A 262,513-nucleotide genomic window follows, 5' to 3' on the forward strand; every position below is an offset into this window, starting at 1 on the left:
CAAGTACTGGCCCCGCCCAACCCTGTTTAGCTTATGAGAGCTGAAAGGAGCAGAGCACATGGTGGTACAGCTGCAGGCCATAGTAAATGCACTTTATGAACTACAGTGCTAATTTGCCTCAGAATCAGGGCCTAATTGCAAGAATAATCTAGCTTTCTTTACTCATCCAATCATAATGAATATTGTGGCACTTTCCTTTTAATTAAATTGTCCTTTTCACAGGTTTCATTTCCCCTTTAAAAAAGTCACAGCTATAGTGAAAAGAAAAGGAGTACTTGTGGCACCTTAGAGACTAACCAATTTATTTGAGCATAAGCTTTCGTGAGCTACAGCTCACTTCATCGGATGCATGCAGCTGTAGCTCACGAAAGCTTATGCTCAAATAAATTGGTTAGTCTCTAAGGTGCCACAAGTCCTCCTTTTCTTTTTGCGAATACAGACTAACACGGCTGTTACTCTGAAACAGCTATAGTGGTAACTCATGATTCAGCCCACAGATCTGCAACCACAAACTGGCCCTCAGTTAACACAGGTAATTCATTACAAATGCCCAAAATACGAAGGGCCATCTTGATCTCTGGGGAAACCCTACTAACTTAAATGATAAATTTGGTCCATCTCGTTTTGCAAAGGCCTTTCTATATGTTTTGTGTAGTGCACAAAATTTGTTTTGAATAAAAGGTCTTAAACAGCTGGGCCATGATGCTTGGATTAAAAAAAGAGCACATGACAAATGTGATTCCCAAGTATCAGGGTCTTTTGAGGTGCAGATAGTTAATTTACACATATAAATTCCCCCACGTGGATCAACAAATAAATAACCCTAATTAGGCCAGATTCAATGAAGTCCCATTAACTTCTACTGGGTTGCACAAGAAAATAAGCAGCACAGAAATAGGTCCATAAGCATTATATTTAAAATTAACATGGGAAAGGAATAAAATAGCTTTAAAAATGTTTGTTTGGAATCCTTGTTTTACTGTAGTGTTGCACTACATTAGGCATTGGTACTGTATTTATACATAACACACACATGAACAACCCCAAAGACTGCACGAGGCTCTGGTTTTCAGCAGGGTGCACACGTAGAGATAAATGGAGCTGTACCTTCTGATCACATCTCTGAATTTGGTCCATAGAGTTTTGTTACAATTTAAATTCTTTTCTGAATTCCACTGTTCTCTTTGACCTACAGTGCTGTATATTTTATAAAAACCTATGCACATTTATGTTATTCAATGAACTATAACGATGCTACACTAGGTATATTGCTTTGTTAGGGCACACTTTTCCATGCCATCATTCAAATTAAAATGACTATGCTACTCAGCTTCCTTTTACTGTTTTTATAGTTCAGGGGTTATTTGCTGTCCTCCTGTGTATGTTTGTTTCCATATGTAATAGCAGTGTACAGTTTGTATATGAATAAGCTTAAACAGTTATAGAATACAGTAAGTGATTTTCTAGGTCCTGTTTTTCTTAACACCATTCTGCTCCAGCCAGTTCATTATACCTTCAGTATTTTTCAAGCATCTGGAGATGAATTAGGCACTCCATAAAACTAGTAAAGGCAATGTTCCCGCCCTGAAGAGCATGCAGACTAAATTCAGTATGACAAACCAAGGGGCTGATCTAAAGATCATTGAAAGACCCCATTGACTTTAATGTCTTTTGGATCAGGTCCCAAATGAGGGAGAGGAAAGAAAAATAAATGTGAATAAGCTCACACTGCTACTCGGTAAGTCATACACACCACACGTGCTGACTTTCCATTGTGCTTGGGGGGGGGGGAGTGGGGTGCTCGACCCCAGCTCTGCCCCAGGCCCTTGCCCCACTCCACCCCTTCCCTCAAGGCCACACCCCCGCCCTATCTCCACCCCTCCTCCACCCCCACCCTGCCTCTTCCCACCCTGTTCTACCCCCTTCCCTGTGCGCGCAACATCCTCACTCCTCCTCCCTCCCCACCCAGCCTCCTGCATGCCACAAAACAGCTGATTGCGGCAGGTGGGAGGTGCAGGGAGGGACGGGGAAGTGCCGATTGCTGGGGCCCGCCAGTGGGCAGGAGGCACTGGGAGGCGGGGGAGGTGCTGATAGGGGGGCTGCCGGTTGGTGCTCAGCACCCACCATTTTTTCCCCGTGGAGTTGGTGCCTATGATATACATATCTTGGTGGTTCTGCTCCTTTTTTTAAAAAATGAAACAAAGTTTTGCACTGATCTCTCCCATTTCAATTCAAAGAAATGCCTACACCCTATTGCTATGCATACTGTTGTATTCAGTGGATTTTGACCTGTGACAAAGTTCCTCCTCTGCCTTGGTGGGTCCTGCACTTATTGGCAGATTTGCTCGCCTCAGAGGTTCACGGCAGCCCTCAGTTTGGCCACTTTCGTGGTTCAGATCTGCCGTTCACTCAGCCTCATCACTGGCCAGCATGGGGAAAAGGAAGAAGAACAATCCCCGCAGTCTCTGCTGATCCACCTAGTGGATCGGGGAACAGGCCAGAGACCTTCCCCTCTAGTGGAACCCACAGTCAAATTCAACTCCTCCGGTATCAAGTAGGGAGTTGGGGGGATGGAGGGAACCTGGGCCCGCCCTCTACTCCTGGTTTCAGCCCAGGGCCCTGTGGATTGCAGCTGTCTACAGTGGCTCTTGTAACAGCTGCGTGACAACTACAACTCCCTGGGCTACTTCCCCATGGCCTCCTCCCAACACCTTCTTTATTGTCACCACAGGACCTTCCTCTTGATGTCTGATAATGCTTGTACTTCTCAGTCTTCCAATAGTACACCTTCTCACTCTCAGCTCCTCACATGCACACCACAAACTGAAGTGAGCTCCGTTTTAAAACCCAGGTGCCCTGATTAGCCTGCCTGTCTTAATTGATTCTAGGAGTTTCTTGATTGGCTGCAGGTGTTCTAATCAGCCTGTCTGCCTTAACTGTTTCCAGAAAGTTCCTGATGGTTCTGGAACCTTCCCTGTTACCTTATCCAGAGAAAAGGGACCTACTTAACCTGGGGCTAATATATCTGCCTTCTATCACTTTCCTGTACTTGGTGTTCCCGTCCTGTTCCCTTCGTTTGACCCTTTGACCACACTCCTGTCCCTGTTATTTCATTAGTTGTCCTGCGGATTTATTTAGTATCCAGGTCCTGTGGATCCCCCTCTTAGGCTGGGGGGGAATCCTTTAGCAGTGGACGGGCTTCGCCCGCCCACTTCCCGGATCCCAATAGGATTACTCTCCTATAGCCATCTGGCCCGACCCTGTCACAGTATTTTAATTTTTCTTTACTCTTCAGGATTCTTTCTCCTACTGTAGCTACCCCTTCCAACACTTCAGTTGCTCCTTCATGATGAACTGTGTCCCAGCAGTAAAATCAGTATGTGATGCACCCTAATTCTGATCAGCATCACTCATCGACTTTTTGGGCTTAAATAGGTAGACTTCTAAAAATGAATACAGGTTTCTGGTGTTCTTCCACAGTTATACTGTATCACACAGTGTTTACACTTTGCTGCCAAATGTTAGTCTCCAAACATCAAAGATGAAAGGCAAACTGAAATACTTCCCTTAAGAACTTTTATTTACTCTTCTGTTGCTAAAGTGGAATTTTGTGGTCCATGTGACAGATGTGACATATGGAATATTCCAAGACTATTATATCAACTTTATAAGTGTTTTATGGATCTTTATGGGTTGGCTAGTGATTGTATTACTGACTAAGGTCGCTAAGGGCTAATTAATGCAAATCATTAATGCAGGTAACATGTCTGTGGAAGGTTCACTCCCTGGGGGAAATAACATATATGGGTTTCACTTAGTTTAGGATGCCTGGAAAACAAAGAACAGTGAAGTGTATAAAGTGATCACCTTGATCTGAGAAAAGGGCCACACGCTTTCCAAGAAATGACAAGTATGAACTTGTGACCAAGAGTGACAGACCCTGTGGAAAGGGTCTGATGTACTTTGAAATCTGCTAGGGTCTCCATGTGGAAGTTGGTGACCCCTTGTAAGCTAGGCATGCATAGAAACATGTTTTTTTAAGATATATTTTCTCTATAATGCTTCTGTTCTGAATAAGTAATACTTTGCTTTGTGAATTCTTGTTGCTCACTGGTTGACCCTCTCATTGCCCTGAGAGCACAGGATGGAAGTTGCTGAACTAAAGTCAGACTTGTGATAGTCACAGTGAACTTCAGGAGTCTGCAGCATAAATCCACCCTCTCCCCCACAGTGTGATTCCTCCCTGAGAGAGGTCTCAGGCTTCTCACCATCACCTAAGTGGAGTACCTAAAGGAGACCACAAAGGGGTCAAAAATGCAGTTACCTGGTAACTGTGACACTCAGTAATTGTTTTATTTTCTTCACAAACATTTACAAATCAAAGCTGATTACAATATCTCTATCCTTTTGCTATGTTCTGACTGATCTTACGACTCTCCCTCTCCATATCCAAGGAAGACAGTGGGTTGAAGATGACAAGCAAAATTCCTTTCAGTGAAGAATTCTCTAGGGGCGTGTTTTTCACAAAACCAAGCCTCCTTCAGGAAAATGAAACCAGTTATGCCCCTTTCCCAACCCTGCCATGTGCTAAAGGCCTACACATCTTCATTTATAAAAACTGTATGCTTTCTTGCCCCAGCTAACCCTTCATGCCAAACACTGATGTAGCAAAAAAATCACTTTCCTGTACTTGGTGTCCCCGTCCGGTTCCCTTCATTTGACCCTTTGACCACACTCCTGTTCCTGTTATTTCATTAGTTGTCCCCCAGATTTATTTGGTGTCCAGGTCCTGCGGATCCCCTTCTTAGGCTTGGGGGGGGGAATCCTTTAGCAGTGGATCCACTTCCTAGATCCCAATAGAATCACTTTCCTGTAGCCATCTGGCCTGACCCTGTCACAGACCCTTATAAAAGACAGTCTAAATTGCCTTTGTGTGTGATGCTCCAAGCTTTTTGTCCTATTACAGCAGTTGTCTATTGGAATGAATTGTGTTTTCTAGAGATTGCATGCATCCTTATCAAATATTTCTACAGGAGCAGTGAAATAAAGAAGACTTAAAAAGCTCAAGCTATTTAGTTTATCCCAGAAAAAGTTGAGGTGACTTATTTGTGGTTTATAAGTACCTACATAGGGAAAAGATTTCTGATAACAGAGGGCTAGTTAATCTAGCAGACAAGGGCATAACAAAATCCATTGGCTGGAAACTGAAGCTAGACAAATTCAGACTAGAAATAAGTTGTTAACCATTGGAATAATTTACCTAGGGAAGTGGTAGATTCTTCATCACTTGAAATCTTGAAATTAAGATTAGATTTCTTTCTAAAAGGTATGCTCTAACTCAACTAGAAATTATGGATGTGATGCAGAAATCACTTGGTGACCTTCAATGGCTTGTATTATACAGGAGGTAAGACTAGATGATCACAATGATCTCTTCTGGCCTTAAAATCTATTGAATCAATAGCAGTTTCTGATTTGCCAATCTAAAGAATTAAAGAGACCATAAAATTGGTATAAAAACCACAAGTCCAGTCATAGTGTGAGAGCACTGCTAGATCAGGAAAGAGCAGGGAAATCACCTACTTTTCAAAGCACATCCTTTTCATTGTGCTCCCATGGACTGGGAGCAAACTGAAGGGATTCCTGGAGTTGTTAGCCATTCACAGGTATTGGCAAGGGTTCAGTATGAATTTCCTCAAATGTTCAATGCTTGTGAATTGTGTCAGTTTGACAGCACTTCAGACTGAAGTTCTTTATCCACAGAATGTGTACAATATGGGCAGCAGAAGTGCAGAATTGCCTTAGTCAAACTCTGATGAAGTGGTGAAAAATTATACTACTACTTCCACTACATTGCTTTTCTATGGTGCTTTCCTTCTGAGAACCCCTCAGAGCTTTATAGATTTTAGGCCAAATGACATCACTGTGAAAAAGGAAACTAGCTGCAGTTTACAGATGAAATTGTAGCAGAGAGGTTGTGATTTGCTTGGATCACACAACAGGTTTGTAGCAGACTTGGAAGAGAACCTATATCTTTCAACTCTGTAGGCTTTGTCTACACTACACTACACAGCTTTTAGCGACACCACCGTGTCGCTAAAAGTCGGGGGTGGAAGTATTTTGCAGACAAATACTTCCACCCCCTACAAGTGGGGTACATGTTGTCGAGAGCGCTCCTGCCGACAACAAGCCGTTTACACTACCACTTGCTGTGGCAAAACTTTTGTCTTTTGGGGGTAGCAGTGTAGACAAAGCTTCAGTCACTACTAGAAAATGGTTCCCACCCACGTTTTACTACAGCTGATCCCATTCCAGTGACCTCAGTGACAGACACAGATAAGACATGATTAAAAATTACAACAGGGCCTGCAATCGTTAGATAAGGGCAGTACACAGGTGAAACAGCCACAGAAATGTGCAGAGACAGATATGGTGATCAAAGACACTTTGTAGCATTAGATGCACCAGCACTGGGCAAATGGTGTATACATTTCTGCATAGGCTGAGGCAAACTAGGGAGGTGAAGGTATTTCAGTGCCTAAATGCATTGGCCCAGATCATCAGAGGAATTTAGGTATCTTTGAGGATTTGGTCCATTATGTCTTCTTATACAACCAGGTGATTGCTAGCAGCATCAAACAGATAATAGGCTCTCTCTTCTATAATATATGGCTTGTTGCTTCCAGCTAGGAACTTGGAAGCTAACAGCACTTGACAAAAGTATTAAGTACACTGAGGAAAGAGTAACAAAAGGTGTAACCCTTCCATACGGATGAAGAAGGTTAACACAGACAAGGCTACAAAAGGAATGTGTACAGAACCAACTAGCAAACACCAATTTTCTCAGGATTGGCAGCATTATTCTGATTAAATATGAAAATCAGCCTTGGAATATGCTGTACCTGTTTGGATTTACTGTAGTAGGAGGTGGGTGTGACATTAGTTGAAACCTACTAACTCACTTGTTGCATCTTGTCTGAAATTACAAGATCTCCAGGGAGAGAACATGCCTTCCTGTCTGTTTGTAGAAGCCTAGCACAATGTAGTCCCCAGTTCCTTCCTTGTGTCAGGATCCTGAACTCGACCATCTCATGGTCACTGCCTCCCAGATTCCCATCCACTTTTGCTTCCCCTACTAATTCTTCCCGGTTTGTGAGCAGCCGGTCAAGAAGAGCTCCGCCCCTAGTTGGTTCCTCCAGCACTTGCACCAGGAAATTGTCCCCTACAGTTTCCAAAAACTTCCTGGATTGTCTGTGCACCGCTGTACTGCTCTCCCAGCAGATATCAGGATGATTGAAGTCGCCCTTGAGAACCAGGGCGTGCGATCTATTAGCTTCTGCGAGTTGCCGGAAGAAAGCCTCGTCCACTTCATCCCCCTGGTCCGGTGGTCTATAGCAGACTCCCACCACGACATCACCCTTGTTGCTCACACTTCTAAACTTAATTCAGAGACTCTCAGGTTTTTCTGCAGTTTCATACTTGAGCTCTGAGCAGTCATACTGCTCCCTTACATACAGTGCAACTCCCCCACCTTTTCTGGCCTCCCTGTCCTTCTTGAACAGTTTATACCCATCCATGACAGTACTCCAGTCATGCTAGTTATCCCACCAAGTCTCTGTTATTCCAATCACATCATAATTCCCTGATTTTGCCAGGACCTCCAGTTCTCCCTGCTTGTTTCCCAGGCTTTGTGCATTTGTATATAGGCACTTGAGATAACCCGCTGATCGCCCCTCATTCTCAGTATGAGGCAGGAGCCCTCCCCTCTCACACACTCCTGCTCGTGCTTCCTCCCGGTATCCAGCTTCCCCACTTACCTCAGGGCTTTGGTCTTCTTCCCCCGGTGAACCTAGTTTAAAGCCCTCCTCACTAGGTTAGCCAGCCTGATCGCGAAGATGCTCTTCCCTCTCTTCGTTAGGTGGAGCCCATCTCTGCCTAGCACTCCTCCTTCTTGGAACACCATCCCATGGTCGAAGAATCCAAAGCCTTCTCTCTGACACCAAAGCCTTCTCTCTGACACCACCTGTGTAGCCATTCATTGACTTCCACGATTCGACGATCCCTACCCCGGCCTTTTCCTTCCACGGGGAGGATGGACGAGAACACCACTTGTGCCTCATACTCCTTTATCCTCCTTCCCAGAGCCACGTAATCTGCAGTGATCCGCTCAAGGTCATTCTTGGCAGTATCATTGGTGCCCACAAAAAAGAGGCTTACAAGAAGTGGAAGATTGGACAAATGACCAGGGATGAGTATATAAATATTGCTTGGACATGTAGGAATGAAATCAGGAAGGCTAAATCACACCTGGAGTTGCAGCTAGCGAGGGATGTTAAGAGTAACAAGAAGGGTTTCTTCAGGTATGTTGGCAACAAGAAGAAAGCCAAGTAAAGTGTGGGCCCCTTACTGAATGAGGGAGGCAACTTAGTGACAGAGAATGTGGAAAAAGCTAATGTACTCAATGCTTTTTTTGCCTCTGTCTTCACGAACAAGGTCAGCTCCCAGACTGCTGCACTGGGCAGCACAGCATGGGGAGGAGGTGGCCAGCCCTCTGTGAAGGAAGAAGTGGTTTGGGACTATTTAGAAAAACTGGACATGCACAAGTCCATGGGGCCGGATGCGTTGCATCTGAGAGTGCTAAAGGAATTGGCGGATGTGATTGCAGAGCCATTGGCCATTATCTTTGAAAACTCATGGCGATCGGGGGAAGTCCCGGAAGACTGGAAAAAGGCTTATGTAGTGCCCATCTTTTAAAAAGGGAAGAAGGAGGCTCCTGGGAACTACAGGCTGGTCAGCCTCACCTCAGTCCCCGGAAAAATCATGGAGCATGTCCTCAAGGAATCAATTCTGAAGCACTTAGAGGAGAGGAAAGTGATTAGGAACAGTCAGCATGGATTCACCAAGGGCAAGTCATGCCTGACTAATCTAATTGCCTTCTATGATGAGATAACTGGTTCTGTGGATGAAGGGAAAGCAGTGGACGTATTGTTTTTCGACTTTAGCAAAGCTTTTGACACGGTCTCCCACAGTATTCTTGTCAGCAAGTTAAAGTATGGGCTGGATGGATGCACTACAAGGTGGGTAGAAAGTTGGCTAGATTGTCAGGCTCAACAGGTAGTGATCAATGGCTCCATGTCTAGTTGGCAGCTGGTATCTAGCGGAGTGCCCCAAGGGTCGGTCCTGGGGCCGGTTTTGTTCAATATCTTCATTAATGATCTGGACGATGGTGTGGATTGCACCCTCAGCAGGTTCGCGGATGACACTAAACTGGGAGGAGTGGTAGATACGCTGGAGGGTAGGGATAGGATACAGAGGGACCTAGACAAATTGGAGGATTGGGCCAAAAGAAATCTGATGAGGTTCAACAAGGACAAGTGCAGAGTCCTGCACTTAGGACGGAAGAATCCAATGCACCGCTAGAGACTAGGGACCGAATGGCTAGGCAGCAATTCTGCAGAGAAGGACCTAGGGGTGACAGTGGACGAGAAGCTGGATATGAGTCAACAGTGTGCCCTTGTTGCCAAGAAGGCCAATGGCATTTTGGGGTGTATAAGGAGGGGCATTGCTAGCAGATCGAGGGACATGATCGTTCCCCTCTATTCGACATTGGTGAGGCCTCATCTGGAGTACTGTGTCCAGTTTTGGGCCCCACACTACAAGAACGATGTGGAGAAATTGTAGAGAGTCCAGCGAAGGGCAACAAAAATTATTAGGGGTCTGGAACACATGACTTATGAGGAGAGGCTGAGGGAACTGGGATTGTTTAGTCTACGGAAGAGAAGAATGAGGGGTGATTTGATAGCTGCTTTAAACTACCTGAAAGGTGGATCCAAAGAGGATGGCTCTAGACTATTCTCAGTGATAGCAGATGACAGGACAAGGAGTAATGGTCTCAAGTTGCAGTGGGGGAGATTTAGGTTGGATATTAGGAAAAACTTTTTCCCTAGGAGGGTGGTGAAACACTGGAATGCGTTACCTAGGGAGGTGGTGGAATCCCCTTCCTTAGAAGTTTTTAAGGTCAGGCTTGACAAAGCCCTGGCTGGGATGATTTAGTTGGGATTGGTCCTGCTCTGGGCAGGGGGTTGGACTAGATGACGTCCAGAGGTCCCTTCCAACTCTATGATTCTATGATCCTACTGAGGCCTTTGGGTGCTGTTGCAATACAAATCACAAATGGTAATATTGATAATAAATTACTGGAAAAACCAGAAATTTAACTGACATTGTTACACAGATCTCAGGGGTGCTGGAACATTTTTTGTAGTGAGGGTGCTGAGAGCCATTGAACCAAACTTTAAACCCGCTATATAATGGAAACCCCTTCAAGACCGGGGGTGCGGCACTGCTAGTTCCAGCACCTATGACAGATCAATGTGAAATGATTATGTACTGCCTTTTCAGCTGTGCATGCAGATCTTCTTTAGCTGATTCCACTTTTGAAACTTCAGGGAAGCAGTTGTGGTTTTTGTGGGAACTGTAGACTCAGTTATGTGTCTGTATAGGCCAAGCCACAATAGAAAAGGGAAGGAGTTGCATGGCCCAAGAGGTAGCACCTAGACACATTATGTCTTTGCAAAGTATAGTGCTGTTTGGGCTCTGGAAGGAGCGTGATGGGTGGTGGCACTTGTTACTTGTTACTGTCAACATGGGTAGACAACTTTCCTCTTGGCATAGCCATGCCTGCACACAGTGAGGACTGGGCCGTGGTCCCACCTCCTCTTTGGTCACAAGAGTCCCCTCTGGGCCACTAATACTGTTGATAAAATGGGGGCTTATACTTTTAGCATTTATAAACAGCAATTCATCTTTTCACCAACAGATAGTGATGGTTAGGTTACCAAGCTTTAGGCAAGTTATGTTGTAGACTAGAGGGTATCATTTATATAATAAATGTTTGCACAAGACAGCAGTTGCTGAATGAACCATGGACTATGAGTGTCTGTGTGGGTATGTCTCACTCTCTGTTTATTCAGTCTGTTTCCTTAGAATCACATTACAAATACATTAGCAGATTGGATACTCCTTCCCAAACCAGAGATTATAACATGGATCAGGCCACTTGAGGTCAGCAGTTTGTACATGAGCATGTGTCACCTATGTAAACGAAAGTATGTGGGCCAGTGAAATCAACAGGGTTACACTAAGAATTAATTTGGTAGCACATGATTTCATCTACTTCATTTCAGAAGATAGTGTTAAACCATATTGTTTGTATTAACATAGCAGTGATCCATCTTGCACAGGGTTGAGATTAAAATATTAAAAAAATTAAAAATCCTGTCCAAAGTAATGTTTTTGAAACTATTTAGCTGTTTGTAATGTACAACATATAACTTACACTAACTTGCAGATTTATAGAATAAGTGCATTAGCTAGATACCTAATAATACAATTTATACAGAATTTTTCATCCTGACGGGTCTCAAATCACTTTACAAATTTATCAAACCAATATACAAAGTATACACAGTAGATTATAGACTCAGCCAAAGTAAAAAGAGTTCTAAGTCATGGACAGGTTGGTTACTGGTGAGCAGATGGAGTCAAGTAATCCTCAATTAAAATAGAGTGTAGTGCTGGCTCTCTCTAAACTCAGGCTGTTTTCCTATAGGTTTGCTGCTCTTTTCAGGACATGCCTCTACTAGAAAAAATGTCATAAAACATGTGGGACAAGGTGTTTACACTGGGAAAGTGGCTAGTATGCATTTTGGACTGCAAAATGAGTCATGGAATTTTTTAAATAAAAATTAAAAATTTCTAATGAATTTGTTAGTCTCTAAGGTGCCACAAGTACTCCTTTTCTTTTTGCAGATACAGACTAACATGGCTGCTACTCTGAAACATGGAATTTTTTGTTTATGTTCCATGTTTTATTTTTAATGCTTGAATAGGATACTCTGAATCACTTATCTGTGTCCCTCACTGGCTAGTCTCTAAGTAGGCTGATTGCAGTTTTGTGATGCCCATAAATTGGCAAATTTAGACCACTTCACCGCAATGTCCTGTTTCTGCTGTCTAGCATCTGAAAAACACTTCTGTGCCCCACAAAAGGAAGAAGCAGCTTTTAAAATGCTTTAATTCATAAAAAAGATGTCCAAGCCTTAAAATGTTATGAACTAATGAATAACACCATCATGATAAACTTAGCACTTTTCTGCAGCTTCTAGAGGGCTAATGCTAGAAACACTTATACAGGTGAGCAGATCCATAAAGTCAATGAGACTACTCACATGCATAAATGTAAGCACACATATAAGCTTTTGCAGCATCAGGGCCTACCAGAACACTTTCAGGTCAGATAAAAACCGTTGTGCTGTCACAATGAAAATAACTGAGATTGCAAAAAAGAAACACAGGATCTGTTACAGCAATGCTTACATTTTTAAGGAGGGATTTAATGATAGCCTCCTACTATTCAGGGTGACAAAGTGGGTGAGGTAATCTCTTTTATTGGACCACCTTCTGTTGGTGAGTCAAGCTTTCGAGCTACACAGAGCTCTTCTTCAGGTCTAGGAGAGTACTCAGAGGGTATGTCTACACTGGGATAAAAGCTCTGTGGCATGGCTGTGGCTGGCCCAGGTCAGCTGACTCAGGCCTGCAGGGCTTGGGCTGTGGTGGTAAAAATTGCTGTGTTGAAGTTTGCTCTTGGGCTGGAGCCAGTGTTCTGGGACCCTCACCCTTGCACAGTCCCAGAGCTCACACTCCAGCCAAAGCCCAAACATCTACACAGCAAATTTTCAGTCCCAGAGCACTAGCCTCAGGAGCCTGAGTCAGCTGGCCTGGGGGCAGCTGTGAGTTTTTTCTCCCCTTGTAAACATATCCAGTGTCACAGCTAAATACAAGGAGCTGCTGCATTACTGTGGCTCTTTGGCAATATACACTGGTAAATTCTGGCTCCTTCTCAGGCTCAGGTTGGCCACCCCTGCTCTAAGCCAACGGGAGAGAGCTCTCCCACTGGATTAATAACTCTACTTCTGTAAAAAGTGGCAGCAGCTGTGTTGGCAGCAGAAGCTCTCCCGTTGACACACTGCTGTCTACACAGGAGTTAAGGTTGGTATAACCACGTCGCTCAGGAGTGTGGACTTTTCACACCCCCTGAGCGACAGTTATACCCAAGTAAGTATGTAGTGTAGACCAAGCCTACGTTTGTGCTCACAAATCAGGCAATCAGTACAAAGCAGCCCACAGTGCAAATTTTGGATCCAAACTCTGAGATTTTCAGCTAGCCAGTGCAGGGCCCAGCCGTAAGACTGGGATCTGCCTTCACCCGCATCTCAGGGGTGTTTGGGTTCGTGGTTCTGTTCCAAGCCCTCCCTTCGAAACTGCCTCATCTGCTACCGCAAAAGCTCTGCTCCTGGTGGGCCCTGTACGCAGCTGGGCTAAGGGGGCCCTTTTGAACAAGCTGCCACCAGCCGAACCCCAGGGGATGCCACTGCCAGGCCCCGCGCCGTGGCGAACGCTCCCCTCCCTCGCCCGCCAACGGCCCCCAGGCCTCTCCCTGGGGTGACTGGCAGCCCCTGGCTCGCGCGGCCCGTGACAGGCCCGTGACAGGCCCCAGGGGGGCAGATCGGCGGGCGGGCCCGGCGGTGGCGTGACAGGCTGCGGCGCCTCCCCCAGCGCAGGAAAAGGCGGGGTCGCGGCCCGGCCAGGACGGGGAGGAGGCGGAGCCGCAGCGCCAGGGCGGTTGTGGCAGAGGCGGGCAGAAGCGGAGACGTTGTCGCCTCCAGCCACTCGCAGGGAGCCCCGCGGCGTCCGGCCCCGCCCAGCACCGGGGGGAGCGGCCCGGCCCGGCCCGACTGCCGGCGCCCCGACAAGCCACGAGAGCGGCAGGCAGCAGCGGCCCCCCAGGAGAGAGACACCCCGCGGGCCCCGGCATGAGGAGCGAGCAGCGCAGCCCCAGGCGGGGCCTCTGTAGCCTGAGCCTGCTCGCCTGGCTGCTGGTGCTGCCCCCGGCGCTGGTGAGCGAGGGGCCTCCCCGGCCGGGGCGACCCCCTTGGCCAGGGGCGGAAGGGTGGCGCGGCGGAGGGCTCCGGGCTCCCCTCTGCCCTGGGTCCCGCCCTCTGCTGGAGTCTCGGGGCGCAGACTGGGGGGGGGCGCAGGAAGGGCCCCCCCGGGGTGGAAGCGGTTGGACTTGGGGCTGTTACGCTGGGAGCTGTTGGCGGTTGTGCCTCTGCTTGTGTTGGCTTCTCCTTCCCCATCCTGTGACCGGGCTGAGCCGGCGGCTGTGGCTCCGGTGGGCTCTCTGCTCCCACACGTGCGGCAGAGGCTCTCCCCTGTGGCAATCCGCGCGGCCCCGCTGGGCGGTAGAAAAGTAGCAGTAATTTCTTGTTTCTTGGAAAACGCCCGGGCTCGGCCGCGGCTTCGCGGGGTGGTGCCGGGCCACGCATGGAGGGAATGGAGGCAGGAGACACGACTTCACTGGGGAAGAGAGAGACCTGATGGCTTTCATCTGAGCTCGTGTTGGAGCAGATTATTTCTTTTCTTTTCTTTTCCGAGTCCCAGCCCCTCAAAAATCTGCCGGTCTGCAAACGCAGATCTCATGACTGAACTAGTTTTTTTGGTAAACATCATTTTTATTTAAAAGGTATTGCCAAATTAAAACGTTAAAAGTGGACACTTTTGTTCCCCTGCTAATCTTTTGTGGTTTTATAGTCATATTTTCCCTCCCTTGCTAAGAGTTTCCTTTACTTGTTACCCTGTGGAAGTCTCACAACAGGAGAGGCTGACTCTCCATACTAGAAGAACACTGAAACTGACTGTGCTCCAAGCTTGCATTGCAAACATTTATGCACTGTTAGTCCCATTGATTTAATTGGACTTGACTGCAGCTTTAATGTTTTGGGCCCTTGTTCTGCAAACACTTTACAACCATGAGTTGTCATAAAGATAATCATGTGTAAGTATTTGCAAAATCAAGGCCTGAATTTACAGTGTTCTTGGGAACCATGTAAATATCTTCTGTCACAGAAGATAGATTTAGTAACTTGCCCTCAACATCTCATCACTTCCAACCAGACATACTAGTACTTAGTATATAATAATTCAGGGGTTCTCAAACTTCATTGCACCGTGACTGTCTTCTGACAACAAAAATTACTACACGGCCCCAGGACGGGGGACGGAAGCCTGAGCCCCGCCATCCCAGGTGCAGGGTGAGGGTAAAGCCGAAGCCTGACCCCACCACTCTGGGTGGGGGGCTCAAAGCTGAAGCCCAAGGGCTTCAGCCCAAGGCAGGGGGCCTGTAACCTGAGCCACACTGCCCTGGGTTGAAGCCAACCCTGGTGACCCCCGTTAAAACAGGGTCATGACCCACTTTGGAATCAGGAACTGCTGTAATAATATATAATACCTAGCACTTTTCATAAGTAAATTTCAAAGTGCTTCACGGTTATTTATATATTTATCCTCAACATCCCTGTTAGGTAGGGAAGTACCTTAATTTTTACTGAAGAGGAACTGAGGCACAGAGAGGCTAAGCGATTTGCCTGAGGTCTCGCAAGAAATATGTGGTGGAGCAACGTATTGACCCTCTAGATCTTCTAGGTCCTAAGCTACTGCTCTAATCACTGGACCATCTTTTCTCTGTTGGTGTGTGTGTGTTTATATCTATCTCCTGATAATTCATTCTACCAAATCCTATTGTAAAATTTCTATATGGGGGTCCAATGTGAACTTCTTAAACTGAACAATCTCTTGGGGAGCCTAAGGCAAACCTTAGCAGCAGTACAACATAATTAAGTTCAGAATATCTCAGTGTAAAAGATGTATAAAAATATACTGTTTTACACTTAAGGGCTCTTTCATTTTTATAACCAAAACGGATATGATCATTCACATCTTGTAATGTGTCATGGTACAGATGTAGGTTAGAGATCGTCCATGAAACTCAGCACAAATGCTGTAAGATGAAACTTTAAACAATGTAAGACAAAATGATTTTAATGGCCTCTGTAACCTAAGATTCATTATATATTATTTCACTTCTAAACTAACTTAGGGTAGGTCTTTAAAATGCTGCAGTGGCACAACTGCACCATTGTGGCACTTAAGTGAAGATGCTTCTACACTGATGACAGGGAGAAGTTAAGCCACCTCCATGAGAGGTAGTAGCTATGTTGAGGGGAGAACCCCTCCCATTGATGCAGTGCTGGCTACACGGAGGGATAGTTCGGTATAACTGTGTCGCCCGGGGTGTGGACGTGGCTATAGTCCTTAAGCTAGGAGGCATTAGGAAGGCTTTTTTTCAAGCCTTGCCCAGCTCTAATAAAAGAGGAGATATGTTAATTGCAGGCCTTTCACTCAGTACTTGCTGCTTACAGTGAAAACTCTGCACTGCACTGTAACTGAGGTCTGGTGCAGATGATTTTAGTTTTGTTTAGCAAAGAATGAACAACCCGGATGAATAGATGTGCTCCGTAATCAAGGTTGTTTGTTAATATTGTATGCTTTCCTTTGGTTTGGTAAAAGCAAAACAGATTTTTTTCTTTTCGCAGATTGCAGCTATCTTTAGTTGCAATCCCTATATGAAGATATAAACTTAGTGCTTTTCAGGAAATGGTTTCTGAGGATGGTGACGGTCCTTTCTGTGTTAATTGTATGTGGTTTTTACTTACATGGAAGTATGAAAAGGAAGCCGTCAAAATAAACATTTAGCTCTTTGAATAGATTGCATTTCTTCCCAACACAATTGTTTAATAGACATTTCTGTAACCTTGGGATCCATTGGTTTAGTGTTTCAGAACACAAACTGAGTCAAGAGACCTGTTCTCCAGTTCCTGCTCATCCACAGACTTGCTTTGTTACCTTGGACAAATCACTTAATCACTATACCTCAATTTCTCCATCTGTAAAATGGAGACATTACATACCCCTCTTTGTAAAGTTATTTGAGATGCGTGGATGAAAAGCTCTATATAAATGTGAAAGTAATTCCTAAAGTATTTGTCAAAACATATTGTTCAAAATGGAGGTAAAAACAAAGGGAGTCACTGAAGAGACAAAAAACTTCTTCAGAACAAAACAGTAAAAACAGGTGGCTACTTCTTTATGTTAAGGTTCTGATCTGGGTTTTGCAGTGTTCTGGTGGAAGGTGGAGAGAAGAGTTTTTATAAACAAGGGGTGATGTATAAATTGTGTTTGGGAAAGTGAATGCCTAATAGATATGGTTACAGCCTGGCAAACTGCCTGCAATCTTTCCTACTTATTTCCTGAGAGTGTTCTTCATTCCTGATGTGCAACAGCCCTACTACTCAAATGCAGGATATCTAAACAGGGACTGCCACTAGTAGTGAATTGTTTGGTACTTTTGTGATTGTAGACAAATTTTAGCTAAGAGCTATGTACTGCCCTTGATATGCGTGCAGCATTCCCACAGCTAAAGTAATTTTTACTTGTGACCAAGTCAAACTGAAACCCTGGTCAAACAGTAATCAAGTGCATCTGCTAGCCTGCCTAAGTTATTTTTAAAAAAGTAGTCTTAACCTAACTTTATTTACAACTTTTGTCTGCTTTAGTATTCAACCCTGAAAGGCCATGACACTTATGCTTATCAGTTACACTTGGCAGTAATTTCCAGTCCTGTGGTCTGTGTTGGGAAACTTGACCTATTAATAATGAATGAATTCCCAATGAATAAATGTGCTGTTACCTTTGGAAAAAAAATCCCCTTTTTTGGAGCAAATATGAATATTGGGAGGATGGCTGTGTAATTAGGAAATTCCAACAGAAGTATTGATTGTGCATTACAGGAGGCTAGGTACAGTAAATATCCAGGTCTGTATGTGTGTTGGGGGAGAAAAAGGGGAGGGCAGAGCAGAAGGAGGGAAATAAAGGTGTGTCTCACTGGTGCTGCTGTAATCTTTCTCACTGAATTTCTTTCCAACGTTTTAGATTAGAAATGAAAGGTAAGGAGGATAAGGAAAGCTGAATACGATCTTTGATAACCATCCAGTGTTTGATGCAGGATGACAAATAGTTCCTCATTGTTATCCATACAGCACAATCATTGTTCTCTGTGTTTGCCTTGGAGTTCAGGGATCCATCATAGTTTTTGTTTTGTGGTGGTCAAGGCTGTCTGAGACATTAAAGATGTTGGTCTCTGAGTTTGATATATAGGACACCCGTTTAGTTCATGGGAGAAATGCTGACCTTATGCTGGAGTGGGGGCTGGTGGTTGTATGTTTTGGAATCATGGATAGTGTATATTACTACAAGTTTCCTTACATGTGGTGAATTCTTTTAGCACTCTATCATGTATTAAGAAGAAAAAATATGTTTAGGTCAACAAGAGCTAAATATTAACCTGTTTTTTTTTTTTTTGTGGTAACTATTTCTGCACTGCATATATAGTGCTGAAAGTGTAGTAAAGTCAATTGTAAGTGCGTTGTGTTGCTGATTCATGAAATGGATTTTCTTTTTGCTTGAACTATGATCCAGTCAGCGCTCTCAGCCAAAACAGCTGAAGGAAGTAGTGATTTAGTAGGTGATATGCTTCCCTCTGAGTGATATCCAACTAAGGCCCCAGCGTGGTGTAAGACTATAATCTTCTTGTGGATGTTCTATTTCAGATTAGATATAAAAGTGAAGTTCTGGCCATGTGGTAGTATCAGACGGTCCGATGGCACTATTTCTAAAAGTAATTCCTCTAGTGCTCTAGCTGAACTTGGTTAATTTCAGAGCATTCTGCTCACTTAACCCTCCCCCCACCCCTGTTAGTTAATGGGATGAGTCTGACTTTTCCAGGATTAAAGGTACACTGTCAACTTGAAATGTTTCAGAGTAACAGCCGTATTAGTCTGTATTTGCAAAAAGAAAAGGAGTACTTGTGGCACCTTAGAGACTAACCAATTTATTTGAGCATAAGCTTTCGTGAGCTACAGCTCACTTCATCGGATGCATACTGTGGAAAGTACAGAAGATCTTTTTATACACACAAACCATGAAAAAATGGATGTTTACCACTACAAAAGGTTTTCTCTCCCCCCCCCCCCCTCCTGCTCGTAATAGCTTATCTAAAGTGATCACTCTCCTTACAATGTGTATGATAATCAAGGTGGGCCATCTCCAGCACAAATCCAGGGTCTAACAAGAACGTCTTGGGGAGGGGGGGTAGGAAAAAACAAAGGGAAATAGGTTACCTTGCATAATGACTTAGCCACTCCGTCTTGATTCAAGCCCAAGTTAATAGTATCCAATTTGCAAATGAATTTCAATTCAGCAGTCTCTCGCTGGAGTGTGGTTTTGAAGTTTTTCTGTTGTAATATTGCAACTTTCATGTCTGTAGTCGCGTGACCAGAGAGATTGAAGTGTTCTCCGACTGGTTTATGAATGTTATAATTCTTGACATCTGATTTGTGTCCATTTATTCTTTTACGTAGAGACTGTCCAGTTTGACCAATGTACATGGCAGAGGGGCATTGCTGGCACATGATGGCATATATCACATTGGTGGATGTGCAGGTGAACGAGCCTCTGATAGTGTAGCTGATGTTATTAGGCCCTGTGATGGTGTCCCCTGAATAGATATGTAGGCACAGTTGGCAACGGGCTTTGTTGCAAGGATAGGTTCCTGGGTTAGTGGTTCTGTTTGGTATGTGGTTGCTGGTGAGTATTTGCTTCAGGTTGGGGGGCTGTCTGTAGGCAAGGACTGGCCTGTCGCCCAAGATTTGTGAGAGTGTTGGGTCATCCTTCAGGATAGGTTGTAGATCCTTAATAATGCGTTGGAGGGGTTTTAGTTGGGGCTGAATGTGACAGCTAGTGGCGTTCTGTTATTTTCTTAGGTCTGTCGTGTAGTAGGTGACTTCTGGGAACTCTTCTGGCTCTATCAATGTGGTCAGTTTCAAATAATTTTTAAGTAGTTTCAGGTACTACACCTGCTTTTGACAATTTGAATTTTATCATCACATTCTTATTTTTTTTAAAGCTATGTACGTCCCTTGCTATACACATACAGAAATTCTAATGTCAGAGGATTAAATAAGACCTTTAGTTTGTATACCCGTAATAGAGACCAGACTAAGGGTTTTTTTTTTTTTAATAACTTATTTCTTTTTTAAATATTTTAAGATCCAGCCTCCCTTGACATGTGGGGAACTTACTTGAGAAATTCCCTGCAACATCTTATCAATGAGAATGAAATAGTTACTTGTGTAAATCCCTTGAACATTGATTAAGAGTAGGGAGGGGATGAGCCCTCTTTACCATAATTGTAGCTACATGGAATACTCATATGATCAGTTTGCTAGTCATTTGTTAATGGTTGAACATTTTAACAGTGGCTTTAGGCTACTAACTTCAAAGAAGTTTGAGAGTTTACTCTCAAATGGTCTTGCAAATTTATTGTAAGTGATAGCAGGAATTGACAAGACTAAACAGTTTTTTCTCTCTAGTTTCATTGGTTAGGATCTCACTAATGCAGGTTGTAGTATAAATATACCCACTCTAAGGGTTGACAATTTCATTGGCATAGCTTCATCCCCAAGAGATGTAGTTAAGCCAACCTAACCGTTGGCATAGTCTGTGCTAGGTGAATGGAAGACTACTTCTGTCAATCAAGATACCACCAGTCGGGGAGGTGGATTATTACAGTGACAGAAGAACCCCTTCCACCTCTGTATTGGGTGTCTACGCTGAGGCGCTACAGCTGCGCCACTATAGTATCTTAAGGGTACACATAGGCCTGGTCTACACTAGGAAACTTTCTTCGGTATAACTATATCTCTCAAGGATGTGAAAAATCCAGTGCTGAGTTGATGGAAGAATTCTTCTGCTGACCTAGCTTCCACCTCTTGGGGAGGTGGATTACCTATACTGATGGGAGTATCCCTCCCATTGGGATATGTAGGGTCTACATAGGCGTGCTACAACTGTAGTGGTAGTGTTGCACCGCTGTAGTGTTTTAGGTGTAGACATGACCATGGCTTAGATTGTATTCCACTCAAAACATTTAACTTGCTTGGAGTGGGAGAACAGGCAGTTTACGCTAATGTCATGAAAATAGTTACTGGGTTTTTCTGGTCTTTGTGCTTGATTCTTTAGTAATGACAATCACCATTTAAGAGAGACAAGGTAGGTGAGGTAATATCTTTTATTGGACCAACTTTTGTTGGTAGAACAGACAAGCTGTTGAGCCTCACAGAGCTCTTCCTCAGGTCTGGAGAAAGTAACCAGCTAAGACACTCTGGTTACTTTCTCTAGACCTGAGAGAGCTCAGTGAAGCTGAAAAGTTTGTCCCTTTTGCCCATAGATGTAGATCCAATAAAAGATATTACCTCATCTATTTTGTCTCATGTCCTGGGATCAACATGACTCCAGCAACACAACAATCCACCACTTAAATGATAGATAAAAGTTGTTTTTATTGACTAGAAAAAATACAAGTACTAATATGTGTGTTCTTCCATTTCTGTGTTTGATTCCTAATTCTACGTATTAAGTTTTACATATATGTAATACCTGTTACTTTGTACCATTTTCTGAAAATTGAGATTCCCCCAGTCACACAATTAACTCCAAAATGAGCATAAATTAATATGATAAAAATCACATTGGTGGTATTTAAACTATCAAGCCACTCAGTTGGCTTGTTTTCTTTACTGTCTTTGTTTGCTAAACCTGTTTTGGTGCCATGGTCAGTGTGCACTTGGAAATTATCAGAAACATCATGCAAAAATATGAGTGGGTAGAATTGAACTGTAAACTCTTTGGGCCAGATCCTGGCTTCTTTGTGCACCAAAGTTCCCATTAAATTGGAGCTTTTTGGTATGCAGTGAATGGGCCTCTTATCATACATAAATCTCAACTCTTCTCTCTACTGAGCACACGTTGTGTAGTATGGCCTTGCCTTTACTTTACTATACTCAGATACTTGAATCTGGGACCTGCTGTTGCAGTCTCCATGATCTATTATGTGTTTTAAGGCTTGTGAAGTCACCAAGATAACTTTCCAGCTGAAGATGCATAATGTACATGGATGCTTGGTTCAATTAGTTGCTGCCTACATACCATATTTGTACACAATCTAACTTTTGTATTCAAGAAAAAATATCTTTTGTACTTAACTCTTTAAGTACTCTTCACTGTATACTTGTATAGAAGAAGTACAACTGATTTCCAGGTGCTCTCTACAACTAAATGATATGTTGGAATATGAAGTCAGCAAAAAAATACTTGCGACACATGGAAGGAAACTTCTTTCTTTATGTCAACAGATAAAGGATGCAAAGATTTGTAAGGATGGAAATTCTTCAGCTTGTGGGAATTTTCTCCCTTTTGGAAGGATGAAATCTGGATGGGTAGCCCAGTTCATGATCTAGCTGACCAAATTCTTCCAATAAACTCCAACCACAAATCCAGTGAGCAGGGCTTTAATTTTATTTGTACACCTTTATAGGTGTACTCTATAACGTTGTCCTCAGGAAGCCAAAAAATCTTACCGTGTTATAGGTGAAACCGTGTTATATCAAACTTGCTTTGATCCACCGGAGCGCGCCCCCCCCCCAGTTATAGTCTGGCATCAGAGTGTTTGTATAATTACCATATAATGCTATGTCTACAGTGCAGCTGGGGGGAGTAATTCCGAGGTCAGATAGACATACACACACTAGCTCTGCTTGAGCAATGCGCTAGAAATAGCGTGGCCATGGTAGTAAGGTGGTTGCTTGGCCTAGCCACCATAGTACAATCCTGTTCAAGATCCTAGGTATGTATGTACTCAAGTGGCTAGGGCTGGATTTACACCTTATATGCCTCTTGGCATCGCATCTTCAGAGCCCCTCTGCCCAGAGACCCCCTCCACAGGCCCACCGCCACAACTGCACACTGCCCCCTGCACAGCCCAATCACTACAACTGTCCAGTGCCCCACACAGACTTCCCTACTCCACACTGACAAACACTCCCAACAAACTTCCCAGTGCCCCCCGCAACCCTCCCCAGAGACCCACTCTCCCATGCCCTGCTCCCTGGCTGACTCGCTGGCCCTGCTGGGAGGTGACTGTGTCTTCCAGGCTGAGCTGGCAGTGTGGCCGGGGCTGGTCGGAGATTGCTCTGGCTCCTTGGGAGTGGTGCAGTCAGTCCCAGGCTGGACCAAGAGTGGGGCCTGCCCAGGCCGGGCTCCCTCAGGACCCACTTGCTCAGCATGGCCCCCCTGAGTTGAATTGCTGAGCTCTTTCCCCTGCCACAGGGGGCTGCTTCGCCTTCCCTGCTGGAAGGAGTGCTCCACCAGGGCTGCGTAGGGCTGTCTTCCCCCTCAGCTGGCCCTGTCCCCTGCCAGGACCTAGGAGCAGCAAACTTTGAATTTTTAGGTGCCCCTAGAATGCTGGCGCTCCTAGGCATGTGTCTACTGTGCCTAATTGGAAATCTAGCCCTGCAGGTGGCTAGCCCTAGACAAAGCCTCAGTTTGTCCATGTATATATTCCACTGTTGGTGTGCATGTCCCCAGTGTTCTCGAGTCTAGATTATTTTGATCAGTAGTGTCTGTTGGGGCTATGCCTTACCCCTTCTGTGTCCTCCTGCCTCCAATCAAGGGTGGAACAACCCCAACCACCCCTCAATTCTTTCTCACCACATATGTCTACCAGCCTCTTCGCACACTGTGTGACCTGTTTGTTTACTGTGTAAATAGGTACTTAGTGAATACCTAATTAGCGATTAGGTTTAGTGTTAGTAATTTGCTAGTGTTTCCTTTTTTGTAAGGAAACTGCTGCTCTGTTTGCCTGTGAATTACCACTAGTCCTGGGATCAATCACTTAAGACTGAACATTAATCTCCAGTCTTCAAAAAAATTGCCTTTCATGTGAAGCTGTAATGCCTCTAAATGATGGGCATACCTGATGTTTATCATGTCTGGGAGAGGAACACATTAAAGAGAGAGGTCATTTGTAATTCATTTTCTAAGGCCTTGTCTACATTACACAGTTGTCTGCCACATGGTCTGGTCTGGCCTGGCCACAAGGCCAGTTGTTGTCATTTTGAGCATAGATTCCGAACGTACTTGACTGTCTTCTGAATTTAAAGAACTTTGAACGCTCCATGAGCTTGTTGAGGGTACATCTTGCAGTTCTACACCTTCCAACACAGGTGGGCAGATATAGACAAGATCTAATAGTGCCTTCTGGCCTTAAACTCTATGAATCTACCCCTAAAGGGTTTATGACAGTTTACAGCCCTCGCCCCCAGCACACAGTTAAGAAATCTTGCTCCTTGGGATCTGAATATTGCCCTTAAGGGGTTAATGGGCCTATCTTTTGAACCTTTGGCTACATGTTCCCTGTTCCTTCTTTCCATTAAAACAGTCTTCTTGGTCAAAATAACATCAGCCAGGAGTGTAGAGGAGGTACAAACTTCGATCGTAGGGCCCCAGCATATAATTTTTTTAAGGACAGGATGTCATTAAGACCTTTCCCAAAATTTCTACCAAAAATAGTCTTTCATTTACATCAGGTTATGCACCTCTCTTTCAAAACCACATGTAGATTTCCTTAGAGTGCTTTCTTTCTGTATAAATAGAACTAAGCCGATTAGAGTATCCCCTAGATCCGTGGTGGGCAACCTGCGGCCCATCAGTGTACTCAGCTGGCGGGCCGCGAGACAGTTTTACACTGACTGTCTGCAGGCACTGCTGCCTGCAGCTCCCAGTGGCTGTGATTCGCTGTTCCCGGCTAATGGGGGCTGCAGGAAGTGGCATGGGCCCCAGGGACATATAGCCCGCCACTTCCCACAGCTCCCATTGGCCGGGAACAGTGAACTGCGGCCACTGGGAGCTGCGGGTGGCCGTGCCTGCAGGCGGTCAGCGTAAACAAACTGTCACAGCTCACAAGTGACCTCTGGTGCTTCTTTCAGAAATGTTCCCATTCTGGATGCTTGTAGAGTAGCTATGTGGTGTTAGGACATGTGTTCGTACAGTGCTACTCTCTTGTGGAAGCATCCAGATTTGACTAGTAATTGACAGAACAAGGAGTAATGGTCTCAAGTTGCAGTGGGGACGTTTAGGTTGGATATTAGGAAAAACTTTTTCACTAGCAGGGTGGTAAAGCACTGGAATGCATTACCTAGGGAGGTGGTGGAATCTCCTTCCTTTGAGGTTTTTAAGGTCAGGCTTGACAAAGCCCTGGCTGGGATGATTTAATTGGGGATTGGTCCTGCTTTGAGCAGGGGATTGGACTAGATGACCTTCTGAGGTCCCTTCCAACCCTAATATTCTATGATGACCCTAATTTTTGTAAGGCTGTCCCACAATAACTCAAAAAAGAACTTGATATTTAACCTACAGTAACTGTGGGTCTTTGAGACATCTAGATAGATTCTATGACCAACCCCCATTCCCTGCTATTATGGAGTCTGATAGCCATACAGAACCCAGATATTAAGGAACTGAGGGAAAGTTGGGGGCTGTCTCACCCTTAATGCCCTCGGCTGGAGACTTGTAGACACTTGGTGTGCAAATGCAGCCCCAACAGACACTGCTGAGCAAAATAATCTAGACTTGATTGCATGCCAACAGTGAAATATATATAGGGACAACACATCTCAAAGAACCACAGTTACTGTAATGTAAGTACAGTTTCTTCCCCCTGACAAATGTCCTATCATTTTTTTTCTTCATCTTTTGGGTGTGTTTCTGTGTCAGTCATCCAGTACAGAAATGTTTCATGTATTGGATGCTGTGGAATCATTTAATGTAATTCTGTGTAGTTCTTAGATGTTATGTTTGGAGACAGTCAGAGGTCCCTTGGATTAGTGAACAAAGTTATTCATGGTCAAGCACAAAGCATAGGAGTTTGTCCTTGCACTATAAGCATGTGATGTTTGACAAACACTAGTAAAGGTTGTTTAGAAGATAACTTCTGCCCCATCTTTATCTGTAAAACTGTCCTATGCAACTTTCAGAATGGAAAAGCTTGCAATAATATGTACTGAATGCGTGTTTGTGATGTCATTCAAGTGTTGCTTATATTATATATTTGCACAAGTACTTTTGCAAAGGGTTAGAGGCTGTTTAAAATGCTTTTTTTTGGAATAACAGGATAGTGTACAGTACTGTACATTGATACATGTGTTGAAATTGCCAGAGTAGATGAACTTTGAATTGTCTATTTAGTTTGGTGATAGAAGAGACCAGAAATTCTACAGTTTCAGTTACATATGGTAGAATCCAAAGGTCTAGTAAGAAATTTTATGTATTCATGTTTAAAAAAAAATAAAAAATAAAAAAATGAAAGGGAGGAAGAAAGGCATACAGATATGGTCTTCTGAGCATTTCAGGCTAAGCTTTCCAAAAAGAGGTCCCTTCAACTTTTCTACTCTTGATATACTACAGTGTAAATTTTGAGCTAGTACCAAGTCAACTTTCTTAAGTGCATTGCTAACAGTGATCTCAAGTTCCTTTCTATAGCTAATTAAAAGCAGTACAGAGAATAGGGGAACACTGCACCGCTCTTATGTTGGTGACAAACAATCCGCTTAAGCTAAGAGTGGCGAGGAGAGTGCTGCTGATGGAGAACAACTCCCTGAATTTTGCCATGACCAGATGACTCTCATGTGATGAATGAGACATGCTTGAGAAACTTTTGCATTACATAATCCTTGCTCTTTCTGTGATGTTTATATACTGCATCTTCTCTGAATTTGAAACTATAGCAAATTACTGATGGCAAACTTGTATTTCAGCTTTCCCGTCTTAATAAATCAACTTGTCACATTAATTTGATGCATTTCTGCAGCATACAAATACATTACTGATTCAAAATATTTTCTATAGCGTTTAGAACAGTAATGGTTACAAACTGCTCTGTCACTTGTGAGCATTTTAACTTGTGTGAGCAGGTGCTTTTCCATATTATCCAGCATTAAAATTCATTTCTGGGGGGTCTTTGATTGAAAAGTACTACCATGTGGGATAGGGAGTTCTCTAGAACCCTTGCATATTATAACACTGCCAATGTGATTTCCCACACCTGTCCTGTCACTGTCTACCAACAGGGTAGTAAATGTGCTTTCTTTGGGAATACAAATGGGCAAATGTGTGTGTTTAACTAGCCAAGCCAGGAAGATATGTATGTATTTCTGGAGGAGGAAAGTGATTTTGTGTGTGTGTGTGAAATTAAACTGATTTTATCTTGTCTGCTGGTCTTGTTTTAGCTTTTTTTTGTGTGCTATTTAAAAACTTGTACAGTCTAGTATCTACTGAACCGTTATGATTCTAGTTTGATAGTACTCTCCTTTTGGTACTATTAAAAGAAAAATGTCTAGATGGAGGCCTTTCTCATACTTATTTTATATTTTCTGCATCCATTATAAATATTTAAAAATTCTCTGAAAGTCTGTGATTTGAAACATTTGCCATTTTGATACAAAGTCTCTTGCTTTTAAATCTTTACCATGCAACTATCTAACACAACTTCCTCTATTTAGGTACTTTCACAATCATGTGTTTGGTATGGGGAGTGCGGAATAGCTTCTGAAGGTAAAAGATATAACTGCAACTATACAGGACTACCAATACCATTACCAAAGGATGGATATGACTTAATGCAGGTATGTTTCTTTTGGACTGTTCTTCTAGAAACTAGAAGATAAATAGAATATGGGCTGGGATGTGTGTAATAAGACCTAAATATAATTTTCTGCAATAATCTAAGTTCTTGGGCCTTAAAATATGAAATGGCTGCACACATTAGGGAACTGAATGCTGGTCCTAAGCAATGGCACCAGTGACTTCACATCTTTGTTTAATAGTGTTTAGGTGAGCCACCTGATACTTACCACTCTGCGTTATGCCTTAAAAAAATTGGTGCACACTTTCAAGCTTGTCACTGCCTTGTATGATTTTTAGGTCTTGCCAAATCCATGCCAGTACCGTGTATATCATTGAACTAAAACTTCTGAGTTTCTGTAACAAATCTTCAGATTAAATTTTGATCTCCAGCGGTAAATCCTCTACACAGTGTAAAAAAAACCAAAACCAAAACCAAAAACCCCCAACCCACACCCCATGGCAACGAGTCTCAGAGGCTGGTTCAGTTGACTTGGGCTCTCAGGGCTAAAAATATCCATGTAGATGCTCAGATTAGGGTTGAAGCCTAGTTTTTGAGGGGGAGGGTCTGAGTACCCAGGGCCTGAGCCCAAGTGTCTACACTGCTATTTTTAGCCCTGCAGTCTGAGCCTGAGACAGTTGACCCGGTCTCTGAGACTTGCTGCTGTGGGTTATTTTTGCTGTGTAGATGTAACCCAAGTGTTCAAGGTAGTCTGAACTAAATTGCTTTGTATGTATATTTCATGTTTAGTGGCTGATGGGGGTAGGCCCGGGACTGTTGGTTTCTAAATTTGCCTTTTGGAATCTCTTCTGAAATTTATCATCAAATTACACTATCAAACTTAAGGAGCAAATCATTCGAGTTGGGAAGTGTATACTTTATCCTGTCTGCTCCTTCAGTACCCTTATACTGTATTTACATACTGGTGAATTGGTGAGCCAGACAGTGTCCATGCAGCTCTAAAAAGACACACAGGCAAGAAGAAATCTCTTTTCCCCTCTTCCATAACAAATCCATGTTAAGTCAAGTTCAGTATCCTGACAACTTTCTAATTAAGATGATGATTTTATAAATTCTTTGTCACAGAAGCAGAATGACAAGTGTTCTCTTAAGTTACCTTCTACTGACATCTATGTATGAAGTTGTTAAATGCCTTAATCCTACTTTTTTTTTCCCCACTTGATTATAATTAATAGCTTTGTGACCTTTTTTTATTTAAGGAACTCTGCCCGGGTTTACTCTTTGATAACGTTAGCGTTTGTTGCAATGTTCAGCAGCTTCAGACTTTGAAAAATAACTTGCAGCTGCCTCTGCAGTTTCTCTCCAGGTATGCTGACAATCAGTTTGAAATGATTAGCACTTTGTAACATTTGTGAATAAAAGCACATTCTGTTAGCTGTTTTTATGAGCTGACAAAAAGAAAATAGCATTTTTGTGACTTAGTGAAGTTGGTGTTACTGGGGAAATCTTGTCAAGAAGAAAACTTCATGGGAATGATTGGGAGAAACTTGTATTCAGGCACAGTGGTTCTTTCTATTGTTCCACAGTATGGGAATGTGGGCTCCCTTTTGTTGTGTCTGGGTCCCATGCAAAGAGGAATCCAGACTTCATTCTATCCCCTATTTAATTTAAGGTCCTGTTTCTTATCCCGCCCTTAGTAAAACTCCTAACATCACAGGTATTTTTGTTCGAACAATAGACCGCATTCAAGTGACACTGAGTGAGATTAAACATCACCTTTACAGCTCCTGCCGTTTTTGGAGGTAACAGAACAACTCCCTAAGTTTGTCTCTGTGTTGGTTTTTACTCCTTTCTTCCATCCTTACAACACTGCTGAATTGTGGTTAGGAGAGACAACTCTTCTTAGGAGTGACATTTGATTAGGAAAATCTAGAATTATTATGTAATTGGTAGATGCACCACTTAAGCTTAAGTCTTGATAGAGTAGTTTACAAGACTGAATGACTCATATTTTGAGTCCTCAGTAGTTTTAATTGTAAGAAACATTTACTTTTCCTGGTAAAATGTTTCCTTCAAAGTGGATCTCTTTGTATTTCATGTGTGTGTACATGTATGAATCAAAGCCAATGTTTAACTGGCTTTTTTTCTTCTGCAGATGTCCATCTTGTTTTTATAATTTAATTAACCTGTTCTGTGAGTTGACCTGCAGTCCACATCAAGTTGACTTTTTGAATGTTACAAAAATGATACCTTATTATGATCCTGTCACAAAAGAGAGCAAAGCTAGCATCACAGAGCTACAGTATTATATTGGAGAGAGTTTTGCCAATGGTAAGCAAACCCAGTTCAGTTACTATGCTACTTGGGTATGGTATATTGTGAATTCCTCATACTCCACCCAGATTTTCAGATAAATGCCATTGTCTTTCTGAAGGAAGTCTATGGTCAGTAGAGGAACTGGGAGAGAGGGAGTGGAAATTTATCCTTTTGATCATTTGACATTTGCTTGTAACTTACCTTAGAATCTCTTTCTTGACCCATGCAAGTGCCTAAAACTATAGCAACGGACCCCTTAGAAAAGTTTTTTATAATAATAAGCTGCTTAAAATATTAATGTGAATGTAGAATTTCCATTATGAAGTGACCACCTCTGGTTTTGCTGAAGTGGTTTTGCATTATTATTATATTATGGTAGTGCCTAAAAGCCTAATCAAGATTGGGTCCCCATTATGTTAGACACTGTAAAACCTGTAATAAGAAATAGGCCCTCTTATGAAAAGCTTACAAATAATTGTCATCCAAGTCTGAGAGAAACCATGAAGTCTTGCATGAACATATAGTGGCGTCAAGGTTTGGTGTAGGACTTTCATTTTTGACAGTTGTGGTAGAAAATTATATTTTGTTTCAGTGTGACAAATGAAGTCTAGAGACTGTGCAGTACAGTTGCTCCTGTTTTCATAAAACACTGCTACTTTTTAAAAATAATTGACAAAATATTAGTCCTAGTGTTTTTCCAATATTTAGGAGTATACAAGAAATTAAGACAAATATTATTCTTACAGAAGTGTAAATTCTAAATTGTACTTGAATGCTTCATTTTGTCAAAGAAAACTGTGTGGAGTGCCCTGTCTGTTATAATTGCAACTGAGTTAATGTAATTCCAGTTTATAGTGTGAGCTGTCCAAGGCTTTAGCCCAGTTAAACACTTAAATTCAATCGACATTACAAATTTGAACCTTATTGTAACTGGGTCTCCTGAGTCAGTTGTAATTATAAGGTAGATTTGGCCTCTCAGTCAGCTTATGTTCATGCTATGTACGAGATTATTTGGAATTAAAGGTTGAATAATAAAAATGTACTTCATGTGGTAGTTAGGAGGGCCTCCTGGAACATCCTCCTCCTTTTAGGTACTCAGGGTTGAGTATCCCTAGAAGTTCCTCCATTAAGTACATTAGGTTTGATAAAATCAGTTCGTGTTCTCTCTCTCTCTTCCCCCGTCCCCAAATCTGGATGTAAATTCTGCACCTGCGGTTTAAAGTTTAAGGCATCTTCTGTAAATTTAAAGAACTAAATTTGGGCTTGTTTACTTCCAGAATTCAACATGCAAAATAAACTTTAAAAATTACATTGTTTTGTTTAATAGCATGGACTTTTTATACTTCCTAATAACGCTTTTTTTTTTTTTTTTCCTAGCCATGTATAATGCCTGCAAAGATGTGGAAGCACCATCAAGTAATGTTAAAGCATTGGGGCTGCTATGTGGGAAAGATGCTAAAGACTGCAATGCTACCAATTGGATTGAGTACATGTTTAGTAAGAATAATGGACAGACTCCTTTCAGCATCATTCCTATTTTTTCAGGTAAGAAATTGAACTTTTTTTCTTCTGTGTGTGGCCTGTGTCCTAAACATGGATGTTTACACTATGCATTGTTGTGGTAGTAAAATCCAATAATGTATTAGAATAACATGAGACAAGTATATTACAGCAGTATAAATTATATACCTTTTATAAAAATACTGAACTAGAGAGGATTTTAATTGTCTTGGCTTCTTGGTGATTGTTGCTGAATGTTAGTGTTGTTGAGAAGCACCTCATTACACTGAAACAACATAGCAAGGTAGATAATTATCTCTTTTGATAGTCAGAATTTGCTGTTCTAATCACTATCTTCTAATTGGATCCTTTCATTCAGTAGTAAGAGGTGAGCTATTTAAGAGGCAAGCAGTTTAAAAATTTCTGCAGTATTTCTTAATAGTTTAGATTTCTGAGGGCTTGGCTACACTTGCAAGTTAGAGCGCATTAAAGCAGCCCCAGGCTCCCTAACCCAACCCATCCACACTGGCAAGGCACTTAAAGCGCTCAGACTCTGCAGCTGGAGCGTTCCTGATAATCCACCTCCACGAGAAGCATAACGCTTGCTGCGCCCCAGCTGAAATGCCCGGGTGTCAGTGTGAATGAGGTGTTGCATTACTGTGCTGTGATTGGCCTCTGGAACAGTCACATAATCCCCTGAAGTAAAGAGGCCACTCTTGTTGTTTTGAACTCAGCTGTAGGAATGTAGATATTCCCTTTTAAAGCTCTGTTTCTGACAGCTGGCATGCTTATCAGCTCCCAGACAAAGCAACCATTACTGTGAAATGCTGCTTGCTCTCTGTGTGTGTGTGTGTGGGGGGGGGAGGGGGAGGGGGAGGGGGAGAGAGGTCTGCTTCTGTCTGAACTTACAAGACAGCATGCTGACATACTCAGCACCCCAAAAACCAACTCTCCCCCCATATACACACAACACACTCCCCATTTGAAAAGCATTTCGCAGCCACTTGAACGCTGGGATTGCTACCACAATGCATTGCTCTCTCTGGCATTGCAAGAGCTGCTAATGTGGTCAGACCAGTGCGCTTGAATCGGACAGTGTAAACACACGGCAGTGTTCTCCCTGCTGCGGTCTCCGAAGACTGGTTTAACTCCCAGCGCTCTACATCTGCAAGTGTAGCCATGCCGTGAGAAAAGTGGTCAAAGTTAATTAACATTTTCAGTGAAGCTGGACCTAACAGTGACCCCTTTCTCTAGTGTAGACAAGTGCTGAAAGTGTGTAGGGGGGAGGGTTTTCCCCCCAGTTCATCAGAAGCAGGTTGAGAACCAGTGGCTTATGCCAACTATTTACCATCCTGAGCTGCATATGCAGCTGTCTGTGTTATGTGGGTCGCATCTATATATATCTATCTATAATATTGGCCAGAGCTGTGTGCTGATTGGGTTGCAAGTGGTCTGCAGTCTGAGAACCACTAGTGTAGTGTAAACAGTCCTTCCCCTTTTATATCTGAGTACAAATTTTTCCAAATATGTTGAATTTGCACGCTGTAAAGTTACATGTGTTTTAAGTGTGATTTTTTTTAGTGCTAAAAGTGAAGAAAACAAAGATTTTAATTTATATATTTTTTTAAAAAACCACTTCATACTGCTTGCTTTAGAATCACCTTTATATTGCCAAAGTTCACATCTTTTATTGCTAGTTTTATGATGATAGAGGCTTTTCTTAAAGCCCCAGCTTCTTTGGTCCTGTGATTTTATGAGGATCTCAGCTTTCATATTTTTAAAAGTAAGTTTCTAGCCCTCATGGTTATGGAGAAAATTCTAAAAATGTGGTGAGTGAATCCTGAAGGCTCGAAAATCAAATGGCAAATATCCAATGATTTTGGTGGGGCCTGACTTGTGAATTTTGAACATTTGGGGATGGCAATACCACTTTTTTAAAAATAAAGAAACACAGAAATGAAATGGAAGTTTCACATTTATAATTAATTTCTCTGCTCTTAGATATTTCTGTCCGTGGAATGAGTCCTATGAACAATGCTACCAAAGGCTGTAATGAATCTATGGATGATGTTACAGGACCATGCAGCTGTCAGGACTGTTCCCTTGTTTGTGGTCCCAAGCCTCAGCCCCCTCCACCTCCTGCACCTTGGCTTTTGCTTGGTTTGGATGCTATATATGTCATCATGTGGATCTCCTACATGGGATTTTTACTTGTATTTTTTGCAGTCATTTTTGGAGTCTGGTGTTACAGGTAAACAGGCAATTCAAAATGCTCAATATTGATACAAATAAACTCATTTATTTTTTCTGTTAACATGTTCAAAAATTATTTTGCACTCTGGGAAAGTAAGCAGTTTTGTGGTAAGAACAATAGTACTGTTTTCATGTACAGTGTGTAGGAGTAGCTTATTAAATTAACATTACCAATATAGGTATGTTTAAAAAAAATCTTAAATTACATTAGAAATGGAAAAGTCAGAGTGCTCAGTAACTTAGCCATATACAGTGTATATTTATATGCAGCTGAATATTTTCAGTCACATTAATTTGTATAACCTTGATCTCTTTTCATTTCCTGACTTTGCGCATTTAAACTTACATTAGCATAGTCTATTGCATTTTGTTTTCTTCATTTGTAAGAACATTGGGGAGAGAGGACATTCCTTATATTCATTATCACTTTAAATGGTCCACCTGAATTAAGTTTGGAACCTGAAGTGAATGCAGAGAGAGGAGTTCAGAGCTTTGCTGCTGTTTTGGCTGGGGACAGCTTTCAGCAAGGGTGGGTTAACAGAGCACCAGAACACTAGATTTTGTTGGAGGCAGCTGTTCTCAATGGCATAGGTGCACACTTCTAACAGGAAAAAGTTGGGAACTAAATTATTGGGGGGTATGGTAAAATGTTCAGAAAATTGTGGAATTCTGATGCAGTTGTGGAAAAGAGCTGAAAATAGCAGGCTACACAAACTACTTCCATGTTCCTGATTTTTCACCTGTCCCTGCAAGGGAAAGATCAAAGGTAAGTGGAAGATCTTGTTGTGCATTTCATTGGGAGTCTTACAATCTAATGCAAGTAGCAGCATCTGTTGTGCCAGGTCAGGCCAGGCAGGGAGAACGTGCAGTTATCTAATCCTATATGTTTTATCCCAAAGGTCTCTGGTAGGCCTGCTGAAGTCCCATGGGACAGCTACTATGCATGCTCACTAACTTGAATTTGAAAATTATTTATACCATCAGTTTATTCTTTGCAGAGACTCTTCCTCATTGAGAACTAGCAAGATGTTAACTTTAGAGTATTTTTCTTCAGTCTTTTGTTTTTGGGGGAGCTTAAATTTTACAACTTTCAGCATAAAGTGTATATACTTTTCATTCTCCCATAATACAAAAATGGCTTAAGAAACTTAAACTCAGCCCTCTCCTACTATCTAGTGCCTATCCTCAAAAATAAATAAATCACCTGTGGGCTGAGACAAAGCTTTGGAAACTTTTCAAGCCCAAAAAAGAACTTTTCAGAAAGTTACAAGCAAGTAAAAATAAACCTGTGTCCAATAGTTTTTTTTGTTTTTTTTTTTTAAAGAAAACTCCCACTGTTGTAGCTAGACTATAGAGTAGCACTTCCACCATTGATAACTATAGTATACAAACAGTGGAAGTGAAAGTCTAGATGACATAGTGGGTACATCTACAGTGAAATAAAAAAAAATCCCTGGCCTGGTCAGCTGACTCAGGCTCACGGAGCTTAGGCTGTGGGGCTAAAAATTTGCCACGCTCCAGGTGTTTGGGATGCCAGAGAACTTTCTTTGTGTGATCCGCAAGGTGTACGAGGGATGCAGGACCACCATTTGCTCGGTCGAAGGGGAGACTGCTGAGATCCCGATCCGGAGCGGAGTTAAGCAGGGCTGTCCCCTCAGCCACATCATCTTTAACCTCGCCATGGAGCCGTTGCTGCGAGCGATCTGCAATGGCACAGATGGCTTCAACCTCCACGGTGAGAGGGTGAGCGTCCTGGCTTATGTGGATGACCTGGTCCTGACCGTGGATCACCCAGAGAGCGTCCAACATATGCTAGATGCCACCAGTCGAGCTGCCGACTGGATGGGACTCCACTTCAATGCAAAGAAGTGTGCAACTCTCCACATCGATGGCAGCAAAAGGGGCTCGGTGCAGACGACGGAGTTCCAGATCCAGGGTGAGCCCATCATCTCCCTGGCAGAGGGGCAGGCGTACCAGCACCTTGGCATGCCGACAGGTTTCCGTGTCCGGTAGACACCTGAGGACACCATCCAGGAGATCTTGCAGGATGCCGCCAAGATTGACGCCTCCCTGCTAGTACCGTGGCTGAAGATAAATGCCCTGAACACCTTCCTGATCCCCTGCATCTCATTCTTCCTAAGGGTATCCGCCGTGGCGAAGGTACCCCTCAACAAGGCAGACAAAATCGTCTGGCAGCATCGCTTCACTGTGGTCCTGTGCTCGCAATGCCACGCATCACCTGGGGAAGTGCATCGGCTGCCGCTGAGAGTGGTGCGAGGAGCGCCAGGAGCTGGGAGTCCTGGTGCCTCAGATCAGGTCCAAAGACAACACCATCGTCATCCCGAGTGCCAGGGGCATGCTGGAGAGAACCCTGAAGGCAGCCATCCACTCACTGTACATGGAAACCCTGAAGCGTAAACCGGACCAGGGTAAAGCCTTCGAACTGACCAGCAAGTGGGACACTAGCAACCACTTCCTCGCCGGGGATGGCTTTACCCATTTCGCTGACTGGCGGTTCATCCATTGTGCCTGGCTCAACTGCATCCCGCTCAGAGTCCTCCACCACGGGAACTGAGACGAGCATTGCAGGAAGTGCAGCTACTCCAGCGAGACCCTGTCCCACGTCCTGTGCAGCTGCAAGCCCCACTCCAGAGCCTGGCAGCTGCACCACAATGCCATCCAGAACCACCTGGTGAAAGCCATCGCACCGTGCCTGGGGGAGGTCACTGTGAACTGTGCCATCCCCGGTACTGACAGCCAGTTGCGACCTGACATAGTAGTCACTGACGAGGCTCAGAAAAAGATCATCCTCGTCAACGTCACGGTCTCCTTTGAGAACAGAATCCCGGCCTTCTGTGAAGCCCGAGCTCGTAAGCTGGAAAAATACACCCCCCTGGCCGACACCCTGAGAGCGAAGGGCTATGAGGTGCAAATGGATGCCCTGATCGTCTGAGCCCTGGGCGCTTGGAACCCCTGCAACGAGCGTGTGCTGCGGACCTGTGGGATTGGTCGATGCTATGCATGGCTCATGTGGTGCGTCATGGTCTCAGACACCAACCGATGGTCCAGGGACATCTACATCAAACACATCACTGTCCACCGACAGTACCAGGAGGTGTGAGCCAGAATGACATCGTGCATCAACTATGAGAAAGGGACCGAGAGACTTTTTTTCTATTGGACCACGTGAACTGGAACCATAAACTCACTGAACATTAAATGTCACCAAATGAGGGTAAATCCATCCTCCTCATCGTATCCACTCATTATACTCCACACCTGAACATAGCCATTATATGAACAACATACCCTCATATTCCAATGTCTGTACTTTTGACCTGTTAATCTTTTACCCCCCATCGGGGATATTTCAGATTATGTATTCCTTCTGCCATTCGATCCTAAACCGAATTTTGCACCGCTTGATAATCTGTACCTTATTCCCTGATAACCAGAAACTTCTATGCTTAAACTCTGTACCTTTTTTTTTTTTTTTTTTTTTAATTTTAACATCTTAATAAAATTCAGACTTCTGCTGGAGCCAGAGCTCTGGGACCCTGCAAAGGGGGAGGGTCCCAGAGCCCGGCTCCAGCCTGAGCCCAAATGTCCCCCACAGCCTGAAGCTTGCAAGCCTAAGTTAGCTGAGCCAAGCCATCTGCAGTTGTTTGCTTGCTGTGTAGGCACACTCAGTGGAGGAAAAACTTGAGAGGCCAGTCTCCACTGGTTGGTTTACACAGCGCTGTGGCAACAGCGGGAGACTTTTGTTTTCCAAAGGCTCAGTAGTGGCAATAATAGAACTCCATGTGTAAATTTTGACAAAAGCCCTTGTTGTAGCTGTGGAAGTATAAATATACAGACCCGTAACAATGTGATACAGTGGGAAGTGTAATAAACAATAACTGCCTTGTGACAAATGGTCATGAGTGTTGATTTCATCCCTATTGAATTCTAAAAAAAAATACCCCAAACAAAACTAAAAACAAAAGCTGTTGAACTGATGGTAAACATAGCCTGCTTACTAAGCATTATCTCACAAATGGCTTGTCTACCCTAGAGAACTGTAACATCTTGCAACAGTACAATCAAATCGTTGAAACTTGTAATGTGGTGTGGGCAGGCTAGGCAATCTGACAAGTGTAAACTTGTTAAGTACATTTACAGGCAGCTCTCTTTGCAAAGCTGGGGCTTGTGAGAGTAACCATCTGCAACAGAAGACCGGTCACCAAGAGGGGTGGTGATCCATTAGGTCTGCTAAAGTCTTCGCACATATCTATGGAATATGATCAGTAATCTTAAAGGAACTTTGTATTTGGACAACATGTGTGTTACAATAGAAGTAAGTGCTTGCAACACATCTAGTGTAGACAAGACCACAAAACACATTAATGCTTGGATCTACACTGGCTACCAGTTGATTTCTGGGTTATGAAGCTCTAAGTATCCTGACTGACAGCTGTGAAAGGATTAAGTGGGTTTTGCTGACTCAGTGAAGGCAATTAGAGAGTCAGCAACTCACTAATGGATTTAACTGAATGTGGATGGTAACTGTTCAGTAGTGGGTCAGTCCTTCACTGTGGAATTTATATCTGCCTGTAGTTTTCGTGAGCCTGGATTTTGTGACTTTTGGGACATGCTGCAATATTATGTTTCCCCAGTTTGTGTGTATAAGTGAAGTTCATTTTGGGGTTAGGAAGACTTTTTTCAAGGGAGAGCTTTTTAACGTTCATACTGTGCTAAGATGATTTTGATAGTCACAAGTGGAAACAAACCTAAATACATTATTTAAACTGTAGACCATGGAAGCAGATGTGGTTCCTGCCCTGCAGAGGTTATCTAACAGGATGAACAACATGAAAGGTGGATGGCTAAGGTCACAAGGAAATGTATACAGTATTTATATATTATGTACACTTGGCTATTTGTTTAGCTTCATATGTATAGACTTTTCCTGGCTGTCCCTCAGTTTAGCCATTATGGGTTGGTGGTTTTCTTGCAGGTGTCACATCAGAGTTGGCCCTTCAGAAAGGGGGTTTAAAGAAGTTGTGTGACCATATGGGTCTGTTCAGGGATGGCCTTAGTAGTAGTGTTGAAGAATAATGCAGAGACTTGGAGGGGCGGCAGGGTGAGAGGGAGCTTCTGGTCTTTCAGTCTTTACACTTGCATTTTTAAAAAAAAAAAACTGTTGGCAAACTTTTTAGCCTAAAACATTAAACCCAAAATTTCCAGAAATAGTTTCTTAATGATCTAAGTTTAAGGTGAGTTTAGATATATCCTAATTTTCCCTTCGTTTCTAAAATGTGACAAATTTAAGATGCATAAAGCTTATAGTGAAATATTGTTGTTTGTGATGATATTGGTTAGAGATGGACCTAAAGTGGAATGCTTGCCAATTCTGATCCAGACTTTGGATCTCCTGATTCACCTCTATTACGGTATTTATTGCAATAGTACAGTGCTGGAAAACAGTTGTCTTGATTTTTTTGCAAGAGAACCACATACTGAATATATGATCTGTTTTTTGTTTTTACAGAAAAAGGCATTTTGTCTCAGAGTACACTCCAATTGACAGCAATATAGCCTTCTCTGTTAATTCTCGCCATGACAACGGTATGTCTGGGATCATAATGATAGGGTTTGATTAGATATTATTTCCTTCTCTGAGATGTGGACCACAAGAGTCTGAGACCTTTTAGGAACCCCAAAAGACCACCTAGTCCAACATTCCTGCCCTAGTTGGTTCATCTTAATTCAGTTTTTCTGCACTTTCTTCATACTTTCATTGTCTTGCTGACTTTTTATATAGAATTTGGGAGTAACATTTAAATACAGTCCCACCTAAACTACTTTTGACATCACTTGGCTCATCATTGTGGATGGGGCCAAGTCGTGGGTCCATATACACTTGAAAATTTAGCCATGCCGATGTATAGTTGTTTGGCATTCTTAGGTATAATTTTTACTTTCTCCTGTGATTAGGACAGCATCATTATAGAGAATCATGTCATGACCTAACATGATTTTAATGTTCTACGAATGTCCTGTCCCATCCACACTACAAATAAGTGTTAAAGCTCCGATGCCTCTAATCCTGCCAATCATGGGTATGCTCAAGTGTAGGTGGGACTACTATTAGCATGTTTTTTATAAACATGGTTCCATCTAATTGTGCCACACTGGCTTGCAACATTGTTAGAAACTACTGTAGCTAGAAGAGTGTTTTAGCAGTTTTTCTCCTGCTTGAGCCCCTTTGTTGATAAGACCTTTATCTTTTCGTTTATGGTGGTTTTAAAAAAAAAAAAAAAATCTAGAATCAATAAATGATCTTCTCTGTAAGAATGCCTGGAAGCATCTGACTGATCCAAAGAGATTACTGGATAAGAAAATGGTTCATTTTAATAGTTTGGATCTTGTATCTCCTCTTCCTACAGGCGAGGCTTCCTGTGGTGAAAGACTTGGTGAGAGGTTTGAGAACTGTTTACGGCTCACATTCATGTCCTGGGGGGCTTTCTGTGTTCGAAATCCACGGCCTGTTGTTCTCTTCTCTCTGGTCTTCATTGCCATGTGCTGTTCAGGCCTGGTGTATATCAAAATCACTACAAACCCTGTAGACCTTTGGTCAGCCCCAAGCAGCCAAGCTCGCAAGGAGAAGCAGTACTTTGACACTCACTTTGGACCTTTCTTCCGTACTGAACAACTTATTATTCAAGCTCCCCACAGTAAGCCACACATCTACTCACCATACCCATCAGGAGCTGATGTGCCTTTTGGGCCTCCGCTTGACAAAGATATCCTATATCAGGTAACATGGGTTTTGCAGGCCTATCTATGTGGAAGAGATGTGAATGCAATGTGTTTTGCAATACTTGTAAGACCCTAAAAGGGATTAATTATCAGTATGAAGCTGGGTTTTGTTTCGCCTATGTGGTTAGCATATAATGTGAATTTCCACCAAAAACTAATCTGTTATAAATATCTAAAATATCCTCTGGAGTTAGCAAAGAGACTGCAAGAACTTCCAATCCGCCTTGCAGCAAAGGGCTAATCACCTTCCCCCACTTTGCCGCTCCTGTACCTTCATTCCCACTTGCTTTGAACCTCAAGATGTATGAAAAATACTCCTCTAGTACTTAGAATGAAAACCACATTTTGCTTCATCATTTGCTGTGTGCTTATATTAAAAGCGTGGTACCCAGCTCAGAAACCGCCAAAAATGCCCCATGACTTTTAAAAGTATTTGATCTTACACCGAGAAGAAAAATGCTCTTTCCGCTCCACCAAATGCCTTCAGACAGTGCTGTTTTGAGTTATAGTGTGTTTTGTTTCAGGTGCTAGATTTGCAGAATGCTATTGAAAACATAACTGCTGTTTATGACAATGAGACTGTAATGCTGAAGGATATCTGCCTGGCTCCTCTTACTCCCTACAATAACAACTGCACTATCCTGAGTGTGCTCAACTACTTTCAGAACAGTTACTCCATTCTAAATCATTCAGTTGGGGATGAGTTCTTTGTCTATGCTGATTACCACACTCACTTCTTGTACTGTGTCCGGTAAGCAGAGCCACTAAATACATGCTTTAAAAATATTTGTGTACAGATGGACTCTTAAAAACTGTTTTGGGGTTGGTGGGTTTTTTTTCTTCCCATTTGACGTGCTGTATCCAATGCCAGCAGCCTCTGAATTTTTTTCCTGGTTTATTTGATAGAATGCCATCTGTGTGTGTACTTTTGATTGGTAGTAGAGCATCTTTTTCCTGCATTTCCATGTCTACCAGCACTCCAATGGGGTTTTTCACAGTCATAGTGATGGATGCAGCACCAGAGACTCATACAGAGGCTTGAGCAAACCCCACCACCTGGAAAAAATGCAAGATGATATTCTGCTTCAAATCAGCAACATGAGGATTCCTGGCTTATTTCTTCAGGGCATTAAAGAGAGAAAAGTGTTTTTCTAAAGTAAAATATTTTTGTACTAGCAATTTTAAAAGGCTTCACCTGAGAAATCTAGTTGTTTTTTGAAGTTTTTTTTTCAGCTTAAAATGTTTTTAAACCACAATAAGTAATTTACAGATAAGCTTTCACCTTTGAGTTTACATCACAAAGCAAGCAAATTTTGTGTTCAGTTTACAAATGTAGTTATTGCTCTGTCACACCAATACCCAGCATAATCGCTGTAACACTGTAAACAATATGTAAGTGTACAAATTTTCAGTGCTGCTTTGCACTCCCAAATATCAGATTATTTAAAAAAAAAATCAATAAATTGTGAATATATTTTGCAGGGCCCCAGCATCTCTAAATGATACAAGTGAGCTTCATGATCCCTGTTTAGGAACATTTGGTGGACCTGTCTTTCCATGGCTTGTGTTGGGAGGATATGATGGTAGGTGTAATTGCAAATAGAGCTGGAAATATTGTTCATGTACTTAAGGTCGATTACTTCTTAAATTAGATCACTGTCTTTGTTTGTAGGTTTGTACAACTTGTACTCTGTTCCCTTTGTCTCTTCACCTTTGTGAATGCCTTCTGTTTACTTGTAAAGTTCCATGGACATCTTATGGTGCTGTATAAATGTATTCCAGAGAGTTGGGGTCTGGTGAATTGCCTGCTTGCAAGAATGATGAGATAGTCAGTCATGTGAGGATGTAATGACTTTCTCCTAGATTTCACCTGGGAGGGATGGAAACAAACTGTTTCAGAAAGACCATTAATATTGTGGCATATTACTAAAAAAAAAAATTAGTTCCTGCTAAATATTCAGAACAGAACATACTCTGTGTCCCCCAAGTTCCACCTGTCCTGTGAAAGCTCTGTGTGTGTGTGTGTGTGTGTTGGTTTATTGGAAATATTTAAAAGATTCAGAGGGAAGAAATGAAATAGACAAGAGTTTGAGGGATGGTAGGATGTGCTCTGGCTTTTTGGATCACTTAGAACAGAGCAGAGGAGATGGGGTAGCAATGATGAAAAGTAATTATTTTAGGGAAGTCTTTAGATACTCAGGACTGGGAGGAGTGGGATTATTTTTAAAATGAACACGATATGGTGCCTCCAAAATAAAATTTGACCTCGTTGACCTTGATAGTGTCCCTTTTGAATATTTAATGTGAGTGATTGGGTAGGGTCAAGGTGAATCTAATCACAGTAATTTCAATCAAAAACATATTACATGTGATCAGTGTTCACTCTGAGAAACTTCATGCTTTCTCTGATTGCCCAGTCTTGTTCCATTTAAATAAATGGTAACTCATTGGAACTTCAGTGCTAAGGGATCAGAGTTTGTGTACAAGTTAATTTCACTTGTTACTTTGATTTTTTTTTTTTTAATTGTGGCATAATTTGAGAGGGGTGTGAACAGGAATGCTCATCTCTTACACACTAGATCAGGGATGGGCAAACTTTTTGGCCTGAGGGCCACATCTGAGTATAGAAATTGTATGGAGGGCCATGAATGCTCATGAAATTGGGGGTTGGAGTGTGGGAGGGGGTGCAGGCCCTGGAGTGGGGTCAGATATGAGGAGTTAGGATATGGGAAGGGGCTTCGGCTAGGAGTGCAGGGTCTGGGATGGGGCTGGGGATGAGGGGTTGGGGGTGCAGTATGGTGCTCTAGGCTGGGATCAAGGGGTTTGGAGGATGGAAGGGGGATCAGGGCTGGGGCAGAGAGTTGGGTTACGGGCGGGAGTCACAGGTGCAGGCTCCAGACAGCGCTTACCTCAAGCAGCTCCCGGAAGAAGTGGCACGTACTCCCCTGGCTCCTAAGCGGAGGTGCGGCCAGACAGCTTTGTGCGCTGCCCTAGCCGCAGGCGCTGCTCCTGCAGTTCCCATTGGCCACGGTTCCTGACCAATGGGAGCTGCGGGGGCCACGCTTGGAGCAGGGGCAGCATGAAAAGCTCCCTGGCTGCCCCTACACATAGGAGCCAGCATGGGGTACATGCCACCACTTCCAGGAGCCATGCGGAGACACGTGGAGTGGGGCAAGCCCCTGACGCTGTTCCCTGGCTGGAGTGCCGGAGCAGGGAAAGCTCCTGGTCCTGCTCCCCGGCAGGAGTTTGAGGGCTGGATTAAAACTTCTTTTGGGCCGGATGCGGCCCCTAGACTGTAGTTTGCCCACCCCTGCGCTAGATATATAGGCACAATATCAATTGCTTTATTTAGGTTATGAATGACTTCAGGATTACCTTTCTTTATGATATCACACTTAGCCAGTCAAGAATATTTCTCCTTGGATGAACTCCAAAATTCTCATCCGCCCATGTGTCCCTGCAGACAGTTTCTCTGTAATAGTTTATGGGTGTTCCTGAAATCTGAGGAGTGGTTGCAGGTGACTAAACAGATTGGATTCAGTGGGATGCCAGAGACCGGAAATGAGTTGCTTGAAACAACATCCCATTAAAATCAAAGAGAGAACTTTACAAGAAGTCCCCCATCTTCTTCACAAAGAAAGATCTGTGTCATGTTTTCATAGTGGGTTTTAATGTTTTCTCCTTCCAACCTCTTTCTTTTTTACATATAGATGAAAACTACAATAATGCTACAGCCCTCGTTATTACCTTCCCTGTCCACAATTACTACAATGATACACACAAGCTGATGAGAGTTCTGGCCTGGGAAAAAGAGTAAGTTTCTTGTAATTAAGACTAGACTGTGACAGTTGGAGTAACCTCATTTTTTCTCTGAGCTTAGCAGACTTCACAGCAAAGACGACAATGTTCTAAACATGCACTGAGGGTACAGAATGCTTCCGTGTATAAATTTGAAGTGTGACATTGATTTAGGATTGACTGTGCCAGTGATTGTACAAAGCTGAATCAAAAATATAAACTTCCACTTCTGTATAACTTTTTGTTTCTGATGAGATCCTTGTTTGGCACATAAACCAAGAGTTGTATCTCTGTGCTCTTGTCAGCAAAGTGCTATCCGGCAACTGAGAAATCCTTGTGAAAACGTTTATGTAGGTCTCACTGAAATAACTTTCTCAGTTCAGACTCTTTCACAAGTAGATTTACTTCAGTAGTTATAGCAATCGATCTTGTGAATCTTTTTTCAATTGCCTGTATTTGAAATTAAATTAGTCTTGTTTTCAAACTCCAGAGAACATTGCTCTTCTGTTTCTTTGTAGAGACTCACTTTCTCCTTGAGTAAATAAGTCATTGTCACATCAAGGGACTGAGATTGGGTTTACAAAAACAAGTATCAGTTCTGTATTGCAACTTACTCTGAGAGAGAATAAGCTACAAGAAAAGCATTCCTATATTTGTGGAAGATGAGCTGGAGACGGTTGGGGTAGAGTGCACTTCTAATTGGTGTCTAATGGTTTAGCATCATAAACTCCACTCAGCTGCATGTTTCTGGGCTGAGAGGAGAGCAAAGGGCTTGTCTAAACACGTTGTACTCCTCTAAGTAGAAGTGAGATGTTAAACCAGTGCAACTTTGTGTAGGGGCACTCTTACATTGGCTTGCACCTGTAAGCCAGGTTTAAACCAAAGTGATATGAATGTCCACACACAAAGTTGTACCAGTTTTGATAAATTGGTTTAACATCACATGTTTTGTTTTAAATTGATGCAACTGTGTGTAGACCTGTCTGAAAGGTAGGTATTTGGTGTTAGGAAATGATCCAAAGTTTTGGGATGCAGATCTGTCATACACTTATTTAAGTCATGCCCTCCACTCATTCCACAGCACCATCAGTTACGTGGAAGTGTTTCAGATGTTCACCATGATAAAAGTGGAAGATCTAGAGAAGTGTGTTCTTAAATACCATGTGCTCTTGTGCGGAAGCGGTTATAGCCTGCTTAACATTAAAGACTTACCTTGATGTTTTTAAACCTTTTCCTACCATCTCAACTCTGTCTTTTGATGGGTAGGTGTACTGTATGTATGTTTTGAAAAAGATGTGGTTTCTTCTTTTTCTTAGCTTGGTGTTTTTAAGAAAACATTTGCTTTTCTTTTCAGGTTTATCAGCTTTGTGAAAAACTACCAGAATCCAAACGTAACCATTTCATTCTCTGCTGAACGGAGTGTTGAAGATGAGATAAACCGTGAAAGTAACAGTGATATCAAGATTGTTGTAATTAGCTATGCTGTCATGTTTCTGTACATCTCAATAGCCCTGGGACACATCAAAAGCTGCAAAAGATTTCTGGTATGTTTAGTTTATGTTGAAAATAATATCATAATCATAACTTCTTATGTGTGTTTGTGTGTATAGCACATAGCGTTTAAAATAAGTTAGAACACTAATCTTTGTAACACATTTATTTTGTTAAATAGTCTAATCTCAACTTTAACTAGTTTTCATGATCAGTATTTTAATATCAGCTAGTGGTGGTAGCATTATTATAAAGCATTCCTAGATTTTTGTTGTTTGTCTTACCAGAGTGTTCTGGGTTACAAACGGCTTCTCTTTTTCGAAGAAAGAGAAGAAACTAGGAAATCAGTGTCGCACTTGATCCCCTTTCCTTCCATCACCACATCCCCCTTTTAAAAAAACTTTTTTGTCATTAAATAAGGCATTTTAAGTCATTCCTGAACCAAGGCCTTTCAAATTAGGTGCAGTTTTGCTCTTCAGTTTCAAATAACATAATCCTGAATGTTTAAAAGGGGCCATACTGTAGGCAGCCTCAGTGTAATTAGTAAAGCTACTTATTTTATCATACAAGTCAAGAGTTTACTCCTAGATTGGGAGATATGTTCCAAAATATTCTGGTTGGAATGGCTTTGACGGATGTATTTTCATTACAGTTAATATTGTGTGTGTTTGTTTTTGTTCATTTGTCAGGTGGATTCAAAAATCTCTCTGGGCATTGCAGGCATCCTGATCGTATTGAGTTCAGTAGCATGTTCTTTGGGTATCTTCAGCTATTTTGGAATCCCATTAACATTGATTGTTATTGAAGTCATTCCATTTTTGGTGCTGGCTGTTGGGGTAGACAACATCTTCATTATAGTTCAGACATTTCAGGTATTATAATGATCTCTTTTGTGTTTTTAATGTGTACGTACTATATTAGCTCCTACTTTAGGGCCTCCATCCTGTGAGGTGCTGAATACCCTTCTACTGAATGCAGTAGAAGTTGAAGGTGCCTGGCACCTTGCAGGATGAGGTTTGTCCTGAGAGTTGATTTGTGGGAGAACAGCAAGGATGATATTTATTTAGTGACTTGCAGTTTCTCAGTGTAAAGAATGTTGCTGATGCAGCTCTTTTTTTTCTTTTGGAAGAATTAAAATGATTTTTGGCCTCTAGACTGTAAATTATAGGCAGAGATACGGTTCATGGCCTCACAGCGGTGAAAGATTTCACCATCATCTCACACTTTTTACCATCACCTTGGTAGACTGTAGGTGAGCTGGATAATTGGGCTGAAATAGTGTCTGTTTTTATGTAATATTGAGCATGAGGACCATGCTTTATAAAATGTGGTGGTTAATCCATTTTCTAGCTGACAGTTGTCTCCAAAACCCACCAGAAATAACTGGCACCCTTGTGGCATCTCAGCAAAGACCAAGCATTTGAATGGGAGACTGAATTACCCTTTCATCCCTATGGGCCTTCTAGGTTTGGGTTGAAATGCGTTGCTAGGGCAGCGTAGTGAAGCTCATGCTGTGGCTGCTCAGGCTTTGTAGCTACTCAGTGGGTAAAGACAGCTTCTGTCTCGATGACTGTCACTCTAGCACACTAGAAGCACTGACTTACTATAAATACATAACATTGACTTGACATGCCTTTTGTTCCATACTTTTGAGAAGTTTCTCTGAAAATATACTACTTTAATCCCTAATGAGTGAATTACATTTCCTTAAAACAGAGAGATGAGCGTCTTCCAGGTGAAACTTTGGATAAGCAGATCGGCAGAATCCTAGGAGATGTGGCTCCTAGTATATTGCTCTCATCTTTTTCAGAGACGGTAGCATTTTTCTTAGGTAAAAATTTAGTCTTTTTTTCTGTGCTTAGAGATTTTGTACTATACTTATTGCTGTGTATATTATTTATTCACTTTCATCACCCTCTTTGTACAATGCTTAACCAAATAAGAATGTTCACTGTATTGCCTAAAAAAGTACATCCAAGGAACTAAGAGATCTCTACTAACAGTGAAATGAATCTAACTCCACCTCTGTGAGGTAGGCATTAGCCCCAATTTCCATAAAGAGAAACTGCGGTGTGCATGATTCAAAGTGACTTGTCCATGGTTGTACTTACAAAACACGGCAGATTTAGAAATAGAAGTGACAAAATCTCCCACTGATTAGAGAAACTGGCTAGATGTACAGTTGATGGGAAAGTGGGAAGATAGGAATAAGGAGTCTAGAAATCTCAGTCTTAAAGAACTTAGATATTCCCCCTCATCACAAAACCCCCATTGAGTCTGGCACAATTTTATAGTCTTCTCCAGCACTATAACAGGAATGTCTTGGCTGGTATAATGGGATATTTCAGCTCCTATTTTAGGTGCAGCCACAAGATTGTATTGTGAAGTTTCCAGTGACTGCTAGCAATATGTCTGATTCCCACTAGTGCTTTGCTTTAATCAGCATAAATAATAGACTAGAACAGGCATTCTATAGTGTCTTGCGTTGACTGCTGAGAGGGGAGACAAGGAATATCTTAATCATGTTGATGGTATTCTGAACTAGTTTTAATCCATGGTTACTTGCTGAATAATTACATCTGCCTGTATGGTACTGGAGTGGATTTTAACAAGGTGTTTTTGAAATAACCTTTTATATGCAGACCCCAAAGTGGTGTTCTGGCATCCAGGGATCAGTTGGATTCAAAGAAGAGCTAGCTGTGCCCCACTTACCTTCCTATAGCAAATGTGGGGTGGAAAAGAGGGGGTGGCATATAGAGCTGCCTTAGCAGTTCCTATGCCACTTGATTTATCCCCCTTTTCTGGGAAAATCATCCAATGGCATTAGGTAGCCTTGCACTGGCAACTCCGCTCCAGGGCTGCTCCAACATACTGGTGGAGAAGGTCCAGTCTGTATGTTTGTACATATCATTTGGGGATTTGGCCAGGCCTAATGTCCTGACCATCCTTTCGTTCTCCCCCTCCTCCCAGGGACTTTGTCTACCATGCCAGCTGTCCGCACTTTCTCCCTTTTTGCTGGAATGGCTGTGTTCATAGACTTCCTTCTTCAAATAACCTGCTTTGTAAGTCTCTTGGGATTGGACATTAAGCGACAAGAGGTGAGTCCATTCTAATTCCAATTCAATATACTGCAACTTCTGCACACTATTGGGTGGTGATTGCATTAATTCTAATATGACTCGGTTTTATTTTCTAGAGAAATCAAATGGATATTCTGTGTTGTATCAAAGGCCAGGAAGAAGAAAGCAGAGTCCAGCATTCTGAGAGCATCTTGTTGCTGGTCTTCAAAGACTTATATTCTCCATGTCTGCTTAAGGACTGGATGCGACCAATTGTGGTGTGTACACCTTCACTTTTTGTGAGACTTGACCAAGAAAATCTTTTTGAACCAAATACAAATCATCCAAGAAAACTCAGAACTGTCTTAAAGACAGAACTAATGTTTAATTTCTACAGTATTACATACTTTTTCCAAAAATAATTGTTGCACTTAAATTACTTGACTATAAATATTTAGTAATTTATATTAGATGCATTTTTAGTAGGGCTGTCAATTAATTGCTATTAACTCAAAACATTAATTCAGAGATTAATTGCGATTAATCGCAGTTTTAATCACACTGTTAAACAATAGAATACCAATTGACATTTAAGTAGTTTGGATGTTTTTCTACATTTTCAAATATATTGAATTCAAATATAACACAAATACAATAATATAAAGTGTAGAGTGCTCACTTTATATTTTTATTACAAATATTTGCAGTGTAAAAATGATAAACAAAAGAAACAGTATTTTTCAGTTCACCTCATACGAGTACTGTAGTGCAATCTCTATCGTGAAAGCGCAACTTACAAATGTAGATTTTTTTTGTTTTTTTTGAGTGCAGTTATAGAACAATGTAAAGCCACTTGGTCCTACTTCTTGTTCAGCCAATCGCTATGAGAAACAAGTTTGTTTACATTTATGGGAGATAATGCTGCCCACTTCTTATTTACAATGTCACCTGAAAGTGAGAACAGGTATTTGCATGGCACTTTTGTAGCTGGCATTGCAAGGTATTTATCTGCCAGATATGCTAAACGTTCGTATGCTTCATGCTTTGGGCACCATTCCAGAGGATATGCTTCCATGCTGATGACGCTCGTTTAAAAAAAAATAATGTGTTAATTAAATTTGTATGTCTCCTGCCCTGTGTGTTACCTGCATTCTGTCATGTATTTCATGATATAGCAGTCTTGGATGATGACCCAGCATGTTGGTTGTTTTTAAGAACACTTTTTCACTTCAGATTTGACAAAACTCAAAGATTTGAGATTTGTAAAGATAGCTACAGCACTCGACCCAAGGTTTAAGAATCTGAAGTGCCTTACAAAATCTGAGCGGGACGGCGTGTGGAGCATGCTTTCAGAAGTCTTAAAAGAGCAACGCTCTGATGCGGAAACTACAGAACCCAAACCACCAAAAAAGAAAATCAACCTTCTGCTGGTGGCATCTGACTCAGATGATGAAAATGAATATGCGTTGGTCTGCACTGCTTTGTATTGTTATCGAGGAGAGCCCATCATCATCATAGACACATGTCCTATGGAATGGTGGTTGAAGTATGAAGGGCCATATGAATCTTCAGCATATCTGGCACGTAAATATCTTGCAACACCGGCTACAACATTGCTATGCAAATACCTGTTCTCACTTTCCGGTGACATTGTAAACAAGAAGCAGGCAGCATTATTTCCTGAAAATGTAAAGAAACTTGTTTGTCTGAGCTATTGGCTGAACAAGAAATAGGACTGAGTGGACTTGTAGGCTCTAAAGTTTTACATTGTTTTGTTTTTAATGCAGGCATTTTTTATACATAATTCTATATTTGTAAGTTCAACTTTCATAATATAGATTGCACTACAGTACTTGTATTAAGTGAATGGAAAAATAATTTATTTTTACAGTGCAAATATTTATAATAAAAAAATAAATATAAAGTGAGCACTATACACTTGTCTGTGTTGTAATTGAAACCAATATATTTGAAAATGTGTAAAACATCCAATATTTATATCAATGATATTCTATCATTGTTTAACCAAGGGATTAATCATGATTAATTTTTTTTAATCGCTTGACAGCCCTAATTTTTAGTAAGCAGAAGTAAAATAAACATTTTTCTTTTGGATTTGATACTTGAGCCAACTTCCATTTAAACACAATGGAAAGTCTCCCATTTCCCTGAATAGGAGTTGGATTAGACCCTTAGTTCCCAACTTCATTTACTACTGATTGGTTCTGTGATATGGTTAACTGTCAGTAGTTGGCATTCTTAGTCAGTAATATGGTTCTGTATTTAATTTGGGCTTCGATTGTACCTTCCCTCTGAGGTGAAAATAGCTCCTCTTTGTGCTTCTGCCATCACCATACTGCCATCACCATACCATCCAACCTGGTATACTTATTCTGGAACTTCACTACATGGTAGCAATATAATGGATGATTGATTTCCTAAATGAGGAGTATTAATGCATGGAGTCACTGTGTAGGGCTGAAGTCTTTATTTAAAACCGTTCTTGTGTGTCATAAGCTGTTCTTGTCATTTCTTACAGATATCCTTGTTTGTGGGCCTTTTGTCATTCAGTATAGCAGTTTGTCACAAAGTAGAGATTGGCTTGGATCAGTCTCTTTCCATGCCTGATGTAAGTGTTGATTTAAAAAATTTGTGTTTTTTTTTTTTTTGCAGAAGGAAATGATTTAATCAGTACCAAATAATTGAAACACATCACCTATCTCTGACTAGACAAAAGTCATGTTACAATTCCTCAGCATTAACACAGTACAGATGAGAAACATGGACAGACTGAGCTGTTTCAGAGATTTAACTCAAGTTTTCTTTTTTAAGGACTCCTATGTAATGGATTACTTCAAATATCTCAGAAAATACCTGCATGCAGGTCCTCCTGTGTATTTTGTCCTAGAAGAAGGGCACAACTACACCTCTTTGGAGGGGCAGAACATGGTGTGTGGTGGAGTTGGATGTAATAACAATTCACTTGTGCAACAAGTCTTCACTGCAGCAGAAATTGACAGCTAGTAAGTGCAGCATTTTTCTCCTACTGATCTCTAGAGCAGGTAGTATAGCTAAAGTTGCCCAGCACATGCGTGATGGGTTTGGTCACAGAGACCCCCCCTGGGGACTGTCACCTTACATGCTGAATTTACCTCTGAGCTCGTTTTCCCTGCCAGCTTGGGACTCCAGAACCCTGCCTTGTTGAGCCAGACACGCTAGCCTGCTGCAACACAGACCCAGGTCTGGTCCACGCCCCCAAAGCTGCAGACTTTAACCAAAAACTGCTCAGCAGGTCACCTATTTCCAGCACCCAGGCACCCAGCTCCCAATGGGATCCAAACCCCAAATAAATCTGTTTTACTCTGTATAAAGCTTTTACAGGGTGAACTCCTAAATTGTCCACCCTCTTTAACTCCTGATAGAGAAATGTGCGTAGTTGTTTGCTCCCCCAGGTATTAATCACTTACTCTGGGTTAATTAATAAACAAAAGTGATTTTATTAAGTATAAAAAGTAGGATTTAAGTGGTTTCAAGTAATAACAGACAGAAAAAAGTAAGTCACCAAGCAAAACATGCAAGACTAAGCCTAATACATTTAAGAAACTGTTTACAGGTAAAATCTCACCCTCAGATGTTCCAATAAGCTTCTTTCACACGCTAGACTCCTTCCTAGTCTGGGCCCAATCCTTTCCCCTGGTGCAGGCATCTCAGGTGGAAAACAGGGGTGTTCTCATGACTGGCAGCCTCCTTTGTTCTCTTCCACCCTCTTTTTATAGCTTTGGCACAAGGCGGGAATCTTTTGTGTCTCTGGGTCCCCACCCCTCCTTCTAAATGGAAAAGTACCAGATTTAAGATGGATCTCATTACCAGGTGACAGGGTCACATGTCACTGTAAGACCTCATTCTTCATTATCCAGGGGCTGGCCCACAGGCACACAGGAAGGCTTGCAGATAAATAAACCATCCACAACCAATTGTCCTAGTCAATGGGAGCCATCAAGATTCTGAATCACCATTAATGGCCCACACTTTGCCTAATTACAGTAGGACCGCAGTGTTATACTTCATATTTCTAGCTTCAGATACAAGAATGATACATTTATACAAATAGGATGATCACACTCAGTAGATTATAAGCTTTGTAATGATACTTTACAAGAGACCTTTTGCATGAAGCATATTCCAGTCACATTATAGTCACACTCATAAGCATATTTCTATTAAACATTATGGAGTGCAACATCACAATGTCTTATTACAAGGAACACTTCCTGTTTCAGTTGCTTATAAGTTTGCCAAATGCTTGGGCTGAAATTTTCCATGCTGGGATTCTGCCTTGTACTGAACTTTTTGGAAAGCTTTAGCAAAAATGGTTCAGCAGTTTTCCAGAACAAGACTGGGGGGAAAAGACTTAGTTTTACATGTGTTTTTAAAAAACACTACAATTATAGTGCTTCCGTGCTTTGGATCAAGGACCTGAAATTTTATGCGGAGTTTTCTTTGGTGTCAGGGATGTGCCCTCTTGCTGTTCCCATGAAAAACTGAATTTGAAAAATCTTAGTTAAGACATGCTCAGGTAGACTTGTTAGAGCTTGACCGCTTGAACTCATCAAAGATTCCATCTGTACTTAGCATGCTCCAGGTTGTGATTGCAGGGGCTGAGCAGGACTTTTGCTGTAATTGCTGCTGTAATTCATGTGGTGCTGGGCTCAGGAACTGAGAGAGAGGAATCTTTCTCCTGTGCTCTCGATGATTCATCCGCCGGTGCCTAGGCAGTATGGAGGAGGAAGTGGTCTGACTCAAATGCAGTGTGGACAAGAGACATCTGGGACAGTGGTTGTCAACCTTTCCAGAATACTGTACCCCTTTCAGGAATCTGAAGCCTGAGCCCTGCTGCCTGGGGCTGAAGCATGTAACTTAGCTTTGCAGGTGCCCCACCTCGCCCCAACCCAAACCTGTTCTGTGCCCCCTTGGGTTAAGAAACACTGATCTAGATGAGTTGAAGTACCCTCTGGAAGACCTCTGCATATCCCCATGGATATGTACCCCTGGTGGAGAATCACTGATTTGGGGTGTGGTGAAGGGAGTTGATTGGGCCTGGGAGCTTGCGGGCAGGGGAGAGACAGGACTGGCTGGGCAAAGAAACTAGTACTGGGGAGCAGAAGAGTGGGACTGGGATGAGGAGACTGGGGTTTGGACAGGGAGCCTTGAACCAGGGGACTGGGATGAAGAGTCTGGAGTGAGTGAGACAGGGACTGGCTATGTGAGGAGACTGGTATGAGGAGCTAGAGTTGGGGAATGAGAATAGATAGTACTGGGACAGGGACTGCTAGAGGGGACGGGGCAGAGCACACTAGGTATCCCTAGAACACATTCCCCTCCAGTGGTTGGTCTTGAAATGGAACCCAAGATTCCTGTGTCTCACCTTTCGTCTGCTGTCAGCAAAGATCTGTGAAACCCACCAGCAAAATTTCTCATTCCCCTCTAGTGCTGGTCCACATAAAAGATAACCCACTACTCCCATTGGCTTAAGTAGCAGAGGTCTGTGCTGTGGATCTAAAGTTCCAATCCTGATGTTAAACCCCGTGGGTGTCGATGTCAGAATGATGGAATTTTTTTTCAGTGTTTTTTTTTTAAAATCCTAGTTTGTATGTAATTTGCTATGTTAAAAGAACTCTAAAAGTTGTGAAGTTTGAATGCTTTTAAGTAAATGCCAGAATTAAGGTTGTGTCTCTTGAATCATCTGTCTGGTATCTATTGGTATCTATTTTTGTTATGTTTCAGCACAAGGATAGGCTTTCCCCCCTCTTCATGGATTGATGATTATTTTGATTGGGTTAAACCACAGTCATCCTGCTGCAGAGTCTACAACACTACTGGACAGTTCTGCAATGCTTCAGGTACTCTGCGTTTTTTTTCATGTTTCCAGTGTTGCTTTAATCATATTTACAAAAGCTTTTCAAATACATTTTCTTCTAAATAAGGACTTGAATCTACCCTCTTCTTTTAATATCACAGCGTTCAACCTGCTTTGTGCAACTTTTTTTTTTAATTGGCTAGATGTACTTTACTTTCCCATTCTGGAATTATTGCCATTTCTGGAAGGAGACTAAATTTAATGCAGTTTAAATGTTAAAATGCTGCGTTCTTAGAAGATACCCTTTTGGACAATAATGTTCCCAAAATAACTAATTGGCGTATGGACCACTTTGATCCTTATGAGCTCTAGATAATGCAATCAGCAGTTTATGGCCCTCGTGTCTTGAAAATTGCCTGCACTGTGCCTTGCGTGTTGGGATCTGTTGTACGGTACTGAATACAGAACATAGAGCTCAGTAACACTATTTTAGTCTTTGTATTGGACTAGCCTTATCTAATGTAACAGCAATCCCAAGCACAAAGAAATGGGTGTATTTGATGCAGAAAATATAGGACTTAGCTCTGTATTTTGGGTTTTCTCTCTGGATAGAGTAAGAAGAGTAAAATTTTTATATAACTCTTCTTACTCGTGTGTGTGTGTGTGTGTGTGTGTGTATGTATGTATGTATATATATTATATATAATATGAGCTACCTTTATCCAGCAGTGAAAGAATTAGTTCTTTTAGGGTTGGATGAGCCCTTCAGGTCACTGAAGTGAAACTGAGTATTGTACAATGTCCTATAGATGTACCCTTGCTGTCTGGCTGACATTGAGTGCTTTTTATTTCTTTCTGCTTTTGTTTTTTCCAGTTGTCGATGTATCCTGCATGCGTTGCCGTCCACTGACTCAAGAAGGCAAGCAGAGGCCTCAGGGTGGAGACTTCATGAAATTTTTGCCAATGTTCTTGTCCGATAACCCTAATCCTAAATGTGGAAAAGGGTAAGTGCCTATAGACTGAATCAGTTTAATCTCTGTTGAAAATTAGCAGGTGAAATAGGAACCAACAGTGACACTTGTTTATGAAATGTATACCCATCATCCAAGCCTCTGTGGGCACACCTGCATTTTAATTTTAAAAACATACTGAAATACAGACCACCTAAAAACAGAAAATCCTCTTGTGCTCCTATGAGGCAAAGTTGTAAGTATCAGATTTTCTTTTGTCCTAGTTATCTTGTCTGGAACATCCTACCTAAGTGATCAACATACATGATCTCTTGTGGGGGCGCTAGTTAGTACTTTAGGAATATTTTCTGATAACACTGTAGAACCCATGTCTCGTATCATAAGAATTTGCAGATAGTTGGATTTCTCTGCTATTTGAGTTACATTGAGAAATCCTGATTCTTGGCATCAAAATGAAAGTGGTTGATCTTGTTGCTTGACCATGAAGTAATACAGTTGCACTTCATGTACAGAGGACATGCTGCATATAGCTCTGCTGTCAACTTCATAAACAAGAACTCTGATGTTGGAGCTACTTACTTTATGACTTACCATACAGTGCTCAAAACTTCAGCTGACTTCATTGATGCTATGAAAAAAGCACGGATCATAGCAGATAACATTACTGAAACCATGGGCATCAAAGAAAAGAATTACCGTGTGTTCCCTTACAGGTATGTGGTGGATTTTTTTCGCTCTAGGAATGTGTGTATAGTAACTTCGGGGAAGAGGTCGTGGGTTCTGGAGAAAGTGCATGTTGGCTGGATGTATGTATTAAGGGCTGAGGAAGGATCTTAAAGTATTTTAGTTGTTTTTTTTAACTATGATTTAGCAGCTGGAAATAAGGAAAGCCAGCACCATGGGACCACCAGCATATGTCTCTAGGTCCCAGTTTGAGAACCTCTGTGTTAGGGGTTCTACCAAGACAATTAAATACATTGTTGTTCGAAGCCAGTCGCTTTCCAACCTACTCCTGCCAGCGATTCTTCCAATCTACCCCACAATAAAGACAATGTTAGTCTTCTCCAGTTTGCAGGAGTTACCTGTGTGTCCAGTTTTTGCACTATCATCTCTTCGGAGCCATATGTCCTCTGCTTTTCTTTTTCCTATCTGAATCTGTAGAAGGCTGACCAGCCATTCAGGAATTTGTGCAGGTCTTAGGGATTTTCCTTAGATGCCACTATTTCTTCATTTTACCTTCTGCTATTCCCTATCCTTTAAAACCTCTTGGTTTTTTATACTTGTTATACTGAACTTTTGAAAAGTTCAAGTGATTCAGTGCTCTAAATTCTTGCTGCTAATTGTTGCTATCCACTTTTTCCTGACCCTCTTCCTTGATGCTTTTTCTAAACTGTGAGGACTCTTCCCTCATAAACACAGGGATTTTAGAATAAACAAACAAAAAGCCAACTTTTAAATACCCAGAAGAGAAATTTCTTGCTCCTCAGACCTCTTCAAAACAGCTGATGAAATTAAATTGGAATCAATATCTTGCAGTAAAACTTATTCCTTTGACTTTCTCCACCTTAAAAAAAACTTGAAAGAATATGAATGTTCTTAACAATATTAATGTTTCATGAAATTCACTTTTTTAAGGTTTAGCCTATTACCTGTATTTGATATCATCTTTTTACTGCCCTGTTCTCAATTAAAAAAACACTTGAGGAAAATAGTTCTCTAGGATTAAAGAACTTTTTTTTTTTTTTTTTTTTTAAATCTGGTTCCTCTATGGCTATTGTGGAAGTATAACATTGTATAAGTATAAGGTTATATAAGGGGACTTGCTGGATACATTGTATATGAGAGGGCATGCCAAAACATGTTACAAAGTATCTGAGGGAGCACACATAGGGACAGTTAGCTTTTGAATGGAGAAGCAATTAAGATAGAGCCAGCATGTCTAAGAAGCAGGCATCAGAATGGAAGGTGTGAAGTGCAATTAGTTAAGTTAACTGGAAGCTGTTAAAGGAGATTGTTAAGAGTGGCAGGTAATTGAAGATACGTGACTGGTCTCGGGGATCGCGAAGGGTGGTGACTAAAATCTTTTTCTTCTTTTGTCTGTAACTTCTCTGTAACTTGTTCTCCAAAAAACTGTATAAATTAAGACACAAGCCCCACTCGGGGGGCTCACTTCTAAATGTATTAGCAGAGCAGCTTTGCTAATAAAACAGAATGGTCTGATAAATTGTGAGCCTGAGTCAAACTTTGACACTATGTATTCACTTAAAATGCTACAGTGGCACAGCTGTAGTGCTTCGGTGTAGGCACTTAGTACAGTGATGGGAGAGGTTCTTCTGTGGCTATAGCTAATCCAACTCTCTGAGAGGCGGTAGCTAGGTTGATGGAAGAATTCTTCTGTTGACCTACCGCTGTCTACACCCAGGGTTAGGTCAGATTAACTATCTCTCAGGGTGTGGATTTTCATGCACTTGAGAGATGTAGTTATGCTGATGTAACTTTTTTCAATGTAGCTCAGCCCTGAGTCAAGAAAAATAATAGATAGGTGTTTTCTACAAACCTCAATGATTCAAACGCTTATGTCACCAAGAATCATCTCCTAAATAGGTCTAACCAAATGGATGGCTAATGACTGTCTCTTCTTTCCACAGTGTGTTTTACGTCTTCTATGAACAATATCTGACAATTGTGCATGACACCATCTTTAACCTCTGCGTGTCCTTGGGATCGATACTCTTGGTGACGACTGTGCTGCTTGGTTTTGAAGTGTGGGCTGCTGTGATGGTATCCATTACTATTGCTATGATACTAGTCAACATGTTTGGAATAATGTGGCTTTGGGGCATAAGCCTGAATGCTGTTTCACTGGTTAACCTTGTTATGGTAAGGGGTATGTGTATTTGTGTGTGTGTGTTTAAAGGGGCTTTGATGTTCTCAGTGCAAAAGCAATGTACATAGCATGTCCTGAAATCTGTGACTGGCATTATGTTGTAAAACCTGACAATTGTAACTTAATATCTGTTTTGTATAGAAAACTTGCTAAGGGCATGGCTACACTAGTGTGTTTACAGTGGCGTACCACTGTAAACTCTCTAGTGTAGCTGCTTGAAGCCGACAGGAGAGCTCTCCAGGGCTGGAGCACCCACAGAAAAAAATTAGCAGGTGCTTAGCACCCACTGGCAGCCCCCTTCCCCCCAGCACCTCCTGTCTACTGATGGCCATGCTGATCAACTCCTCCCCCACCCCCTCCTAGCACCTTCTGCCCTCTGTGGATCAGCTGTTCTGCAGTGTGCAGGAGGCACTGGGAGGGAGGAGGAGCAGGGACGGGGTGCACTTGGGAGGGTTGGGGGTGGGGCCTTGGGAAAGGGGTGGAGTGCCTGGAACTGAGTGGGAGAGTTGAGCACCCCTGGGGAAAGTTGAAGCTGGTGCCTGTGGGCTTAACTACTCCAGCCCCTGTGAGTGGCAGAAGCTTCGGCGGGAGACACAGCACTGTCCACATGAGCACTTCTGTCAGTGTAACTCATGTTGCTTGGGGTGATTGATTCACACCCTTGAGCAACATAAATCATGCTGATGTAAGCTACAGTGTAGACATAACCTTAGACTTATTCTGACAGGAGTGAAGAGGTTAATCTCTTATATTGCGCTTTAGAAAATTTATACATGTGGGACTTTGCACAGATACTGTTAGAAAGGTAACTGCACAGTGTGAGATGGTGTGTAAAACCCATCTTTTACAGGCAGTGTGCATACACAGAGAAGAACAGAGCTTGGTTGTATCTTCACTAACTTTTCCAAGTAGCAGCCGTGTTAGTCTGTATTCGCAAAAAGAAAAGGAGTAATTGTGGCACCTTAGAGACTAACAAATTTATTTGAGCGTGAACTTTCGTGAGCTACAGCTCACTTCATCGGATGCATCTGTTAGTCTCTAAGGTGCCACAAGTACTCCTTTTCTATTTACTAACTTTTCCATTGTTTCACTACAACTGATGCAACTTCTATCTGTAGTAGCAGTAGTAAAAGCAGGCTGCATATCATGTCATTTAGATCTGGTCTTGTGTGTGCATGCACATGCCATACTGTCTCCACACCATTAATCCCTGCATGATTAAGGTTTTACCCGACTGATGCCTCTGCACACTGGGAACACTACAGCTGCTGATCCAAGGGTAGAAATGCCTGTGGCCAATCTAAGTTAAGGGATACAGTAACATCACTAAGAAAGGGTGTAGTGTAATGGAAGGGGAATGAGTAAAAAGCTACTGTAGGCCTTGGAGAACCATTTCAAGACTCTGGCCATATGTTTTGTTTGCCCTCTGGTGACTGTTTTAGGAGAGGTTTCAGAGTAGCAGCCCTGTTAGTCTGTATCCGTAAAAAGAAAAGGAGGACTTGTGGCACCTTAAAGACTAAAAAAATTTATTAGAGCATAAGCTTTCGGGAGCTACAGCTTGCATCCGATGAAGTGAGCTGTAGCTCACGAAAGCTTATGCTCTAATAAAATTTTTAGTCTCTAAGGTGCCACAAGTCCTCCTTTTGTTTTAGGAGATGCTTTAATGCAGGCTTGAAAAGGACAAACAGTGCCCGAGCTAGCGTCTAGCGCCAAACAGTGGCTGTTGTAAGAGAAATAAATAGCAAATGAGTGAAGGCCCAGTAAAAACTTGTTGGCTTTATTCAATGTCTTATGGGCAAGTGAGAACCAGACAGCCAAAAACTATGTAAACACAGCTCATTTTCTGATGCTTCATGTCTTGTCCATGCTACAAAATGCTGCTGATGGAGTAAATTAGGTGTACAGTTGAAGGAAGACTTTAAAAGCAAAAGATACACACTTATAATGGAACCCTGAGAAGAAAAAGTGCTAGTGAGGGAGTACAATGACTCTTTCAATGCAGACTTACCAATCTCCGTTGGACTTTTTCATAATGCAGTGTAGATACACATAAGATCTCCATGGGTGTTTATCTGCAAATATTGAACCTGTTTTTGGAGTGGTATCAAAATACAGGATCAAATGTCAAAGTTTGTTACATAAGAGAATGTTTCTACAGCAAGACCAGTTGTGTGTCTCTTTCCTCCCCCCAATACAGTCAGTGATCCAGTCACTAGCCAGTTTCCTAAGGGTCAATACACTGGTGCTTTTTACATATTAACTGCTTTAATAAATTATATTTAAACCAGTCACTGAGCTCTGTGCTCATGGTTTTGTCACCAGAACCCCCTCTCAAAATTTGCCCTACAATCTCTGATCCCAGCTTTTTTAGAAAAGTCAAATTGTATGTTTTGACTCTCTTGTATATTTAGACTGGCATCTTGGACAGTAATTTATAGCCTCTTTGGCCCTCAATACGTGGGGGCTGAAGTGATAGCTTGGCACCAAGAAATTAACTGACCTGTTCTTACTTTCAGAGCTGTGGTATCTCGGTGGAGTTCTGCAGTCATGTCACAAGAGCATTCACTGTTAGTGCCAAGGGTAGCAGAGTAGAGCGTGCAGAAGAAGCACTCTCCTGCATGGGCAGTTCTGTAAGTGTCTGTTCCTTTGTAGTAATATGTTCCTTTTGTGTGTGCAGACAAAATGACTTAAACTCAAGTTCAGTGCTTTCCCATCATCACTGCAACTTTAATCAAGTAATACCTTGTTACTTACTAAATGCTTATGTTGTAGGATCCACTTTGCCTGTCATATACTGGGTGTCATTCTGCAATGGTTAACCTTCTGTTATAATGGTGTCAGTCACAATTCCCTACATGAGTCTAGATTTCTGTTATAGGCCTGAAAATAAGGTTTATAACTTCTGATTAGTTTGATTTGATTGTAAATTGTGATGCTTAAAATTGACTAAAACTTTCTAAAATTCATTTTTAAGTGTGACTATTCAGTGTTAGGTCATAGCCTGAAATTTTAAAAATGCTTGTGTCATTTTATTGGCTCAGGTGTTCGGCAGGCATTATAGAACTCCAAACAGTTTCAGCTTTGACTTCTCTTCAATGTAGTTAACCTCTGGCGGTGCTTTCAACCAAAATTAGTTGGAGTATAGACTAAAGCCTGAGTGAAGGTTGCACAGGCTAGTTATGTTAGCTAACACATGGTATAAATATACTTTTTTGGGGTCTCTGTAGTTAGTTGGGTGATCAGCCACACTCATGTTAGTGTCCTTGCTGGTGTTGCATTCCCCCATATGTGTCACTAGGACTTCTGGGAGCATGGTTCTTAGTGCTGCGGTAAGCTGAACTGCTGTGACTTTCCCAATGGATCATGTGAGAAATCTTCTGTCCTTCTGGGAATGCAAAGGGAATTGTTTTCCAGTGCCTTCCCCCCAGCGGTAGAATGGTTTTTCCTGTGTCCTCACGACAAATGGGCAGCTTACCAGCCTGATTGCAAGCTTCACTTGGGCTTGAGTGAGACAGCTAGCCTGTGTTAGAAACTTCAATGAAGTTGGGTCAGATGTCTGTGTGTGGATGGGAGCTGGGTTGGGGACAGCATGAGAGAGAACCTGAGTTAAGAACCTGCAGTGAAGTAATCCCCCCAGAATAACACAAGCTAAAATCTCAGTGAAGGCAAGGCCATTTTCAGTTTTTCCAGCTGTTAGGATTCCCCTCTGCCTTACCTTGACTTCCTTTTTTCTAAGGAAGATGCTCCCTGAATTGGAGCAGGGGCCTGTAGAGGCTTAAATATAATTCAAGCACATGATGATGCTCAATATGAGATTAAAATCAGCTGCCTGTGTCATGATTAAATGGAACCTTCCTGTGGTGATCACACCATGTCACATTGGAAGGGGAAATGGTTGTCAGAAAACCTTTTAGCCAAGTCAAAATTCCCTCTTCTAGTTTTTTGTTTCTGTAACATCTAAATATAAAATGAAATTACTAAGGGGGTGAGAGATGTAGTAGTGTTACAGGGGGATTCTTTATCAAGTGGGACTCCCAGTAGACTAACTTTCTTGATCTCCTTTCCTTTTTTGATTACATGCTCTTTTGAATTATACTTATTTTAGCTATATTCCTATTATCCTTCCTCTATTGCAGGCGTGGGCAAACTTTTTGTCCCGAGGGCCACATCTGGGTATGGCAGGCTATCAATACTCACGAAATTGGGGGTAGGGGTGTGGGCTCTGGGGTTGGGCCAGAAATGAGTTCAGGGTGGGGGTGGGGGGCTCTGGGCTGGGACAGAGTTGTTTGGAGGGCAGGAGCGGGATCAGGGTGGGGGTTGTGGCATGTGGGGGGGCTTAAGGGTGCAGACTCCAGGCAGTGCTTACCTCGAGCAGTACCATGTCCCCACTCTTGCTCCTATGTGGAGGTGCGGCCAGGTGGTTCTGCATGCTGCCCTCGCAGCTCCCATTGGCTGCGGTTCCTGGCCAATGGGAGCTGCGGAGCTTGGGGCAGGGCACTGTGGAGCCCCCTGGCTGTCCCTATGCATAGGAGCTGGAGGAGCGGGGCAAGCTCCTGCTTCCTGATAGGAGCTTGAGAGCTGGATTAAAAGGTCACAGTCCAGATGCAGTCTGTGGGCTGTAGTTTGCCCACCACTGCTCTATGCAGTATAAGGGATGATTGTACTTTCAAGGAATATTGCAATATTTAAACTTTCAGAATGGGGTATTTCTTCATTCTCACAGTTTTGCTAGTGAATAAGCAAGTCACATGACACCATGTCATTTTGCATGAAATCACTTAATTATTTTTAACCTCTTCTATTACCAGGTTTTCAGTGGTATCACTCTGACAAAATTTGGAGGAATTGTAGTGTTGTTCTTCTCCAAATCCCAAATCTTTCAGATCTTCTACTTCAGGATGTATCTAGCTATGGTGGTGCTTGGAGCTATCCATGGATTAATATTTCTTCCTGTTATGCTTAGTTATATAGGTAAGAATACACTGGACTGCTAAAGATGGATTTTAAAATCGGTGTAGTCTTCAACTTATCCCTCTCATTCAGTAAGAAAAAGTCTACAGCTGTATGCCTAAATAAACAGCTAGGGATATAGTTGCTTCAAATACATTGGATCACCTGCTGTGACCCACTTACAGTTTAGTTTGTAGTAATTTGGTCCTGTTAAAATAGATCTGTTTACAGCAGACTTTCCATCCCTTTTCAGTAGTCTATAAATATAGTTGCACACCTTGTGGTAGCATTCCTGGAGTGCTACCAGTTCCGGTAATGTGTCTTACTGAGTCTCCTTTCTCAAGCCCTCAGTACAGTATTCTTTCCATCTTTAAGTGAGTTTCTTTCCACTATGCTGTGGGTACAGAAATGTTCACTGTGCAAGAGCTAAGAACATCTGTTAAATGAAAAATGCTTAATTCTCCTTCCCCTTTTCACCCATTTAGAAATAGAAATCTCCAGTCTATGCTTTTCTACATCACTTGTATTATGAAAGTAAATATTACCTGATAGTGAGTCATTAGCAGATGTACTGTATACAAAATAATCTAATCCTCAAAGTTGATATTTTGGCATATAGATGTTTGTGTTAAGAACCAATAACATTTTAAGTAAGGTGATCTTAACTACTTAGAGGGAATACTTTTCAGGAAAGCTGTATTTCCTTTAGAGGAAATACTTAGTCAAAGCAGAACTAATGGATTATCTACTTTCTAGCTAACAATACTGCCCATCTAGCTTATAGCTGCCTGTATTACTGAAGGAGGATTTCAGAATATAACTCTCCCTTTTCTTTTACTCAGGTCCATCAGTAAATAAAGCTAAAACGCGTGCTGCACAAGAAAGACACAAAGGTACAGAACGAGAGAGACTCCTCTACTTCTAGCCCTTTTAACAGTGTTCAGTGGACTTCATGAACTGTGGCTTAGGCCCCATTCAGCATAAGACTGAACTGCAGCAATGTTCTATGACTATCACACTGCCCCTGGGTTTAACTTGTGCACCAATCCAACTACAGGAGAACAGCAGCTTTGGATATAAAGCTTCCAAACTCCGGAAGTATTACTTGTGACTCATGGACTAGTATTACTAAAAGGAGATGTATTAACAGGATCTCTATTTTAAGAGGCTGCATCTTTTTCTTTGAGAAATATAACTGGTTAAACTTTTTCTCCAAAGCAAACTCAAGGTGATGTGTATATGAGAATGGACTGCCAAACCACTGACGCTACTTTTAAATGCAACTCAATGCAATTTTTTGGCTTTATTTTTAGGGGAAAAACAAGCCATCACTCCAGAGGTTGTGTAATATTTTTAGTAATATTTGCCACAATGGTCTGTATATACTTTATTATAAAATCTGTAGTTCAAAATCTCATTACTTAAATGCAATAAATTATACATTTTGTATGAAAACAGTACACTTTCAGAAAGTGGTAGGCTTCATGAGAGCATGTTCTCCAAAAATCTGCTTGAAGAAGGTGACGTGTTCTTCACAATGTTCTCCTATAAGACAGGACAAAAGGCTTAGTTAGCACAAAATCCTATTATATTGTCCCTATGATGGGTGCGGTGACACTAAAATTCAGAACAAAATCAACTGCACCAATACTGGTGTTTAGGTTTTTCCTCCATGGAAGCGGTTTTTGCTTTACTTGCTTATGTTTTTAGCTTTTTTCATTAGAAGCAGCTGCTATTTTTAGAGTGAACTTCCCTTTTAAGGCTTGTCAGCTGAATAGCCTTAGCTTCTTCTGTTTTTAATGGTGTGACTGCAAGATCTGGGTATAGTTCTTCTAGGCTAGAGGCATATGCAGCACAAATTTTCTAATAACTGGGAAGGGAAGTATTAAAGTAGTTAAAAGGAAACAGATAGTCCTTTGCTTTGGGTTTAGGTTGAACGTGTTACCTTGTGAGTCCAAAATTGTGGTGGTCACTAATCCATAATTCTAGCTCATCTTCAAGTGACTTCACACAAGAGGAATGAGACAGCAGGGATGGTGTAAGTCTTTTTTTATGCAGTTAAAAGTTTCAAATAGCTTTTGGTTAAGAATGTTCACGTACCTAATTATTTTGAAAGGTTCTTCTGTATGCACACTTTTGTAAACTTGATATTGGGGGAAGGGCACAACTTAAATGTTTCTAATAAACTTAAAGGCTGTTTGTTTATACCTTGATGTGTAACTTGGCTCTGTGCACTGACAAAGAAAGCAACACATGTATGGGATACAGAGAATGTTTGCTGAAGTTCTAAGTAGTAGCTGCTGTCTTAAGGGATGTCTGTACTGCAGCTTGAGCACAAATGTGCCTGAGGCCCTGGATCTGCACTTGGGTGATGTGGCCCTTGCTATTTTTTAGTTCAGTACTCTACTTGGGTTGGGAGGTGCACACTCAGCTGCAGTGTAGCCAGAGTAGGTAAAACAGCATGTTAAACACTAACTCATTTCGACACCCATTTATGATTAGACTCCTGTCACTCATTCAAGTTGCAAAATTATCTGCTAAATTACGAGTATTCAGGCCTCTTTCTTTGCCTTAAGGAAAGTGTCATGAGTTTTAAACACCTGATGAAAGGCTGGTGTGAATCAGTCTCATGGTAACCTAAATCTTGCCAGTGTTAGAAGCCAACTAGCCTACAGGAATGTGTACAGTAGGAAAGCTTCCCCCCCCATAACTTTACTGTAGCCAGGGCAAGTTGGAGTTCTAGCACCTGTTGGTGGTCAAGCTAAACAAGTCCATGTCAGTTAGGTAATGAAATCTTTTGTGTAGTAGACAAGACTGAGCCTAGTCAAGCCCAAATGCTTTATGGGAATTAACATGTGTGAGAGCTCTAGTGAACACACAGCTTTGATCCTAACCAAGACATTACTCTTCTAGCACTAGTCTTTAATTTTTAATATAAGGTAAAGTTGTTTGCCTTTGACAGTGCAGCATATTTTGAAACTAATTATATTCAGGGTTAGAGTGGTTGTTACTACAGCTTAGACATTTCATCTATAACTGGAATCATTTTATACATTGTAGGGATAAGGTTGACCACATACAGATACTACAAGTTAGAACTATGGCCCTACATCTCTCCCCCTGGAGAGCTAACAATTAACTTCCACAGCCAACGCTGACTCTGAGGGCATGCCATCTCTAGCCCTCTTCGCAATCAAACCAGGTGATGTTAGCACAGGTGTGGTAAGCCTGAGAAGGAGCCAGAATTTACTAATGTACATTGCCAAGATCCACAGTAATACATCAGCTGCCTCCCACCCACTGGCAGCTCTGCAGTTCAGCTGTTTCATGGTGCACAGGAGGTGGGGGGAGGGGCGCTAGAGGTTGAGCACCCCCCAGCACATTGGAAAGTTGGCACCTGTAACTCCAGCCCTGGAGTTGGTGCCTATACAAGGAGCTGCATGTGGCTCTAGAGCCACAGGTCGGTCACCCCCATGTTAGCACAAACATTTTAGCTGTCTTGAGTCAGTGGGGGTAATCTTTACTAACCAGGCCCCAACCTGCTGAACTGGAAGCCACTGCTAACTCAACCACACATTTATATTAAAGAAAGGCAGATACTAACTCAGTAATTCCATTTTATACCATCCTTTTACCTGGGGTGAAATTAGGGTTCCCTCGTAGCCTCTGATTTCTTTGTTCAAAGAACCTGAATATGGTATAAAAAAGCATGTTGTCATCTGCCTGCTTCGCTGCATCAAGGAACTTGCGGGCAGAAACACTGTCATGTCCTCCAACACCCCTGATGAATCGCAAGGCAGCCAGCACCTGGTGCTTGGACAGTAGAACCTCTACTATTTCATCATTTGCTGTAGAAAGTCTCTGCAAAGCCAAGTAACAAGACAAAATTAAAGCCATAAAGTGATTATATGAATACTGTAATACAGCCTTATTTACAGTCACCTCTCGTATATACTAACTGGATGATCAGGGACAATACCGTAGGGTTTTAGTTGCAGGGGAGAGATTGGCCTGCTAAACCCAGGGTTGAGAGTTCAATCCTTGAGGGGGCCATTTAGGGATGTGGGGCAAAAATTGGAGATTGGTCCTGCTTTGAGCAGGGGGCCGGACTAGCTGACCTCCTGAGGTCCCTTCCAACCCTGCTATTCTAGGACTTCTGCAATCCCCCATTCATGTGACATGTTTGAAGCAGATTTTATTTACACAGTAATTCTTACCTTTAACATGTCCAGAGACAACTGATGTGCAGGGGGATAAATGCTCTCAAGAGACAACAGCAGGCAGGCCTGAAACAGTAGCAAAGAGTACTGTTGAAGTATTACCCTTAATTAAGCCTAAAACGGGTGTCATGGAATCCGTAGTGACATACATACCAGTGGCTTTGAGTCACTTAGCACATGGTACTGCAGGAACTGATGAAGCATGTAAAACCGGTTGTGCTGAACAAGCGTTTTAATGACCAGTTCATATAGATAATGCTGAGGATGCAAGAGATAGGGAAAGAAACTCTAAAGCAGTTTGACTCAATATCAAGTCTTTAGTTGTTTGTTGGGTTTCAAGATCTTCTAGAAAGTGGAACTGAATAAGATTTTAGTTAGAACCATACATAAGACTTCCAGTTTGAGTACTAGCTTTTCCCTGTTCCCAGTTAAATGTAAGCAGTATGGCTCAAAAAATGGAAGAAACTTCATTCTCTTGCTCAAATAATTAGACTGAGGCTGCCAGCTTGGTAGCCAATAGAGATCCTTGGTCTGTGCACACTGAAACTGTACTGAAAGCAGCCTTAGAAGCACAGTGATGTATTAAGTTTCAGGTAGCCATTTAGAGACTGGACCCCTTCACCTTAAGGCCGAGCTGCTGCCAAGGCTTGCCGATTCTTCCTCTGCTGCTTTTTGAAAATCTGGACTGTATTTTGAACTGATCTCTAGAACCCAGAGACACTGCTCATCTCCCACCTCTACTACTGTAACCTCCTCCTCAAGGCCCATACCACTCTCCTCCCATTCTACAGGAAACAGGATTTAAAAGTATGAGCAGGCACTGCCCCTTATTGCTTTTTGCAGAACTTTACCTGAACTGCAATCTGGAACTGGTTAAGAGAGCGAATGTATTCCATCAAGACTGCTATAGTGAACTTGTGAGGTGCTTCCTATGCAGCAAGAGGAAAAATTATGGTAGTTAAAATTCTAAAGTGGCGACTTGCATACTAGTTAATGGCTTAGATTAGCACCAGATTCTCCTGTCAGGTACTGGCAGAAGTTACTGTTATCTAACCCAACACTCACTCCACATAATTATGATATTCAACTAGTCTGTTACCAAAGACAGCTTGTGTCCTTCAGAAGAATTGTAGTGAGTATCACCAGTCTTTCCGTAGTCCCATGTACCCAACCTTCCTCTTAGGAAAATTTTCCTGTCTAGCACTATCAGTTCTTTGCACTTGATTCATTCACATGTACAAGTTAAGTTTCTTTACTAACCTTCTTTTCAGTAAACACTGACAGAACATGTGTGTACATGTCAGACTGGTCAATAACTGCTTGAGTACGGACTGGTCGTTTCAGAAGGGGATTGCCTCGGCTCTGGCCTGTTTCTACCACCTACAACAAGGCAGAGGGAAGATGAATAGTCTTATTAACAGGAAGCTATTTTGTACTGAGTAGGCTTTATGTACACAGGGCTAAGTAATCAGTATGCGTTACCTTTAGAGCAAAATCAGTGGTCTGATCTAAGGCTAACATGCTGTTTAACTTTGACAAACATTCTTGATTCAACTCTTATTGTACTATGAAAAATCTTCAGCTTTATTCAGTAAGTCAAGTTTTCGTAGGGCTTAGTTCTGTACAAGCTAGCTCATAATATATATTAAATACAATGTAGAATGGTGCTTTATTGTGGTGTAGGTTATTCCCATTGGTATCTGGTTACTCAATAGTTCCACCAGAAATACTCAAGTTGGGTGCAACCTAAAAAACTGATATGGTTGAAATATTTAGAACATAAGTCAGAAAATTCAAATTCATGGTTCTGCAACAGTATATATAAAAGTAGAAGAGCTATTATGCTGTAAAGTTGAAGTTCTGTACACATGCAAAGGGGAAGGTGCACTTGCTATGGTTAACTGACTTCAGTTTTCATCTCTGTGATGAAAACCATAAGGGTTAGTATTTTTTGAAATGCGTTGTCTAAATAGTCACTGATGCAGATTACTTACCATTGTATAATTCTGCTCTGCTTCCAAGTACTTTTTATACTCATGATTGAGTTTATCAAAAACAGTGGCAATCACAGCCAACGTTCCCCTGTCTGGTTCACTTAACACTGAAAGACAATAGCCATAAAAAACAAGATACTGATAAAACAGTCTGTCCCTCTTGCTAGTGGAGTATATACTCCAGTAATGTTTTTACCACAGACTCTTTAAAGGTAACTGTTACAGTCAGGAAATGCTCTTAAGCACAGCAGAGTAGGTCAACTGACCCATGAACATCCTAAATTCCAATTTCCCTTTACACTAAGGGTATGTCTACACTATGGGTGGTACCGCTGCAGCAATGCTGCTGAGGCACCCGTAACATAGACACTTCCCACATCAACAAGATGTTTTTCTGTATATGTAGGTAATCCACCGCTCAGGTGTGTCAACATGGCTAGTTATAAATTTTAAGTGTAGACTATAATAAGCACTATGATTAATTGGAATGCAAATGCCTTTTGCCAGGATATGAAGATTCATTTGGTGAAATCAAGAATTGGGTTCAAAGAAGGAACCAGACTCATCTTACATTTTCAAGCATGTGCACACAATTGCCATCAGAAAATGATTTTGAGAGAGAGATTCAAAAGCAACACGGCTTAGATATTGTTGGCAGCATAGTTTCTCATCAGTGATGTTGCCTATGTTGAGAATGTGGTTCAGTCACTGGTACACAAAATGCTTCCCTAATTTAGTCCCTGGTAGTTCACAAAATAAGATACTGAGCTCAAGGCAATGGAGAACTAGCCTTGAATGAGGACAGTACAGGAAGACACCTCTGCAATGCTTCCACGAAAGAGATGGAGAGACACAACCAGTAAGAGCAAGACTTACTCTGAGAACACACAGATAGGATAACCATTTTGCATTCCTTTCTCTGGAGAAGAAAATCCATTAGCTTTCCTTTATCTGGCAAGAGGTTAACCACAGGCTCAAGTTTCACCTCGAGATTCCAGAGATAACCTAGGTTTAAGAGAGCCAACCATCAAGCCTTATTAAAAATATTAACTAAAAACTAATCACACAACTAGTGAGGACCACTTCAGTTTTGACTTAACACGTGAAAAGTCGTACATGACAGTCTTCCATAGCCATACAAGTTATTTTACACTTAAGCCTTGTCTACACTACAAAGTTTTGTCAGCAACAGTTATGCCACTTTAATTAAAGCACTTCAATTAAAATAGCTGTTGCATGTCCACACTAGTTCCTTGTGTCAACAGAGTGCGTTCACACTAGCAGCTCTTGCATTGACACAGAGAGCAGTGCACTCTGGTAGCTATCCCACTGTGCAACTGGTCACAAGGTGCTTTGGGAAGGGCTTGCAATGCTTCATGGGGCAGGTACAGCATCACATGATGTAGGTTTCTCAATCCTACCATTCCATGGGAATACTAGTAGATTGTCAGCCGCTTTTCAATTGAAAAGGGTGGGGCGGGGTGAGAAGGAGAGTGGTGTGTCTGGGGTGCTGGAGACAGCAGGCTGACTGACCTATCCTGAGGGAGGGGGACACCTCCCACCCACATCAGCCCCCAGCTCTGCTCAGCACAGCAGTCTCTCCCAAAGCAGCCCACTCTGCCTATGGTTCTGTGATTCCCTCCAAGTTCTCCCACAACATCCTCAGGAGCAGCATCCTGAGCAGCCCTGTGAGCTCTCTCTGCTGAGGTATGTCAAAGCAGCAGTCCTGTTCCCTTCCCCTCCGCCCCGCTCTCTGCAGCAGCAGTCTGCCTGCAGCTGTGTTCCTAGTGCAGGGCAGAACATTCCTCCTTAACAGTTAGTTCCCAGAGCAGCATGCTCAGCTGTTAGATACTTCCCAGAGCTTTGAAAGGGGAGGGGCGCATGCCTGTAGGGAGATCAAAACAGTGAGCAGAGCCATCACAGCAGACATTGTGGGATACTAGTGGAAGCCAGTTATGTCAACAAAACAAACAGCAGAGTCTACACTGACTGTCACTTTAACTATGCAGCAAAAAGCTCTATGCTTCTCCTTGAGGTGCTACGGTTTTGCTGCCAAAAATAGCTTTGTTGTGTGAACACCTCCTGTTTTGTCAGCAAAAAGCAGCTTTTGCCAACAAAACTATGTAGTGTAGACAAGGCCTTAGTTTCTCCCATTCTGCTTCTTTTGTTAAGACATATCCAAAATAGTTTCGTTACTTAAGTGACAAACATGTAATCACCTTCAGTTATGCTTCATTAACCCTGATGTCCATTAGTGAGATTCACATTGATGTAAATGGAAGTTAGACTATTACGCTAATGGGACTGGAATTAGAAGGATAGGATAGAGGTGCTGTACTTCAATCTAAAAATTAATGGGAAACTTATCACATCCAATTTACCTTCACTTGCGCTGATTATAATATCAGGCTGAAAGACAATCCAGGAGGAGGAATCTAAACGTTAAAGAAAATTCTTAAGAAATAAAACACCAGCCCTACTTTTGATACTAGCATATCTGTTTATAAAACCACTCATATTAGCATTGGCTTAAATAAAAAAGCCCCCAGAAGTTGCTGATTAGGACCGAATTCAAGCAGCCTCATTCAGATCTCCAACATTGTCCCCTTTGTTGTTTATCATCCCTTATGAACCAGTCACAAGATGATTTCCTCATTTCCTTATGACGTTTCAGCTGAATATATTAAAGGAATTTCATTCCTAGACCTCTTAACATTAAAGTATATTTTGATTCTGTATTGCAGCTATAGCACACTTTTGCTTTCAAAAGCTTTATACCACCATTTAATTCTCAGAGAAGCCTTATCTGAAATGAGAGACTACGAACCCCACAATGCTATCTTAGTCAAGTTATAGTGGGACTACATTCAAATATTTTGTTGTAATATTCCAGTACTCCATTCTTTCACCAAAAATCCTACTAACAGGCTTGTCTAACAGGCAAGGAAGAACAAATATTTGATTCCCCCTTTTCACTTTATTTCTAATAGCAGAAATCCTAAATTTGCAGGTGCATAGAGAAACAATTGCATCTGGACAAAGTTCCAGAATAAAATTGAACCAAAGGATACAGAGTTTACATGGAACAGGAGACTGATTAGTCACGGAGGCTGGACCTGCACATGGGGGGAAAAGTTAACATCTGAAACAAAGAAAAACAAGTCCCAGGACAGACGGATTTCTCCAGCTGCCATGAGTAGGTAAGATTTATTAGCTGATTAGCGTGCACATTCTTGTTTATGCAAGAAATTAACTATCATCTGTTTTCCTTTTCAAGATGTAGTAGCTCAGTTTTTAGTAAAATGTGTCACGAATCACACTTGGTTTTGTCACCTTGTGTTGTGTTGAAATCATAACTTGCCACTTTATGATTAAAAGACTTTTTGCAACACTAACACCTAAGCAGCTTGTTGCTTTGATGTAGCTGTATGAACAAGAAGCTACGTATCACTGTTAACTGACTGCAGAACTTGTTGCCTCTTGAGAGACTCTGTGTTCCTTCTGCCTCCTCACTTATTTCTCAAATTTAAAGCTATTCATTAGTGTGGGTGTTATGATTTCAACACAACACAACAAGTATTCCACAACTCAGTTAAAAAGAAAAAACATGCCATAACCCATCCTAATACAATAAAAATAATGCTGCTCAGTTTGCTCGATATCACATGCAAGCACATTATTGTATTTCTTAGTTCCTCAAAAAACTGGAAAGCGGTTTTTGCATACTGAAATTAAGCAATCCTGTTTGTTACATAATATTAATTTGTGAAGTAGTTACATATATACCCACAACACACATACATCAGTTGCCAAGTCACATCTTCCAGAATCACTATTTCCATTGTGACTTCAGAGAAAAGAACAGGTCAGAATTAAATTCTTTAAAGTGGAAGATCCCATCTCAGGCAAAATATATACAAGATCCTCTAGTCCAGTCTAACATAGCCACTGTGTGCTACACTGCTTGTAGAATCGTAACTGTGGGGCTACTGTATCTGACCCGGGGGTGAGCATCCCAGTGCAGGAGAGATCCTCAAGTGGTGCAGAGTTTGTGTAAGTAGATGTTTCTATTCCACCCATGGCTAGTGTAAGGGGCCTGGATACTGTTATGCTGTGCTGATCCTCTGCCATGGTTTCAGCACCTTGGGGCTGTTAGCAACTACAGTATATTACAGAAACCCTCAGGTTGCTCTAATGTATGCCATGGGACCAACCCTGTTACACACAGCAGCTCCAGAACTGGGGGAGCGCAAAGGTGTGCTTTACACCACCATAGCTGTATAGTAAGAGACACACTGTTAAAGTAACAAGTCAGCACTTTAATTGTACACAAGTGAACAGTTCACTGACACTGAACACAGCTCCCACACACCACTTAAATTTTACCTCAAGGTATGATGGTAGGTGAATAAGTATCTGTCTTAAGGAGTAATTGTTACTTTTGTGCATTTTATCACAGTTTAAGCACAAGAGGAGAGGAAGGGTGATCCAGTGAATAGGACATTCAGCTAGGGCTCAGAAGACTGGGTTCAAGTCCTTGCATTTCCATAGATGTTCTGAGTGACTCTGGACAAATCACTTACCCTCTGTGCCTTGTTCCCCACCCCACCCCCTAAGATGGGGAATAATAGCATTTCCCTACCTCACAGGTGTTGTGAGGAAAAATACATTGAAGACTGTGAGGCACTTAGATACTATGCTAATGGAGCTTGTATATGTACCTAGGATTGAAAAACATGTTCACTGTGTTTAATTGCCATGTAACCCTTTTACCTGCCACAGGGATCTGATAGGGCTGTATTGATCGAGCTGGAAGAACAAGCTGATGAAGGGTAACGGTCCCATCAAATTCTCCCTTTAGTTTGATATCAAATATTACAGATGTCTAAAATTGAAAAGAAAGTGCCCCTCATTTTTCATGCCCATGAGAAGACATTCAGCAATTATAAGAGCACATCTCAAGTCATTCATGTTCAAATGGTTTTGCATTTATTTCATCTTCTGCTCTTGTAATAATTAAATCATGTTACTTACTTCACTTGGTTTATAGGTTTTCCAAAAATTACCAGAAGTATATTTTCCTCAAATTACAGACTCAATTAAAAACCATGCTCTGCAACATCTACTAACGGGGCATATTATCCGAACTCTTTTTAAGCTGCCTGGAAGGAGTTCATTTAGGAGACAAAAGCTTTTTGTGTAAGTAAAGATCTAGCCACCATCTACGCAGTCCTTCATCACAGACAGATTAACTATTGAGGCTCCAATCTTGCAAGAGCTCTGTTTTCAATGGTACTACTACGTGCATAAGATTACACATCTGCCTAGGAGTTTTTGCAAGACTGGGGCCCTAAATTATTAAAAGTTAGCCTGAATGCAACATTAAGGTTGGGAAGTCAGACACTCAAGTGCCAGGAAGTTCCCAATGTTAAGAATGTAATGCTCAACCTTAACTCAGGCCCCTTTTGAGATGCCTTAGAACAGTGGTTTTCAAACTTTTTTTCTGGGGACCCAGCTGAAGAAAATTGTTGATGCTCACAACCCAACGGAGCTGGGGATGAGGGGTTTAGGGTCTGGGAGGGGGCTCTGGGATGCGGCAGGGGGTTGGAATGCGGGAGGGGTCAGGGCTCTGGGCTAAGGGTGCAGGCTCTAAGGTGGGGTGGGGATGAGGGGTTTGGGGTGCAGGAAGGGATTCTGGGTCGGGGGGGGCTCAGGGCTGGGGCAGGGGATTGGGGCGTGGGTTTATCTCCAGCGGCTCCCAGTCAGGGGCACAGCCAGGGTGCAGAGGCAGGCTTCCTGCCTGTCCTTGCCCCGTGGACTGTGCTGCACCCCGGAAGCAGCCAGCAGCAAGTCTGGCTCCTAGGCGGAGGCATGCAAGCAGCTCCACGCAGCTCTTACCCGCAAGCACCGGCCAATGGGAGTGCGGAGCCAGTGCTCGGGCAGCGCACGGAGCCTCGTGGCCCCCCTGCCTAGGAGCTGAACTCGCTGCTGGCTGCTTCCGGGGCACAGCACAGTGTCGGAACAGGTAGGCACCCGCCTGCCTTAGCTGGGCAACACCTCCGACAGGACTTTTAACATCCTCGTTAGCGGTGCTGTCCAGAGCCGCTAGGGTCCCTGGGTGCTGAGCAAGGCGACCCACTACTGGGTCATGACCTGAACTTTGAAAAACACTGCCTTAAAAGACTAATTCTCTCTACTTCAGTCAAATACGATAAAGTAATTAAAAAAACCTACATTAGTATCAATGTCTTTTGGTTTATTTTAGGATTACAGCTAATGCTCAAAAAATTCAGGGAGTAGTTAAGGCTCCAATGGGAACATTAGTTCAGCATATTGCACATCCTGTATATTTTATAGCATATATTTATGCTAAACAGTAATGAAGTGTGTTTCAATGAGACATTTACAACTTCTCATGCAAATTGCTCCAGCAACTGTCAGAGCAGCAGCCTTGTCAAGCTTCCAGATCTTGTCAGTGAGAATGTACAGTGATGATGAAAGCAGGGACAGGATTTTATTAGGCTCTGAGGCAAGTATATCACTTTGCCTCTCATCACATGCAATCTCCAATTGTTTTTCCTCCCAAAACCAAGCAGGGTGTCTAATGAGAACTGTGGGAGAGATTTTCAAGGCACAAAAGGGCAGCTTGGCACCAACTCCTATTCAATGGGAGTTGGCCATCTCATTGTCCTTTGATGATCTTCTCCTGTACATGCATGGTGAGTTTTAAACTTCAGCATTTTTGCTACAGCTTTATTGAAAAGGTGTATTTTATTAGAACACAACACACACAATAGGGAAGTAGTTTTGCCATTCTCCTAAAACTCAAAAACATACAGAAAGATTTTGCTCAATCCTTTCTCAAAAATAAGCTTAACTTTTGAAGCAAGAGATAGGAAGACAGCCTCCAAAAAGGTGAATGTTTTGGAGAATCAAGACCATGAAAATTACAGGGTTCTAGAATGGTAACTGTTTTGCAATCTGAATAGTAGTAGGCACTACTCTACATCCACTACACTACAAAATAAAATTTGTTATACTGGCTTAGTTGCATCCTATAAACACATGCCCCTGGCCCAAAACAGAGAGATGGAAAAGTTCTTTTGTACACATGACTTTAAAAAAACAAACAATCAAAAACTTTAAAAATCATGTGAACTATTATTTTCTCCCCATATGTGGGTTTTTAAGATTTGTTTGAGACTTAAAAATCAAGATCAGTTTCTAGCTGCAACCATTTGAATTACTAGAATGCAAAGTTTCTAATCATAAGAGGAACATGGGGCTTTCAATGGCTGAACCAGCTTTGCTCCAGCTGTAAACATATAAACCTTTAGGCTGAGAGAAGCAGACAGGTTTATGCCCCCCAACTTTTTCTTTTTTTGGGGAGGGATGGGGTGCGGGGGGGGAAGAGAGAGAGAGAGAAAGAAGAAACTGAAAAGAAGATGGATCTGAATTATGATTTTCATTCCAATGCATTGCAATTAGGAGTGGGATTTTCCCCCCTGTAAATTACGAATTTTTTCCCCTGTAAATTACAAATTTCGGCCCTGATCCTGAAAACACTTACACACATCCTTAGCTTTACTTGGAAAGACTAAGTACATGCAAAAGTATTTGAAGGAACAGGCCCATTGCCTTCAGAAAATCTAGCACAAACTTTAAAGACAAGACATAAATAATCTGTAGGCAGATCATACCTCAGTGTCCTGATGATGAACTACCACCAAGTTATCTACAACATTCAATGCAAACTTTCCTGTCCTGTTCAACTTTAATATATGCATCTTCTTACAGGAGCTTTCCCTATGAAAACATTAACATCAGAGATAAAAGGCATTGATCAGCAAGGTCATTTATATCTAAAAATAAAAACCAAAACACAATTTACCTTGGTAAATGATAAAGGACTACTTCTGCTCCGGTACTATTGGAAGTCCTTGAATGATGCCTCAGATAGAGAACATAAAGCTGCCCATATCTAACAAAACAACATGATTAAAATGTTATTCTTCAAATAAATGAATATACTAGCAGAAAAATTGCACCTAGGAGACCCTTTCTACAATGAAGACAGCAAGTTATCCTATTACTGCAGTGTCTGACCAGTCTGTCATGGTCACATTGCTTCTCCCTCACAAAACAACTCACATGAAGTTATACATAAAAGTCAAGTAGCTTACAGAATCTAAATTAAGTGACATATCTATCATTCAGGCCAGCTCTGTCCATACAAGATTGGTCTCTCTTGTACATTTACCAGCCTACTGTAATGTTTAATTTTATCTCTCTCAAATGATAGAGTCTCATCCACTTCCTAATCAGTTCTATATTTTTATAAGAGTTCTTTAGGCTCCTTTACTTTCAGTCCAGTACCAAGCACTTTAACAATACTCTATAATAAGATAAAAAGCCAAATCAATGAGTGAAATCATTTTACCATGACTGGACTGTACCCTCCTCTCTCTGGATCTCCACTACAAAAGCTGTCAATACCCTTTAAATGAAGGAAAAGACTGATTATTCAGTGATACGTACATTGTAGCCATAGCAATATCTCTTTCAGAAAGGCTGAGTTTGGAGGACTTGGGTACTGCAGGCAATTCAATTTCAAACTTTGATAATTTTGACATTGTTCCTCCCTGTTTAAAAAAATAAAGTTTCAGTCTGTCAGGTCTAATCTAGAAAAAGTTTCTTCTTTCCTTTCTATGAAGGCCTGTGATAATATGAATGGCACTCACTAGTTGTGAGAAGTGGTGATACTGTTCCAAAAAGAAGAGAAGATTTTAGAGCAATCAACTCATTTATTTACTACTATTTGTAATGTGGCCCCATCCCTGTTTTGGTAGGCACTATATGAACAGCAGAGTTATTACTTTAACATTCTACTGCACCAGTTTCAGTGAATGAGGTCTTACGCTTCCGTTTCAGTTTAATTAAACTAATATAAGAATCTATAGTCAAACCCATTTATAGTTGAATCTGGAATTCTAGACCAGAATGGCCTGATTTTCAGAGGAGCTGACCATCCACATCTCTCTAATGAGAACAGTAGGCACTCAGCCTCTTTGGGAGGGGGGTAGAAGCCTTACATAGATCATGGAAGCTTTTCTTTTTACAACTGACCTCTCCTGAAAGTTTTATTTCAAATTTTGTATCTTCAAAGGTCTCTTGAGGAAGTTATCACAATATTAACATTTTAATTGAGAAGTTGAAAGAATTCACTGGGTACCTACTGGCCAGCAAGGTCCTTGGCAAAACTCTGATCAGAAGCCTATGCCTTCACCCCATCATCTGCCAGGAAGATGCCAAGACTCCTGGCACCCTGCTGTCCCAGGATCCTGCTTGGGGGCTCCTTTCACGTAAACTGGAGCAGTAGGCATGACACATGGGAAACCTCCATTTTACCTCCTCCCTCTGACTGCTGGAAGAAAGGGGTGTGCTCTCTTCACCCCACTCAAAGACTTCTGCTTCTTTGGAGATGGGGAGGGAGGAAAGAAAGGAGTGCAGTTCTACCCCCCCATAGAATCCCTCTCTCCCATGAATATTTTCAGTGTTCAGCTGCTGAGCTCATAGTCATAGCTTTCCTCAAACCACAGCAGCATGAAAGTTTCTTGTCAGACTGAAATGCTGCCCAAAGGGTTTGAAACAGCAGCTGCAGAAATAACTCAAATCTTTTCAATGTCATGATGCTTGGGAACAACTAGCAGTTGTCTCCACAGGCTCAAGAAGAGAACAATGTATTCATTCACATTTAGAAGGTTACAGTTACAAGCAAGAGTACTAGAAACTTAGTTTTTCCTTTAAATGAAAGATCACATTCTGCAGAAATTGAAGGCTTAGGGTACTGTAGTTGCTACTGGGGTTGGATTTTCAAGTTGTGTTTAAATGTATTTAACTGAAAGGGTAATTTCTGGAAAGATATAATCCTTTTGCAAAGTCACTGGGCCACCAAAATGTATGTATCATTGACTTTGCTTTTGCTGCATTACTCCTCTAATGTCAGCTATCCAGCATCATATTGACTCACTTCCCTGTGGAGGCACATCTATCGAGTGTTAGAGTGTCTCCCAAGTATTTACAAATAGAAATCTCTTCCTTCTCTACTCACAGAGAGAAAGATTGGCGCGTAGGTTTTCATTTTGTCTGCTTTTTTATTTTTATTTGTATGAGGGACTGGAACCATTACACATCTAGGAGGAAACTAAAAATAGAAAAGACCAACATTGGTGAGTGGGGGATGAGAGGTGGGGAGGAGACAGTCCCCTGAAAAACCCAATGTATCAAACAAAACTCAAGATTGGGAATGTGTCCCTTACCTTGAAATAGAATGGCTGGAGGACATTGCCAAGGACTGTAGTCGATAGCAGAATGACGGAACTCTCCGGGCAATACATGTACCAGTTTACATTGATATTCTGATTTTTCACCAGTTTCAAACTTCGCTTCTCTGGTAATACCTGAAGACACAAAGTAATAGCACCTTTACTATTCCAGTAGCGGCTAGTGGCCCCACTGTGCTAGGTGCCCCACCAAGATGGATAAATATTGACGATTTTTTAAATAAAAATAGATTTAAATACATTTTTCTTTTTGAAAATATATCATGTTCAATTTTAAATTATGATGCCCTATGTTAAAGCCTAAACTTATTATCTATTAAGAAATCTAAATAAATATGCAGCATCAATGAACCCTCCACAAATTTAAGGTGTTAAAGAGTGATATTTATTCAGTTATATACAGGATCGGGGGGGGGGGGGGGGGAAGTATCTTAACCTTTTCAGGTCAACTCAACATTTACAAATCTGACAATGTCACGTACTGCATTAAGTTAAGTGTTGAATCATATTAAAGAAGTTCTATATTAAAATCACAAATGAGTTTGATTCCCCAGAGTTTAAATTCCAGGGTATTACTAATTAAGAGGTCTCTTGGTTTTTGGTACTGTTTCTCTCCCTCTATGTGTGAAACTTGCAAGCTGCTAATTGTGTTAGTACATTCTAAGACAGAGTCTGTTCTCAAAGCAATTCACACAGAGAGAGACTCAAAGCAATACTCTAACAACAGAAACAGCACCCAGAGACTCCCCGCCCTTTTGTTGTATTAACCATTGTGATTAAAATAGAGATAGAGGATGTATGTGGATGAATGCTTGGTGTGGATAATAACTGAATGATATGGGGAGGTGCCAGCCTAAGAATCCAGTGTCCATCCGCTGAAGAAGGCGTCAAGTGGAAATAACCAAAGGACCCCCGGAGGGCAGACTGGAATCCACCCAACAGCCTCAAGAATGGGAGAACCAAAGAACAAGATAACATCTAGCAGCACAGAGCCGTCAGGAATGTGCTATCTGCTGATTGATTCAGCAACAGCATGATGAAGCAATTCCCATAGACTGGCATAGGAAGAAACTCCTATAAAAATGGACTCTAGAAAGTGAGAACTTTGGGGTCTGATTCTGCAAACCAACTTCCAGGAGCATCAGATGAGCATCTGACAAGGCCCTGCTCCCTCCTCATGTCCAGGCCACCTGGCCAGTGGCTTGGCATGAGCAACTCAAAGGCTGGTAACTATGATAACTACCTTGCAGAACCTGTGTGTGTATGAATGTGTGAATAAATATGAAACTGAATGGAATGTTATAGCTATAACTAACTGCTTACTATGATTCTTTCTGTATTCATAATAAATGTGGTATTTTGCCTTTTTCCCTTTAATAAGATCCTGCTGGTTTTTATTTTATTGGTATAACATAAGTATCTATATTATTTTCAGTCTTTAAAATGCAGCAAATGCTGATGTTTACATTTTTCCTAACGCAAATACTTTCAGTTTCTGTTGTTCAAAAAGCTTTTGTCTTAAATTCTTTTGGTTTCTGTTTAGATTGCAGGTGCAGTCTATTTTCTTCATTTGGACTAGTTCAAAGTTGAGAAACTGACTGGGAGTTAAAAAAGGCAGAAAAGCTTGTCCATATCTAAGCTATGGATAAAAAAAGAACAGTTGGGAGAGGATGAGATATACCTGTTCTAAACACTTTTAAGGACCTGGGTGGGGCCAGATGTTCAAACACCTTTAGGAGCCTAGTGGAATTTTCAAAAGTGCCTACGCAGATTAGGTGCCTATCTCCCATGGTGCTTAGGAAAAACCCATTAAGCATATATCTGTATCTTTAGGTTCCTAAAGACCTTTGAAAATCTGCCCCATGATGACTATAAATAAATCTGTCAATTCACTAACTACAGTTAATACTTCATCTGTTTAATAAATCAGTTTTAAATGCAAAACACGTTTTGATAAGAAAAATAAGCTTATGTATTAGCACATTTAAGGTAGTTTATTTAATAAAAGCAAATTTTACAATACTGCTTTTGTGCATTTTTAATGTAATTCCAATTTCCATCCAAATGCAGCTTGACACAAATGAGTAAAAAAAATAGCGTGTCATTTGCCATTTAACATAAAAGATGTAAAAAGTATGAATCAGAATAAAATATATGTTAAGCTATATAATTGTTTAAATAAATGCCTATAGATATAGTATATCCTCCTGGTTGCCAAATAGTACCAGCCAATTTAGTGGAAAGACTATCATTAGTAGCAAATCGATACTTTTAACGGTTATACCAAATCAATGAGAATGAACCTCTCTTTCGGAAAATAACTAAGAAGTATAAATACAAAACAAGATTAAAATCAATTATTAAAATCAAGATTCCCTGCTTGCTGATTTAAATAATTAATATAACTGATTATAATCAATCCACCTCGTGCGGTACATACAGAAGACAGTCCCTACTCCAAATCCCACAGCTTGCTTCATATGGGTAGACTCCTGGTACATGTGGGACCTCACTGAAGTCAAGTGAGAAACAGATTTAGCTCTGCAGTCCATTGTGCACAAGTTTATTCTATGGGTTTTTGATTTTTTTTTTTTAAATTCAGCCACTGCCTTATCGCCTGCTCAACATGATCAACACACTCCAATAGTATTTTCAGAAAACATTCACCTAATCACCAGAAAGAGGAATGTTTATCCAGTAGATCACTCCAACAGCACACAAGTTAAATACAAAAATCTGAGGAGAACTCAGCAGTTAAGGAATTAGGACAAGATGGGAGGGAGATGGGTTTAAGATGGTATATTGGACATGTCAGGGATGGGCAGGTGTGACATGGTCTTAGCTAATGGGCATTAACTCTGTTAAGCTTAGCACTGAATTCGTGCACTCTTAAATATATTGCTGCTTTACTTTGCATGAAGTAAAAAAATATTTCAAATTTGTTAACATTTATATTAATTTTACTACAATTAAAGAGATTTACTAAGCCAGAGTTGCTAAATAGATTAATTAAATCCTTCTCACTCGAGTATATTTTCTAATAATAGCATAAATAGCTTGTTGTGATAGTAAAACAACAACATATACAATGTCCAAAAAAAATTGCATTTAACTCTCTAAAAGCAAAAACACCAAAAAATTCTCCAGGATAAAACATTCACTTTTTCCTTATCTCAGTTTCCTTGTATAATCATACTAAACAGTTCAGGGCTAGAGGTAAGAAGTTCAGAGCCAGGGACTGCAAGATAATTAAGACATTTAACCTCTAAGCAACAATAAAATTTAATGCTGAAATTTCCAAATATGCACATTTTTACCAGACAATTATTTGGATTACCTGATAGAATTCAATTCCTTGATCTGTTATGAAGACAATTTCTGTAGAACTTGTCCAGCAAAAGCCTAAAATGTTGGCATTCTTGGTCTTTTATTAAAAGAAGATATAAACAGATTATTAACTATCTGTATAAACAAGTAAAATTTTAGCTTAGAATCTGGGAACTTGCATCTACCCTAGTATATTTCAGTTTTGGTTTGCCTGGTAGACCCATTATTGGTCTAACTCAGGGGTCTCAAACTCAAATGACCACGAGGGCCACATGAGGACTAGTACGTTGGTCCAAGGGCCGCATCACTGACGACCCCCCCCCCGCTGCCCCCAGCCCTGCCCCCACTCTGCCCTTCCATGAGGCTCCTTCCCTGCCCCACCTCTTTTCACCCCTTCCCTGCCCCCATTCCAACCCCTTCCCCGAAATCCCCACCCCAACTCTGCCCCCTCCCTGCCCCCAGGCTCAGGGAGCTCAGGGCAGGGAGTTGGGGTGTGGGGTCCAGGAGGGGTGAGGGGTGTGGCAGGGGGCTCAGGACAGGGGGTTGGAGTGCAGGAGGGGTGCAGGGTGCAGCAGGGGGCGCGGCTGCAGGAGGGGTTCTGGAAGCAAGGACAATACACAGACCCCTGTGCCCCCCTCCCCCAGGTTCTGGCCGCTTCCCAGAGCGGCATGGGGGCAGGGCAGGGAGGGAGGCAGCCCTATCCCCAGTGTGCGCCGGGCCGGAGCCGCTTTAGGTAAGCGCTGGGGGGGAGGGGCCGCGTGTTTGAGGCCCCTGGTCTAACTGCAGGAACTACTGCCGTGCAGGGTACCAAATCATAATAGTACGTCTTTATTTTATGACCCTCAGTCTGGCACCTTTCACAAGTACTACCTGAAATATTTCTTCAGCCTGTTGGTATTTGCACTCATCCTCTTGCACAGTCACAGAGTAATACATGGATTATTATTATAATAATTATCTACAGAGATGTCATGCTAAACCATTCTTTCATTGTTATTATTGGAAAGCTATTGTGAAGAGACAGTCTTACATTTATAAAGGTATTAAAATCCTCTTTTTGGTAAAAATCCATAAAAGATACAGCAATGGTAGAAAAAAAGCATATGTATACTGTCCTCTTATCCTCACAACCCTAACTAGGGGACAAACTGTTGGCGAGCATGCAATTCAGCTTCCATGTCCATTAGAGTCAAACATAGTGGTGGTCTGGGTAATATGGATAATAGTGCCCAAAGGACCGGATTGAGAGACACCCACCCAAACTCCCCCTTCTTTTCACATTAGTTATTTGACCACCGTGCTAAAGTGGTCTGGATTCATTAGTGACTTAGCATTACCAGTACCCTAGCAATTTCCTGTTTCCAGTTCCCTGAGCTTGGCTCCAGAAAGGGCTGAAAATACTGTGGAAGCAGCACATGTCACCACTCAGGGGGACAACCAGTGCAAGTTCTAAAACAACTTGTGAGAGCTAAGCATATTCAACCGTAATAATTTTAAAATGTTACCAGTTTGAGTCATTTTCACAGCCATTAACTATGCTAACAAAAGCTACCAAATACTTCCATTAGAATCAAAGTGCAGAGGGAAGCACTAAATGGAAAGAGAAATTGTATTTTGGGGCAGTCAAATGGGAAATAGGGATCCAACCCTGCAAGGTGCTGAGCATCCTCTATTCCCACTGCTGTCAGAGCTAAGGGGCACCCACCACCTTGTGATATATGGTCCTGTGGAGAGTAACCCACACTAGAAAGTATAGTCCTTTCACTCCCTCTGGTTCACATACAAAGTTTATGGTGTGTTGCTGCTTCCTGCAGCAGGGACCTAGGGCTTGCTCCATTGTTCACCAAAGTCAATGGGAGTCTCTCTCATTAGTCTTTTAGATCAAGCAATTGAGGGTTCATGCTTTTGGCGCTGACAGTCTCCAAGTCATGCCCACTGGCAGCCCATACAGGGTTTGGTTACATATGCACAAAAAATTTACTAGGGAACTAACTTCCGAATCTCAGATGCTACCAAGAACAGAACAACGGGCTGCCTGGAGCACACTTCACTCATGTCACTATTCATGTGCATCAGTGGTTCAGAGAATCTATATAAAACACCTAGTTTTGTATTAGCACTTCATTTAAACTAAGGAAGTGAATTCACAACATACCTTGCATTCTTGTGTATATTCTAGTTGAGGGCTGTCTGGAATAAAGTTCAAAAAGTCCTGAAATAAGTAATATTAGAATATTAGCAACTATGAAGCATTGAATCTGATGAGCACAAAACAGGAGGTGAGTAAATTTACCATCTCTACCTATTTTGGATTAGATATACTAGTGTAAAACATTACAATGCTTCTTTTCCACTTGGAGAAATAATCCTATCTCCTAGCCAATTCTTCATGGGAAGAAATCAGTTTTCATTAAGAGTTTACACTTTTAAGGCCAAATCATTCTTTCTGCAGAAAAAAAGTCCTGGAAAAGCTAGGAAATACATTTCAATTCAGAATGATCAGACACCCATCCTGAAGGGTTCGTCCCTCAAAGAGTGGATAGTAAGAGTGACTATTTGGATCCACAGATGTCATCGGATCTTCAGAAAAAAACTGGCTTTTCGTGCATCAGAGAGTGAGAATGGTGACCTCTCCTGGCTCAGTCACAGAATGGATCAGAAAACTATTACTTTGGTTGTCAGATAGAGGAACTCTTTTAGCTTGTATGGCAGAGACCAGTGTTTTGGGACCTGAGAGGCCAGAATTCTAGTTCCAGTTTCCTGTGTTTGTAGCAAATTTTCTTACCACACTCTTTGAGGTTCTCTGAACAGCCAATATCTTGTTCCCCAAAGAAAACTTGATGCATTTCACTTCCCCTTTGTCTTCCATTCTACACCAATAAATAAAATAAAAATCAATCAGGAGTATATTTCTATCATTTGTTAGAAAATTTTAACAACTGTTATTTCTCCAAAAAGAGAACGGATAGGCAAAATGAAAGGCAGACATTCTTGCGTACAACTTATAAGAACTGCCAGACAAATATAAGGTCCAATATTGATGCATCGAGATACAACAGGCAGTATATTCCTGAAGAATTCCTGAATGGATCAAGTCTACTATGGAGTTACAAATGATTATAGCCACATACAAGATTCAACAGCTTCCAAGAAATGCTCTGCCTTGACTGTTTTATTGCTACTATGAAATGGAATTCAAGGAAGAATTATGAACTTTGCTCATACTCTAATTCTAACTGAATGCATGACAGAAAACTATAGCTTAATGTAATGTAGAAAAAAAGAATGCTTGCTTTGTGCCTAATTGTGCAAAGGTGCTGAATACTCTCAGCCACACCAATGTCAGTGACATTGCAGGACTAGTAACTTTGCCTCTGTGTTCTAAAACTATTTACTAATTGGGAAGCCAGATTGATACCTGTGGATCCTGAAATTAGTGTAAAAGGGCACAGCCACACTTGGGGGGGAAAAAAGGTATACCGGTATTTTTATCATGTTAACTAACAAGCAGTAAAATCTTAGTGGGGACAAAGCCATGGTAATTTTAACATGTGTCAGCAAGTCAAGGTAAACAGTAGGGGAAGACAGTCAGCTGAGAGAGATGGATTGTGGTTCCAACCTACAAGGCACTAGGACTTCAGAGAATTTGCTGCACACCTTCAAATCCCACTGATGTCAGAATTGAAGGCACTCATGGCCTTGCTAGATAGGGCCCCCATGTACTAGTGCTTACCCTGATCTGCTAACGTGTTAAACGTACAATTGTCTTGTCCATACTAGGATTTTATCACAGAACTGTAGGACTGCAAGGGATCTCAATCGGTCATCTAGTCCAGTTCCCTGCACTCAAGGCGGGACTAATAACTAGACCATTCCTGACAAGCGTAACCTGTTCCTAAAAAACATCCAATGACAAGAGATTCCACAACCTCCCTAGGCACTTAGTTCCAGTGCTTAACTACTCTGACAGTTAGAAGTTTTTCCTAATGACCAACTTAAACCTCTCTTGCTGAAATTTAAAGCCCATTACTTCTTGTTCTATCCTCAGATGTTGAGGAGAACAAATTTTCACCCTCCTCCTTTATATACTTAAAAGTTTGTCCCCCCTAAGTTTCCTCCTCGCCACACTAAACAAACCCAATTTTTTCAATCTTGCCTCATGGGTCGTGTTTTCTAGACCTTTAATCATTTTTGTGTTCTCCTCTAGACTTTCTCCAATTTGTCCACATCTTTCTTGAAATGCACCACCCAGAATTGGACACAATACTCCAGTTGAGGCCTTATCAGTGTGGAGTAGAGTGGAAGAATTACTTCTTGTGTCTTGCTTACAACACTCCTGCTGATGTTTGCTTTTTTTGCAACATTGTGAGACTGCTGACTCATATTTAGCTTATGATCCACTATAACCCCCAAATCCCCTTCCACAGTACTCTTTCCAGTCATTTCCCATTTTGTATGTGTACAACTGATTGTTCTTTCCTAAGTGGAGTACTTTGCGTTTGTCTTTATTGAATTTCATCCTACTTACTTCAAACCATTTCTTCAGTTTGTCCAGATCATTTTAAATTTCAGTCCTATCCTCCAAGCACTTGCACCCCCTCTCAGCTTGGTATCATCCACAAACTTTATAAGTTTACTTTCGATGCCATTATCTTAATAATTTATGATGTGTTAATAAAAATATACATTTTTTCCTAGGAAATAGGAGGCTGAAAGAGGACAGAGCTTTTAATCACAGATTTTTACAGGTGTTCTTCCACAGATACAGAACAGATAAGTAGTTTCTTTGGGGTATTGCAACCATACAGGCACATGGAAATTTGAGATTCATGGAAGTTTAGAGCATGTTAGCAAAAGATGCCATCTATTTTATAGAAATATGAGTTAGATTAAACAAGATACATTAAAATGCAATGCCTATATTAAGGAAATATTATGGCTTGAGAATTTAAATGCATAAGTAGGTAAATTCAAAATTATGGTTCCCACACCTGCCATAAATTGGCCCTCATATGTTTTAAGTGCATCTGACTGCTAATGTTCAATAATGCCAAATTACAACTTATGCTAAGTCTCAGTTCATGTACAACCACATTTTTTGTTTGTTTGCTTGTTTGAAACTCTTGAGTTTTGGGTGTGTTTGAATTTTCAACCATAAAGGGAATATTAACAATTTTCTTCAATGGGGTTTTTTGTTTTAAGAAAACTTACTGCATTTGTTGTTATTGAATGAAAATATGTTCTTAAAACAAGCAATAGGATCAAGACATTCCAGTACTTTACGGATATTGCTCCTGGGTGACAAACTACAGTACAACCAAGAGACATATACAGTAAAAGATAGCTGCAAGATCACAATTGGTATCCTAGAGCAGTACAGAATACAGATTAAAATACCTTGCTGATCATACCTGAATGAAATGGGATTTTTGTCCTCCAACCCTTTAACAACCACCCCAGTGGCTCCACCAGATCGAACAGCAAAAACCTAAGAGTTAAAATCGCATATTTTTAAAAAAAGGCATTTTAAGACACAGCTTCATAGCTACCTCAAAGTCATATCATGGTCTCAACAAGCCTTATTTCTGTAAAACCACCCAAATATAAGAGATGAGCTCTAAAAAGAAAAAAAGAAAAGGAGTACTTGTGGCACCTTAAAGACTAACAAATTTGTTTGAGCATAAGCTTTCGTGAACTACAGCTCACTTCATCGGATGCATTCATGACAAGCAAGCAAGACAGCATAGGTCCAAGAGAAGTCATATTTGGAAGTAAAGAGTGACCTTAAAAATTACAACTAAAGGAGAAGTATATTTTGTTCAACTCTCGAGTAAGAGAGACACCAATTAGCATTCAAAGTGACCTTAAGCAACAAGAAGCATTTACTCATAGAACTCCAAGGGATTTAGGTATTTTGTTAAGATCTGTATACAGGGATATGTAAAAAGGGTAATGTAGTCACCTAGTATCTATCTAGGTTCCAAGGAGTCCTTGAAAAGTTGTGTCTGTCAAAAAGAAAGGAAATCAAATAAGCCCCTATTAAGTAATAATTAGGGCCCTTTGTTTTCAGTTTTAATTTTTCTCAGGAATTTATCGCTGTTTATTACCACAACAACAAAAACAGGTGAAAATCAGTGGAAAAAACTTATTTTTTCTGAGCAAATATTAGGGTTTATTTTGGTGGATGGATGGACAGAGGGGGAAGTATTCGGTAGATTAATGCTCTGATGAATGAAATTCAATGTTGTTTACTGCAGAACTAAAACAGAACTCGAAACACAATGCTACCTCCGAGTTTAGAAAACAATACATCTCTAATGCCCAAATAAAACTTTTCATTTTAATAAACAGTTTACTGTTACAGACATAGAACTAGTTGTCTATAATATTTACATTTAATAATTGGGCCACACCATTTGCAGTGCATACACTCAACTTCATCCTTTTCACCTGTTTGGTTTTTTTAAACTTTCAAATACTTCCTTGTGAAACATATTCTGATAAAAAATTTTGTTTTCTTCCCATTTTAGCATGTCAGATCTTTAAACCGTTATCTGCTAGCAGCTTGAAATGAGTACATGCTAGGTGTCAGATTAATCAGTACATTCAGATGTGCATGCACTTCAGGGCTTGTGTGTGCCCCTGTTTGTTTATTGTGTATATCTTCTAGACTAATAAGTAGCTTTAATTCAACAGGCAGCTTTGCATATACACACGCAGACTAATGTATTGTTATATATTAAAAATGCAATGTACTGTATTTTGCTAATAAAACAAGTTTTTTTAATTATTTGTATGACACAAAAGCAGCGTGAAAAATCAGAAAAAAAAAAACCAAATAATACTTTTTGTAAAACCCAGGATTTTTTTGAAATCGGTTTAAACCGAAAAGGATGGGGCTTAGTAATAATGCAGAGTTCAAATACTATGCAAACTGGAGCACAAAATGGAGAACTGTGTATCAGTCCCAAAGTTTATTGTACAATTTTTTTTTAAAGTCAGACAATAAGAAGGCTTAATACCTCAAGTACAAGGTTTGAAACAATAAAAAAGTCACAACTGAGAAAAAGGAACCTGACAGTTAGCATGTTAGCAATAGAACAGAAACTGAGGCCTTTTCTGCACTACAAATGCTTTATTGATATAGTTATACTGAGAGAACCCACTAGTGTAGATGCAGCTTATGCTGATAGGAGGAGTTTTTCTGTTGGTATATAACTCCACCATCTCCCATGACGTTAGCTACTTGGACAGAGGCACTCTTATCAGCATAGCTGCATTTACACTGAAGGCTTATCTATACTCAAAATACTACAGCAGCCACTGCAGCACTTCAGTGTAGGCACTCGCAACCGTGAGGGGAGGGGTTCTCCCATCAGCGTAGTTAATCAACCTCCTGGAGTCACGGTAGCTAGGTTGACCTAGAACTGCCTACACCAGAGGTTAGGTTGGCTTAACTATGTCACTCAAGGGGTGGATTTTTTACACCCCTGAGCAACACAGCAGGGTCCACTTTACTTTTGAGCGTAGATGCGGTCTCGGGGTTTTGCTGACATAGTTATGTCATCTGGGGGCATGGTTTTTTCACCCCCTTGACCAACATAATTATGCTGACCAAACATGGTAGTGTAAACCCTGGCCATATATGTAATCTCTAAGGCCTTGTCCACACTTAAAAGTTTTGTAGCTTTAACTAAGCCACCATAACTAAAGCAACAAAACTTCCTAGCGTAGATGCAGTTATACCAGTATAAAAGCACTTAGACCTATATAATTTATTCTGGTTCAGCAAAACAAACTAAGCTATACTGCTATATAGTGCCTTCTATTAGTATAACTGTGTCTAAGGTTTTCTACTGGCATACCCATGTTAAAAAAAAAAAAAAATCACATCCCTGAGCCACAGTTATACTAGTAAGACTTTAAGTGGAGATGAGGCCTAAGAATCTCCAAGAGGTATTATTTGGGTAGCATCAACAGTAAGCTAGGCACAGTCCACACACATAAAAACATAGTTCCTGTTCCTTATAATATTCACAGACTAAGTTGCAATTAACTGTTACTGTAATATTTTACCCCATCTGGGTATCGCACCTGCTTATTGACCTCATCGAAGAAGACGCAGTTGACAGGATTCGCCTTCTCGAATTGCACGGGCCACGCGCACAGCGCCAGGTAACAGCCGCGGCTCATGGCAGCGCGAGCAGCCCGACCGGCGGATCCGATTCCAGCCGCGCGCCCGCCCGCTTCCTGATCTCCCTCCCCCTGCACGTGACTGTTACCTTAGATAACATGTATTAAATACATTTAAACTTTTGATTTTTTCTTTATTCTCAAAAACTAGTATTTTAAGATTTATGTATTTTTTTAAATCAGGCTGATATTAGGACAACCTTTTGTGGCTGTTACCAAAGAAGAGGATGAAGAACTTCTCACTGGAGGTCAGAAGTGAGGTAAAAAAGTACCTGGGACTTTTTTAAGTAAGGAGTGTGGGGCACAGGATATCTGTATCAAAAAGTGGATACAAAGCTGCTGGCTGCAGTCAGAGGCATATGGAAAATTTAGTGACCACAAAGAGTGGCAGAGACTGAAGTTCACAGCTAGATATTTAATTTCTCTTTTAAGTGAAAGCTTAAATTATATAGAAACTGATCATTTAGACCATCACAGAGACCAAGTTGGTAAGGGAGTATCTTTTATTGGACCAACTTCTGTTGGCGAGAGAGACAAGCTTTCGAGCTAACACAGAGCTCTTCTTCAAAAGCTTGTCTCTCTCAATAACAGAAGCTGGTCCAATAAAAGATTTAATAATTTTATTAAGATGATGTTGAAGTAAAAAGAAAACGGTACAGAGTTTAAGCATAGAAGTTTCTAGTTATCAGGGAATAAGGTACAGATTATCAAGGAGTGTGAAATTCGGTTTAGGAACGGGTGACGTAAGGAATACATAATCGGCAATCTCCCCCATTGGGGGTAAAAGTTTAACAGGTGAAAGTACAGACATTGAGATATGGGGGTATGTTGTTCATATAATGGCTATGTTCAGGTGTGGAGTATAATGAGTGGATACGATGAGGAGGATGGATTTACCCTCATTTGGGGGGATTTAATGTTCAGTGAGTTTATGGTATTACCTCACCAAACCTGTCTCTCCAATATCCTACAACCAACCCGGCTACAACTACGCTGCATTATATTAACACCATCCCTATTCACTAGGGTTAGGGTAAACTGCCTAGTCACCCCAGGTGAGCGAGCTTTTCCAAGCACTGGCCACTGTTACTAAGCCTTTATTTTAAATTAGCCCTCAAATTAGAAACCAAGGAATGTGCTGGAGGAGGAGGAGGAGGAGCCACCAGAACTCTCAGCCCAGAGCAACAGCAAAAGTTAGATTTTCCAGCTGTGACACCGCATCTGCCGCCGCGGGCTGTCCGGTCTCCAGTGCCACAGCTGAGGAGGCAGCTTTCTATTTGCCATCTCGCACGATTCCAGCCTCTCCCGAAGAACAGCGAGGGAACGATTAGCACCGAGAACGGCTTCTCCGCACACGCGCCGGGGGTGGGGCTGCAGGCCGTCTACTCGCGACGAGCCCCTCGCTGTGCGGCTTCAGGGGCGCCAGGGTGAGAAAGCCGGGGCGCCGTTTCGCTGAGGACCCCGGGGAGCGCTCCAGGAGGAGGAGGAGGAGGAGACGACCCACGCTTCAGCACCAGCCCCCTCGGCACCAGCTGCGCCCAGGCAGCGCTGGCTCGGACCGTGCCCTGACGGGGTTAGCAAGGCTGGGGCTGCAGCCGCCGCTTTCCCGACCCCGCGAACAGGGGCGGGCGGGCAGGATTTTTAAGCCGTCTCTCCACAGCGGCGGTGGCGGGCGAAGCCTCGCACCGGACAAGCCCAGGCACCACCCTCGCTGCGATGGCGGATGGCCACAGGGCCGGGGAGATGCCCCCGGCGGGTCCCGCCCCGGGGAGGTGCGAGGGGAGGGCGGCGCATCCCACCTTGGCAGGGGCAGACGAGCGGCCCAGCCGGCCGCGGGGCTCCCACCGCCAGGTGGGCTACCGCCGATGCCCGCCCCGCCCCGCAGGCGGGTCCTTGCCCCGGCTGGGTGGGGGGAGGGGGGCCCCGGCCTCGCACCTGCTTATTGGCCTCATCGAAGAAGACGCAGTTGACGGGATTCGCCTTCTCGAATTGCACGGGCCGCGCGCACAGCGCCAGGTAACAGCCGCGGCTCATGGCGGCGCGAGCAGCCCGACCGGCGGATCCGATTCCGGCCGCGCGCGCGCCCGCCCGCTTCCTGCTCACCCTCCCCCTGCACGTGACCCGGGAGTCGCTGGCCCCCGAAAGGCGGGGGGGAGACCAAGAGCGCGGGGCGGAGTCTGGGGCCGAATGGGCCCCGCCTCCCTCCGGGCGTCCCACCCCCGCCGCTGTCACCGCACCTGTGGGGAGGGTCCGGGTGCAAAGGCTCCCGCGTGCGACCCCGCCTGCTCCGACCTAGGGTCCTTCCCGGCCGCGCAGCCCGTCAGCGCCCCTCCACTCCCCAGCTGCTGCGAGTCCTTTTCCTTCCCCAGCCTTGTCACCCCCCCCCGCATGCCAGCACCACTGCCTCCCCCCCCCCCCCAGCTCTGCCATTTCAAACTCCTGAGCCCCTACCGCCCGCCCGGCCACCCCCCACCCTTGCCTTCGCCATCCCTAGAGCCTGCTGACCTCATTGCTTCGAGGCATCCATCTCTCGTCCCCGGCGTGGTTTGATGGCCCCGGCTCATCCTGTCCACATTTAAGCCCCGCTTTAAAGCCCACAGCTGTTTATAGCGAATCCAACTTGTCCGGAAAATCCTTCTGATTCCTCCCTGTTCCCTACCCTGGTTCTGTCCATCCATAGATTAAGAACTATTGAGGGTAGGTAGGGACCATCTCTTCCTGGGTGTTTACACTGTGTCAATGGTACAGAATGAATAGCCGTTTATGTCCAGCCCTTCTGCAGAATGTATGAACTTTCTAAAAACATGATGTACCCAGTTGTCCATCTTCTTCCCTCCACCTAGTATCTTCAGACATCAGTCTCAACTTTGGTGTCACACATCAGGCAACTGAGGTCTGAGCTGCAGACTTCTCTTGTGGAAGGCAAGCGGAAGGCTGGTTCACACAGCCTTTGCCAGCAAGAGCTTTCCTCTCAAAGTCAGGCCTGAAAGTAAGCCTGTACAGTGTACCGGTAAAAAGTGGCCCCCCCCGTAGCAGCCCATACACAGCCGACACTAAAGCGCTACTGCAGCAGCGTCGGCCAGAGCCTCGGGCTGTGCGGGCCAGGCACTGCAGATGGGCTGGCTGGGGGACACTGACCCCCCCAGCACCACCCCTCTTCCGCCCAAGGCCTGGCCCCGGCCCCCATACTGGTAAGTGTTGAATGTTACTTTCACCACTGCTCAAAGCCAAGCCTGTGTGCAAGTACTGTTTGGAGGTGGAGTTACTCTCAGTTCTCTCATGCCATTTTTCGTCATCTGGAGAAAACATGGAATTTTATTTCTCACACTTGAGTCAAATGAACCTAATCAAAGCAAGGCTGAGATATTACAATACATACAAACTGTATGAAGATTGAAACAGACGTATGTACAATAAACCAACTAGACCATGATTTGTTGATGACATTTATCACAGGAAGGATCTGCAACCTGTCACACTTAGCCTTATGTGGGAAATCAATTTTTCTATACAAAAATGTCATACATTTCAAACTGACAGCTTTAATTGTTTTTGAATCCAAACATTTCATTATAAAGTAGTAATTAAGAATGTTCTCCTATAACCCAAAGGCCTCTTCAAATGAGGTCACTTTGTTAGTTTGTCACACAAAAAATATTTATGGTCAAGACATTGCACACAGCACTGAAGGAATGTGTTCCTCCCTGCTTGCTGTAGTGTTTCAGAAAAATAAACTCAATTTAAAAGAAAACCTCACCTAACTGCTATGCAAGTGAACTTCTTGTTAGAACTACTGTTTACTGACTTCAAAGGGAGTCCACCCTACCTACAGCTCATTTCAGGATTGTGACCATTATTTGCATCTGAGATTTCCAGCTGAACCATTTTTAATCACAGATTATAAAACCCCATTTAGGAAGAGAAATTCATGTTAAATCATTTGTATAAACATCTAACCTCTTAAGAATCCTTACCTCCTTTGTACTAAAGTATTGGTTATTAAAAAACCAAAAGTTTTATAAATGTAGGTTACCTTTCACCATTTATGTGGGGTTTTTTTTGGTATTTATGACATTGAGCTTATCATATGCTTCTCTTCCAGTGGTTCTGTTCCATATGGGATGGTGAAATTTCTAAATCAGTTTGGAAACAGATTGAAACTTTACCTCATGCAACATAGGTAAGGTCTAACTATGTAGCGGGGCAGAACAAGGCCCCAATACCAAAATGTAACAGGTAGGAGCGACAATAGGAGTAAGACTTAAAAAAAAAGAAAATTATACTTGGTAAAAACAGAAGTTGTGGAACTGGAAATTAATGAACCAAAATGGGTGTGTTGAAAACTAGGCCTAATTAGTGGACAAAACAAGGGGATGGGATATTCTACCCATCACTTCCTTTTTGGGTCCTTAAAGAGAGACTTGCGGGGGGTGTGAGGAGAGCAGGGGGAAGAAATAGGAAAGAATAGACCAGGGGTCAGCAACCTATGGCACGTGTGCCAAAGACGGCACACGAGCTGATTTTTAATGGCACGCTGCTGCCTGTCGGATCCCAGCCACTGGCCCCGCTCAGCCCACTGCGAATCCAGGCTGGGACCCCGGCAGGCAGCCGCGTGCCATTAAAAATCCTGCCCTCCCTGGCCCGCTCTTTTCCTCCCCCCCCACCGTCGTGGGGGCAAGGTGAAGAAGCTTGGTCCTGCCGGCTGCTGCTAGCAGGGCAGGCAAGCTCCCCCTCCCCCGCCTCTTCCCCCAGCATGCTGGGTTCCTGCCCCTCCTCCTCCTCCTCTCCCTCCCTGCCCCCGCTCAGCTGATGGCCCTTGCAAGAGAGGGGAAGGGGAGCCGCAGTGCGGTTGCTGCTGTGGGGAGGAGGCGGAGAAGAGGTGGGGATGGGGTCTTGGGGAAGGAGGGTGGAATCAGGGCATATCCCCTCCAGCCTCTGCCGAGAGCCGCTCTGAGCAGGGGGCTGGGAGCACCCCTTGACCCTAGCCCACACCCCCAGCCCTCTGCCCTGACCCCCTCGACCCCCCTGCCCCCCTCACACACACCTGCCCCTGCCCTGACTCCTGCACCCTCCTCACATACCCCCAGCCCCCTGCCCTGACTCCTACACCCCCCCCACAACCCCAGCCTTAACTCCACCACCCCCCACACCCTGACACCTGCACCCTCCTCACACACCCCCCAGCCCTCTGCCCTGATCTCTGCACCCCTCACACACCCCAGCCTCCTCCCTGACCCCTGCACCCCCCCACGACCCCAGCCTTTACTCCAGCACCCCCCACACATACCCAGCCCCCCCACACCCCATGCCCTGACTCTTGCACCCCCCACATTTTCACCCCCACCCCTTGCACCAAACGGGAGCTCCTGCATCCCCCCCGCCACATTCCTGCCAGCACCCCTCACACCAAATGGGAGCTGCCCAGGTAAGCACGACACACCCAAACCTCCTGCCCCAACCCTGAGCCCCCTCCCTCATTCTAGCTCCTGACCAGACCCTACACCCGAACCCCCAGCCTGCTCCTTCACCCTCAGCCCTGTGCTCAGTGCACTCCCACCCTCAGCTCAGTGCAGAGAGAGAGAGAGAGGAAGAGAATGGTCTAGAACCAGGGAGAAGGTAGGTATCTACTCTATGTGGGCAGGGCTGGGATCCCAGGCCAGCAGCGGGCTGAGCAGGGCCGGCAGCCAGGACCCTGGCTGGCAGGAGCTGGTGGACGGAACCCTGGACTGGCAGTGGGCTGAGTGGCAGCAGGCTGAGCCGCTCAGCCCACTGCCGGTCTGGGGTCCCGGCCGCCAGCCCTGCTCAGCCTGCTGCCGGTCTGGGGTTCTGACTGCCAGCCCCCTGCCAGCCGGAGTCCCGGCCGCAGGCCCGGCTCAGCCTGCTGCCTGCTTAGGTGAACGGAACGCCAGGCTGGCAGCGGGCTGAGCGGGACGGCAGCATAAGATCAGCATTTTAATTTAATTTTAAATGAAGCTTCTTAAACATTTTGAAAACCTTGTTCACTTTACATACAACAATAGTTTAGTTATATAATATATAGACTTACAGAGAGAGACCTTCTAAAAAACTGGCAAGCAAAACCTTAAACCAGTGAAATCCTTGCTGATCTTAAACACAAAAAAGAGGCTTACAAGAAGTGGAAGACTGGACAAATGACCAGGGATGAGTATATAAATATTGCTCGGGCATGTAGGAATGGACTCAGAAAGGCTGAATCACACCTGGAGTTGCAGCTAGCGAGGGATGTTAAGAGTAACAAGAAGGGTTTCTTCAGATATGTTGGCAATAAGAAGAAAGCCAATGAAAGTGTGGGCCCCTTACTAAATGAGGGAGGCAACCTAGTGACAGAGGATGTGGAAAAAGCTAATGTACTCAATGCTTTTTTTGCCTCTGTCTTCACGAACAAGGTCAGCTCCCAAACTACTGCACTGGGCAGCACAGCATGGGGAGGAAGTGGCCAGCCCTCTGTGAAGGAAGAAGTGGTTCGGGACTATTTAGAAAAACTGGAGGTGCACAAGTCCATAGGGCTGGATGCGTTGCATCCGAGAGTGCTAAAGGAATTGGCGGATGTGATTGCAGAGCCATTGGCCATTATCTTTGAAAACTCATGGCGATCGGGGGAAGTCCCAGAAGATTGGAAAAAGGCTAATGTAGTGCCCATCAGGGAAGAAGGATGATCCTGGGAACTACAGGCCGGTCAGCCTCACCTCAGTCCCCGGAAAAATCATGGAGCATGTCCTCAAGGAATCAATTCTGAAGCACTTAGACGAGAGGAAAGTGATCAGGAACAGTTAGCATGGATTCACCAAGGCAAAGTCATGCCTGACTAATCTAATTGCCTTCTATGATGAGATAACTGGTTCTGTGGATGAAGGGAAAGCAGTGGACGTGTTATTCCTCGACTTAAGCAAAGCTTTTGACACGGTCTCCCATAGTATTCTTGTCAGCAAGTTAAAGAAGTATGGGCTGGATGGATGTACTACAAGGTGGGTAGAAAGTTGGCTAGATTGTCGGGCTCAATGGGTAGTGATCAATGGCTCCATGTCTAGTTGGCAGCCGGTATCTAGCGGAGTGCCCCAAGGGTCGGTCCTGGGGCCGGTTTTGTTCAATATCTTCATTAATGATCTGGACGATGGTGTGGATTGCACCCTCAGCAAGTTCGCGGATGACATTAAACTGGGAGGAGTGGTAGATACGCTGGAGGGTAGGGATAGGATACAGAGGGACCTAGACAAATTGGAGGATTGGGCCAAAAGAAGTCTGATGAGGTTCAACAAGGACAAGTGCAGAGTCCTGCACTTAGGACGTAAGAATCCAATGCACCGCTACAGACTAGGGACCGAATGACTTGGCAGCAGTTCTGCAGAAAAGGACCTAGGGGTTACAGTGGACGAGAAGCTGGATATGAGTCAGCAGTGTGCCCTTGTTGCCAAGAAGGTCAATGGCATTTTGGGGTATATAAGTAGGGGCATTGCCAGCAGATCGAGGGACGTGATCGTTCTCCTCTATTCGACATTGGTGAGGCCTCATCTGGAGTACTGTGTCCAGTTTTGGGCCCCGCACTACAAGGATGTGGAGAAATTGGAGAGAGTCCAGCGAAGGGCAACAAAAATGATTAGGGGACTGGAACACATGAGTTATGAGGAGAGGCTGAGGGAACTGGGATTGTTTAGTCTACGGAAGAGAAGAATGAGGGGGGATTTGATAGCTGCTTTTAACTACCTGAAAGGTGGATCCAAAGAGGATGGCTCTAGACTATTCTCAGTGATAGCAGATGACAGGACAAGGAGTAATGGTCTCAAGTTGCAGTGGGGGAGATTTAGGTTGGATATTAGGAAAAACTTTTTCCCTAGGAGGGTGGTGAAACACTGAAATGCATTACCTAGGGAGGTGGTGGAATCCCCTTCCTTAGAAGTTTTTAAGGTCAGGCTTGACAAAGCCTTGGCTGGGATGATTTAGTTGGGATTGGTCTTGCTCTGGGCAGGGGGTTGGACTAGATGGCCTCCAGAGGTCCCTTCCAACTCTGTTATTCTATGAAATTAGAGTGAATAAATGAAGACTCGGCACACCACTTCTGAAAGGTTGCTGACCCCTGGAATAGACAGAGACTAGTAGAACAAGCCTCACCATCATGGCTGCCACTCCCACCATCTCCTGTGACCCCACATCTCATTTTTCCTAATCCTGATGGATGTCATGACCAGATCTAGCCACAGAGAGGGAGCCAGATTACATCACCAGCCACTGCTACAAGCTCCAGCTGAATCCCAACCACCATCTGAGATGATATTGAACTTTAACAGCAACAACAGCTCCAGCCCATTTCAACTAACTTTCTTTTACTCAAAAGGGTAGTTATTACCATCTCTGCTACCATCTAAGAGACTCAAACATGGGTTTTTTCCTTTTTAAAACTCTCCAGCTAAAGGGAAAGGAAACAAAAATATTGTTGGAAATGTAAAGGCTTTACATTTCCATTTCAAATGCTTTAACTGTTTTTCCTTCATTTCTGGATCCTTAAAAGGTTAAAAGAATTTTTTTTAATGGTGTGTTTGCCATGGTATTAAGCAGGCTAAGGTCTCTGGATCCAGGGACTCTGTTTAACACTGTTTAATGTTGGACAGCAAGTGGGTTATGTTAACACCTTTGGCCCATTTATTCCATCTAAATCAATACAACAGTAGGCAGTCTGTAGTAAAAAGCATTATAAACATGCTTGTCTTTTCAGACACATGAGGTTCTGTACTGGCATGTTTGTGACCTATTGTGTTTAACTAAAATGCCTATCAATACTCATGGGGAAATTCCACACCCCTGCACAAGCACAGAATTGACACCCCCTGCACACTTTTCACCCCCTGCAAAATAATTGATTCTGACAGGGAGGCAAAGGGAAGCTGCAATTACACCATTTGCCAACCAGAGGCTGATGTGGCACAAGAAGGGAGGATACCTGGCTCACAGTCAGAGAGAGGAGGCTGAGGCTGTCTTCTTCACAGCACCCTGCCTCCCAGGCCAGGTGAGGAGGCATAGGGGTGGGGGTGGGGGGTGATGGCAGAGTGGGGCACATGGGGTTGCTGGGGGGGGGTCAGACTGGGGTTCAGAACTAGTGGAGGAACAGACTGAGGCAGGGGCACAGGAGCTAGGGGGGTAACAACATTGAGGCAGGGGCTGAATGGGAGTGGGGGCATAGGGCCACACAGGGACAGGGTCTGCTCTTCCTGGCTGGATGGGCAGTGGGGGTGCAGGGACACTTCCATCATGCACTAGGCAATCACCCAGCAGGCCAGAGACAATGTGGCCTTTGGAAGAGCAGTGCTCCAATCAATAGACAACTCCGCCCCCACCTCCTGAATTTGGGCTTGTAAGTCACCTGATTGGAATGGACATGAACAAACACTTGAAGAAAAATGGTTACTCACCTTCTCGTAACTGTTCTTCAAGATGTGTTGTTCATGTCCATTCCAGTACCCACCCTCCAACCCCTGTCAGAGTAGCCGGCAAGAAGGAACTGAGGGGGTGGCGGGTCGGCAGGGCTCTATATTGAGCGCCACTAAGGCGCAACTCCAGGTGGGCGCCCAGACTGACCTGACAGATGTTGCTAGGGGAAAATCTTCTGGCTCCTGTGCACATGCGTGCACACACCCAATTGGAAAAGACATGAACGACGCATCTCGAAGAACAGATACGAGAAGGTGAGTAACTTTTTTCTGTATTGTAGTTTAAATGAATTACTCAAAGTTCTGTATTAATATGCTTAGTAAGGAATCTATTTGTCAGAAGACATTTCGTGAAACTTTTTTGGTGTCTCTATCATTACAGACAGCTATTTTGAAATAAAATTACCAAAATAATTGAAACTGGTGTGATTATATTGTGTTATTTTGACAAAATATGCAGAATTTGAGATTGTGTGCAGAATTAATTTTTCAGTGCAGAATTGCCCCAGGAGTAATCAATGCTCTGGTTCTTATGAAAGAAGAGGCAGCTGGCAATGTTTACTAAACTGCTGGAAACATCCAAGTTTAAGAGGCGAGATTACTCAAGCCACCCAGTTATGATGTTGTGTGTAATGATGCTGACACAGTTTAGTCCCATCTGGAACACTAGTTCCAAGTGATCTGTTGCTGACAAGGCTTTTAGGACTAACTCAAGTCAGTGCAATGTCTCAACAACATACTACACAAGAATACAGCCACAAGATCTCAAGGTTTTACTTCACCATTCATTTTCCAACAGGAAGAGCACCTGCACAGCACACAGAGAATGTCACACACAGCAACAATTTATCCTGCCTGGTAACAAGTACCATTACAAAGGGCAATAAAATAAATATACAGAAAATGATTTAATCTTCAGGATTTTCTAATTCATACCATCCCGTTAAATCAGCTCATCTTCTAAATGCATTGTTTCACAGAAATAAATTTTTGTCAGACTGTAATTCTAGTGAGATCTGGACAGGATTAAAAGGTTATATATAAATATATAAGAAACAAAAGATTAAATACTTTTTAGTCAAAAAGTCAACGAAAAACACAAGCGTTTTCTTAATTTCTACTTTAGTAGGAGAAAAACCTCAAAACATGTTCATCTTTATTTCTTGCCACAGTTTCATTGTGTAATAAATCAATTGTGATAATCAGCTTTGGTTCTGTTAAGATTTCTAATTTGACTTTAGTCGAATCAGAAGTGTCCAAAGTACAACCCAGAGTTTCAATATAGGCTGAATGCAGAGGATCCATTTTGATCCAACTTGTACACTGAAGGATTTCTATAGTACAAATAAAGATTACTGCTATCTGCTCCATTTTATGGAAACTGAGTGCAGCCAGCAGAAGGTCCTGACATTGCCAACTCAGCCCTCTGGACAGTTCAGGCTTGCTCCCCACCATGTTGCATGCAATTATATTTAGACAAGCAGCTTAAGCCACATTCCATTTACGTGAAGAAAAAAAAAGATTTTAAAATGTGTGAAGGATGGTTACATTAAGAAATCAGATTTTTGTGACTGTCTAATTTAATTTTTTTGTTTGTTTTAAATGTGGAAAAAATGGGCTACACCTACGTTGTGTGTATATATAGATATAGAATCTTAAACCAGATAGGTTTTAGGGGTGGCAAAGGGGAGGATGATAGGGACTACTGCTCTTCCCTACCATTTACACGGTAGCCACCACTAGTCTGGAATTGTCAATTTAAAAAAAAAAATTGAAGACATTTAAACTCTGAATCATGCCAAATATGATTAACTCAGCTATAATAATCTAAAGTAACTGAAAGGTGGGTTAAATCATCAGAACATTAGATGTGGTGACATTCTATTCACAGTGCCATTCTAAAATCCCAAGAGCCTAACTTGCAGGCCAATATAAAAAACACAAGCACCAAGGTACACTCATTGTGTTTTCCTTTTTGGTATTCCAAGTCAACCACACATTCCCTCATCTTTGGAAGGTGACTTTACCACGCCTCTAACATGGTTAGAAGCAGCGAACTTGTTTCTTTTAAAGCAGTTATGCATTCGGTGCTATTCATTGTATATTATTGGTGGATCTCCATCACTTGAAAATGGAGACGTCTTCTTTCCATGTTTCTGCACATGATCTTCATTCATTTTCTCCAAAGCTTCAATCTGTAAGACAGAAATAAATCCACTCTGAAGCTTTTGTAAAAACTGGGCCTGTAAGCATGTGCTTCAAAATAGTTTGTTAAAACAGCTAGTTTACAGGAGTAAACTAGTTCACATATTATGATCCATTTCCTGAACATCTAACGCTTTCAGTGGTTCAGGCACCCCAGCTTTAAACAAGGGTGTGATATGCAAAGTTTAGGAGATATTAAGAAGCATCTACCTTGAGCAAATTAATGGAACAGAAGTACATACAATGCTTTCAGGTTCAGGGACAGGGTTTTTCAAGGGGGAAGGTCCCCATAGTTTAGACTGTGTCCATAATTTCCCCAAAAGCACTTAAGTGTCAATTTTGTCAAGCCTAAAACAACACTGCTGTATTTCAACCCCCCCTGAACAGTGGTGGAAGTTCCAGAGTAGCCTCATGATGGGACAGCCCAGCCCACCCCCGATGTCAATGGTACTAGCAGAGCAGTAAATAAAGTCACACTCAAGTGCTTTACATGATTAAAATAGTACAGTCCTATTCTGTTTTGGTCTGCAGCCTATAAAGAGCTAGTCTGGGGCACTACTTTCTCCAATACTCAAAGAAGAGAAAACAAAAAAGAAGGAATGTAAATAGGGAGATACCGGGGCTTCACACTGGTGTCCCTAACAGCTTGGAAGCTATGGTTTGAAGCTTACAGAGGGGCTATCGAAATTACTCTTTGAAAGATCAGATTGTGTAACAACATTCACACATTAATGCACCTCTCCCTATTATGGCAAATCATAAAACAAAATAGTCAAAGGATTTTGTAGGAGAACACCACAACCATCTTACAACTCAATGAAGCATGGAGACTTACCAGCATTTGAGAGTGGAAAAAAACTGAAACAACACTGATGAAATAGTTAGCAGTTCCCTAGAATGTTACATTGTGGGTTATTTCTTTCCTCCTTTCGCTGAGCACACTGGTAGTACACCCAGCTCAGGAGCTGAATAGAACTAAATTTCTCACCTCCTACATGTTTCTGCGTTAATACAGAAATGCATAGTTTTATGGCTGGGACCGGCATGGGTCTGCACTGCTAGGGCCTATTAGGACAACTCTCCAGTGCTTTACTACTATTAAGAGCCCTTTTACCTAGTAACTCAAGAATGCTTGAAGACATTAAAAATTTCTCTATCTAAACACACATCCCCTCTTCCTGCTTAAGACCTCTCCCCCTTCATTCCGTATTTGTCAGAATGTAATTGAAATGACATCAGGATGCACTTAAGAAATGAGTTACAGGCAAGATTAAAAAAAAATCAGGAAGTTAAATGTGGCTTTAGAAGTCTAATTTTAGGATCTTAAATTTTTGAGAATCCTAGCACATAAGCTTTATTTTTAGGTTCTAACCTTTTTCATTTAAAATTGAAAATAAGCAATAAAAGTTAGATAATTTTTAAAATAGCTTCTTTGTCCTTGCATGACCCCACTAGTATTTTTATTTAAAAAAAACCTTTATTCAGTGGTCTAAGAAACATTGTGACTTAATTAAAACCACCTCAGTTATATGTAAGATTATGTAAAGAGCTATTAACATACAGACAAATTATACCAGTTGTATCAACTTCTGCTATTGCTATTACAACGTAGAAAAAAATCGGAATTTAAAAAGCTGGAGATTTAGGTTTACTATAGTTTCACCAGCTATCCTAACAGGATTAGTCATAACAACTAAGAACGTTGAAGAAATAGGATTGTGGCTGGCTGCTAGCTAGCGGACCTTAATTTACTAGTGTTAGATATCACCCACAGAGGGACTCTTACCTCAGCTAGGAAATCAACTTCATTGTCAGCTGCAATATTTAAACCTGAGACAGCATTGAAGAGCTCCCGTTCATTAGGTGCTTCTGATACACCTCCCTTCTGGAAGAACTGTTAAAAATGAAAGAATGTATTACAGTGTCTTTAACCAGACTTTATAAAATAGTACATGGTGTATTTCACAAACTACAATTACTAATCAGATATGGAAGCAGCACTTAAGCTTGACTCCCCTCCCCCCCAAGACAACCAAGCAACATGATCCAAGAGCATGTTTCAATTCTAGGAGCACCATTTTATTCCTCTCTAATGCTCAATCTCACTCCAATATGGTCTTCCTGTATTGGAACACACCACTCAACATTTACAAGTGAATTTTTATAGACAAGTGATCATTTCCAAAACTGAATTTGACGATTTTATCAACTTCATATATTTAAAAAAGTCTGTTCCCCACCCCCAGAAAAAGACTTTTACATCAGAGTTCAACTACAGAAAAAAAAACACAAGCAGAGGTCACTAACTGCAGAACCCCTACCTGTGAAACATTCCTACAGTCTCTGAACAAAAACTCAAGTCCATGAGGGTGGGTTGGCTCCACAGATTGACTTACATCAATTAACCAGACCTAAAGTAAAGAGAGAAACGTTCTGGTTCACATAGTGCATACGGACACTCAACATTAAATACACCTTTTTTTTCCTACTTTAAGAATATGCTCACCTTTCCATCGTGCCATAGCATGTTGTACTCACTCAGGTCAGCATGAACAAGTGAGCACTCTTTATATAACTGTTGCATCATCTGCGAGAGGTCAGACAAATGATTAATTAAGCAAAGAATACCTGTTTGAGTAGTAATTGATCAATCAGCACTGTTTGTACAACCAAGGTAAAGCAAAGCATGTTTTCCACCCAACTAGTAGTCACATTTCAAGTATACATGCAGTTGGGTTAATGTGAGGAATTGTGACATCACATCTTTTATTCCTGTTAAATAGAAACTAAATGTTCAGAATTTCAAGGAAAACAGTTATGCTAAAGAAAAGCATTAAGACTAGTGAACTTATCTGAACTCTGTCCACCAGTCCAACTGCAATAGACAGATAGGCATGTTTAGACAACTCTTACCTCACCCCCTATCAAACAGATAAGCACTCACTGATGATTTTTCACCCAGAGTCATGACATTAGAAATTACACAAAATGAATCAAGTTGAACTTCAATAGTGAGAGTCCGAATACTTCAACGCTAAGTAGGAGAAAGACACCTCTGAGATTCAATCTTACATTGTTCATTCTGGGTTTATGCATCTGCATCATATCTGCAGAATGTCAAGTGAGTTACTTTGAGCAAGGACCTGAACTTCCTTTATGTATTGAACAGTGCCCAACACAAACTAAGTTCAGTTTAAACAATGTGTGTAGCTCCACAAGCCTCAGGGTTTAACTGCAAGGAATCTTTAGTTTCTACTTAGCTTTTCTCACTACAGAAAAACAAGTCATAAGAGTGAATTTAAGAGTACGTACACACAACTGATAACGTATTATTTGATCCAGCTGAAATGGAGAATAAGCAATTAAGTATTTACAATTGCAGGTCAAGGGCTATAATTTTATTCTCTAGCACTCACACTGATGGGTTTATATCAGACTGTTGAGACAGTTAAACGGCTTTAAAGTCCTCCACTGTTTTTGTTTAAACCAGAATAACTTTCATCCCACCTCAGTTACCTCACACTTCCCTCTCACCCCTGAAACAAACCAACATGACAGTTTGGTTAATGGAGCCATTTAAAGGTTACTTAGCAAAGGTACATTAGAGAGTTTAAAAATGATAATACAAGTATTTATATAGGACCAGAAGAAGAATTCAGAGGAGACACTCACTAGGATCACTAATATTCTTTACTCCTGAGGGAATTCTGCACCAAAAAATTAAAAATTCTGCGCACAATATTTTAAAATTAGTCAAATTTTATTTATCAATAAATAAATGTGGAAGCTCCAGCATGGTGTAGGCAGGAAGGCTCAGCCTCAGCCTGGCAAGATTCAAGTGTGGAGGGGCTTAGTGCGTGTGTGGGGAAGATCCAAATGTGGGGTGAGAGGGCTCTATGTGGTACAACTTGGATGCACAGGAGCTTGCTGGGGGGTTCTGGGTGCAGGAGCAATGGGACTCTGCACAGGGGTCCACGTGAAGGTGGTTGCACCCAGACAATCCTGCTGAGCCCCAGAGGTGGGGGGTCCGGATGCAGGGGGTGAGGCCCAGCAGGGTGGGGTGCCAAATGCACAGGGGTTGGGCAGATGGGGAAAATCAGTTCCCTGTAGTGATCTCATCCCCCACACTGAGGAGCAATGGGGGCAGGAAGCAGGGCAGGGGAAGACCTTCATGTAGCCAGGAGAGGTTTCTGGGGATGGGTCTGATCCAGCACTGGCTCCTTACAGAGGAAGAACAAGTCCTGTCCTCCCCTGCTCCCAGCCGAGTCAGGACTAGCAGCTGAGCCCAGCACAGGGTAGGAGCCATCAGCCAGAATGTCAATAGCCTCCCTCCCCTGTGGTGATTACCTCTCCACCAGTTGCTCCAGGCACATGAAACAATGTGCTCACGCTGCTGGGGAGGGGCATGTGACCCCTCTTGCGGCTTCCCTTTGTTTTCCCGTCAGAAAGTCATTTTTCTGCAGGGAAGCAAAGAAATCTACAGGGGACATGAATTGTGTGCACCCAGTGGCCCAGAATTCCCCTAGGAGTAATTCTTCCTAAATCTGGGACCTTTAACCTGGAATAGCTGTTTTCTACCAAGCACCAGTTTGCCACTACTCAGTATTAAGTTTATTTTCTACCCAAGTCTTATTTTTCCTCTCACAAATCATTTCTGATTTATCCTTGTTTATTCATGTGCCACAAAAATATACCTATTGCAAAACATTACTGATATGGAGGTCCAGAGGTTTTATATATTGTGAAGAATACATATATACAACTGTCATCTATAGTACTCCCCCAGGAATTGTTGCCAGAACGTTGAGTAAAGACATCAGCATCATCTTACATGAAGAATTTGATAGTAGGCCTTTTTCATGTCTTCACTATTGAGTTTTACTTCCTTCAGTTTAGGAGCTGGAACTTGATCCTGGCCAATGAAAGACATCACCAAGATGTGTTTCTTAAGCATAACCACTTCTGGACAAGGGATTCCTGCTTTCTGCATTCTGTAGATCAGAAGACAGATGATATTCCAAGAGTAAGTCAAAAATTCATGCTAGCCCTTCTCTGGTGCTAAAACATTTTTGCAAGCTTATTCTGGATCAATGTAGTAATTCACATAGAATATACATGAAAGCATTGGAAGCCATACAGTAGATTCCAAAAACATTATGCCTTGAAGGCTACAAACCTTTTAGCTTCATTTTAGATTGTAATTTTCAGAGGTAGATGCTAGTGGCTTCAAGACTCGATTACAATAGAGGTCTGGCAACAATTTCAAATTGCCAATGGACACATTTTTACTTAAAAGATTTCCCAATATACAAAATAAATGTGCTCAGTTATACAATCTTGAACTTGAAGCATATAGGGAATAAGAGCCTGAACATTTGTAGTATCTCAACTGTATGAATTAAAATATGTAATAAGATATGAGAGTTGGAGTAAACATATGCATTAAGGCCCCCCACATCAAAGTAGGACTTTACAGTGATCTAGCAGAACTTCCTTGAAAAAAATAGGAAAAAAAAAAAGTCAGACACTAATACCAACTATACTGTTTTGTACCTTGTTAGATTGTGCATTTCTTTCTCTGCCCACATACGGATAACCTTCCGTGGATTCAGTTTACTGAAGCGATCTTTAAATCTGTAGTCATCCTTAATGTATTTGTCACGGTTCTTGAATTCATTAAGGGTAGTTTTAAATACCTTTAAGGCACATTCTGGAGGTACAGCTTTATCATCCACACCCGTTCTTATGATAGAAAAAAAGAACACAGAACAAAAATTAAATGTTTAATCTACATCTAGGGTCTCTGAGCACAATCAATTGAGTTTGTTTATTTCTAAAAAAGCTGTTAAGATCATGCAGAAACAAAACACTGCATATAATGTTGAAGTTAAGTCCATGAAAAGACTGCAGAGTTCCCTGGCTAAACTTGGTTCTTAAACTAATTATAGTATTAATAGCTTGTGAAGGACTTCAATTATGAAGACCAAAAGTTTATCAAGTAGGCTTATTTTACATTTCTAGAACGACATGGAACTGATACAGTTTAAATATTACTTGGTTAAATGCAACCTCTGTAAAAGGTGAACTGTGGAAATCATTGTGTCTCCAACCACGCAATAGCCCCTTTTTTATAGTCTACTTTCTTCCCTCTGTTGATGTTTGTCTGTACAGTGGATAGAGTTGAAACCCAGGTTAATATTTTATGACAATTATGGAACTATCCTATAATAATTTATGAATACTGTAGGTCTGGTTATTGGAATGATGTTTACTATATGAATATGTTTCTTATATGAATATATTGGTTTATTCTGGAATACAGGGAGGAAAGAGAAGGATGGCTCAAGATACCTACTTATCAGAAAACATTTAAGAGTTAAAAGGACAATGCCAGAACGATTAGCTTTGCTGATTCTGTCTCCAATCAGCCTATGAAACTGGTTTGACAAGGAAAGGCCAAACCCCAGATGCAGGAGAACAAAGAACTATGGCAGCATTAAAGGACACTTCAGGCACCTTTAAGAACCTATAACTGCCTAGGTCACCATCAGGAATGGTAGTACTTTATGTAAGAGACCTAATAGTTGATGTCAGTTTTAAAATCCTCTAACGCTTCGTTTCTATTGCTAAATAAAAACAATTGTTTTAAGACAACTGTTTGGTCACTCTTCTGCATTTCTTCCCTTTGGGAGCAAATGGATGTCTAGTTGGACCTGCTGGGTTAAATAAGTGGCTGACAGAGCAAGTATTGCACCCAGATCCCAGCCTGAGTGGGATAATGGCAAAAAAAAGAAGAAAAAAAGACAGGCAAGGGCATGAGGCCTAACACCGAAGGGGGGCCCAGAACCAGGGCATATGTACAAGCACATGAAGTTTTATACTTAAGTTTTATGTTCATTTTCCAGGCTATTTTGGAGAAGGAAAACAGCAAGGATTTTTTTTTAAAATGTACTTTTTGGCTTTTTACAATGTATCATTTTATATATAAACTTGTTATAAATATAAAGATTGCGAGCTGTCAGCACCCACCCCAAACCTTGCCTCCAGCATTTACAATACTGTTAAATATATTTAAAAGGTGTTTTTAAATTTATAACAGGGGGTCATACTCAGAGGCTTGCTGTATGAAAGGGGTCACCAGTACAAAAGTTTGAGAACCACTGCTTTAAAGGAACAAATGAACCATCTCTCTCTCAACTTACCAGGAAAGGGCTGGATATTGCAGCGCACACAATTTTGGGAAAATTCAGTACTGGGAGTGTGTTGCGGTCACCTTGCTGGTTGTAACCCAGGTTGGTGAAAGCCAGCGTGGGGCTGTAGAGAGACTGCTGAACCAGGGATGTCTACTGCACAGAAACACTCAGGGTTTGACTTGTAGGCTTGCTGAGAGCCCTCCCAGCCTGGGAGCTACAGCAACAAAGCACTCTAAAGCACCCTAGGGTTGCAGAACAAGTAGTGACAACCCCTTACAAGTCTGGATTGCACCCCAAAGCATGACAATCACACTTACTTTCCTCCATAAGCATGAAAAACAACAGATTCTTTTCCTGTGCTAATGCAGCCAGTGATGGTCTCCAGTATCCCAGCATTGACCATCTTGTACAAAATTAAACGTGTTTTAGGATCCACTGCTTTCTCCTACAGGAGAAAGGGAGAAAGAAAGTAAACATGTGAATGATTTACCTAAATTCATTTAAACCTAGTGGTGGTTCTGATTATTTAGAGGATAATACCCTTTTCATCTGATTTGAATCAGCTGGCAAAATGTGTTCTCATGAACAATCTAGGAGAAAAAGCATAAGTAGGTTGTTCTTGTTTTTACACTGTAGCAGAACAACTCTTTTATCCCAAGACTTACTTTACTTAATACTGTTTTTTATAGATTGTATGACTCCTTGGGGCAAGAACCACATCTTTTCTGTCATGCACAGAGAAGAGCATTATCAGCACTTTATATTGCACATTTCAAATCTGAGTCTCAAAGACCTTTACAAATATTAAGGCTAAGTACCTCAGAGATGCTTAGGTATTATACCCATTTTAGTGACTGACAACACAGATAGAGAAAGGTTAAGAGCTGTCCAAATCACCATAACTCAGTGGCAAAAATCAAGGGCAGATTGGAAGAGGCCCTGGAGGTTTTTCGCCTTCCTCTGTAGCATAGGGCACGGGTCACTTGCTGGAGGATTCTCTGCACCTTGAAGTCTTTAAACTACGATTTGAGGATTTCAATAGCACAGATATAGGTGTAAGGTTTTTTGCAGGAGTGGTGGGTGAAATTCTGTGGCCTGCATTGTGCAGATCAGACTAGATGATCATAATTGTCCCTTCTGACCTAAATATCTATGAATCTATAAGAACACTGCACTAGAATTCCCTCCGCCCTCCCCCTAAAAAAATCAACTGTTTCATCCAATCAGGAATATCAATTGGTTTTCTAGACAACAAGTTGAGGGATTTCAATTAGCGACCTATCTTCCTGAAGCTCTGGTTATGAAGATAATTTAAAGTAATATACTCCAGGTATCTAGGTTTAATCCCTTCTTTTCTCAGAATTTCTATAACCAAGTTCTAGAGAAAATTCCAGGAATAGTTGTGAAGCAGATGATCAGCTCCAAGGTATTAAAGATACAGAAAACACAAGCAAACTTGTAATAAAACTTGAATACTCTTATTTTGGGAAGCCTATCAAAATATTGCATGCATTTATACGGCAGCTGTGATCACAGTATCTGAGCACAATACATGTGGCTTAGATGAAGGCAAGACTATCCCACTGTAGGAGTTAATACAATACAACCTTCTTCAGTAAACCCCTAGTCAAACATTGCTCATTTGGTTTAGTCAAAATGGATTACTTTTTCTAAAATATATCAAAATGATATGCAAGTTGGTATGGAAAGTTTGGGATTTAAAATGGCTAAGCAAGACATACCGCAGTAGAATGCTCTTTCTTCTCATGAAGCCTGGCACTTCGACGTTCCTCAGAGTATGCATGTTGCTTTAAGGCATTAAAGACTTGATTGGATAGTTTTAAATCCATTCCAATTCCATCTCCAACCTGGAAATCAGGCCCAAACTACAAAACAGACAATTTAAACTACTACTACTTGAGACAGAGAAAGATACAGAAAATGAACAAGATTTTGATTCAAATATTCAAGAACTAACTTTTATAATGCTTAGCTTCAGAACTGGAAGAGTGGATGCTTCAGTAAATGGCTTCTGTGACAGCATTCCACCAAACAAGTTTTACAGAGTGTTAACAAAATGTTCTAATATCATTTAAAATCAAGAGCTAAGCAATCACTCTCACCCACTCTTTAAATACATTACACATCACTTATCCTATAAAGATAATACTGGCATGCATGCATTTCCTTCTTTCCAATATTTTTTGATACAGCTATGTTAATGCAAATTGCAAATATTTACTGCTGTGGATAGACAGATTATAAGCCAGCATTCTGCAGTAAGCGATTAAGATTCAGTTTCCCTGACTCTGGTTTTTCTGGTTCTGTGGATGAAGGGAAAGCAGTGGATGTATTGTTTCTTGACTTTAGCAAAGCTTTTAACATGGTCTCCCACAGTATTCTTGTCAGCAAGTTAAAGAAGTGTGGGCTGGATGAATGCACTATAAGGTGGGTAGAAAGTTGGCTAGATTGTCGGGCTCAACGGGTAGTGATCAATGGCTCCATGTCTAGTTGGCAGCTGGTGTCAAGTGGAGTGCCCCAGGGGTTGGTCCTGGGGCTGGTTTTGTTCAATATCTTCATAAATGATCTGGAGGATGGTGTGGATTGCACTCTCAGCAAATTTGCGGATGATACTAAACTGGGAGGAGTGGTTGATACGCTGGAGGGCAGGGATAGGATACAGAGGGACCTAGACAAATTGGAGGATTGGGCCAAAAGAAATCTGATGAGGTTCAATAAGGATAAGTGCAGGGTCCTGCCCTTAGGACGGAAGAACCCAATGCACAGCTACAGACTAGGGACCGAATGGCTAGGCAGCAGTTCTGCGGAAAAGGACCTAGGGGTGACAGTGGACGAGAAGCTGGATATGAGTCAGCAGCGTGCCCTTGTTGCCAAGAAGGCCAATGGCATTTTGGGATGTATAAGTAGGGGCATAGCGAACAGATCGAGGGACATGATCGTTCCCCTCTATTTGACATTGGTGAGGCCTCATCTGGAGTACTGTGTCCAGTTTTGGGCCCCGCACTACAAGAAGGATGTGGATAAATTGGAGAGAGTCCAGCGAAGGGCAACAAAAATGATTAGGGGTCTGGAACACATGACTTATGAGGAGAGGCTGAGGGAACTGGGATTGTTTAGTCTGCAGAAGAGAAGAATGAGAGGGGATTTGATAGCTGCTTTCAACTACCTGAGAGGTGGTTCCAGAGAGGATGGTTCTAGACTATTCTCAGTGGTAGAAGAGGACAGGACAAGGAGTAATGGTCTCAAGTTGCAGTGGGGGAGGTTTAGGTTGGATATTAGGAAAAACTTCACTAGGAGGGTGGTGAAACACTGGAATGCATTACCTAGGGAGGTGGTAGAATCTCCTTCCTTAGAAGTTTTTAAGGTCAGGCTTGACAAAGCCCTGGCTGGGATGATTTAATTGGGGATTGGTCCTGCTTTTAGCAAGGGGCTGGACTAGATGACCTCCTGAGGTCCCTTCCAACCCTGATATTCTATGATTCTGTTTTTTAAATCATTTGGATTACATGACTGAGATGTTTACCAGCGTATGCTTGATGATTTTCCCCTCTTATTACTGAACTTGCTGGTTTATTTGTGCTAAAGTAATTTATTTCTGTACATAAACATTTTTGTATCACTTACATACAGTATTACTTGAACAGTTTAGAAATAAAAATTCAGTTTTCCACCAATACTTACCTCTATGAAAAAGTTAATCCAAATGTTTCACAATCTTCATTTAAAGGACGGTTAGAACAACATACTACAGCACACAAACATACATTTCTCTAAAATCCTCCAAATACTGATTGAATTAAGGCATTTATAGATATTATGCTTGCATACATACAAGGTGGACCTTACATTTTCCATTCGAGCAGTATTCTTTCTTCCACATACAACCTCATCGTGTTTGGTGGTAATTTCTTTTCCTTTTCCTATAAAGCCCTTTTTTGGAGTAGTGGTGGGTTTATCTGCCGATAATGAACAATACAAGTCAAAGTTTATGTATACACAAATATAGGTGTAATATATTTGGAACTATTCCATCATGCCCACAATAAGCAAAGCAATTTAATTAATTAAAAATGTAAAGATCAAACAAAAGTCCCTTCTGCGAAGCATCCTGCACACTTTGGGGACTTCTAAAATAATAAATCCTACGTTACACAGTCTGGCACACACTCTAGGAAGGAATAGATGACAGACACATATGTCCTCCAAACAGGTAACCTCAAATACCCAGCTAAGACTAATCAATGAGTTCTGTGCTGCATCTTGGGCATTGAAATCTTCATTACAATGCACTGCCTTTACGACACACACAACCATAGGCAACCTAATTTTTCATAAGAACTTTACAAAGGGCACATGTAATCAGAGACCAGTATATTAAAAATAGGACCTAAATTAAATAATAAAGAATAAATAAATAAACAAACAGCATGAGTACACAAAATGGCCAAGTACCTAGTATCTCTCATTTCTAATTTCAGGCTCTCATTTTTGAGAATCTTGGCCTAAATCAGGGGTGGGCAAACTATGGCCCGCAGGATTGCCACCTCCGTGGCGCCACGGGCCCTGCGCCACTTCGGGGGAGGTACCCACAGGTGAGGGCAGTGCATGGAGCTCTTTGCCTGCCCTGGGGCTGCAGGGATGTGGTGCCAGCCACTTCTAGGAGCAGAGCTGGCCACTTCCAGGAGCGGCTCCAGGTAAGCGGCGCCAGGCTGGAACCTGCACCCCAACTCCCTGCCCTGAGCCCCCGCTGAACCCTTACCCCCTTCGGCTCTCCTCCCTGCACCTCTGCCCTAAGCCCCCTCCTGCACCCCAACCCCCTTCCCTGAGCCCCCTCGTATACCCTGCACCCCTCCTTTGCCCCAACCCCTTGCCCTGAGCCCCTTCCAGCACACGACTCCCACACCCCAACCCCCCATTCACGGCCCTGCATGCAATTTCCCCACCCAGATGTGGCCCTTGGGCCAAAAAGTTTGCCCACCCCAGCTTATATAGTACATTTTGTACACACAGTAAATTCAATCAGTACCTGCTCTATAGGGATCATGACGGGTATCCTGCCAGTCAACTTCATCTTCTGAGCTGTCACTATCCTCATAGGGATGCACCTTTCGGTAATTTTCAAAGGATATGGAGACTTGGGAAACAAAACAAATTGGAAATTTTGTAATTAACATGCATTCACCACTACCGTGCAGCTCAGTCAATTCAAACTGGTGTCACAAAATAAATGTACTTGTTTGTCTAACAAGACCGTCATGTCTGATGGTAGTACCTTTGCTATCTCCATTGAACTTTTTTTCCTCACGTCTAAGCTGCGCATCATACTCCCTGTCAAACTCCATTTGCAGCATCTGGGCAAGCATTAGGTCACTGGAAGTGTCAGTGTTTTCTCCGGTAATAAATGGCCCCTCAGCAACACTAAGTACAATAAAAAAAAAGGGAATAAAAGTTCTGTTAATATAGTAAACACACAGTCTTGTATCCCCTTGACTTATCCCAGACTGAAGACAGAATTTGGAGAAACTGGATTTAAATGCAAAACTTCTCAATAATTAACTATGATTAAGATTTTGTCATGGTTATTTTAAGCAAAAGTCACAGATAGGTCGTGGGCAAGAAACAAAAATTCACATAAGCCCGTGACATGCCTGTGACTTTTGCTAAAAATAATGGGGGGATAATGCATCTCTCTTAAGAGTCTGATTTGTCTTGCGTACCCCAAGTTTCACCTCACTTAGAAGTGCTTGCTTACAAAACCAAACAAAAATTCAAAAGCGTCACAGCACACTATTACTGAAACTTTGCTTATTTTCTCATTTTGTCTACATGAAATTTTAGTTTGTACTGACTTTGCTAGCGCGTTTTATGTAGCTTTTTGTAAAACTAGGCAAATATCTAGATTAGTTGATATACCCTGGAAGACCTCTGCGTACCTCTGGTTGATCTAAAGAGCCCTCTTCATGAAAGTGAAGAGTCAAGAAAGAAGCATGAACTGGGGAGAGAACAAGATTATGAGAGGATCTCTCATGAAGAGATCCACATAAGAACATAAGAATGGCCATACTGGGTCAGACCAAAGGTCCATCCAGACCAGTATCCTGTCTACCGACAGTGGCCAATGCCAGGTGCCCCAGAGGGAGTGGACCTAACAGGTAATGATCAAGTGATCTTTCTCCTGCCATCCATCTCCACCCTCTGACAAACAGAGGCTAGGGACACCATTCCTTACCCATCCTGGCTAATAGCCATTAATGGACTTAACCTCCATGAATTTATCCAGTTCTCTTTTAAACCCTGTTATAGTCCTAGCCTTCACAACCTCCTCAGGCAAGGAGTTCCACAGGCTGACTGCTGCCCATTAATTTCATTTGGTGGCTCCTAGTTCTTATATTATGGGAACAAGTAAATAACTTTTCCTTATTCACTTTCTCCACACCACTCATGATTTTATATATCTCTATCATATCCCCCCTCAGTCTCCTCTTTTCCAAGATGAAAAGACCTAGCCTCTTTAATCTCTCCTCATATGGAACCCCTTTCAAACCCCTAATCATTTTAATTGCCCTTTTCTGAACCTTTTCTAATGCCAGAATATGTTTTTTTGAGATGAGGGGACCACATCTGTACGCAGTATTCAAGATGTGGGCATACCATTTATTTATATAAGGGCAATAAGATATTATCCGTCTTATTCTCTATCCCTTTTTTAACAATTCCTAACATCCCGTTTGCTTTTTTGACTGCCACTGCACACTGCATGGACGTCTTCAGAGAACTATCCATGACGACTCCAAGATCTTTCTCCTGATTAGCTATAGCTAAATTAGCCCCCATCATATTGTATGTATAGTTGGAGTTATTTTTTTCCAATGTGCATTACTTTACATTTATCCACATTAAATTTCATTTGCCATTTTGTTGCCCAATCACTTAGTTTTGTGAGATCTTTTTGAAGTTCTTCACAGTCTGCTTTAGTCTTAACTATCTTGAGCAGCTTAGTATCATCTGCAAACTTTGCCACCTCACTGTTTACCCCTTTCTCCAGATCATTTATGAATAAGTTGAATAGGACTGGTCCTAGGATTGACCCTTGGGGAACACCACTAGTTACCCCACTCCATTCTGAAAATTTACCATTTATGGTACATATGGTACCAGTACATGATTCATGCACTGGAGAACCACTGGAATAGGTGTTTTTAACAATACATTTCTAGAGGAGCTACCAGAAATGGACCAAGAAAGGGTGACAGAATGAGGAAAATGTTTACTATGGTACTTTTATGGTACTTTTAAAATGTTTACTATGGTACATGCATCCGATGAAGTGAGCTGTAGCTCACGAAAGCTCATGCTCAAATAAATTGGTTAGTCTCTAAGGTGCCACAAGTACTCCTTTTCTTTTTACTATGGTACTGTAACTACACACCTTTACTTAAGATACCATGTAGGAAGACCTACAATGACTAGGCAATCAAGTTTACTAACCCAGCATTTAAGTTCTAGGGTGTTTAACTTACGTAACCACCTCAGGAAAAGCAACTTTTTCTTCTTCCAGTTGCAGCTCTTTTGCCAACTGTTCGCTCATCACATCAGCAAGGGAGCATGATATTACTACATTTTTAGGGGCTCCCCATGGACACTGCAAAGAAACATTTTGTTGAAATACGGCAACTAGACATACGGGCTACTTTGTTTGTTAGTACAGTTAAACTACCAATAGGTTCAGGGCAAACTGATGTAGTCTTCAGATTTTCTCTTTCTTCCACAGACTCACAAACACTGTTAGACTAAAGTACAACAGTACTCCTTTAAGTGACCACCATAAGGTAAGTAGGGAAGAGGGCAATGCCAATACTTCAGAGGGTTTGGATTGTTAAAAAATATATTCACAACACAGTATGTTGTAAGAGCCATCTGGTAATAGCAGACGGTCAGAACTGGGAATTTCTGTAAAACCTCCCATTTGAGAAAGTTATGTGAAAAACATTTTTGGGCTGAAGTTTACCATATTTTCTCTCAGCTCAGAATTCCCCCCCCCAAAAAAATTTTGGAAAAATTATCTGTTCAAACATTTGAATGACAAAAGTTAAATATCTTTGAATACCGAGTTATAAATGTGCAAAATGCACTGGTTCAGCCAAGTCTCCAAGTTAAAACTGCTTGAAAGATCATAGTGAAACAGTAACCATGAAAATTTACATATTGATTGGTAATGAAGTCCACAGGGCTGGGCTACCTCTAAGGAGGCAGAACTTAGCTCACAAGTTTAAATACTCTGTAGACTTCAGGCACCAAATACAGCCATGCAGGATAAACTTTGCACCTGAATGCAGTCTAACTGAAGTATTCCCATGTGGATGCAATTTCAGAATATCTGGCCCTAAGTTTCAGGCACTTTTACAACCAAGATAGTGTGTCCCAGTAAAGAAACCTGTTATTTTCAAGAATTGTGTTTCATCTATATCATCAACAGGGAGAGAACAATTTTTAAACTGGCCACCAACTCACTCTAGAGGTTTTATTAGAGATAGTATTGCCATAGCACAGCACCTACAGATCTTGATCAAGTCAGATCCACATCCTGCCACGCACTGTATAAACAAAGCAAAATTCATCTTAAAAAGTAACTTACTCTAAGGAAAAACACATTAAAGTTGATATTGATTTTAAAAAAAAATCCAGTAGAATGTGTTATACATTTCTCAGCAACATTTTTTAGACTGAAACAAAATGAAAACTAGAGAACAGTCTTGTTTGTTTCAGTGCTCTCTGAAGCATCAAGGAGAAGGAAAGATCTGTTTGCCAAATGGTAAGAGAATAGAGAGGAAAAATATATTAGCAGCTTTTAGGCACCAGGATAAAATCCCCTGTGGGATAGTGGTGATCACCAAATAATCACAAGTACAACTAAAGGTTTCCTTTCCAGACTCTGGAAACGATAACAGACAACACATTCCTTCAAAACTAAAGGAGACATCTCTGAGATGTAACCGAAAGAAGATTTCATAGGTCTAAATTCTGGATCCCATGTGAGTTTTGTCACTGACTTAACGGAGCTACAGTTTTGCTCAGAATCAAGGTCTGAGTGCACTGACCCACCTGTGAAGGGTCCAACAGGAACTTTGGTCAGCAAGCAGTAGCTGAACAGAAACTTATAAATTTCAGTTCACTGCTTACTTCAGGCTGCAGTGGAATAGACAAAGGTCTGCTCATCAGTTTTGGCAACCAACTCTGAGCCCCTTTTTTGCTGAAAAGATTTGAGTGTACTCTTAATTTCTTCAAGCAATTTAGAGTAAAGTATTTGAGTACTGAAAATGTTAAAAGATGTTTATTTCATCTATGTGCATTTCTCATTGCCTTGCACAAAGTCTGCTGAGTTAGAGCTGAATATGCCTCAACATGTCCTTCTGCGGGCACACTTAAGTCTTTTTTAGTCTACAAGCACATGTCATTACAGCGAGGACAAAGTTAGTAAAGGCCAGAGTAGATCACCATCTTTCAGAGTTTAATACAACAGGTCAAGACTGGTTAGGACACATTGTACCCAAATTACATTCTGGAAGAGGTTTCAAGCCACAGACAAAAACTGATTTCTACATGTCTGTCACAGTTAGATGTCCTACTTTAGGCTACACCAGCAGGTTCGAGCCAAGTTCTAGTTCTCTCCTGGCACCTGAAAGTGGATCCCAATGCTAAATTTCACCACTTCTGTGAGGGAACAGTTTAATAATTCCATCAGAGCAGATACACAGTAATGGCAAGGTATAGCATATGTTCATCTAAAATGGACTCTACCATTGGCATGCCAAATTTTAACTCAAGTACCAAATGGATCTATTGGTAAATGTGGTCATGCTTAGTACTTACATGGCACTTAGCACATTCAAAGCACCATGCAAACATGAATCCAGTTTGAACCCTACTGCATTAGACATGAGAAGAGAAGTGAAAAGTGACTTGCAACAGTTAGGACACAGAAGCTCCTGGTTCTCAGACCTTTCCCCAGGACCATGGTGTCTTTTGCTACCTGTCATGATGGTCTTTGTTCTGGGTAGTGCAGATCTGAGCTTCCCAGATACAAACTCACAAATGCAACATGTAATACCTTCCCCGCTTCTCCCCACACAGATTGAAGGCAAGCCTAGCAAAAGCCTATTGTTTAACTTTGTTGTGGTGTTTCCTTCCTAGTTCCCACATTTAAGAAAGATTAATTTAAACTGGAACAGGTGGAGAGAAGGGCTACTAGAATGATCAGAGACAAGAACCACCTACCTTACGAGAGTAGTCTTAAAAAGTTTGGCTTATTTACCTAACATAACAAAAGCTCAGGAGAGATATGATTTCTCTCTATAAATACATTAGACGAGTAAACACAAAGGAATGAGATGAGTTATTTAAGTAAAGGACCAATGTTGGCATAAGAACAAATGGACATAACCTAGCCATCAGTAAGTTTATGCTCAAAGTCAGATGAAAATTTCTAACCACCAAAACAGTGAAGTTCTGGAACAGTTATCCAAGGGAAGCAGTGGAGGTAAAAAAAACCCTCACCTGTTTCAAGACTGAGCTTGATAAATTTTTGGAGGAAATAGTATGATGATATTGCCTACAATAGTATGTGGCCTACCCATGACTGCTATCAATAAATATCTCCAATGGCTACAGAACGGGAGGGCTTCAAGTTACTATAGAAAATTCTTTCCCACATCTGGCTCGTGGGTCCTGCTTACATACTCAGGGTCTAACAGCTCACCGTATTTGGGGTCAGGAAGGAATTTCCCCCAGGTCAGATTGACAGAAACCCTGGAGGTTTTTTACCTTCCTCTGTAAAGTAGGGCACAGGTCACTCACTGGTCTGAACTAGAGGATATGGTGGATTCTCTATAACCTGAAGTCTTTAAATGAAGATTTCATAGAATCATAGAATATCAGGGTTGGAAGGGACGTCAGGAGGTCATCTAGTCCAACCCCCTGCTCAAAAGCAGGACCCATCCCCAATTAAATCATCCCAGCCAGGGCTTTGTCAAGCCTGACCTTAAAAACTTCTAAGGAAGGAGATTCCACCACCTCCCTAGGCAACAGATTTGAGGACTTAAGTGACCCAGCCAGAGGTTATGGGTCTATTACAGGAAGGGGTGAGGTTCTGTGGCCTGTGATGTGCAGGAGGCCAGACTAAATGATCACAGAACCACAGAATATCAGGGTTGGAAGGGGCCTCAGGAGGTCATCTAGTCCAACGCCGTGATAGTCCCGTCTGCCCCTACAGTCTGTGAGACTAAAATCTCACTCGTCCCCGGAGAGGAAGAGCAGCTTTGGCGCAGCTCAGGGAGGGACACTGGAAACACCAGCACTAGGAACTGTCTGAGGCCCGGAGCCGTCTCTGCTGCCCTCCGCGCGCCCTACAAGGAGGCTGTGCCCCCCTCCCCCGCGGGGTCTGGGTCAGCCCTGGGCTGGGGGCGGTCGGCCAAACCGGCCGCGCTAGCTGGGGGCGGGAAGCGGAGCCCGGAGCCGCCGCCTGCGGTGACCCATCTGCGGCTCCTCCCCCCGGCACGCAGCAGAAACCCCTGGGGCAGCGCCTCCCGCCGGGAAGGGGACTCAGAACGGGACCTTCGCCGGCCGCGGGAGCCCCTCACGGTACCTCCCCTCACCTTGCTCTGCCAGGCGGGGCCTGGGCCGGTCTCGGGGGCGGCGGCGGCGACTCCTACCGGATCCATCTGCACATCCAGAGAGCGGGGCGGCGGGCGGGAGACAGACACGGCGCGCGAGGAAAGCGGCGGCGGGCGGGAGACAGACACGGCGCGCGAGGAAAGCGGCGGCGACAGAGAACGAGGCGCGGCGGCGGGGCTGAAATCCGGGCAGCTGTCACCAGCGTCAGACACACAATGAAACCAGCACTTCCGGCTTCTCCCCACTTCCCTCTCCCCGTGACCTTCAGATCAGACTTCCCATTGGTCGGGGGAAAGTACTTCCGTTGTTCTGACGCGCCTACTGAGGGTGATGTCACCGACGTTCCACTTCCCACTGCTCAGCACCGCCCTGTGCCCCCCTCCCTGCGAGCTGCCCTTCCCCTCGAGCCTGCCATGGAAATCTATCCCTCAGTACTGGGCGGGGGACAGTTATCGTCTCTCCAGGCCCTTGCCTTGTCCCTATATGCCAAAAAGTCTACAAGAGCTACTCTCATCACCCAGTGGAAGACTGAAACAACGCTCAGAATTCAAAAATCATGAGTCAGGCCTCAAGGATGGGATCGGCTTAAAAATTCATGAGATTTTTTTTTTAAAAAGAGAATACTTTTGGGTTCTTTTTGTCTTCCAGTTTTTGAGCCTTCCAGGTCATGTTTTAGACTTCCTTCACAACTGCAAGGGCGAGAAAGGATTTGGAATTAATAGAATTTAGGAAAGGTTATTCAGCAAGTTAGAAGAAAAGGAGGACTTGTGGCACCTTAGAGACTAACAAATGTATTTGAGCATAAGCTTTTGTGAGCTACAGCTCACTACACACACAAAACAACTCTAACATTGAGAGAATGAGCAAAAAAATTGTTTATCTGAACTAAATATCACAGATCAGGAACCCTAATCCAAAGAAATGAACAAATAAAAGTAATTGGGAAAACAGATAACAATATGCTTATAAAGGTACAAAAACACAAGAGGAGAGCTTTGCTAATAAGCAAAAATAGGAATATCAGCTTTCTAACTAAAGGAAAGGGAAATGACCCAGAGAAGAAAAAGAGATAAGACCAAGAACACAAAATAACTCACTTCTCACTGACCCCATAAATCAAACTCACCAGGAATCACAAATTAAAAATAGCCATTTGGTAGATGTAGACTCAGAAGGAAAATATTTAAATAAAAACTCCTTTTCCTGGGAATAGTTATCTATCAAAAAGGGATTGATTCTCAGGTACACTGTGACAAATTTATGGCACTATGCACTCTAAAGCCAGCTTCCTCAGCCTTTGGCAGTTTCCCACTAAAGTGGCTCCTATGCCATTTCCCTTCCAGTTGCTGGCATAGATGTGAGGTGCCTTGCTGATGACAGAATGTAAGAATGGCTGTAAGACTAAAGTTAGGATCCTAAATCCTTAGTTATCACCAACATTAAAATAGCTTGATTTTCAGAGGTGCTGGGCACCCACAAAATGCCAATTAATTCAATAGGAGCTGCAGGTGCTCAGCACTTTTGAAAAATGAGACTGTTTCTGTTTAGGGAAATACAGGTTGGAAAATGTTGGTTGACATTAGCGTATAAAGCAGCTCCTGTTGGCCAGGAACGGCAAACCGCGGCCACTGGCAGCTATGGGCGGCCGTGCCTGTGGTCCGACAGCAGATTACCCCTGATGGGCTGCATGTGGGCAGCAGGTTGCCCATCCCTGGTATAAAGTAATCAATATATAATATAAAGCAAGTATTTGCGAGAGGATGGGAACAGAAAGTTGTCCTCTGAAAGACAGACTACCATGCTTATAGATCCTTTCGAAGCAAAGGTCCCCAAAGCGTGGGGCGCGCCCCCTAGGGGGGCATGTAGGAACATCCTGGGGGGTGCGGTGGGGCCTAGGCCAGCCCCCATGGGAGCAGAGAGGGAGCACCACCCAGTCCCTCCCTGCTCCCAGCTCTGCTCTGCTCCTGCCCCTAGCCTCAGCCTCTGGACACGGCTCCGTTCCCGGCCCAAGGCTGAGGCTGAGGGCAAGGCTGAGAGCAGAGCCGCACCTAGCCGCTGGCCCGGCTGCTGGCCTCCACTGCAGCCTGGCTGTCACTCTGCTCCTGCTCCCGCCCCCGCCCCCAGCTGTGGCCCCTGGCCACAACCCCACTCCCAGCCTCAGACCCACCAGCCCCTGCAGCCCCAGCCTGGCCCCTTTGCCCCTCTCCGTGTCTCTCCCCTCCCCCCCACACCTCGGAGCCATGGCCCTGCTCCCGGCCCCAGGTCCTGGGAGTGGGGGGTGGGAGGGGGGCGTTACCGTCAAAAGTTTGGGACCGCTGTTTTAAAGCATCACACTTCCTTTGGATCAATTACCCATAAACTGTCATTGCTTAAATGAATTAATAGGAGAAACTGGCTTGACAATGTGACATCTTTCTTTCCATGATGTTTACAAGTAAAACATTAAAAGTGTTCCTATCACAAAACGTGGCTTTCCTCCAAGGCTGGCAGAAATAATGCAATTGATTTTTATAGTTTAACAAAATGAAAATCTACGCTAACTTATTTAACATCTTGACTTATTTGGCAACAGCTGTGGTGAACAAGAGCGGAGAAGCTTCTTTTCAATTTATGGCTCCTATCACAATGAATGGGGAGAGATAGGTGTCTTAGAATGTGCCTTAGGAGAGCCGCCTTTTCAATTTATGGCTCCTATCACAATGAATGGGGAGAGATAGGTGCCTTAGAATGTGCCTTAGGAGAGCCGCCTAAGCTAACCAACAGAGATGCTGAGGAGAAGGATAGGTTTCAGAGTAACAGCCGTGTTAGTCTGTATTCACAAAAAGAAAAGGAGTACTTGTGGCACCTTAGAGACTAACCAATTTATTTGAGCATGAGCTTTCGTGAGAGCTCATGCTCAAATAAATTGGTTAGTCTCTAAGGTGCCACAAGTACTCCTTTTCTTTTTGAGGAGAAGGATGTGTCCTAAAGTGCTGTCCCTCTCTCAGAGATAGATGCCTACGCCCAGGTTGCAGGAAGATGTTAATCTCTGCTGGCACTCCACAACTGGGAACCCCTCTCCTGGAGTCAGGCAGCTTAGGTGCCCAAATCATTTCTTGTAAGAATGAGTTAAGGGGCTGCCTCATGTCACACAAAATGGCTGTCAGAGGAGATGCTACCCCTTCCACTTCGTAACTTTTAGCTCAGTAGTTAGAGCACTCACCCAGGATGTGGCAGGTCCAGGTTCAATTCCCCCCCTCTGCTAGACGTGGGAAGAATGAATCTGAACAATTGTCTCCTACCTCTAAGGAGGTAGCCCCAACCACTTAGCTACAAGATAGTCTGGTGCGGGATTTCTTCAACTTCTCCTGTTCAAGCTGTTCCACTGTGTAGCAATAACTAAAGAGTGATTAGCACAGGGGAACTTGATCCCGGGTTTCTCACCTCCCACATGGTTGTCCAAACCACCAGGCTACAGAGTCAGTCTCATACATGCTCTCTTTGGCCCAATGGAGAGAATTCCATTGACATAGATGGCCTTTGACCTCTTAGTTGTGTTAACAAGAGGTGATGTTCTGTAAAATGAGAAATAAATGGAGGACCTTGCCGCACATTAACATTTCCTAATAATAATAAATTTTAAAATATCTTAAGAAGACTTCCACTAGTATTTCTCGTGACATTTAGCAATAGATGTAAAGAGATGGAACCTATTATTTAACATAGTCATTATGAACAGCATTTATGCAAGTTCCCATCCTCATTCTTAACACATGCCCGAGCACTAGGTGGATTATCCAAGACTCAGGCTCTGTTGGAATAAAGTTTTCATGGCTTAGATTGATATATCTGGAATATATAGATTCCTTGAAGCCTCAGGTTGGATGACCAGATAGCAAGTGTGAAAAATCGGGACAGAGCGCGGGGGGTAATAGGAGCCTATATAAGAAAAATCCCCAAATATCGGGACTGTCCCTATAAAATCGGGACATCTGGTCACCCTAGCCTCAGGTTTCAATTCTGCAGGGTTAGTTCAGTCATTCGACAGAGGCACTTTTCATAAGTAAGATATTGCTGTTCTTGGCCAAAAAAAGTATTCTTTCATCCCTTTTTGTGCAGTATACTATGCACTATTTGGCAGGTAGTTTTCATCCCCAAAGTAAATGCAGTTGGTTTACATGTCTAGTTTGTGCAAAACTTCAGAATCCTTTGTGATGAAAAGTTCTGCTATATAAATGTACAATGTTTTAATTGTTATTTTTTATTTATTGTGACATCCTGTGGAAAGATGACATACAAGTGGTATTCCTTTTGATATTGATATTTCTCAGGTATTTATTGAAAACTTTGTTCAATTTGTTTTTTTAATCTTTCAGTTTAATATGTCATTGCATCAGGTCCTTGACAAAAGACACAGCATATTGTAGAAGATGTGAGATGTCATCATGGTCACCGTTAGATAAGGATGCAAAAAAAATTGAAACATGCAAATTCTCTGTACAACTGTAACTACAGAAAATAAAATAATATAAAATGCAAAGACAGAGAGGAGGATCTGATTTTGATCTGTCATTTCTAGTTTTTATATTACAACATACCACTAAAGCCCTGAACCTTCAAAACATTTATGCACATGCTTAACTTTACAACCATCCCACAATGTCTACTCATGGTAATAAAATTAACCTTGAGCATAAGGGTTTGAAGGATTGGAGCTTAACAAATTATTGCAGAAAGAGAGACTCCGAATTCACCTTACATGAGCTAAAGATACATCATTATATCAGCAATCAAATATATTTTAATCACTTACTCACTATACTGTTTTCATAGATACCAGTGTAAAATTATCTTAATCTTTCTTGGTACATTAAAAGTCATTCATGTTGAATCGATGGCCTAATAAAAAGGACATTTTGTCTTCAGTAAACAGATTTGACTTCCTTAAAACAATATTTTGACCTCTTTAAATCAATATTTCCATATGTTGCATAGCTGATCTGCAGTGTAATCTAGCTAGGCATCTCTCATGCATCTGTCACTGTGGCATGCAGGTGTCCATATCTAGGCTATATTTACTATTCCTGTGTTTGTGCTACTTTGTTTGTCCTGTGTTATGAAACTAGGGCTCCAGTGCTGCAAGCTTATATGCATGGGTGGACCTGTCAACTAGGGTTGCCAGCGTCCAGTTTTCGACCAGAAAGCCTGGTTGAAAGGGACCCTGGTGGCTCCAGTTGGCATTGCCAACTGAGCTGTTAAAGTCCAGTTGGCGGTGCAGCAGGGCCCCAGGGCTAACGCAGGTTCTGTGCCTGCCCTAGCTCCATGTGGCTCCTGGAAACGGCTGCCAGGTCCTTGCAGCCCCTAGGTGCTTGGGCAGCCGGGGGGCGCCGTGCACTGACCCCACCCCAATGGTCAGCTCCGCAGCTCCCATTGGTCGGGAGCCAGGAACTGCAGGCACGAGGGCAGCGTGCAGAGCCTCCCTGGCCACCCGTGCACCTATGGGCTGCAAGGACCTGGTGGCCCCTTCCTGGGAGCCACGGTAAGTGCTGCTGGGACCCCGTCCCCCAAACCCCTGCCCCAGCCTGGGGTCCCCTCCTGCACCCAAACTCCCTCTTGGAGCCCACACCCCATATGCCCCCCAACACACCAACCCCCTGCACCAGTTCTGGTCCTTGAGCCCCCTCCTGAAACTCAAACCCCTCACCTCCAGTCCCACCTCAGAGCCCATACCCCCAGCTGGAGCCCTCACCCACCCCCACACCACAACCCCCTGTCCCAGCCCGGAGCCCCGTCCTTAACCTGAAACTCCTCATCCCTGGCCGCACCTCAGAGCCCACACTCCCAGCCAGAGCCCTCAGCCCCCTCCCGCACCCCAATGCCCGTCCCAGTCTGGTGAAAGTGACTGAGGGTCGGGGAGAGAGAGCGACAGAGGGAGGGAGGATGCAGCAAGTGGGGGCGGAGCCTCAGGGCAGGGGTGGGGCCTCAGGGCGGTGGTGGAGCAGGGGGCAGGGCAAGGTGTTTGGGTTTGTGCCATTAGAAAGTTGGCAACCCTATTGTGCACCTGTACACAGCCCCCACAAAATAGGGTTCTGTGCAGGCCCAAGGTCCAGTCACAGGTATGAGTTTGCAAGAATGTCGTCCAAACATGCTTATAACAAAAGGCTGACTGCTAATCATGGCAAGGTGGGACAGATCCTTTATTGTTTTTCTACTTGACTAAAGTTTTTACAGAGCACCAATCACTGTAGTATCTAAACAGTGTTGTAAAATTTAGGTGTTTACAGTTTTCTTGTGTTTCGTCATCATCCTTTTTTTTTTTTTTTCTTCTGGGAAGTCTTACTCAATAAACAAATTAAGCCAACAAACATAAGTTAAGCAATGAAAGCTACAGTTTGTGAAATTAGTTTTGGTTACATTTCTCAGACTGCTGAAGGAACACACAGGAACATTTCAGGTTGAGTATATTGGCCATTTGCTTAGAACTATTTTGTTATAAACTGATATTAACTCGCTTTTGAACTTGTACAATGCTTATTTTGATTTGTCTAAAATTAGACACAAATGTACTCAGTTTTAGTTCTTTTATCCTGCTTATCTGTTGTCAACGAAATTGGGTGATTTTTTTCTTGTTTTCTTAAAGGTGACCTGCAAATTAAATTTTTTAAAATGGCATTGTACCCTTTTTATTACTGCTTTATGATCTAAGAAGCTCTGAAAGGTTTTTGGTTTTGCTTTGCTTATTTAAAAGGAAAAAAATCTTATTTCTTATCTTAGAAATATAAAGCTTGTCCTTACTATTTTTACTGGAGAACTGTTTGGAGAATCATAGAATTGTACAGGGAACTTTCGTATCCTTCAGTTGTAGATGTGTGTTTGAATATTTCACCAGCTGTTTGCCAGTTGTTTGAGTTAAATACATATTAAGAAAAACTTAAAAAAAAAGAAGTTATAGAAAAGTCTGGTTAAAAATTTCTTCTCAGTTGCTAATATTTCATTCTATTCTTCCTTGTGAGATCAATCTCACTAATTCTTCAGTCATCCAGAAAGTTTTCCAAGAAAAACAGAGTAGACAATACATGAATTTCTAATGTAAAAAAAAAAAAAAAAAGGGCAGAAAAAAACCAGCACTTAAAAATATCTTAGTCAACATTTTAGGCTTTTTTGATACATCATAAACAAGCACACACACAAAAAATATGGATGCAAACTTTTTCTTCGCCACTTTGTAAGTCACCTTTAAATTTTCAGAGAAAACACAGCACATCTCCTAAGTTGAAATTTAGTGGTTACATGTAGACAGGAGTCAGACTGTTAACTTTCATTTCATATTGTAGTCAATGCCTTTTGTACCTTGTCAAAATATGGGAATACTGCAAAATTCTGCCTCTGAGTTACATAATGGATCTCAGTTCTATGTCTCCTCTACATATACAGAAGTCCCATGGATGGCAATGAAAGTTATGCATACGTAGAGGGAAAGAAAAATATGGGAGTCAAAGAATATCATGAGAATGTAAAAGGGGTTGTCTACACAGTGTTTTTATATGGATATGTGAATTTAAAGCCATGTAGTTATGTGGGTATAAGGGCATGGCTACACTGGAAACTTCAAAGCGCTGTCACGGGAACGCTTCCACAGTGGCACATTGAAGTGTGAGTGTGGTCGTGTGCAAGCGCTGGGAGAGAGCTCCACGAGGGGATTACAGTAGCACCAGAGACTTTGGCCCCACTTTGGCATTTCAGCCAGGTGTGGCATGAGCCCTTAAGAATTCTGTGGTGGCAGGTTTAGCAGCACTGTCTGAAACATCCCTGATCAGGAACAGGTAAACACTAAATGCTGTCAAAGGGTGGTTTTAGTTACGGAAAATGACTGGCAATGTTGTTGAGATGTAGATGAAAAATCGTCACTATATAGCCTTATTTATTAGAAATAAAACCACACCCAAATGAAGGAGCTCACATTTATTGGTTGATTTGTTCCCTTTTCTCCTCTGTGTTCCCTGCAGGCTGTAATAATGATCCCTGTGCTATTTCTGCTGCTCTTTGGATATGTCTTTTCACTGCCAGACTGCCCCCAGAAGTGTTTATGTACCCCTTCTCTAATGGATTGCCGCTGTGCCAGTTTATATGAAGTTCCACATGGTATCGCTCAAAAAACAGAAACATTGATCTTGAACGACAACCATTTAACCCTCATTTCTCCAGGAGTGTTTCAGCACCTTCTCAATCTCACATTCCTTGGTTTAGCCAACAACAAGCTGTCACTTCAGAATGACTCTTTTGACAATATCAGCAAGAGCATCCTCTCTCTGGATCTCTCTGGGAACAATTTCACAGACTTGCCATCAAACTTGTTCAGGAACACAAAGAAACTGGTTTGGTTAAACTTAGCTGAAAACAGATTGGGTCTTCTGGACAGTACAATTTTCATCTCCTTAGAAAATCTCACCTATCTGGACCTCTCCAATAACAGGCTGAAGATGCTTGCATCCATGTTTGTGGGGCTTTCCCAGCTTGATACCTTAATGCTGGCTGGTAACCATCTCCCCACCATACCAGAGGGAGTTTTTGATCCCATTCATAACCTTAAGATCCTTGTTCTGTCCCACAATGAAATAAGTCATTTGCCTGAGAGTTTGTTTGACAAGCTGAAGAGTCTTAATGACTTGCTGCTAGATTATAATAATTTTACTGAGATATCACATGCTATATTCACAACCCTCGACAACCTAAAACATTTTTCAATTTCTAAAAATAAAATCCAAAGTATTCCACCTCTCTTGTTTGCTAGCAGGTTTACCTTAAGGAAACTTGACCTGTCTAGTAATTTACTCTCAGAGATGCCTTCTGACTTCGCTTCAGGGTTGGAGCAGCTGGAAGTTCTTAATTTATCTGCAAATTGTATTGGTAATGTTCCCAAAAATCTATTCATAAATAATACTAAACTAGAGTTTCTGCATTTGGACAAAACTTGTCTCCACACTCCACCCATTTTTTCAGGCCTTCAAAATCTGATTGAGTTAACTTTATGCTGTAATGGCATAAAAATCTTACCAAAAACATTCACTGACAGTATAGCTAATTTGGAACTTTTGGATCTCTCCATGAACAATATAAGAGAAATAGAGGATGATGCATTTAAGATGAACCATAATATCACAAAAGTAATTTTGACTGGGAATCCAGTTTGCACAACTGATCAATTTATGCATTACTCTTTTAAAGGACTAGGCTATAGCAGTAAAAATTAAAGGATTGTAAGAACTGTACTTCTGCGACCTTCAATAAAAGTCTAACATACATATGGCAAGAAGCATGATTATTTCTGAACTACAAAAGACCATCCTCTAACAGTACGAGCATTAATACATCATATGAACTCACTGCACTGTCTGGTAGTTTAATATAATAATGGATATGTGACATGGTACAAAATCCTTTTGGAATTTCACAGGTTAACTTTTTCAGGAGAAAGATATTGTGATAAGTATAGCAGCTGTGAAATTTATTATAATAATTTTTATATTTACATTTGTGTGCCTTTACTGTTTTATGTCTCCCCTACTTCTTACCAGATCATTAAACAATTGAGCTATGAGCATATATACCCACACATACATATATTTGAGGGACAATATGATGGTATGAGTTTGAGATGGCTACATTTCTCATGAGTGTTGAAGCCATAAGAATTAATCTGTTCATCTCAGAAAACCTTGACAAGACACTATTTACTTTGTTTATGACACAGTGCCTTCAATCCCTCCAACTAGGAAGCCAGATGCCTTAGTTACCACAGGGTACCAATTACCTCTACAGAGGTACATAGGTGCTTAAACCCCAGACTTAGTGGCTAAGTCCAACTTTTAGCCTCCATAAAGCTACAAAGTCCAGCTGGAGGAAGACATGTAAAAGGTACTTGCTGTGTAGCTTTTAGCTCAGGGATTAGAGCACTCACCTGGCATTGGGGAGACCCCAATTTAATTGCCCCCTCTGCCACAGGGGAAGCAAAGGCTCTAATCACAAAGCTATGGCAGAGCTCCCTCAGTCTCTCACACTGAAGCTAACTAAAGAGTAATTGGCACAGGGGAACTTAACCCTGGGCCTCCCATCTCCCACATGGGTGGCCTAATCACTGGGCTATGGAATTATTTGCAGTTGTGCTCTCTCTCTTTCTGTCTGGCCCAATGAGTGCTCCACTGTGGAAAAATGCTTAATAGTTGTCATAAATATAAAGGGAAGGGTAAACCCCTTTGAAATCCCTCCTGGCCAGGGGAAAGCTCCTCTCACCTGTAAAGGGTTAAGAAGCTAAAGGTAACCTCGCTGGCACCTGACCAAAATGACCAATGAGGAGACGAGATACTTTCAAAAGCTGGGAGGAGGGAGAGAAACAAAGGGTTTGTGTGTCTGTCTGTAGTCGTCTTGGCCGGGGACAGAACAGGAATGGAGTCTTAGAACTTTTAGTAAGTAATCTAGCTAGGTATGTGTTAGATTATGATTTCTTTAAATGGCTGAGAAAAGAATTGTGCTGAATAGAATAACTATTTCTGTCTGTGTATCTTTTTTGTAACTTAAGGTTTTGCCTAGAGGGGTTCTCTATGTTTTTGAATCTAATTACCCTGTAAGATATATACCATCCTGATTTTACAGGGGGGATTTCTTTATTTCTATTTACTTCTATTTTTTATTAAAAGTCTTCTTGTAAAACACTGAATGCTTTTTCATTGTTCTCAGATCCAAGGGTTTGGGTTTGTGGTCACCTATGCAAATTGGTGAGGCTTTTTATCCAACATTTCCCAGGAAAGGGGGGGTACAAGTGTTGGGAGGATTGTTCATTGTTCTTAAGATCCAAGGGTCTGGGTCTGTAGTCACCTAGGCAAATTGGTGAGGCTTTTTACCAAACCTTGTCCAGGAAGTGGGGTGCAGGGTTTTGGGAAGTATTTTGGGGGGAAGGACGCGTCCAAACAGCTCTTCCCCAGTAACCAGTATTAGTTTGGTGGTGGTAGCGGCCTGTCCAAGGGGTAATATTTTGTACCTTGGGGAAGTTTTGACCTAAGCTGGTAAAGATAAGCTTAGGAGGTTTTTCATGCAGGTCCCCACATCTGTACCCTAGAGTTCAGAGTGGGGGAGGAACCTTGACATGGTGGCACAGTGGTGGGATTAACCTGAAATCATTTTGAGATCCAGTTGAGATTTTTTGAACTAGAAATACAGATTTTAAAAAGGAATTTTTAGGAAGTCCAGAAGCAGCTTTGAAACTGAAAGCAGCTTGGTTTCTCTCTGCTTTGTGGCCAAGCAGAGACAAAAGGGGATTATCTTGTGAATTGCAGGTTTTCTTTGCCTGGAGGCAGGGTACTTAACTCCTGCAGGGAAATTCACAGTCTTCCAACCCAGAGGTTTTTTTTCTTTTCTTCCTAAAAGTAAATAGGGGGTGTGTGCTCTACCCATTTGCCTGGAGACAAAAGTGGCAGGGTTTTTTTAGGATTTTGATTTTTTTTTTTTGTTTTACAAGGAGCACAGGTTTGAAAAGAAATTTTTTTTTCTTTGGGCTGGGTAAGCAGGTTTCCAAGTAGTTGGAGGTTTTTTGCTTTAATTTGGGCCCAGAGCAGAGACAAGGGAATTGTCTTTTTCTGTAGGCTGACAATCACTATCAGAGAATAGGTATTCTATTCCAGCACAGCAAAATTTTACAGCCAAGTTTTGTTTGTTTATTCCTAAACCTCGGGTGTAAAGTTAGTTAAAAACAGAGAGGTTAGAATGGCCAAATCCTCAGCTCGACTACAGCTGGAATTAGCCAAATTTCAGGCTGAGGAAAAACAAAGGGAACATGAAAGACAGATAGAACTCATGCAGCTGAAGAAGGAACAAGAAAGGGAGGCAGAACAACACCAAGAGGCTGCCCACAAGAGGGAAATGGAGGCAAGGAAGCATGTGGAGGAGGAGAGGGAAAAAGAGAGGAAGCATGTGGAGGAGATGGAGAGGATAAAGGCCCAGCAGAATATACCAACAAACCCTAGCAATCCTTCTCCAGGTACCACTTCCCATCCCAGAAAGTTCCCCACCTACAAGGCAGGTGATGATACTGAGGCCTTCTTAGAAAACTTCGAAAGGGCCTGCCTTGGGTACAACATCTCTACTGACCAATACATGGTAGAGCTGAGGCCACAGCTCAGTGGACCCTTAGCTGGGGTGGCAGCTGAAATGCCTAAAGAACACATGAACAAGTATGAACTGTTTAAATCCAAGGCGAGAGTCAGAATGGGGATAACACCCGAGCAGTCTCGTCGGAGGTTCAGAGCCCTAAGGTGGAAACCAGACATGTCATTTACCCGACATGCCTACCACATTGTAAAACATTGGGATGCCTGGATATCAGGAGCAAGTGTTGAATCTCCAGTAAATTTGCCCTTCCTAATGCAAATGGAACAATTCTTAGAGGGTGTTCCTGAGGAAATAGAAAGATACATCCTAGATGGGAAACCCAAAACTGTAATTGAGGCAGGAGAGATTGGAGCCAGATGGGTGGAGGTGGCAGAGAAGAAGAAAACTGGTCGCAGTTGGAGCGGAGACCAGAAGGGACCACCCCAGACCACACCCTATTACCGGGGGCCGCCCAAAGCCCCACCTACCTTCCAAAGAACCCTCCAGACCCCTTATCGTCCCACCACCCCGTTCTCCAGCAACCCTCCTCGCCCCAGTGACCCGTCAGCTGGACGATGTTTTAAGTGTAACGAGCTGGGGCATGTAAAGGCCAACTGCCCGAAGAACCCCAACAGATTACAGTTCATTGCACCGGAATCACACCAGAGGTCCACAGGCCCAGATACCTCCCAGATACCCTTGGAGCGGAGGGAAACTGTGAGTGTGGGTGGGAAGAAGGTCACCGCGTGGAGGGACACCGGAGCACAAGTGTCAGCTATCCATGCTTCCTTAGTGGACCCCAATTTAATCAACCCAGAGATCCAAGTGACGATTCAACCCTTCAAGTCCAACTCTTTCAATTTGCCTACAGCCAAGTTGCCTGTCCAGTACAAGGGCTGGTCAGGAATGTGGACTTTTGCAGTCTATGATGATTATCCCATCCCCATGCTGTTGGGGGAAGACTTGGCCAATCATGTGAAGCAGGCCAAGAGGGTGGGAATGGTCACCCGCAACCAGGCTAAACAAGCCGTGAGGCCTAGCTCTGTTCCGGAAACTTCTATCAGGACCCAGTCAGAGGTGATGGACCTGGACCCCAGGCCAATGTCTGCAACAGCAGTAGTGGATCCAGTCCCAGAGACCCAGACGGAACCAGTCCCAGAACCGGAACCAGCCAAACAACCAACACCAGACCCCGTGTCAGCACTGAATCCAGTACTTGCAACCTCAACACCAGAGGGCCCCACCGAACCTGAACTGGCAGCAGCCGATAACCCTACACAAGAGGCTCAGCCGGAGCCTGAATCCCAACATAGTGCACCAGCGGAGAGCGGTTCACAGTCAACAGAAACAGCTCCATCCCCTATATCGCTTCCAGAGGGACCAAGCCTAGGTCCACAATCCCATGAGGAACTGATGTCTCCAGCATCAAGGGAACAGTTCCAGACCGAACAGGAAGCAGATGAAAGCCTCCAGAGAGCTTGGACGGCGGCACGGAGCAACCCACCGCCTCTCAGCTCTTCTAATCGATCCAGGTTTGTTGTAGAAAGAGGACTTTTATACAAGGAAACTCTTTCTGGGGGACACCAGGAAGACTGGCATCCTCAGAGACAGTTGGTAGTTCCAACTAAATACCGGGCCAAGCTCTTGAGCTTAGCCCATGATCACCCTAGTGGCCATGCTGGGGTGAACAGGACCAAAGACCGTTTGGGGGGGTCATTCCACTGGGAGGGAATGAGCAAGGATGTTTCTACCTATGTCCAGTCTTGTGAGGTGTGCCAAAGAGTGGGAAAACCCCAAGACCAGGTCAAAGCTCCTCTCCAGCCACTCCCCATCATTGAAGTTCCATTTCAGCGAGTAGCTGTGGATATTCTGGGTCCTTTTCCGAAAAAGACACCCAGAGGAAAGCAGTACATACTGACTTTCATGGATTTTGCCACCCGATGGCCGGAAGCAGTAGCTCTAAGCAACACCAGGGCTAAAAGTGTGTGCCAGGCCCTAGCAGACATTTTTGCCAGGGTAGGTTGGCCCTCCGACATCCTCACAGATGCAGGGACTAATTTCCTGGCAGGAACTATGAAAAACCTTTGGGAAGCTCATGGGGTAAATCACTTGGTTGCCACTCCTTACCATCATCAAACAAATGGCATGGTGGAGAAGTTTAATGGAACTTTGGGGGCCATGATACGTAAATTCGTAAATGAGCACTCCAATGATTGGGACCTAGTATTGCAGCAGTTGCTCTTTGCCTACAGAGCTGTACCACATCCCAGTTTAGGGTTTTCCCCATTTGAACTTGTATATGGCCGTGAGGTTAAGGGGCCATTGCAGTTGGTGAAGCAGCAATGGGAGGGATTTACACCTTCTCCAGGAACTAACATTCTGGACTTTGTAACCAACCTACAAACCACCCTCCGAACCTCTTTAGCCCTTGCTAGAGAAAACTTACAGGATGCTCAAAAAGAGCAAAAAGCCTGGTATGATAAACATGCCAGAGAGCGTTCCTTCAAAGTAGGAGACCAGGTCATGGTCTTAAAGGCGCTCCAGGCCCATAAAATGGAAGCATCGTGGGAAGGGCCATTCGTGGTCCAGGAGCGCCTGGGAGCTGTTAATTATCTCATAGCATTCCCCACCTCCAACCGAAAGCCTAAGGTGTATCATATTAATTCTCTAAAGCCCTTTTATTCCAGAGAATTAAAGGTTTGTCAGTTTACAGCCCAGGGAGGAGACGACGCTGAGTGGCCTGAAGGTGTCTACTACGAAGGGAAATGTGCTGGTGGTGTGGAAGAGGTGAACCTCTCCATGACCCTTGGGCATATGCAGCGACAGCAGATCCAGGAGCTGTGCACTAGCTACGCGCCAACGTTCTCAGCCACCCCAGGACTGACTGAACGGGCATACCACTCCATTGACACAGGTAATGCTCACCCAATTAGGGTCCAACCTTACCGGGTGTCTCCTCAAGCTAAAACTGCTATAGAACGGGAGATCCAGGATATGTTACAGATGGGTGTAATCCGCCCCTCTGAAAGTGCATGGGCATCTCCAGTGGTTCTAGTTCCCAAACCAGATGGGGAAATACGTTTTTGCGTGGACTACCGTAAGCTAAATGCTGTAACTCGCCCAGACAACTATCCCATGCCACGCACAGATGAACTATTAGAGAAACTGGGAAGGGCCCAGTTCATCTCTACCTTGGACTTAACCAAGGGGTACTGGCAGGTACCGCTAGATGAATCTGCCAAGGAAAGGTCAGCCTTCATCACACATCTCGGGCTGTATGAATTTAATGTACTCCCTTTCGGGCTGCGAAATGCACCCGCCACTTTCCAAAGACTTGTAGATGGTCTCCTAGCGGGATTAGGAGAATATGCAGTCGCCTACCTTGACGATGTGGCCATATTTTCGGATTCCTGGGCAGACCACCTGGAACATCTACAAAAAGTCCTTGAGCGCATAAGGGAGGCAGGACTAACTGTTAAGGCTAAGAAGTGTCAAATAGGCCTAAACAGAGTGACTTACCTTGGACACCAGGTGGGTCAAGGAACTATCAGCCCCCTACAGGCCAAAGTGGATGCTATCCAAAAGTGGCCTGTCCCAAAGTCAAAGAAACAGGTTCAATCCTTCTTAGGCTTGGCCGGTTATTACAGACGATTTGTACCGCACTACAGCCAAATCGCTGCCCCACTGACAGACCTAACCAAAAAGAAACAGCCAAATGCTGTTCAGTGGACCGGAAAGTGTCAGAAGGCCTTTAACAAGCTTAAAGCGACACTCATGTCTGACCCTGTACTAAGGGCCCCAGACTTTGACAAACCGTTCCTAGTAACCACAGATGCATCCGAGCGTGGTGTGGGAGCAGTTTTAATGCAGAAAGGACCTGATCAAGAATTCCACCCTGTAGTGTTTCTCAGCAAAAAACTGTCTGAGAGGGAAAGCAACTGGTCAGTCACTGAAAAAGAATGTTATGCCATTGTCTACGCTCTGGAAAAGCTACGCCCATATGTTTGGGGACGGCGTTTCCACCTGCAAACCGACCATGCTGCACTAAAGTGGCTTCACACCGTCAAAGAAACTAACAAAAAACTTCTTCGGTGGAGTTTAGCTCTCCAAGATTTTGATTTCGACATCCAACACATCTCAGGAGCTTCTAACAAAGTGGCTGATGCACTCTCCCGTGAAAGTTTCCCAGAATCAACTGGTTAAAATCGTCCTTGAGATGTGGAAAATATTGTTAGTCTTTATGTACTTGGTAGTATATTTAGAGATGCATGTGTCTTATTAACTCTGTTTTCCTAGAGCTCCAGGAAGAAATCCCAGCCAGTGTTTCACCCTAGCTGAGATTTGGGGGGCGTGTCATAAATATAAAGGGAAGGGTAAACCCCTTTGAAATCCCTCCTGGCCAGGGGAAAGCTCCTCTCACCTGTAAAGGGTTAAGAAGCTAAAGGTAACCTCGCTGGCACCTGACCAAAATGACCAATGAGGAGACAAGATACTTTCAAAAGCTGGGAGGAGGGAGAGAAACAAAGGGTTTGTGTGTCTGTCTGTAGTCGTCTTGGCCGGGGACAGAACAGGAATGGAGTCTTAGAACTTTTAGTAAGTAATCTAGCTAGGTATGTGTTAGATTATGATTTCTTTAAATGGCTGAGAAAAGAATTGTGCTGAATAGAATAACTATTTCTGTCTGTGTATCTTTTTTGTAACTTAAGGTTTTGCCTAGAGGGGTTCTCTATGTTTTTGAATCTAATTACCCTGTAAGATATATACCATCCTGATTTTACAGGGGGGATTTCTTTATTTCTATTTACTTCTATTTTTTATTAAAAGTCTTCTTGTAAAACACTGAATGCTTTTTCATTGTTCTCAGATCCAAGGGTTTGGGTTTGTGGTCACCTATGCAAATTGGTGAGGCTTTTTATCCAACATTTCCCAGGAAAGGGGGGGTACAAGTGTTGGGAGGATTGTTCATTGTTCTTAAGATCCAAGGGTCTGGGTCTGTAGTCACCTAGGCAAATTGGTGAGGCTTTTTACCAAACCTTGTCCAGGAAGTGGGGTGCAGGGTTTTGGGAAGTATTTTGGGGGGAAGGACGCGTCCAAACAGCTCTTCCCCAGTAACCAGTATTAGTTTGGTGGTGGTAGCGGCCTGTCCAAGGGGTAATATTTTGTACCTTGGGGAAGTTTTGACCTAAGCTGGTAAAGATAAGCTTAGGAGGTTTTTCATGCAGGTCCCCACATCTGTACCCTAGAGTTCAGAGTGGGGGAGGAACCTTGACAATAGTCATTGGGATAGAAAGTGAGATCATGAGAGACAATGACTCTGATTGGTAGCCTGGTAGGTAGGGTACTCACCTGGGACATGGGAAACCTTCAATCTCTCTTTCATTATTTAGCCACAGTGGAACAGCTTTAACAGGAGAGATTGAGGGAGCCCCATATCAAATATCCTATAGTTGGGTGGATGGAGTATGTACCTGAGAGGTGGGAGGCCCCTGTTCAAATCTTCCCCCATCCTCTGACAGGCTGGGGGTGGGGAGATTGAAATTAGACTTGGCACATCCCAGGTGAGTGCTCTAACCACTGGGCTAAGAGCATATTTGGCACCTGACTCTTGAGTTTGGGGAGGCTGGGCACGGGTGCCGAAAGCTCCGTAGAAGTGTGTGTGTGTGGGGGGGGGGCGTGACCCACTTGTGGCTCCGTCCTGAGGCCCCACCCTTGCTCAGCTTCCTCCCCCTGGGGCCCTGCTCTCGCTCAGTCTCTTCCCCGAAGGCCCTGCCCCACTGCTGCCTCTTCCTGCCCATGCTCCACCCCCTCCCCCAAGGCACCACACTTGTTTCCACCCCCTGAAGCTCCCCTTGCTTCCTGCTCACTCCTCTCTGACCCCCCACAAAGCTTGGCGCTTTGGGCAGTGGCACTCCAAAGGCAGCAGGCTAGCATGTTTCCAAAGGGAGGTGTGCAGAATCCGACATTTCTTGCCCCATTTGGGGAGGCTTAGCCTCCCCACGTGCCTTATATCTGCTGCCCTTTGGCTAAGAGTTATAAGGTGGTTTTCTGTTCCTCCTTCTCAAGCCTTTTTGTATGGAGAGAGGTTAGCACCAACTTATTCACACAAGAAACTGCTTACGTGCTATGACCATAAGCCAGGGGTTCTCACAACAAATGTTTTGGTGGCCGCTCTGACAATTTTTCCTAAAATACTTAATTAACTTTAGGAAAAACAAATAAATATGCACATATACATGTCCAAATCATTGTAATTTATATATGTAGGGTGTTGTTGGTTTTTTTTTTTTGTCAACTCAATAATAAGAATAATGTACAGTTGTCTCTATTCTTTACTGGACCAAAACAGAATAGAAACACAAATAAGGTGCTTTGAACATTCTTGTGTTTTTTCTTGTTGTTTCTTTTGCTTTTTGGGGTTGTTGTTTTTTAAAGACTTGCTAGCTATAAGTAAGTCTGCTCTGAAAAGTGATATTTGTATGTTTGTTACTATCACTTTTCACAGCAGACTTACTCAGCCCCAGCAAGCTTGGGGACAAATTAAGCCCTGGATGGGGAGGTGGGTACAGAGGTAGCAGGGGCGATGGGGCACTGGGGGAGGCAGCGGGGGCCAGAGGTGATGGGGGGGGGGTGAGTTCGGGGTCAGAGCCCGCCACCATGCAGCCAGGGAATGGAGCCCAAAGCCCCACATCCAGGGAACAGGGCCTGGGAACAGAAGCTGAAGCCCAATGGCTGGAGCCTGGTGCCCACCACCCCCCAGGGCTGAAGCCCAACCCCGTCACTCCTGGGAAGGTGGGAAACTCACTGACTGCCTGCTCCTCCAGCTTGTGTGTCTCTTCTCCAGAGGGAGGTGGGACCCAACCACTGCTGGTGGCCCCTGGGGAGGGGCTGCTGCTTTTCCCTCCCCCCCAGTCACTGCCTAGAAGGCTGTGGCCACAAGAAAAGGCTGTGGTGGCTGCATGTGGCCACAGTGGCCGCATTTGAGAAACACTGCCCCCAGTCCTCACACCCAACATGCTACTGTAATAATCTTTGTAAAAAATATGCCTTATATGAGGGACCATTTGAAAACCAATAACTCACTGATCATTAATATTCTTGTATGACGTATGCACATGTGTATTAAGAGGTATGGATATATGCTAGAATTAGGATTAAAGTGTGTTTAATTTAGGCATACTGGGGGAGTTGTTAAACAGGCCTGCCCTAGACAAAGGAATGTGTTTGCTTCTCTGACCAGCACCCTGGTCATCAGGCAGAGACAATGAAGGTACATTTACATACAGAAAAGGAGTACTTGTGGCACCTTAGAGACTAACCAATTTATTTGAGCATGAGCTTTCGTGAGCTACAGCTCACTTCATCAAAACAAAGCTATCAAGCTAACAACTGGTGGAAGAGGCAGCATGGTGTCTATGCCCCAGCAGGGAGAGAAGCTTGGCCTGGTTTTTAATTTTCAAAGAATACATTGCAAAGGCGTACTAGTCTATAAACACAGGGGGGCTGAGCCTGATGTGATAAGTAATTGAATCAACTGATTGTATACAATATTACTGTATTATAAAAATGTATTGAGTGAGGTGTTTTATGAAAGCCTCTGACACACTGGTGATTAATATAATTGTGAAATGTATGTGTTAACAATATATGAGGAAATATGGATACATAATGATATTATGCTTTCGTCTGTGACAAGAAAAGGAGTACTTGTGGCACCTTAGAGACTAACAAATTTCTGTGAAGTGAGCTGTAGCTCACGAAAGCTTATGCTCAAATAAATTGGTTAGTCTCTAAGGTGCCACAAGTACTCCTTTAAATTTCTGTGATGGGTTCTCTTCTAGATATGAGAGAAGGCAGCTATCTGTCTATTAAGATTAATCAAGGTGTGAGCAAATACAATGGAAGCCCTATTTGCATAGTACAGCATGACATCATCCTGCCTCTTGAGGCAAACTCATTGAACTTCAGAAGATATAAGCAAAGCCAGAAGCCATCTTTGGCATCCATCACCAGACAGACACAAGGAGGCAGAGCTCTTGCAACCCAAGAAAGATGGTTCTTTCAACCAAGGGGGCGGGGTGTGTGAAGTCTCTGGGAACTGAATATAGGTGAGAAACCTGCTGAGACAAAGAGCTTTCACATAGGGAGACAAGGGAAACCAGCACCTTGTGTTTCTGTGGAAGGTCCTGACTGAGGGAAAGTCAGCCATGGCTGGGAAGAGGGAAGACTCGTGGGAGAAACCAGTCTTGCACAAAGACTGTACCTTGCTAGATTAAATTTTAGACTTTTAGATGCATGTTTTCACTTTTATTTGCTTGTAACTATCTCTACTTTTATTTCTTTTACTTGGCATCACTTAACCTATGTCCTATTGTTAATAAATTTGTGTTTATTTTTATTATAAACCAACTCATTGTGGTGGTTAAAGGGAAGGGTGTATTTACCTCCAGTTAAGGTAATAATCTGTGATGTACTTTCATTTCTTTAAAGGAACAAATAAACCTTATTATTTCACTGAACTGTCCAGGAGCGGGCTGGATATTGTAGACACACGTTTTTGGGAAGTCTTGGGACTGGAAGTGTGTTGGCGTCACCTTGCAGATTGTAACCAAGACTGGTGAAAGCCAGCATGGGGCTGTGGGGCTGTAGACAGGCTTCTGGGTCAGAGCTGCTGAACCAGTGCTATCTAGCTTACAGACAGACACTTAGGGTATGACCTGCATGCTTAGAGGCTGGTTATGAGTATCCCAGGCTGGGAGCTACAGTAGCAAAGCATTGTAAAGCACCGAGGGTTGCACGGCATGTGGTGACACAGCCCCTCACTGGTCTGTATTGCACCCCAAGCCCAGTGACATCTAACTCCAGGAAACGGGTTCCCATTTGTGGATCACTAAGCAAAGATAGGCACCTTACTGCAGCCTGGATTTAGGTACCTATATCTGAGAGAGGGACAGGGCTTAATATTGGCTTCTCCCATTGGCTAGCTTAGGCAGCTCCCCAACTAGTGTGCTGGGTTTTGTGGATAGCATTATATGGCATCTATCTTTCCCCATTCATTGTATAGGGAGGTCAGATCCCTAAAGCAGCTGTTGTGAATTGCAGTGTTATCTCTGTGATTTCTAGGAGTTTAAAAGTTAGGTGTTGTGACACTGAGCATTGCAATGCCTAAGTCTCTTTGTAGGTCCAGGCCCATGAGTCCAACCAATGGTTCAGGGCTCAGAGGGAGCTGTTAAAATGTCTAAAGCTACCTAACATAGCTTTTCTATAAGTAAAAACGTCATTTCTTTAAAGTCTGATGTCTTGGATTCTTTCAGGGCTAGAAGTGAGTGCTGCATACCGCATTTTGAACATGGGAATCTTCCTTTCACAGTGGGATCATGCTCCCATTTCAGGCCCATCAGGGCCATTACATACAGAACTCCAACACTTTTTTTCTCTAGAAAAGCTATCACTGGGCTATGACTGAATTTTGCCCACACTGGGCCTTAGATGGGGTAATTATTTTGGGAAATCCCATATTTTTGGGATGAAAAGAAGGAAACATTCTGCGGCAGGATTTTGTTTTTTAAAAAAGTAGCTGTTTGAACTTCTCAGATGTTTGGAATGTCAGAATACAGCCACATGGCCACCAACTAGCATGAATTAAAGGTGTGAAAGGGTGGTTAAAGGGGTTTCCAGTTGAGCTATGTAAACTTGATAGAACTAATCTGATTTAAAAAAAACCCACCTTATGTCATTATGTAGACAAGTGTGTGAAGCTTAATAGAGAATGTGATCTTTTCTATAATTTTTGAACCGCTACAGAATTCTAGAGCAGGGATGTAATTCCCAAAGGGTGGTTTTGGGATGGTTTCCCAAAAACAACCTATGGAAAGGCTATCATTCGCTATTAAAATCTGTAGGCATTTATTTTCCACAGTCAGCTGGAGTGTGAGAGTCTCGTGAGTGTGAGAACCACACAAGTGTAAGAAGAGGTGTGTGTGTGTGTGTGCAAGTGGTGGTGGGGAGAGTGAGCATATCTGTGTGTCTCGTCTCTGGAATGGGTTTCCTCTGGCAAGAGGGAGCATCGCCCCTTTAAGAAGGCAGTGCCTCAGGAGGTTGTTCTTGTGCCTATTGGAGCAAACACAGAGCAACGTGTCTCTGTCATGGCAGCCACTCCAGGTGGCAGTTTCCTGAGCACTGTCTCCAGTTGATCACAGCGGGAAGAACCAGTGCCTCATCTTCCTCACCCGGACGGGGGAAATGCTGTGACAGATGTATTTAAAGAGACCTGCAGCTGGTCTGTCCTTCTGTCTCTTCTATCTGGCTTCTTATTTCACCAACAAGGTGAGGACGAGGGAGCTGTAAGTTGGTTTGTATTGATTGATTGAGTGATTGCCTGAGCATTCCTTTTTCTAATTCACCTCCCTGGATTTTCTCCCAGATCTGACAGCAGGAAGGCTAACTGCATTTCTTTCTCCTCTCACCATCTTCCCTTGCCTGCTGAAAGAGGAGGAGCTGTTATTTCATTTTCAGTTTCTCTTGAGAATTGAGAGACTCCAGCTGGTCATAGTTAGCTGCATACAAAACCCCTTTCTCCTTGCAAATAGTCCTTGTGCACAGACAGAGGAATCGGAAAGGGGTCCCTGTATTGTTGAGACTTCCAGCCCCTCTATCTGAGGGAGACACCCAATAGAAACCCCATATTAACAGGATGCATCTCTGCGGCTGTATCTCCCTTTAAAAGAACAGCCCAGCGGCAAGAAGCCATCAAATCGAACAATTCCTTCACGCCTTATACCCAACCTCTGTCCCGCCCCCGGAAAGCAGAGAGGGGGAAAGTTAGGTCGAAGGAAAATCTGGAAAAGCTGAAAGTGATAGGAGGCATTAGGGGCTATTTGTAAATGCACAGATTACAAAGTTACTGTAAGGCAGAGAACAAAGCCTTGGACAAATGAGTGAAGTAGTGGCTCTGTGTGAGAAAGGGGCTGGGAAGAATTCAACAAGTATTAATTACAGTTATGATTACTGTACAGTACTTTCACTTAAGTGTGACTGCCATTTTATATTTCTTCTCACTTTTTAAAAACTTCTTTGGAAGCTTGAAATTGAAACATGAGGCTTCATTATCTTTTCACCTATTCCAGTGTAAAGCAGCAGTAACTGCACCAAAGTAAGTGGAATTATAGGTGTGTACATTAGATTAGAACCAGGGTCCTGGTTTCTTAATGTAATCCTTAAACATTATTATTGTTCTAGTGTTGCTCATGAGTGCTGTTTTGCTGATACTTCCCCCACCCCCATAAGAAGAATTGAAATATTTAAAATCCTCTCAAAAAAATTTTTTTTTTTTTTTAAATTCCAGTAAGTCTAATTTTGGGCCTCTCACATCTGAGAGTATCCTTTCAATACAATGTAAGGCTTGTAAATATAGTAACCGTTAACTTACAGTGGCAGACAAACACTGACAGTAGTAAAAAAAAAAAAAAAGCACAAAACTGAGAATTATACTTATTAGTAAAAGTTCGCCGGTCCCTCCAAAATTAGGGCTGCAACATAAATGAAATCCCAGCTTCTCAGCTAAAGCTCTAATGGGTTTCTATTTGCTGTTGTGGGGATATGATTGTCCATAATTTCATGCACATCCAAGCCTCATTCACCTGGCTCCATTTTCAAAGATGTGAAAACAAGCAACATTTTCAAGGTATGTAAATTCCAGTATCCTGCCTACTGACAAGAGTGAAGGGAGGGCCTCTTTACAATCCAAACAAAAAATATTAGCTACAGAGCCAGTAGTTCTATTGCTTTGATAGTGTTAGTTTAATATTCTTGTAAGGCCATTATTAGCTGCCTGGCAAACACAGAAAGCGGAGGTGGTAAAGACCTGATATATCACATAGTCCTTACGCTTTCCAACATAGGATTAAGTCCAGAAGGCACAGTAGCCACCATTAAAAATAGAATGGTAGCTTAGTAGTTGCAACATTCACTAGGGAATACTGCAAACACCAAAGTACCTGATCCAAGACAAAACTGCCAAAGTTTTAAAGCGTGATCATGGTAGCTAAGCAAAGCTTAATATTCATTATAGCCACATTAAACTGTAAGTTCAGGGCAAAAATCTACTTTCCACTGTGCTCTCTCATTGATGTCATTAGAAGTTCCATGAAGAAATAGAAGGAAAAATATGCCAGAGTGCACACTGTGGATGAGAATTTTTATGGCCTAAACTTATTCCAGAACTGTTTTATTTGTTCGCTAAGTACCTGAGTTTGTGTATTATGTAGTTTTAATTCCATATTCTGAGTTTCACGGGTTTATTTTGAATTCCTGTAGCCCAGGGTTGATGGCATCAGTGAGTTTGTGATTCTGCTGTCAATGAGAATGGTGAAAATTAGCAGTAATTTCACTGAAGCCAGTGGAATTCTAGTGGTAAAACTGACACAAGTGAGATCAGAATCAATCCCAGAGTTTGCATTTTGATTGTCCCATAACTGTGGGGAAACTATGGTAACCTCTTCTTATTTTCTCTGCTAGAGGATGCCTCTGTGGCACTGGTGCAGATACTTTGCAAGAAGACAGGTTTCAGAGTAGCAGCCGTGTTAGTCTGTATTTGCAAAAAGAAAAGGAGGACTTGTGGCACCTTAGAGACTAACCAATTTATTAGAGCATAAGCTTTCGTGAGCTACAGCTCACTTCCTCAGCTTATGCTCTAATAAATTGGTTAGTCTCTAAGGTGCCACAAGTCCTCCTTTTCTTTTTGCAAGAAGAGACACCTTTGTTTGTACAACAAAGGTGTGTGGAACTTCTTGGGAGAGATGAAGAAATGTACTTTTTCATGAGGACCCAATGTAAAATCATCCCCTTCCCACCTGCAGCTTCTGAGTTTGTCCCACACACATTCTATTAAGAATGTCAAGGAGGGTTGACGTAGTAGGTAGGAACCTAAAGGGGCCAAAACAGCAGCTGTGTTGTATCTAAATGGTGTTGGACTGCAGAAAATGCTTGGGTAAATATATTTTAGATAAGATAAACAAAGCTCCCTCACACACCTAAAAATTGTTTATGGATTTAATGCAGGAAAGTTAAAAGATAATCAGAGTAAGGCATTTACATTTGTCCCAGGCACTGCATGAACAAAAGCAAAGAAGAAAGACACTTGTGCTTTAAACCAAGACATATATCAACTCTGAAGCGTATCTGTAAAATGCCACTTTCTTACTCAGACCTCCTCCCAGTGTGTACTGAAGTCATTTCTTTAGTAACAAAATATAGGGGCCAATTCCTGCAAGAGGTTCACACCCTCCATGCCCATTAAAGGCAATGGGTATTGAGTTTTGCTCAGCTCCTTCCAAGATTATGCCAATAGGTTTTTTGCTACTCTTTACTCCTGAAGACATTACAGAGCAACTATTGTTAAGACTGCAAGCTGGATTCTTTTTTGGCTCATCAATAGGTTTGTTAGTTAAATTTCATCTGCAGGGCTAAATTCTACTTTCATTTACACCTGTACGACCTAATTGTTGCAATTATTCACATACTCATCTGAAAAAATGTGTAGCAGGCATATTTATTCACATCACAACTAAAAAGTTAGCTTGGAGTGTACATTTAGTTTCACTGCGAGGCAAGCTACATAAAGACACATCTGAAACCTTCGATGCCCAATATTAGAATACATACTGGTCAAGTGGATACGTGGATAGAAAGTGTAATGGACTGGGTGATAAAATAGATTTTCACTTCTCTAAGTTCTACAATTCTACTTGTAATTTTTATTTATAAGAATCATGAGTAGTATATGTGAAGTGAGGGTATCTTTTGCATACGTATGTTGGTTAAGTTTGGAGCCTGTGGTTTCAACCAAAGACACATATCTTTGGACTCTATATTATTAAAATGTCAGTAACAAGTCTGCATTACATTATGCCCAGTAATGATATACCGAGGAAACCCAACCTGGATTGACTGAGAGAGATGAGATTAACTGGGCCCACTCACATGCTTAATGTCCCCCGTTAATGTCAGTGAGGCTCTAAGTCAGGGGTGGGCAAACTATGGCCCATGGGCTGAATTTGGCCCCTCGGGGCTTTGGATCTGGCCCTTGGGATTGCCACCCCCGTGGCGCTGCGCTGCTCTGGGAAGTGGCCACACCACGTCCCTGCAGCCCGTGGGCGTGGGGCAGCAGAGGGTTCCGCATGCTGCTCTTGCCTGTGGGTACCTCCCCCAAAGCTCCCATTGGTCAGGAATGGGTTACCGTGGCCAATGGGAGCTTTGGGAGAGGTACCCACAGGTGAGAGAAACATGCGGAGCTCTCTGCGCCCCCCTCCACCCTCGGGCCACGCAGGGACGTGGTGCCGGCTGCTTTCGTCCCCAGCCGTGGCGTGGGGCTGGGGCAGGGAGGCAGGGAGCCTGCCCTGGCCCCGGTGTCTGCCACTGCCACCGCTCTAGGTAAGCGGCACCAGGCCGGAGCCTGAACCCCTCCTGCACCCCACACCCCAACTCCCTGCCCTGAGTCCCCTCCTGCACCCCACACCCTTCTGCACCCCAACCCCCTGCCCTGAGCCCCCTCCTGTACCTGGCACCCCTCCTGCACCCCAATCCCGTACCCGGAGCCCCCTCCTGCACCCCGCACCCCTCCTGCACTCCAACTCCCTGCCCTGAGCCCCCTGCCACATCCCGCACCCCTCCTGCATCCCAACCCCCTGCCTGAGCCCCCTCCTGCACCTCGCACCCCTCCTGCACCCCAACACCCTGCCCTGAGCCCCCTCCTGCACCCTGCATCTCTCCTGCACCTCAACCCCCTGACCTGAGATCCCTCCTGCACTCCACACCCCTCCTGCACCCTAAACCCTTCCGTGAGTCTCCTCATACACCCCGCACCCCTCCTCTGCCCCAACCCCTTGCACTGAGCCCCTTCCTGCACACCGCACCCCCTCCGACACCCCGCACTCCACCCCCGCACTCCAACCCCGTGCCCCAGCCCTGTAAGCAATTTCCCCACCCAGATGTGGCCCTCGGCCAAAAAGTTTGCCCACCCTTGCTCTAAGTGGTAACTTGTAAAAGAGCATGGCTGGAGTCCTAGCCCAGAGCCCAAAATTACTCCATATGATTCCACTGCAAGCCCCAAAATGATCATTAGGGTTCAGCCAAATTTCAGGTTCAAACACTAAGGCTTACCAGCACTAGATCTTAATCAAGAGTTTTATTTAAATCATCCCCAAGAGTTCTTGCCATTCTCACCATTCCAGGGAACGTAAGGACCATTCACAGACCCTGAACAGTCTAGGATCAGAGTCTCTCACCCTCCATGCTGTTCAGTGCTGAGCCCTGTAGGCAGAATCTTCTTAGCCTGTTGTCTAAGCAAAGTATGATCCTTACAAGGAGTAAATATCTCTGCTAGCTCCCAAAGCCTTACTTCTTAATAATATGGTCCACTTGCCTGCACCTCCCTTTAGCACAGACAGCTTGTATTACCCCTTTTGGGGGCTGGCCAGCAGCTGGCTCACAATTTGTATAGTGGGGGTGCTGAAAGTCATTGAACCAAACTGTAAACCCTGTACATAATGGAAACCACTTCAGGCCAGGGTGTGCAGCAGCACCCCTAGTTCCAGCATCTTTGGGTATGGCAGGTATTTTTCCTTTCTTCTGAGAAAGTTTAACTCCTTCTCCCTTTTACTGGGGATGGTGTTTATAAACCTGGTCATAGCAAGTACTTCGGTGCTGCATAGGCATAAGTGTGGGTAGATTTTTGCTCCTTATTTGCAGAGGCACATATGTGGGAAATCACCCTAGGATCCACATCCCACACATACTGATCTGCTAAAACATTCTAAAGAAACAATATTAATGCTTCTTCTGTAGCATGTTACATTTCCAAAGCACTTTCCAAACACTAGTTAATATTATATGCAAATAACCTATACTAACCACACTGAGATTGCGAAGTGCACCGCTCATCGTCAGGAAATGGCAAAGTTAACATGCCCATTCAACCTTACCTCTGCCCCAGGGTGGGCGTGTAAGATGATACAGTTTTAATTACATGTCACATTTTTTTTCCTCCAGATCCTTGCCTCATGTGCAGTGTGGAAGGTGCTCAGTGAATGTGACAGCTGTCCAATATTTATATTTCTCTCCATTGTTCAATGTGCAGCCCTCAGCCTTTATTTACTCTAATGCCATGTAACTCCTGCACTGAATGAGGCAGGGGCCAGCACATCTGAAATGCTAAGAACAGTTCTGCACTGGGGATGTGTGTCTATTGCACTGATTTTAGAATTCCTTGCTCGTGCTTTTTTCTGTAGAAGTTTCTTGTACTCCATTACTTTTGTGAATGTCTGTTAATGTTATAACACCATGGATGTGTAATGTTCATTAACTTTGTATTTGTTTTCCAGTATGTCCTGTCTGTCCTGAAATTCACCTACCCTACCCTTTTTCAAGGGTAAGTACCATTTGAAAAACACATTTGTTTGAAATATGACTCTAATCAGTAAACGTCTAGCTGTTCCATGCTGAAGCTAACTTTAGCATCTCCTGTCATTACAGGCTTTTCTTGTCTAGAAAACATACTCCATGGAGCCCTAGTAAAGTGTTTGTTAATTTGTCTGTGTTATTATTAATGTCATCCTGGTAAAGTATCTGTTTACAAGGTCAACAGCCGCTCCATCAATTCTAGTTTTTATGGTGGCCTGATATTTTAATCTAGGAAAATAGCAATTATAAGATTCCCACACCATTTTAAGAAGTACTGATTTTGGCTTATGTGCATATGTGATTCATTTAATTTCTTCCAATATGCTAACAATTAAATACGAATCTGTATCTAGGCTAATACAAATACAAGGACACTTTATTTTCAAGCTCAGCCCATTTCTTAATTGTAATTCTGTACAGTATTACAAATCACAACTTTATGCAGTGACTCTGACAAGCCTTTTGTTTTGGCCAAGTTAGCTGTATTTACTTTCACTGCTGTCATCAATTTATAAAAGATATTGAGTGAAATCCTCGCCCATTGATGTTAATGGAGGTCAGGATTTCATCATAATTTTTGTTCTCTTGGCATATGTGACCTGCCAATAGTGTTTATGCAGAGTGGATATTTTCAAGTCGTGGACCATTACCTAACTTTTTCTGTCTTTTCCCCCCCATGACTGTGATGAACCCCTATGAATCTCCATTTTCTTTGAGGCCTGGGAGGTCTATTAATCCAAAAAAGAGTTATGACATCTTTTTTCAGGAGTCTGTTCTACTGTCAATGTGTGTACAAATTACTTTATACTACTGTTTCACCCAAAAGGCCTGGTCATGGACCAGGACCCCACTGTACTAGGCACTGTATAAACAAACATTCCCCCCCCCGCAATACTTCATATTTTCTGGGATGAAGTGTGTGTGAGGGGAGTATGTAGAAGACAAATATGGTAAGTCCTCATTAAAAGTCAGCATTCACTAGCAGTTACCACACCGTGCTATCTGAGTTGCTGCAGTTATTTCCTTTCCTGAGTACACGGAAATAGTGGGCTATTTTGGTGTAGTGATGGTTGGTAAATGCTGACTGTTAAAAGGCCTTTGCATATTATCGCTTTAGATTTTGGAGTAAGTGAGCAGGGGAGAAAAGCACCTTATCCTCACCATCTAACCCTGCCATAGGTCTGTTGTCATTGCTTGTGTTCTCTGTCTAATGTAGGGTTCTCTCCTGCAAGGTGCTGAGGACCTTCAACTCTCATTGACTTCAACAGGAGTGGTGGGTGCTCTGTACCTTGTAGGATTATCTTCAGTACCAGAGGTGCATTTGCTCTCTGGGACTTGATCCTGCACCATTAATGTTAATGGGAGTTTTGATTTGAATGGGAGCAGGATCAAGCCCCTGATGAACATCCGGCTTACCCAGCTTTTACATTATTGTATGCCCCTCATCTAAACAAGGTAAAGTGAACTGTTGTAACTGCACTGATTGTTCTTAATGTTCCCTGTGGGCAGTAATCTATCTGCTTTCCACCAGCATCAGGCTGTAGAGCAGTGGTGGGCAACCTGCGGCCCGCGGGCCACACATAGCCGTCAGGGTAATCCACTGGCAGGCCGCCAGACAGTTTGTTTATATTTGCCCACCACTGCTGTAGAGTGAATTGCATGTGATGGTGTCTTTCTTTTCTTTTTTTGCAACACACCGCTTAACAATGAAAGGACTAACAGGCAAACAAAACCTTTGTGCCTAACAGTTACACAGGTTACAATGGTTTCGCATTACAGCACAGTACACTAAACATTTACTGAATATAAAGCAAATAGTATTCAAACCCCGCACCCCCCCAAAAAACTTTGCTAAACCAAAGGAAAAGGAAATGTGGAACATAAAACTAGCACTGAGTATACAGATTTTCTTTTTATAGTTTAAAATAAATTCCCTCACAGTCCTTTCATGATTTCACATGCTGTTTCTCTGGTAGGATAGAGAAGGCTCTTCTGATAGGGCAGAGTGTTATTAGTTATTGTGAAATACCAATATAGTGGCAGATCCAGGAAGTTTTGGATTTGAACAAAAAACTAGCCAGTTATGAAGAAGCTCTCTCTAGAAGCTACAGATTAAAGAGTGCTGTGGGCCGTCTATGTATTTGTTATTTGATTGTTATTGACGGTATGCTTGGCACTATATAGAAAAAAGTACAGTTTGTGCAGTAGGGAGTTTTCAATCCAGGCCTAGTGTGAGCTACCATGAATAGTCATGTTCGCGTTGATATGTGAAGTCAGTGGGACTACACATGGTATCCCTGGTGCTTATTGCCAGGAATGATCCAAACGAAGCCAGTTATTGAAGCCTTAGATCCAATAGTGTTTATAGGATTTAAACTTAAACAGATGGACAGAAAGAACCCCAAAACCAAAACAACCCTCCCCCCAACAACATACAAAGACAAAGAGGAAGGTCAATCCCAAAATATTGTTTATTTAACGGTTTTCTTTTCCTTTCTCCCTTCTATAATATAATGGAATAGAAAGTTAGCATTTGGGTATGATTAGCATGCATAGTGCTTATCAGACAAATAAACTGACAGATCCCTGCCTACAATCTACTTGAACCCAGAGCAAGAGACCATAAATGAAGGGTGTGGGGAGAGTATATGGAAGGACCAAAGTTATAATGTAAGAGAGCAAGGGTGCTAATTTTTAATGTGGTCAGTTTTTTCCTTATAAAGTATATTTGAATACAATTAGATTTGGGGCAGTAGCCAGAGTGATGGATGGGGTGGAGAGATAGGTTTTAAAAGAAAAGAGCAGGGCTGCATGCTGTACAGCAGTGGTGGGCAACCTGCAGCCCGTCAGGGTAATCCACTGGTGTACCGTCAGACAGTTTGTTTACATTTTCACGGCTGCCCGCAGCTCCCAGTGGCTGTGGTTCACCGTTCCCGGCCAATGGGAGCTGCGGGAAGTGGCGCGGGCAGTAGGGATGTGCTGGCTGCCGCTTCCCGCAGCTCCCATTGGCTGGGAATGGCGAACTGTGGCCACTGGGAGCTGCAGGTGGCTATGAAAATGTAAACAAACTGTCTGGCAATACGCCAGTGGATTACCCTGCCAGGCCGCAGGTTGCCCACCACTGCTGTACAGGCTAAGGGCTGACATTCCAGGGCTAGGAGGCACTACAAGAAAAGATGCCAAGCCACATATGGGGGAAACCTAATTTCGCTATGGGAAATATGGTTTGTGATATTTAAAAAAACCACCAGAGTGACTATTCTGTGTTGTTTCAGGTGGCAGACGTTAGTTGGTGGATTTCTGCTCCACGTCTCCTGGAAGCTGGGCTGGGTGGAGATCAGTTGCAGTTCAAGGTACAGTGAACTCTGCAACACGTCATTAATATTTATTTTTTGTTGTTGGACTATGACACAGTTAGGTTTGCTGCAGAGGAAAGTATTGAGCTGCCATGTAGGAGCAGATGGAAAGTGAGCACAGTTCAGAGTATAAATGTACAGTTTTCAAACAGACCAACTCCACTTAGCAAAGGCATGAGATATAACCCATGGATGATATGGAGGTTCAATTTTCTATGAAGAGTGAGTAGGAAAAGGTGGTAGCATCACAGATTACTTGATTTACATATTTTTGGTTGTAATTAAAAAGATACATCTATTTTATTTGATAAAGGAGTGAAATTTTCATGGTGATACTAGTTGATAGGTTTTTCAGATAGCGCACTTTTGTGTTGAGATCCAAACAATTTGAATAGGGCATTGTACCTTTGGACTTCATAATTTTGAATGGAATCCTTTTGTTTGCAAGTAATGGGCTGAATTTTGTTTTCGCTTGTGCCCAAGTAACTAGACTGACTTCAGAGAGGTTGCAGGGACATAGATGGGAACAGAATTTGTCCCAATGTGTTTTTATAAGCAATTTGGCTAGAGTGGGAACATTTTGGGCCAAAACTTTCATTGACATTGACAGGATCAGGCCCTTCGGGGAACAGCCTTGTTTTGTTGGTGGTAGTTGGTAACTACAATTATTAACAAACTTTTATTCTATATGCATTATTTTTCTTTACCCTTAATATATTCTGGAAATCCAGAAGGGATGCAGGCATAAGTTACATCCTCTCAATTTTTTTTTTAAGCAGGCCTCATTTGGAAATGATTTTTTTTCTGATGAAAACAAAATCAAAATTGTTTGTCACATTTTTTCTTTGAGTTTTTATGGGTTGTTGAAAAATTTAAAGCCATACCCAAAACTAAACTGAAATTTTTTTGTTTCTAATGTTTGTTTCTTTCAATGAAAACCCTGAAAAAGGTTGAAGAAAATTTTAAATGAAAACTTTGGATTTTGTTGAAGAGCCATTTTATATATATATAAAAAAAAAGTTTTGATGGAAAAATTTGACCAGCTTTTTTGTATGTTTTGGAAACAAAACCTTACATCCACTAGATGTCAGTCTGATATAGGGAACTAAATGAGACTAACAACCCCTGAGAGATTAACAGTTGAGAGAATTTCTCCATAGTTTTATGGAGCAGGATTTCTCTAACTATTAGTTAATGACTAAATTAAATAACTAGGCATAGCCAATGCTTTGGACTCATTCTTCAAAACACTGTAATTATATTCCAGTCTTTGTATGAAGTCTCATATTTTGCTGTACCCTTAGCTAGGTACTGCAATTGGTGTAAGACATTTAGGTCCAAATTTTCAGAAATACTCTTTAATTCTGGGTGGCTTTGATTTTTGAGTGCCCATCTTTAGATAGCTAAGCTTGGTTTTCAGAGATGCCAAGTGTCCACATCTCCAAGTGATGCTTCTGGGAGCTGTGTTCAAAACCTCTGAAAAAACAGGCGCATCAAGTAAGGCACCCAAACTTAAAGGGTGCTTTTGAAAAATGTAGCCCCATTAGCTTTGCACTGGAATATCCCTTTCTCCTGCATGTACTTCTGATCCTGAACCCAAGAAATATCTTTTATAAAAGCTAAAATGCAGCAGATACTGAGTTATATAATGCATGTGGCTTACAGCAAGATTTCTTTAGCTTTTTGGACACCACAGTTTATCTCCCCCCAACTCCCAAGGCCACCACAGTCACCATTCTCCTAGCTGCAAAAAGGTTGGATTTGTAACTCTGTATGGAACTTGGGTCAGCAAGAAGGGCTCTGAAGAGAGTTGGAGATGTTCCTAGCCTTAGGGGCTATGCATATCTCCATAGTTACTCGGAGTAAGAGACTATGATTCATATTGCATTCACTCAAAGAGAAATGCAGAGCTCTAAGGGTATGTCTACACTACGGAATAAGGTCGAATTTATAGAAGTCGGTTTTTTAGAAATCGGTTTTATATATTCGAGTGTGTGTGTCCCCACAGAAAATGCTCTAAGTGCATTAACTCGGCGGAGCGCTTCCACAGTACCGAGGCTAGCGTCGACTTCCGGAGCGTTGCACTGTGGGTAGCTATCCCACAGTTCCCGCAGTCTCCGCTGCCCATTAGAATTCTGGGTTGAGATCCCAATGCCTGATGGGGCTAAAACATTGTCGCGGGTGGTTCTGGGTACATATCGTCAGGCCCCCGTTCCCTCCCTCCGTGAAAGCAAGGGCAGACAATCATTTCGCGCCTTTTTTCCTGAGTTACCTGTGCAGACGCCATACCACGGCAAGCATGGAGCCCGCTCAGGTAACTGTCACCCTATGTCTCCTGGGTGCTGGCAGACGCGGTACGACATTGCTACACAGTAGCAGCAATCCCTTGCCTTGTGGCAGCAGACGGTACAGTACGACTGGTAGCCGTCATCGTCATGTCCGAGGTGCTCCTGGCCACGTCGGCTGGGAGCGCCTGGGCAGACATGGGCGCAGGGACTAAATTTGGAGTGACTTGACCAGGTCATTCTCTTTAGTCCTGCAGTCAGTCCTATTGAACCGTCTTATGGTGAGCGGGCAGGCGATACGGACTGCTAGCAGTCGTACTGTACCATCTTCTGCTGAGCAGCCATGAGATGTGGATGGCATGCAGTCCTTCTGCACCGTCTGCTGCCAGCCAAAGATGTAAAAGATAGATGGAGTGGGTCAAAACAAGAAATAGACCAGATTTGTTTTGTACTCATTTGCTTCCCCCCCTCCCCTGTCTAGGGGACTCATTCTTCTAGGTCACACTGCAGTCACTCACAGAGAAGGTACAGCGAGGTAAATCTAGCCATGTATCAATCAGAGGCCAGGCTAACCTTCTTGTTCCAATAAGGACAATAACTTAGGTGCACCATTTCTTATTGGAACCCTCCGTGAAGTCCTGCCTGAAATACTCCTTGATGTAAAGCCACCCCCTTTGTTGATTTTAGCTCCCTGAAGCCAACCCTGTAAGCCGTGTCGTCAGTTGCCCCTCCCTCCGTCAGAGCAATGGCAGACAATCGTTCCGCGCCTTTTTTCTGTGCGGACGCCATACCAAGGCAAGCATGGAGGCCACTCAGCTCACTTTGGCAATTAGGAGCACATTAAACACCACACGCATTATCCAGCAGTATATGCAGCACCAGAACCTGGCAAAGCGATACCGGGCGAGGAGGCGACGTCAGCGCGGTCACGTGAGTGATCAGGACATGGACACAGATTTCTCTGAAAGCATGGGCCCTGCCAATGCATGCATCATGGTGCTAATGGGGCAGGTTCATGCTGTGGAACGCCGATTCTGGGCTTGGGAAACAAGCACAGACTGGTGGGACCGCATAGTGTTGCAGGTCTGGGACGATTCCCAGTGGCTGTGAAACTTTCGCATGCATAAGGGCACTTTCATGGAACTTTGTGACTTGCTTTCCCCTGCCCTGAGGCGCATGAATACCAAGATGAGAGCAGCCCTCACAGTTGAGAAGCGAGTGGCGATAGCCCTGTGGAAGCTTGCAACGCCAGACAGCTACCGGTCAGTTGGGAATCAATTTGGAGTGGGCAAATCTACTGTGGGGGCTGCTGTGATGCAAGTAGCCCACGCAATCAAAGATCTGCTGATATCAAGGGTAGTGACCCTGGGAAATGTGCAGGTCATAGTGGATGGCTTTGCTGCAATGGGATTCCCTAACTGTGGTGGGGCTATAGACGGAACCCATATCCCTATCTTGGTACCGGAGCACCAAGCCGCCGAGTACATAAACCGCAAGGGGTACTTTTCGATAGTGCTGCAAGCTCTGGTGGATCACAAGGGACGTTTCACCAACATCAACGTGGGATGGCCGGGAAAGGTGCATGATGCTCGCATCTTCAGGAACTCTGGTCTGTTTCAAAAGCTGCAGGAAGGGACTTTATTCCCAGACCAGAAAATAACTGTTGGGGATGTTGAAATGCCTATATGTATCCTTGGGGACCCAGCCTACCCCTTAATGCCATGGTTCATGAAGCCGTACACAGGCAGCCTGGACAGTAGTCAGGAGCTGTTCAACTACAGGCTGAGCAAGTGCAGAATGGTGGTAGAATGTGCATTTGGACGTTTAAAGGCGCGCTGGCGCAGTTTACTGACTCGCTTAGACCTCAGCGAAACCAATATTCCCACTGTTATTACTGCTTGCTGTGTGCTCCACAATATCTGTGAGAGTAAGGGGGAGACGTTTATGGCGGGGTGGGAGGTTGAGGCAAATCGCCTGGCTGCTGGTTACGCGCAGCCAGACACCAGGGCGGTTAGAAGAGCACAGGAGGGCGCGGTACGCATCAGAGAAGCTTTGAAAACCAGTTTCATGACTGGCCAGGCTACGGTGTGAAAGTTCTGTTTGTTTCTCCTTGATGAAACCCCCCGCCCCTTGGTTCACTCTACTTCCCTGTAAGCTAACCACCCGCCCCTCCTCCCTTCAATCACCGCTTGCAGAGGCAATAAAGTCATTGTTGCTTCACATTCATGCATTCTTTATTCATTCATCACACAAACAGGGGGATGACTACCAAGGTAGCCCAGGAGGGGTGGTGGAGGAGGGAAGGAAAATGCCACACAGCACTTTAAAAGTTTACAACTTTAAAATTTATTGAATGACAGCCTTCTTTTTTCTGGGCAATCCTCTGTGGTGGAGTGGCTGGTTGGCCGGAGGCCCCCCCACCGCGTTCTTGGGCGTCTGGGTGTGGAGGCTATGGAACTTGGGGAGGAGGGCGGTTGGTTACAGAGGGGCTGCAGTGGCAGTCTGTGCTCCAGCTGCCTTTGCTGCAGCTCAACCATACATTGGAGCATACTGGTTTGGTCCTGCACCAGCCTCAGCATTGAATCCTGCCTCCTCTCATCACGCTGCCGCCACATTTGAGCTTCAGCCCTGTCTTCAGCCCGCCACTTACTCTCTTCAGCCTACCACTTACTCTCTTCAGCCCGCCACCTCTCCTCCCGGTCATTTTGTGCTTTCCTGCACTCTGACATTATTTGCCTCCACGCATTCGTCTGTGCTCTGTCAGTGTGGGAGGACAGCATGAGCTCGGAGAACATTTCATCGCGAGTGCGTTTTTTTTTCTTTCTAAGCTTCACTAGCCTCTGGGAAGGAGAAGATCCTGTGATCATTGAAACACATGCAGCTGGTGGAGAAAAAAAAAGGGACAGCGGTATTTAAAAAGACACATTTTATAAAACAGTGGCTACACTCTTTCAGGGTAAACCTTGCTGTTAACATTACATACATAGCACATGTGCTTTCGTTACACGGTCGCATTTTGCCTCCTCCCACTGCGTGACTACCCCCTCAACCTTCCCCCCTCCCTGTGGCTAACAGCGGGGAACATTTCTGTTTAGCCACAGGCAAACAGCCCAGCAGGAATGGGCTCCTCTGAGTGTCCCCTGAAGAAAAGCACTCTATTTCAACCAGGTGACCATGAATTATATCTCACTCTCCTGAGGATAACACAGAGAGATAAAGAACGGATGTTGTTTGAATGCCAGCAAACATACACTGCAATGCTTTGTTCTACAATGATTCCCGAGTACGTGTTACTGTCCTGGAGTGGTAAAGTGTCCTACCATGAAGGACGCAATAAGGCTGCCCTCCCCAGAAACCTTTTGCAAAGGCTTTAGGACTACATCTAGGAGAACCGCAAATGCCAGGGCAAAGTAATCCTTTCACATGCTTGCTTTTAAACCATGTATAGTATTTTAAAAGGTACACTCACCAGAGGTCCCTTCTCCGCCTGCTGGGTCCAGGAGGCAGCCTTGGGTGGGTTCGGGGGGTACTGGCTCCAGGTCTAGGGTGAGAAACAGTTCCTGGCTGTCGGGAAAACCGGTTTCTCCGCTTGCTTGCTGTGAGCTATCTACAACCTCCTCCTCCTCCTCATCTTCTTCGTCCCCAAAACCTGCTTCCGTATTGCCTCCATCTCCATTGAAGGAGTCAAACAACACGGCTGGGGTAGTGGTGGCTGAACCCCCTAAAATGGCATGCAGCTCATCATAGAAGCGGCATGTTTGGGGCTCTGACCCAGAGCGGCTGTTCGCCTCTCTGGTTTTCTGGTAGGCTTGCCTCAGCTCCTTCAGTTTCACGCGGCACTGCTTCGGGTCCCTGTTATGGCCTCTGTCCTTCATGCCCTGGGAGATTTTCACAAAGGTTTTGGCATTTCGAAAACTGGAACGGAGTTCTGATAGCACGGATTCCTCTCCCCAAACAGCGATCAGATCCCGTACCTCCCGTTCAGTCCATGCTGGAGCTCTTTTGCGATTCTGGGACTCCATCATGGTCACCTGTGCTGATGAGCTCTGCATGGTCACCTGCAGCTTGCCACGCTGGCCAAACAGGAAATGAGATTCAAAAGTTCGCGGTTCTTTTCCTGTCTACCTGGCCAGTGCATCTGAGTTGAGAGTGCTGTCCAGAGCGGTCATAATGGAGCACTCTGGGATAGCTCCCGGAGGCCAATACCATCGAATTGTGTCCACAGTACCCCAAATTCGAGCCGGCAACGTCGATTTAAGCGCTAATCCACTTGTCAGGGGTGGAGTAAGGAAATCGATTTTAAGAGCCCTTTAAGTTGAAATAAAGGGCTTCATTGTGTGGACGGGTGCAGGTTTACATCGATTTAACGCTGCTAAATTCGACCTAAAGTCCTAGTGTAGACCAGGGCTAAGGGTCTGATTCAAAGCCCACTGTAGTTAATGAGTCTTTCCACTGTCTTCAGTGGGCCTTGGATCACATCCTAACAGCCAGGCAGCTGACTTTTCCTTTCCTGTCTTTGTTACAGCAGTTTACTTCCCTGTATGCATGTCACTGCGTTCTGCTGTCAGTCATGTTAGTACAAGTGACTCAGGCCATGTCTACATTACAGAATTATATTGACCTAACTTATGTCAGCATACAGTCACTGCAGTTATTAAATCGCTTGTGTGTGGGTGCACACTTGGCTCCTTGTATTGGTGTGGCTTACCAGGCTTACCAGGAGCACGTGTATCGATTGTATTGTCAGTGTGCGGCATTGTGGGGCGGCTCCTGAAAGCCAGTAACAGTCAACGTAAGCAACACAGTATCTACACTGACACTGCATCGACCTAAATACGTCGACCATGTGACCTTACGCCACTTAGAGAGCTGGTGTTACTAAATTGGAGTAGAGAGGCACTTACATCGGCAGGAGTCAAATTTAAGTGAAGATACTTTCACAGATAGGTTGACGCAAGGCAGCTTATGTCAATTTAACCTTGTAGCATAAACCAAGCCTCAGTGTAATCCAACCAGCTGCCTCCCATGTGCCCTCTCTTGGCCTATGGTCGCACTACAGGCAGCCTTCTTCAGTTTCCCCTCTTGGACTATTCGAAGAAACTTTACTTGAGGCTTTTTCTTGGTCAAACATACCCATCCTTAGGGACTGGGCTTATTAATATAAAATAAACTGTAAATAAAACCAAACCTCCCCCCCAAAAAACAGAGTCCATTCATAAATCTACACAACTCCAGGTTTCTCTTTCTCCTCTGAGGCCTCCCTGTCTGACAAGCTTTGCAGTCACTTCCCTGCTTGGTCATGGTGTCCTCCATGCCTGGAGCACTTTCTGCAGACTTTGCCACAGCTTCTTGATGTTTTTCCCCTTCATTGCACCTTCCTGCACTTTTTATACTGGAATCCCTGATTCCTCTCAGGTGGAGCTCATCCTGTAATCAGGGTTGGCTTAGCCCCAGGCTCTCCAGCCCACCTAGCTACACTGAACCTGACTATTGGACTGGCCTGCATATAGGAGTGCTTATTGCTGATGAAACATTACATCAGACATCCAGGCATTCTTTTCCAACCCTGAAATTCCCTCTTGGCAGCATAGAACCTACTGTTACATCCTGGGAACTGCTTTTGAAATTCTTTTCCACTGCATTTTGTGATTGCATTGGAGATATAAACATTTCTGGAATTCCTGAAACTTCACATGGTGATCAGGGTTTTTTTGTTTTTATGTTCCAAATGGGAATCCAGTACTCAAGTTGTGGGGTTTTATTTTCCCAGAGTTCTCCATTCCAATGGCATAGTTTGCTTTAGGTAGGCATCTGATGTGAACTCATTGGTCATACACTACAGTAGGTTCAGATCCTGATTCAGGCAAAATTTAAATGGAAGTCAATAGCCTTAAAAGGTGCATTATTCCTACCAAATGATCATAACTACCCAATAAACAAGAAAGCCTGGGGATTTCTATGTCTGTGACTTTTAGCTCTCCTGGGTTTTTAGTCAAGTGTCTTCAAAAGCATATATGAAAAGAAATGTGCAGAAGGAAATGAAACATGATGTTTATGTTTTTCTTCCATTGTATTTGCATAAATCTTTGCACATATATCCTCATTTCAGCTCATTTTAATTTCACATTCTTCAGTGGAGGGTTTCTTTTTTTTGCATCATGTGACTGCACTTTTTGGCTCTTGTCCACAATTCATGAACATGATGTAAACCAGGGGCTTGTGTTACTTTGGAAGAACTAGGATTCAACACTTTAAAAAAATAAATATTCTGGAGTAACTTCATGATCTGTTAGGCCTGATCCAAAGCCAGCTGAAATCAATGGAAAAACCTATTTACTTCAATTAACTTTGAATCAGGCCCTTAGTTGCTCCCGCTTTACCCCCTTATTCAGGATTTGATATCATTCACACTGAAGTTAACCACTTGCTTGGCGCTTTTCCTCCCCTACTTTCTGAGACTTGCAGAAGAAAACAAATTTTGAAGACTCTTCATAAAGGTGAAACTTCAGCCCACAGCACAAAACATGACTAAGAACAATTACTTCAAGCTGGAATGACTTCATTCGCCCATATTAGTTGTTAAACTGCCTCTAGGAGTTTGGCTTAGTCAAAGGTATGTCATTCTGAAAACTCAAGAGGCAAATCCCACAGGGGCTAAGTGACCTGTTGGAGGAGTATGTTTGCAGATCTAGCTGAGGAATAAACATGTACATCCTGTATGTATGTGTGTGTGTGTGTGTATATATATATATATATATAGAATCATAGAATCATAGAATATCAGGGTTGGAAGGGACCCCTGAAGGTCATCTAGTCCAACCCCCTGCTCGAAGCAGGACCAATTCCCAGTTAAATCATCCCAGCCAGGGCTTTGTCAAGCCTGACCTTAAAAACCTCTAAGGAAGGAGATTCTACCACCTCCCTAGGTAACGCATTCCAGTGTTTCACCACCCTCTTAGTGAAAAAGTTTTTCCTAATATCCAATCTAAACCTCCCCCACTGCAACTTGAGACCATTACTCCTCATTCTGTCATCTGCTACCATTGAGAACAGTCTAGAGCCATCCTCTTTGGAACCCCCTTTCAGGTAGTTGAAAGCAGCTATCAAATCCCCCCTCATTCTTCTCTTCTGCAGGCTAAACAATCCCAGCTCCCTCAGCCTCTCCTCATAAGTCATGTGTTCTAGACCCCTAATCATTCTTGTTGCCCTTCGCTGGACTCTCTCCAATTTATCCACATCCTTCTTGTAGTGTGGGGCCCAAAACTGGACACAGTACTCCAGATGAGGCCTCACCAATGTCGAATAGAGGGGAACGATCACGTCCCTCGATCTGCTCGCTATGCCCCTACTTATACATCCCAAAATGCCATTGGCCTTCTTGGCAACAAGGGCACACTGCTGACTCATATCCAGCTTCTCGTCCACTGTCACCCCTAGGTCCTTTTCCGCAGAACTGCTGCCTAGCCATTCGGTCCCTAGTCTGTAGCGGTGCATTGGATTCTTCCATCCTAAGTGCAGGACCCTGCACTTATCCTTATTGAACCTCATCAGATTTCTTTTGGCCCAATCCTCCAATTTGCCTAGGTCCTTCTGTATCCTATCCCTCCCCTCCAGCGTATCTACCACTCCTCCCAGTTTAGTATCATCCGCAAATTTGCTGAGAGTGCAATCCACACCATCCTCCAGATCATTTATGAAGATATTGAACAAAACCGGCCCCAGGACCGACCCTTGGGGCACTCCACTTGATACCAGCTGCCAACTAGACATGGAGCCGTTGATCACTACCCGTTGAGCCCGACAATCTAGCCAACTTTCTACCCACCTTATAGTGCATTCATCTAGCCCATACTTCCTTAACTTGCTGACAAGAATACTGTGGGAGACCGTGTCAAAAGCTTTACTAAAGTCAAGAAACAATACATCCACTGCTTTCCCTTCATCCACAGAACCAGTAATCTCATCATAGAAGGCAATTAGATTAGTCAGGCATGACCTTCCCTTGGTGAATCCATGCTGGCTGTTCCTGATCACTTTCCTCTCATGTAAGTGCTTCAGGATTGATTCTTTGAGGACCTGCTCCATGATTTTTCCAGGGACTGAGGTGAGGCTGACTGGCCTGTAGTTCCCTGGATCCTCCTTCCCTTTTTTAAAGATTGGCACTACATTAGCCTTTTTCCAGTCATCTGGGACTTCCCCCGTTCGCCACGAGTTTTCAAAGATAATGGCCAATGGCTCTGCAATCACAGCCGCCAATTCCTTCAGCACTCTCGGATGCAACTCGTCCGGCCCCATGGACTTGTGCACGTCCAGCTTTTCTAAATAGTCCCTAACCACCTCTATCTCCACAGAGGGCTGGCCATCTCTTCCCCATTTTGTGATGCCCAGTGCAGTAGTCTGGGAGCTGACCTTGTTCGTGAAGACAGAGGCAAAAAAAGCATTGAGTACATTAGCTTTTTCCACATCCTCTGTCACTAGGTTGCCTCCCTCATTCAGTAAGGGGCCCACACTTTCCTTGGCTTTCTTCTTGTTGCCAACATACCTGAAGAAACCCTTCTTGTTACTCTTGACATCTCTTGCTAGCTGCAGCTCCAGGTGCGATTTGGCCCTCCTGATATCATTCCTACATGCCCGAGCAATATTTTTATACTCTTCCCTGGTCATATGTCCAACCTTCCACTTCTTGTAAGCTTCTTTTTTATGTTTAAGATCCGCTAGGATTTCACCATTAAGCCAAGCTGGTCGTCTGCCATATTTACTATTCTTTCGACTCATCGGGATGGTTTGTCCCTGTAACCTCAACAGGGATTCCTTGAAATACAGCCAGCTCTCCTGGACTCCTTTCCCCTTCAAGTTAGTCCCCCAGGGGATCCTGGCCATCCGTTCCCTGAGGGAGTCGAAGTCTGCTTTCCTGAAGTCCAGGGTCCGTATCCTGCTGCTTACCTTTCTTCCCTGCGTCAGGATCCTGAACTCAACCAACTCATGGTCACTGCCTCCCAGATTCCCATCCACTTTTGCTTCCCCCACTAATTCTACCCAGTTTGTGAGCAGCAGGTCAAGAAAAGCGCCCCCCCTTAGTTGGCTCCTCCAGCACTTGCGCCAGGAAATTGTCCCCTACGCTTTCCAAAAACTTCCTGGATTGTCTATGCACTGCTGTATTGCTCTCCCAGCAGATATCAGGAAAATTAAAGTCACCCATGAGAATCAGGGCATGTGATCTAGTAGCTTCCGTGAGCTGCCGGAAGAAAGCCTCATCTACCTCATCCCCCTGGTCCGGTGGTCTATAGCAGACTCCCACCACTACATCACTCTTGTTGCACACACTTCTAAACTTAATCCAGAGACACTCGGGTTTTTCTACAGTTTCGTACCGGAGCTCTGAGCAGTCATACTGCTCCCTTACATACAGTGCTACTCCCCCACCTTTTCTGTCCTGCCTGTCCTATATATACACACACACACATATATGCATCACACAGGCCATTTTATACCTTCATCTGTCAGTTCTTCCAACTTCTATTGAGCATCAGTGATGCCAATTAAAATGAAAATTTCTGTCTGTTAAAATCAATACGAACAATTGTTGTTAATGGAAGTTAAACAAGTATTCTGGGGAGATATATTTTGGGGAGCACAACTGCTGCTTCTGTAAAAGGGAAATTTGGGGTTAGGTGGGTTAACTTGTTCTTTTCTGTCCTGGAGCGTTCCTAAGTAAGTCGGGGGTGGGAACGTGGGGGTAAAACATTGAATTAAATATGTACTGCTTTGCTTGAGAAACCCCTTTTACGTTGTCCACCATAAACAACTACTGCTAATGGCCATTTGTAAAAGGAATGTGGTAAATAATGGTATTTTTCATTCTTTTTAAGGTCTGAAGTACTGACATGGCTCCCGGCTTCAGTGCTTTTTGTGGGCATTATCTATGCAGGTTCCAGGGCATTATCTAGATTGGTAAGAAACACACCAATGGAAATGAATAACCAGATTCTCTATACTTCGTGCGTAAAGAAAATATTCTACAAGCAAGGACTTCAGTGCTGTTTTACTAACACTACTAGAGATTAGAGTCTTGATCCTGCAAGGTGTGGAGCACCACTGAGATGTACCTCGCACCCTGAACTTCCACTGACTTCAGTGACAGCTGAGAGGACTCAGCACCTCCCAGGAACGCTCAGCATCTTGCAGAATAGAGCCTCGCCAATCTGCCTTATTATGCAAACAGAAGTTTCTGGAGGAGTTACTAACTCTGTTTTTTTAAATTTTCCTCTATTGCAAATGAGATGCACAATGAGATCAGTGGAAAAGGCTTGTGTCCCTTTTACAGGATATTTTTGACACATTTGAAAAAATGGGGTTTGAAAAAATAAATTGCAAATTTTTTATTTGGGAAGAGATTAAGGGATTGAATGGATTCATAAAGTCATTTAAACCATAATAGGCCAGTGAAGATCTAGGTGAGGTCAAGTATGCTTTAAGTAATATTTAATATCATTTGTTTAAATTGCCTTTAGTATTTTTGGTTCTTGAAAATCCTGTGACCTTATTTAAAAAAACCCATAGCACTATTTTATAGGAATTGTTCAGTCTATGTGATCAGATGCTGTGCAAACTTCCCTATGAGTTTTGTCAATGCATCCCAGTCCAGACCTAGACAACACTCTTCAACTCCACAGCCAGATCATACACACCCGCATTAAAACCCACAGCAGGGATGGGGAGGGAAATCTCCATAAGGATCTGCTTGCAGTGATACACCTCAACTTCATCTTGTTGGGTGGGGAGGGTGAAGGGCAGGGCCCCTCATTGCCACGGAAAAGGCTGTGGGGCCCAATCTCATCCCCTGTGGGTTACAGTGGCTGTTCAGGAAACTGGGGCCATTTGCCTGCAGATTGAATCTCACCCCTGGTCACCTACAATGGTGGCCTCTCTGTCTCCTCATTAGAGCAGATCCATTTGGCTTCCCCGGCTGTGACTAACCACAGATCCTTCAGAAAATGGCTAAAAGGAAACAATAATGCATCACCAGGCTTCAGGCTGTATTGTCTTCTCTGCCTGTATTCCATAGGGATGGAGGAGGTACAGAGTAAGTCCTCCCCAGTCAGATCCCTGGTTCAGCCACTCCTCCCTTGGTTTACCCAGTTTCCACCTCTTCCCTACTGCCTGGATACATGGACATCCAGGAAAGAGGGGAATGTCTTCTGTGGGGAGAAGAAGGGTTGAGCCCACTTCTGTGCAGGAGAGCAGAGATCCACACAATGAGGTTCCCGTCCATGCACAGATCTTAGTGGTCCATGTCCTAACCTCTCTTGAACTGAAGCTGCCAGTCATACTTGGTTTTGTGATGTGCACAAATGGGGATTTAAGGGCCAATCCTGCAAACACTTAGGCACATGAGAAAGTTAATCATGTGAATAGTCCCATTAGGTTCATGGACCCTAATTGGTGTGTAGGCCCATGTATTTGAATGAATTTCAGTCCTAAATGCATGCTTCAATGTCCACTATAGGTATATAATACAGATGTAAGGAAAATTGATTTAAAAGTTCACTGGAGTTGAGCCTGCTCTTATCAGCAGTATCTTTGGCTCTTAGATCCAATGGTTTACCTCCCAAGTAGAAATTAAATGAAATTAATTTCCACACCAAGGGCCCAATCCTGCCAACACTTATGAGTGAACAACGTACACGCATAATTATTTATTGTATTGGGCTCTCTATTCTTCTTTGTGCACGTCACAAAAAACACTATCTGTCTCTCTGCTCAGGACAGGTCTGGAACTGGAAGAGGATTGCTTGCGTCTGGACTGAGATGCATTGACAGAATTATGTGGGGAAGTCTGCACAGAATCCAATCGCACTGGCTGGTCCCAGCCAGTAAACCTTCCGTTCATGAGAACTAAAGCCACTCATACGTTTTAAAAAAATATTCACATCAAAGACAATAAACATATGGAGACGGTTAACTGAGCTGGGCAAATTGGAGCAATTGTTGGCTCTAAAACACATTTCTTTTGACTCTAGAAGGAGCCAATAGCACACACAAAAAGTAGTAAATTGGCTCCACAAAAGGGAGAATGTAAATTCTGATGTCAACTTTCTTTAGATATCATTATTTCTAGAGTTTCCTATTGTGTCTAGCTCAAGATTCTTATATTAGATGGTCTCATTTTAACTTTCTCATTTGGCATCAGAAGTCCAAGTCCAGCTGTGGGGTCAGGACTTGTTGTTAGGTTTTCAGTACCAGTGAAAGAGCAGCTGACAATTTGCTGTCTACATGTGCTTTTGTTTGCTTGGGTTTTTTTCCCCATTTTCTTGCTAATTTAAAGGTGTCTAAAGTAATCATTGTGTAAATATGTTCATTCCTCCATCTGAATTGTCATTATAGCTAGGAATGTTTTAATAGGGACTAGTTGACTTCACCTGGAGCCAGATTAATCACTATTGTTGTTGTCTGTTTCTTGATTACTTTAATTGGACTAGCAGCAAGAGGCCCCTCTGGGTCCTTTTGGTTGAAGGTAGAATTCCAGTACTGCTTGAGTACCCTGTTCTATACTTCTTCCCTAGTTTATGGCAATTCTCCATAGGAGAAACTGATGGTAAACCTGTAAAACCATGGCACCCACAATGCCTTAGGCCAGGTTTACACTACCCACTGGATCGGCGGGTAGCGATTGATCTATCAGGGGTTGATCTATCGTGTTTAGCCTAGACGCGATAAATCGATCCCCGAGTGCTCTCCCGTCGACTTCTGTACTCCACCGCTGCGAGAGGCGCAAGCAGAGTTGACGGGGGAGCGGCAGCAGTCAACTCACCACCGTGAAGATGCCGTGGTAAGTCGATCTAAGTACGTCGACTTCAGCTACGCTATTCTCATAGCTGAAGTTGCATATCTTAGATCGATCCTCCCGCCCAGTGTCAACCAGGCCTTAGTCTTAAGTAACACCCAAGTTTCTGTATCAATAGATAGATATAGGAAAATGAATAAGAACAGCTTACTGTAGAGAGATAGGGTGCTAATTCTGAATGTCATTTTCCTCCTCCGGTGGCAGCCAATTCCTGTGTTCCTTACTGTCCACAATGCAGCAGAAGTTATAACCTGTGGATTCCAGAAGTTTGTGCAGAAAGAGGTAATCGATATATGAAAAGCCAGCTCCAGTAATGTAACTGCACTATAACAGGATGCTGTTTTTCTTTTAATACCTAAATTCAGGGGTGAAAGTAAGTCTAGGGACTTGCTGGGGCCGGCTCTGGTCCCTGGAAGGGGCGGGGCCTCGGGCGGAAGGGGCGGGGCTGTGGGTGTCAGAGCCAGCCCCGGCCCACCCTGTACCAGCAAGTGCCTCCTTCCCCCTCCCCAGAGTAACAGCAGCAGCCGGGGGCTCTGGCAGGGGTTTAAAGGGCCCTGGGTGGTAGCAGCGGCTGGAGCCCTGGGCCCTTTAAATCATCCCCGGAGCCCCACCACCGTTTCCCCAGGGCTCCGGCAGCAGGGCTCCAGGGACAGGGCTCCGGCCACCACTACTGCCCTGGGCCCTTTAAATCTCCGCCCCAGCCCTGCCGCGCCGCTACCCCAGGGCTCCGGCAGCAGGGCTCTGGCAGCAATTTAAAGGGCCGGGGTTCCAGCCGCTGCTGGGAGCCGCAGGCCCTTTAAATTGCACCTGGGGAAGCCGATCCACCCCAGTACGGCGCACCGGGGCGTACCAGCTTACTTTCACCTCTGCCTAAATTAGTCCTGCATGCTTTCCTGTCTGCACTGATTGCACTGCAGTGAGTCTCAGAGACAGCATTCACTGTCAGCAAATATCAAGCTATTGACCTTTTTCTTGGCTAGGGAAATACTTTGAATGTATATTGGCAATTTGATCTGTATTTTTTAAGACTGGTTTGATCCTGATGACTTGTTCCTTTTGAAAGTGAAAATCCCATCTCCTTTATGCCAGATATAAGAACTTGATCCTTTGACTTCAATGGCAGGAGAATTGGGCCCCTTAAATCTTGCAGGTACAGTGTGTATAGTGGTGTGATAAATGATATGAGTCTCATGTGAACTATACACAGCTGGAATTGATCGCATCTGAACATGAAATTCAGGGGGGGAACCACACAGTTTTAGATGCTATGGGGTATGTTTGCACTGCTTTTTAAAACCCATGTCTGTGAATCTCAGAACCCGGGTCTGCAGACTCGGGCTCATAGGGCTCGCACTACAGAATTAAAAACAGTTGTGTGGACATTCGGGTTTGGGCTGGAGTTGGGGCTCTGAAGCCCAAGAAGGGGGGTGGGCTTCAGAGACCAAGCCCCAACCTGAACCACAATGTCTACACAGTTTTTTTTTTTGTTTTTTTGTTAAGGCCATAACTACGAGCCCATGTCTGTAGACGCAGGCTCTGAGACTTGCTGCCATGTGTTTTAAAACGCAGTGTAGATGTACCCTTATAGAGTGAAATTCCCATTCAAGTCAGGAGAAAGATTCCCATTTCCTTTAACAGGAGTGGGATCTGTCTCTTAAGATGTATTGGAGATCCTGCTTATTAGATATCTGTGTGATTTGCTGTGTAGAGTGGCCCTGGCAAGCACTTCACAACACACGAAGCCTCCTCTAGTTTGAAAGGAATCTTCCATTAATTACATCTGTGGTATGTGGAATAAAAGACAAATAGCCAGCACTGGCTGCCACTAAAAAACTGAAGCTCAAAGACTGTACAAATGTGTATAATTTGATCCGCGCATGCCAAAGTTTGGGTGTATTGACATCTAGGATTTTGGCTCACTCCAAGATAAAGGCCAGGTATGAAATTCATATCTGGTTTCAGGTTAAGATGACCAGTATGCTAAAAATTCAGTTCTGAGATTGGTTTATGCCATTCTATAATCCTCATTCTACTGCAAAATAAGTGTCCCAGTCAAGCACAATGGCTGGTTTATTGTTGTTTGTCAGTGTCTGAACCAATTTATTTGCCAGTTGGGATGTTCTATAATGGCTTTAACTCTTTTGGGAGACTCTTTTCCATCATATGAGGAACTTATTTTATTAAATTATTAGTTCTGAATTTTTGTTATGTATAGCAAATATTTAGAGTCACCAGAGAAAATGTTTGAAATCTACCTCCCATCTTAATGCAAAAAATGACTACTTTTTCAGTGATCAGTCACTTTAAATCTTCTGATTACATTTTCTCTCTTTTTATACAGCAAACCTCTCTCCTAAAAATCTGTAGGTAAGTTTTTTAAGCTACTCAGATGGGGTGAATTGCACTGGTTTTGGCTCTGGTTTCTATATTTGCTTCAGGTAATGGAACACCAAAACAATGTATAAATGAAGACACATTACTGTGGGCCGCAGTAGGCCCACATTGCAACATTTATGTAATTAAATTATCTTTATATATTTTCATTTTCTAAAAACAATTTGTGTAAATAGATTTTTTTTTCTTTGTATAACATAAATGGCATTGCTGGAAGGCAAGTGATTATGACTAACAAACCATTGCATGCACGTGATGGAGGCAAAAAATGTTTTTGGAAAGGAAACCTATTTCAAGTTTAAGCTTCCAAAGGATAATCATAAACAGCAAAAGAATGAAGCTTTAAAGTAGCTCACGAATGGCCTTTCTGAAAATTGTAGGGCCCAATTCTGCCACCCTTTCTCAAGCTAGGTGGAAGAATCTGTCCCTTCATTTGTTTCTCCTATAAATTTAGCCTCTGAAAAGGAGAGAGGGAGAATAACAAATAGAAAAGCCAGTCATTCAGAAGGCCAAGTGCTCCTTCCCTCCCACACAACCCCTTAGAGTGTAGATTAGTCACTTTATTTTGGAGCTGGAGAGTTCAGCTGTCCCTTTACCCCTAATCAGGGAGATTAGGTTTAACATTTTTGCTGCTTAGAAGCAACATGTCCATTGATGTGTTATAACTTTTTTCAGTCTAGGTGTTTTTTCCCAGTGATCTTGTTATACGTGGGTTTTGATCACTGGATTATTTCCATCAAGCATGCTTGTGTTTTTCTTGCTGTCCGTCCCCCCCCAGCCCCCCCTTTAAAAAAACAAAACAAACAACAATCAAAAAACACTCGAAAACTAACCGCAAAACAATTATCCATTATTGTTACTATTGATGCAGGGTTCCTAACTTTTGACGGTGCATTGCAGAAATAAAGGTAGACACGAACTTTGGCCCAAAATGCTTACATTCTGAATTAGGTGAACTTCAAAAATGATGACAACAGATGAAGGAAGGGATACATAGGGAGGGATGAGGGTTACAACAATCAAAGAAAACAGGCTTAATTCTGCCCTGCATCTGAGCTCTGCCTGGAGCAGGGGAGAAGGGTGCTGTCAAAGAGCATGTTATAGCTACCTGGTTCTGCAATTGACTCAGCCCTGATGTGAGTAAGAGCAGTTTTAGGGACCTTACACTAGCGGAGGATTGGTATGGTAGAGCCTCTCTCCATTGCACCCTCAGTCCACCGTGGCCCCATGTGCTCCCTATGCTAGGAGTGGGGTGAGAAGTGGCTGGTGCAGGTGCAACCTCTGCTGGGTTTATGACAGCAGGGTACTCCCCTCAACAAGGGGAACTCTTTGGTGGCCATTTATCACCATAACCTGACCCGCTTTGTGCTGCCGGGGTGGTATGAAGGGGCTGGATGGTAAAGGAGAATCTGGCACAATATGATTAATACTCTCAAGTACGAAGCCTGTCCACAGCATTAACTCGTGTATATTTTGCATGGGTATTCTTTTCTGCTGATTAAATTCTTTTTGTTGTTGTTAAATACAAAGGAAAATAGGTAAAATACCTTCCTGTTGGTGGAAAAGGTGATAATCTATGTAAAAATGAAGGGATGTCAGTGTGAGAATGAATGGAAACTCCCAATCTGATCTGAGAGTGCAGGATTGGGTTACGAGCTATAGGTCTTTGTTTTCTTTCACACAGTGTGCTGTTCCTCCTCATCGCAGCAGGGTGCCTTCCTTTGTTTGACACGCAGGTGGGTTCTGTTTTGTCAGCTGTCTTTGACCTTGGTATTTGGGAGTCCAAGGCAGGACTTGTTTCCAGGCAGGGGGAATATATTTGCATGGCTTTCGCTTGTGTGCTAAGGTAATTCACAGTCAGTTTTGTGAAGGGTTATAGAACTGTCTCCTTGGGCTCTTATGTTTTATAACAACTAGGGCTGTCAATTAATCGCAGTTAACTCACACAATTAACTAAAAAAAATTAATAATCACGATTAATCGCAGTTTTAATCGCACCGTTAAACAAGAGAATACCAATTTAAATTTATTAAATATTTTAGATGTTTTTCTACATTTTCATATATATCTTGTATTCTGTGTTGTAATTGAAATCAAAGTGTATATTTTGATTACAAATATTTGCACTGTAAAAATGATAAACAGAAGAAATAGCATTTTCTAATTCACCTCATACAAATACTGTAGTGCAATCTTTTTGTCCTGAAAGTGCAACTTACAAATGTAGATTTTTGTTGTTGTTACATAACTGCACTCAAAAACAAAACAATGTAAAACTTCAGAGGCTACAAGTCCACTCAATCCTACTTCTTGTTCAGCCAATTGCTAAGACAAGCAAATTTGTTTACGTTTACAGGAGATAATGCTGCACTCTTCTTCTTTACAGGGTCACCAGAAAGTGAGAACAGGCATTTGCGTGGCACTTTTGTAGCCGGCATTGCAAGGTATTTATGTGCCAGATATGCTAAACATTCGCATGCCCCTTCATGCTTTGGTCACCATTCCAGAGGACATGCTTCCATGCTGATGACGCTCGTTAAAAAAATAATGCGTTCATTAAATTTGTGACTGAACTCCTTGGGAGAGAATTGTACGTCCCCTGTCTGTTTTACCCACATTCTGCCATATATTTCATGTTATGGCAGTCTCAGATGATGACCCAGCACATGTTGTTTGTTTTAGGAACAAGTTCACTGTAGATTTGACAAAATGCAAAGAAGGTACCAATGTGAGATTTGTAAAGATAGCTACAGCACTCATCCCAAGATTTAAGAATCTGAAGTGCCTTCCAAAATCTGAGAGAGACAAGACAGGGAGCATGCTTTCAGAAGTCTTAAAAGAGCAATACTCTGAGCGGAAATTACAGAACCCGAATCACCAAAAAAGAAAATCAACCTTCTGCTGGTGACATCTGACTCAGAGAATGAAAATGAACATGCGTCATTCGCACTGCTTTGGATAGTTTTCAAGGAGAACCCATCATCAATGTGGACGCACGTCCCCTGGAATGGTGGTTGAAGCATGCACATCTGGCACGTAAATATCTTGCGACACCAGTTACAACAGTGCCATGAGAATGCCTGTTCTTACGTTCAGGTGAGATTGTAAACAAGAAATGGGCAGCATTATCTCCTGCAAATGTAAACAAACTTGTTTGTGTGAACGATTGGCTGAACGAGAAGTAGGACTGAGTGGACATGCAAGCTCTAACTTTACATTGTTTTATTTTTGAATGCAGTACTTTTGTACACAATTCTATATTTGCAAGTTCAACTTTCACGACAGAGATTGCATTACAGTACTTGTATTGGGTGAATTGAAAAATACTATTTCTTTGTCTTTCTACAGTGCAAACACTTGTAATAAAAATAAATATCATGTGAGCACTGTACACTTTGTATTCTGTGTTGTAGTTGAAATTGAAATTTGAAAATGTAGAAATCATCCAAAAATATTTAAATAAATGGCATTTTATTATTGTTTAAAAGTGTGATTAACCACAATTAATTTTTTTAATCGCTTGACAGCCCTAATAACATAATATATGATCATTATTATTTTATTTATTTGTATTGCAGTAGCTTTTAAGAGACTCAGGCTTGAGGAAGGATGTTCCAGTGGTTAAGGTGCTAGCCTGGGACTCAGGAAACCCAGATTTAATTTCCTGCTCTGCCACAGACTTCCTCTGTGATCTTGGGCAAATCACTTTGCTTTTCTGTACCTCAGTTTCCTATCTATAAAATGGGGATAATAGCACTTGTGTTGTAAGGATAAATTATAGACTGTGAGATGCAAAGATGGCCATAGATGCTCTCCATGCTTCTATCTATGATAGACGTCATAGACCAGGACTCCATTATTCAGGTACTGCACAAACATAATTAAAAGATGGGGCCCTGTTCCCAAAAGCTCACAATCTCAGTAGTCGGAGTTGTCATTTTTTCCCCAAAGTGAAGTTTTTTGTATTTATGGTGTGTGTGTGTGTGTACTGAAAGAGTGCTTATTTAGATACTGTAACAGAAGGTACACATCTTGGGCAGACCTAGTGGTCTGCACTGCAATCTTTGTTTGATCCAGTCATATGGTCTCTCTTGGTACAAGCCTGCAGAGGCTGAGAATCTTGGGGTATGTGTACCCAGCAAAAATACCCCTGCAGCAGTGAGTCTCAGAGCCTAAGTCAATTGACTTGGGTTGCTGGGCTAAAAAACAGCAGTGTAGCTATTTGGGCTCGGTCTGGAGCTGGATCTCTGAAACCCAAAAAGGAGAAAGGGTCTCAGAGCCCAGGCTCCAGCCTGAGTCCAAACATCTACACTGCTATTTTTAGCCCCGTAGCCCAAGCCTAGCAAGCATGAGTCAGTTGACTCTGAGACATGCTACTGCAGGTCTTTTTGGCTGGGTAGAGTTACCCTTAGAGAGACGGAATGACAGGCTATTGTGGGAAGGAACACATTACAGTACTCTGCAGCAGTCCCCCATCTGCTATGCTAATTTAGGAGAATTGGTTGTGACAGGTTTCTGAGGGAGTCATGTCTCTTCTCCTCTGCTTAAAGAAGAGTAGCTGCAATGCAAGGGTTTGTCAGCGGAGAGTGGAGATTATGGGGGTTGGAGTCTCAGGTTCAGTGCATGGAAACCAATTGAGCTATACTGATTTTTATCAGCTGAGGGGCTGATCCATGGAATATAAAGTCAGGATAGACTGAGGGAGGATGATCCTCTGGGCTCTAAGAGAATCTCTGAGAAATCTTTAATCTCTCCTAACGTGTTGTAGTTTATACTGCAGTTCCCATTGCTTTTGGTTTCTGAAACCAAATACAAAAGAAGTATTGGTGGGCATATTTACATGCATGTGCATTTATTTATTTAGATGTTCTCTGTTGCAGTTTGATCCAGGTGGCTATTTCTGGGCTCTAATTCACTTGATCTGTGTTGGTAAGTTTTGAAAAACTTGTCTGAGAAAATAAACCCATCAAGCAGGCAAATCATGGCCTTTTTGTGAAGAAAGGGAAATTTAAACTAATGATAGAAAGGAGAAGAAATACTTAGATGAAAGATAAGAAAGGGTTTAGTGTCCTACTGCCTTGCACAGCAGAAAATAGGAACTCCCCTGCCCCTACCTTTGTAGCTTTTTAAATTGAAAACAACAATAGAGGAAAGTAGGTATGGCAGTCAATGGTAACTCTGGATCAGAAAATTCACATATAATTTTAATAAGCAGTGATGGTTTTGTAGGGTTTTGATGCTGTGCTCACTAATAGATCTTCCGTGGAAAACATTTACTAATAGCTTGTGGTCTGGGCTGATTTTATTTTAAAAGTCTGTTGGCAGATAGTATTTTAAAATACTGAAAATCTGTGCCGAACATACTCCCGGAGGAAGGGTGATGAAATTTTGGGTTATATTTGTATGTGAGTATACAATCCTCTTGCATTTTTTAATTTAAACTGTGGTTTTTCTTTTCTATGGGTATTTGGATATTTTTCTGTAGTTTGGATAAATTCTGGGATAATTGGCTTTGGCATAGTAAATCTGATGTCAGTGACCCACTTTTTCCATGGTAGTTTAAATAGTCAAGCCTGGAGAATCTGCAGATCAGGAAAGTAGCAATAATTAAATAATAATACATGTATTCATATAAAGGGTCTTAACCATGGGTCATTATGTACAAACAATAAATATAAAAATAAATTCTAATTTTAAATTGACACAACTCAATAAAACATACACATTTTAAAAGGACAACATTTAAAAACACAGGATTAACCAGTCTCCGATTCATCTACACCTTTTAAAATCACCACCCCTAGAAGGGTGGTTTTGTGGCTAAAGCATTGGACCAGGTCTCAGAAAACCTGAGCTAATTCTTTGCTCTGCAATAGACTTGCTGGATGGCCTTGGGCAAGTCCCTCAAACCCAGATCCTTCTGTTTGGTGCCTAAATACCTCTGAAGATCTGGGCCTTGGTCTCTCTGTGTGTCAATTCCCCATCTGTAAAATGGGGATAATAGTACTTCCTTTCCACCTTGTCTGTTGAGGTTATAAACTCTTCGGTGCAGAGATTATCTCTTACTGTATTTTTGTATAGTGCCTAGAGACTCTATTCTAGTCTGGGACAAGCTATGGTGTTAATCTGTGTGATGGGGCATCCACCCCACACTGGCAGAGAAGGGGTTAATACAGCCCTGGAGAGGCTGCGCAGGAAGCAGCCAATAGGAGAGAGGCTGCAAGGAACAGCCAGTCAGGGCCCAGTAGTCCCATATAAAAAGAGCCACAGGGCAGAGCAGGGTCAGTTGCTGCTGGGAGTCCAGAGAGTAAGGACTGCATCCCTAGAGGGCTGAGAGAATTGTAAGCACCTTGGACAGAGCAGTGGCTGGCTCCTGGGACTGAGCCGCTGAGTGCCTTTAGGTGAGGGTGAAGAAGATGCTAGGGCCATGGGGAAGTGGCCTGAGGAAATAGAGCAGCATTGACAGAAGAGCAGCAGGAGGCTGCTATTTACAGGGTTCTTGGGCTGGGGCCTGGAGTAGTGGGCAGGCCCTAGTCCCCCAACTTGCCACTGGGGAAGTGGCTGGACTGTTGGACAGAGGTACCCCTTCCCCCACCTCCCGGAAGGGGGAAACATAGATGACAACCTATTGGAGGGTTGAGTTGAGAAGAGGATGCTGTGAGCAGGAGCGAAGACAGAGTGCTGATGTGCAGACCATGGGTGGGTTGGCCTTGAGCTAATTCCCAGCATGACCAGGAGGAGGTGCCAGTCTGGCAGTGAGGGTTGCCTGTGACATCCTTGTGACAACCTGTTCCACAGTAGTTGGCCGGACACTAAGTGTCCACGCGGACCCTACAGACACGCACTATACTTTAAGGCCACCTTCCTATCTTCTTTCCTTTCACAGTTTGGGGTGTTAGTCAGAGCCCTGCTGCTTCTGGATATTAAGGTGCTAGTAGCCCAGATCCTGAAGAAGCTCAGCATGCAGCTAGCATGAGCATTTGGCATAGACACGGTGAGGAAGCAAATCCTAGACATCGCCTGCCTGCTGAGGCATTTCAACCTGCTGAACCTAGTGGGATTCCATCCTCTTGGACATATGAGCAAGAGGGCACAGAAGACATCAGCATTAGAAAGTCTCTAGGTAGCTTCTGTGAAACATACTGTGATTTTTGATGTAACTCACTTTGAAATGGGAGTAGATCAAAGCACGAGGAATGCTTGGGAATGCTGCAATGAAAAACCTGTGGCACTGAATCTCAGAGCCCGGATCAGCAGACTCAGGATCCTGGGGTTTGGGCTGTGGGGCTAAAAATTGCAGTATAGATATCTGGGCTTGGGCCGGAGCCCAGGCTGTAAGTCTGCATTACAGTTTTATAGCCCTGCAGCCCAAGCCCCACAAGCCTGAGTCAGCTGACCTGTGCCAGCAGGAGCTGTGACATGGGTCTTTTATTGCAGTGTAGATGTGCCCTCAAGAATGGTTATTTTTGTTAGCAATTGCGTGCATCCTTTGTGCCATGCTGGTACAAATATCTGTGTGTACCACTGTCAAATGAATGCAGCACGTTAACCAGAACGATTGTGTACTAGACCAGTTACACATGTCATTTCAATTACAGGGGTTTACAAAGTCATTCACAAGTTGTGGAAAACTAGTTCCTTAAGGTAACTTTTTTTGTATTTTCTTTTTTAAAGGAAAGGCATGGCCATCACAGAAGGGTAGACATTTATTTAGAGGACAGGTAAACTATAGGCCTCTCTACTCTGCTTTATCAAGATAAACTAGGTGACCCTTGATAGATTAGCTTTCTTTGATGGCTACCAACTGACCAATAGTAACTTTTTCTGATAAAATGAACAGCGTTGACTGTCACCCTTATGTTACACCTAAGTGTATTGTATACAGCACTAAGATGAACACTGCTAACTCATGCTTGAATTCACTTTAAACAGTACATCATTAATGAATCATGACCCAATTCAGAAAAACATACCTCTTGATTCCTGGCACAGTTATTTTTAAAACATTGGCTTGTGTTAAGCTTGAGTGCTGCAGAGTCTGCACTTATCTTTTTTTCCCTCTCTTTCCACTATAACAGATGCAGGACAAAATGTTCAAAAGTGACTTAGGTACCTGAAATTCATGGACTTTCAATGAGATTTAGGTGCCTTAATCATTTAAGCACTTCAGAAAATTGGACCCCAATCCTATGAGCATTTTAGCACTTGCGTAACTTTACTCATGTGAGTAGCTCCTTTGAAATCAAGTCGGCCTGAATATTTGTCCTGTCATTAGTCTGCAGTAGCATATATGGATATGGGTGCCTGTGGCTGCAGGATATGTACATATTTACTTTATTATAATATGGTTAGACTGAAACTTATTTTCCAGACTGGTTGCTATATGTGTTTAAAGACAAAGGGTACATCTACACTGCAGTGTAAGCTCAGGGTTAGCAGAACTCGAGTTAGCAGACTCTGGGCTTGAGTGTCTACACTCATTTGTAACCCCAGATTAGGAGTTGTTGAATTTTGGGTCCCAGCCTGAGGCTACAGCATCTACACTACATTATGTTGGCCTCAGTGCAACTACCCATATGCCAGACTTTCTAGCGCCCTCCCAAAAAGTGTCTACTCCAGACCTTTGTTCGTGGTGCATTGTGGGAAAATTTGACTGTCCACCAAACTTGCCTTTCCGGAGGACAAAGAAAGTCATCCCAGGGGATTGTGGAATTCTTTTGGTGGATTCCCAGAGTACGAGTCCAGTGGGGCTGCAGCTACACTGCAAAGCATTAGAGCTGGGTCCCAGCTTGAGTCAGGCTCAGACCTTTCACCCCCCTGGAGTCCTGGGACCCTGAGTCTGAGCCCTGGGTTAGTGAGAGTTGTGTGTAGGTGGAAGGCTGGTTAATCTTGTGCCTGAGTTTGAACCCCAGGCTTACACTGCAATGTAGACATACCTTAAGGGCCCAATGCTTAGTCAGACAAAACTTCTATAGAAGTTAGTGGGAGTTTTTCCTTAGTAAGGATGACTGAGCAATAAACTTGAAATACTGTTCAAACCATTTATATGTTTTTAATTAACATATTGATATTTTAAATCAGTGCTAGCTAGAAGGTGCTGCCATTAGACTGCTTTACTAATAGAGCTCTTTTTTTCTTTTTTCTCCCTAGTGATTTAGACCAACAATATATAAACTATGTATTCAGGTAAAATGAATTTGCTTTTGATACACAGTGATTGTTCTTAGATGGTGGATGTTTCCGTTTTCAACAGTGCCTTGTTTCGGAAGCACAGCTGATGCTCCTGCTAACCAAATAAATCTAATGTACCTTTATAAAAATATAGAATATTTGGGGTGAGACAATGGGTGAACATGCCAAGTTACACCTGAAAAGGTAACTATGTTAACTATGAGTGATCACTGATCTCCAAAGGTAAGATTGAGACAACGACTTGATGAAAGCAAACCTGGAGGAGAGCAAGCAACACCAATTATTACCAAAGGGGAGGTATTAGGTGTAGACACATCTCACACAAAAAGCATTGGCAGTAACTGTGATTTTTAAAATTGGTGTTTTGTATGGGACAGATAATTCCAACCTCTAGTTGTTGGCATTAACTGAGTGTATCAAATCATAGCCAAGGGGAGTCAGTGAGCATGGCTGTCTTTGGATTTTTGCAAGTCCTTATCTGAAGTAAGACATGTAGGGCTCTATAATCAAACCTCCCTGCTCACCTCTGCATACCCATGCTGACCCCAGTCACCTTTTGCCTGCCTGTGACAAACACCAAGTGATATTTAGAGACAGGCACAAAGCACATCCATATTTTTACTTTTGCTTTGTTATTGAGATATGGGAAATAATACTGTGGCAGCCTTCATCTGCTTGTGAGTCTCTCTGACCACTGGTGAGCCCCATGCATACACACTATTAGATGGTGCTAGAGAAAGATGACATTGAAAGGGAAATAAAATCAAGAACTTGAACTAGGAGCAGAACCAGATGAAAGAATGACTGGAGATGAAAATGTGTTGTGTGGGTGTGTGCCTGCCTGATTGGGCCTTATACAGACACATCAGTATGACACATCAGGATAGACCCAAGGCATTTAGTTGACTACCTTTACTTTTCAGAGTAGCAGCCATGTTAGTCTGTATCCGCAAAAAGAAAAGGAGTACTTGTGGCACCTTAGAGACTTACAAATTTATTTGAGCATAAGCTTTCGTGAGCTACAGCTCACTCATCGGATGCTGTAGCTCACAAAAGCTTATGCTCAAATAAATTTGTAAGTCTCTAAGGTGCCACAAGTACTCCTTTTCTTTTTACCTTTACTTTGTAACTCTATGAACATAAAGTTGAAAAGCAGGGTCCGGTCCTCTTCACGTGAGTCAGATAAAACTTTCCAATTTGCATGAATAAGGTGAGCTGGAGTAGGCTATTAATGCAGGTTTTGTATGTGCTAAAGAAAATCTAGCAATGCAGCATGCACTGATAGTGTATGAGTATCCATGTGCATGATGCAGTTTTATGTCCTAAGGCAATCAATCTGTTCTCCTAGGTTTCTCAAGTAAAAAGCAAATTTTTGATGGAGACAGACATCTGTTGTAATTTTGAACACTGATTCATTCACATAACTGTAAACATGTTGTTTATGCACAAAAATAATCTATTAATTCTTGACTGAGTGGTTCTGCTTAGAACATCCTAAATGGGTCTATTGTGTAATGATGAGGTGGAAAAGTAAAGCAAGCGATAAAATCCTGTTCCTTGTAATTAGCACATGCATGAACTATGAATCTCCATTGTCATTTAGTTGAAAACTACAGATGGGGCCCAAACCGTAGATTCAGGTCTTGGATCCAAATCTGAATTTTGCAGCATGGGTTGCAAATTTAGGGCCAGATTCTCTGCTGTGTAAATGGGTGAAATTCCATTGAAGCTGTGCCCAGTAGACATGTGGAGTTCCATTTTACCTGAGAATTATCATCATTTCACAGGCTTGTTTTAAAGCCTGAACATGGGTCTTTTTTTCCCATGGCCGTATAATTTAGGTAGAGCTTCCTCCCGCCCCCCAGAGAACTTTCAGCCAAATCAAATATAAGAAAGAGGAAGATTTGGGGGATTTATAGCATAAAACTGTTTTATTTAACCCAGTGCTTGTGGGCAGTCACTGTTTGTATGTTGGAAAAGAAAGCACTTGTAGCTAAGGAGCTGTAAAATCAGATGTTTCAGTTGTGGCTGGCATCCCAGTTTTAAAGCGTTTCTTTAGAGGTGGTGAAAATGTGTGAATCAGGACAAGGTGTTTTTTCAGCTTCTCAAAAGCAGCGAATGTTAACAAGCATCATCATGCAAAGATTTTCATTATCCAGGGCTTTACAGGTCATCTGTGCTTGGAAGTTGCTGATACAAAGCAAATGCTAGAAAACAGCTGGTTTGATTTCTTTGATTAGAAGGGAGGCAGGTGGTTGGAAACTTACATTTCTTTGATTTGGCTCTCTGGATTTCTGTTTGGTTTTTTTAAAGGGACATTCAGTTCCATGGCAATTAGGCCTTGTTGAAACCAGGGAAAAGTGTTTTTTTGTTTTTTAAATGTGTTAACTAGAACATTTTAATTAAGTGCTGTTTAAAACCGTAAAAAGAACAGGAGGACTTGTGGCACCTTAGAGACTAACAAATTTATTAGAGCATAAGCTTTCGTAGGCTACAGCCCACTTCAGTATTCCTGTTCTTTTTGCGGATACAGACTAACACGGCTGCTACTCTGAAACCTGTTTAAAACTGTGTTAGCCAGTTATGGTCAACCTAGGGCATAGCTGCCATTAACAGATGTTAAGAATCTTAGGGTGACCAGACTTTCCATTTTTTGAGGGACAGTCCCGTATTTAAGGTGTCCTGACTTTTTCTTAGAAAATACGGGACAATTTGCCCTTTTTTGTCTTCCCTCCCCAGCCACCCCCATCAATGCTGGTGGGTCCTGCTGCTGGTCGGATCCCTGCTCACCAGCCACCCACCCACCAGTGATGAGTGGGGGGGTGGGTGTCCAGTAGCCGATACGGGGGTGGAAATACAAGGCTAGAGGTGGAGCCAAGCTAAAGCGCGTGGGGCCAGCCACTCCTCCTGCTGGTCCGTCAGCGCAGCCACACTGCCTGTCAGCTCTCAGCTAGCAGGGCACCGCCCACCGTCCCATTTCTGGCTGGCACTGGCTGCGAGCTGCAATGGCTGGTGAGTGTGGGTAGGTGCCAGGTGGCAGCCGGTAACATGTCACCTCTGCTGCCCATCGGCCTTTATGTGCTCCCCCTCTCACTGTCTTCTCCCTGTTTTGTCACTTTGCCCCACTTCCCTAGCCCCACTGCTCCTCCATATCCCCCTACAGTGGGGCGTGTCCCGCTCCCAGTACTGTGCGGAGAACCAGCCCCTGGTTGGAGTGCTCAGCTCACCAACAGCCTGGCCAGCAGGCTCCTTCCTTCCCCCACTGCCTCTGGCTGGGCCAGTGCTCTGGGAAAGTCCAAGACCCTTTACCCACCCCTAACCCACTCTCCAGCCAAGAGGCAGGGAACACTAGCATCAGCATGTGTGTGAGCAGGAAGCGATTTCCAGCCTGTTTGCACCCAAACCTGCAGGCTCCACAGCAGCCCCCCGGGCAGGGCCTTAGCACCTTCTTCACCTGTCTCCCTCCTGCCCTGAGTCTTGCTCCCAGGGAGTGCGGGGTTGCTCCAACCCTCTAGGCACCCTCACCCACTGAGCCACCTCTCTGGTGGGGTTCGCTAAAGCCCCTGCAGTCAGGCTCCCTGGGCCCTGGTGCACAATGCACCCTTAGGCTTAACCCCTTCATGTCTGCACTGTAGCTGGGACACAGGAGGCGGCTGGATTATGTCAGAGGCCAGCAGCAGCCTGGAGGCGTTAGCTGTCTTTCGACACTGTGCAGGCAGGAAGGGACAAGCTGCTTCCAGCCATGGGGGTGGGGGGGGTTAAAAGAGATGAGCTCCCCAAAGATATGGGCTAGGTCTCCTCGCCCCTCCCCACTGCCAGCTGGAAGCAACTCCCATCCCTTCCCTCCTGCACAGTACTGAAATTCTGCTGCTGGCCACCTTCCTGTGTGAACCCTGGAAGAAATCTGGGAAGGGGGGGGCATGTGACCCTGCATGTCCCCACCCCGGTGTTGCCTCAGGAAAACGCAGTGCTGGGTAACAGGAGAGATGGGTCTGTCCTGGGGTTCCAGCCAGGCATGGACAGCAGAGAGGGAAGGTGGGGTTGGTCGGTTATCCCCTATAGTGTGAGAGAGATGTATGGGAGTGTGTGTCACCCCTTCCTGTGTGAACCCTACAGCCTTAAAGATAAGAAGATAAATAAAAAGAATCCAACTACGCAGTATTTCTTTTTAGCAGGGGTTCAGTCAGCTTGATGTTAATGTGAATGTTTGTACTGCATAGTTCTGATTGATTGCCGTTGAACTCGCTTGAATACAAGTAATTTTACAGGGTGTTCCATGTTCAGCATAGGGAAATATGGTCACCCTTGTTAAGATGGTCAAGTTAAAGCCAGTGAGGAAGCCTAGGATTAAGCTTGACCAACTTTGAATGTTAAAGTACACACTGCCTTGTCTACCCCAGACTTCTAGAATGTGTTAGTTAGCATGTGTTAGCTAACAACACACCTTGTATCCTAGTCTAGACAAGGTCTCAGTCTTCTGAGGTGCCAGGTTCTGTGAATGTGTGGTGCTTCTCACTGGCCTTGTCTACTGTAGCACTCTTCAGGAAATTTCACACTATTAGATTAGTAGCTCCGCTGTGTACAGACGCTTCCCGACTTACGCAATCTTCCGTTCTGGAACGCCTGCGTAACTCTAATTTTGCGTAAGTGAGAAACGTCTACCCGACCATTACACACACACACACACAAAAACCCCCTCCTATTTCTAGTTTACAGAACTTTTTCTGTAAGTGCGGATTTGCGTAAGTCGGGTCTTGTGTAACCCAGGGAGCGTCTGTACTGATGGTGGGGAAAGGGGCAGCCTCCGCTGCGTGCTGGTGCCTGATCAGATGGTTTACAGATGGCTGTGCAGGAAAAAGCCACCGTGTGAACACAACTTGACAGTGATTGCTGTAACAGGGTCAGATGAAAGTGTTACTGCCTGGTTATGAAAACAAAGTTGCACTTTTACTGTAGATGATGCCTGGATGGAGCAGATTAAAAATTTCCCACCAAGCTATTGGATGGCTTTAATATATTAGTATAAAGTTCTTTTTTTAAAAGATCAAATATTTGCTCCATCTAGTATTGCCAAGAGTGTAACTGAAACAAATTAATATCTTAATGCCTCCTGTCCCTGCATGCACTGATTCTTGTTTAAAATCTGGAATGAATTTTTTGGGAGACTGTCTTTAGTGTGGGCTTTAGAAACATGGCGGAGAACTTTCCAGAACGAGAGAGGTCTGAAGAAGGAGTTGCTGGATTTTGAAAATATGGCATTTCTCACGCCTCATCACTTAAAATATCTTTCTCAGAAAGTTGACCACCATTTATATGATGTTTCTTAAAACTATTATAGAAAAGCGTATTAAAGTTCACTTCTACCAGTCTACAAATAATCTGTCAGCCACATAACCCAGATAGAAACTATTCATCTTTAAAAGCTGGGAAGTTTGGTTCCAATATCAAAGACTGGGTGCTCCAGCTGACCATTTTGAGGGCCTCCCTCATAACTAGTTATCATCTTCAGTCTTATTGTCCTGTCCCCTTCAGAGGGGCATTTTGCTGCTTTAGAGTAGAGCAGCAGGACACAACTACCTCTCCATGGGGTTTAACTCATCTTGTTGCTTTCAAATTTAGCAATACTTTGAGAGGTCTGAGAGACATAGCAGGGTTCAATTAGCAAGAGTTGTATATTTACCGCTCTTCCTTTTCCTTTGTTCTTCTCTTCCCATTTTATTATGTGTTTGGGCTTTGGTCATTGTCCCTCCGCCATGCCCCCCACAAAAAATGAGTGGTGTGTTGACTGTGACAGATACAGTTTAAATATTTAAGAACCTACTTTGATAAAATGGTGGAAATATTATATACATTTGTATGGAATGCTGAGTCTTCTATTTACTAGCAAAACTGACTTAGAGCTAATTCCAAAAGCTGTATAATCCCCTGTCCTTATCTGCCCTATTTTGTCATGACTTAAAGTGGGCTTGTTATTTTAATCAGCACATGGAAGATAAATCACAGGGAATTTGTGACGGGTTGGATCACAGAAACCCTCTGGGGGTTGCCATCTGATGTGCCAAGACTACTTCTGCTCCTGCTTTCCTGCCCTGTCAGCTTAGACTTCAGTGCCCTGCCTGGTTTGAGCTAGCCTGCTGCAAACCCAGACCTAGGTCTGAACCACGTCCCCTAACAGCTGTATACTTGACTGAAAGCAGCTTACGACTGAAAGTTCCTGTCTTTAACACTCAGATGCCCAACTCCCAATGGGGTCCAAACCCTAAATAAATCCGTTTTACCCTGTATAAAGCTTATACAGGATAAACTCATAAATTGTTCACCCTCTATAACACTGATAGAGAGAGATGCACAGCTGTTTGCCCCCCCCCCCAAATATTAATACATACTCTGAGTTAATTAATAAATAAAAAGTGATTTTATTAAATACAGAAAGTAGGATTTAAGTGGTCCCAAGTAGTAATAGATAGAACAAAGTGAATTACCAAGCAAAATAAAATAAAACACACAAGTCTAAGTCTGGTACAGTAATAAAACTGAATACAGAAAATCTCACCCTTAGAGATGCTTTAATAAGTTTCTTTCACAGACTGGACACCTTCTTAGTCTGGGCACAATCCTTTTCCCTGGTACAGCCCTTGTTCCAGCTCAGGTGGTAGCTAGGGGATTTCTCATTATGGCTGCCCCCTTTGTTCTGTTCCACCCACTTATATATCTTTTGCATAAGGCAGGAATCTTCTGTCCCTCTGAGTTCCCACCCCTCCTTCTCAATGGAAAAACACCAGGTTAAAGATGGATTCCAGTTCAGGTGACATGATCACATGTCACTGTAAGACCCAAGCCTTCATTTCTCCCAGTCTGACTCACAGGAAGACCTGCCTGCAAACAGAGCCATCCACAGTTAATTGTCCTGGTTGATGGGAGCCATCAAGATTCTAAACCACCATTAATGGTCCACACTTTGCATAATTACAGCAGGCCCTCAGAGTTATATTTTATATTTCTAGCTTCAGATACACGAGTGATACATTTATACAAATAGGATGACCACACTCAGTAGATTATAAGCTTTGTAATGATACTTTACAAGAGACCTTTTGCACGAAGCATATTTTAGTTACATTATATTCACACTCATCAGCATACTTTCATAAAATCATATAGAGTGCGTCACAGAATTAATCGGAAAAATGCCACAATCTGCCTCTGTTGCTGTTGTTCAGCAGGCAAGCTGCAAATAATTTTAGGCTGCAGATTTGAAAAGACTCTTGAACCTCCCTAGTTTTTCAAATCTGAGCTCGCACTGAGGTGCTAGGACATGTAGTGAGATAGTGAAGCACTATCTCTGGAGGGCTATCTGCTGTCCTTGCATAGGATGAAAGAAAAATGCGTGGCAGGTTGTGGCTTATCCTAACAATGCCAGCCGTAGTCCTGCTCACGCACATGCTGATGCTAGTGCTCCCTGCATCTTGGCTGGAGTGTGGGTTGGGGTGGGTAAAGAGGTGGGAACGCATGCTGGGTACTCTCCCCCACAGCAGATGGGCAAGGACTGGGTGCAGTTTTGGTTCCATCCTCCTCCCCATCCCATGTTGTGATTAGCAGAGTTGGCAGGGTGTGCAGTGTGAGGGCAAAGTAATGTGCGCCTGGCAAAGTGGTGGCACTAATTGCTTCTCCTAGAAACAATGAGTCACAATTCCTTCCCAAGCTTTCGCCTGTGGAGAGGTAGCTGTGTGCCACTCCTTACACAGAATCCTAGAAATGTGGGGCTGGAAGGGACCTCAAGAGGCCATCTAGTCCACCACCCTCCATGATGAGGAAGGGTTAAATACACCCCGACCTGACAAATGTTTGTCTAACTTGTGCTTAAAAACCTGAAATGATGGCAATTCCATAGGCTGAGCAAAGGCTGAATTTGTTGTTCTTAATCTATTGGATGTTTGTCTGTGAAACTGAAGTGCCAGACAACAGACAGTCTCTGACCAAGAGAAACCTAGGACATAGAAGGGGAGGGGTGTTTTCAGGTTTTGATTCAAGTGTGTTGACAGAAAAATGTGTAAAGCCTGTAGAGTGCTCACCCACGTTATAAGTGGCTTTAGGAAGAGTTGCTAGGCTTTCTCATTTATGAGCACAAAAAGCTGCACTGGATTTTTTTGCAATGATAAAAGGCAGCTTTGCAGGCATAAATTGCTTTTCTTGCTGACAAAACCGCCCCATAATCAGACAGAAAAGCATACAAGGTGCAGCCCAAAATAAAATGTTGTGGGTTTGGGAAAATTGTGGCGATCTAGTGCCTCTACTCCTTCTTTTCCCTGTCCTAAATTGTCTTTTTGGGAAGCCCCAGCTTCCTTCAGGCAGTGCCACAAGATGCCTACCAATGCCCAGTTGAGAACATAAATGCAGTGCAGCTTACTGCAGTTTTAATCCACTGGCTTAGGCTGCCACTTTCCCCAGTAAGATTTTTGTTTTCTTTGGATCTGAGCCTGGGATGTCGAAGGGTTATCAGTTCCCCTTGCTTGCAGATGAAGTTTCTTACTGAGGCAAACATATACACATTTCCTACTCTCCACAATCTTGTCAGTAAAATATGTACAAAGTAAAAACGGGGACTGTAGCACAGCCATAGCTCTTGCCACTGTTGCTGCAGCTTCATTTGTACTTCCATTCCCTTGTTGTGTTTCATATTGAGTAACAAGCAACAGGCCGTCACTTCCTTTGCTATGTTTACCAGCAGAATTGATAAGGTCAGTAAATTTGTGGAATTGGGGTTTATTTCTGGGTATCTAGTTTGGAGGCAGCAGCAGAGAATTACATACTGTGTGTCCAGCAGTCTAGAAACGTTGACTTTTTAATGTCTTTGTGGCAAAACAGTGGTTTGTTAAAAATACAGATATTTAGACTTTGGACATTTTCCGCCAGGTTATATATACTTTAAGTACTTTGAAGAAAATGTTAAGCCTAAGCCACTTGACCATATCCTTTACATGTAATTTCCCCCTTTGCCTTGTGTGCTGCACTACTGGTTTCAGAGCCAGGACCCTCATCTCCACACCCTTTGGGACCTTAGTATCAACGTACGCCCTGCACCGGGTGGAAAAGCTCCATGCTTCATTGAACTCTAGTAAGACCCTGCTGCAGGCCCTGTCTTTGGCAGCCACAACTCCTTCTCATTTTGCAGGTCTCCATGGCTTTAGTGGTTGGGTTGGTACCTTGCAACTATCCTAGATCTGCCCTGGGACTGCAGGAGACCGTGGCAATTAATTGGTGGAAATTGTGATGCCTTCAGCATATCTTTTCACTTTCATAAATGCAGCGCCTACTAATGGTCAGTCAGGAAAAGGCATGGCCTGACCTCTGGCTGAACTGCTGCCCTCCATCTTTGTTGCTTTTCCTCCAGTGACCATCATGGACAGCTGAATTGGACCCTTCACCCGATAGTTTTGTGGTGTTGGCTCTGGTTAGGCCAGTCTTAGAAGTCTGGCTGGGGCCTCACAAATCTTAGTTGAAAGGCCACAAAACCTAGAACCGGCCCTGACTGATTTTATAATTTATATATGCATGAAAATGTTCATTGATAAATATTCTTTAAAATTCCCCTTCCAGTGTTGTGAGTGTGTTTGGAACTCAGCAGTAAATAGCTTTAGAAAAGAAAACTAAATGCTGTTCGTTCTGCTGAAGCCAGGAGTTTCACTAGTATGCTCTTTCTTTATACATGTTTTAACTGTAACATGAATACTTGTTCCCTTCATCTAAGTGACATTTCATCTAAGTGTGACACTCACAAATATGGGAACACAGTGCTTGCACAAACACACATGTGGAACTGGATGCTTAATTTGCGCATGCAGTTACCACAGTCATGCCCACAAATCATGTTTGCACACACAAGGTCAAAATTCACTCTTGTACAGAGAGCCAGCTCAAGGCTTATGCACTGTAGTCCCACCTAAGCTCCATTTTGATGACATAAGTGATACAGAGGCCTGTGCTGTCCCATTGCATAGGGGGAGAACGTCACTCATTAATGAACAGTTAGGTGCACTGTCCATTTGTGGGCAGTTTGTTTGTACCCTCCTTTGTTCATAACTTTTGTATTCAATTTGTAGTAAAGTTATATGTCTTTTCTTTTTTTAGCGTGGTGCTTTTGGCCTCTGTGTCCCATCCAGCAGGTAAAGTGAATAGAGAATGTGGTAACATTTATTTTTTTAGGGTTCTGGTTTGATTTTTTTTTTTTTAATGTATGCAGTTTAAGAACAGACTCTACATCCTGGTGCAAAATCTTGAAGAGTCAACAAGAAAACCACATGAAATTTCTTGCACAAAGGCCATGACAAAAGAACCATAGTAAACTTGTGTCAGGCCCTCCCACAGGGCTGAATCCTGCACCACTAGGAGGTTTGCTACTGAATTAACTGGGAGTAGGATCAGGACCATCTAGGCCATGATACAATGTTCAGAGAGGCGAGGGGAAAGGAGCCTATCACTGTGATATCTATGCACTGATATTTAATTGCATCTAATGGACTCTCATAAGGACCTTACCTGTCCTTTTCAAAAGAGCAGCATGGGACCCTGATTAACAGATACTGCAGACTATAGCCTGCATTTTAGCTGACTGGGGGCTAGTCCCAAGGATTAGCTGGTAGACTGCTCCCTTGAGACCAAGGCCTACCAGCCAGCCTGGATGCTGGGTTTCCTTCCTCATGCTCTTCTCAATGCTAAATAGAGGTCTCACTCTGCTGCTTGCACATAGAGTAAGGGGATCTCTTTTTTCACTATTCACTTCTCCTCTCCATCACAGCCCATGGTGGGATTTAGTCCTTCACTGTGGCCAAAGGGCCAACAATAAGTAATAATTCAGGGAGGTGAGGTATATTAGAACAGGGAACATAAGAATGGCCATACTGGGTCAGACCAAAGGTCCACCTAGCCCAGTCTGTCTTCTGACAGTGACCAATGCCAGATGCCCCAGAGGGAATGAACAGAACAAGTAATCATCAAGTGATCCATCCCCTGTCACCCATTTCCAGTTTCTGGCAAATTTGTGTTTTACTAGTCAAAGCAGTGATGGTGGAACCTGTCCATATTTCTTTATACAGAAGATTCAACCAGTCAGAAAGACAAAGGAAAAAGCATTTAAGAAATGAACAGGTACCGCTCTTCAGCTAGTGGGAGCTTTTGGTGCTTTATAAAGCCACTGTGCCTGCTGTGTCCTCCCATCAGGAATTATGAAAGAGAAATTCCCAGTGAAATAGGCACACATTTTAAAAACTGAAGGGAAACACTTAAAGAATTTGTAGAGCTTGGAGGTAAGAGAACTCCAGACACTAGGCACTCCTGAGAGCTCTATGGGTCAGACTTCCTGGAAATGCAAATATTCACCAGCCCTACTCTGCTCATATTTGGAAGAACGTTTTTAAACCTCCTGACTTGCTGTTTGTGACAGAGTTCAAATTCCAGAGAGGGAAGCAGCCAATACATGTAAATGTTTCCTGTTGCACAGCATGGAACTAAAAGAATTAACTGACTTCAGTGGAAACAAATTCACCCCTGGGGGCCCTCCAGTAGAACTAGCGAATGTGGTGCATGCCTGGCCGTTGGAAACTGCAGTGTCAACACAATCATTTATGTGCCATTAGAAACGTATTAGCCAAGAACACTTTTACATTTTCTACAATCCCTTCCCCCTTTTTGAACAAAAGGCAGGAACCAGCTAGAACTGAGAAAGTCAGGAATGAATCATTAATAACACTATAAATGTGGAAATCTTAGTAATTTAAAGAGTCAGGCAGCTGTAAAGGAATGTTAAACTAATACTGTAATGACTATTTAATTGCTGTTCCCTACTTGTTTGTAACTATGGGTATTTTTGCCAGTTTTCCACTGAGCATATTCCTTTGTTCCTCAGGTGATCTCTTCACTGCCTTGGACTTTCCATTTCTGTACTTCTACAGATTTCACAGCAGCTGCTGTGCCAGGTAACCTCTCCATACTGGGGTGTGTGAATGCTTTTAGAATAATTGGTTCTGTCAACATCCAACCCTGACTCTCAGTTAAACACTTGTAAAACCTGAGTTAGATACAATAGTCTCTCTTGGCACAAGCCAGTAAAGCTGCAGAGCATTGACTTCCTCTGAAATGCCATTGAGGGCCTGAGATTCAAATTTGCCAGGGGTTGTTTCATCAGAGGGGGAAGGGGCATAGGTATGTGCAGTTTGGCCATGAGTGTTCCTAGCCACCATTAAAATAGTTTTACATACTATAGCAAAGCTTTGATAGACCCCATAGCATTGTAGGACTGGAAGGGACCTTGAGAGGTCTTCTAGTCCAGTCCCCTGCACTCATGGCAGGACTATGTGTTATCTTAGCATCTCTCAAACGCTTCCCAAATTGGATTAGGCCTTGTAAAACTTGCTGTTTATGGTGATTACAAGGCATTAGTCTTCAGCACTATATTAGTATGCATGGATTTATTTGCCTGTACACCTTGTTACTTGGCAGAATGGGTTAGTCGTGTAAAAGGTGAAGGCTGTAACAATTTTGAGTAGCAAAAGTTCACAGCCTAGTAATGTTATCCTGTGAGAATTACATTATTTATTCTAGACCTCCTTACTCTGCTGAAACTTGCAGTCTTCTCTTAATCTTCTGCTCTTTGTCCACTAGATCCATTAATATTTTTAGGTTGAATTTCAACTTTCATGCTAAGTGGTTAAAAATAATTGTGATGTTTCTTGGGACTTTTCTTATTTTCTTTATTTGATCTTATTTACCTATTAAAAAGGTTGACATAATGTGAAAAATGATCACGATCCTAATGCTACAATTGATTTTCGTGGGGTGGGGGTAGAGAGAATGATCTCTTCCGAACTAACTCCTCTGTGTGGATGCTTGGTTCTGAACTAAAAGTGACTTTATTGTGAGAGAAGAAATTATTTTGTAATCAAGTCACTTTTATCCCAGAATATAGTGTTCACATGGAGTTATTCCACAATAGTTATGTGGTTTCTCATCCAGTAGACAAGACCCAGTTTCAAAGACTCTAGAGAATTGCAACTAGACCAGAGGAATAGTTGGGGAATATGGGCAGACCTCTCAATTGCTCTCTGGGTTCTCACTTTCATTTTTTTGAAAAGTAAGGCTATGTCTACACTGTACTTTTGTCATTAAAACTTTTGTTGCTCAGGGGTGTGAAGCGCCTCTCTTTTCCCCCCCCCCCCAACAATATTTTTAACAACGAAAAGTGCCGGTTTGGCTAGCGCTTTGTCAGCGGGAGACGCTCTCCCAGCGATGAAGCTACCGCCCCTTGTTGGGGGTGGTTTGAGGGTATGTTTACACTTGCAGAGTTTTTGTGCTGTAAGTTTCACTGGTGATAGGGAACCGGTGAAAGTAAAGCACTGGGTTGTGTACTTACTTCCTCAGGCATCATAGAGTGTTTACATTAGGAGCACTTCCATTGCCAACGAGAGCAGCGCTCTAGGGCAGCTATTCCATAGTGCAGCTCTCTCCATTTTGATGATGGGCCTTGTGGGAAGGTTGAGGGGGAGGAGGGGTGATTGTGGCGCATCCTGGGTCCCTGCACAGCCTCGTCTCCCCAAACACTGACCGGCTCCAGGAGCTCAGCATTGCTCCAAGCAGGGGATAGTTTGCTCCATGGAGCAGACATTGTTACCTGTCCAGATAAGTGAGCACTTGGCAAGAAAACAGAAAGGGGAGTTTCAAAGTTCCTGGGGAGGGATGGATGTCTGTTTACCTGGCAGCAGAAATGCAGGCTAGAGTGGTCACCTAGGCACTGTGGGATATCCCCTGGAGGCTAAAAGCTGTGTAAACAGGAAGAACCTGTTTTCACTTGCACATCACTGCAAAAGCATCACTGGTAAGAGCTGTATGCCTCTCATGGAGGTGCTTTCCTTTTTGAGGTGAAATTTCTGAGTTTCACTGCAAAAAGTCCTTGGTAAGTGTAGACGCTCCCATGGTTTCTGTGCAAAAAAGGGACTTTTTCCACTTTAAATGGCAAGTGTAGACATGCCCTTATTTTGTCGCTGGGACAGCTCTCCCCTGGCGACAAAGAGCAGCTACACTGTGTACTTTACAATGGTGCGGCTGTAGCGGCACAGCTGCACTGTTGTCAGGTGCGCAGTGTAGACACAACCTAAGTATAAAGCACTAGTGTGGACAGGCTCCGAGTGCTGGGATCCACAAGGGGCAGCACTTTGTTGTGCTGTCCCTGGAGCAGCCCAGCAGGGGGATCATGACTCGGGGAGTCACAATCTTCCTTCCTGCTGCTCCAGGGAGGGAGCGAACTGTGCTGGGTCTATAACTGATACAGTGTACACCCATGCCAGTGCAGCTGTACACTCTCCCACATATGTGCATGAGCACATTTGCTCTCTGTCATTCACCATGAGGGCACCTCCTCTTGGTTGCTCAGGGATTAGCTTGTTCCAGGTCGGGCACCCCATTCTGCTACTTGTTGCATACCCCACTGTCTCTCTCTCTCTCTCTCTGCGATTCAGGGTCCTCTCCCTTTGTGGCTTGTCCCCCCCGGAGGTATCATACAAACTGTCTCTGGCAGTCTTCTCGTTCACTACCCAGACGGTGCCCCTTCCCCCATGGTTGGTAGGGGAACCTAGGCCCATCCTTTACTCTGAGTTCCAATTCAGGGACCCTCTAATCAGAAGCCAAAGTCTGCACTGTTTAAACCTTATTCCCTTTTTCCCTATATCATCTCACCTAGGTTTATTCCCTTCCTTTCTCTCTAAGGTCCAGACGGTAGTTTCAGGCTCCCTGACTACAGCCCTTTCTGCTGCTAGCTTGCTGGCTTTATATGAGCCCTGCCTGTCCCTTCTTAGCTGGGCTCCATCATCATTCAGGGAATTACATAGGCCACCTAATTCCCCTCAGCTGTGGCCTATCTGGTTAATTGGCCCCTTCTCAGCCTCATTAGCTCCTTTAAGGCTAGTGTGAGGGTTAATACCCCATCACACTCTCCCATGCTGCTAGTGATGATGTCTTGCAACCCTTTATGCCCCTGGTCCATTGCACTAGCCAGGCCACAATTTGTTGCATAAATCTTTTTGAAGCAGTTCTTTGAATCCCTTCACTTCCCTGTCATTAGTTAACCCTAAATGGCTCTGTGAATTCTACAAAAGGTAGATTGTGCCAAACCAACCTGATCTCCTTCTTTGAGAAGGTAACAGATTTTTTAGACAAAGGAAACACAGTGGATCTAATTTACCTCGATTTCAGTAAGGCATTTGGTATGGTTCCACATAAGGAATTATTAGCTAAATTGGAAAAGATGGGGATCAATATGAAAATTGAAAGGTGGATAAGGAACTGGTTAAAGGGTCATACTGAAAGGTGAACTGTCAGGCTGGAAGGAGGTTACTAGTGGAGTTCCTCAGGGATTGGTTTTGGGACCAATCTTATTTAATCTTTTTATTACTGACCTTGGCACAAAAAGTAGGAATGCGCTAATAAAGTTTGTGGGTGACACAAAGCTGGGAGGTATTTCCAATACAGAGAAGGATCAGGATATCATACAAGAAGATCTGGATGACCTTGTAAACTGGAGTAATAGGATGAAATTTAATAGTGAAAAGTGCAAGGTCATGCATTTAGGGATTAATTACAAGAATTTTTGTTATAAACTGGGGATGCATAACTTGGAAGTAACAGAGGAGGAGAAGGACCTCTGAGTATTGGTTGATCACAGGATGACTATGAGCCGCCAATGTGATATGGCTGTGAAAAATGCTAATGCAGTCTTGGGATGTATCAGGTGAGGTATTTCCAGTAGAGATAAGGAGATGTTAGTACCACCATACAAGGCACTGGTGAGACCTCATCTGGAATGCTGTGTGCAGTTCTGGACTCCCATGTTTAAGAAGGATGAATTCAAACTGGAACAGGTACAGAGAAGGGCTACTAGGATGATCTGAAGAATGGAAAATCTGTCTTATGAAAGGAGACTCAAAGAGTTCGGCTTGTTGAGCCTAACCAAAAGAAGACTGAGGGGAGATATGATTGCTCTCAATAAATATATCAGAGGGATAAATACCGGAGAGGGAGAGGAATTGTTTAGGCTCAGTACCAGTGTGGACACAAGAACAAATGGATGTAAACTGGCCATCAGGAAGTTTAGACTTGAAATTAGATGAAAGTTTTGAACCATCAGAGGAGTGACGTTCTGGAATAGCTTTCCAAGGGGAGCAGTGGAGGCAAAAGACATATCTGGCTTCAAGACTAGACTAAGCTTGATAAGTTTATGGAGGGGATGATATGATGGGATAGCCTAATGTTGGCAATTAATTGATCTTTGTCTGTTAACGGTAAATATGCCCAATGGCCTGTGATGGTACGCTAGATAGGGTGGGATCTGAGTTACTACAGAGAATTGTTTCCTGGGTGTCTGGCTCATGAGTCTTGCCCACATGCTTCGGGTTTAGCTGATTGCCATATTCGGGGTCGGGAAGGAATTTTCCTCCAGGGCAGATTGGCAGAGGCCCTGGGGTTTTTTTGCCTTCCTCTGTAGTATGGGGCACGGGTCACTTGCTGGAGGATTCTCTGCACCTTGAAGTCTTTAAACCATGATTTGAGGACTTCAGTAGCTCAGACATAGGTCAGGGGTTTGTTACAGAAGTGGGTGGGTGAGATTCTGTGGCCTGCATTGTGCAGGAGGTCAGACTAGACGATCATAATGGTCCCTTCTGACCTTAAATTCTATGATTCTATGAATTCACCTCATCTGTCAGTTAAGAGCATCAGGATGTCTTATTCCACAACACTACAGATTTATTAATTTATTTTTATCTACCATAATTGAAGATACATTTGACATTTTAATTTGAATTTTATGTCTTTAGGAAGATTAAGCAACATGGCAATATTAGAAACTGAAATTCTCCAGTGGTTGTTTCAGCTCAAGCAATCACAGAAGTTGGACTGAGTGAGAATATGGGCCAAATATATATGTCTGGCTCCCACTGAAATCTTGAATGATTTGAATTAGAGCCATTGGAACATCAGAATTTGACTTCACGTTTCCAGTCACCTGTAGAGCATGGATTATGCCAGTGCATTTTGGCACCCATTAAAGACCAAGTATGAGCTCATAAAATGTTCTTACTTATACTGCAGCCCCTGACTGGAAAAAAAACCAGGGTCTTTTGGACATAAAATAAGTTCTTTGTCTCCCAAATCACCTACTCCAGTTCTTGATCAACACTACCTGTTTGTTTAGTTTTGTAATAGGAAAAGAGATACCAAGAAACCTGTAAGATTCTGGCTAATAGAAGCTGAGAGAATTCTCTTTAATAATGGAAGCTTTTTCAACCCTTTACAGTGGACTGTTGGGATTCTTTCTGATGTTGCACACAGTGAAGCTAAAAAGCATCACATCCTCTTGGCAATATGCAGCCTGGAGTTTCCTTGCAAAGGTAAGGGAGAGACCATCAGCTGAACTTGGAGGATCTCTATTTCCCGTGGGTAAACTGTGAGCTAGTTGACCCTCCATATCCCTGTTCTTCCCCCAGCCATTCTAATTAGACACAAGGTGCATCTGTCTATTTCATCCCGCACATAGCAGAGTTGAGGCAGCCCGTATCAGTCACCTGTGACTACCCCCAAAATAATGGGCCATACCAACTGAGAATCTGACCTACTGGCTCCAAGCACTGCAATTAGATACAAGAAATGCCACTTGTGGAAAGTGAGATACTGCTACTGAGAACGACATTGGTGTCTGCCAGCAATTGTTTCCCGTGTTGTCTCTTCCTTTCCGGAAGCACTGGTTTTCAGAACCACAAAGCCAAAACCTGGACCCATAGAAGCCAATGTCACAACTCCCTTTGGCTTCTATGGGGGCAGAATTTGGCCCACTGTCATCTGATGGCAACCGTATCAAGGGCTATTTTGACAATGAACTGAAAGAGTGGTGGGTGAACAAGGGGTTTTAAATAAACCAACTATCCTGTTTTCTTTGTGCTGATGGATGCTATCTGTCCCCTTCTGAGGGGGATGTGTTTTCTTGCTCAGAGCTATTCTAGACCCAGATGAACCAGTCTTACTTTTTATGCAACAGCAGTAAGGCTCCACAGGGGCACAACAAGGTTCCAGTAACCTCCATATTACCCCCCATCCAGAGAAGGGGGAAGTGTCCACATAATGTCCGAGTAGCGCAATGCTTTTTGCCAAGAGAGGGAGCTACACTATGACATCCCCGTGAAAATGAACAAAACTCCATTCTCTGCTGCGCTGAAGAACAATGTCTGATTAATTGCAAGTTTATTTATACCACATGAAATGTACAGGAAAAGATTACAAAATGACCCTTCCCTGGGTGACTGTTGCAATAAAGTTAATTAAAAAAAACCAAAACCTGAAATGGGTGATTCTTGCATTGAGTAGCTAATGGCTTAACTGTTAAACTATCCACAGTATATAAAGTCAGAAGAGCTGGTCTGACTCCCATTTCCTATATGTAAATTACCCAGTTTAATCATTACCATGTGTGATACTCTGAAGCCTCAACTCCCCTGAGCAGTTTGTCCTCAAGTTTTTCCCACTAAAATGAATGAAACTGCTTTTTTAATGGATTTGTATTATACATTTGTTTACAAATTGCAATAAAATGACTCCTCAGTCTTTGTTCTGGTGGCTGTGGGAAAGGAGTGTCACTGTTTTTGTATTAAGTATTTCTGAAGTCTGTCTCAGTAAAACTCTGCTAGTCCCATGGCATTTCTTGTTGGCTTGAATTTCTCCTAGGAGCTCTAGGAAGAGTCTGGCTGTGGAGGTTTTAGTGCCTTAACCTTCTTGTTGTTCTTTGGTAGCAAGTCAATTGATTTAAAGCTTGCTGTTGAAATATTATGTACTTGGCAGAGGTGCATGCTACATGGGAATAGCAAACCCTGTTAGTTAATATTGTGCATAAGGAGAACAGGTTCTACGTGTAGTGTTTTTGAAGTATCAAAAGATAGGAGGATGAGAAGTAGTGGGAGATGTTATTGTAAAGCAGACGTGAGCCTTCCGCAGCTGAAATGGGTCAGAGCCTCAAAATCTGTATTGGGATCAAAGCTTTCCCAAAGTTCAGGGATGTTTAGATTTGGGGGCTTTGTTCAGAGCCAGCTCTAGATGTAGCCTTCACAAAATATGGTCATGCTATTGTTGTCAAAGGAGTTTCACCAACTTACGCTAGCTAAAGATATAGCCCTAAACTTTCATGGTCATTTAGTCAACGTTTGTTTTCTTGAAATCAGCCCATAAAGGTTAAGTTTGTTTGCATTAAAGTTTTTTTTATCCAAAACAAAATAACTATTTAAAGGAGAAAATGAGTTTTCTTACCTTTTTGTAACCTTTATTGCAATGTCTATACTGTTGCTCAATAGTCATTTATATGCCTGGTCCTGAATATAAAGAGGACGCAGGTACGTGTGGAATGTCCAGCTCCAATTAATAATGATACAACTGGTACATTGCATTTCTGTAGTGCCTTTCATCCAAGAGTCTCAAAGCACATTACCAGCATGGTATTAAGCCTCACAGTACCCTTCTGAGGTATGTAAGCAATACATACAGACCACTGCTGAAGTGCAGACACCTCTAGGGTGCAACTCAGCAGCTGCTTAACAAAATATAGAAATATTACCCAACAGTTTTGGGAGAGGAAGAAGAAGAAAAGACTATTTTATACCAATAGTTCTGTGAGGGGCGAGGGGTGGATAGTCAGAATATAATTACTTGAACTGGAATTTAGCCAGACCAGTGGAGTTAATACACCAAGTCTTATAAAATTGTCATGGGATATGTCATGACCACAAGAGCTCAGGACTCTGGTTTGATGTTTCATCTGAAGGATGGCTCCTATGGCATCGTACTGCCATCCAACACTGTGCAGGACATTGGTTTAACTATCGACTCATTTGGAAGAGAGAGACCTACCGAATCACCAGCACCACTTCCCGTGGCAGCTAGGTGTCCTTTGGAGGTCATCCAACCTTGGCCAGCACGTGAGGATTGAGTGGATCACAGCACAAGATACCATAGTGGCAGATTCAGATTAGCCTTACCTAACATTGTAAAATGTATTTTAGCCACACTTTTAATATTCTTTTAAAAATGACAGAGAAAAGGAAAGAAAGTTAATGTAAATAGGAAATAATAGAAACTATTTAAAACTAGACACACAAAATGAGGGAGATGTGGCCATGGTTGTAAGTTTTCCCTTCCCCCTCCACTGGATCTCAGCAGCAGCAGCAGCATTATATTCCCACACGAGCATTTTTCTTGGACTGAGTTGTGCCCCAAGTCATCTCCTTAAACTCTCAGACTGACTGGAGTTTTCACCAGCAGTTGGAAAGAAGCAGCAGTTCAGGCCAGAATGTGTTTGTCTTGAGAATTAGCCAAGAAAGGAGAGTGCTGTAGTCCTCTGATAGCAGCCCAGGCCCCGAAAGAGGTTCAGAGAATCAAGAATCTGTTTTCCATTTGGATGCTTTGTACCTATGTGACTGGTGATACATTTCTTCTTAAGCATTGATGTACCAATATACCATCCATGATCCCTAAAGAGTCCTGCTTTACAGATACAGTGAGACGTTCTTTATGCAATCTACGTATCTGGTCTCCTTGTCTATTTATTTTCATTCAGTTCAAAACTGGACTAGGGGCATAACTTGATTTTTAATATACTTTGACTGTCTGCAGCAACTTAGTCACCACAGGAGGTTTTTCAGGTTCTTCGGTCTGGAACAACTGTTCAAGAGAGAAGGTGGGCGAGGTCATATCTTTTATTGGATCAACTTCTGTTGGTGAAAGAGAAAAGCTTTTGAGCAGAGCTCTTCTTCAGGTCTGGCCCAGAAGTCAGTCTAATAAAAGACATTACTTCACTCACCTTGTCTCTCTACTATCCTGGGACCAACGTGGCTACAACCACACTGTAACAACTGTTGACAGTTCTGGTGTTGACGCATTGCTGAGTACCTCAGGATCAGTCTGCATGTACACTCTGTGGTATTCATACTGATAAATGCACTCTGCACATTCAGTGTAAAAGCAAATACTGTGTGTATTAGTCATAGCTGTATAGACACGTGAGAAACATTGAGAAGCGTCCATAAAAACAAAAACTACCTTTAAGATGTACAAAGATGGAATCCTTTGTCTCTGTTTTGGATTGATTTACCCCCAGAAGAACAAGAATTTGAAGATATGTTGAGACTGCATGTTTTAATTCACAAAATATGTTCGTATCATGGGTCATATATTGGAATGAAAAACCAGAGTCACTCGTATACACAAACTGAAACATCTGGTGAGAACTCTAATGAGCTCTAATAGTGCTGTCAGTGAGGTTTATTTAGATTAGGGCTGTTAATCTGTATTGAGAGATTAAACATGTTGGGGTCTCTAGGAATTAGGCGACAGCCGCAGTTGAAATTGTTGAGTTAGGAGGAATAATGTCATTGCTTCTCAGTGCTATATTTGATCAATGCTCTGAGTTTATGGGAATGTAAGCATGTCAGATTATATACAGCTATCTGATTAATATTTTGGTCAACTGTTGTATGTTTGGCCTCTACCCAGAAGGTCCCAACTGAATTAGTCTATTGCGAAGAGGAGGATGGGGAATAGATTTTGGATGCTTCCTTTTCTTTCTCCTTCCTCCCAAGGATAAAAAAATGAATATAATCTAATTGAAGTCAAACTGCATTGGCTCTTCTACTGGCTTCTTGTACTCTGACTGCGAAGAGTTACTGTAATCTCATTTGAAGATTGTAATTGCCTTCTCTGTCTCCCCAGATCCCAACTCTACAGGCTGCAGTGTATGCAGACTGCTGCTGTTAGCTATTTCACACACAAAAGAAGCACAATCCTATCACCCCTGTCATCGGACAGCTGCACTAGCTCCTTATTCATTATTACTGGATATATTTGCCCCAGGTTACCTCATGGGCCTTGTCTCTTTCTACGCCCTTCCCCAATCCCTCTTATGGCTCATACTGGCTGCCAGACATGGCTTTAGTACTTTTGTGGGGCTTCTGGAACAATATCTTGCTTTTCTCACCTCAAATATAACTGACTCCAGCCTGGTGTGATCATAGCACTGTGCACAGAGCCGGCCTAAAGCGTTTGGAGAGGGTTAGTGAGCTGGTTCTTTAGGATGCACCCCAAAATGAATAACTTTGCTTTGTACATGTGTGTTTTATGCCCTTACAGACTCGCGCTGAGGAAGTGTAGCACAGATCCATGTTCTTTTCAGCTCCAGAAAATGGATGATATCTGTTTACATTTGAAGGCTATCTACAAACAGTAGGATGACCATATGTCCCGTTTTGGCTGGGACGGTCCCTTTTTTTAAGCCCTGTCCTGGGCGTCCTAACTTTTTTGGCAAAATTGGGCATTTGTGCAATTGTCTTGCTGACTTGATCAGTTGACAAGAGTAAATGGGACAAATGCCCACTTTTGTCAGACAGGTGGGGTGCAGTAAGGAGGAATGTGCGAGGGGGTGAGTGGAGATGCCAGCCTTGCACAGGGCGGGGTGGCAGAGCTCAGGTGGGGGACAGGCAGGGCTCAGGCAAGTGGCTTGGGCCAGCTTTCATAGTATATCAGGGTTGGAAGGGACCTCAGGAGGTCGTCTAGTCCAACCCCCTGCTCAAAGCAGGACCAATCCCACAATTTTTGCCCCAGATCCCTAAATAGCCCCCTATAGCCCCCCTCAAGGATTGAACTCACAACCCTGGGTTTAGCAGGCCAATGCTCAAACCACTGAGCTATCCTCCAGGGGGTGGGGCAGGGGAGGGCTCGGGCCAGCCCTGTGCAGTGTTCCATTTTCCCTTTGGGAAATATGGTCACCCTAACAAACAGGAAGGAGCTATTACTGTGCTTTGTTTTTTTTTAAAAGAAAGCCAAGATTCTCCCAGACCTGGGGGGCCCATGGCCATGAGCTTCATGAAGCCCAAAATCTAGCTCTGCTTGCTGCCTCTCCATTTCTTCACACAATCTAATGGCCAAAGGCATTCTCTGCTGGTGTTCCAGCCATCTGGAACAGCAGCTCTAGTACCAAGGAAAGCAAGACAGATTTCTGAATCACTCTGCCTTATGAACGTTTCACTGTCTTTGAACCTCCCCTAAAATGTCTTTCTCTCGCTCCTGTGCCTCTTAATTTTCCTGTTGCTGTGCTATTAGTTGTTGTTTAGCTCTATAGCTGAATTAACACTGTAAAATATTATGGGTCAGGTTGTGAACCCCTTATTCCTGCTGATATGTAGTTACTCACAGAAGAAGTCCTTTCAAAGGTAATGGATGCACATGGGTCAGTCCTAGTGAAGTCAGTAGAACCACTGGTGTAACAAATTTCCCACCAGTGGGCCTAAAGGGTTCACAAACTGGCCCTGTGTGATCACTTGTGTAAAAGCTTATACAAAATAATGTTGTGTTATACTGCACTTGACCAGTCAGTGTTCTAGATTAAAGTATACTTTCCTCTTGGTGTACAGGTATACTCAAACTAACGTAAGAGCAGCTCTTGCTGACAGTCACCTTTTTTCCTTGGTTTGGAACTTATAAAATTGCTTATACAAGAACTGAATAAACTCTGACTGGAGTTTTATCTGTACTATATATTACCTTTAGCCACGGTATAGTGCAAAGTATAAGAATCTTGCTCCCAACTTCTCTCCCTGATCTGGAAGAACTGTGTAGTGATGTGCCCAGAATGTGGGGGAGAGAGAGAATTTTGTATAACTCTTCATCAGCCTCTTCTGCCAGGTGCCTTGAGTGGCACAGATGTGAGCCGTGTCTACCTTTCAGTTAGAGAGTGAGTTTCCATGCTCTCAAGGCTTCAGGTGTGCAGAGAAGAGCCAAGTAGAAGAAGGGATTACAGGGAAAATAGGAAGATTTTTGAAAGTTAACTTCTTCCATCTCTAACATATATATCATCCTCAGTCTTACTAATCATAGAGGTAATATCCATTTACTTTGTATGGAATATATTCCATCTGTGATGGCACATAAGTAACTTCTGTTGAAATCAGTGGGAGCTAGACATGTGCATCAAAGAGAGAATTTTACCCTGTATATCTAAGCTGAATTTAACTAACAAACAAGGCAATCGGTGAGCCCTTAATAGAATCTTAAAGGTCTATAAAAAGCAGTGTTGATGCAGATCACTTCTTGCAACCAAAACAGTATAGGTTTTCTGGTTGTTTCCATGGAGATAACTTGACAGTCGTGTTGTAGCATCCACCACTAATTATACACTGAAATTTCTAGGAATACTTCAGAACAGTCTCCATAACAACCCCTCAGTGTATAACATGACCATTAAGCTAAATGGAGTATGGCCCTTGGGCATTTAAAATACAGTTATAACAGGGAGTCCCTTTTATAAGAATAACTGAAATCTTTGGGGATTTGAAATCTCTCAAGAATGGAAAATGTTAATACGTATGTTAAAGGGCTTCATATTTTGTAAGGATGTGTAAAAGTTATTAATTACACAGTAAGCATCCATATAAAATATACACGTGGCTATATGGCTTTTAGGTGTGGTGTTGATATATAGCTAACTACGGAAGCATGTAGGAGAATATAGTTATACACCGCTACTTGGTGCAGCATTGTCATACAAGCAAGATGCAAGTTTTAACCTGTGCTCAGTACTGTAATTTACTTTTCCAGTATGAGCAGACATAAATCCTGAGGGTTGGGCAGAAGAGATGCTCTTTAATGGTCACTGTTCATTTAGCCATAACCATATCCATTTGAAATGCTCACTGCACACTTTATTAAATGCAAGATAACCTCCAGGGAGCATAGATGCTAGCTTGAAATATGACACCATTAGGTACCTTCCACCCCACTGCTGCCCTTTCCCATATACACACCATGTCTCCTTTCATATATTCAAGGGCAGCAGAGGGTGACACAGTTTAAAGAGAATCTGTCAGAAGCTGATACGGTTTTGAATTGCAGAGGAAACTGAGCTTATTGGTTCCTATGCATAATAGCTCCCCACTCACCCTTTTTTTTATTTAGTCTCCCTGAGTTAGTTATATATGGAGAGCTAAAGCTGAACAATAAATCATGAGTGTAAGTGGCAAGGAGAAGACAAGTACTGGCTTGGAAATAGTTTCCACTGCTAATATCTGTGCCAGAAGGATGGAGGACTAAGTACTAAATAATATGCTAACATTGAAGATTTCAAAGGTATCTGAGTTATAACATACATTTGAAAGGAATTCAATGAGCAAAACATACCACATCACACTCCTCTTCCATTGGCCCCCCGTTCATTTCAGGCTGGAATTTCTCCAGACTACCTCACTGACTTCAAGCCTAAGCCTGAGAGGGACCACATCTCTCATTGACTTCAGTGGGTATTTCAGGTGATCAGCTTCTCTTGGGATCAGGCCCCTGGTCTCTCTCTCTAAGTCCCTGTTTCTTCAGACACACCTAACCAGTGTTGGTAGGAGACTGCTTGTTGCAGCTCTTGCCACCTGGAACAAGTCTCCTGTATCTTTCTGGCTCGTCACCTATCCAGCTATTTCCCAAATCTCCTCTGAAAAAGTCCCACCCCTCCCCCCTACCACTGCTTGCATTTCTTAATTTTCTTTTCCCTCTATTATTTAAGAACCAGATTATAGTACTTTGCCCCTCTTGGGGTCCGTGTGGAGCCACATGGCCCCTGGAGAGTCAGCATAGATGAATGGCTTGAGTTCCAGGCCTACAAACTATCCCTGAAATCCCCAATGTACAGGGGACTTATGCAGCCTGCTCACTTTCCAATGTCTGGCTGGCCCTGTGGGCTGACATAATGGGGAGTGGGGTAGGTCCCTGTCTCCTACCCATTCTGTTTACAATGAATTGCTCCCTTGAGGGTGCTAGGAGGGAACAATCTTTACACTTCCTTGATTGTAGGGCTGTTGTTCCCAGTCCTTGCTGGGGGAATGTGGTGGGGGCTGGAACAAGACGCTTTGTCCATGCTTGTCTCTATCCTCACATGCATGAAAAATCCAAGGACGGTTCAGTCCCAACTCTGTAATATACCTGGGATGGTGTGTATGAGAGAGACTATTCAGAATGAGTTGAGTTGTATTAACATTTTTGGAAGTGTTGAAAAAAATACCAAATTATTGATGGTTCCTGACAGAATATTTTTTTTAACCTTCTGTATGCACCCAATGATTATATGGCACTTTGTTTTTTCATGGAAAATTTAAACTTTCAAGAACCCCCACTTTTCCTTGCAGTCTTGAGCATCATCATCATAATAATAAATAATGATGATGATAGCATGTTAATTTCTTTCCATTACATCAGCAGTAAAGCAGCATAAACACCACCAGAAAGTGGCAATACAGAGACTGGAGTTCTCTTATTGTCGGGTTTTATGGAAAGAGGTCAGCAAAGAAATTAGTTATCTGGTCTGGGAATTGTTTGTTCATGAATTAGGTTCTCCCAAAGGAGCCATGAGATGGGAAATATAGTAGGAAATGGACTTTTAACACACATTTAAATATTCCCAAATGTGTGTTTTGCAGGAGAGGGTAGAGAGGTTGATGGAAATTTGCTATTTTGGTTAGTGGATTTTTTAAAAACCAGATTATGCATCCTTAACTTTCTTGTGCTGTTGCCAATACTATTGACCTCCCTCGCAGAGTGTTCTGTGTTGCAGAAGTATGATAATTCAATAGTTGTGAAACACTGACATCAGCCAGTTAAGGTGTTTATGTATACTGTGAAATCAGAAACAAAACAGTGCACCCCTGTTGCTCGTTGTCTCTAGCTTTTCACAGTTAAAATATTTCTTTAACACAGGTGGCTTGGTAGAGGCCGGCAATATTTCTGAATGCCAAGCCAATCAAATTCATGATATCAACTAGCGTGTAAAGCGTCAGTAATGAGAGGAGGGGCTGGGATTTGTTGAGGGCATGCCTCTTCCAGGGGCCCTTATCCTGCAAGATGCTGCGCACTCTGACGCTGATCCAGCAAAACACTTAAGCATGTGCTTAAATTTAAGCATATGACTAGTCCCATGAGAGACCACAGATTAAAATTATTTTAAGTCTTTGAACTTGATAAAAAAAATACAAATGGAAGTTTTCATTCAAATCTTGGTGCAAATGGTTTGTGTCAGATTTCTTTTGCATTCATGCCTGAATCTCAGAGAATTAACTACCAACTATATTTTGTAAGAACAGGATTATGATTGGCATACATATTTTTCATGATCTCTGAAACTATATCACTTCATAAAAACCCTGTGCCCATACCCATTTAACTCATAGTCTTTAAGGTCAGAATGGACCATCATGATTATATAGTCTGACCTCATGCACATTGCAGGCCACAGAACCTTGCCCACCCATTCCTGTAATAGACCCGTATCCTCTGTCTGAGTAACTGACGTCCTCAAATTATGATGTAAAGACTTCCAGTTACAGAGAATCCACCATTTACACCTGCAAGTGACCCATGACCCATGCTGCAGAAGAAGATGAAAAACGCCCAGGGTCTCTGCTAGTCTGTCCTGGGGGAAAATTACTTCCTGACTCTAAATATGGTGATCAGTTATACTCTGATCATGTGGGCAAGACCCACCAGCCAGACACCTGGGAAAGAATTCTCTGTAGTAACTCAAAGCCCTCCCCATCTTGAGTCCCATCACCTGCTGTTGGAGATATTTGCTACTAGCAGTCGCAGATCAGCTACGTTCCATGGTACACAATCTCATCATAACATTACCCTCCATAAATTTATCAAGCTCAGTCTTGAAGCCATTTAGGTTTTTTTGCCCTCACTGCTCTCCTTGGAAGGCTGTTTCAGAACTTCACTCCTCTGGTGGTTAGAAATCTCTCTAATTTCCAGCCTAAACTTGTTGATGGCCAGTTTATATCTATTTGTTCTTGTGTCCACATTGTCACTTAACTTAAATAACTCCTCTCCCTTGCTGGTATTTATCCCGGCCTCTGATGTATTTATAGAGAGCAATCATATCTCCCCATAGCCTTCTTTTGTTTGGGCTAAGCAAGCTAAGCTCTTTGAGTCTCTGCTTAAAATGTTAGGGTGTGGCAAAGGGTGTAGTGGAGGTTTAAAGCACAGAGCATTTTGAATATTATACATGCCCGCTCAAAGTTTTGTGTGTACAGATATCTGTTGTCATTGACCTGAGTATGAGAGTCATAGCAATAAATTGAAACAAAGTCCCTAGTAAATAAGGTGTGTGTTTCCATTCTGGGAAAATTAAATTTTAGCTAGACAGGTGACTAGGGTTATGTACAGAGATGGAGGACTCTCAAAAGGAACTAGAACTCAGCCAAAGATTATACTTCATGGAATTTTATGAAAATGGGTATTTTGGTGAAATTTTGCACTTGCAATTCTCCACAATTTTCTCCTCAGCAGACAAATTAATGTGATCCATGGTCTGTCTGGTTCCAGAACTGAACAAAGCTTAGGCCACAGTCTTTGCTAGAATAACTCTATTGACTGTGGTATCATTACATCTTCAACTTCACTGGAGCTGTGCCGGCAGAGAATTTGGCCCTGTATTTTTAAATCATTTCTAGGAAGGCTGTGAAGGATTTCCTCCCAATTCTGAATAGCCTATCCTGCTTACTATGTCACACAGCCTTCTCCCAGATGGTGCTGTGTTTAGTACAGTACTCATACATCAGATGACAGTTTCAACAGCTGTAAGCTCCATAGTTTCAATAAAACTTTGTTTAAACAGTGAGGCTGCAGTACTTGTAGCTACCAGGAATTAAGATTGCCAACTTTCTAATTGTTGACAAACAGGCCCTCCTGCCCTGCCCCTACTCCACATCTTCCTTCCAGGTCCCCCCCTTCTTTGCCTCTCCCAAACCCGGCCACTGCTCGCTCCTCTCCTCCCCTCCAGTTTCCTCCCCTCCCCCCATTGCCCGCTGCTTGCCCCCTTCCCCTTCCTCATAGCTGGATCCACTCCATCTCCCTCCCCCACTCCCGCCTGGGCTCCCTCTGCTTGGGAGCTGCTGTCTGACGTGGAGCTGCAGTCTGACACGGAGTCTGCCTGCCCACGAGATGTAGGTAGGATGCAGCCCCGACTGAACAGGGGCTGGTAGGGGTTTGATGACCCAGCACCTCCTCCACCCCCAACCTGCGGTAACTGGATTTTTGGTGTTGAAAACCAGGCACCTGGCAACCCTACCGGGAATTGTATTGTTCTATAGCTTTGCCCTGGACATGGCAGAGCTATGGCAATAGCCCTCCACTAGACCCATAGCTGTGTTTGTGATCCCATTCTTTGACTTCAGCCTGAGGGATATTTGAGTTCTAATGCCCTCACCTTTTAGGGATCCCACCTACAGTGGCAAAAGTGTGTGTCATGCATGAATGCTATTAGGATGAATTATACAAGATCTGCTCCAAGAATCATGCCTAATTAAAGACACGTCTTCTCAGCATTATTATTGTATGTGCTGGGGTAGCACCTTGATGCCCCAATCAAGATCAGTGTCCCCGTGTAGAAGGTATTGTACAAACACAGACTGGAAGACAGGTCCTGTCCAAAAAAGCTTATAATTTCAACATAACCAGGTATAGTATGAGAGGCTGATGCAGTCTCTATGGGAGAGAGGATACCTCATTAAACACACCACTGGTCTTCTCCAGGCCTGGCAAGTGGGTGCAACAAGCAGTTGGAGGCAGGAGTGGTGAAGGGAGGTAGTAATAAGAACGTTTGTGTACATAGGACAGATGTGTACAACAAGAGGAATGAGCGGAGTTATTTTTTCTTCTTCTTAATCTTCCTCTTTAATTTGAGGACATCTACCTATTTGCAGGTGATGGCATGTTTGCCACACCAGGCCCTAGGGCGTAGAACTCACTCCTCCTTAACATCAATCATGGATCCACAGGATCTCTGCTATGCCCAGCTTTTAAACAGTCTCTTGGAGAAACTCCTGAAGCACGGCAGACCCCCAAAAGGTCTTCCTTCAGGGTGGGCCATGCACGGGGGTGAAAGTAACTTAAAGGACTTACCGGTATGCTAGAGTCCTGAGCAGGGGGCATGGCTTCAACCGGGAGAGGTGGGGCCTTTAAATCAAGATTTAAAGGCCCCGGGGCTCCACTGCGGCTGGGAGCCACGGGGCCTTTAAATCACCCCTGGAGCTACCATCTGCAGAGGCGGCTGGGAGCTCAGGGGCGATTTAAAGGGCCCAGCACTCTGGCTGCCACAACTGCAGCGGAGCTCCGGGCCCTTTAAATCAGTGCTCGAGCCCTGCTGCCGCTACCCCAGGGCTCCGGCAGCCGGGCTTGGGTGGCGATTTAAAGGGCCCAGGGCTCTCCGCAGCGGCCAGAGCCCCTGGCCCTTGAAATCACTGCCCGAGCCCTGCCCCACTACCCCAGGGCTGCAGCAGTGATTTAAAGGGCCCGGGGCTCTGACTGCTGCAGGGAGCCCCGGGCCCTTTAAATCACCAGGCTGGGGAAATCGGTCCTGTCCAGCACAGCGTACTGGACTGTACCAGCTTACTTTCTCCTTTGGCCACGCAGCCTCACTGTCTCCTAGATTGAGCAGCTGGGCTCCAGCACTCCTGCTTCCCATTGCAAGTTCTGTCCAGTCAGTCCAACTGTACACTCTTCAGGGACTAATGCACATCGTGCAGTCGTGACACCCAAGCAGTGTTTTCAAAACAGTAGAGCTTTTTAGTCACCTGGGACACAGCATTGCATCGGAAGTTGTTAGGCTAGTGTAGAGGAATAGAGGAAAAAGCATAGTCCATACTGGTCAAGCCAGAGCAAATTACCAGCCAACCTGTAGTGGATTCCATCTTAAATGCTCTTTTTCTCTCTCTTTTGTCCATCCCAGGAGAGAGCAGCCAGCTTTTTCCAGAGCCCATACTTTATTCCCTGCCTGTCACATCTCAGTTCCTTGCTCTCAAGCTGGGGTCTCTGCTTAGCTTTCCTGCAGAGAGATGATGGCAGGAAACCTTCTTCCTCTTGGTTATTGTTTCGTGGTGTAAGTGGTTAGGCATTGGGGCTTTTCCATTGTCTTTAGGATTCTGCATTGATACTGATCACTTTCAGTAGGTCCCTTAATGGCCCTATTCACTGCGGCCCAGACAGCAAGGTGACACCCTTACCTTATGTCCTGCACTGCCCCAAAGAGCAGACTGAACACTTTTAGCAATGCAAACTGCAGTGGGAAACCAAGGCACACATAGGCATCAAAAATATTACAGAAAATTCCCACTGTGTCACACCATCTCTGCCAGTTCACCCCCATTCTTAAACCCTTCACTAAGTCTTTACAGCTCTTTCTGTAGGACACACCACTGTTGGCTCCCTATTCATTTAAAGGAAAAGCAGAGGGTAAAGAAGAGAACTCTTTAAAACTATGACTAAAGCTGCAAGGTAGAATCCAGGCGTCTGCAAGGCTCCCATTCTTCCCCTGTCCAGTGTCTGTTGTTATGGAAGACTGGGTTTCTTAGATCTAAATGGTTAGAGTCACAGTCTTTCCATAATGCCATTAGGGGAGGTGAGAGGGAAAAGGATGCAGAAAAATTACATTTCAATTATGAAACGGATATTAGCCTTTGCAGAAATTTGGAGGCATGTAACAAGGTTGTATCTCCTTTAGTGTCAGACCCTGACACTGTCTCAGTTTCCCCCCTTCCTCAGGAGGGCAAACCAGCACAAGTGATGTTGGTGTACTGCTCCCTCTGTTCAGAGTCTGGTTTAACATAAAATAACTGTTTAACTCAAAACTAGGATCTTCTAGTCCTTCTTCTCCAGGCTCAACCAATCCATTATGCTCCAGCAGGGCTCCTAAGTTCCTCTGAAGAGTTTTGCTCCTGCCTCTTACTGCAGTAGGGTGACCAAATGTCCCAATATTGTGGGCTTTGTTTTATAAAGGCAACTATATTCCCCCCCCGCCCCAAAAAAAAGAGTCCCAATTTTTCACACTTACTGTCTGGTTACCTATACTTCAGGTAGCTCCAGCCAGGCCTTTACCTCTGGCTGATTCAGGGAGTTTCCTGCCCAGTGTGACCCTGTGTCCCTAACAGGCCCTTTCCCTGCTCTCTCTTTATCGTTGTAGCAGGATATCAGTCCCAGGGTATCTCTCTCAGCAGAGGTGTTTTATTAGGTCCACTCCGTGTCTCCCTATTAGAATTTTCTTATCCTTGGTCTCACCCTCTTATATAAAGTCCCACCCTTGGGCTACAATCAGGTGATGCCTGGTCACCTGACCCAACCACCATCCCAAGGCCAAACCCATCACCGGTGGGCAGAGGCTTGTGCCTGCAAGTGCGGGGGCGAGGGGTGGGAGGGAAGGGAGGCAGAGTGAAGGCAGCTGGCTTCAGCAGTGTTACTGAGCATACTCAGTCCATGTGAGCATGCTCAGTACAAGTTAAGTGGCAAATCTGTGGGGCACATGACCTCACGTATGGCCTCTGCCAGGTGTGAGGCACATAACCTAGGAACAGCTAGGGCTAAGCCCAAAGCCCCTTAAAGGGCCAGTCCACCCTGTGACAGGGCAATATACCAAAACTGTCCAAGCCGAAACTGAAGTGACAAAAAGCCAGTCATTAGTTGATCTTTGCTCTATCTGTAAAGCTGTTTGCATAGCTCTAGTGGGTGGCCACCTTCTTTTGGGATGAGCATTTCTTAAAATTTAATTTACTTTTTTTGTTACTAGGCTATCACCATTTCCTATGCTGATCCTTTCCTGTTTTGTAACCTTGAAAGTCTGGAGACTGAGGTGAAGAACCACTTAGAATGCAAACACCCTAGCTGGGGCTGGGCTGGGGCTGATCAAGTGTGTTTTACTGCAGTACTGCACAGCAGCAGAGCATTAGAGTAACCTGTCACTCCATAAAACCTGGAAGGCAGTAATTTTCAAACAGCTAAAAGGCAATGCTGCTTCAATTCAATATACTGCGTAATTAACCTGTGAAATTCAGGACATAAAATGAATGATATTGAGGCAATCAATTTAGTAGGATTAAAGAGAGGATTGTACATTTTACAGGTCCAGTCCTGCTCCAGTGAAGTCAGTAGCAACACTCTTGCTGACTTCAATAGGAGCAGGAACAGACCCTGTATGACATTCTGTCTAGGACAAAAGCACAAGGACTAGCAAACCACATGCTTCAGAGCAAAAGGTGAACACAAATTAGGGTCAGGAAGAAATCTCCCTCCCTCTGCAGAATACATCTGTAGCACAGCTAGATGCATTATGAGAGGATTACACATTCTTCTGAAACCTCTTACATTGGCCAGTACCTGAGACAGGATATGTGAGTAGACAAACCATTGGTCTGTTCCATTACAGCAGTTCTTATCATTCTAGAACATAGAACATATTACTTTTTTTTGTTGCTGTCATTTCATGCACACCTATTGCACTATATACAAATGTAATAACCATCATAATAATAATTAATAGGACAAATCAGGTATCCCTACTAATTTCTTGGGCTCAACTGCCTGAGAAGAGAGACACCAGCAGTTTGAGGCATCTGGAGTTAATGTGAAGAAATTGGGGGAAAAGAGAACATTTTGGGGTGTTGAAGTGACAGTGGAGAAAAAATAATGTCTTATATGGTGTCCTTCAGTGAGCACTGGGGATAGCAACACGTCAGTCTTTAATGAAAGGGTTTTTTGACAATGTGACATATTGAAAATATGAATTTTGTCCCTTGGGAATTGATTACATAGTCTTGAAATGCAAGAATATCAATCTCTTGGTCTAATGTGCATGTACCAACAACAGCAAGAATGGAAAAATAATCTTCTTATAAAATCAAAGAAAGACAAAGTTAGTTGGGCCGAATGAAATTCACTATTTCCAGTCTGTCAGTGCCTTCGGTTGTCCTCCTGACAAGACTTCAACTGTTGCCTGGATTCTCCAGTGCTCCTAGGCTTCCACTAAGCAGGCTTTGTTAATAGAGGGTATACTTGTGCACCTGTCTGAATCTTGGTTGAAAGCAGTTTTATACAACAAAGCAGACCACATGGAGAACTTGTATGCATAAAGTTCTCTCTTTTCTTCTTTGAACTGGTGAAAAAAAAATCACTGTCTGGTTTACATATGCAGTGGTCACATTTCAGAGAAATCTTTTAACACAAACCAAAGCAGAGTTAAAATTGAGTTGAGTACTATAACTGCTCTGCATTTTATAGGCCGAAGCTTTCTGGTGTAGTGCCACCAATCACATTACTCATAGGAAGGGGGAATGTGTGTTTTGGCCATTGTCGTCAGTAGCAGATACTGTATGCTTCTTGTTTTGGTTTTCTCTGTATTATTACAGGATGTCTGATGTTTGTGTATAAGAGAGAAGGTAGGGTGGGATGGATATTTGATGTCCAAAAAGAAATAGCTACCACAATTTCAACCAAGTCTCAAGTTTTATGAGAGAAAAAGGGTTTTTGTTAAAGTCTCCAGATGTCTTTTGTTTTGGGAGAAGTAATTAAAGTGAGTCATGACGTACTTGCAATATTTCAGTCACCTTACCCTGAAAATTAATGAGTTACTTATTATCACATTATGTGTGTTTATATATATTTTTACACTATATACATGAACAACTGTAGACTTTCACATGAGAAAAAAGTATGGTCTTGATCATATTTGACCATTAAAGATATAAGGGTGCTTTTGCTTAAAAAGGAGAGGTGCCCTGCCCAAATTCCAAATCAGCCATTTACAGTCAAAAGATAAGGTATTCTTTACTTTCTGTTCTAACTTGTAGTGTTGCTGTGTTCCATTAAACAACTGCTGTGTTCTATTCTAGAAGTGGCTGCATTAAAAAATAATATAAAGACAGAATTCAGCACTATATAACTAGTTTATGAAGCACATAATAATTGTGAAATCAGTAAACAGTTGAGCAGTTCTCTGGCATTCAAATGCTCTTCCAGAATAAGAAGCAAACACTGTATATAAAATATAAATCTTAAAAGATAAGGTGCTGAGTGAATTTGAGTAGGTTGGTAATGTTGGCTTAACTTTCTAAAGCCCTGATTCTGGAAACATTGTAGAACTGGGGCCTTAGTTTTATTGCAAGTTTGTCTCAACAGATCACAGAGCAAAGAGATAGTAATGAGAACAAATGAAACATACCAAACAAAGAGATGGACATTGAAGAAATAATAATATCCAAGATGGGAAGTAAAGACTGGCAGATAATAAATCAGCAGAATGGCAATGCTGTCTAACTATGTATATCACACATCATTATGGTATAAATAGTACCACAGTGATCACTCAGTTACAGGAGCAGATTAATGAGGTAGTGACACAGTCTACAGAGCAAGATCGCTGGCAGACAGCAACAGCCAAGCACAAGGAGATAGATCTCCCCAGTCCAAACCCTGTGGCCTAAACACATGTACTGAAAACCTCTTCTAAAATAAGAAATGCTGGGAAAGGCCTTGGTAGCCTCTGATAGCTTCACTAACAGCCATCATTCAGCAGATTAGTGATGGAAGGCTGTTAAAAGCCATTGATAGGCTGCCTAGAACTGCTGGTTAGCTGAGAGTAGGAAAGGAGAACAAAGCTAAGTGCAGCAGCTGGGAGAAGGCCCGAGACTTGCTCTCCCACATATTGTAGAATGCAAGGGGTGTGGTGTGGAGGGAGGTGTGTATATAGCTTGCAAGGGTGCTGGGAGTGTTCCATATTCCAAGCACAAAGCCCAGGCCCACATGAAGTTCTTCCTGCACCTGTCCCACATGACAGATATAACAGTGGTCCTTCTCCAGAAGAACGGGTAGCATGGAAGAGAACGAGGGGCCTGTCAGGTATGGCCAGACCACTTCCAAGCAGGGCAGGGAGATGACACAAATAACCTCTCCAAGAGACAAAGGAAAGAGGAGGAAGAACAACAATAGCACATACTCCCCTGCCCTCATGGTCACCAATTAAAATATAACCCAGGGAAAGTTATGCAGGGTAGGCATTAGCCAAAGAAGATTCCTCCAGGTTCCTGGACAGGGAAATCTCAACCCAGAAAAAGCCATTGCGTGTCCTCCCCAATCCTGTATAGATACATGAGAGGCGTTCTCCAGGGACACCAAGACAAAGTCAAACAAGAAAAAGGAGTACTTCTGGATAGACAGTTCTCATTGTGATTAGAGGGAGAATTTGGGGATAAAGTACTGGGAAACCCAGAGTGCTCCCATTAAACTCCCAAACAAACTGACAATCAGGATGAGAGGGCATTTCTTGCACAATCTGGAAAACTTTTGGAAGCTAGACACCCCATATTGGTTCCCTAGTGTCAGTATTTCAAAATGGTAATGCCACCTTCCAGATATGAGATGAAAGGCAGTCAGGGCAGAATTTCTCCAACCCCACACTATCCTATAAAGTCTCCTTTCCCCTGGATTTTGAGCCAGATGTATTAAACACATATGGCAAGGTAGTAGGAAGGATCCTTGGAAAGGATTTTACTGGGCTATAATGGTCCCCCAGGATAAACACATGTGCAAAATATGCCCTTTAACCCAACTGTTTAAGGTGTGGAGCAGCCCCGTGAGTGCAATCAGAGAGCCACCTGTTTCATAAGTTATACAAACGATGCCTTAACACTGAAGCACTGGAAACTATCGCTTCCAAAAGTTGTGACTCTGTCCTTAAAAGATCAGCGGATCAAGCAAGGGAAGCAGGTTATCTGAGGTGAAATGTATTAGCACAGTGTTTTTCACCGGCCTGTCCATGGACCAGCGCCCATCCCTGAGATCTCCCTGACACAGTTTAGGAAGGCAGCAAACCGGTCTCTAGTATCAGAAAGGTTGAGAAACATTGTATTAGAGACCTGGGGGAAGCTCAACATTTTTTGCTCCCAGTGACACTGATGCCAGCACACCAAACATAGCATGGTCTTTAGACGGCAGCTAACACACTGGCAGTAAGTGTTTCATTCTCAGGTAGATTGGCTGGAGGGCAAAACAGGCCCGTGTTCAGTGCACATGACAGCATTAAGCTGGGCAGATGATGTAATGAATCTGTGTGCTGACAGCATAATGACTATGTTCTGCCCAGCCCTTAGGCAGCTGCTCAGCAGGAGGGAAAGAATGTGAGCTCACCACTCCACATGTCCCTGTGCAGCTTACATAGGAGCTGCTAGAGGGAAGGCAGGGCTGCTACCAAGATGTTCCCCAAGGAGTGTCTGACGACCCTGTGATTGACGACCCTGGACAGGCAGAGGAGGGAGTAGGTAGTATCATGGCATGCCTTGTTCTGAGTCACATAAAGCATGAGCTTTACCTGCCTCTATAAACTTGCTCTGAGCACCTTTGTTTCACTTTTGCCTACCCACTTTCAGATGTCTCCACCCTCACAGAGAAAAGCTGTTCCCCCTTCTCCTACCCTTTCCTTACTTCTGATGCTCTCTCATTCTCTGTACGTTATTAATTATTAACATAAGAGTGATGAATTCAAAGAGATTGCTAAAAGCACAACTAATTACATGCAAAGTGACCCAAAGGCAGTAATGTCAGCCGTCAGTATCTAAACAGAGCCTGGAAGTCAAACCCCCTAGTTACACTGGTTTCAGAGTAACAGCCGTGTTAGTCTGTATTCGCAAAAAGAAAAGGAGTACTTGTGGCACCTTAGAGACTAACCAATTTATTTGAGCATGAGCTTTCGTGAGCTACAGAAGTGAGCTGTAGCTCACGAAAGCTCATGCTCAAATAAATTGGTTAGTCTCTAAGGTGCCACAAGTACTCTTTTTCTTTTTACTAGTTACACTGGTAAGACACTAATCCTAGAGTGAATAAAATAAACCTATTTTATTTTCACTGCAATAAACTTCTGACCCAACATGAAGCATCAAAAACATAAAACAACCTATAGGAAAGTCTTTGAATAAATGACAAGAGACAAGCAAAATAACCTGCCTATGCTCTCAAATGCTTTTGGGAGAATCTCAGTACAGTACAAAAGTTAAATGCTGACAAGTATCATTAATGTTCTTTGTTTTTTTACAAGATTGATACCCTGATGAGAATCTGCATCTCCCAGAGAAGAGTCTCTGTATATTAGCTTTTCAATTGTTACAATGAAGCTGAAGTCTTAAGCATCTTGAATGTTGTTGGTATGATTTAGGGCCACATGTATAAAATATTTTAATAGACAGGACTGAGGTCTCTCTGCATTTCTGTTCCTAGATGTGTGTGAGCAATTCCAACATTTAGATAAAAACAAGTATTTAATTAGGTGCAAATACCCAATTTGTTTTGATAACTGAGGTAACTGACTGCCCATGCAAAGGCAGGTGCTCAGATATGCGTGATATGCATGCATTGGAAATAATCCTGCAGTCTGGGACACTATTTCAATGCGTCTCCCTGAAGAAGTAAAAGAATAGTCCTCAGTATTGATATTGCATGCAGTGATTTTTGCACTGCTGATAAAATTAGACTAATCTGATTAAACTGTTTCCAGTGACACTGGCACTGATCCATTCCCTTGATGGTTTTTTGGCCCTGAGAGGCTGGAAGAATAGGTACAGAAGACGGGTGAAACAAATGCCGTATCTGTAAAGAGCCTGACATTGCTTCAAGTCCACCAATAAAATGAAAACAAAAGTTACGTACATCAGAAGCTTTTGTCTCCTCTGTTTGGAGAAGATGACACTGATGGTAAATAGACAGGAAGATTTATTTTTATCAGTGAGTGAACTTGAAAGGCTGTTTCAAAACACTGTCTTTTGAAAAATACATATTTTCAAAATAGTATAGAAGTTTTGGCAGATTGGGGAAGTGAGGTTAAATGGATTGTCTTTGGGTAAGTAAACTAAGGAAACTTCTTTATAAATTATTCCATATTCAGTTACTGTAAGAGCTGGTGAGAACTATGACATTATGTTTTCTAACAAACGTGGTGAATTAAAGGAAATAAGTACTTTTTAGAGGCTATAATGAAATAATATTGCCATGTTAAATAATCAGATAAGTCTAAACCAAAATCTTGCATACATCCCTGAACTCTGGTGTAAGACAGTAAAATCTGAACCGGATACGGATCTGAATTTTGCAAATGGCTCTTACCTTTATAATGGGCCAAACGAAAACCCTGGATCTGAACATCTGTAAACTTTGGGGTATTTAAAATTCAGATCCAAATATTGTATCTCGAGAACATCCTGGAGATAATTGAGAGAGAACTGACTAGTTGGTCAGGGTTGATGCTCAGGGAGTGAATTCTCAGAAGGTTAAGGATTTTCCTTTTACCTTCCTGCTCCAGAATGTACAAATGGACTCATGGATAAGTTGTGAGGCCTAATTCATTAACATTTGTGAAGTGACTGGGTACTGTAGAGATGGAGACCACAGAAACATCTCTTTAAAAGCAAAATCTCCTTTTATGAATGGTAGGGATGTTTCTTTACACCACCACGGACCTCTGAGGATCCCTCTCCACAGTTGCCCCTGTTATTACACCTTTACTCTTCAGTTGCCATGCCATGAATACCATCTTTCTTGATGAGGAGGACTGGATGGGACTCCTTTTAAAACCAGTCAGTGCTGACCTCTACTTGGTCATAGGGGCCAATGATAAGTGATGTGAGGATGCAAATGAACAAGGTTCATGAATTCACAAAAGCAGATTTGCAAATACAAAGTGTAATTGATGTATATGACCCTATTTTATCTGAGAATACAAGAAACCGTAGGAGGAAGCAAACTGGTGGCCTTAAAAACATGCTGAAATCAGGGAGGGGTAGTTTCCAGGCACTTTGGATGCTGTACCTATATGTTTCACAACATTTCCAGAGGATGTGGCTATGTTTTTAGTTAAGACTTTGACAAACACTGTTTAGTGATATGTATTAATAGTCTGTAGTCTTTATTCCTGAGCAGTTTGTTCTGCCTACATGTAAAGTTGCATGTAGGTAGATCAGCAATCGGAATGACAGAAATAGCTGGAATTGAGATAGGTAGGTTTGATCAAAATATCAAGTCTAAATAAGTTGTGTTACTGAGGCACATGTGACTAATGATCTTATTTCTCTTTAGAGTGACTGCTTTTTAAAGAAAGCTTTTTTTTTTTTCCTTTTCATGTGGGTAGGAGTTGAAATTATTTTTCAGTAACAGCATCAGGTGACGCAAATGCTTTGATGGGTAGAAATTGTTCTTTCCTAAGTATTACAAGATGTGCCATAATTATTTTAGGGGGAAAGGGAGATTATGGAGAGCAATCCTAAACCGGTACACTTAGGATGCATTTTTAAAGTTATGTCAAGGGCACCTAGAGCATGTGGATAAAGGTGCCTTTTTCTGGCATTTTTCATAAGTAAAAATAAATGTACATGTACATTAAAAACAGCTCAACACATTTTGTTTAAGTTTAGAAAAAGAAAAATTAGCTTCTGGATTGGAGCCATGTGTTCCCAATTTTACCGTAGAGCAAGTTATGTGCTTTACTTCCCTGAAAATTTGTTTTTCATTTTCAAACGTTTCCTTTTTTTAAAATGAAAAAGATAAGTTGGAAGTTTCTGTGCAGAATGTTTTTTTCTTTGTTTTTTTTCTTGCATACACTTAGTACTTCTGCTCTCAGAGACATTTTGATTCTATTATGCATCAAGATATTCTTATATAATTAAAAGAATACAAGTGTTCTACAGTAATTGTCCAAAAGGCTACAGCTTACAGTAGTGTTTGTGCAGAGGTTTGGGGTGATTACTGTAGAATAGTGTAATATTTTTAATAAGGGCAGTTCTCAACGAGTTTCTCATTTATCTGTTTCCCTTTTTTGGCCTCCTGTCAAGTTACCTGTAAACACAACTCTACAGTGTGACATAACCGTACCTTGGGTCACTTTAAAAAATGACACTTTAGTTCCTGATAGTGAAAGAATAGCAAACAGTTTTAAGAGAAAAGTAGTTCTATAACTATCACAGCCTCCATCCTATACTGATTTCTATGTACATGCTTGGGAATGAGCATTATACTTTTCAGTCTACTATCCCAGTGTAAGCAGTGTCAGGATGAGCTCCACCCTGACATCTGGTGGTGAGGTGTGGCAAGTTGTGGAAAAGAACTTCAGGGGCCGATCTCATTTGCATAGGCACACCCACCACGCCTAGAATGAGACCATAGCTGCCCAAATGGTCACTTTGGCTGCTGTGGGATCCCCAGTGTCTCTGTTATTGGGGCAGGAAGAATAAATTGTTATTACCCTGATTATGGGAACTGTGCTTGGAACTGTACGTGGCCTTTTGTTACGATGGAGGGATTCACCATCATCTAAGTAGCACTCGCTAGGCAAGGGTCATGGGTTCCAAAACTGTGTGAATGGAGAGAGGCTGGGGACAAGTATTAATACTTGGTGGCATGGGCCCCTTGGTGAGGGCCTTACATGCTGATTGCACTTCCTCCTCTCTCCACTGTGGAATATCAGAGCTAATTTTGATTTCATTAGAAGTCTAGTTATAGGCTGCTGAGCTCACTTTGGGCTGACAGTGCACCAGCACTGGGGCTCCCCTACTATAAGCTGAATTCACCTAAGAGCTGAAATCACTGAGTGTTGTGTTAAGTAGTGGGGGAGCCTGAAGATATATTGTGGAGCAGTTTGCGGGACGGCTGGTGAAGCAGTTCGACACGGAGCAGTGTGTGGATGGCAGGAGCTGCTTGTGGGCCGTGGAGCTGAGTGAAGGAGTTCGTGGGGCGGCTGGCGGAGCGCAGCTGAGCAAAGGAGTTCGTGGGGCGGCTGGTGGAGCGGAGTGCAGCTGCGCGAAGGAGTTTTGTGGGGCGGCTGGCGGAGCGGAGCGGAGCGCCGCTATGGAGCTATGGGGCGGTCAGCTTCAGATCACGTAAGGTGCCTCTTACCCCCGTCCCATTTCCACCCAGGTTGGGAGGTAAAGCTCCGCCGATAAACTTTCGAACTCTGGGGCTGCCCTGACCAGGGACAGAGACTTTTGGGGCATTGGACTTTTGGGGTTGCTGGACTCAAGAACCAAAGGGAAAAGGGCATGCCCCAATTTGCCTGGGGTGGGGTTGTTTTTGCTCATGGGTTGTGTTATGAATCCGGTTGGTGGTGTTTCCCCAACATAATGCCACATTGTTTCTCTCTCTTATTAAAAGACTTTTGCTACACTCAGACTATGTGCTTGCGAGAGGGGAAGTATTGCCTCTTGGAGGCGCCCAGTGGGGGTGGTATATATTTGTCCCAGGTCACTGGGTGGGGGCTCGAGCCGGTTTGCATTGTGTTGTTGGAATGGAACCCCTAGATATTGAACCCGGCCCTTGTTGCTGCCAACTCTGACGGGCAGAAGGGTTACATTTTTGGGGGCTCGTCCGGGATCGCCTGGGTCAGTACCCCTCGCAAGCACCTGTTGAGTGATCCACTACATTGGGAAACAATTTATATTTTTTTTGTTTGTGCTTATATTTTGAGGAAATTACTGTTTGTATAATGGCTAATATGTCAGGTTTGTTGGGCCCTGGCTCAGCAGCTTCTAGCTCGGAGGCTGCAGCCTCGGCTGATGATTGGACAAAAACTCTGGGGCAAATATTGGAAAAGGTTGTGCTGCCCCATGCTGAGTCAGACTCTTGTCGTAAGTTAAGATTATTTGCTGGGGAGGAGGAGTTTGAACCCTGGTTAGAGCATACCACTGAAATGCTGCAAGAGTGGGCTGTACCAGATGCAGAAAAGCGAAGATGCCTTATAGAGAGCCTTGGCGGCCCAGCATTAGATGTGATTCGCACCCTGAAGCTCATTGACCCTGGGGTCAGTGTGAAGGACTGCCTAGAGGCCCTTGAACACAACTTTGGGAGCGTAGAGGGCCCTGAAGACAGCTACTGTAAGTTCCTTAATTCCCGACAACAAAAGGGCGAGAAGGCTTCAGCCTACATACAGAGACTGGAGAGACTGCTTCAGAGAGCTGTCATGAGGGGAGCAGTGACTGCTGAGCAGATGGATCAGACCAGACTGGCTCAAATTGTAAGAGGAACTCAGTATCAGAACCCGATTCTACTTCATCTCCGGCTAAGAGAACGACGGGAACATCCCCCAAGTTACTCCCAGCTGATAAAAGAGGTCCGAGAGGAGGAAGAAAGGCAGGCTGCCAGTGAGTTTTGGGAAGCCCAAACATCAGAGCCAGCCAGCACAACACCACTGCAAATGGCCAGTGTACTGATGGTGAGCACCAGAGAGGAACTTGCCCAACAAATGCAGGTCCTGACGGAACGGATAGCTGAGCTGCAAAGTACCGTTGACCGAGTTAAGACTTCTAGGAATAAGAAGCCTCAAACTGTGGCGATTGAGAAGCCCGCACTTAGAGCCACCATCCCCCCCAGGCGAAGGGGGAAAGGTCAATTCTTCTGCTACCGATGTGGTCAGGATGGACACAGTGCTGCCAAGTGCCGTAATGAAGAAAACCCCTCCTTAGTGTATGGAAAGCTGAGGATCAGTTGGGAGAGATCCGGTAGCTGCCAGAAGGTCTGGGGACGGGGACCCCCCAGGTCTGCAGGATTTGAAGATTCCCCCAGAAAAGACTGTCCAGCTGGGATCCCTGCAGGACTGATAGGGCCTCGAGCAGAGGTCATGGTGAGGATCGAAGGGGTGGAGTGTAAAGCAGTGCTTGACACTGGATCTCAAGTGACTATTATATTTCAGTCATTCTACCAACAGATGCTTAGGCACCTGCCTATACAGCCACTGACTGGCCTTGGCCTATGTGGCCTCAGCATGGATGAATACCCCTATCAAGGGTATGTTATAGTGCACCTGGAATTCCCAGAGGAGGTTGCTGGGGTAAGAGAAGAGGTAGACACAGCTGCCTTAATATGCCCTGACCCTAAAGGGACTTCTGATGTGTCTGTGCTGATAGGGACCAACTCCAGTCTCTTCAAGGTACTCGCGGATTACTGCAGAAGGCGGGCTGGGGACCAGTACCTGAATACCCTGATGATCCATACGCTTTGTGCTGAAGCCTATAGGAAAATTGAGAGCGCTAAAAGGGACACATCTGAGCTACCGCTTGGGGCACTGAAGTACGCGGGCACAACCCCCTTAGTAGTGCCTGCAAGGACGGAGCAAGAAGTGCTTGTCATGAGTACCTGTCTGAAAGGCAGTAAAGGGACGTTAGCAATGATAGAGCAGCCGATGGGAGGAGAGCTCCCTGAAGGAGTGCTGGTCCCCAGTGGAGTCATAACCCTACCTGCTGAAGCCCAGGAAAGGGTGACTATACTGATTGCTAATGAAACGAGTCGTGATATTTTTGTGAAGCAAGGACAAAAGATAGCAGACCTCTTTGAGCCTGAGTCGATTGTAAAACCCCAGTATGAAACTCCAGTTCCGGCAATAGACCCAGCAAAGTTTGACTTTGGAGATTCACCAGTGTCCGAGGACTGGAAAGATCGCCTGAGGAAGAAACTTTGTGAAAGATCCAAGGTGTTCTCACTGCATGAGTGGGATGTGGGATGTGCAAAAGGAGTAGAGCACAATATCAGACTACATGACTCTCGACCTTTCAGGGAGAGATCTAGGAAGATTGCTCTCTCTGAGATGGAAGATGTGCGACATCATCTTCAGGAGCTGGCTGCGAATGGCATCATTACAGAGTCCCGCAGCCCATACGCCTCACCCATTGTGGTAGTCCGCAAAAAGAATGGGAAAATCCGGATGTGTATTGACTACCGCACCCTAAACAGCCGTACGGTGGTCGACCAGTACACTATGCCTCGAGTGCAAGACGCCTTAGACTGTTTGCTGGGAAGCCAGTGGTTCTCTGTGTTGGATCTTCGAAGTGGATACTACCAGATCCCTCTGGGAGAAGAAGATAAGGAGAAGACAGCCTTCATCTGCCCATTAGGGTTTTATCAGTTCGAACGCATGCCCCAAGGGATTTCTGGAGCACCTGCCACCTTTCAACGTCTCATGGAGAAAGTTGTGGGAGACATGAATTTACTGCAAGTGTTAGTTTATTTGGATGACCTGATTGTGTTTGGAAGAACCTTAGAGGAGCATGAAGAAAGACTTCTTAAAGTGCTTGATAGGTTGGAGGATTATGGTCTGAAGCTTTCAATTGACAAATGCCAGTTCTGCAGAACCTCAGTGAAGTATGTGGGTCACATTGTGTCCCAAGAAGGTGTGAGTACTGATCCTGATAAAATAGAAGCACTCACTACATGGCCACGTCCAAGTAACTACAGAGAACTCAAGACCTTCCTTGGATTTAGTGGCTACTACCGCAGATTTGTGAAAAACTATGCTACGATTGTAAAGCCTCTGAATGATCTTACCAGGGGACATCAGTCCAGCAAGAACAAATCTAAGTCCAAGAATAAGGGGAGGTCCCCAAAGCCTCCTGTGCAGAGACACAATGGCCCCTTTGCACCATTTGGGCCACGGTGGGATGAGAGATGTGAAAGGGCTTTTCGAGAAATCATTACTTGCCTAACTCATGCTCCAGTCCTAGTTTTTGCTGACCCAAGCAAACCATTTATCCTGCATACTGATGCCAGTTTGGAGGGTCTGGGAGCAGTCCTGTACCAGGAAGTGGAAGGCAAATGTAAACCTGTAGCCTTTGCCAGCCGAGGATTGTCTGATAGTGAAACTCGCTATCCCACCCACAAGCTGGAGTTTTTGGCCTTGAAATGGGCCATCACTGAGAAATTTCGAGACTACTTGTATGGTGCTCAGTTCCAGGTGTGGACAGACAACAATCCACTGACTTATGTGTTAACAAGTGCTAAGCTGGATGCTACAGGGCAGAGATGGGTGGCCGCCTTGGCTAGCTATGAGTTCAGCATTCAGTACCGATCAGGGAGAAGCAATGTAGATGCAGATGCATTGTCCAGGCGTCCGCAGGCTCCAGAAGTTGCTGTGATACCCACAGATGGAGTGAGAGCTATTTGCAGTGTGAGTCGCCGAGAGCCAGAGGCCCGTGAAGACTTTCAGGGATGTGTTGCAGAAGCTTTGGGCCTGCCCCCTGAATGCATGCCTTCTGCTTCGGTGAACTATATTGCATTAGACCAATCTCCTTTGCCCATGCTCAATGCGGCTGACTGGCAAGAAGCCCAGCGGCAAGATATTGACATTCGTGATACACTACTTGCCAAAAGGGAGGGGCGAAGCCCAACTGCGGTTGTCCCACCTAACCCGGAGGGTAAACTACTATTGAGAGAATGGACCAAACTAAAACTGATTCAGGGAGTGCTACACCGAATGACCACTGACCCTTTACAAAAACAACGAGCACAACTAGTACTGCCAAAAAAGTACAGAGCCCTGGCCATGAGGGCCCTGCATGATGACTTTGGGCATTTAGGGATGGAGAGGACCCTGGAACTTATTCGTAGTAGGTTCTATTGGCCCCGAATGGCTGAAGATGTTCGCAGGAAATGTGAGACTTGCGCTCGATGTGTTCAAAGGAAAACTCTGCCCACGAGGGCTGCATATCTCAAGAACATCACCAGCAACAAACCTTTGGAGTTGGTATGCATTGATTTCTTGTCTGTAGAGGTAGACAAGAGGAATGTTGGAAACATTCTAGTAGTGACTGACCATTTTACACGGTATGCACAAGCATATCCCACACGTGATCAGAGGGCCACCACCGTTGCTCGAGTATTGTGGGACAAATATTTCTCAGTCTATGGATTCCCGGCTCGGATACACTCTGATCAGGGGCGGGATTTTGAGAGTCACCTTCTGAAGGAGGTGCTGAAGATAGCAGGAATTAAAAAGTCTAGGACAACGCCTTATCACCCCCAAGGTGATCCTCAGCCAGAGAGGTTCAATCGAACCCTATTAGATATGTTGGGAACTTTGCGACCAGAGCAGAAGGCAACCTGGAGCCAGCATGTCGCATTTCTGGTGCATGCCTACAATGCCACAAAGAACGATGCTACGGGAGTCACCCCATATCTCTTGATGTTTGGGCGAGAACCAAGATTACCCATAGACTTGTGCTTTGGTGTATCAGAGGATGGAGATAGCTATGAAACTCATCAACAATATGTATCCCGACTAAGAGAAAAGCTGCGGGATGCTTATCGCTTAGCTACCGCTGCGGCTCGGAAGAACGCAGACCGCAACAAACATCGATATGATGCTAGAGTGCGTTCGCAGGAGCTCCAGCCGGGGGACAGAGTCCTGCTGCGAAATTTGGGTATTGCTGGCAAACACAAGATAGCTGACAGATGGAAGGCAATACCTTACCTGGTGATGGAAAAGCTGGGAGATCTGCCGGTCTACAAGATCAAACCTGAAGACGGTCCAGGGCAAATAAAGACGGTGCATAGAAACCTTTTGCTCCCTGTGGGGGAATTGGTAAGCACCCCTTGTGAGATGGGCCACGGCAGGGCCGCCGGGCAGAACAGAGGTGCTAGACCAAAGCCGCCATCCAACACAGACAGTGGGCCCCCTGCAGCTAACTTACCCCTATTCTGCACATCTGAGAGTGAGTCTGAGGAGGAAGACACAACCCTGGTGTATCCTGGGATGGAGACAAGATTTCAGTCTCGATCAGCTGAACCAAACGAGAGTTTTCCCTCTTCCGCCCTAAACCCAATGGCGGAACTATTTAGGCCCCTTTCTGATACCCCGGTGCTGCCGATGAGACCCCCCTGTGATGACACACACAGGTTATTGGACAATGGGGACAGACAGGTAGAGGATGTCCTGGGCACCTTGGACCCTCCAGCGTTAGAACTAGGAGTGCAGGGGCCTACGCCAGTAGCCGAGGGACCCTCCAGGGAAGCCTCTCCATCCGTCACTCAAGAGGATGTTCCCCTTACTTCGGCAACAGAGATTCTCAATAGACGAGACAGGGTGATAAGACCAGTGAAACGGTTAACTTATGATGCACCTGGGGTGACTAGTGAGGAGCCAATACATTTAGCACACAGGCTTGTGGAAGCTAAAGTGGGCTTCCTGAGGCCCTTTGGAGGAAACCAATGAGTTGGTATAAAGGGAGTGTGATTTGTCGGGACGACAAAGTCTCGGCTGGGGGGAGGATGTAAGCAGTGTCAGGATGAGCTCCACCCTGACATCTGGTGGTGAGGTGTGGCAAGTTGTGGAAAAGAACTTCAGGGGCCGATCTCATTTGCATAGGCACACCCACCACGCCTAGAATGAGACCATAGCTGCCCAAATGGTCACTTTGGCTGCTGTGGGATCCCCAGTGTCTCTGTTATTGGGGCAGGAAGAATAAATTGTTATTACCCTGATTATGGGAACTGTGCTTGGAACTGTACGTGGCCTTTTGTTACGATGGAGGGATTCACCATCATCTAAGTAGCACTCGCTAGGCAAGGGTCATGGGTTCCAAAACTGTGTGAATGGAGAGAGGCTGGGGACAAGTATTAATACTTGGTGGCATGGGCCCCTTGGTGAGGGCCTTACATGCTGATTGCACTTCCTCCTCTCTCCACTGTGGAATATCAGAGCTAATTTTGATTTCATTAGAAGTCTAGTTATAGGCTGCTGAGCTCACTTTGGGCTGACAGTGCACCAGCACTGGGGCTCCCCTACTATAAGCTGAATTCACCTAAGAGCTGAAATCACTGAGTGTTGTGTTAAGTAGTGGGGGAGCCTGAAGATATATTGTGGAGCAGTTTGCGGGACGGCTGGTGAAGCAGTTCGACACGGAGCAGTGTGTGGATGGCAGGAGCTGCTTGTGGGCCGTGGAGCTGAGTGAAGGAGTTCGTGGGGCGGCTGGCGGAGCGCAGCTGAGCAAAGGAGTTCGTGGGGCAGCTGGTGGAGCGGAGTGCAGCTGCGCGAAGGAGTTTTGTGGGGCGGCTGGCGGAGCGGAGCGGAGCGCCGCTATGGAGCTATGGGGCGGTCAGCTTCAGATCACGTAAGGTGCCTCTTACCCCCGTCCCATTTCCACCCAGGTTGGGAGGTAAAGCTCCGCCGATAAACTTTCGAACTCTGGGGCTGCCCTGACCAGGGACAGAGACTTTTGGGGCATTGGACTTTTGGGGTTGCTGGACTCAAGAACCAAAGGGAAAAGGGCATACCCCAATTTGCCTGGGGTGGGGTTGTTTTTGCTCATGGGTTGTGTTATGAATCCGGTTGGTGGTGTTTCCCCAACATAATGCCACATTGTTTCTCTCTCTTATTAAAAGACTTTTGCTACACTCAGACTATGTGCTTGCGAGAGGGGAAGTATTGCCTCTTGGAGGCGCCCAGCGGGGGTGGTATATATTTGTCCCAGGTCACTGGGTGGGGGCTCGAGCCGGTTTGCATTGTGTTGTTGGAATGGAACCCCTAGATATTGAACCCGGCCCTTGTTGCTGCCAACTCTGACGGGCAGAAGGGTTACACCAGCATTAGTGTAATGCAAGCTTGGTACACTTGACTCTACTCTCACTCACACTTAAGTAATGAGGGGTAATTCCACTAAAATTAATAAAGCTACACCAACGTATGTAAGATCAAAATCAAACCCATTACAGTAACATGCAGATTCTTAGATTTTGCAGGATCCAAATATATGCAGCCTGGTTGCTGTATTTATGTGACCTGCATAACATACTCCGATTCTCTAACATCTGGGCATTAATTCTTTTTTCGGTAAGTTTCTAGCCCTGCTGGTTGCAAAGATAACCTTCCAAATGTGAATGGCACGCAAACTATTGCATTCTGTCTTCCTGAGTCTGCAGATAGCCTCAAGCAGTGATTCTGAGAACAGTGAACTGTCCCACCCTCCACTAATCTCATTTGGGTGCTAACACTGCAGCATTTTGGAGCCTGCAGTGTAGCTATAGTTAGGACCTTTCCCCTGATTTTGTTTGTTTGGGGGGGGGGTATTTGCATTTTCGTTGGCATATGGCTAGAAAGGAGAGAAAAACGCAGATAACTAGTGAGTTTTGACCTTATATTAGTGTTTTGTAGTGAAATGTTCTCATGGAGAGGCGGCTTAATTATTCTCTTAATTTCATGCTTTACAGCTTTGCCCATGTTAAGGTGTAGGCTCTTTAGAAACACCTAAGACAGATGGCCAGGTAGATTATGTCAGTTAGAGATACATATGGCCATATTAATTACAATAATTCCATGCAGTAAACCTGAAGTCCCAATGCTATACATGCTGGGTCAAATGCTCGCCCCTGGCTTTGTCCTTTTTGCACTGCTCCAGCGATACAAACGGAAATTTCTGGAGTTTTTCCTAATTTACAGCAATTCTTAGGTGGCATAAAGCCAGAATAGCTATCTCTTCTCCTTCCCTCCATCTCGCAGGGGCAAGGGGTGGAAGAGGACCTGGCTGGGGTGCACTGTGCTCGGATAGTTCCCAACCAGCATCGTGGTTCCCATGAAACTGTTCTAGCTGACATAATTTGGATTACTTGGTTCAGTCCCCAGTTGGCCTCAGGACAGGGAGTGGAGAGATGGCCCAGAGCCACCTTTCCTTTTGGTACTGGTCTTGTGCTGAGCACAGCTCAGACAGACTTAGGGGTCTGAGCCTGTTTTTTAAAGGGCAATGATAACATAAATGTAACCGATATGGGCTAGTAATGTAACTCAGAGTTACTGTGAAGCAGAATCTGGTCTGAAATGGCTTCATGCTCCTCGTTGCACTTATGCTAGTGTTTTGTCAAGTTTTAAATGAGCCTAAGGCTGGGGTTTCCAGTACTCCCTTGAGAGACAATTAGACAAGCTAATAAATCTTACTGTCAGGAAGTCTTTCCTGATAACCGTCTAAATATTTTGCTGCATCCTGTTACTCTTAGTTATACCCTGCTGTATTATCCTAAATAATCCCTTTCACCCTTCAATGTTTGCATTTGTAGACTGTTACCTTGTCATTCTTTTCTTTTGACATTATTTATCCTAATGTTTCATTGAAAATCAATTCTTTCTCCCTAATCACTTCTGTCACTGTTCTCAGAACTCCTTCCATTTTGTAAAAAGAAAAGGAGGACTTGTGGCACCGTAGAGACTAACAAATTTACTTGGGCATAAGCTTTCATGAGCTGCAGCTCACTTCATTGGATGCACGAAAGCTCATGCTCAACTAAATTTGTTAGTCTCTAAGGTGCCACAAGTACTCCTGTTCTTTTTGCGGATACAGACTAACGCGGCTGCTACTCTGAAACCTTCCATTTTGTGTTATTGGTCTGGCAATGAGGTGCCCAGGACTTAATGCAGCACTGCAGCTGTGGTAGCAACAGGGCTGTAGAGTCAGGGATAGATACTATCCTGCTCCATAATATGGTGGGCAAGATCTGGGGCCTGTTCTCCCTGCTTTGTTCTACCAGTGACACAAAGCAGCTTTAAAAACAGCTTAACTGGCTGCCTGAGGATTCTTGCCTCTGTGTGTGGGGATGGATTCTTTCTCAGTATGCGGAGTCCTCACATGGCAGAGGGCTGGCATAGCAGCTTTGACACCTGACCCATTTGTCAGGGGAGTGTTTGGGGAAAAGAGAGCATGGCCAAGGAGCCATTGATTATATATGGATATCATTACATCCTTGGCTGCCAGAACAGCTCTTTGGAGCCCTGGGGGGACAGGGACAAGCCTGGAGACTGCTCACTCATACATTGGGTCTGGCCTAGTTTCCAGCTATCCCTGAGATCAGACCACTGCTAAGATGGCATAAAATCACCTTTGCCCTATCCTCCTAGACTACCCTGAGTGCAGCTTGGTTACTGTGGAAGACCTAGCCTGATGCTCCTGTGTTTGCTGATCTGAAGTGCACTGGCCTTTCCCCCCCTGCAATAGTGCACTAGACATGAATTTACATTGCACTATCTCCTATCATCCTCAAGTCTTGTTCACCTTTACTCCATCCTGATGTCATTGTTACAGCTGCTAGTGCTGTGGCACACTAAACCTTGATGGTTCCAGAGATGTGCTGGGTGTAGCCCTGCTCAGAGGCAAGAGTTGAAGGCCCTTCAGATGCTACATCCTATAGGCCCTTGCTAGGTCCCAATAATGATTCGGACACGTGGCTAAATGAAGGGGTATTTTACTAGGGCTGGCAGGAAGGGGAAGGTTGCAATACCCTAAGTACTGTGGCTTAAACGGTGGCAGTCTGCTAGAAGGTTAGGGCTCCTCAGGCCCAGTGCCTGGCATGTCTCTCCAGTTCAGTCTCTGCTAGAGACAAATAGGAGAATACAGATTTCCTGGCCAGGATCAGTTAGTGATATAGCTCTTTGGGGCCCCTTGGCAGTGGCTCCTTGCCCAGTCTCTGTTGCTTCGCCACAAGTGCTGCGCAGACCTGAACCCAGCTGCAATGTCCTACAGTCACATCCTGTTCCAGATGTGATTCCCTGGCTGCTGCTGCAGCCTGCTCTGCACACAAGGTCCCCGGTGGTTTCTGCTTTATTCAGTGTCCTTGCTGCTCCTAGCTTGCCATGTGAATCCTGCTTCCCTAAGTGCTAGGTCACTTCCAGGATAAGGTTCTTTTAATAGTTTTTGCCCCTTCCTTCTACTGGCCAGGGCAAGGAGATGTGCCTGCATATACTTACCTGGCAGGGGAGATACCATGATCACGAAGGTGGTTTTCCCAGGGTGAGGCTCATCCATTGCACTGTGGGTGCGCTGACCCCTGCGATTTCCCCAAATGCGGGAAACTCGACTGCATAATTTGCGTGCTCCCCGGAGGGTCATAGATCAGTAAGGAGGGGTTTGATGGAAGTGGTAGTTTCCTGATGAGCAGATTCTTCATCCCAATGGGTTTCTCCTTCCCACCGAACGTCTGTGTTATGGCTGGGTTACTGACCTGGGGGTAAACAAATATTTAGTGTGAGTACACCTGTACAAAGTTAATCTGAACAAAGATGTTGCAACTTTCAATGATGAGATCAGGCAAATCCTCTCTTCTTGTTGATTTTACAGGTTACCACAGCTGGTTTATCACCATTCATCTTTGGCATGACTGTTAATGTACGAACAGTTTGTTGGTAAGTAATTTCCTGAAATTTGTGTGGTTATTTTGAAGTTTCTATTGAATTTCTTCACAAGACTCATTATTTTACCTAGAAATGCTTTTTAAAAGGCTAGTCTGACAAGTAGCAAAAATATTTTGTACAGAGGGAGAGCCAGGTCTTCAGACACCATGGTGATGGGCACAGTATAATAATCTATCTGAAAAGAACAGAATTTCTTCGCGGGAATCTCAAAACTCTTTACAGATGTTACACCTCATGACACCTCTGTGAGATATTGTTGACTATACACATTTTACAATCTAGATAAAGTGAGGCAAAGGGCAGTTAAGTGACTCATCCAGTGTCACATAGTGAGTTAGTGACAGAGCTGGGAATAGAACAGGGAAGTCCTGATTTTCAGGAACTCTGGCATTCTGACCAATATCGTATGTATTCCTGTGGGTGTCCATGGACAGTGCCTAACATAGCATGGACTGCAAATACAAAGAATAAAATGAAATAACAATAAATATTACATACCTCCGTCCAAAGCAGTACATGGGATTTGGTAATAAAGAGTTTGCTTAACAAACTTAGAATCTCCCAAATCAAAATTCTTATTGAATGGTATCAATGCTTAGTCCCTGCCCCAATACTTACAGTCTGTCTTTTGGTTCTGTGTTTGTACAGTGCCTCGCACAATGGGGTCCTGTTCCATAACTTCGGCACTACTGCAATAGAAATACTATTATTATTAATTAATAAACAAGGGAGTCTAAGTGTATCTCAAGAAATGGAGATACCGTTGAAAGTCCAAAGCCTCTCACTTTTACAGACCTTTAGACCGGGCTCTTCTTGTTTTCCTCATAGTATGGTTGGTGCCACAGAGAATCTGCTTTGCAATGAATTAAATTACCGTATTCTGTTTTCAAGATTTGATATCAGTGGTGATGATGTTAGGCCCAAAATTGTGGGACTAAGTATTTTGTACACTTAAAATCTCAGATTTGCATTTGTTAACCACCTGAATGCAGCCAATCAAGCTATTGTGCATACAACTACACTGATTTGAATTTTTAAGCCATGCAAAACATGGGCATGCAAATTTTGGGGACTTGAGGTGCATGGACTTTGTGCTGACTGTCCATAAAGGGATAGATTTCACCCAATGTGAGTAACACAAACAGGACTAGTCTCTTAGATACTACTTTAGAAAATTGATTCCAGTCTGTATTATGTAGATATTCATTCTCATCTTACCTTGATATTTTTGGAGATCTGATCTAACACTCACTGAAATCCGCAGAGAAATTCTGTTTGGCTTCAGTGAATGAAGGACTAAGCTCTTTGTCTGTACCATACAACTGCGATTGTGTGTCCATTGTAACTGAAAAATAATCCTGCTTCCACAAACGATCCAGTTTTCCTTGTGCTTGACTTTCCTTCATTGTTTTAAAGAATTTCCAAGTCAATGAACCACTCATTTCCTTCCTGTATTTGGTTCTTTCTTAGTTATCTTTATATATTAATGCCTGATTACACCAAGGCAGAGAATCATTGCGAAATGTGACCTCTTCAATGGACAGTCAAAGTATTAAAATACTTCCTCCCCCAACATGCATCCATTGCTTCTAAAGCTTTCTGTACATGAAGCTTTTCAGACTAACAGACCTTGAAAAACTATAGTGAAATGTATATAAAATACATTTACACAAAGCTGACATTTCATATTCTACCCTCTTTCCCCAAACAATTTCTCATGTTGCTTTTTTTTTGGCTACAGCTCATAGGTTAAAACAAGTTGCAGAAAGCAGACTTTAAATTCAAATTGGGCTGTTTTTTGTTTTTTTTAAAGAAATGCCAAAATAAATCTTTTGTATTTTTCTGCAGTTGCAGGAGGTCACTTCTGTGCCATATGTATGTAACTCAGTACATCCTGCTGAAGTGTTGCCAAAGGCAAAAAACAGCAGCACACCCAGCCCAGGACATTAGCAAGCAAGCATATATATATGTGTGTGTGTGTGTGTATATTGCATATTTATGATATATATACAGGCATACACTGACATATATAATACACATGCATACAGTGTATATGTATTTGTGTGTACATACAGATACAGTATAAATGCATACATAATTGCATACACAATATGCACACGATACACCCTATATACATTTATATGTATGTAATATGTGTGTGTAAGTTTATGTGTTTACCATACACAAGTAACAAATTCATATTTTAAAAGAAACTGTGTTTGGGACCTTAGCCCAGAGTTACGTTTAGATTGTTGAGAACTCAAAAAGGTGATTTTTTTTTTTAATTATTTTTTGTCTTCCATTACGGCGTGTGCACCAGCAGCATCAGGGATTTCAGCAGAGTTTTTGGAATAAGGTTTGTTAGATTATGGCAGCTGCAAAGCAAGCATAAGATCACAAACCACAGGGGTTTTTGGTGTAGGTCCAACATTAACAGTGGCTATCATTTCGTGTGTTAGTTTCTCAGTGACAGCGTGGTGCTTTTAACTCTCATGCCTTAATTAATAGAATCCAAAGGGTTCACCATATTTTAAATTTAAGGTAAATCCAGGGTTGAGGATTTAACATTATTTGACAGTACTCCGTTTTGCAGTTAAAATGAAGACTTCTGCTAGCTCAGTGGTCTGGTGGTTATACATTACACTGGTACACTTAAGCAAAGGAGCAGATTTCAGATATAACCTGTTTTTACTACTATACTCTTGTGAATAATCCACAAAGCAGTGTGTTGGTAATAGAGAAAATTTTGTTTAACCTCAGCCAGAGGATTATGATGAAGTAGGAGACAAGAAGGGGAAATATGGATAAAATCCAGCATTCAGAAGGATCTGTGGATAATGGATGTAGATACAGGATTTAGAGCCTGAAGAAAAATAGTTTTGAAGAAAAAGTTTTGAACATTCCAAGAATCAGAAAAATTTGAAAGTTAAGGGTCTCGTGGTAATCTAACCCTGACTCTGTCTCTCTAGAGACAGTGTTGGACTCCTCCTGCTTTTATGGCCCTCACTAGTCTTTTTTACATGCACAAGGAAGTTAGTGCCTGGCGTGAACAACAGGTGAATTAATGGCAGTGTTAGAAAGTGTCGTGGTGGATGTTTTGGTATCCCGTGCTGCCACTGCAAAACTAGGGTATTTGGCAACCGCTGTCCAAGGTTGGAAGAGGCTGAATACAAGGACATTCATCCTCTTCTCTTGTTTGATGGCCAGATTGGTAAAGGGCAGCACACAGAGTGAGCTACTATATTCCCATGCAGGGGACAGTATCTATATTTTTAAAGCTTAGTGAGGTGTATCTGAGATCATATTATACGGCTGAGGATAAAGACTGATAAGTGATAATACATAAATACACAAAGAGAAATCATAATAGAAACCACACATTTATGCCTTTCATTTCAAACCACCCACAATCACTTTACTATGTACTGATGCTACAGATATGGTAGCTCTCCTGGTATACACATTTTTTTACTGATCACGGAAGTGCAGCCACCTCTGAAATAGAACATGACAGCAGTTAACACAGTAGGCTAGCCAGGAAGTGCCCTTGTGGAAAAGTGCTAGTTAATAGAGTTTGATATCTTCTCTATCGTATTTTTAAGCCAATCTATAGAATTCTATAGAAGAGATCTGATTCTCTATTAAACTGTCTATTAAAAACTCTATACAAAGTAGAAAGTACTCTTTCTATCTCAGTGTAATTTCTATGGGACCCTGTTGGTTTAATTCCTGTTGAACTCTACAGGACTTTCCTTTAGGGATAAAGAAGAAGAACATATTATCCAATTGTAATTTCAGAAGGAATTAATGCAGATAAATGTTAATAACTGGAGCTGAAATGTAGGTGGGAAATGTAGGCTAATGGTTTCCTGAGAAAAGTGCCTTGAATTTGTAATGATTACAAGTGACCAGGCTCTTGGTTTTAAATCTCTTTGGAAAGCCCGCACCTCTAACAGTTCATTGCTTCTTAATGATAGTTCCATAGCCAAAAGTGGACTGTCTCTGAATGTGAAAGTTGTCATCTCCTTAGCAGCTACCCTTCCAGGGCTTTATAGTGCACAATAGTATCATTGTACTAATAGTATACTGTACAGTTGTTATATAAAGTTTGCATCTTTTGGGAACAATGGGAATGATGGTGTTTGTAAACAATTCACTGACACTAATATTTAAGTCAATATAATACTATTAATGTCCGGACAACCTTGTCAGGTATACATACTTTTTGAATAACATAAATAAGTGCCCTCTTACCAGTAACCTGTAGAGAAGTTTGTTTTATTTATAAAGTTTAATAAGGAGCTTTGCTGCTTCATAAGCTAACTAAGCCGTGAGGCTAAAATGCAAAGTTGTTACATTTAGCTTTTCACTGTTGCAACAGTGTGGAGATGAGCCAGCAGTCTACCATATTCCTCTTGGATGTGATTTCAGAGGAGATTTGGGGATTACTGACTATTGCACAAGATGGACGGGCTGATGGCTGACATTTATATAAACAAAGACAATTCCATTGAACTCTGATAGCTTTGGAACCTTGCTTCCAACGCTAGCTGCTCCCAAGACAAGGGTGAGAGAGGGAACAAGAGAGCCGTCATTGTGGCAGGAGAGAGGGATATGCCTTGGTACACACACTGCTCCAGTTAGAACAGTTCAGTGTGCCAGGTCTTCCGTAAGTGGACAGTAAGTATGCAGGCATTTCTGTTGGTCAGCTAGTCCAGCATAACCTGCCCAGAGTGGAAGTTTCTTCCCAACCTCCTCAGTTAGATGTTGTTTCATTTCCCAAAAGCAGGGGAGTTTATCTCCCTTTCCATTTTTGTCAAGCAGTGAGTCCATTTTCAAGTTAGAAGACAAACAGAAATTGCTAAGGGGAAGTCTGCACTTATATCAATAACCAGATGAGGTTCAAAGCCTTCCTTCTCCCTCCTTCCCTCCCTCCAGTGTATATATGCCTGTGCAATTATTTTAACATTGATAAATAAAGCAGCTATTTGTGTCTATATATTTACATATATGTACCCATCTCTAAAATGTTGGAGGGGAAGTATCACAATGAGATCTGAAGAAACAAGCCATTTCTGGTTCCAGCCGTTTCTTAGTACTCTGAGTGAAAAAATGTATTGTCATGAAAAATGCTGGGGTTCTGTAATGTCACCCTGATGAAGCACATGCATGTAGGCGAACAAACTTCCTCCTTTCCTTTGATGCTCTGCCTTTTGCCCTTCTATCAAGTGTGTGTACTAGATCAGTATTGAAGTTACACCTTGCTTTGTTTACAGTCTTCTGCTCAGTGCACTTGGAGAAGCCCTGCTTGTTTACACAGAAAGGATGGGCACATAACTGAAAACAATGAGGATTCCACGCCTTCACCCCCAACTGGAAAAAAACAGCTGTAGCTCAGAAAATTCAGAATGAAAAAAAATAAAGCAGCAGCAGCAAGAAAGAAAAAATGTGATCAAACACCAGGTCCCTTCATTCTTCTTTTGTCTTTCTTCAGAAGGAACAACATGCTATTAGTAGCACTGGTGAAGGAGAAGCATAGTTGTCTGATGATTACCAGTGTTTGCCTCAAAGTATAGGACGAGAGCTATTTCTGATCGACGCTGCAAAGGAAAAACCGTATTGTGTCTCTAGACGGCTCAGTGTGAGAACCTCTTTCAGCAGCACCTTCTCACGCAAGGAACTGAACTCCCCCTGCTAGTCTGCAGAAACAGGAAAAGTCGTGTTCTCCACTGGATTCCCCAGAGCTTTTGTTAGAGACTGAGAGCAGGTTACACCAAACAATGTGAAAATCCAGGCACTGCCATGAATCAAATAGCAGTGGGCATGGATTTTGTTTTAAGTTCTCCTGTAAAAGGCAAGTTCCCACATGCAGGTCTCCAGTCACGTTGTCTGGATTGGCACAGTGTGTGAGAACATGGGGCGTCTGGAGATCATTCCTTTTCGGAATTGTGGCAGATTGACAGATAAATCTTTGCTGAATGGGAAATCAACAAATAAATCTTACTATCTATTGTACTGACTCAGTCTGTGTGTGTGTATTATTATTTTTTTCCTCCTTATGCAAGGTTTCTCTTGACCATTGTACATTTTTTTTTTAGGGAGGACTTTGTTTTGTTTTGGTACTGTTTGCTAGCTGTGAGTTGTCTCTAAGATATCTTAAGAGGAAGCAGAGATTATAAACCTTGAATCAATGTCATGAGAAGTTGAAAGAAATTAATTCCAAAAAGCCTTGAAATAATTCCATTCCCCAGTCACTTTAAGTCTGCTTGAAATTTTCATGTTTGCAAATGTAGGATGAGATTTTTAAGAGTCTCTACAGACTAGATCCACAAAGGGATGTAGGCACCTACAGTGGCAGTTCGGTGCCTTAAGTCCAACATTTAGGCACACCTGTGATCCTCCAAACCCTTGCTTAGTTGCCACCTAAATTCCCTAGGTGCCTACATTTCTGCTGCCAAAGTCCTGTAGGTGCTTAAGTTTCTGCTGGAGGGCATGCACAAAACTGCCCAAGACATGACAGTGCAGAGTACACCCTAGCTCACACCTAAGTGTCAGCAGGATTCTCAAACTATGCATTCCTCTGCCTATCTTGTCTGCAGGGCCCAATCTAGTAGGAGTGTTCAGAGCAGGCCTACTGGATGGGGCCTCACGCAAAAAGCAGCCAAGGGTGACCAGATTGGGAATCTTCCAAGCTGGTGGGTTGGGAGGTACATCTCAAAATACCTCCCCTAATGAGGGCACTTGCTCACCTGCCTTTGAATCCTTGTTCTGACTGATTTGGAGTAGGGACTTGAACTTGGATCTCCCATCTGAGTGCCCTAATCACCACCAGACTACTGGATATTCTGGGGAAGGGTGCTCACCGGCCAAAGCTATTCCATTTTGTAATAAACAAATATTCATTGGGCCACAGGGAGAAAGAGAGAGAGAGAGCGAGATTGACTGATCATTAGGATACTCTCCTGGGATGTGGGAGACCCAGGGTTGCTTATTTAATTATTTATACAAAGTGGAACAGCTTCAACAGACGAAACTGAGAGGGGCCCACCCCGAGCTGACCTGGTGAATTATAGACCTCTCAGCCTGACTGACATTGATCCCGGGCAAAATAATGGAGGGGTTGAGATGGGACTTGAATTAAAAGAGCATAATGTAATGCCATGCAACAGGGGTTTACAGAAAATAATTCTTGTCAAACTAACTCGATATCTTTTTTTGATGAAATTGTAAGTGTGGCTGATAGAGGCAGAGGTGTTATTTTAATATACTTAGACTTCTAGAAGGCGCTTGACTTGCTCCTGCATGGCATTTTGATTAAGCAACTAGAATGAAACAAAATCAACATGAAATGGATTACAAACTGGCCTGCGCTTTTCAGGAGGTCGGACTGGATGATCCCATTGGTCCCATTGGCCTTGGAATCTATGGATCTAGAGGCAGTGCAGACTGCACAGCCCCAGAAGCAGCTCCGAGAGGCATTGTGCTCCTGGAGAATGCAGATTCTGCTCCATCTTTTCGGTTCTCCACTCCATGACTGGTCAGTGTAAAGGGGACAATGGCGCTAGTGCCAGGCCTCCTCCCTGCTCCTTTTGCAATGGCTAATGGCTGCAGCTGGTTTGCAGGGAGTGCTGTCTGCATAACAGGAGAGCACAGGGCTTGCAGTTGTGGCTGGACCCTGTGCTATGGGTATAAGCTCCTTATGCACATCTCCTCTTATACAACTTTCACGGGCCAGACACAATCTCGAGCTTACCCCGAATAACTCTGATTATTACAAACTATAAAAAAGGGATGTACGTATAGTGCCCTGTCGGAAAGGAGCTGTTCATCTCAGTCCAGTTCTTCATTGACAGGGGTCCATCAAAAAACACCCAGTATAACTGTACCTTTGTTGGCTGTCTCAGTACAGACACCAAGCGCTGAGTCAGCCTGCAGACTGACCTAGTCCTGGAGGTTGTCTTGGAGGCCCATGGCCTGGGCAGCGTAGGGGAAGCTTGCTTTATCACTGTCTGTGCAACCTGGTCTCCGGCAGACTTCAGCCTCTAGGGTTGCTAAACCGGAGTCTTCATCAGTGTGAAACTCACCCATTTTTGTTCTTTGGTATTTGACAAGCTAAGCTGGTTACTTTCACTTTGGTTTAATCCCTTTCATTTCCATGTGCTGGCACCATGCTCTTGTGTTTGCATTTCCAGCATCACATGGGAATGGTAACCAAAAAATCCTCAGTTTCAAGCTAAAAAAACCAAAACAATACTTCACATTAATGTTTGGCTCTGCTGTGTAAAGGAGCTCTAAAAAGGCACTCAACTGCTGTCTTTGGGTGAAACTGGCCCCTGTGCAAAAGGCCAGCACAAGGCCTTATATGTCCTTAAGTCAAAATAGGTTTAAGTGGAACTCCAGAGCTGCATAGGGCTGAATGTCAACCTTTGTCTTCAGAGTCATATTGGCTCTCTTTAGTGACTAATTAGAATTGCTCTGCAGGGTCAAGAGGGAGAGATGGATTGAGTCTCTTCTCCTGCAGCAACAGAATTGTTTGCTAAGTTCCAATCAGGTACACCTGTGCCAGCTGGCTGGCTGGGGGGACGTTGCACAGGTGTCACTGTCTGATGAGCTAATTTGGCCTGTACTATCCAGACTGCTGCAGAGACGGAGACGCCCCAGCATTAAAAGTGCAGTAAAAACAAGTTGCTTTTTACTTCCTAAATGTGGTAAAATTCCATCTGGGATTAATTACCGTCAATAGACATGAAAGCCTAGTATAGCATTTACAGGGAAACTTCAAAGAAGACCCACAATAGGCCTAACTGCAGCAGGACATCCCCTCTGCCGGACTTTCAGCATGGGAGGGACACCAGTGTGTTTTCCTTCCCCACTTCCAGCCAGTGAAAGAGAGAGCAAAATGGAAACCGTTTCTAGCCCCCAAAGCATAGCTGTTTGTAGCTATAGCAGCAGCTTCAATAGTGCCTGCCTCCTTTTTCTGGGAACTTCTAACAGCAGATGAGGGAAAATCAGAGCACCTGCTAAAAGCAGACCACACTGGAGGGAGCAAGAGGGAATAGTCTAGCTTCCTGTTTGCTGTTTACATGTACAGGCAGAGTATCTTCCTCCCCTGAGAGGAGATAGAAAAGATACCCACTGCTGCCTTCCATGGGAGTGGGTAAGTATTGCTGGGGAAGGGAAAAAGACAGCTCCAATCAGGGAGTCTGGGCCTAAGTGTCATATGGAACAAAGAGCATGGGGAAGGGGCAGCACATTAGTGGGGTGGGGTTAGGTGAGATATAGTGTTATACACATTCTCTGGAACGTGTATGCATGCAAACGCTTATAATGTGTGTATGGGATGTGGTGTTACAGGGGGCTTTCAGGAGGAGAACTGAGCTTATCTGTATAGCCAGCTTCTTGTTCTGCATGACCAGCTTTTGAGTAAAAATTACTCCATCCAGAGGGGGGCCCCGCCCATTATTTCAGGCCTAAACCATGTGACAATGTTCCTTTCAGCTGCTAATATAAGCTCAAGCTTTGGTGAGCTTCACTAGAATCCACAGGGAAAGCATTGGGATTAGAGCTGGTAGAAGCTTTCCAAATTTTGGAATTTCAATGGGGGGGGAATTGAACAAGTTCTCCCCCCCCCCCAAAAAAAAGAAGAAAAAGTTCATTTTGTTTCCAGCCAGCTCTAGAACTAGTAGAAATTTCTGAATTTTGACACCTAAACTTTGATTGGGGAGGAGAAGGGGAGTGAATTTTTCCATGAAAAAATGTTCTCATTTTTCAACAACCTTTACTCTGGTTAGAGGGGGATTGTCCCACTCAGCAGTCCTAGAACTGATATCGAGTCTTTCCTTATTTCTTCCACCCCATGGATTTAATTTCTTTAATATAAATTTCCAGACAAAAAGCTATGTTAAGATGGAGTTTAAATTTTCAGAGTACATATCAGTAATTTAAGGATAAAAGAACACTACAGGGATGTTATAATTATCCCCCCAACAAAACCTGTTAAACCCTGGAAATTCAGAGTTAGAGTTACACTTAAAAGAAATCCAAACACGATAAGGTAAGAAATGCACAATTAAAGCACTCAAACAACCCTAATTCTGCCCTGTTGTGAGATCATACAATAACCACCCCAATCTGAGTAACGGGGCACTTGCTCCCTGTAAAAGCACTGTGGCATTGATCTTTGTCCAAATGCATCATGATGCCTTTGTCATTAAGTCTGTGGGAGAACCTCTGGTTTCTCATAATCAGCTAGTTGATGTGCTTGGGCTCTATAGGGCATCCTGTCTTGTCCTTGGCAAGGAAGGACATGGGGCTGCAGGGGGAATGTGGGGGTACAAGAGGGCTCTTCAAGGGAGAGCAGACCATTAGTAACTTTTTCAGAACACTGTCATTACACAAGGCAACTTGCAAAGTTTCATGTCTCAGGTGAACTTCAAAGGCGATTGCTGAAAAAATGAGGCTGGTTTTAAACTGATGAGCTTGATTCACTCCTGCAGTGCCGGTGGTGCAGTTTGTTCTCTGTTCCCCACCGGTGGGGGCAGCTGTGCTGGGGAGGGTATCACCACATCAGGAAGGCAGGGTTTCATAAAGAAAGGATGAGCTAGCCTGGGATCAGGACATCCAGGTTCAATTTCCTGCTCTGCTATTGACGTTCTGTGTGAGGTTGGGCAAGATAGTTATAACAACATTACTATGATACAGCCAGCAAGAGCACTCCTGGTAAACAATTTTCTGTACCTGATTTTTTGTTAACATGAAAATTTGTAGCAGGAGGCTTTATGGATGCTAATGTGCTTGCTAAATTAATATAACCTCTACTGTTGAAGCACTTCTGTTTTCTTTTAATCTGTCATTGCTGCCTATGGCCCAGTGATCTTTGCACCTTGTTACCGGTGATGGGAAAGAAGTGAGGGTGTGTTAGTCTCCACAAGCATGAGTTTATAGCAGACTTGGAAACCTCCTGCATGGCAAATTACCACCACTTTTGTTCAGGTCAAGTATTTTGCAAAAGCAAGGAGCCTATTAACATATTTACTGAAAGGCAGAGAGTCATATTATAGAATTTCACCTAGGACACAACATGATGCATGAATATAATTATTTCCCCTCTCCTCCCAAAACATCAATAATCCCCTTCACTTGCCCCAAACAAATAAAAAGGGACCTTGATAATAAGTCAGTGTGTAAATATACATTTGAAATAAGCATTTAAAAGGGTCTGAACCAGAGAGTCCCTCAATGCCAACTGGCATAGGGAACAACATATTACTCACATCAGGCCTGATGCACTCATTGCAACAACACACTGTGGTCATCATCTGTATCTAAAAGGGATCAAGTAAGATATCACATGCAAACCGGTAACATGCTGATCATTAATATTATTGTGTGATGTATGTGTGGGAGGAGTATAAAGAATTATAAGTGTGTGCTATATATATTCTTAAAGGGTGTTTTGCAAGCAGTGCATAAGATCAGCCTGTGTTAAACAAAATAATGTTGTCTTTCCTGTTTTTCCTGTGTCGCCAATGTAAGTTGAGCCAGGTAATATCTTGGAGGACAATGAAATTGTACATCTACATCTGAGGTAAACAAAGCTATCAAGCTAAATGAGCCTGGCTGGGGGGGCTAGACCACTTAATGCTCATGAAAGGGGATGGAGCCTGCAACCCCCTCCCACTCCCCCACCCCACACACAAAGCCTTCCTGGCTCTTGAAACAAAGACAATAGACTTTGGGATATATAAGCAGAAAGAGAGAGCCATTTTAGTATCCATCACCTAGGGGACAAAGAGTGAGCAGTGCCCTGTGAGCTCATGAAAAGTGGACCCTCTTGGCCTGAAAACTCAGTAGCTGGAACTGACTCTAGGTGATAAACCTGCTTAAATGAAAAAAGAAAAAGAGTACTTGTGGCACCTTAGAGACTAACTAATTTATTTGAGCATAAGCTTTCGCGAGCTACAACTCACTTCATCAGATGCCACAGTATGCATCCGATGAAGTGAGCTGTAGCTCACGAAAGCTTATGCTCAGATAAATTGGTTAGTCTCTAAGGTGCCACAAGTACTCCTTTTCTTTTTGCGAATATAGACTAACACGGCTGTTACTCTGAAACCTGCTTAAATGAAGATTTGTAATGCTGAAGCTAAGTTTTAATCACTAGAAAGCGTGTTCTGATTTGTTTTACTTGCACCCACAGCTGTCTCCTTTCTTTTTGCTTATTATCACTTAAATATCTGTTCTTTGTTAGCAAACGTGTTTTGTTACAAAACCATCTCAGTGCTGTGTATTAAACTGAAGGGTAGAAGCCTCAGCTAAACTAACAGGCTGGTGTGTGCGCTGTCTCTGGAGGCAGCATGCTTATCAGTGAGAGGTCACTGCAAGGGAGACATGGGACTGGAAGGGCTGTTAGTGTCACTCTGTAAGGAGTAACCATGCTGGTGGCAGCCAGGGTGAGGCCACTGTGCTGTGAGCCTGGTGCTGGTGTCAGGGCTCAGCCAAAGCTGCACAGCACAGAAGCACCCAGGGTTACTAGGCAAGCGGTGAGCAAACCCTTTGCTGGACTGGGTGAAACCCCAAAGCATCACAAGGGGTGCTGGAGTGGTATTGCAAAACAATCAGTGACTCGGAGCTGTGCTGAATACTAATAGGAAGAACAGTCCTTTCTACTTTGTTGTTGTGGTTTGTCTATAAACCGAAGGAGGGGGTCAGTGGAAGAAAATGTTATAGCAAATCATGGTTAGCCCATGGCAGAAGCTGAATGAGCAGCTTTCAAGCAGATCATCTGTTGCTGGAAACCAGGCAACAGATCAGTGTGAAATGTTAATCCCATTTCAGACGATCAGCACATGGGCAAGCTCATTTTGTTTAGAAAGGGGCGAGGGGGTGATGGTGAAGAGAATAGTTGAGACTGGAACAGTTTTGTACCACAAGATAGAAAGCTATTTTGCTTCTAAAACTCTGATGCATGATCACAGTCTGTTTGATTAGAGTGTGCCATAGGTACATGACTCTTTCAGTCCCTTTCAAGATGGGATTATACCAGGCACTGGTCATAGTCCACTAAGATGAAAGTTGTGTAACTGCTTCCGTACTAACCCCTGGACTTCAGTAATATATAACTTCAGTTCTGGGGCTGAAATTGTCTAGGCTTGGTTTCCGCAAGGTGAAATTTTATGATTGGTAAGTCTTTTTGAAAATCAGTTGTGCAAGCTTAGTATATTTTGCACATGCTTTGTTGCTAAACTCATGTAAAGTGCAGTTAAATTTGATCATGTTATATCTGTTATGTATGGCTAAAATGGCAACACACTGTGACCAAAAGCACTCCTGTATTCACACCCTACACCAATGGAGGGCAACCTGCAGCCTGTAGGCCGCATGTGGCTCATCAGGGTAATCTGATTGCAGGCCACAAGACATTTTGCTGACGTTGACTATCTGCAGGCATGGCCCCCTGCAGCTCCCCAGTAGCCGCAGTTCACAGTTTCTGGCCAATTGGAGCTGCAGAAGGTGGTGGCTGCCACTTCCCGCAGCTCTCATTGGCCGGGAACGGCGAACCGCAGCCACTGGGAGCTGCAGGGGGCTGTGCCTGCGGATTGTCAATGTCAGCAAAATGTCTCATGGCCTGCAGTCAGATTACTCTGATGGGCTGCATGCGGGCCGCAGGTTGCCCAACACTGCCCTACACACTACTGTAATAATCTTTGTGCAAAATATGCCTTCTGAGGTATCATTTGAAAACTGATAACTGCTGGTCAGTAATATCATGGTGAAGTGTATGTAGCAACACTATATGTAAAGTTATGAAATCCCCCTGTACAATGTTCCTAGCACACGTTCCAAACCCTGCAGCTCTGTCCAGGCAGAAGTATCCTGAACAAAGAAATGTGTATTTACCTCACTTTACATGTAGTTAGTGAACGGGGCCCCTGAGACCGCAGGGAGAGGAGACGCACACAATTATTTCATCCCCTGAATTACTCCAAAATGGCCTAGACCTCTTTCCAAACTCTTCAGGGAAATGCAAAGCTTGGTAAAAGAGTGTCAACCTTCTCTGTCAACACACCTCATCTCTGGGAGCCAAGAATGTTCTGAATTCTCTTTCTACCTTTCTACTGACTGCTTCTGATAATTCAATGTACTTCATAACTCTTACTCAGTGGAGCATCATACTACTCCCATAGGAAAGAAGCAAACTTATTCCCATTATACAGATGAGGTAACTGAGGCCTCGGGTGGCAGATGCAAATGTTTTCAAAAGCTTGCATAGGCAGGAATAGTTTGTTGCACGTTCCAAGTTGGCTTCAGCTCATGACTCTAGAGGTGGAGTAAGGGCTCTTTTGGTGCTGTGCAGACAGAAACTTCCATTCTATGGGTGTGTTAATAAAACGTTAAGCTTTGTGTCAGAGCTGTATATTTAAATGTAGCTCTTAGCTCTGTTTAGCTGTTTGTTTAGAGAAGGGCTGACTAGTATTTGTGGTTTGGAATTGCATCTAGTAACCTTTACCCCAAGTCAGCAAAAGGAGCCGATTGTACCCAATAAACCTGCCGTCATAGAGCTCCTAGGAGACAGATAGAGGTTAGTTATACCAGTTGCTTGGTTAAGGGGATGTTACAGGTTTGAGAGGTGGGTTCAAGGCCATCTCTATTTACAGCATAAGAGAAAAGGGGGACGATTTAAATGTTACAACATACTCAAAAGGAAAGAGAGAGGAGTACTGTTTTTATAGTTTCTATCATATATGGATGGAAAAGGAATTAACATCACTAATACCAGGCAGATTAGCAATGGGCTTAAAGCTTTCTATGAAGAATATTGTAGTTGAAGCAGAACAGAGCTGCTAATTTGGAATGTCTTAATGGTTTACAGATGCCCATTGTAAAGCTTGAGGATAATCTTTTGCTCTAAGCTGTGACTGCATTGTGGAGGGAAAAGCTGTACTATGAATGTCAGTTGGTAAGAGTCCTGGACCTCATGAAACACACATGCTCCTTGTGCTCTCGTTTTAAAGGAGAGAGGGGCTCTGGAGCTGGTGAAAACCTGCAGGAATTCTGTTGCTTTTCTGTCATGTGGTTTACTTGTTATCAGTGGGTCAGTCAGTTTGGACTCAAGTTCAAACAAGCCATGGAGAATTTCTCACAAGGAGTCCTGTCTTTATTCCAGTAGTCCGCACAGGCCCGAGTGCACGCCTTTGCCTCCTAAATGTAGGACGCTCTATGCAGCCGCACCAAAGCCACAGGAACTTATCAAATTAATTTAGCTCAGAGCAATAATAGAAGAACTGACAATACTTCCAAAGAATTAACCCCTCCTCTCAGTAAGGATACCACCCTACAAAGAGGTTTCGGTGGCTGTTAAGGTTTCTCAGCAACTCGCAGGAGGTATTCAGCACTTCATGTGATCAGACCTCAAATGAAGGAACTCAGTGTATGTTTTAAGGCATTTACTTGCTTGCTGTTGTAGAATCTAATGCCGGAAGTGCCAGCTTCATTTCACTGTCACTAGAGCACAGGCAAAGGAAGGAAAACGACATCTGAATATGCAAGTGTTGCCTTGGCCTGTTTGCCACTTGTTGATCAATCCGATCTGTAGCAGCTTTACAGGAACACACATGAGCCAAAGCAATTAATAGGAAAATGTAAGGACGGCTGGAAATGTGAGAGCCACAATAAAAACTAAAGCATGGAAAAACCAGCATCAAAATTCTTCTCTCTGCCATCTCTCTTCAGGCTGGCAGACAGCCCAAGTTGCAAGTCATCCCCACAAAGACCCATTTGAAAATGGAGTTAAACTTTTTTTTTTTTTTTTTTAAATCATTCAGGGCTGAGCCTATTGTGACCTCTTCATTTAAAGTCTCTGATTAGTTGTATCCGAAGAGTTAGAATGTAGGCGAGACATGGAAGTGAAAAACCTTAGCCAGGCAGTTTTTGTTTCTTGTCAGTACAGAGCTTCTTCGGCATGGTTGCTCCTTGGACGTGTTATTGATGATGAATAAGAACGGTCTGCTCAGAGATTAACACAGATGGTTGTAGCCTCAAGACTTGACAAGCTGTAACCAAAAGAGAAAATTCTCTATCTTCAAAGGGCGGGCAAGGAACCTTATACAACAGGATTCTGTACAGTTCAATTACAGTGAAAGTGGAATGTTACAGTTGTGGAGTGGAGAGCTGAATGGGTTGTGTTCTGAAAGGGCATGTTTTATAGCTAGCTTACAGCTACCAGCATTTTAAAGTGCCTCAGCTGCAGCTGAACACAGGCTAACTCCGTTTGCTGCCCCCTCCCCCCCCAGCCCTTTTCTGACAAAGAACCTTCCAGCTCCAACAGTCCCTGGGAGGGAGGCTGTGTGGTTCAGTGGATAGGCCACTGGACCAGGAGTCATAGTACTGCTAACATCAAACTTCCAAAAAATCATGAGTCATGCCCCAAAAAATCGGGAGATAAAAAGAATCCTAAATTTTTTTTTTCCCTTCTGGTTTTTGTGCCTTTAGGGTGCACTTGGGTTGCACTCTCAAGCTTTTTCTCTGCAACCATCAGGGCTAACCCCAGGCTTTAAAAAAAAATAAAAACTGCCATTCACTCACATAATAGCTTGTCTACAGGAGGTTGGGCTTTAAGTGACATCAAATATCACAAGCCTTATGCTAAAATGACAAGAGTGGGCAAAATTGGAGAAGACCTAGTTTCTGTTGCACTGATGTGCTGGGTGATTGTGTGCAAGTCACTTAACCTCTCTGGGACTCCATTTACCAATTCATAAAACGAGCGTAATCTGTGCAGTGGTGATACTTATAGAATCATAGAAATGTAGGGCTGGAAGAGACCTCATGAGGTCATGTAATTCATCCCTGTGTGCTGAGGAAGAATTAAGTACATCTAGACTATCCCTGACAGGAGTTTATCCAACTTGTGCTTTAAAAACCTCCAGAGATGGGGATTCTACAACACAGGGATTGGAACTCAGGTTTGTGGAGCCTGGGGCAGCTGACATTCCCACATCACCACTGGCAGGTCATGCAGAAATGTATCCAAGGAGCACTGTGGAGATTAGGCACATTGAGATGTACTGCCCAAAGGGCCAGAGTAACAGCATCCTGTGCCTTCTGATTGGCCCATGCTCACTATTTAACCCTGGAGTGTGCCCCAGGAAGTTGTCTGGGCAACCATGCAGATTTCTGGCTTGCTGTGATTCCAGACCTCACCTTGCTTGCTGGTTTCCAGTCTTTGACCCCAGCCTGATTCTGAGCCTGAATCTTGCCTCCTGATTCCAGCCTGGTAACTACCTCTGATCTCCATTCTCTGACACCAGCTGACTCCAATCCTGACTCTTGTATATTGATCCTGGCTCTCACCATTACTCTGATCCCTGATTACTGCCTCACAACCATCCTTGACTTGCTGACACCAGTCCAGCTGTGACCACTAAGCCAAGCCACCTATGCCCCAGTCCCCCAGAGAGGCACAACTGACCCCACCTTGTTCTATGTTGGTTCTTTCCAGACTGACTGATAGGCTTTTCTGCAGAGCCCCCTAGCTCGCAAGAAGAACTGGACCCCTTAATCTCCCCCCTCCCCCAAGCTTAAAGGGATAGCTTGCAATTCCAACACAGTCCAAAATACTTATAATTTTTGCTCTCTTCTGGACTCTCTCTAGTTTGTTCACATCTTTCTTAAAGTGCGGTGCCCAAAAAAGTACTCTAGCTAAGACCTCACTAGTGCCAAGTAGAGTGGAACAATTGACTCCCATGTCTTATGTACAACACTCCTGTTAATACAGCCTGGCATGTTTGTTTTTTTTTCACAACAGCATTACACTGCTGCTGACTCATTCAATTTGTGACCCACTATAACCCTCAGATCCCTTTCTGCGGTGCCAATTATTCCCCATTTTGTGTTTGTGCATTTCACTTTTCTTTCCTGAGCATAGTACTTTGCACTTGTCGTCATTAAATTTCATCTTACTGATTTCAGACCAATTGTCTAATTCATCAAGATCATTTTGAATTCCAATCCTGTCCTCCAAAGTGCTAGCAACCCCCCCGAGCTTTGGTGTCATCTGCAAATTTTATAAGCATACCCTCCACTCTATTGTCCCAGCTATCTCCTTTGTAAAGTGCTTTGAAAGCAATTAACTTTCTCTCTTAAAGAGATGTTCATACAAATGCAAACATCTTTCACTACCATTTCAGCTAGGCTGGGCAGAGTAATGAACGCTGATCAAAGAGGGAACTGCATTGCGCCTCCATATCACCCCCTTAACAGTAATTTCATGAGTGTGGGAATGAAGCCTTTGAAAAGTTTTGGAAGTACTTGCACCTCTGCCTATAGAAAAGGGAGCGAGGAGTTTTCTTCTAAAGAGCCATAGACGTGAAAGCCTGTCTTTCAAAGGTTTTTTTCTTTGGTGGAATAACTTCATGACAAATTCCTTGGTGAATTGGAGTTCAAGCTATCCTGATCTCCTGGGAAAAACCTGATAGTACTTAAACATAAATTTTTTTCTAGAGTGTTTGGTTTTTTAACCGTCTCAGAATGCAATAGAAAAATGGTACCCCTGCTATAGAACTTAATGGAATAGGTTTTTTTTAAACGGGGGAGGAGAGGAACCTCAGCATTCCCTATCAAATTCTATAGGTAGGTAGAACTATTTGTGTGAACTGTACTAAACTTCCACAGAACAACGTTGTTTTTGTCCCCTGCTAAATTCTAGAGGACTCTTCCACAAGAGTAATTCTGATGGGGTTTACACTAGATTTTTTCTTTAATAGCTTTATATTCTAATAAGTATTGCTAACATTCATGCTGCCCCATGGCTGATAGTAATGGTTGAAGCTCTAGTGTAGACAAGGTGTCAGCAACTAGCTCTGTTAAAACCTGGATCAGTGCAGGTCTGCATCGTACTGTGGTTAAAATGCTGGCAGCCCCCAGTGATATGTCAGTAGGACTTCCACTTGTTGATACCACCTATGGAGCTACACCAATGATACTAAAGGTGGAAAGTTTTCAGAAAAAAAATCTAGTGTAGACAAGTCCTGTGGCCTTCTCTCCACAAGACAGGAGGCAGATGTTATGGGTTGATTACAGGAGTGAGTGGTTTAGGTTATGTGGCCTGTGATCATAATGGTCCCTTCTGGCCTTAAAGTCTGAGTCTAATCCCTGTGCTGGGATCTATTCATAGTCATGCTTCAAAACTCACAGTATGTTACTGGTCTCTAATAGATTTACAGATTTAGGAGGCATGACAGCTACATAGTGGTCAGTTTAAGACCTCCATTAATACCATTAACATCTTGTTGTGAAGCTGGACATGAAACTTATTTTAAGAAACAGTTTGAATAAACCCAGATAGCCATTGTAAGAAAAAATTAATGGTTAAACAATAGAGAAGAGCTTTTATCTTATTTCAAAAGATCAGTTCTGCAAAGTGTCTGAATATCAAGCGATGGAATGAAAAGCAGAAGTGGTGGTTGAACTTCTTGCAGTCAGTGCAATCAAAGGAAAAGAGATGAAATGTCTATACGTCTCAGGAGAATGCTTGTAAAAGCAAATATGTACTGGCAGACACGATGAATTACATTCTGTAAGGGGAGAAACAACTCAGAGAAATTCACAGTAAAAAGGGTGAAATTAGCCAGCATAACTACTGATGGCACCAACAGCTTCCACCATAACCTATCCTAGATAAGGCCAGAGGATGAGGGAATGGGGTCACTCAGGTGGGGTCACAAGCCCCTTCTATCACTGTTCTCCCTACTTAAGATCAGCCTCAGAATGCCTAAGACATTTCTAAGGCACTAATTGCCCTATCATATGTCAGTGTAACGTATTCTAAAGGCAATGGCTCACATCTCTATCTTTCTGAAATGCTTCTTATCAGCTTTCATTCCACATAAACGTACAACTGATCTATGTGTTAGTGCTTATTGACGAGTGGGTAGATTAAAACACCTGCTTTTCTAAACCTCCATGAATTATATGATGTCCTGATAACAATAAGAACATAGCATTGATCAAAGATTAGATTATCTATAAAGAGCTATAGAACAAATCCCAAAACAAAACACTTCATGCTTATGCATTTTGCTTAAAGCAATGAGGAGGCGCTGTGATGTAACATCTTGGGAATGCTTCCCCTCTGACACTGATTTTTACACCTGTGGAACACTATTGACCTGGATGGGATTACTTCTTACTTACATCAGCATAGATCAGAATAGAACTGGGCTCCTTGTTTCTAAAGACATCCTGGGTCACAGGTGAAAGTAATACACGCAGTCGTGTCTTTTCAGCAGTTCTAGCAGTAGAATGTTAAGAAAACTTGCCTATAATTTTAAGGTCTGTAGACAACAGGCATCTAAATCCTCCATAAAACAGCAACTCTGAAAGGTCTGTTGGAGACAATTCCAGCTGTACTCAGCACAGAATCAGACAAGGAAACTCATGCCAGGTTAACTTCTTCCCAGTCCTGTAGCTGGCTGTGGTTGTGGATTTGCCCCTGGTGCAAGAGCATCCTCACTTGTTCTTCTGTTCATGGGTAGAACACTACTATAACTGTCCATGACCCTAAGGGGACAGGAACTGTGCCAGCAGCTGGTTATTTTAAAAACTCTTTTTCCTCAGCTATGCTGAGGGTGGGGACTGGGGGGACATAGTAGTCACTACATTAGACCTATGCCACTGGGGAGTCCCCTATACAGGGAATGTTCAGTTAGTTGGTAAAGCTAGCTTTGGGTGCTTACCCAGGAGTGGGGGGTGGGGGGTGGGAGGGGAAAGGGGGCAGAGTCTGGTCCCAAGGTCTCCAGAGTAAACACCCACATTCTATGCACTGTCAAATCCAGGTTGCTCCTGCTCTGTTTTTCACAAGCTCCTGTGGAAGCGAGTAAAGAGTCAGCTAGCATAGCCCAACAGAATGCTCTTCAGCCTTGGAGAGCAGGCTGAGAATTATAGGCCACTTTAGGTATTGTATTCCTCTCGCATCAAAGGCTGCACATTGCACTTGCCCACAAAATACTGTAAGATGGGAATTTGTGAGGCCTATGGTACCCAGGGGCATAATGTGCTGTCCTGGTAGAGGGAAAGCCAACCTGTCTTTTCCAAAATCCTTAATGCAGTTGGAAAAGAATAATTCAGCCTCTTCCCTTCATGGGCTCAGAGACCTGTATCCCACCCTCCATCACTTTTCAAACTAAGTGGCGTCTCTGGGTCACAAACTACAACTTCCTTGGTATTAGCATGGACAAACATCAATTAATTTCACTAAACATTCACATTTTGGCCTCCAGCAGCTTTAAGCTAAAACTTTCCATTTTCCTATCCAGGGACACAATGGGGATCTGAATAGAACTCAATTTTCCATTAAAGGCCACAGCCTTTGGTTTTTAAAATAAATCGGACAATGCTAGATGGGTGGGGCCCACAGCTCTGGAAGCACTAAATTAAAAAGGCTGACTGGGACGACTCCCTACATAGCACCATGTCCTCCCTGTTTATCTCTAGGTTACTGAAAAAGAAAACAAAAGACAAATGCTTAAAAAGTAGTTCTAAGGGGAAAAAATGATTGACATAGAATGAAGCAGTAAACAAGGCCTGATCATTTTTGATCCATCCACATGACTCTAGTTTTAAATTCTGATACCCAGTCTCAGGGATTTCAGTGGGAGGTCAGCACCTTGTTGTTTCAGGCCGTATGAGCTGAACTGCTACTTTCTTCAAATAGAAAGTGTTTTTCTCTCCCTCTATAGGGCTCATGTCTTTGTCATCCTTTGGGTAAGGATCTCTCAAGGCAGCTTGGAGAAAAGGTGGATTCCTGCCAGAGTCTATTAGGGTTTGGTTTACACTTAGCTATGCTGGTATAGTCCCCGTAGCATAGATGTGGTTTATGTTAAGATTTCAAAGCAGGCTAGGGGATTTAGACATCACTTCCATTCATTTCAGTTGAAGAATTGTGTCTAAATCCCCTAGAAATAAGGTGCAAAATCTTAACAGTGAGGTTGATTAATCACTGGAACAACTTACCTAGGGTTGTGATGGATTCTCTGTCACTTGAAATCTTTAAATCAAGAAAGACTGTGTGTCTTTCTAAAAGATACGTTCTAGCTGAACCAGAATTTATAGGCTTGTTGCAGGAAGTTCTGTGTGCCATTATTTTATGGCTTGTGTTATGCAGGAGGTCAAACCAGATGACAATCATAGAATATCAGGGTTGGAAGGGACCTCAGGAGGTCATCTAGTCCAACCCCCTGCTCAAAGCGGGACCAATCCCCAATTAAATCATCCCAGCCAGGGCTTTGTCAAGCCTGACCTTAAAAACTTCTAAGGAAGGAGATTCTACCACCTCCCTAGGTAACGCATTCCAGTGTTTCACCACCCTCCTAGTGAAAAAGTTTTTCCTAATATCCAACCTAAACCTCCCCCACTGCAACTTGAGACCATTACTCCTTGTCCTGTCCTCTTCTACCACTGAGAATAGTCTAGAACCATCCTCTCTGGAACCACCTCTCAGGTAGTTGAAAGCAGCTATCAAATCCCCCCTCATTCTTCTCTTCTGCAGACTAAACAATCCCAGTTCCCTCAGCCTCTCCGCATAAATCATGTGTTCCAGACCCCTAATCATTTTTGTTGCCCTTCGCTGGACTCTCTCCAATTTATCCACATCCTTCTTGTAGTGCGGGGCCCAAAACTGGACACAGTACTCCAGATGAGGCCTCACCAATGTCGAATAGAGGGGGACGATCACGTCCCTTGATCTGCTCGCTATGCCCCTACTTATACATCCCAGAATGCCATTGGCCTTCTTGGCAACAAGGGCACACTGCTGACTCATACCCAGCTTCTCGTCCACTGTCACCCCTAGGTCCTTTTCCGCAGAACTGCTGCCTAGCCATTCGGTCCCTAGTCTGTAGCTGTGCATTGGGTTCTTCCGTCCTAAGTGCAGGACCCTGCACTTATCCTTATTGAACCTCATCAGATTTCTTTTGGCCCAATCCTCCAATTTGTCTAGGTCCCTCTGTATCCTATCCCTGCCCTCCAATGTATCTACCACTCCTCCCAGTTTAGTATCATCCGCAAATTTGCTGAGAGTGCAATCCACACCATCCTCCAGATCATTTATGAAGACATTGAACAAAATCGGCCCCAGGACCGACCCCTGGGGCACTCCACTTGACACCGGCTGCCAACTAGACATGGAGCCATTGATCACTACCCGTTGAGCCCGACAATCTAGCCAACTTTCTACCCACCTTATAGTGCATTCATCCAGCCCACACTTCTTTAACTTGCTGACAAGAATACTGTGGGAGACCGTGTCAAAACCTTTGCTAAAGTCAAGAAACAATACATCCACTGCTTTCCCTTCATCCACAGAACGAGTAATCTCATCATAGAAGGCGATTAGATTAGTCAGGCATGACCTTCCCTTGGTGAATCCATGCTGACTGTTCCTGATCACTTTCCTCTCATGTAAGTGCTTCAGGATTGATTCTTTGAGGACCTGCTCCATGATTTTTCCGGGGACTGAGGTGAGGCTGACTGGCCTGTAGTTCCCAGGATCCTCCTTCCCTTTTTTAAAGATTGGCACTACATTAGCCTTTTTCCAGTCATCTGGGACTTCCCCCGTTCGCCACGAGTTTTCAAAGATAATGGCCAATGGCTCTGCAATCACAGCCGCCAATTCCTTTAGCACTCTCGGATGCAACTCATCCGGCCCAATGGACTTGTGCACCTCCAGTTTTTCTAAATAGTCCCTAACCACCTCTTTCTCCACAGAGGGCTGGCCATCTATTCCCCACGTTGTGATGCCTAGCGCAGCAGTCTGGGAGCTGACCTTGTTAGTGAAGACAGAGGCAAAAAAAGCATTGAGTACATTAGCTTTTTCCACATCCTCTGTCACTAGGTTCCCTCATGGCTCAGTGTATGAATATGTGAATTATTCTGAAGTTCAGAGCAGGAAGCTAAATTGGTGTTGATTTTACTTCAGTAATCTGTTAAACAGAGTCGGCTTGTCTCTTTGACTGGCCCATAGATGGAGCAAAGAAAGAGGATCTGGAAGTACAGAGGCTTGACCTTCTCTCCTACCTCTGAATGAGGTCTGGTCTACACTTAAAATTTAGGTTGACATAGGCACAGTGCTCTGGGATGTGAAAAATCCACACCCCTGAGTGCTGTAGCTATACCTGCCTATCTCCTGGTGTAGATGTAGGTTGGTCAAAGGAAGAATGCTTCCATCTACCTAGCTACCCTCACTCAGGTGGGTAACGTTTCTACAGCAATGGAAAAATCCCTTCTAATGCTGTTGGCTGCATCCATGCTATGTTGCCTGACGTATGACCTGAAAAAGAGATGGCCATGCATGAGAGATGATTTCTTGAAATTTTGGGAAGGGGTGACTTTGAAGCACTTTTTCTCTCTTTCCCCATAACTATATGTATGGGGACAGTACCAGTCAGAAATGTGACTTGTTTAGAAGGAGGGGACGATTAGTTATATGCCAGCGTCCCCAAACACAGGAGAGCGTATATCATGGTGGAATCACTTATGTTTCTGGAAATTAACAGGTGTGGCCTGCAAACTGGCTAGCTAAGATTCTATGACATATCAAAAGACTGGTACAACTTAGTCACCGCAATAGATGTAACTCCTGGCATTTGTGCAGGTGGAATGCTGTTTGACAAGGGGGAGATACAGTCTGCCGACACCTTTGCATCACAGATCCAAAGTGGTACTGACTGTCTTCTCCAATGGAGAGCAAGGGCTGTGTATGGCGCTTAGGCACTACTAATACCTAGCTATAAGGAAATGTACTGTTAACCCTGGAGAGTGATATTCTTCACAGAAAAGTGAAGCTCTAGAAGCATTACAAGCTTCTCCACTAATGTGAACAATCCCTGATCTAAAAGGGGCATCATGAGGCAAGAGGATGGTTCGCTCTCCATGCCCAGACACCCCCTTGGCCTAGTTCCTCAGCAAAGAATGCCAACTAGTGCCATTCCTGTGTGCACATTTTTATATGGCCACCTGTCCACTGGGAAATGGACTGAGACCACCAAAATAATATCAGGTAGATTACTGAACAGCTCAAGATGGTAACAGCTCACTCATAAGAACAATTAAGAAACAAAAGCTTTATATCCAATTTCCCATCCCTGAGCCATCAATTCCCTCTTACTCTTGAGTATTTGAAAAATAGTTTTTTGAACTTTACAGCTATTATGGTTCTACATCAGTGTTTGATTTTTCTGAATTTTTTAAAAAATTAAACAAGCCTGTTTATTACAAATATAAAATCTGAACAGGAAATCCAGAGACTCCTGTTGTTTTCATCTAGAGATATGATTTTGTGAGACATCCTCCCACCAAAGGTTCAGACCATTAATTTCTGCAATTTTTCTACATGTTCTTTGCACTTAATCTTTCATCCCTTTTAGGCGACTGGTACTTCTAAATTAGCTCATATGGCATTCACCTGTTAATTGAAGTAATATATGTTGTAGTTCTCTCAATCTTTTTTGGTATAATTATCTTGAATAAATGTAACCAGTGGACAGTGATAGTGACGATGAAATGTTAAGGGAGATTAGAGAGGCTATCAAAATAAAGAACTCAATAATAGTGGGGGATTTCAATTATTCCCATATTGACTGGATACATGTCACCTCAGGATAAAATGCAGAGACACAATTTCTCAATACTTTAAATGATTGTTTCTTGGAGCAGCTGGTACAGGAACCCACAAGGGGAGAGGCAACTCTTGATCTAGTCCTGAGTGGAGCGCAGGATCTGGTCCAAGAGGTAACTATAACAGGACCACTTGGAAATAGTGACCATAATAGAATAACATTTAACATTCCTTTGGTGGGAAGAACACCTCAACAGCACAACACTGTGGCATTTAATTTCAGAAAGGGGAACTATGCAAAAATGAGGAGGTTAGTTAAACACAAATTAAAAGGTACAGTGACTGGAATGAAACCCCTGCAAGCTGCATGGACGCTTTTCAAAGACACCATAGCAGAGGCTCAACTTAAAGGTATACCCCAAATTAAAAAACACAGTAAAAGAACTAAAAAAGAGCCACCATGGCTTAACAACCATGTAAAAGAAGCAGAGAGAGATAAAAAGGCATTTTTTAAAAAGTGGAAGTCAAATCCTAGTGAGGTAAATAGAAAGGAGCATAAACACTGCCAAATTAAATGTAAAAATGTAATAAGAAAAGCTAAAAAGGAGTTTGAAGAACAGCTAGCCAAAAACTCAAAAGGTAACAACAAAATGTTTTTTAAGTACATCAGAAGCAGGAAGCTGCTAAACAACCAGTGGGGCCCCTGGACCATCGAGATACAATAGGAGCACTTAAAGATGATAAAGTCATCGCAGAGAAACTAAATGAATTCTTTGCTTCAGTCTTCACGGCTGAGGATGTTAAGGAGATTTCCAAACCTGAGCCGTCTTTTGTAGGTGGCAAATCTGAGGAATGGTCACAGATTGAAGTGTCATTAGAGGTGGTTTTGGAATTAATTGAGAAACTTAACAGCAACAAGTCACTGGGACCAGACGGCATTCACCCAAGAGTACTGAAAGAACTCAAATGTGAAATTGTGGAACTATTAACAATGGTTTGTAACCTGTCCTTTAAATCAGCTACTGTTCCCAATGACTGGAAGATAGCTACTGTAACGCCAATATTTAAGAAGGACTCTAGAGGTGATCCTGGCAATTACAGAGCAGTAAGTCTAATGTCAGTACCAGGCAAATTAGTTGAAACAATAGTAAAGAATAAAATTGTCAGACTCATAGAAGAACATAAATTGTAGCACAAAAGTCAACATCGTTCCTGTAAAGGGAGATCATGTCTTGCTAATCTATTAGAGCTCTTTGAGGGGGTCAGCAAACACGTGGACAAGGGGGATCCAGTGGACATAGTGCACTTAGATTTCCAGAATGCCTTTGACAAGGTCCCTCACCAAAGGCTCTTACGTAAATTAAGTTGTCATGGGATGAGAGGGAAGATCCTTTCATGGACTGAGAACTGGTTAAAAGACGGGGAACAAGAGTAGGAATAAATGGTAAATTTTCAGAATGGAGAGGGGTAACTAGTGGTGTTCCCCAAGGGTCAGTCCTTGGACCAATCCTATTCAACTTATTCATAAATGATCTGGAGAAATGGATAAACAGTGAGATGGCAAAGCTTGCAGATGATACTAAACTGCTCAACATAGTTAAGACCAAAGCAGACTGTGAAGAACTTCAAAAAGATCTCGCAAAACTAAGTGGTTGGGCAACAAAATGACAAATGAAATTTAATGTGGATAAATGTAAAGTAATGCAAATTGTAAAAGATAACCCCAACTATACATACAATATGATGGGGGCTAATTTAGCTACAGCTACTCAGGAGAAAGATCTTGGAGTCATCGTGGATAGTTCTCTGAAGATGTCCACGCAGTGTGCAGCGGCAGTCAAAAAAGCAAACCGGATATTAAGAATCATTAAAAAAGGGATAGAGAATAAGACGGATAATATCTTATTGCCCTTATATAAATCCATGGTACGCCCACACCTTGAATACTGCGTACAGATGTGGTCCCCTCATTTCAAAAAAGATTACTGGCTTTAGAAAAGGTTCAGAAAAGGGCAACTAAAATGATTAGGGGTTTGGAACAGGTCCCATATAAGGAGAGATTAAAGAGGCTAGGACTTTTCATCTTGGAAAAGAGAAGACTAAGGGGGGATATGATAGAGGTATATAAAATCATGAGTGGTGTGGAGAAAGTGAATAAGGAAAAGTTATTTACTTGTTCCCATAATATAAGAACTAGGAGCCACGAAATGAAATTAATGGGCAGCAGGTTTAAAACAAATAAAAGGAAGTTCTTCTTCACTCAGCGCACAGTCAACCTGTGGAACTCCTTGCCTGAGGAGGTTGTGAAGGCTAGGACTATAACAGGGTTTAAAAGAGAACTGGATAAATTCATGGAGGTTAAGTCCATTAATGGCTATTAGCCAGGATGGGTAAGGAATGGTGTCCCTAGCCTCTGTTTATCAGAGGGTGGAGGTGGATAGTAGGAGAGAGATCACTTGACCATTACCTGTTAGGTTCACTCCCTCTGGGGCACCTGGCATTGGCCACTGTCAGTAGACAGGATACTGGTCTGGATGGACCTTTGTTCTGACCCAGTGTGGCCATTCTCATGTTCTTAACCAGCATACATTAGATCTCAAACGTAGCATTTGATAGTATTTTCCCTGGCCATTCCATAAATATATGCTCGTACTTGTCATGCTGCATGTTTCTGCATGCGGCTTGGTTACAGTTTACCAGCAATAAAAGAGGAAAGCAGATACTCTGCGCTTAATACTTGTTACTGTAACATGCTGTCAACATTTGAATAGTGGACTCCCACACAAATTCCTCATCCCATAGCCTGTGACAAACTCTATGGCCCGGAGGGGAAGGGAGGAATGTGTTGCAGAGGAGGAATTTTGGGACTATTCATTTGTATTTCAATTTAAACAAGTATCTTTCTCCTAACCAGAGTGAAGTGGCAACAGGCTTTTACTTGTTTTGTTCTGTTGTACTAAATACGTGTTCATAACTGACACAAAACTTTTGTCCAGGAACATGTGGATAGCATAGCACGGTGTTCGGTTTGTGTAACTGGAAACATGGGTAGGATGGTATGAAGGCTTGTGGAGGGGCCAGAGGTATCTTCTGGTGGAAATCTTTGCCATTTGGTGCAATTAGTCCAGTCCAAAGGTGTTGCCAACCCCCCTAGTTTTCGTTCAAGGCTTCTCTTGAAACTGGTTTGCTTGTTCGTAGGATATGACATTTCTACCCTTTTAAAATATCCTTATGTCCAGAGCAGTATCACCAGAAGGGGAGGAAATCATTCCAGTCTTCTTGGCAGTTTGGTGTTGGCACTTCAATAAGGGTGGGACTCCTGATTGCTGCCTCCGGCACATCACTGAGGTGCTGCAGGGAAGCTGAGAGATTCAGACCGAGAGGGAAGTTGCTCCACAGGATATAAGAGCTGGGGAAACGATGTTATACTCCT

The 262,513-nt window shown here is 43.2% G+C and overlaps 5 protein-coding genes and 1 long non-coding RNA gene across 11 annotated transcripts; 4 read left to right on the plus strand and 2 right to left on the minus strand.

Annotated features, from left to right (window-relative positions):
* Nucleotides 1-13,731: 13,731 nt before the first annotated feature.
* On the plus strand, nucleotides 13,732-65,583 carry NPC1 (NPC intracellular cholesterol transporter 1). The gene is made up of 25 exons (XM_084621447.1): nucleotides 13,732-13,958; nucleotides 27,411-27,533; nucleotides 28,753-28,859; nucleotides 29,649-29,824; nucleotides 31,187-31,354; nucleotides 33,311-33,560; nucleotides 39,093-39,169; nucleotides 39,991-40,361; nucleotides 40,888-41,114; nucleotides 41,846-41,946; nucleotides 44,074-44,176; nucleotides 45,516-45,705; nucleotides 46,342-46,524; nucleotides 47,369-47,483; nucleotides 48,623-48,750; nucleotides 48,849-48,989; nucleotides 51,251-51,340; nucleotides 51,544-51,734; nucleotides 54,496-54,611; nucleotides 55,443-55,572; nucleotides 56,052-56,252; nucleotides 58,188-58,419; nucleotides 60,943-61,056; nucleotides 63,235-63,397; nucleotides 64,219-65,583. Exons 1-25 carry the CDS (start codon nucleotides 13,875-13,877, stop codon nucleotides 64,299-64,301), a joined length of 3,864 nt encoding a protein of 1,287 aa, XP_084477573.1. The 5' UTR covers nucleotides 13,732-13,874; the 3' UTR covers nucleotides 64,302-65,583.
* Nucleotides 64,749-93,563, minus strand: RMC1 (regulator of MON1-CCZ1). 4 transcript variants are annotated; one of them, XM_084621450.1, is made up of 21 exons: nucleotides 93,389-93,525; nucleotides 91,355-91,542; nucleotides 88,672-88,748; nucleotides 86,046-86,130; nucleotides 85,416-85,472; nucleotides 83,271-83,357; nucleotides 79,910-80,050; nucleotides 78,129-78,232; nucleotides 77,482-77,571; nucleotides 77,291-77,396; nucleotides 74,364-74,475; nucleotides 72,662-72,706; nucleotides 71,972-72,025; nucleotides 70,467-70,595; nucleotides 69,591-69,697; nucleotides 68,857-68,976; nucleotides 68,448-68,525; nucleotides 67,750-67,854; nucleotides 67,594-67,662; nucleotides 67,012-67,237; nucleotides 64,749-64,921 (listed from the first exon to the last, which is right to left on the minus strand). In XM_084621450.1, the coding sequence occupies exons 2-21, from the start codon at nucleotides 91,451-91,453 to the stop codon at nucleotides 64,842-64,844; spliced, it is 1,971 nt and encodes a 656-aa protein (XP_084477576.1). In that variant the 5' UTR covers nucleotides 91,454-91,542; nucleotides 93,389-93,525; the 3' UTR covers nucleotides 64,749-64,841. The 4 variants fall into 4 exon arrangements, with proteins under 4 accessions (XP_084477576.1, XP_084477578.1, XP_084477575.1 ...); XM_084621452.1 differs by lacking the exon at nucleotides 93,389-93,525 and adding an exon at nucleotides 89,223-89,265 and having other exon boundaries at nucleotides 91,355-91,370; XM_084621449.1 differs by lacking the exon at nucleotides 91,355-91,542 and having other exon boundaries at nucleotides 93,389-93,561.
* Nucleotides 93,337-109,925, plus strand: LOC311517002. 3 transcript variants are annotated; one of them, XR_014710556.1, is made up of 6 exons: nucleotides 93,340-93,469; nucleotides 95,556-95,633; nucleotides 100,336-100,472; nucleotides 101,059-101,148; nucleotides 107,990-108,121; nucleotides 109,421-109,925. It is a non-coding gene; the product is annotated as an uncharacterized lncRNA (long non-coding RNA). The 3 variants fall into 3 exon arrangements; XR_014710555.1 differs by lacking the exon at nucleotides 95,556-95,633 and having other exon boundaries at nucleotides 93,337-93,469; XR_014710557.1 differs by lacking the exons at nucleotides 93,340-93,469; nucleotides 95,556-95,633 and adding an exon at nucleotides 98,595-99,804.
* Nucleotides 101,652-122,219, minus strand: RIOK3 (RIO kinase 3). Its single transcript, XM_084621453.1, has 13 exons — nucleotides 121,964-122,219; nucleotides 117,833-117,954; nucleotides 115,585-115,730; nucleotides 115,339-115,446; nucleotides 114,159-114,268; nucleotides 112,034-112,177; nucleotides 110,609-110,736; nucleotides 108,652-108,840; nucleotides 107,930-108,089; nucleotides 105,605-105,685; nucleotides 105,420-105,509; nucleotides 104,885-104,992; nucleotides 101,652-103,088 (listed from the first exon to the last, which is right to left on the minus strand). The coding sequence occupies exons 1-13, from the start codon at nucleotides 122,027-122,029 to the stop codon at nucleotides 102,984-102,986; spliced, it is 1,557 nt and encodes a 518-aa protein (XP_084477579.1). The 5' UTR covers nucleotides 122,030-122,219; the 3' UTR covers nucleotides 101,652-102,983.
* A 6,157-nt stretch (nucleotides 122,220-128,376) lies between these two features.
* Nucleotides 128,377-131,422, plus strand: LOC311515321 (uncharacterized protein). Its single transcript, XM_084618311.1, has 2 exons — nucleotides 128,377-128,415; nucleotides 129,968-131,422. Exon 2 carries the CDS (start codon nucleotides 129,977-129,979, stop codon nucleotides 131,210-131,212), a length of 1,236 nt encoding a protein of 411 aa, XP_084474437.1. The 5' UTR covers nucleotides 128,377-128,415; nucleotides 129,968-129,976; the 3' UTR covers nucleotides 131,213-131,422.
* Nucleotides 131,423-144,228: 12,806 nt separating this feature from the next.
* On the plus strand, nucleotides 144,229-239,488 carry TMEM241 (transmembrane protein 241). The gene is made up of 15 exons (XM_084620441.1): nucleotides 144,229-144,425; nucleotides 150,479-150,525; nucleotides 153,833-153,910; nucleotides 166,068-166,149; nucleotides 169,247-169,324; nucleotides 171,384-171,409; nucleotides 173,121-173,172; nucleotides 176,317-176,365; nucleotides 179,035-179,080; nucleotides 180,587-180,622; nucleotides 190,757-190,791; nucleotides 192,531-192,600; nucleotides 197,967-198,060; nucleotides 233,395-233,459; nucleotides 238,745-239,488. Exons 1-15 carry the CDS (start codon nucleotides 144,354-144,356, stop codon nucleotides 238,803-238,805), a joined length of 891 nt encoding a protein of 296 aa, XP_084476567.1. The 5' UTR covers nucleotides 144,229-144,353; the 3' UTR covers nucleotides 238,806-239,488.
* The last annotated feature ends 23,025 nt before the right edge of the window (nucleotides 239,489-262,513 follow it).

The sequence above is a fragment of the Lepidochelys olivacea genome (genome assembly GCF_965140295.1).
Source record: "Lepidochelys olivacea isolate rLepOli2 genome assembly, chromosome: 2".
Lineage (NCBI taxonomy): Eukaryota > Metazoa > Chordata > Testudines > Cheloniidae > Lepidochelys > Lepidochelys olivacea.

Excerpts from the sequence above, each read along its gene's own strand:
- NPC1 (XM_084621447.1), top strand. The coding sequence starts at position 13,875 with ATGAGGAGCGAGCAGCGCAGCCCCAGGCGGGGCCTCTGTAGCCTGAGC. Across the intron at positions 39,170-39,990 it reads TAATTCTCGCCATGACAACG|GCGAGGCTTCCTGTGGTGAA; the intron begins GTATGTCTGGGA and ends CTCTTCCTACAG. Across the intron at positions 44,177-45,515 it reads GTTCTGGCCTGGGAAAAAGA|GTTTATCAGCTTTGTGAAAA; the intron begins GTAAGTTTCTTG and ends TTTTCTTTTCAG.
- RMC1 (XM_084621449.1), bottom strand. The coding sequence starts at position 93,487 with ATGAGCCGCGGCTGTTACCTGGCGCTGTGCGCGCGGCCCGTGCAATTC. Across the intron at positions 80,051-83,270 it reads AAGGAATTGAATTCTATCAG|GTATTACCAGAGAAGCGAAG; the intron begins GTAATCCAAATA and ends TTGTGTCTTCAG. Across the intron at positions 70,596-71,971 it reads TATAATCAGCGCAAGTGAAG|GTTATCTCTGGAATCTCGAG; the intron begins GTAAATTGGATG and ends TCTTAAACCTAG.
- RIOK3 (XM_084621453.1), bottom strand. The coding sequence starts at position 122,029 with ATGGATCCGGTAGGAGTCGCCGCCGCCGCCCCCGAGACCGGCCCAGGC. Across the intron at positions 112,178-114,158 it reads ATACTGCTCGAATGGAAAAT|TTTGGGCCTGATTTCCAGGT; the intron begins GTAAGGTCCACC and ends TCTGTTTTGTAG. Across the intron at positions 108,090-108,651 it reads GAAATGCACAATCTAACAAG|AATGCAGAAAGCAGGAATCC; the intron begins GTACAAAACAGT and ends TCTGATCTACAG.
- LOC311515321 (XM_084618311.1), top strand. The coding sequence starts at position 129,977 with ATGATCCCTGTGCTATTTCTGCTGCTCTTTGGATATGTCTTTTCACTG.
- TMEM241 (XM_084620441.1), top strand. The coding sequence starts at position 144,354 with ATGTATTTAAAGAGACCTGCAGCTGGTCTGTCCTTCTGTCTCTTCTAT. Across the intron at positions 190,792-192,530 it reads CTCTGTGTCCCATCCAGCAG|GTGATCTCTTCACTGCCTTG; the intron begins GTAAAGTGAATA and ends TTTGTTCCTCAG. Across the intron at positions 233,460-238,744 it reads AATGTACGAACAGTTTGTTG|TCTTCTGCTCAGTGCACTTG; the intron begins GTAAGTAATTTC and ends CTTTGTTTACAG.